Source organism: Diadema antillarum, unplaced genomic scaffold (genome assembly GCF_040938485.1).
Source record: "Diadema antillarum isolate AM-2024a unplaced genomic scaffold, OU_Dant_1.0 seq00000735_RagTag, whole genome shotgun sequence".
Taxonomy (NCBI): domain Eukaryota; kingdom Metazoa; phylum Echinodermata; class Echinoidea; order Diadematoida; family Diadematidae; genus Diadema; species Diadema antillarum.
In genome coordinates, this window is record NW_027271635.1 from 592376 (window position 1) to 880733 (window position 288358).

At 39.1% G+C, this 288358-nt stretch overlaps 1 protein-coding gene across 1 annotated transcript; it reads right to left on the minus strand.

The window, feature by feature from the left end:
- Nucleotides 1–7907: 7907 nt before the first annotated feature.
- LOC139738331 (potassium voltage-gated channel unc-103-like) lies at nt 7908–234022 on the minus strand. Its single transcript, XM_071648972.1, has 13 exons — nt 233956–234022; nt 173142–173196; nt 92404–92445; nt 36051–36132; nt 25663–26124; nt 25067–25309; nt 14624–14774; nt 13951–14159; nt 12841–12972; nt 12159–12279; nt 11260–11453; nt 9848–10076; nt 7908–8998 (listed from the first exon to the last, which is right to left on the minus strand). The coding sequence occupies exons 4-13, from the start codon at nt 36087–36089 to the stop codon at nt 7908–7910; spliced, it is 2871 nt and encodes a 956-aa protein (XP_071505073.1). The 5' UTR covers nt 36090–36132; nt 92404–92445; nt 173142–173196; nt 233956–234022.
- Nucleotides 234023–288358: the final 54336 nt, after the last annotated feature.

The following is a 288358-nucleotide window of genomic DNA, read 5'->3' on the forward strand; positions in this document are numbered from 1 at the left end:
CACAGTGCCTTGTCACAGTCGATTGTGCCGGATTGGAGTCCGCCCGCTGCGATGAGCTCGCCAGAGATACCTGAGGGGCGTTTCATCAAGTGTTTTGTCAGTGATTTCCTCTGACGAACTTGCTCTCAGCCAATCAGATGCAAGGATTTTGGTAGCTTAAAACATTTGTCAGTGTCTGACAAGTTTATTAAACGCTGCCCAGATATTTGTTGTTGTTGTTGTTGTTGTTGCCGCGTAACCTAACATTGTGATTACAGGATGTAAGGTTGCGACCAGAAAATGAAAACCCAGAGAGAACAACGTGCTGGAATTTGTGGTCAACAATCTTTATAATGCACAACTTCATCGAACATCAATCGAAGGAGAAAAGACAGAAGATATCTTTTTTCAGCGATTCTTTGTTTGCTACCCTGATTACTGAAATCTTTGTCGTAATAGTAGTGATGGCCTTCAGCTAAAGCATTTTACCTCCGCCAGTACGTGAAGCCTATCAAACGGCCGATGGAGAACATGTTTTCGGTTCTGTACGTGTGTTTGTCCGTGCGTTTGTATACAAGATAACTCGAGAATGGGTGAACGATTTAAAAAAAAAACAAAATATGCAGGTTTGTTCATACTAAAGTAAAAAAAAAAAGCTCACGAGGTCAAAGGTCAATCTCCCAATAACTCAAGAACGGATGATCGGATTTTCACCAATCTTGAAGACTGTTTATAATGAAGTAAGAAAGAAACGACTAAATTTGGGGCTCATGAGGTCAAAGATTATAAGGAGTAAAAAAGGACATATAATATTATATAAAGAATATCTCCAAGTAACTGAAGAACCGATGATAAGATTTTCACCACATTTGCAGATTGTGCTCATAATGAAGTAAGAAAAAAAAAGAAGCTGTTTATGAGGTCAAAGGTTATAGGAATCTTAGAAGAGAAAAGTCTGATCTCCCAACAACTCAAGAACAGACAATAAGATTTTCGCCAAACTTGCAGGGTAAGTTCATAAAGAAGTAAGAGAGAAACAATTAAATTTGGAGTCGTGAGGACATAAAATAGGTTGAATTTCCCTATAACTCAACAATGGATGATCAGATTTTCACTAAACTTGCTGGGTGTGTTCATAATGCATTAAGAAATGAAACAGTTGAAGTTGGGGTCATGATGAGGTCAAAGACCAAAAGACTTGGTGTCATAAAAACAAAATAATGTGTACACGATTGATGTTAGATTGTGCTGGACGGCAATATTACAAGTATTGAGTTGTATATATTTCAACACCACCGTTTTATTTACTTAAAAAAATGTATTATGTAGATGTCCCCATGCTTCTGTGTTCATGTTGAAGACACCAACTACGAAATGGCGATATTCATTACGACGGCTGCTTGGCTGGGGTCTGCTCTCTCGGGATGTTCCCCTTACTTTTTGATAATATTTATGTTTTGGTCGTTTGGAAATGTACACTGAATTGAAAAAAAAATTGGGTACATCATGTCCCCTTGGATTGAACAAAAATAGCAAATGAATATATTTTTTACTGAAGAGTGAAACTTAATATTGACCCATCAGTCGTGGTAGCTCGACATATTCTGTCCATTTCATTTGTTCTTGTGTGTGGCACAAAACAATGTGCGAGGATGTTATTACTACCGTCACATGTTTTTTTATTCTTTTTTGTTTTTTTTAAAGGGAAATTCTGGACCAGGTAAAACTCAGTCTAGGAAGAAGAGTAAAAGAGGACCTGTTAAAATTCAGTCTGAAAAGAGAGTGCAGAATTTTTTTAGGCACAACAGTTTTTTTTTAAATCAAAATAGGTTAAAATTTGACAAGTTCTGAAATTGTTACAGTGTTGTTAATTTTTTACAAAAGAGTTTTTGAACAGTCATTATGAATCTACAAATGAGTGGTGATGATGTCATTACCTGAACTTGCCGTTACAACTACAGATATATTTCACTGTGGTTTAAACAGTCTTAAAATTTCATTTTTTTTTTTCTGTTCAAACGCGATGATGCCCCAGTCATAGCTATGTCTGTCTGATTATCTTTTTGAAGTGATTCAGCGAGGAATAATATTGTTTTATACTTCCAGAGCCGAGGAATTGAATTTTTCTCAGATTTTGGTATACTACTAATAGGCAATTGCAAGGTGATAACATCACCGGCAATTTCAATCGCATGCTTATATTAACTAATTGAGAACGGTTTGCAAATATATATGAAACTTCACAGTTTTATAACTTTCCTAATTTCTATTTGATAAAGAAAGACACTATTGTGCTTATCAAACTGAACTCGGTTTTTTTTTTTTTTCAGACGAACTTTCAACCGGTCGGGCATTTCCCTTTGATATCGGAATTTGGGTTGTGTACCTACTATGTGACAGGTTTCGACCGAATAAATTGTGAGGGGTTTACACAATTACATGTTGACGGAGCATGGCGGACAAAAATTTGCCCTGCGAGTGGTTTCAATCAGTAAACGAAAACAAAACAGAAGTACAGTAACTGTACTACAAAACATGAAGACAGAGACAAAGGTGTGCTTTTTCACACGTAGTCTTTCTTTATTGCTATCCAAATCAGAAACCACTCAAAATAAAAATTAAAAACCAAACAAAACACAAAAAGAAATGGACAAATAAGAAAAATAATCAAATTCACCAGGAAAACACTACTGTCTATAGGATTAATTCGTCGTATCAACCCTTCCATTATGATTATTGGGACAGACTCGCCTCTTCACCAAAGTCCAGTCAACATACATCATGTCGCCTTTTCGGACGCTGTATGTATTGTCTACATCGTCCCTATTATGACAGATTATGGTGCATTCGACAAGAGTGGATCCCGTTGGGAATTATAAGTTTCCCGCTCCATTATGTAGACATGAGTAAATCACAATGTCACAAATTTGTGAAAAATGCCAGTTAAGAATGTGGTAACTCCACGATTTTTTTTTGTTGCATGTCCAGGTAACTGGGAAGCATTACAATGATTTAAAAGTAATTAAGATTATGATGGAAAACTTTTTCAGTCCGTAAGCCTGAATAGCGATAGGGATATGGATCACTGACAGGAACTTCTGAACCATAAAGACTAGAGGTGAAAACTGAATCATTTTTTTTTTCTTTTGCGAGTTTTGCAAAGTTGTGTCGCAAAACCATGATTCAGACACTGTGGATTTTTGTTCCTCTTACCATGGACCCTGCGCCATGCTCTGACAAACGAGGACCATGTGTACACAGTGGCATGGCCACGGGGGACGATATCTTGGACGTTTAGGGTAATAGAAGGGGAAAAATCCAGTCCAAGTATAAGTTAGTCTGATAAAAAAGAGTAAAATATTACGAGTTCAGCGGTAGAATTTAGATCGAAATCGGCTGAAAAATAAGGAAGTTATGACATTTTGAAGTTTCGTTAATTTTTCAGGAAACAGTTCTTGAACGGTTAATATGAATATGCAAATGGCAAAGTGAGCATGTAATACCCTCACACTGATCACTATTCTGAAGTTATTCAACCAGGAATAACATCATGTTTTAAACTTCAATGACAGAAACATTGAATTTTCGTCACTTTTTTGTACACGATCAGTGGAAAATTGTGAGGTTATGACATAGTCAGCGCACTCATTTGCATATTCATATCCACTGTACAAGAACTGTTTTGCAGAAATCAAAAATTCAAAATTTCAAAACTTCCATATATTTCATCCTATTTCAGTCAAACCTTTACCGTTGAATTCGTGAAATTTTACTCTTTTTGTCAGACTAACTTAGACTGGATTTCCCCTTTAAATCCAATACATTGCGTGGATCTTTGTTTGGACAGAATGTTTCTTCACCATTTTATGGCTCTCTCGTAATCGTTAAGCCCTAGAAACTACATTTCTCTGATCTATTGCTGTACTTATCATGCTTATGTATCATATCATAAACCTTAAAAGAGAATAAGCTCTCTTAATTAAGCCTTTCGTTGTTTATACATAATTGTTTATGTTACAAATTCCCGACTGGAAAGAACACAATGTCCCGCAGTGTGTATCACAATGTGTTCACAAGATTATATACATTTAAAGTCGACTATAAACGCTCGAATTTAACAGTTTGAAGGTGATTTCACATTGTGGTTCAGTTTTTCACAGAGAGTTCAAATAGCAAAGTTCTCTGTCACATAGTGACTATGAATTGGTTATTCATAATGTGTTCACAATGTTAGAACGCTCGAATTTAACAGTGTGAAGAGATTTTACACTGTGTTCACAGTATGTTTACACTGTGTTTTACATTGTGTTTTACATTGTGGGACGCTGTGTTCTTTCAAACAGGGTAATCTTTTAAAGTCTCTTAACATTGAGGCGAATCAAAAATTGGGAACGTATTTCAGAATATTAGTGTTTCATTATGTATTCCAGATTTCTGTACATTTTCTTTATCAGATTGTGACATATTACGTAGGAGTAATATTAAGATTTTGATGACAAAATAAAGATTTATGCTGAAAAAGAAATGCGTGGGATTTGATTGATTAAGCGGTCTCCAAATAGGCGTGTTCAAAGGGCAATGTTGGGGGTAATGATGATAGCAGATCACTGCTTAAACGCCCTCGGTGAATTCCACAATTAATGACTGATTTACTAATTTTGATCATCTTACAAGGAAATTCAGTTTGTCATTAGGTGCAACACGTTAGTCATATTAGCAGCTGAAGATCTGATAATCCGACACCCAATTTCACGTTCATACAAGTAATGATGTGTGCGGACCTCAAACTCCTGCCGATATGACATGCACTTCAAAACGTTACAACTCATAAAAAAAATATCTTGATCAAAAAAAAAAATCAAACTTAAAAATCCTTTACCCAGTACTTCAAATTATATACAAATCAAAATAGTCAAATAATTGGAAAACGACACATTACATTAGAAATCAGCCTTTTACAACATCCTCTGAAAAAAGTCATTAGGATTACCACAAAAGGACCATTCATCAGCATATAGTACGACTACCTCTTTCAAACATGTTGAGTTTGTATTCCAACACGGACGTTAATCTTTACTTTGTTCGATTCCTTCAACACAGATTCCTTACTTATACTCGGAGAAGTCATAAAAGTAATCTCTACAGGAAAGTTCCCAACATGAAAACGAGTCTTTAACGGTAATGGGAGACACGTCAAGGAAGGGTTTCGAGTCCAATCTATCCTCTCCCAGGTTACATGAAACAAGAGCCATATGATCTGCACGCAGGGTATGATACAATCTATGACCGGAACTCGCATGCATGCGGAAAATAATATTATTTCAATCAAAATGGAATCTGCGAACTGTTATCTTAAATCCCCTTCCGGGAAGACGGTTTTGCATAGAATTGTGCAGGGGTTAAACACGAACTTAATAAACAATAATACTTGATTTTTTGAACACAGTAGAGAGCATATCGGAGACGAGTCAATACTTACGTTCACAAGAATTCAAAGTCATATGAAAAAAGAGATACTGGATTATTTTAAAATAACAAAAGCAAAGTCCATAAGAGATGGAATGTAAGCAGGTTCTGAAGGGTATCCTGTCGACACAGCCAGTATGATTCAAGTGTAGAAGCTGCGTAAGTTCGTAGAAGTAAATATTGAAGCTGACGGAGAATTGAACGATTCAATGACACCATCACTCATTTCTTCCCCACAGCGAGCCCTCCGAACTTACTTGTGACTGGGTGCACGCCGAACAAACATGTAGACTATACCAACCCAGTGCAATAAATACAGTTCCAGTCATGGTGATTCGATTGAACATTTACTATATTCAGCTTTATCTATTTCGTTTGCACTCGATGTCACTGCAATAGATAAATCCCCGGAAAAGCATGTCAAGATTAGTGGACATGTCAATCTTGTTTAATTTTCAGTCTTGGAATAATTGTAATGCGAGGGACGGTCTCATCAGTTTAATTTTTGATTGCAGCTCAGAAAATAGTTAAAAAGGCAGACTTGTTATTACAATATTTCTTTGTTAATTTCCTGGAGACGACTTTTCCTCAAATATGACAATCAGATCAATAATGTTGAATGTCATCGAGACCTCGGCATGGAATGCACTGGATGCGTTGAAACCATTGCAACAATATGGTGCAGGCATGTGTGAAAATTAAACTGTTTACATTCATCCCGAACTTCAAAATGACGCATGGACAGGAACTAAGATGGTGGTTTTCAATTGTTACGTCACTAATACACTGTTCCATATATAGCGGTTACAAATCGTTTGTTACAGGAAATTGTTATCAAGAGAGGTCAAAAATGTTATAGATCTGTGATCGCTTTCGGAATACGCTCTACAACTCTGCAGTTTTTAACACTTGTCTATTATTTTGACAAATCCTTTGGAAGATACTGTTCGTATAAAGCTTTAACAACGAAGTTGATACATATATAAAAGGAATTCATCTCATATTTCTGAAACATCAATTTTGATAATACGGTCATAAAATATTTTGCACAGTCAGCTAAAAAAGAGAAAAGTTTAACACCTTTTAAAAAACTCTGCTTCGTCATATACAGATATATGTATATTACTTATATATATGCATGTTCCTAAACACGATTCTATCTTACATATTTACAGTTATATAAAGTACAAAAGTCGGGTTCAAATGCTACTCTATTTGCTGTAGTCTGTCATCCTATTACTGTTCAACCTTTGGAATTTACAAATGCGGAAGTAGTAATTCTTTGAGCGAAGGATCCTAAATTCCAATCAAAAGGACGTCTTGCCATACTACTATATAATGTACACGTGGCCACCTTAAAACTTCAAACGTCGCTATAACCTTCCGCTCAACCTCACAAACGATCTATTCACTTTCTCCAATATTACGTCAATGGGCCAGTACATTTTACAAACAACTTATTTCTTTTTGCAATTTGTACAGTGCAAATAAGAGGAAGACAATTAAAGTGGCCTTTTCTTCGAAACCTCTTGACCCCACTTGACCTTTGAACTATCACTTTCAAGTCGATAACCCAGTCGCACTACAAAGTACGTACCAGACGGCTGCTCATACATCTAGATGAAAAAAAAAATAGACTCTGTGCATTGGATGAAAATAATGACGAGACCTCTTGTGTATATTTTTCTAAACAAAATTATAAAGATATATCGCAGAAATATTTTGAAATTTTGCACGTCCAACGTCAGTTCACACATTGACGCATTCAATATCTGGTTTTATTCTGACGATTCGATTGGGATGCACACAGGGAAAGATAACTTCTATGCTATACTGTACCATCGTTGTGGCATTGCGTCTTTCAATAGATGCGTGTATTCACTCAGGTCAGTTTTATTTTCTCTTTTGACATCTTTTTTTTTTATTCGAGATTTTATCATGACTCAAGAATTATTATTTTTTTTCGTTTGGCACGCTGTACAATCGGCTAAGTTAGGAAGCTATTTGGATTAGACAAAATTCAAATAAGAAAAAAAATATACGCATTTTGATACTGTCGAAAATGGTTAACAGAGACTGACTGAAAATAAACTTTGCGATGATTTGCTCATTAATCAAGCAAGTTTCAAATCCCATTCTGTGATTGGTCCTCTCCAGCCTTACCTCCATTCGCATCCCTTTTCCTCATTGGAAGGAACCGAAGGATCATGCAGTAAGCACGCCATGTGCACGCGGCCAACACGTGAACATGTCGCCAATTTGTATTTTGAATAATACGTGTAATAATGCTTCTGTATACCACTACTCAGACACTATTGTTGCAGATGAATAGAATATAGATCGCCAGCTTTCTCAATGAATAACCATTACATGGTTTGGTTAAGATTCAGATATGAAAAGTCTAACAGCAGCAGTCTTTTTATCGCTGGACGACATACCCTGCTAAGTAAGTTTACATGATTTCAGCAATATGTAGACGAAAGAAGTGGATCTCCTTTCTTCTTGGCGTCGGTCCTCTCTAGCCATATAACTTCCTGGGAATCCGAGGCAACCTTGCCGCTCACGGAAGGCGTGGACGAAGCTGCGTGAAGATTGTGGCCAGAGACGGAGCGGTGAGCCGTTGAGACGCGGCCGGACGCTTGCGCGGCTCGCGGTGAGCGCGGAGAGCGACCGGCGCGCGACGATCGCGAAGGACGGTTCAGCGTCTGCGTCTCGGAGAAAGGAGCGCTCAAGTCAGTTTCCATTGGCTTCTTTGCGCGCGGAAGCGTGTGTGACGAGAACGGCCGCTCTACGCTATGATGAGGCACGGCATGGGAATTCGACTCCGGCTTCAGAACTGGAACGTCTACCGGTTGATCACCAGGGAACGCCTGGCTTAGTAGTCTATCTACATCGTGCACATTGTTCGCGTCGTTCACTTGCCGTCCCGAAGGGGGCTGCATCCCGTTATTCCCGCCTATTACTGACGCCATTGTCGCTGGAACGCGATTGGACACACTAGGAATTTGTTCGTTACACGGTTTGGACGGCATTATATTATGGAGTAACGTTTGAGCATCGCGTTGCATTGTCTGCGCGATCACTTCCATTTCTTTTTGCCTTTGTTCCTTTAGTAAGACGTCGATGATTTCATTTCGCTTCTCCTCAAAGCTCTTCTCAATGCTATCAAGCTGTTCGTAGAGCTCGTCGATTCGCTTGTGAACTTTGACATCACACACAATTTTGCTTCCGCTCTCAACGTCAACAGAGGTCACGATTTGTCCCGTGGATGAACTCATCGGTGCGCCCTCTGGCGTTCCCCGAATGCCAAGTTCTGTACCGACGCGAGGCTTGTGTCTAACCTCGGCCAGCTGTGGTGCAGACACCGCCATGTGACTTGTCTCTTCCAGGGGACTGTGGGGGATCGGATCCAACCTCGGCGAATGTCTACTCCTGCTGACGCTGGTGGCGTGCTTTGGAATCATCGGCGCTTCCTCGCCCTCCTCTTCGTCCTCGTCGTCGTCGACGTTGAGTCGATTCATCTCGATGTCGACTGTTGTTCGCTTGGAAGAATCTGAGAAACAAAGTTAAGCAAGATGTAAAGTCGCTTGAAGACTGAAAGTAGATATGTTGGCAACAGCATTAACAGCCCCCAAAACAATGTAGCTATCATATGGATTCTCCGATTAACATTTTGTGAGATTCTATGCTATTGCCAATGTTTGTCGTTCGTTGTTGGCATTTCATAAGGTAACATAGGAACCATCCAATCATTTGGGCCCCGAATTTTTCCTACACAATACATTAGTTGACATTACACACGCAAAAGTTTCAATAATATGCAATCTAGTCCTTTAGATGAAAGCACACTTTAGATGGTCAGTCACGGTTTCCGTTACAAATCGTCTTTTTCAACATTTTTTAAGCATCCTATTTTTAGTGATTATTAACTTAATCTAACTAGTCCTATCTAAGTTTTTTTTTCCAATATAGGATATGCAGCCACGAATTGAGGGTACGATGATAATCTCTGCAGCAAAATCTCCCTTGAACTTGTTGAATCGATTTTTTTTTTTCATTTTTCATCTGAGATGGCTGGATAGCCCATATTCAGCTGCACTAGCTGGTCTTCCATAGGGTCCAGTTGGTCGTGAGGGCGGGACCACTTCACCGGGTTATGCTCCCTGCTTTTTGTGATGAGCAAATGAAGCGGGATTTTTCATGAACATGCACGAGTTGTGCCTCTCTTATACAAGGGACCTCCATTTTATGCTCTATCCGAGTGACAGAGTGTTATGGCTCTTACTGGAGGGAAAGAGATGACTACACACAAGATTTTGACCGATACAAGGCTGCTTCAGTGCTAAAGCAATTTCGAGCGCTGCGTGACACCTACATTGTATACTGTATAGTCTAGCTTTACCTGATTGTGTGGCGGGTTTCTCGCTTCGCTTGCGGAATCGACGTCTCGTCGAAGGCGACGTCGCGGGCCTGGTGGCCTGCATGTTTTCCATACTGTGCATAGGTGTGAGTGTCAGCCGTGTGTTGCTGACGCTGAGGTTGTTTCGGCTGCTCTGGCTCCTGTTATCTTTCGTTTTGTCCGCCTCCACGTCGATGTCCACCATTGCAGACGGCCGTCTCTCGACCTCTTGCTGGAAAGTTTGCAAGAAAGGATCATGAAATTATTTTATTTTTATGTTACTCTTTTGACTATTTCACTAGTCTAGTAATAGTATATTTCAATACATATCCAGCCACTTCCAATTTGAAAATGACGCTTCCTCGTCATACTGGAGCGTACAAAATATAGACACAATGATAATACAGATTTTTAAAAAAATATATGTATCACATCTCGCAGTACTCAACATTCTGTCAAGTGTCTGTATAGCGTCCAAGAGTCTTTTCAACAGTTAGCAAAGTAATTGAATTTAAACTTACGTCTCCAGATTAGTTCTACGCGTACGTCAAATTATAAACCGTAAGTAACTTAAACTTCCTAACGCCCGGGCACCCATTTACGTCAGTATAGAGGACGACACAAAGACACAAATTCCACTGCACAAGACCACATTTGCGTAAAGGTTATAAATTCTGTTATGCAAACCCCGTTAATGACCTCTACACATTTCGTCTTTGGATGGCGGTACTCAACATACCAGCAAACTGGACTCCGGTAAACCTACTACCAAAAGGGAGTCCATCAACGGAAAAAAAAATCAAATGTTGTTCCCTTTCTTATTTATGCAACCATAAATGTTTTATGATAATCATACTACAGTATCACACTCATTTATACTTTTCCTTTCCTTGTAATCCAGTTTAGTTTTGTACAATTCTTTGCAACAATGTAATTATAATTTGTTTTCACTTAGAGAAGCAGAAATAATGCAAACAAACAAAACGTACTGGGCAGGGGTTTTCATGCATTAACCGTTACATCTTCTGCGTTTACTAAATGCACGCATAATACGACTTCTAAAGTTTGAAGGACTAGCACTCTTTTATTTTACTTTCATGGAATCTCTCGAGTCGATGCTCAATAATTCTACCTTCTTTTGACAGTCCGATATCATAGAAAAACTAAAAACATTCCTACGATATGGAAATGAGAGAATTGTAAGTAACAACTTTCAGTTTCTCATAAACATGAAAAAAAAGTCAGCCGAAGTTCACTAGACAAGAAAATAACACAACTCGACGCAATATGGAAGCGACGGGCTTCGACTAAAAACTAAGACACTGATTTATTAACGATCAGAAAGTTGCAAAGGCCATCTGTGGAAACGAATTGATCTGGTGTCGGTTGCCTATAGAGTATCAAATTTTACTCACGTCTCTCATATCCATCGTAATCTCCACGTGTTTAGCGAAGTGATCCTTGAAATCTGGATACGACAGGATGACCTCCATGAGGTCTTCACGTGCTAAGGTCACGAGGTCGCAATAGGTCAGCGCTCTCACTGTGCCCTTTGACCTCCCAACGTCATCACGAGTACAAAAATTTTCGCCAACAACGTCATTTTTTCCTATGGAAATGAAAGAATGCAAAGAGCGTAGAAAATTAATTATCATACGCTACTTAATCACAATTATCAAGTTCGAAAACGATTATCAACTTTGAAAACAATATTGAAAAAGTTATCTCACTATTCCTATCAACACATTGGGATTTTCCCGTACATTCAAGAGATAATGTAACATCAATTCCATGAAATCTAAAGAACGTGGCTTTCTTAACTCAACCACTGTGCAGATTTCAGACAGATGTGCGTCACCGCAGCCTACATTTATCGATAGACTTATGTGGCGATTGCATAACATTGACAGACTGGCGTAAATGTAGCGTGTAGCTTAGTGAAAAAGAACGTTTAACAAATCGTAAACATTCACAGAAAGCAGCAGTTGAGTAATCTCAAGTCTGAAGATGAGAACTCGACACGGGCATTTCGTCTACATTGGTTTTTATATTAAAGACTGATTTGTACACCTACTCTAACTATAGATCCGCCGTTTTTTATAAATAGTTGAAATCAATTCCATCCTAAGTAGATTATTTGATATCAGTATGGTACGCCTCTAAGCTGTGAGTTTATAAGATCTTTCTGCTAAAGTAACCTTGTCTAAAATAGTGGAAGTTTGTACAAACAGGTAAACTAAATTTAGGACGAAGGGCACAAATAATGCATTCTGTTAGCAGAATAGACAAAAAATTGGCACAACGTCGTCCGCACCTAATATAGCAAGCACGAGATTTCCCTGAAGGATTTCTAAAGATCCTCTCGATATAAAATACATGACGTTCAGACTGTCGCCCTTGTGGATAAGGATGTCTCCGGGTGCTGTGTGTGTCGTCTGCAAAAGATTGAAAATAAACGATATTAAGATGCCATCAAAACTCTTGAAAAAACCCCCACACATTCACACACACACACACACACACACACGTACACATTATATATATACACACACACTCGCATACTCTCTCTCCCTCGCCTTCAATTTTTCTCACATCAGATATAGCTGTATCCGGCATATCCCTCGACGCAAAAACAAACAATATAAGATATGAACTACTACGTCAACGGCGAGATTAATTTTAGGTCATAGTCAGAGCTATGAATTAATCGCAGGCAGAAAAAAAAAAGAAAATGAAGAAAGCAAAACAAAAACAAATCAAGCTGATATTGCTACCGGTTTTCCAAACGTGCTGAAGAGTATTTCTCTGAAACATTCAATGAAGGGAAACTATGCTTCCTTGTTTCTTAGCAACAGTTACTTCCATCCCTACAGCCAATCAGTGTTCACCACTTCAGGTCTTTGCCATGGCGACTCATACTTTTGTCAAACTTTTAATCAAAATGTTTGAATATCTAATGCGAAGAGGACGAGGTGAATTGGATGGATGAACTTTACCTGGAATTTCATGGACAGCGCCCGGAGACAGCCGTGGTTCACCCCTCTGAAGGCGTTCGACTCTCGAAGCAGGTTCCGATTTAAATGTAATGATATATCGGCCTGTAGGAAGTCTGGAAAGTCTTTCATAACCTGTAAAAGGAAGATAGGACCCGAATTAGAGGATGGAATTTTCTTTGGATTGTTTGCACGATATTTCCTTGATGAGGTTTGTCCATGATACGCAAGATAATTTCAGAATCATGATAACAATATGTTCGCAATTCTTGGCAGTAATTCCAAATTGTCGATAACAGTTTTTATAGGCTATCATAATATCTCGGACTGAATGCAAGCCAGCGAAAGAACTCTGGAAATAAACAAACTCGAACGAAAGAAACAAAAAGACATTTTAAAGATAATGATGACAGAGTCATAGCATCAAAGAATAATCATTCAACAACCACATCGGTATAGAGATCAGTAAACAGACGGTATACATGCCGTACTAAAAATGACAATTTCTAATGCCAAAATTATACAAACAGGGTATGTTTCACATTGCAACTCTGTGGTTTGCGTTGCATCGGAAACTTGTCGACAAATTAATGTACGAGACACCAATGTACTTGTGAAAAACGGTAAGAGAATTCTTTGATATCATTTTGAACATCATGATTTCGAACCCTTTTGACATATTCCTGTAACATAAGGCTGAGTTTGTCACCTAAATTTAAACTATTGTAACACAAAGGTCGGAGGTTTTAGTAAGTGTCAATGGATCTTCTAGAATTTCTAAAAACTATAACCAGGAAATTATTGTAAACACTGAATGCGTTACGTCAAACTTAAGAGATTGTTATCTGCGTCAATGGAATGAATTGAGAAATGATCTTATTTTGTTATTGATTTCAACAGGCAAATGCAATTGCAGATATCTGTTATTCCCACGGTAAGTAGATTAGGTCCTGTGTTTAACGGATGTACACCATTTCGAGAAGAATGTATTGCAAACTGTAACGCTCTGGGTCAAAGTTGTACACAAGGGGGCGCTGTCACTAATGTCGTGACAGCAGCTGCAGCAGGCTGCAGACTCTACGCCGGAGCAGAGTAAAGTTTACGCGGACTCACCTCGGCTACTTCATGGAAGTCGTTGCCGTTCATGTAGACCCAGGCGTGCTTGAAGTACTCCTTGAGGCGGCTCTGCAGCGGGTTGGGTACGTTGTGGAACTTGACGAACTCCTTGACCAGGTTGAGCTGCTGCTGATAACGAGAGATGCCCGCGTAGAGACGTTCGATGATCGCCGTCATATTCCCAAAGATGCAAGCGAACATGAGCGCTGCCATGGTAACCGAAATGTTAAAGGTAAAAAAATACACACGACTGAGAAAATGAATAGTCATAATGAAAGATAAATAAATTCAAAAAGAGGATATTTTGAATAATAGACGTAAAAATGAAGATGGACGGGTATGCGGTATTGGGAGAGGACAGAAAAAATAGACAAAGATTTATGTATAGATTGGTAATGAACTAGTGAAAAAAAACACAGATGTTTGTACAATAAAACAATTCTTCATGAAATGAACAGGCTTTTCACGAGAAATTTTTGTGTTTGACCCAAGTTTATGGTAACTTTTATTTCATACAACCGATCCCATCTAAAAAAAAAAAAACGATTGAAGTCATACTGTGAAAACGATAACTTTTGCATTAACGTGTTACTGTAATCACGAAAGTTGTCGAATATTGTAACTCATTACACTGGGAAAGACGGACTGTGGTAAAGAGCGAGCAACTTACATCCAATGAGCATCATACATATCGCGAAGAGCTTCTCTGCGTCAGTGGATGGCGCTATATTTCCGAAGCCCACAGTCGTTAGTGTTGTTAGCGTAAAATACAGGGATGACACATACTTGTCTTTTAATGATGGACCACCCGTGGAGGCATTCTGCGGAAAAAGAAAGGGAATATCATCACAATAATTATAAACATACATTATAAATATTGTAACAATAAATAAAGATGAATATGTTGACACCGTTCGTGCAAACTAGGTTATAATGATTCGGAAAGATTTGATAGGTAAGTGAACACGAGATAAAGAAATGAACATAACATGCAACTGCATTAACCAGGTTCATATTACGTAAACATGCGTACTAAGGCTCGATTAACAGACGTATGCCCACACCTCACAGTGTGGTTCAATTTCAATTAGATATGTTTCATCTAGCTTATTTCTGATGTGAGAAAAATGTATGAAAAAATTATAACAGGTTGTTGGGCCATGTCTCTCTGTGTCGATCAAGGTGGCGGTGATGCTCCGTGACGCACGCTACATTTTTAACGTTGTCTCCAATCCAATCAAGATGTGAAACACACTTCCGCCTTGGCAACATTGAATTTCTCTTTTCCCGCGTAATGCTATCCGCCCGTCGTCTGCCCTAAGATGCACGCGGTAATGTAATGTATGCTTTGATATTGCAAATGGTTTTCCCTCTAGCTTCAGAAACGCAAGCTGCGCAGCGGAGTGTATTATGGTCGCATCTGTCGCTTAGATCAACACGAAAGATAAGAGACAATTTCACCTCGGGGTAGAAAAACAAGACTAATTTGATGTCTCATGAGACGCTAGAAAGGTGTAATACTATCCCCCGAGCAGGTCTTTAGTCTTGGTACCCAGTCTCTAACGCAAATGTAATTGTTTCGCCACAAAGTATTGACACAAACCAACCACCCGCATCGCTCGCAACGGAAGAACACATGTCGTTTGATGGTTAATAAACATTATACTCTTCCTCTGCGACATAATAGAATAACAAGTAATCCTAGGGAAATAAGTCTCTTTATAAGGGGAAAACATTTAAAGATAAAGCAATCGTTTTTGTTATTCGTCTTACTGCATTTATATATATATATATATATATATATATATATATATATATATATATATATATATATATATATATTATCACCTACAGAATATTGGCGGACGACCGACGTGCAAAGGTACAAAAAAGAAGAAGATCTTGTTGGGAGGATTTACAGGGTATCTGCACCTTTCAGGGTTGAAATGTGATCATGAATACCTGGCTAGCTTTCTCGGTCTTTCACCAAGATTTCATTTCATAAGGATATCGCAGGTCTTGTGGTGTCGACGTATAACTTACTTAAGGAGTAACACTGGCAAGTGTTTTGCATTTCATGTGATTAGATGATTTAGTTCCGAATGCTGTAAACATATGTAAACCCCGACGTATTTTTTACCAATCAATTATAATTCTTGAAGAGAAATTTGTGATACATTTGATAACTTGGGACGCCTTTCCCAAATTTGGAAAAGCTTATCACTCTGCTTTAACAATATATATAGGCTATTTCATTTACAAAGGACATGTAAAGAAAGTTCGGCAACGAAAGGTTCTTTAAATTGTCTGTGTGTGTATCATTGCCTGATACTTTCAAGAATCAAAGAGATGGCAATATCTGTGCTGTTATGGATGATTCTAAATCCAGCTAGGTATACTGAAGAAAAATCAATAATAGATTCTTCGATTTCGTTTTCATGTCTTCCAACAAGTCACGTCCTTCTTAGGTGGTTAAAAATGGCAGTCTTGCATAATTAAATGTTTTATATCAGGCTTCCTTCATATTATCTTTTTTTTCCCACATTTTCAAATCACTCCGAGGGTTCGTTAGTACCCACCCTTTTCTTTTAAATCATTATCATTTTGAGACAACAGAACCTTCGCAGTAACAAACCATATCTAATTTTCTGATTAACGAACGTTCGGAATAACGTACCTGTAGAATAACGCCACAGATTATATATCTTTGAATTAACGGACATCTAGGTATACAGAGTTTGTGTGTTTGAAATGACGAAACTTATTTCAACTTCAGATTAACGAACCTTCGGAATAAAAAACATGATTTCAATTTCATTTTCGGATTAACGAACCTTCGGACTAGCAAACACTATCCGAAATATCAACGTCTGATCGGAAAACTACTCTTCACCTTTCAATTACGCCCTCGACATGACCGTCTTCTTGATTTCATATGATTGTGAATTCATCTTCATACAGGGAGCACACTATGGCGCAGGCTGCACGTGTTCTTGACAGGATTCATACAGAGTAACGACGCAAGGCACAAAAGATCTGACTGAAATTCCTCACCCGCGGGGCATGCTGGGTATATTGTGTGTCGAGAGTGGCGACCTCTCGTTGACATGAGAGACACGCCATTTTTTTTTTTTTTTTGATTATCGTTAGGTGTTAGCATAGATACATGCACGGAGAGCCATGACTCGGAGGTATATCACGAGCGACAAACAATGGATTCTTGTAAACCACCTGTGAGCCACAAATCACCGCACACACAGACACGAAGTCACACATTCGCCCGCCTGGAATAGCAATTTTGCTCATTCATCAAGACATACATGTACACTGTATCATGCCTCCAAAGAAAGGTGGTGGAGTCCGCTTTCTTAAAGATCGCCCCCTATTGATTAATGGCGACATTTGGCTTTACTGAAGTATCCGGGTTAAGCCCTGCTCTTGGCTTTTTTTTTTGTGGGAATGAGATAGCCCGACGTGTCTTCATACATTCATACATGTCAAATGTGCCACTTCTATAACGATGGTATGGGACTCTAATGTAAATAGCTATGAACCGCTTGGACGCTTGCGACGGGCACCACATTTTATTCTGCTATCCACCAATATAAATTTAGATTGAGATTAAAGACGCAGTGTGACTCAATTGAAAAATGAAAGTGATTGATACAAATGGCACATGGCATCTCATGGGACCCGATTGTTCATCATTAATCTAAATCAAACCCTACTCTACCCTCACTGAGGCATACTTGTATCATGGACAACTTCGTTACCCGATCTCATGACGTCATAATAAGAACTTACAACACCAACTGTATAGAATACGGAGTATAACACTTTGTTCTATCTGAAGTATTCACTGTTTGTTTGTTTTTTGATCATCGAAAAAAAAAATCTGTAGCTATGGTAGCGTCTTGGATAATGTATCTAAAGTGAAGCAAATAAAGTTTGTTTTGTTCCTGTTTTTGTTGTTGTTGTTGTTGTTGCAAAGACAACGTAAGCCTTCTCGAGAATAGATCACAAGGTACGTAGGAAAGTTGTCTCAGTCATTACCAAACACTAATGTCCACCTACATTGACACAAAAGATTAATATGAATGTATATGCATTTATACATTCACAATATTCATGTGCACATACATTTCAATTTTTTTTGAGTGAAAGAAGTGCGTATGTGATACTGATTGTTTGTGTTGTTATAAAACGATTTTCATTTCAACAAATTTCGCAGAAAGGCCGAAGCTGTAATCGTGGTAATTATCGCACACGTGTTTAATGGATCAAAGTCTGATTAATGAACATCCGTGAAGAACCACGCACTAGCATTCTTCTTTTTGTTCATATCATTTGTTTCTTTTTTCTTCCTTTTTTCCTTTGCAAATCGGGATGGATGGCAAATAGTCAATCTTACTATGATGTGAACGTCGTTTAGCTCGCACTATTTTTCTTTTTTGGTGTTCTGTTTAAATTCGGCTTTTAATGGTGTGAGTAAATTTGTTTTCATTTGTACTGCAAATAATCATGTCTCGCAACATGAAATCCCAACCAAAGGATACTCAACGCTTTAAAAGAAAATGTTCGATAATGTGTTTGCGCACTGGACAATAAATAGGATGAAACAAGGAGAGGAAAGCACATGTATGCCCTATTGTATACGTAATAAAACATGGAAGGCAAAACCAACAATGTACGATTCGTAGTTTTGCCTTACGATTCGCTTCCAGTTGGTAAAATAATGTTGGACAGACAATAACAGGGCCCTGTTGCATAAAACCCTTACCACTGGACTTACCGCTCCTTTCTAGCGGTAAGTCTTCAAATTAGCGGTAAATTTTATAATCCTTGATGCTGATTGGCTGTGATGCCTAATTTTGACGGTAGTTACCATTGAAATTCAACGGTAAGTTTTATGCAACGGGCCCCAGATAAGCCTATCTATTCTGCATGCCGTTTCGGAAGGCGGGTATGGAGACTTCGTTGCAAGGGTATTTTCATTACTTACCGGCAATTTAAAGACGTATAAAAATTGTATTACTTGCTTCCATGTTTTCAATCAACGAGTATGTGACTGCACGGTGACATTTAGTAAGTTTGAAGTATGACATTTTTTTTAGGGGGGGGGGGGGGGGGGGGGGGGGTGGTCAGCTATCAGCACCAGAATCTGGGAGATGATTATAGCATATACGTCATAAAATAGTTGCTGACCTATAAACGGTTCAGAATGCACTGGGTCGACGTTTGATGTTATGCCAGAAAAATATCCTATAGAACATAGGTCCGAATTCACGAAGGTGGTACAAAATTTAAACCATGGTCTATGCAAATTTCATCTGCTTAAATACGATTGACAGATCACGTACGCAAACAGAATTCCAGTAATAAACGTCCATTAATGCGCGTATGTCAAATGTACACCTATTTCTCGCTCATTTTAGACCATGGTCTAAAGTTATAACATGGCCTGGATTTGAAGCAGGTTTAAACCACCTTCGTGAATTCTGGCAATGTGTGTGCTTGTGCGTGAACTATGTGTGTGCCCGTCCAAAGTCTGCCCTGAAATAATCATATTTGTCAACATCGTATGTATTTTACAACAGGATGTACATGTACTTCAGCAAAGAAACAACTACTACACAAACTGTTTTGCAAATGGTGGGAACCGAGCTGTCTCTACAAGGGTGAGGGATCTGTATCTGTACTGAAAAACGACATCCGGGTTTTCTGGGGAGCTATCAAAATCACCAATATTGATAAAACCGTCCATCAATATCACTGTACTGTGATTATCTAATTTCATACAGATTACTGGGGCTTTTAAAGTGGTTTGGAATAGTGCATCCCTCCTGTGGCATACACGTAACATTCCTCAAAAGATATATTGTTGATTGTTTTTGTATGTATATTCATAATTTCACAGCAATAACTCCTCACCAATTCTTCTTTCCCACTAATTATCTAACAGGCGACCGTGATCAGTTTTTGTTACTATTTTGCTCATTTATTCATATACAGTGTATTTAGGTCTCGCATTCATTCATACATACTCCCTTCATTGAGGCAAAGCCTTTCTTCAACATCTCAACCATTCATACCATATATTGCACTCTATATACAAAGACATAGCTTCCCCCTAATTAAGATGTATTTGTCTACGCGACATCACTGAAAACCATCGAACGGCAAAGTACAAAACAGTCCATATTCATATCCGCAAATATCTCGCACAGCCAGCTCCATTAATGTTGCCAATATTTGCGATCGGGAAACAAGGTAAATAAGATGAAGATACGTTGATACTGCTCTCATCAATCTTGCAGTCTTAGCAGTCACGTGACACACCCATTCGTCTTCCTCTTCTTTGGGCGCCATTCATCCACTTTCCACCTTCCCGCCTTAAGACATGCCCCCCTCGCAAGGATTCTTAGTGCAAAGGTAGTGATAGTGAGAAGCTGAATATCATGGTGCGAAAGTTTATCCAGGGGCCACGGAACTGTATATAAAGTGTTTGTGTGTATGTATGTGTGTGCGTGTGCGTGTGTGTGTGTGTGTGTGTGTGTGTGTGTGTGTGTGTGTGTGTGTGTGTGTGTGTGTGTGTGTGTGTGTGTATGAGGGGGGAGGGTATTGTCTGGAGGTACCCTCGGGAAGACATGTGTGTTCATGTGTTTCTATGTGTCTTTCTTTTTTCCGAATTCTTTTTAGCCAACAGTATATTGGAGGGGGAGGCTGCAGCTCCAACTTCGGCGGCCCCTGGTATAGCCAAACAACTCACCAGTTATACGATGAGTTTCAATTTTCCGTATAGATTCAGAGCAACGTAGGAACACAAGTGTACATGCCAACATTCCAATCCAAATTGCATTCCAATAAACCAGTAGACAAGTTTACCAATGTTCCGTACGTGTGAGTGTTGTGTGCTCTTCATCTTTGTAACAACTGATCAACTCACAGTTCTGTCTATCAACAATCATTCTACTAGTGCCTATTAGTGCAAAACAGTTTGCATTCAGTAGTTGTCTCTATTTCCACATGTTTAAACGCATCTACGATAATTTCAAAAGGGAACGGCTCTTTTCATTGATAGTCGTCTGCCAAGATCTGATCATGATCACAGTTTTTGTTTTATAATCTAAAGTTTTGACAATGATTTTATCAAAGTGGGTTGCATCAAGCCACTTCTTTACCTCGACTCTTTCCATCAAGGAATAAAATAAGATAAACAGACTATATTACCATGATTACAGATCTTCTCCTTGAATTGCGTTTACGTAGAATGTATCTTGGAGAAATTGAGATGACACTTTCCCCTGTAATGAACTTGTCGCGAACTCGCCCCGGTGTTATTGCTGTGATGCTGTCAGTGTAATTTACAATCTTTGTCAAGCAGCGTCTGGCTGCATCAAGATTGATTGCCCTCGTTCTCTATACTATACCACATTCATGAATTGCCGTCTGCTGTACTTTAAGCAAATCGCCTCCGATCTCGGGTTGTCGTGGGTGTGACGTAAGCCCGCCGCACACTATACGACTTTTGGTCGCACGACTAAGCGATTTCAGATCTGAAATAAACAAGGGTGTTTATTCTGACGCTATATTGTGATTTATTTCGGATCCAAAGTCTGTCAGTCGTGCGACCGAATGTCGTACAGTGTGCGGCGGGCTTAGAGTCCATCGCACACTTATACGACTGTCGGTCGCACGATCGATCGACTTTGGATACGAAATAAATCCTCAGAACATAATACAAACACGCTTGTTTATTTCAGATCTGAAAGTCAGTCTGTCCTGCGACCGAAAAGTCGTACAGTGTGCGGTGGCCTTTACACTTTCAAACTGTCTGCCTCAGTACATGTCTTTACTACGCTGTGCAGTTTTGTCATTAATCTGTTTTGACCCTCTCAAAACAGAGGTAAAACATTATCCACTAAATCACAGTATGAATACGTGCATGTATGAGCTCAATTGTCCTCCATCACTTTCAGAATAAACAAATAAGCGTAGGCCTACGAGTTTTATGTCCTCTATGTGGACACGCCCAAGGGAGAATAGTAGACAATGAATGAGATTTGTTTGCACCGTCGTTGTAAAAAGATAGGATGAATGTTGGTATTTTTCTGAGTGTTTAGACCTGAGGATATGTGTGGCATGCTGATTATCACCAGGTCTTGTAAAATAGTCTTGATAGTAGTATCCAGTACTTAAACAGCAGGGCAACAACCACTTAACTTCGAAGAATGTGATCTAGCAATAAGTACATTTCAGACCGTTCAGACCACTGCCTTGAGCAAGTCTAGTCTGGCTTCCAGACCCTCTGCTCGTACTATTTCGCTATACAGGATATTGGGGCCCTCAAAGTAAAAATCTGGGGTAGGTTTAGGTGATTTTGTCGCGCAGATTCGGCAAAGGCGGCAACTTCGTCGCCGCGGAGTCCAGTTGGCAAAGGGTTCTGGAAACCAGACTAGGCTATCCCTGACATGTTTGTTAGATTACAGATCAGCAGTTGCGATCTTCCAAATTTCATCTGTAGAGGGAGACAAATTGAAAAAAAAAATCACATCTCAACCTTCACCCGTCTGATTAATATTCCCTTGTTATGTGAATTTTGTCAAACACATACAGCCGCTACCAGAGCTTGGTGAATAAAATGTGGCGGTTTAGAGCAACGTCCCTGGATGCACCGGCCTACATTTCTTCGTTCATGACAATACATCGGCGTAAGGACGTTGGACACCAATATCAGAGGAGATAAAGCATCCTACAAGAAATGTGATTAACACTAATATAAGGGTGGATCAGGGCGGGGGAGAGAAAAGTGATTATAGGGACATATCTGTTAAAACATTAGCACCTTGGATACTGATCACGCTGGATGTAAAAGGTAGTGATAAATGGCTAGACATATTAAGAGACAGACAAAAAGACACAATGCTAAAGAGAGAGAGAGAGAAAGGGAGGGGGTGGGGAGGACGAAAGAGCATTTAGCGAGAGAAGACATAGAGAGCAGGGAAATCTACGAGAGATACAAAGTCACACATACGGGGAGACAGATAAGGAGTCATTATCTACTTCAAGGGCTCTAACATTACGGAGTGATAAGAGAAGGCAAACTACATTATGCAAATGACAATTGTGTATGTTTTAGAAGGGGGGCGGGAGACGTAGAGTAATTTACTTCTCTGGCAATTTCGATCTCAGTGGATATAATAGCCACTCCATTATTACTGTCAAAGTAGGTTAACGTTCATTACATGAAAGCAATGGGACATAGAAATGGACGTGCGAATTCTGAAGGAAGCGTTTCTTCAGGGCGGACGCGCAGACGACCGTGTTTTTTTTTTTCAGCGGCGGGAACATACATGAGCGTTTTCTTGAATCTCACGCGGCAGCGCTCAACATACCATGTGCACCGGACACCCTATACATATACATTCAGAGGCACGTGTCTTCTCAAACTGTCAAATTCAAAGGTGGCAATTCTCATTATCAGTGCTAACGAAGAGGTGGTCTTGTAGACGCATTAGTCTCGTTCGATATCTTGTATTCCAATTTCATAAAGAGTATTTTATGGCCCCAAACCCACAAGAAAACAAAAATGTCCAATGGCCAGGAAAAAAAAAAATAGCGATTTTCTACCGGACATATAGCAAACAAAAAAGGGCTTAGGCCTATCCCATATATTTTATTGGAGCAGGTGGACTATATAAACAGATAACTAGTTTCATGTGAAATTGATGCAAACACAAAGAAATTGGTCAAAATAGCCAACTCTGTTTTGCTGAAAATGGTCAACTTGTGAGCTGCATCATGCGATCATACAATTTGTATCTAAACTTTCACAACGCTATGCTCTCATGTAAGAACCTTACATTTTATTCTTGAGGGTATCATGCCAACCCGTGTGTGTGTGTGTGTGTGTGCGTGACGTTGATACGCTGATTTTAAGTAAATGCACATCTTAACCACTCTCATAATTTGAGAAAGGGGCCAAGTATACTCGATGATTATCATGAACTGATAATTGTGTGGTCACTCTGGTCTTTCATTTCCCTCAATGGGCGGGAATAAATAGATTCTCATCACATTTGGAATGAGTTGATATCATATGAGCATGTCTTTTGCATTAACTTCCTCTATTGGGCCCATTCTGTGGAAGATGAAACCTCAAATTATAGCACGTTTGCCGCGTAATCGAATTCATGTCGCAAATATCGCGGATCTTATGCTTTATCGTTGGTAGCAAATACAGAAATGAAAATCCTTGAAAAATTGGGGTCAATGTAATCATTGGATATGAATCGACCCACATACATTCATTATGAAACGCAATCTAGAGGAAAGCTTTATCTGACGAATGGGGTTGGGGTGGGATGGGAATGGATAGGGGATTGAGTGTAGCGCATTATTTTGAAATTTGTCACGCAACGTGTGCAGGAGAGGCATTTCATGAATACGGTGCCGTTAAGGAGTCCAGAAAGAAACTATGGACAAGTAGGCCTACACTCAACTGGACCCCTTGCAGTGCTAGGCATGGAAGACGAGCTTCTGGAGCTGAATATGGGCTATCCAGTCATCTTCTCAGATGGAAAATGAAATGAAATCAAACAATTTCGGAGTGAGCTCATGTGCACAATGTTGCAAATGAGCTTTCTGTTGTTGTTGGTTTTTTTTAGTTGGTCAGGCACTTCACTCGTTTTCAAAGGGACGTAATGCATAAGCTTGCCCAACCTGACAATTTATGGAATTCGTGTTCATACAAACAATGAACTTGAGTAAACCAGGTAGGCCTAACCAGAATGGCCTGTCAGTCTCAATAGAATTTATGATGCATCTATATCGTTGTTTTGCATCACGTGCATTGCATGCCTAAACGTTGTATTTTTTTTTTTCTGACAATCCTGGTAAATACCAGGTTGTGCAGGTGAAAAACCATGTTCGTTACTGGGCTGTAAGATTGGTAATATCCATGAATTGTAAAGAAACGGTCTACTGAGAAACACCCTAGAATGAAGTGAACTTTGCAACTAATTGACAAATGTCAATCAGTCAATCAGTTGCAAGGAAAAAACATATCGACGGAAGAATTTCATGAATTTGAGTGAAGTAAACTTGTTCTTACCGTATAAGGAGTAAACAAATCTTGGGCGAGTAGGTCCAGCCATCCGTACTGTATTTCTGGACGCTGCTGCTCCCCTATGGCGTACCATATACACGCCATCCAGTGAGAGACTAGGGTAAAGGCACACATTAATAAGCACACAACGGCTGGAGCGAACTGCGAGTACTGGTCCAAGCGACGCGCGACGCGTAACAGACGTAAAAGACGAGCCGTCTTCAGCAGACTCATGGCGGACGTCGTTTTCTACGAGTAAGAAACAGACGATTGAAAAAGAAACGCAATCAGGATACATCAAACAAATTTTGTTCCTGTCAGATGGATGTACTTACGAGCAATGTTAACCATAGAGCCTAATGGGGATGGGGCACATTGTGCCCCAACCAAAATTTCTTTTGCCACTCCTGTGTCTTTAATCCAATCTCAACCAAATTTGGTGACTTTTCCTAAAATTCTGTTGCAAGCATTTTGATACATAGTGATAACGATAGTGACAGTTGTATATCTGTAGACAAAACAACTATGTTCTATTATCATCATTAGCAACAATAAACTGGTCTTGATTATGTACTCCGACATCGACCATGACCGTTCCTCACCTCGTCTGCTGGCACGGCGAAGAGAAGGAGATCGAATGGGATGGCGGCTAGCACGTCGATGACGAACCATCCCTTCAAGTAATGCTTGGCGATCTTTGATGGGTTCGACACCACCTCGCCGATCGTGTCGTCGATGAACGTCGTTCGGAAGTTGATGAAGATGTCGACGATGAACATGACGTCGACCACCATGTCGATGATGACCAGGGGTTGCGTGTAGCTGGTCGATAGGCTGTCGCCATCGCGCGTGTCGGCGTCCTTGTTGAGCTTGGCTTTGTTCTCATCGTTCTTGAGGAGGAAGGCGGCGGAATACGGAGTGAAGATGGCGGTGTAGACCACGAGGAGGAGAATGAACCAATCCCAGACGGCTTTGAAGGGCGAGTAGTGGAGGATAGTAAACTTGTGCAGCTGCCGGACGCGGAGCTTTTTGTGGTTGATTTCGTCCGAAGTCAGTCGTATCACCTGCAGGGCGTAACAAGCCGTAGGAACAAAGCGACCAATTTCACATTAAACTATATGGATATCATAGACTCTGGTACCAGATGATTGTCTATCAGTATAATGATGTCCATGTATATTCAAATCTTACAAGTGCCAGTGCAAAAAGCCTATCATTAGAGAAGATGTCACCACGACTACGGTGAACAGTCGCAACAGTCGCAGTATGTTACTGAACAAAAGACATTGCATGGAAACGTGAGTTTTGCTCGGTGTATGGGAATGTGCATTCCAATGTCTTTTGCTAATCTTTTTAGTACTTTAGCATTGATTGACAGAGGATGTTACTGAGACAACCTTATTTTTTTTTGAGGAGGGGGGGGGGGGTGTATCCAAGTAATCTGTGGAAAACTTTGTAAAAATATTATTACAAACATTATAACATACATTATTTTAGATACTCTTTTGGCTATATAAGTGATGATCAGAGTATTACAAATTAATGCAAGTAAACAAGCGCCTGTATTGCATAGTCCATTTAATGTACCTGTCAATCGTAAACTTTCGTATCCAATTCTATGGCCGTTTCTTACCATTCCTCCGTCAAGTAGGCCCTAATTTTACCCTTTATTATTTCCCTCTTTTCATGGATCGGTAAACACGGGACAAAGATGGATAGACATTTTCCCTGCATTTTCAAGGAGCCGGAAGCTAAGTAGGGCCTAGCCTCTACGAAGAATCATTAGGTATGTACAGAAAGATGAAATGTATGAATGAAATGAGAAGAAAAAAAAACTAACTAGAACATACAATCGAAACTATAGAAAGTACAATAAGCCATGTCAGCAATGAACGAAAAAAAATATTATATGTATTTCATCATTTTATACACCTTTCTTATGTAATATCGTGTACACCATAGATGTATGTCTATATGATAGAATATACATACGTTATATGTAATAATCGCTTTGGCATTATTCTTATATGCCAGGAAGAGCAAGAGGTATCTTGGGTAGGAAAAAAAAAAGAATCCGAGAAAAAAAAAGAACTCTTGAGTTAGCACCTTCAGATTGAAAGTGTTTGTCTGTCTGTGGCTTTAAGACTTCCACTGTCTTCAATCCTGAAGGAGAAGATGCTTGAAAAGAAAATTGTTACAGCCAGGTGGCATTTCTTGATTGACAGCAAACTTTTCCATAGGACGAGTGCGTGTCAACTAATGGTTCGACAAGAAGAATTTGCGCGGGAAAAAAGTTGTCAATCTCACTAGCTCCCTCGACAGCGGAAATCTTTAGAAAATCATTGATTTTTCGCTATTGTGTGAATTAGTCAAAATCAACCCTCATGAAACTAGCAAACATCCAGCACCTGTCCGCCATTATGTGAAACCAATTGTTGCGCAGAGATATTTACAGATGTAATCGATTCGCGGGTCTCAGGAGGGAACAACTTTAGAAGAATGTGCAGGGAACACGCAGCTAAGCATGTTGTTACGACTTTCGTAAGACGCGGTTTACTTTATGTATCTTAACTAAATGCTATCGTCCTTCACAAACCGTGCCCATGACAACCTAATAAGATTGTCAGACTTGTACGACTACCTTGCCAGACCTGGTAACGACCAATGATGATGAAATAATAATCTGGCAAAGGCCTGACCCTTACATTTCAAAAGAAAATATTATTGCATACGTCAAAGCCTGACTTTAAGTTTCTTTTAGGTTAGTGTGGCAAACCAATGATTTAATAATGTTATTTGATTTTCCGATAAACTATAGTATTTCTTTAGAATTTGAGATCAGGTTGATTTAATTGCTTATTACCTGAACAAAACAGCCGATTCGAAACATCAACGAAGCCACTGAAAATTGATTTGAAATCAAAGTGGAATCTACGTTACAGGATAGATTTCGTGTCCGTCGCACGTACATATGGAATTTGGGTTGGGGTAAAGTTGTGAATTGAAAATATCATCATTGGTAAACCAAGAAGCCACGTCGCTTGGTAACAGGTTGATATGTTTTAAATGACATGCTTTCGCTATCGGAAAGAAATTGTCTTAAGAACTTGAAATAAAAAAAAAAGAGACAGTAATGTAGTAACTTACATGTTTGGTGCACCATAATGCACTGTGGGAGAGGCTTTAATCCATCGGAGATTTTTGTAATTATCAAACGTGTTTTATCTCAGAACCTACCAGACGGTCATGGCAACTGCCATTCACAGTGTTTTGCAATCATGTAGGATGTTTTAGACATTTTGATTATCTTGAAACAAAATGCTGCCCTGATTCGACAAAAAAAAAGTGCAAGTCGAGTTCACAACTCACTGGCAAACGTTTCCCCAGAGCAGGAACACACGACGACATACGACGTGTTCTCGTTTGGATTTTTTTTTTTTTTTTTTTTTTGCGAATGCAAGAGAACGAGAGTACACAATGAACATGGAAGCTTAGAATCATGGCTCTACCTTTCGCTAGAGCTGGAATCTATAGTCAATGAGAATATTTTGTGCACTCATGGAGTACGAGCAGGTAAGTAGGACTACAGTGTATAACGATACAGCCTTTGCAAGGGGAAAAATGAGCTCGATTTCTCAGAAGCAGTGTTTTGAATACTATTTCGAGAATGCTTTAAAGAAATTGGCAAGTCGGACGTTATCGATGACAATATTGAAGTCGATAAGGGATTACCGATAGCATGTCTTAGCTTAGTTTTGTTCTATAAGCTACATTAAACCCGAATGTAACCCATCCTTTATGGGCAGAGCAGTGGGCGGATTGCTTATGGTTTGGGATTAGAACTTAAGGCTTGATGGATTTCTAACCCTGTTTCACAGCGGATATTTCAAGGCGAGGGTCTATTCTCAGACGCACTAGGTGAGACACGACCTTTATACCAATGCCTATTGCATTTTGTTTTTACCAAAAAAAAATTGCCCTATTTTTTTGTATGTGTAAATGTTCAGTAATTTTATCGAATTACGCAACGTACCGTTTGCTGACTAACTCTTGTTCGTTTGTTTGTTTGCTTGCTTGATTTTATCACAGACAACAGCCTGCTTTCAGCTATTATTTTGCCGGCTTCCTGCAATGCCTTGAACAAATCATGTGTACAAATTACTAGCTAACAAATGCTATTCACGTGGGCCGCGCCACGAGTGGTCCGCGCGTCACTTGTCCGTCGTCTGGTTATGTGCGGAGATCGAGGGCCATTTTACTGTACAGTGGTCTTACACCCTTTTTCTTCGAGAGAAGTGGAATGGGATCTTTTACGTGTGTGAGCTGATGGAACTCTTTGACACACAATACCTCCATTACATCACCAATCCGAGGAATCAAGGACTTGTGTTTGAAACTCCTTAGAGTGTTTTACTCATTTCTTGAGGGATCGGATCATCGGCATGATACCGCAAGAACAGATTAGGACTCGACCACCAATCAATCTTAAAGCAGGCGCATTTCAGACTGAGTTCCTTCACGGTCCAGCGTTAGTCACGTTAGTGGTCTTGTTATATACTGATGAAAAGTAATCAGTATATAACAAGAGCAGAATAAGGCAGACAGGTGATTTTTACCTTCAAAACACACACCCGGTTTGAACATGCTTGTGGTTTACAGTATGAACTTATGTCACATAGTCTCGAAAATCTGATTAATGTCTGTACTGGTTGGTCTGGCTCAATTACTAATACATTCACCCTCTCTGCCCCCCCCCCCCCTCCCCTCCCGAGGAGCTGTATATAAATAATGTTCACCGGCATCTGTTGAATCGACTTCAATGTTCGGTTATTTGTTGTAACCGTGCTCCTCATCTCAATCTGTAGCTCGATTTTAACTGGGACCTATAACACTTGACAAGCTTGCTTTCAAGTAGGTTCCTTCATATTTCTTTAGCTTTCATTCTTTAGCATCCATTCTCAGATTCCAACCTTCATAGATCGACCGCTATGTTTCTTTTATATGTTTGCAATATTCTATGTATGTCTCCTAGCTGGATTTCATGTAGTAATATTATGCCTCCTATAGAAATTAAATTTGAAAATTGACCAGTTTTCATGCATTGGTTCTTGCAGAGCGGGCGAGGCTAAGGCAATATTCCTACTTGTATAGTTGATTTCTATCATAAGTCTATGGCAGCCTGGGTGGAAAGGAAATTTACAATCGATTGTATCTTTTGATAAAACGGGGCCCAGTACCCCTTTTCTCCAGACTTATAATTGATTATAAGTACCGGGAATCAACGATAACTCTCGCTTGATAATACGGGGTCCAGTTTACCAGTATTCTCAAACTTTTCGATAGTTTCCTCAAATAACCAAGTAAAACATTATTCCATCCTTATGATACTCAATCCAGGGTTTGACGCTAACTCTTTCTCTGGTGGGCCGTTCGGTGTAATAAAATCTTTTCATTTGAAATTTTGATGGCCCAAAATAAAATGTGACATGACGATCCATTTCAAAACCTAGTAGCTGCCCAATCTAGCCACTAAAAGATACATATATACAATTTTATTGGAAATTTGGTGGCCGGACATCAATTTTCAGTGCATGGACCCCGGCCACCTCAAATGTTGAGCCCTGCTTCGATAATGCATGTCAATACTCGGAGTGCAAGTGGAATGTATTAATTGTGGCAAGTATTCAAGCAAGCTTTAAAGGTCCTGTTTACCTTTGGGAACAGTGATTTTAAAAATGTTCAAGATATCACATTTGATGCATATGGTTAGGTCTTTTAGTAGTAGCCATGATAAAAAATCATGGGCGTACATACTCGAGCAGGATTCGAACCTACGACCTCCTGATCACCGGACAGGCGTCATCTCCACTAGACCACCGAGCTTTCGCCCGACAGCAAGTGTTGGTTCTAATCCTTATAGCATGCAGCGGGTACTGCTTTGTTATTCAAATTCATGAAATTCTTCCGTCGAGATGTTTTCATTGCAACTGATTGACAAATTGCCCTACATCGACGTAAATAAGCACTGAATTGATCAGTGTTTTAGTAGTAGCCATGATAAACAAGAGACCCGCGGGTCTAGCGCTCACCTGAGTATCGCAAGTTCACCTTTTACGCAGTCACTAATCTAAATTATTCACAGCTCTACCAAAATTTGACGAGGCATTCTCAAGTGGAAGATGAAAATGTACAATAAGGGCCCAATTTTTTCAAGATTCCTTAATTTGGGGGAATTGGGGCCCCCTGGGGCCCTCTGGGTGGGGCATGGTGCCCAGTTTGATAAATTGAGATCCTGACCACCTAGGGATGCTACCTGCCAAGTTTGACAAAAATCCATCATGAGGTTTTCAGGAAGAAGATGAAAATGTACAATTCAGGCCCCCATTTGGACCCTTCCAACCACCCCCCCCCCTACCCCCAAGAGGGGCACCCCTGGATCTCCTATGAACAAACTTGAAACTACAGTCATTAATGTACTCACTCATAGTATTATCTCAGCTCTATAACTTCTGATTCTAGAGAAGATTCTTAAAGATTCCTTCATTTGGGGGGTTTGGGCCCCCTAGGGGCCCCCTGGGCGGGGCATGGTGCCCATTTTAACAAATTGAGATCCTAACCCCCTAGGGATGCTACCTGCCAAGTTTGGTGAAAATGGGTCATGGGGTTCTCAAGAAGAAGATAAAAATGTACAATTTAGGCCCCATTAGGACCCCTCCTCACCCCCCCCCCCCTGGGTCCCAAGGGGGGGCACCCCTGATTCTGCCATGAACAAACTTGAAACTACAGTCATCAATGTGCTAACTCATAGTATTAACCTAGCTCTATCACTTCTGGTTCTAGAGAAGAAGATTTTTGCGGATTCCTTAATTTTGGGGGGTTTGGCCCCCTGGGGGCCCCCTGGGTGGGTCATGGTGCCCATTTTAACAAATGGAGTTCCTAACCCCCTAGGGATGCTACCTGCCAAGTTTGGTGAAAATGGGTCATGGAGTTCTCAAGAAGAAGATGAAAATGTACAATTTAGGCCCCATTAGAACCCTTCCCCACCCCCCTCCCCTGGGTCCCAAGGGGGGCACCCCTGATTCTGCCATGAACAAACTTGAAACTACAGTCATCAATGTACTAACTCATAGTATTAACTTAGCTCTATCACTTCTGGTTCTAGAGAAGAAGATTTTTACAGATTCCTTAATTTTGGGGGGTTTGGGCCCCCCTGGGGGCCCCCTGGGTGGGGCATGGTGCCCATTTTAACAAATTGAGATCCTGACCACCTAGGGATGCTACCTGCCAAGTTTGACAAAAATCCATCATGAGGTTTTCAGGAAGAAGATGAAAATGTACAATTCAGGCCCCCATTTGGACCCTTCCAACCACCCCCCCCCCCTACCCCCAAGAGGGGCACCCCTGGATCTCCTATGAACAAACTTGAAACTACAGTCATTAATGTACTCACTCATAGTATTATCTCAGCTCTATAACTTCTGATTCTAGAGAAGATTCTTAAAGATTCCTTCATTTGGGGGGTTTGGGCCCCCTAGGGGCCCCCTGGGCGGGGCATGGTGCCCATTTTAACAAATTGAGATCCTAACCCCCTAGGGATGCTACCTGCCAAGTTTGGTGAAAATGGGTCATGGGGTTCTCAAGAAGAAGATAAAAATGTACAATTTAGGCCCCATTAGGACCCCTCCTCACCCCCCCCCCCTGGGTCCCAAGGGGGGGCACCCCTGATTCTGCCATGAACAAACTTGAAACTACAGTCATCAATGTGCTAACTCATAGTATTAACCTAGCTCTATCACTTCTGGTTCTAGAGAAGAAGATTTTTGCGGATTCCTTAATTTTGGGGGGTTTGGCCCCCTGGGGGCCCCCTGGGTGGGTCATGGTGCCCATTTTAACAAATGGAGTTCCTAACCCCCTAGGGATGCTACCTGCCAAGTTTGGTGAAAATGGGTCATGGAGTTCTCAAGAAGAAGATGAAAATGTACAATTTAGGCCCCATTAGAACCCTTCCCCACCCCCCTCCCCTGGGTCCCAAGGGGGGCACCCCTGATTCTGCCATGAACAAACTTGAAACTACAGTCATCAATGTACTAACTCATAGTATTAACTTAGCTCTATCACTTCTGGTTCTAGAGAAGAAGATTTTTACAGATTCCTTAATTTTGGGGGGTTTGGGCCCCCCTGGGGGCCCCCTGGGGGCCCCCTGGGTGGGGCATGGTGCCCATTTTAACAAATTGAGTTCCTAACCCCCTAGGGATGCTACCTGCCAAGTTTGATGAAAATCGGTCATGGGGTTTTCAAGAAGAAGATGAAAATGTAAAAAGTTTACGCACGACGCACGACGGACGACGCACGACGGACGACGGACGACGGACGACGGACGACGGACGACGCACGACGCACGACGCACGACGGACGCCGGACGAAGGGCGATCGCAATAGCTCACTTGAGCCTTTGGCTCAGGTGAGCTAAAAATCATGGGCGTACATACTCGAGCAGGATTCGAACCTACGACCTCCTGATCACCGGACAGGCGTCATCTCCACTAGACCACCGAGCTTTCGCCCGACAGCAAGTGTTGGTTCTAATCCTTATAGCATGCAGCGGGTACTGCTTTGTTATTCAAATGGCTACTACTAAAACACTGATCAATTCAGTGCTTATTTACGTCGATGTAGGGCAATTTGTCAATCAGTTGCAATGAAAACATCTCGACGGAAGAATTTCATGAATTTGAATGGTTAGGTCTGTTGTACCACAAAGCATCCTACCATATAATTTTTTTTTGCAATGAAACCTAAAATATAAGGAGATATCAGTATTTTTCTCAATAAACCATAACTGTAAACGGTTTAGTCTGGAAACATTTTTATAACAATTATTGTTCACATTTTGTGTATTTAACAATACTTAACATCGATTATACGGATTCAAATTTTTACAGTGGTTGTTTCTATCCCTAACTCACATTTCAGAACTATTTCAAAACACTAACGCTGGGTTTTTGTTTCATCTGCAAATGTGAAATTATGCCTTTAAGCAAACTGTCTGGCTGTTATAGGAGAAGTCTTTGTTGAAAAGATTTGCATGAAATTTGACTGACAGTGTGAAAAGTAAAATTGTCTATTTGAACGGTATCGATCAAACAATTAATGAAATGTCAATGGCATTCTTTCAACTTACATGTCCAAAGTAACTTGGTAGATATTAAGAGAGTAATCTATTGCGTTACATGGATGCGTGTTCAGTCTCTACAAAATCACAATATTCTCTAGAAATATGTCTTTCTTTAAGCCTTGTCCTCTGCTCATTTTGAGGAACAAAATCTCCCAACCTCTTTCCATGACCGTAATGACACAAAGAAAACTTTTAAAGAGGCAATAAGCTCAATAACTTAACCATGTATGTAATTATCGTTATCTACACTCCGTGTGTTGACGTCTCCACCAAATTTTCTTTGGGGGCAAATGTCAAACAAACCTATCCATTGATGGAGTTTTGGTACACGTGATGAGCCAACGAATTGTTTTGCTTTCTTAATCAGGAGTACAGAGGAAAAAAGAAAGAGAATTAGCCAAATATCCCCAAAATGATTTGAGATGAACGAAACGGCATCATGGGACGGTGTACAAATGACTCACGGGTTTGAGTGGATCGGTTAGAGTTGTGTACACAAAGTATCTCGCAATTGTTTGAATCCACGAGGCATAGCCGAGTGGGTTCCGTTAATTCAGAGGTACTGCGCGTACACAATTCGTACGAACCACATAAAAAGAAGACCAAAACAAAACATAAACGTGTGAGACACTTATTTTGTAGAATGGGTGTGAAATTCCTGCATATAATTGTATAGGAAACTCATGTGCACGGTAATAATCTGATGAATAGGAAAGAACGACACAAAGCAAAACAATCATGCCTCCGGTATACCTACCGGATGCATGGAAAAATTATGCGCCCGGTATAATTACCGGACGCATGAATGGTATGCAGTCAGTGAGTAATGATTACATGGGAATTGACCAATCAGATTTCGGGAATTCCTTCATCCAATTCTATATGCGATATGAAAATACGGGTTTTGTTAAAGAACGTTATAACTTACAAAATGGAGGAGGAGAAAATTAATACAACCAGTAATTACATAGAGGAAAGAAGAAAGGATTTGATCATCGGAGGACATGCAATCAGAAAAAAAAAACCGCAACGATGAATACAGAAATCATACTTTATGACATGTTTGACCACTGATTCACATGTTCAATCTGAAAATAGCGGGACAGGTAGAGAACATGAAGCAGAGCTTGCTAGGATATAATGGTCGACGTTTATTCGAAGGTTGTGAAGCAAAAAAAAAAAAATGCTCCATAATCATGCAGTCAAAGTACGGATAATGTCTGAAATTGTCTTAACACCTGCATACGAATTCAGTGAATAGAGTATTAGGATGAACGTGCATGAGGAAATCATTTCATCTGGTGGCCGAATCAATGCAAGTAGTAAGTAACACCATAAGAACAGAGGTTGTAAAAAAAGAAGCAGAAAGAGATTTGAAAAAGAATCATGGGCATTAATGGCAAACAGGGAAATGAGAATGATAAAGCGACACAAGTTTAAAGACCATGAACGATAAAATCAAAAGAGTTAACAAAATGACAGAGACATGAAGAAGGAAATGAAATAACGCGAAATATAGAACGATCCACAACATCTTTCTTGAATGGGTCATTAAGATTGGAGTGATTTACTAGTATTTCTTTTTTGCTATTGCTAATACAAATTGTTCCATTCCAATAGGCCGTGGGGAAAATAGGTGAGGTTACATTGAACAGAAAATTAGAAGAAAACAAGTCAAGAAACGGAAATACACACTTTTGCATTTATTTCTTCTAATAATCTGAGTAGAAAGAGCACAAAGAAGTTCTGTAATGATATCAACAAAGAAACTAGTGAAAGATAAAAGTACAGATGGAAAAAAAAGGAGAAATTTACCTCCGACTTATCAGCCGACGGGGATCGCTTTCGTCTCATGAGGAATGATTTCCCGCCAAAACCTCCGCCAGAATGTCAGATTCTGCGGGGAAAGAGAAGATTGAGAAGGCAAACATTTAGCATAGGAGAATCACGGGTATAATGATGGAGCACTGATTTCGATCGGCATCATCTATGATGACAGGTTGATAAATACCGAGATCCTGTGGTGTGGAAGTAATCCTAAAAGTCGAATAGAGGAGGGACACATATGAAATGATACGAAACGACGGTTATCTAATTCATCTTACCCAACATTAAGAGGTAATGTCATAAACCGCACCAGCTGTTTTCTCGCTTATGTAATGAAGAGAGCATCTCTGACAAATATGCGTCACATATTGAAACATTTCTACCTAGTTGATAGAGGTGATGTCGTTCGTAGATTGGATATTCAAGTATCAGAACATCTGATGACGTCACTTAGATGTTTCAAAAGCGCAAAAGTTATCTAACATGATTTTTTTTATATGAAACATTTTTTTTTTATATGAAACAAGAGTGTTAAGAGCGCATAACTTGTTTATGAGAATTAGGATAAAGGAAACAATGTTCATAGCTCACTCTCCGATGAGGGTAAGATGATGATGACTTGCATTAATGATGACAATCTAAACAAGACAGAATATTTCTGTCAAGAATGATGGGAAAATTTCGAACCGTTTTCACGATGCATCGCTATAATAATGTGTTTATGACAGATAGCTCAACGTGACATCATAATCATACGCGACATAGGGTCAAGTCAAAATGATATGTCACCACGTCGAGTAATGTTGCCCATCATTGCTATCAAACAATAACGTTGGATTTGGCGTTGTTAGAAAAGAAATTCATGTCTTATTAAGAGCTGACCGTGTCATTATACAAAGGGGCGTAATTTTTACATAGGCCCGAATATCTACCTAGTAAGATATATATGAACATTGCACAATATCAAAAACAAAAATAATGGACACATTTCGAGCTGACCACACTGTCAGAACGAGGTCACACAGAAGACTGAGTGTAACATTGTCACTCTATTAGGTATAAATTGAGAAGATTGAGTGTGAAATTGTCACTCTATTAAGTATAAATTGAGAAGATTGAGTGTAAAATTGCCACTCTATTAGGTATAAATGCCGCAACATCCGCAAACACACGACGCGGATTGACATATTGCCCAGATATCTACGTAAAATAATATGAACATCGCACAATTAACATTTTCAAGAAATTATCATCACGTATTTTTCTTTAAGTGACCAAGCTGTTGGAAAGAAGTCACATAGAGAATGAGTAAAAACAAAACAAAACAAAACTGTCCCTCTTAACTAAATACCTTAACAGCCTCAAAGATGTACGTACATTTCTCGTACACAAAATTGATATGTACATAGTTACATGATATCGCCTGTCAAGTTTCCCGGATGATATCAAATAATATTTTTTTAATGGAAACGAATTTCTCCACCACAGTCCCTCTATTCTCAGTGTAAGACAGACTTCTATTCATACAATGTGCGACATTGCGAATATGCATCGATATGTTTTTCCCCGAGAATATAGTAATATTGCGGTGCTACAAAGAGCGATAATATCGAGTTTTCGTCTTCATCTCTCTCTCTCTCTCTCATATTTGAAAGACTGTATATGAGCTTTAAAAAAAAAACGGTTTAAGCGTTATCTTTAAACATTTTAAAGTAAGGTCATCATCTGAGTGCAATATGAAACCTCTTCAATGATGCCTTATTTGTTGCACAACAAGAATTAATCTGAAAGTTATGAGAAAACATATCCCAATTTTTCTACATATTTTATTGTATGTTTTTATGCAGGTGTAATCGCAATTATCTCGAATTGGCTATAATGGAGTTGAGTCGTTTTGTAATCACACTCTTCGACGTACAGACGAACTCTATACATTTCACATTCCAGACCTCTGAACACAACAAATGACAAGTATAAAACATCCTTATAATCAACCTCTAGTAGATTGTTGCCCTACTATGAAGAAATTCTATGCTATAATTTTCCCCTGGAAAGCCTCATATCCACTTTAATTTGCTCACATTTAACTAAAGTGATCCAACGCATAACCTTCACTGAAAAACTCTCTTGCTTCCCCGTGTTTGATATAATATTTATCTTCACCGTGTCTCCGTCTTTTCGCCACTCCCTCAGCGCAGAAAAAGTATCCAAGCTCGAGTATCTTTTCGAAATATCAGCAGATTTACAGAGAAGCAAAGCAGACTACAGCTTCGGGAAATGTGCGAAGAAAAAAAGAAAACCGCGGGAAATCTTCATCAGTAGAGGACTTGTCAAGAAGCTCAGACCACTCGAAGGTTCGGTGAAGTATGCGGGAACGACGAAAACAACCCGGTGAACCCCTCGGGAACCTACCTGAGAAAACACAACTGAGACAATAACAAAGCGTAATTCTGTCTGACCTTCCCAGGACGTTGTGACTCGACGGACGCTCGCAGCATTATTCCGCACAACGCCTGCTGCAGCCAACTTTTTAACGGCAAAGACAGGCTAATTGATGTATGGTAGCTTCAAAGGGACAAATAAATTCATTGAACTACTGACATGGAAGGGCTCTTATCGATCTTGGAATGTACTCCAACAGGTGCTTGCGAGGGAACTTTGAAAGCTGGTTCAATTGAAACTCGTGGGAACATCACTAATAAGGTCGATTCCATGGCTGCGAAACTATTAAAAGATGGGGGGAAATTAATTAAGATGGAGCCATTAAGTACAGCAGAGTCGATATGTTTACCGCATCCAGCTATATCCTTGGATGAATTCCATATCGGTGACTAGCAAGTGAGTTAGTTTGCATACCAGCACTCAGTTTGACGGGGGTAGATCAATAACAGAATGCCTGACTGTTTCAGAATGAAGAGTTTCGTTCCAAACATCTCTAAAGCTGGCTTAAAATTGATCTCTTTTCAAAAAAGGGGAAAAATGAAAATGAAATTGCGAAACGGAAGAATTCGACTTATTAGACTCAAGGGGGGGGGGGGACAAGAAAAAGCCAACTTCTCGTCATAATAAATAGCCCCTAAAAACGTCCAAAGATCGGGATGTAGTGAAAATTTAACAGGATTTGCCAAGTCAACAAAGTACGTGAACATGAAAACATTTTTTAACAAATCTGATTTCGCTGTTGTTGACATTTTATACTGGAAAACTGTGTTCGGCACGGAAGGATTTGCATGATTTGGGCAACATCAAAATTTCAAAAAGAGAAACCCAAAAACAAAAAAGAAGAAAAAAACCCCATCAAAACAAAATCATGCTACAAAAACAAACCCCATTTTGCCCAATCCCCTGTAAGTAACACGTACTTAAATTCATACCTCAATGAGAACTGTATGAGAGGTTTCCTCAACTCACCCCAAGGGTGTTAAATTCTCCAGAAGGCGATTTTATTGACTCGTTAATGCCTCACTACAAAGCCGAACAGATTGCAAAAGTTGAAAGCCACAATTTTTCATCAAAGGAAATGCGGTTAAGCTTTGTTGTTTGTGATTTCGTTGCTTTGCTGCCAGCGACTGTCTCATTATTGTTATTACTGAAGAAGAACATTAATCGGATTCCCTGGCAAAGTGCAATATACCAACTGTCTTTTTGAATAAAAAAAACCAAATAAACAAACAGTTGTATTGTCTCCACGTCTTCAACCTGTTCTCTGTTTTTCAACCCCTAAAAATATAATCTCGTATATCATTCTTAACTGCCAATTCTCACCCAATCCCTTTCGATATATACAAAGTGACATGAATTTGAAAGAGACGTCAACGGCCTTGCCCGTCAATATCGGCTTCATGATTAACCCATTGTATTCTTTGCATGTTTGCTCAGAAGGGTTCACCGTCCACGGTCCTATGTAACCCATTGCTCACGGAGAACGGTGTGCACCAAGGATTAATTTTCCGGGACATATCAGTGTCGCTTATCAAGCCGTAAACTGCTTAGAAACGCTAAATCTCCATTACTCTGCGCTCCAAACCTGTTATGACACTCCCAACAAATTCCGAATTTACTGACGGTTTCTTGTGGAGCTACTTCTTCCTTCTTGACACAATGTATGCCCAAAATCAAATGCCTTTAAGGGTTTGTTTCAGGCCAAAGGACCTCGTAGCATTTGACGGCTCCTTTGAAAACATTTTTTTGTTTTCGTTTTTTAAAGATGTATCCCGATAGCATGAAATACCAGGAAATGGCGAAAGGAGGATTTGTAAATTAATTTCAAAATGGCTATTGTCACTTTTGATATGATGATGACAACGAAGTATGTCATCACATATTTAGCATTAATCTGTGTAGTGTTTTCTTTTGCAAAGGACTCGGGGATATCGCGAACGGGAACAGCGGTGTATATAATGTATCATAGAGAGTATGCAGCAATTAAAACATTTAAGTATGTCTTATTGTGATATAGTAGCCATATGCTTACCACCTGACCCTTTAATACATTGCAGTTTACAGTTACACACAAACACACGCATGTATATATATATATATATATATATATATATATATATATATATATATATATATTGTAGTTGTTCCGCGTATTGGCAGTACTAGAAATAGCAATAATAAAGTCACAACAGAGGAATGCAGGGAATGCATTAATAGCCAATCTTGATTTAATGATCATTAAATCAAGATTGGCTATTAATGCATTCCCTGCATTCCTCTGTTGTGACTTTATTATTGCTATATATATATATATATATATATATATATATATATATATGGTGTGTGTGTGTGTGTGTGTGTGTGTGTGTATAATCGGGTATATTTGTAATTATTTTGGATATTATGATTTATGTGAAATATCAAACAGACACGATTCTGCTATTGCAGTGCAGTATACAGTATAACAATATAGCAGCTGCGTTATAGAAATGCACCTTATTATCCTGATCTATCTATGATAATAATTATGTATTTTATAGGTAGATGGATAAATAGATAGATAGATAGGTAGATAAAGTAGATAGACATAATGGCTTAAAGTGGACTAACACCTTTAACGAAGAAGCGATAGGGTTAGGAGTATAGGAGAAAAAAAAATCACTTTTGACATGGAGAGCAATTGCTTCTTGTTTAGAGAGGTAGGATCAAGATGGGGGCGCTGTTGAGAACATAACTGATCACGACCTTTTCACCGTCTTCCCACTTTGGAGCAAACTGCCCGACAAATACCCCGGAATCATTACCAAGTGCAGAAACTGTCGAGATCCATTATCGCAAATATTTAGAATACACTCCGTCGTTCAAGGGCCCTTTACCCAGCGAAGATGGATGTTAGGGAAAATACATTTTATTTAAAGGACACCCTCGCTGAGTACTTACTATACGTACCATGTACCTTTGGTAAGTGAAGGGGGTTCCCTTTAATGTGCAAATATGTGAAGTAAAGCATCACGCTAAATGTTTCTCGAATTTATAGGTGCAGCCCACGAAGTAATTGTTTAAGATCAAAGAAATACAAACTAGCACCATTTGCACCATTTTCTAATGAGAATGTTCTATGATGTGATAATTGGACAGGTTTCACTGGGTTGGGATTATATTTGTTTATCGACAGGACTCCTTGGTAAGGGAGTACATATGTAATCTGTGTAGTAAAGTCATAAAAACTGGATATTTCTCTTGAAATCACGATGAATCTCAGAACCTGTCTCTCCAATCTTTAAGTCGTGCCAGGGCACGCATATCTCGCCCCATCGATTGCGCTGCTTCGCTCCTAAATGGCGCTATAAGGAGGGGCTCAAATTGAGCGCTATCATGCGCCGGGATGTCCAAACATATGGGTGTACGTTACATCAAGGAGGAGATCTCGCTTTCTTGAGCAAATTTGCCTGACGATTCTGTTTCTCGAGCACTGGCGATTGATGCCCAAACAGCGTCATTGGCAGATTAAACCACGGGAAATGGCTGTGGAGACCACGAGGGAATGGCCTGCTCGCACCCCCGGTAGCAACCCGGTCCGACGTTTAGTCTCTCAGGTGCAGACCAAGGTTTTTTTTTTCCATGCACAACTACTCTGAATGGTTTCATAGTTAAAATATCCCTGCTTCTTCTTAAACGCTTCTAGTAATCAGGTAGGGCAGTGGAATTATCATCACTAGGTACACTTATGATGGAGCTCATATTCAAAGATGACAAACATATATTGTATTGTGACCCGTAAAGGATCTGGTATCGGACACGCCCAACAATGGATGCAGTAATCAAATTCCACGGAATACGTTCATATCTACCCCTGACAACAGGCATGGGGCCCTCTTTTCTCTCCCTTCTATCTTTATCCATACATATGCATATGGATGTTTCGGTGCGTGTATGAATTATGAACGCGTGATGTGCACAGACGCACTCACACACACACGCACACACACACACACACACACACACACACACATATATATATATATATATATATGTATACAGATATCATATATTATATATTACACACGTATACATATCTGTATCAGCATAAATGAAACATGTCGAATTGTATAGAGCATCCGTAAGCTTTCAAGGATACCAAAAGATTAAAAAAAAATGGGTATTACTTGAACACACACTCCTATACACCATCAGCACCATTCGTTCATGGCATCTAGGTACCATTGATACTCCTGCCTGTCGTAAGGGAATCCTTTTAAACTCAGCTTTGTGCAACGTCTACCGCCATTACACGGCTATTTTTCGGCCATAATAGTGATCGCTACTGATCACGGTACATCTAACATAAGGCATTCTACCTGTCCGAAGCGGCGTAAATCGAATTAGATCTTACGATACACGGCCTCCTCCCATGCCAGCAAGTGCGATATTTGATTAGGCAACATAATTCCATACAGCCTCCCCACTCACTATAGCTACCGCCCAGCTGCTATAGTTGTTATTATGTCATTACCTGTAGGTCTCCAACACGATTCAGACGAGTCTTGCGAAATGCATGCTCGGTATAGTGCCGACAGTATTACTGTATTTCATAATAACCTACTACAGATATGTTAAGAAAACGAGCCATTAAGTCAGTATGCACAGTTTTGAGACAAGAAAAAAAAAACGGCTTTGAGGTTAAGGTGCACTCCAGTGTACCATCAAAAATGCTGCCTTATCTTTCAGTCACTCCTCCAAAAAATGTCTATTTCTGGACATTCAGACCGGAAGAAGTGAAGACATGAAGATTTCAATTGGGAAAATCCGTGGTATTGCTCTACCTGAATTACCTTTAGTTTTATTTTATTAATGTTTAAATATTCATTTTACAACTTTATGAATACATCATGGAGACGGTTCACAAAACACATAACGGTGTAGATGCATCTCTTTCTCTCTGTACTCTCTAAGAAAAATCGAGTGAAAATTTTCATTCTAAAAAGAGTGAATACAAAAAAGAGTGAATTTCGAGTGAAATTGGAGTGAATTTCGAGTGAAAATGCTAATTTTCACTCATTTTGGAGTGACGTCAGGGATCACTCGAAGATTTTGGAGTGATCCCTGACGTCACTCCAAAATGAGTGAAAATGAGCATTTTCACTCAAAATTCACTCCAATTTCACTCGAAATTCACTCTTTTTTGTATTCACTCTGTTTAGAGTGAAAATTTTCACTCGATTTTTTTTAGAGAGTATACATATATATATATATATGTATATATATATATATATATGTATAAATATGTGTGTGAGTGTGTGAGTGTGTGTGTGTGTGTGTGTGTAAGTGTGTGTGTGTGTGTACGTGTGCGTGTGCTTGTGCGTGTGGTATATATTTGATTTTGAGAAAAATCATATAACAAGGAAAAGTCCACTTTGGTACCAATGTCTATAACTCCTGAAAATGATGGATATATTGCATTCAGTCAGTGAAGTATAGCAAATTGCACCATTATTGTGGTTATATTTATATTTCTCAAACATTTCGGAAGCTGTTCACCTGATGATAGTCGAATTATTCATTACAAATTAGAATGAGATTCTGGAATCAAAGACAAAGCACATGATTTTGTCCGTGAGTTTGTATCCTACCTGATCCACTTAGGCGGGATTTCAGATTACTGAGTGTTGTCACGATATCGTGCCAAAATTAGATTTTTGCAGATGGACATGAACATAATTAATTGAATGAAATGTATTAGATGTCTCCGTGGGAGGTAAGTTCATGGAAATAATTCATCATATGATTCACAATCGTTAGTCTGGAGCTAATAAGTGGTTTCAATGGATGTGTGCGTATCGCATCATTATGCCACATTGTCGCATGGAATAGTTCGTGAGAGGCGGCAGGGGAAGCCATGACGGAAGTTAATCCTTTATGTGCCAGGGAATTTAACGGCGTGCACGTGATACAATAATATGGGCTATCCTGTGTTATTGGTTCTCAAGGCTCACAAAGGGGTTAAATGGAAATATTTCCAGCTTTTAATAATATATAGATTAAGTAAGTGCAAAGATACCAGTTTTCTCACGATAAATGTACAATGTGGATTTATTCAATGCACAAAAACAGATGAAACATTCAAATAAAAATCACGAACTTTCTTAGTTTGGATAAATTTGATGTGCCAGCGGACATTGATGTCACAATAGTGTTATAACATTGCGACAAGATGAGTAAGAATATCAGAAATTTCAAATTTCATTAGAAATATGTGATCATATTCCCTCTACTTGTTTAAAGAGAAAGGTGATAAGGCAAACAATATTTGTTGTTCCTTTATCTATCTGTCCTGTAGGGCATGATTTGTCATTCCTCAAAACAAGAACAACAACAAGAACAACAAGAACAACAAAGACTAGATATCTCATAAGCTTCTTATACTCATTAAATCAAAACCATATGTTTTGAAGACACACCGTTTGCGTATAGCTTTAGATAGCTTGAGCCCACATAAAGATAAGCGTTATAAATTTCCCTCACGCCACGTTAGCGCGTGATTGCATGGCGCACACTTAAGATGCATTATCGGGCGTAGCATGCAGGGCAAATCTTATGATATGAATTGATTGAGAGTGCAGGGAGTTATACCACATAATCCTCAGCTGTTATGGAGATGACCTGTCTTTATGTGTAAAATGCCTCCAGAACAAAATATAGGCGTATTTAATTTTCGTTAATGGAATTTTACATTTTGATATTCTTCCAAGTATCGGTAAATCCTTCTGCTAAATTGCATATGATCGCAAAACCATTAAGAACTATACGATTACATTCATTTTGTCTCAAGTAAAAATATTGAAGTGCATATCTCGAAAAATTGAAGAGAATTCCTTGTAAGGAGCATCATTGAAATATTGTAACATTCCAAATACAAATTTTCAGCAATTTAAACGATTCTTAATTCACATAGAACCTAGTAGAGACAGAGTTTTATTCAAAAACGTACTGACTTTCAAGTTGACCTGTTCTAATCAGGTAAAAGACGTTTAAAAAACATGATAATACTGAGTCTGAGAACTGAGACTATGTAATGTACGTGAAAGCTGAAATAGATCAGTCATGTGGGCGCACCAGTGCTCTATCCCACTTGACCGAAGTAATCGCCCAATTTTCGAACACTGTGTGTCAACGAAGTACTTCCCTATTTTTTGCTACCATCTCTCGAGACTACCGTAGCAACCAAGCACGTGGGAGCGCGCGTTTACTTATGTCATGTCGATAGACGTATCGATCCAGCCGTTTTGTTTAGTTTACCCAGCAACCTTTACACTTCTCTGCACGCGTACTGCTCTATCGACTTTGAGAAGGGTCTGGTAAACAATTAAAATCGACAGATACAATTCCGCGTGTGCCGGGGTAGTGGTCGAATTTAAAATGCCATCGAACGATCTCGGGTTATGTTACAAATGAATGAGTTGTTTATCAGAGCTGAGGCCCTCTATTGGTATAGAAATTACCATGAGTACGGTATCATTTGCAGCGTCATGGGCAGAATTTTGAAGAGAAACCAGGGCTTTACACACACAAATAATGACGTCAGTTGGACTGTCTAGAAAAAGAATGCTGCCTTGTACAGGCTATTCTGATTCGATTCCACAATCACTTTTTTTTTCGGTAAAAGGAGGCATCTACACGAAAAATGTCCTCGAGCCTACAGACATACATTTAAAACAATTCCATGACAACGTGAAAAAAAATCTAACAGCTGACTTTAAGTTGAAGTATAATGGCTTCTAATTAATGTATGAAGATGATCAGCTGCTATTGACATTGAGGCTCTGTCTACGATTTATATACTGTCAAGGGAAAATAAACAAACGAATTATCCCCAAGCAACACACTCGTGTTCGCACACGCAAACACACGCACATACACATCACACAGACAGACACACACAGCAAAGACAGTTACTCTCGTTTTCCAATACCTCAGTAATTTCATCTATAAACAATATTTTCACAGCATGAAAATGGGGTGGGTCTAGCTCGACCATAAACACTACAAGCAACAAGGTAAACAGCACTTATTTTTTGAAACTCAACGAAAATTCAGCAAAAACAAAAAAATGCCACTTTTGATGCCCGATGCGAGGTGATTTGAAATCCGCCATAAGCTCGTCCGTCACGACTTGGTTACAATACACATCAAGGTGAATTTGCCCAGGGTGCAGAGAAGTTCGTGTCATCGCATTCTCGCACACCAATACCAACATAGTATGCTAAAACCATAACCATTCGCTTCTTGAAATATTCCCGCATTGCAGTCGACGGCATTTTTTGCTGGCGTGTACTTTTTGCAAATTACCACTGGCATTCATTAGCCGGGTTCACACGTACAAATTAGCCGGGTTCACACGTACAAATTAGCGGGATGACGATCGCGATGCTCATCCCGAGTTTTTTTTGCGAGCGTCCACACGTACCAAATTAGCGGGATGGCGATCGCGATCGGTATCCCGCTAATTTGGCGAGCGTCCACACGTACCGAATTATCCCGCTAATTGCCGATAGAGACAACAACAAAGCCTGCAAACTGGGTCACACAGCGCCCTTCTCTATCACTGCTTGCGCGCACTTACCTTTGTCCATTGTCTTTTACGCGTCAGTGGTGTGGTTCGCGCGCTGTTGTTGTTGTGCTCCAAAGAGGTGAAGGACCTCTTCGCAGAGGCCTCGCTGTTGTGATGTGCGCATTGCATGATGGGATGTAAAAACTCGAGATTCTAATCCCGACCGTTCACACGTACCAGCGCGGGGCCAATTATCCCGCTAATTGATGAACCAGCGCAAGATTTCTTGGGATTAGCATCGCGATGCTTATCCCGCTAATTTTCGGGTTTTTTCTGTCCACACGTGCAAAAAACTCGGGATGACGATCGCGATGCAAATCTCGAGATTTGTATCCCGCTAATTGGTGTACGTGTGAACCCGGCTATTATGTAGTGTAGACAAGAACATTCGCGCGCATTTTTAACATCGCGAATCTTGGTTCCTCGAAAGAGTCTCGAGCATTTCATGCAAGCGAAAATTCCTGGTTTTACAGGATAACACATAGCAAAGCAGGAAGTGATAGAAGTAGTTTGCGCACAGAATATGGAACAGTCCCATCCGTCGGAATTCCCTGCCTATGTTTGTATATGTATGAAGTTCTATGCAAGTTAAACGGACTTGTCTTCATGATCAATATCACACTATTCATCCATCGTAAAAATAACGCGTCTCTTTATGTATAAATCTATCTATCTATCAATTTATAATTCATCTCTACGTCTATACAGCTATCTGTCTATCTTGCGATATATCTTTCTAAATATCTGTCTATCTATCCATCTCTCCATCTATCTAGTTTATCTGTCTATCTATTGATATGTCTTTCTAAATTATCTATCTATCTATCTATCTATCTATCTATCTATGAATTTATATGTATGAAGGCTATATTGATGTAAATGACATTACAGAACTCCTGTTTTGATTGTTTGCTGATGAATAGAGATTGTCCTCACCGCGTCGATAAATCACAATTGCATGTGTTTTGCTTGACGAGTCCCAATTTGCAACGGGATGAGGCTTGAAGGAGCGCGAGTCAAAAGTTGATGACAGTAATAAATCAAGCCTGTAAACGGCGCGAAACTGCCCCAGCGCTGCTGCATACGAGAAGGACCCGACAATACGAATAATTCAGCCCGGCGGAGCGGCCTGGCTTATCCCAAGGGGCTCGATACTAACGGATCTACATGGGCGAAGCGTAAGAGGGAAAGTCGCAGCTCGAAATAAGGAGAGATTTCTCTTTCTCTCTTTTTTTCCACTCTCCCTTATTTTGCAACAATACATAATGGTTGAATTGTAGAATTCCCTTTTCCCTATTTCATCATCAATTCCAGGCTCCCTTTGACGCTTATAGAGCGTAGAGAAGCTTACTGTCAGTATTTGTTATGAGCTACACATCTCGCATGGGATGTCGTCCTTGGCATTGTAGCAACGATCTTTATGCCTGCTGACACAATAATGGTCGCGGATGTCACGATTATTGATCGCATAGATGACTTTCTTTGTCTGCGAGTGAACTGGACAACATATTCGGTCGGTGAACTGAAAGGGAATCATTTTCCAACTGTTTATGTAGGGTACATCACATTGCATAGGTTTTGCTCATGTTAACCACTCATAATAATGATCGCGGAAGTGATGTGTGTGTATGTGTGTGTGTGTGTGTGCGTGTGCGTGTGCGTGTGCGTGTGTCTTTTCTTTTCGCACTTATCAAATTTGAGATGGCAACACTTTATGATTTAAGACTTCAAGAGGAGAATACTTAATTTTACAAACATGGTACTGTTCTCAACTAAAAAAGCTTTCCATGTACAGGTTTCACATCTCATAAGGCATGATTATCGCATTCCGACAATTTATCAAAGACGTCGCTATGAATTGGCGGTGTTATATCACTCTGTGTGGCGGTGAATGCATTTCTGTTTCTACAAGCAATTGAGTGTCAAGGAAAGAAACGCATGTAAGAAACCTTGCCATATATAGGAATGCATCTATCGGCAAATCATTCCATTCTGGTCAGCTATACCATGGTCCTCGTTACATTAAAAGAAAAGTTAGCCATGCACCATAATTAAGCAATGATATTGTTTAAGTTGTATCTTTGCTTTGTTTTGCTAGACTAGAAAATTAATATGCATTTATTGTCCGACTGTCAGTGCCATAAGATCATAGCTTAAAGCAGAGCAAGTTCAATATTTCATGTCAACTTATAAAATGTCAATGAATAGAAACAAGAAATCAAATGTAAAGTAACACAATCCTTGCTTGATCATAGAAACCGAGTTCCTTTTTTTCGATGAAACAAATTAAATGTGGATATCAAGCGTTCAGTTATTCATATCGAAATTTGAATATTGGTTTCTGATATTAATTCATTGAAAGAAGAAAATAACTTGTCAAATCAAGAACTCTTCTTCCTAGCATTAAACTTTTGAAATAGGGATTAATGCCAAAGGCGCTTGCCATATGCGCGTATATGGTGATGCAACCAAACTTAATGCGTGCCCTCATTACTTATACTGGGCAATTAATGTACAGTTGGCGTGTAATCCAGATTTCACAGCAACAAAGTGTCATCTTCAGATATTAGATGGAAAAATATATCGTTGAAATATGGAAAGCCACGCAGTAAATTATTATCAACTCCTGAGGAAACTAATTTGAAGCTCACTTTAGAAACAGTGCATAATGATTTTATAGGGCCCCATTTCTCTTTCTTCTTTTCTTTAAAACACAACGTTATAATTCTATAATCGTAAGATCGACATTGTATCATGAGTACAAATTATGAATGCAACTACAGTGCCATAAGCACACTATACTAACAATATCCATTTTATGTCCATAAACGAAACCCAGCCCAACAAATTTAATTCTATGCTGGAACTTTCGTGATCTTCAACAGCTTTTTGAGAATTATGTTGAAATTTTGATAGTTCTGACGATGAATAAGACATCAGCATTTGCATCTTGAACAATTTTATCGACAGAAACTTCAAAACACTTCTTTTAGGCAAATTCTCAACTCAAATATTCATACTAAGGGTGTTATTGTCACGTAGTTACCTGCTTTCACGCCCACCTTTCAAGTTCATATTCTTTAAATTTCACCAAGAGAAGTAATTGTCACTTGTCCTTATCACGTCTACAAAAATATCAAAGTTAATTTCTTTTACCGGGTCTTTCCTGAAAAGGGTATCGTGTGTAGTTGGAGAGGAAGCGAGTTATACCCTGCGTTTTCTTCGAACGTCAGAAGCTTTCTTTTGAACCGCTCTCACAACCACAAAAGAAACGGGGTCTGAGGCTTATATGACAACGGCCTTTTGCCATGAATATCAAATCCCACTTGATGTGGCTGTTCGGTAATTCGGTTGAAACGAGCGGATATATCGACCTATTTTTGCGCTGTTCCGAGCAGATATGGGCGCTCTGCACATAATATCAAAGGCCTTGATGATTTCGGTACACGGCGATACATGCGGTCTGACTTGTAGCAATCATTTCGTAAAGCAGAACGTGTTTGCATAATTATAGTTGGCGACCAAAACGCATTGGCTATCCACGGTCTTCATGAGTAGCATGAAGTTGACGTAGAGGGCAAAGGAGCATTTTCTGGCGATGCCATGGCAACCATAATAGAAGCCTCGATTTCTATCACTCAATGGAAGTTCTTCAGCATCTGCCGATAAAAGCACTCACTTCTGTGAAAACCCAATTCCTTGGCAGAAAAACAACAACAAGAACAATATGCCTCAGCTTTAGGCGTAGAGGGAATGAGTGCAGCCTTAGTTGTTGTGATCTCAATATCAAGTTGATTATCCTGTTTGCCATGTTTCCTTTTTTAAATTGCCAGGTTTTCTCTTTTTTATCATAGAAATGGACCATTGATTAACAGTGCTAATGGTAAAACGAATATGACGTCAGAGCTACAGCTTGACCAAAAAAAAAAAAGAAAAAGAAAAAAAAAAGCGACAGAATGCGAAGAAAGAGATGATGAAGATGGATAGAAAATATATAAACTTCATAGAAAAATGACCATTAGAAATGGAAAGAAAAATAATCCTCTGAAGGGACGAAAGGTGAAGGAGAATTAAAAAGAGAAGAGGCTATCTAAAATAAAAGGCAAAATAGAGAGAGGAAGGCTTAGTACAAGAGGTGAAAGGAAAATTGAAGAACATAGCAAAGAAAAAGAAAAAGAAAAAGCGAGCAGCACAAGAGGTAAAGGAAGAAGATGGAGACAAAAGAAGGAATACATTAAAAAGAAAGTTATCAAGTACTGCGAAATATATAAGGCATGCAGATAACCATAATTTGTGTTTGCTCAACAATATACCACGGGGTATTATGTTTTCTCTCTATTGGTTTGTCGATATTTTCCCTTAAACTGTAATTTGTCGACACTAATACGTTTCCAATCATTTCCACTGATGAGTTCCAACCTTAGAGGAATGGTACAGTATTGGTGGAGATGAGAATTGGGCTTTTAACTTTTTGCGAGATACCAAGAAAACACTTATGAAATAGTACAGAGCACACCATTTTAAAAGGAATTCGAAGTTAATTTGATGAAAATCGGATTTGGAATGAATGAAACATCCAAAAACAAGGTAAAACGAAGCGATCGTAATAAAAGGTGGGTCCCACACTTTATTAGAATCGCTCTGTTTTGGATATCTCAGCCATTTCAAAGCCAATTTTCTTCAAATAAGCGTTGAAATCCTTATGGAATTACATGCTCTTTCATTTTCCATAAGAGGTTTCTCATTATCTCACAAAAATGTTAGAAACCTGAAATTAGGTATCAACCAAAACTATACGACCCCTTTAGTGTGACCTGCCATGAATTCGGTTCTCAGGAGACACAAATGGTTTGTTGATTACAATATCGAAGGACAGGGTATTATACTTATGCAGTCTATGTTATCTGTCTGATAATTTGCGGTGTGTACATAATGTTTGCTTGAAATATCAATCTCGGTACTTTATGCTGCCTAACTCTATTCCTTCTGGATTGACAACAAGTACGTTACAAGGTGATTGGCATTACGTGAGCATGTCTCGAATCACAATGATAGCTTTCATCCAGAATTAAAAACAAATTTCTCAACTAGGAATGATGATGTAAAGTCATAGATGACAGTAATAGATGTAGATATCATCCGCAATGAAAGAATGTGAGACGATGCTCTTCAAGTGTTAAAAACACCTGCCATCTCAATTCTAGGGCATTTGCGATTCAAATAAAATAAGAGAACAATAAAGCTCCGTTTGACCGTAGAAATCTTGTTGACATGTTTCTTACAACTGACCGCATGCCAAGTACAAACATTTCTATCCATCAAAAAAATACAAAGACAATTTTCAAGCTCTTTAACAGCAAGTAAAGACTGTCACTCAGGGTGGCTTTCCTCTCACGAAAAGCAGGACTTAAAGCGACGAATCACGCGCATGGGAATACACGACGGAGTCAATGTACTTTTTGTCGTTTGTTTGCACTCACGCATGGCGAAGTGTTTAGAAAGCTGAGAGGTGACACGAGTGATGTTGCCATCATATCTAATTTCATTGAGGAGCTGTTCTTCCTGACGGACTAGCACTAACAAAAATTGCTCGTTCTGTCTTTTTCTTTCTCTTCTTTCTTTCTTTTTATGTGTGTGTGTGTGTGTGTGTGTGTGTGTGTGTGTGTGTGCCTGTGCGTGCATGTGCGTGTGTATGCGTTATGTGGGCTTGCTTTTGCGTCAAGAGTCAATCCGGTCTTGCGGGTGTTGAAAACGATGGCAGAAATGTTTAGACGGGTGTCTACAATTCGTCTGTCCGTCCCTCATGCGCGCGCGTCCACCCTTGCATCAAATGACATGTTGATAAAACCAATCCGCGTCTCTCATCCTTTCTCTCCGCAGCACAGTACAGATCGCCCTCGCGCTTTGAACTGAATGGAGTCACGAACGATTATATCGTTCTCTCACGCTTGATTTCTCGGTGTCGACTAGCGAAATTCTCGCTCGTGGTGACACCATTACTTCCCCTGCCAAGCCCGCCACCTGTCAAATTAGGGGCGACACGCATCACCAAGGGTGTGTGAAGACATCGGGGTGTAAACCCATCGGGGCGCGCTTTGTCTGTCTGATAAAGCATTTTCCACCCTTCCTAGCGGATTGTTTGCGCATGAGCAGAAGGGAAAACAGATAATTTGATATGTTCATAATGCAATGATGTCGATAGCTGGTTTACATAATTTTTTTTAAAACTTAGCTATAGGTTGTCCTTTTTCATTGTATATATGAGAACAGAGTTATCTTCAAGTATGATGCAACTTCGCATGCCTCGGTTAGAATCAAAAGAGCACAGTGACTGCGTTAAAGTTGTTCAACGAAATACCATTATACTGTTTTCACAACAGAGGACATAGCATGAAAGTGATGCAGTGATCAAACATATCCAGGAAAGGAACCCCCCCCCCCCCCCCAAAAAAAAAAAAAAAAAAAAAAAAAATCCCCTGGGAAGAAACGAGAAGGGTAACAACGTGCGGTCAAAAAAAGGATGCCGTCCCTACGGATTTGCACGGTGAATGACCAAGACTCGACTGTACAGTTGAAGTCTACCATGATGGGGGGAAACGACAAACCATGGCCATTTTGATCGGCGATTCTTCTGGCTGATGGCCACCATTAGGCTCTTTAGCATGCCCCGGATTTGGGGAAATGGGAATGACAATGAGAAGATTTGCGGTCACCGAACACATGAGAAACTAGTTCCAGGAAGATATCCTTCTCCCTTCGATGCTTCGAGGCACAGATTTGCATTCTAGTATAAAACTTCTTTGAAAAGTTTTGAAACTTATTAGGGAAGATAGATATCGACAACAACAAGAACAAAAACCTCTCTATCATATTTTTTTTGTACTGTAATCTGTTTTTATTTCTTTTGTTCTTTTTCCCTGAGAAGATATACGTTATGAAGCTTACATTTTTGGTATTTGCTTCTCAAAAAAAAATCGTAATCAAAATTTGTAGTGCCAAAAATCGCACGGAAAAACTCATTTTCGGTAGTTTTCATTCTACATGTTAGACAGATTGCCGTAAGAAGTATACACATACTTCTACGAAAGAATGGCCATTATGTAAGTGACTGTAATGACGGGTACGGCTACATTGCTTTTCATGCGTAGGATGTCTTCAAGAAGTCCCTATCTGATAAATGTGTCTAATATTGGTAATACCATGTAGTATTTCATGTGAAAATCTCAATAATCGACACGGCTATTACAACGAAAATTAACCCTTTCCATGCTAGCCCATGTATCTGGCTGCTGCGCTTCCCCGTTGCTCGCTACCCGGTGCGACTCACAAGATTCAAAACGCTCATGTATGCTGAAGGTGGCTCTAAATAAACCATATTGTTGATTGACTCAATGCCGTATACCAATGACACAGGCATAACTCTATATAGGCGACGCATCGTTAAATGTAGGATAAGGCAATGGAATGAACTCTTCCCTGAACAAATCTGAGGAAACTTTAACTTTTCCGAAAAATATCGTATGGACAGCGCATGGTATAATGTCATTCTGATAGCAAAAATCTTGCTCAACAGGGAAAAAAAAACACACACACAATCCTTACGGTCTTGAAGGGATATCTTCAGATTAAATTAAAGAGGATTTCAAAAGGCTTACAGAGGGGTATTCTGCCTTTGCCAGTCAAGAGGGGAAAAAAAGAAAACTTCTGGCACTGAAATCCTATCAACGCGATCAAAGGAATATGAATCCACAATATGTGATATTTCCAACTAACCTTTTCCTGCCCTCTATTCCTACTCGACTTGGAACCATTACAGACGCAAAGAGGGCTAGGAAAACAAAATAATACAAATATATATTATATTCCCCGTCTGTGGAAAGAAGATATTCAATCTTCTATCATATACGTTTGTCTTCTTTTTTTCTCTCACGCCAGGTAATACGACACGAACGATGATTGAACAGGCAGATAATGTGTACACATATTCCACTTGATATGGGGCCCTCCAGTAATTATTCCCGTTCCCTCTTCTCCATCGCTCTCACTCAAAACTCAAACAAGTGAACACAAACACATATTCTAGTCCGTGGAGCAAATTCAATCATGGGAAATATATAGTGTGTATTGTTGGAGGATGTTTTTTCCCAGAATATACCATCTCCGCGCGGTTATGACACGTTCCGTTATTCTTTAGCCATTATTCCCCATAAGACCAACTTCAAATAGCGTTGCGAGGGGCTCGCGAACGAAGCCTCTCTTACAAACGGTGGGGAGAAAAAAAAGGGGAGAGTGATCAGAAAAGGAGAACAGGGAACAGTGTGAAGAGAGGGAAAAGAAGAAGAAGAGGAGAAAAAAGAAGAAAATAGGAGAAGGCGAAGGGGAAATGAGATGATAATAATGAGAAATGAAAAGAGAGAAGACAAGCTTCCTCCCAAAGGTGGAAAAAGAGATGAGAAAAAAAAAGAAAGAAAGAGAGTGAATAGATGGAAATGAAGGAGAGAAGAAACAGAGAGGAGACACCAAAATGGAAAGAGAAGAGGTCGAGATAGAAAGAGACGGCATGAAAAGACTGAGGAGAGAAGAAAAGAAACTAAAAAGAAAGAAGGTAAAAGGAGAGATCAGAGAAGAAAGAGAGATGAGAATAGGTATAAAAAGATGAGAAGAGAACAAATGGCATTGCATAAGAAGAGGAGAGATAAAAGATGAAAAGAGATGAAAAAAGAAAGAACAGTTGAGGTTTTACGTACGAAGTGAGTATACATTATGCTTGTATAATTGTGTATTATATTGAAAATTGTGTTTATTTATATGTGACATGAAGATATGTTTGTCTGTTTGTTTGTATGTATGTATGTATGTATGTAGATAGATATTCCTATGTGTACGCCTATACACCAAAAAAAAGAGAAGAATTTCCTTGATAGAAAATAAAGGAATCTGAATCTGAAACTGAACCAGAAAGAACAGAAGAGGAGACTATATAGAACATAAGATAATTTGATAGAAGGGTATAGTTGTGAGATGAAATGAAAAGGAAGACAAGAGAATAAAATAGTACTCTTATTATTTTATTTCGTGACCAAACATCAGCATTCTTCACACCTTTATTTTCAACCTTTTTGTCATGGACAAGACGTTCTCTACTCATCGTTTACTCTCTCTCAGAGTTCTCCAGACACGAACGTCGTGAAAAAGATTCGCATGTATTTTCTCTCCGACTTCTCCAAACACAAACGTTGTGAAAAAGACTCGCGTGTATGATAACGTTTGCCATCCTGTTTTCAATACGCCATCTCGACAGAACGATGCCAATATACATGCGAAAACAGAGACTGTCACGCCAGTTTAACTACATGAAAAGAAATAGAAATAAAAAGAAATGGCAGCTTTTATCACGAATCCATTGAGGATTCGTTGGCTAGTTTAACTTGGCCTGGACAAGTTTCTTCAAATAAATGCTGTCCTTTCTCAAGCTACATTTTTGAACGGCTATCTTCTCCGTTTTCATTTAAAGGCAAAATGATTGTGCGTCCCAGCGTCCTAGCAATTTTCAACACTGTTTGGTGGTTATACATGAAAAAAGGGGGAAGAATACATTTCACAAGGCAATTGATGCTCGCACGGGAGATCCAGAGGGTATCATCAAAATTATTTTCGATCACAACTTGCTCTTTATCCGACAACAACTACAATGATAGTTTATAATGACATGAATACGATGTGTTATACGTTGCAAAGGAAACAGAAATTAGCATAAATGCCATTAGAGTCTGACACTATCAATAGATTACCGCTTCATTCGACAGCATTGCATCTCTGCGAAAATCATATGTGTATAATCAGTTCTGTACGTTGGTGACACGCTTTCCCATGGGAAAATTACATAAGTTGAATAATTACAGTAATTGCGTAATACTCAAACTCATAGCGATGAAAGTGACTGAACAGACAATTGTACTAAGCTATATCAACGGATTAATGTTATATCGTCATTCACGTATATTGTGGACTATATCATTCCCAACAAGCTATAGAATTGATGATAATGATGGGTTTGTTTGGTCGATTTTGTTGGTTTTTCTTTTGCGAAGACCAGAAGTTTGTTGAAATTGACAATCCAGTGCAAAATGTACTTTTCTTTTTCTTTCAAAAAACACACTTCGTGTGTAACACTTTGCGTTGTGACAGCAATTTAGTTTGCTACTCTTTGTGATAGCTTTGAGTAAACCTAACACATAAATTATTATGTCCTTATGTCGTACTGTCAGCTTTCAATGATTGTTATAATCCAGTAGAACATAGCTGTCACCTGTCTTTAGCGGCCATCTGCCGTAAAAGTCATTTATATATAAAGGACCCTGCATGTCTTTAGCGAACAACTGTCTAAAACGGCCATTTTTGTCTACCTTTTGTGGACGACATAGACAGATTTGACTGTACCTTAGTTCAATGTCATTCAAAAGCTGCATGCATCTAATTCTGGAGACGCATAGAAATATAAAATATCATTTTGATTATAATGCCACTTTAAATTAGTTATGCCGTAGTGCTCCATAAACGTTAACTCTGTCATTATCACTGACAACCCATTTTCACATACAGAATGTCAAAGGCACTCTATAACTCTGGTACAAAGATGGTCAATAAATACCTGCCCCCCAGTAAGCGTAAAAGGGATTGTATCAACTTTCACGCAAGGTGGTAGGCGGAAACGATCCACAAGTATGAACACGCGGTCTCCCGGGGTATTTTACCCGATAACTGCGCACTTTGCCACATTGCTTGTCTGGTCAGGGGGAAATTTCGCTTCACGCATAAATTCGCTTCATGGGCAAATTCACGTCCCTTGGCACACACTCAGGGAAGATGGTATTCTAAAAATTGCAGCTGTTACGTTGTATTCATCGACAGGGTCGTATTCTTGGTGCATCTTTGGATGGCTATCTCAACTTGACCGAGAATAATTTTCAACAAAATTTTTGTTCTTTCAAGAAAACAAAATTACAAAAAGAAAAACCGCATTCACCTAAAAATATATTTTTTTTTTTATCAACAAACTACTGACGTGTAAACTAAAGGCGATTATAATTGACAACTGTGTGCCATTAAATTTTATTTAAACAATGATTATCTGAATATAAAAAAGTTCAAACAGCTGTGCAACCTTGGCATATAAATTCGATCTTAGTGTAAACAGGCCCTAGGGAGATCTATTCATCTTTGACATCATTACCGTCACAGGCATATTGATAATCTATGATTATTAAGAAATTTGACTTACGCAACAAAAATGTTCGGTGAACCATTTTGTGATTCAAGTACGAAATGACCACCTTCACGAAATAGCTATCGCTCTCACAGAGTATTGTTCGTGCTTTGCAAACGATAACTTTTTCATTCCATTTTTGTGTTTTTTTCTCTTTTTGTTAAAAAACTGGTGCCAGAAGTGCAAAGACCCGGCCGCAATGTGACAAAGAGAACAGAGCAGAAATATTGCCTGTTCTGCTTACGGAAACAGGGCACAATTCCTACGGTAAAAAGACATTCTATTGCCTACACCCTTGAGAGGCTAATCCGTTGGGGGCGCTAGCTCCGAAAAAAAGAATCCCAGCGAATGTCTTTTCATCGTACACCGGGTTTCCCCCCGCTTGGCGTTGGCCCCCAACGGGAGGTGGAAATGTTTCATTAAAAGTGCACAAAATGTCCCACTTTACAGCGCCACGAACACGGCGAAGCAGACTTCATTTCACAATTTCCTCTTCCATGTAGTATGAGACATTCCTAAACCTTTGCACTTTTGAAGTCTTCCTGCTTTATGTGTCTATTCACTAATACAATTTAGGTGACGAGATTTGAAAATCATAAACGTGAACTTGAGCAAACACAATTGATCGCAAAGAGATTTTAAGTTTTACACAAAAAGGCTGCCTTTGGTTTCAATCTACATCCTTTCGGAAGAACAAAATAATCGGCCACAGCAGTGATAGTTGTAAAGTGAGAATAATAACAACTTAACTCTCTGTGTGCTTTTAGAGCCGGTTGACACAGAAAACCCATAGCACTGTACCCACTGTCCAAAGTCCCTGGCATAGAAAGGGTTAATAAAGTCCTTCAGGACATGAATTTGAAGTAGTCAGTCGAAAGTTATTGTAGTAACCTCTAATCTAAACGACAGCTGCATTATTACAGACTAACTCACTACACAAAAACTGACATTGCCAAAAAAATGTGACCAATCCAAAGGGTGACCGACTGAAAGAATGAATAAATTATAAAATTCGCACACTTCCCTTGTTACTCGATATTCCCGTATGACGGAGCTGCCGACCGAGGATTAATTCTCTGCAATCTGTAAAGATGAGTAGTTTCGCCAAGTTGATCCCAAACTCAACTTCAATCGTTTCAGAATGCCGCATTTTTTTTCTCTCTATCATCGGCGGATTAAGACTTGATAAAGTCACTTGTACACTGATACCACGACACGTCCACGAGCCCCCTTACTTTGTGAGTCAGTCACCGACGCACATTACCTGGAGCTAGATTTTATCTCTTTTTTTAACCTCCGTTTCTCTCTTTGGCTAAGAGGCCATTGCATGCTATCGTTTGGGGCAACGGAAAGCGAGACTAACTGTCGAATTAGGCGACGACATGAACTTCTATATGACTGTGATCTGGCATGAAATTGATGATAGCGCGGGAAATCATAAATCCGCCCCAAGACCAGACGCCGACACAGATTTCGTCCTGGAAAAGATATTATGCTTTTGGAGGGAGGCGCTCCCCGCTCCCCAAATAACACATCATCGCGGTTTGCGCGTGGAAAAGCCATAACGTGTTAAACGCCACATAACGGCAATTTATCCCGGTAAAATGGCTCTACGTACCCATCAAATGTCACATTGTGTTATGGTCGTTGAGACGTTGATGGGAAAGCCTGGCGCGTAGTGCAAGAAGGCAGTAACTCAAGTAACCCAACAAACTTTAGGTGTATGAAGTATTCTATCTATGGTTTCTTTCTTACCGCCGAAGGAAAACGACGCTTTTATGCGAGTAAGACGACACGAAAGGCAATTATCATGGAAATTGCATTTCTGTGACAAATGTGGCATGCGTATATTGTCTTTATCTCATGCTGTCATATCTTCTTTTTGTAGCACATGAATCTTGCTCAACATAAAAACCAATCCAAGGGTTGTTAACAAGACAAGGTAAAAGTTTCCGTTTGAATTAGAAATTGTATATACCACCAATTCGGAGAAAGACAAAAATGTTCCTTTTTCTCACTAAGAATGTAAAAGAGGACGATAACTCGACTGTCGTAATGATCACGGTCAAAAAGTCCACATGATATTCATTGCACTTATACCGATGTGTAGAAAGGCTCAAACATTTTTACCTCGAAAACAGTGCACAAAGTTGTCACTGCAAATCTTGTCAAATAAACCATGACCAAAAAACAAAACAAAACATAAATAGATAAACAAATAAAAGTTTCTGACAGAATTACAGATGCTTTTATTGAGCAGCCTCACACCCTGCTCATTTCGTCTACTACAACCATATAAATATACATTACGCACACAAAATAATGCTAACTTAACAAACAGGACTCTACTATTAGTACTATACCTCCAGCCATATAGAGGCGTTTGATGAGAAATACATAAGAGTGGAAGATAGGAACGAGAAATGAGTAATTAGTAATTACGGAGAGAGCGGTATAGAGACGAAGCAGATTAAGCACGGCCCGGAGCTAGGCTCGGTACTTGCATGTTGTGCACCATATCGATTCTCCCTACGAGTTGTCATGGCAACCTAACAATCATTAGAACTTCCTTGACTGCAAGAAGACGTCATCAAAACAAAGAATATCCGCGCATATCTCGAGGCGGCGTGAATCTTTCGAAGGAAATTAACACAGGAATATATACAAAAAACAAAAACAAACTTTGAATTAAGTTTCTCCCCCTATGGGAAGGTTGAATGCGGTGCAGAATTAGATGAAAATTATCTTAACAGACAAACCTGATGAATGGGTGGATGGTGTCTCCAACTTCAATTTGCTACAATTTGTTGAGCTAGGAGTCGTTATCAATGCTTATTTAGACATAGAAACTACGGTTGTACCAAGGTGTTATATCAGAAGGGAGAAAAACATTAACTCTTAAATCTTTTTATTCCATGCAGTCACAACGCAGGTACAGACATGCCTATAGTCATTTTTGCTGGGTAAACTCCAAGTCATTACCACCAACAGTCTACCCACAGATCTAAACAATCTACAAGAAAAACAAATAAACAGATAAACAGATAAATAAATACAAACAACAACAACAGCAGCAGAAAGAATAAAAACCTGGGAATCGAAACACAGAAAAAAAGATAACATTCTTACGAAAAGTATGTACCCTGCTTTTAGAGGAAAAAGATATCTGTCTTTTTAGCATGATCATCTGGTTAGATTGTGACCTTCCAAATTAAGGGAAAGGGATTGGTCGTGTGGAAAAACATGTTTTTGTTTCTTTTTATTTAGGCTCAAAACACGCGATCATCATACCCTGTGATGATTGTAAATGTTTGGTGTGACTTATGCCACACAGTCACGATGATCCTCCCAAAGACTCCTGCATTTTTTTTGTTTTGTTATTCCTTGCGAAAGATTGATTGACAGAAATCATTAGTAACAACGTGAAAATTACAGCAATAATGATGCAGCTTGGGATAACACTAGCTGCAAAAGAGAGGATCCTCCCTCGGACCTGTGTGTCGTCGCCCTGCAGTGGGTATATCTTGCAAAGAACATCGAGGGCTTCCAATAATTGGGGCTCTAGGAGAGAGAAAATCCACCTCTAAACAAGCTAAAGTCTCATGAAAAATTGACTCCGAAGTCAATAAGGCTCTCCGGGGAATGGAAAGTCAAGAAAAATCCAGCGAGACGCTCAGACTGAAGCTGAGAGATACTGACAAGGTAAAATAGAGGAAATGTCCCGGCCTGTTCAACAATCATAGATGTCCTATTTTCGGGAATGTGCTGTATATCTCCTTGGTATATTATGTCCTCCCCCATATGTTGCAGTTTCTAAAGCCCACCCAAGACAAATCGTGGGATAGAGAATATACAGAGACAGGTTTAAGATATGCCAGTAGCAAGTGACACCCGAGATAGCTATGTAACGCTTTACCAATGTGATGCTCATATAGCAGCAACCTGATTATACCACAGAAATGACATAAACAATTATATACACTCATATGCTTATGTACAATATACTCTATGATAATATACTACATACTTATATACCATATACCCATACACTTGTACTTGTTATACTATATACTCGTGTACTCAACTGCCGGACCTCGCCCATGTCGAGTTTATAGACAACATTGGTCGAGTGATTGAGGCTTTCTGTTTTGAAACAGGTGATCCTGTGTTCGAATCTCCCCAAGTGGAAACATCCTTGGACAAGTTGTGTTACCTGCAATGCATGGCCACTTGACGTTGGAGAAGTACGTGATGTGAGTTTATCATAATGTTAAAGCATGAGGTATGGGTTTTCTTCAATTTGTCTGCCCTCTGTACAAATAAAATATGCGAGATTGCAACTGCTGGTCAACATTTTATATACATACATACATACATATATACATGTACATACATTCATATATACACACACACACATACATACATACATTCATACATACACACATACATACATACATACATACATTCACACATACACATACATACATACATACATACATGTACATACATACATACATACATACATTCATTCATTCATACATACACACACATACATACATACATACAAACATACATACACATCATCTCACACATTCCATTTGTACAGAGGGCAGATTAACTGAAGAAAACTCATATCTCTATCTTCACTCCTCTGCCTAATAATCTCTTGTTGGGGTAAAATCAGTGATAAAATTGAAAAAGGCTAGTTTGGGTATCTAGGGTATTGCTGTATTATTTTTTTCTCTCTTTTTCTCTTCAAATCTTATGTTGTTGTTTTTTGTGTTTTTTAAGTGTTAAATAACAAACAAAAGGAAAGCATATGGTAATGGATCATCCTTTTTTACTTCTGCAGCTCATTTTTTTTTCCAGAGGCGTGGACCCATGCTCTTTTTTTTTTTTTTTAAATGCGTGGGCGTGGGTCTGTTCTGCATCCCATTCGCATTCGCAAATACATCCTACGGCAAATTTTATTTCTCTATTTCATGATTATACATCTTTGCAAAATGTCACATTCCCCTCTTTATTGATTGTGACTCTTTTATCCATCTCTTAATATTCATTTACGCCATAGTATGACTTAGATAATAAATCATATGAAAAACAGATTCCCTTGTGTGGTTATTAAAATTCAGTCCACAAATAATTGATACACCTCTCCGTAATGCGTGAAAAGAGCATAATTCAATGTATATTTCATATCCATTAAATAGAATGAACACGGTTGCGGTCATCGGAAGTTCATAAACGGAGCAGAAAGGAAGAAAAAGACTTAGACTTCGCATCAGAAGAGTGATAAGTATCTATGCAGTGTTAACTTTGATAGTCCACGGTGAGCAAGTTGGGAATAAAATGCCATGAGCCTATATTCGACATCCTTACTGTTCGAATTATCCGAATGGAACTTTCCCGCAAGAAAATGCATTGTGAGGTAATCCATGTGTGATTAATTTTCCCCCTTTTCAGAGAGGGGTTCGTTTCGGAGTACAGCTGACGAGGGATTTGGCGCGACCATGGCTTGTGGACATTGTAACCTCTGCCATTTGAATGTCAGGGTTGTTAGCGTTCCCCTAGCCGGGAATCGTGCTGGATGTTCCGGGAATTGAACTCGGAACAAATCTTTGTAACCTTCGTCATTGCTCTTGGGCGTAGAAACAAAAAACAAAAAACAAAGACGATAAGGGTGACGTGGTTCTCCTACAGGACTCACCGCCGCACGCAGAGAATTGAAAAAAAGAAGAAGAAAATAATAATAATGTAAGTGCTGAAAGTAACCAGGATATACTTCCGTCTTGGAATATTGCAGCGCTATACGAAGCTATACATGAGGGTTGGAGATTCACAATGACGGAAATTTTTGCATTTCGTGTCTTTTTAAGAAATGACAATACTGTCTTAGTGTTTAGGTCATTAATGAATGTCATATATCAAAAGATATGGGTCTCTGATTATGCTTCCTTCCTAGGTCTGCTCTCTCTCTCTCTCTCTCTCTCTCTATATATATATATATATATATATAATATGTAATGTATAAAGGCCTATATGAATATATACATATAATGCACATATAATATATATATATACATATATATATATATATATATATATATATATATATATATATATATATATAAAGAATATGTATATCTATGTATGTAAAGATGGAAAAAATGCATTTTTAACAACCTTTGATAGCACCATTAAAAGTTGTTGAAAATGTAACAAATGCATTGCAATCTCTTCTTTTCATCTTTTGCGTACTGGAACCAACACATGGACTAAAGTCGTCATCATATGTAATCATAACGTATGTCCCCCCCCCAAAAAAAAAAAAAAAAAAAGAAAGACAGAAAGAAAGAAGAAAAAATTACAACGGGACCCTCAGCGATGATAACTTTAAAAATAGTAAATCATTCCAAATACAATTTCAGGGTACGAAAATATAACTCATTGCCCACATCTTAAAGAAAACCCCATTTGATTTGCTTCAATGGTCAAAGAGAAATGAGGAATTTTGTAGAGCATGTCCGGGATCTCTTCCCTCCAAGTTCTGTCTATTGTGTTCACACACAAGAGCATCCTGTGTTAAACTTGGAAGAATCAGACTCATGACATGCTTTACAGCAATCCACATTTGTTTCTCTATGACCGCTCAACCAAATTAAATGGGGTTTTCTGCAAAATAGAACCGAGATGTTAGATTTCAAGACCCTGAAGTAGCATTCAGACAATTTAATCATATCAAGTGTTATTGATGCGAAAGTCTGATTGTAATTTTTTTTGGGGGACATACTGTACATATCGGCGTGTAGGTGTTTGTGTGTGGGTTTTTTTTGTTTGTGTGTGTGTGTGTGTGTGTGTGCATGTGTGTGTACCCAAATCAAGACAGTGATTGCTCCCAATAATTGTCAAATTGAAATGAAGTAGAATGGAAACTGGATCCTACGATGTGACATGACAGCAGATATTAGATGGCGGTCACGTGACATGAAGTCGTTTCAAACTCAATAAAAGCGAACCTCAATTCATTTCCCCCAACTAAATGCAATCCCTTGAAATGGACATTATTCCGGTTTTTTAGGACAGATATGTCCCGAGATATCCTGAAAGTGACAGTTTCATATTAAATGACATCTCCTAGCTATATGTCTCACACTTTTATTGCCTTCGCGCGATATTCGGCTGAATCGCCCACAGTTCTTCTCTCGCGCCCATCCGCGGATAAACGTGGAAAAACTGATGACTTTCAAAAAACGATGTAGCAACTGTCCAAAACGAAGTCACCTTGAAACCTATAAAGAAACAAAAATGTCCTTAAATGTCAAATTTTGCAATAAACACCGATAATTCTTACTTTAGCCATCCTTTGCGGTGTCTGGCACACAAAACCTCACCGAAGGAGCGTTTCCTTGCAAAAAAGAAAAGAAAAAAAAAATGAATAGGAATAGATGAATCATTGATGAATCTTGGCTTTACAAGGAAGAAATGATACATGATGTTTTGTGGCGTCCAGAAACAAACATCCATACTTGGTCGGGAATTGGTTTGGCGCCCATGATTCGGCAACAACCAGACAAACAGTGTAGGATTATATCATCATTATTCTAACCAGTCTTACCCTTTGGCAGCCCTCGAGCCTGCGCAAGGACTGCGGTCAGTGACGAATATTGAGCAAGGGAGATTTGGTATCAGTCTCATTGCCATATCGAAGCTGACTTTCTCGACGATTGGCAAGATAAACATTTATCGCAATAAGAGTCTCCGTATCTTGAAGATTACTCGTGAATTATTTCTTTTTAAACGATATCCTCCTGGCTCTGACTGTAATCGATGATTTCACTTGAAGCTTTGGGTGCGATGGAATGGGTTTGGTTGAGATGAGGATCTTTAATAGGTGTTAAGTTTTTTTACGAGATGATTAGAAACTGCTTATATGTAATTTCAAAGAGTACATATTTCCAGCAGGAATTGAAAGTTTATTAATTATTTGATGAAAATTGTTTTTAAAATGGCTGAGATATTGAGAAACAATGAAGTTATAACAAAAACTAAAAGGTGCACTCTCTACAAAAGAAGAGTGAAATGTTCACTCTTGAAGGAGTGAATAACAGAAAAGAATAAGTTTCGAGTTAAATGGGAGTGAATTTTGGGTGAATTTGGGTCCCACCTTATAGTACTGCTTTTATTAGTACTAGGCCCTACTTAGTTTTTGATATCTCGGCCATTTGAAAACCGATTTTCACCAAGTAAACTTTGAATTCCTCTCAGGAATTGCATGATCTTCTATAGTTCTTATAAGTGGTTTCAATTTATCTTCTCAAAAAGTTAAAACCTGAATCCCATCTCAACCAAAACTACACCATCCCCTTATAAACAGAGTGAACACGCACCGGCAGAAGAAAATACATTTGTAGAATGAAGAATATCGAAGTTTGACACAATGTTTTCCAAAGCAGCTTTATTAATTGAAGGCTGTTGTCAGCTCTCGTGGAACATGATTAGGGAATTAGACAAAGGCTAATCAGGATTGAAAAATTAAAAAAAAGTTTACTCGATGGATATAAGATCTTAAATCTGGTTAAAATATTGGAGACGCGGCACTTTCGTACATAAAGCGAGAAATGTTGGCGGTGAGAGGTCGTAATTGTTAAAATTATCGTTAACAGGCTTTAATGCTTTCCTGAAACCTTTCCTGCGGAAACTTAAGTTCCTTTTCAAAAAATAAAAGGAAGATTGCAAGACATGATGAAAAAAAAGCTTGAAATACAACACTCACAATGCAATTTTCCTGATAAGTGTAGAGTACTTCGACTGTTTGCCACTTTTCAGATATTTGTGTGATCAAAAGACGACAAGAAAGAACGAAATTCAAATCCGGTCCTTAGCGACCTCTGGCCGGAAAAGAGGAATAATGGCAAAAGCATGCAGTAGTCTGCATCGCTTTGAGAAATTAGACTCGCTCTTTGCGGGGTGCTTCGAAACTGGCGGCTAATGATCTAAAGTGGGGGGAAAAGGAGGGGGGGGGGGGGGTGGATGGGGGCTAGGATCGGCATCCATATAAGTGCAATCAACCCATCGATTATTCTGAGCCCAAACATTCCAGCCATGATATCGAGAATATAGGGCTATGCATCAAACAGAGACCAGGTAAATCTGCGAAGTAGTACAGTGGTACGGAAACCTGGTGCATGGTCATAAAGAGTGTGGAACTCGTAGCCGGTTCGGGAGGGAGGGGGGGGGGGGGGGGAGGCGAGAGAATAGGGGGGTTAGAATCCCATCTCTGTTTTTACGGGGTTGGTCGGTGATATATTATGACCACTCGCTTTAGTGTGTATCGGGTCAAGAAGTATACTACATTTCCAGAACATAGCAAACGAAAACACACATCAAAACATATGAATAATGTTGTATGTTCTTCTGCTTGGCATCCGTCGTTTTCAGCTGTCGATTACAATTTCGTTTTCTTCATCTTATCGCTGATAAAGAGGAACACGTAATATTTCCATTCAATTTCAATTTAATTTTCGTATTTCTCTGAGGAAAATACATAAAATATAACAAATTATGATAATACACAATGACCAGCTAATATACATCGGACCCCTTCTTCTTTGAAGGCAGTAAGGCGTAGTGGATAAGAATGTCTGGAGTTTGAATTCCGTCAAGTGTCTACATCCTTAGGTAACGTGTTTTTATCCACTATGACCCTCGACCTACATGCATAAATGGGTACGTGGCAACGCCTTTGATTTCCAGGAAGGCGAGTTATACCCGTCGAGTCACCTCACCACCATGTAGATGCTTTTTTTTTGCCCGTGCTAGAGTAGGTGAGTTTCTCCATTTCATGCAGAGTAACTCATGAAACCATAGTTTCTACAAAAGTAGAATTCATTTAACAAAACGTAGAAATCACCTGAAAACAACGGAACGAGCTGAAATGAAAGCGAAGTCGCTGAGAGGTAGAAAGGCCACGAGCCTTTCAGAACTCTAGTAGCCAAGTCCCCAAGAAGTATTCGAGGGAAATCTCGAAGCGGTCTGAGATATTGCACTGATATATCATGGCCAAACGTTACCTTCCACAGTCCCTTGGAGTATGCACAAAAATCAAGCTTTCCTCTTGGTGACAATCCGCCCCTTGTGTGCTCCAGTAAAGCAAGTATCCATCGCTCGTGGCGATGTTCACCAAAGCACCGGCGCTCTGCGCAATTATCGGGTTGAGTGCCGCCTCTCGAGTGGAGAGAGAGGTGACTTGCGCTCGCATCGCCCCGAGATCGGACGATTTCGCCACCCTTTTCAAAAGGAAGTGGCGGGATTTGGTATTCTGCGTGAAACTTGCCCAGAGGCGGAGGTCGGCTACAGATTGATCGACGTGGTGACACATGATTTGAAGTGCTCGGGGACGGTGCGGGTCAAGCGAGGGTGAAGTCCCGCCAATTTGGGCCGTCACTGTCGACACGCTGAACAGAGCTTTACGCTCGCTCTCATGCAAAAGATGCGATGTTCAACCAACTTACAAAATGTAAACGAGTTTTTGTCACTTAATAAGGCTACCTCTTTTACAAATGGGCCTTGCGCATTCGATGGTTCCTGCACAGTGTATTTGTGATAAAGATATTCATGTATATTGAAATTTGCGTTGTATATAAAGAGGTTACACTATCTGAACGACACTGTCACTAAGATATACTTCCTATGAAACAACGACGAAATATCTTTCACTTACAGTGACAAGGAGCATGCTCAGGTGTAAACTTATATCCAAAGTCATGATAAGTTCTAACAGTTGCAATTTTGTTTTCTTTTCATCTGCTGTTTACAAACATATGACACATGAACTAACGAGGGTGTAGCCATGTATTTCATGTCCATATACTCATCATCCTCAATGCAGAATGCAATACTTGACTCGAATGCAGATAATAAACCCTTCAAATAGAATACATCAAACAGCTATCGTAGACGAGCTGTGAGAGACAATGAAAAAAAATCATATAAAGCGGAATGGAAAATGAAGATGCATACATATATAATATACGGAGATATGCAGAGAGAAGCAGAAGACATTCAGACACATAACATACATAATACGAAAAGATAAAGCAGGAGGGAGAGATATAGGAAGAGGAAAGTGGGAGAGATGCGCGGGGGGGGGGGGGGGGGTTCCAAGGATCTTATGATGGGTCATTCATCAAGATATACCCATTGATTGATGCTGGCGACGATTCCCTTTACGCGGGGGTTTTGAAAATAATAGCGGACTGGTATTCCGCCTGTGCGTTCGACGCCCGGCTCGGATCTTGAGCGTAGAGGGGGCGGAACGAGTTTAGGCAAATAAACACGGGCAGGGGAGTAATATTGAACGGGGACAAATCCATCAACTCTCAGGAAATGAGCAAAATATACCATCAACACGATAGTAAACCTCTTCCCAGCACTCAATTCTGAAAATGTTTGAGACATTAAAACGTAATGTATCCGTCAATCATCGTATGAATTTAATTGAGTGAATATTTATGGGCAATTGAATGTGTGATGTATGAGACAGTACTATCTAAGAGTTGCAGTCTGTTCAGGTTTATAACGTGCAATTTCACAACATGTTCAATTTGGCATTTAGTGACAAAAACTAAATCAGATAATTTCATCTGAAGAAAGTCTATGTAATCTTATTTTTTTTACATTTTCGCAAATCAGTAATATCAGCTATAACCACCACACTCATACTGACAGTCGTGGTTATTTCATGACGTTACAAATTTACCAATGAACTATACGCAAATCTCCACCAAATCTCATGAAAAGAAAACATTAAATAAACATAACATAAAACATGAAATGTCTATCCATCCCACCAACTTAGCGTACAACCCTTAACGACCTAGCAACTTTCAGGGGAAAAAGAATTTGCTGTTGGCTAGTTGACCAAAATGGTTTTCATATTGTGTTCGGATGTACGTCATGAGTTACACACCCGCAAGTTATCACAACCCACGATTTAATAAGCTCAAGAGCCATGCAGCCCACGAGCCAGTAACTAATTCCTTGAACAAGACCCACGAACGATTCGGTCCCTAAACTAGACACTAGGCCTTATTTGCATAGTGTCTAACTCGTTGGCCTGTTTTTACCATCTAGGTTCTAGCTCGTAATGATTCGTGGGATGTACAAGACTCGTGGGTGTACGTTTCATGGACCTTTTCATTCATTGTCTATCATATACCTTGTGGTTTGGTCATATGACCCATGAGTGTCTGTGTACTAAAGAATGGGATCGTTTTGAGGCGATGAAATCATCACCTCTTCAATTCGTGTACTCGGTGAAAACAAGTACACATTTTATACATTTCATTACTAAATCACTTCATTTTCGATTTTGATAGAAGCTTAGCTCTTCTGTTCATCTGATTCTAATGCATTGATTAGACTACCTTGAATTCGGAGTGGAATCTCCCCTTTACTTTTATATACTGCACCCACAAAGGGTTCTATCGTTTCAATTTACCCAACATTGCTGGGTTAGTAGTTCTTTATATCATTAATGCAGAGGGACTATTGAGTGAGAGACCAAGCGGAATTTGAACTAGAAATTCCCCTTTTAGTAAGATTTCAAAAGGTTTATTCACTATGCAACAATGCTTCGATGTCTATATAATATTGCAACTCCAAAAGTGGAAACAGTTCGCTTCTGCATTGCATCGTAGAATTCAGCGTGACCTTGAGACATTCCCTTCTTTTCTTTATGCTTGAATGTGGTAAATTCGCTTATAGTACGAAACGTTTTTGCTCATAATCATGATTTAAGACAACATTAAATTGATCGCTCTGTTAATACAGTGCTATTAAAAGCTTCGCTTAAGATTGTTTTGCATGAACGCAATCTCGCGCAATATACTTGTCCAAGACACCCTTTCTTATTACGCAGACCTCGTTGCTCTCCTTCAGTTCTATAAAGGCAATAAAATACGGGACTCACCGATGGGGATGTGAGTAAGGGGTGAACAGCTGTATATCAACCCCTCGGCTCCCCCGGGACAAGAAGATTGATTCGTCGAGGCCAGGAATTAATGAAGCACATATCATTGATCATAAAACGCTCATCAAAATACTTCTCGCTCATTAAACGGTTTCAGGATCAATCTGGGAGCGATCGAGCGAATGTTAAGAGCAAGACGGGGATTACTTGACACGGGTGAAGGGTGCGAGCCTGACAAACAGCGGTATTACAGCTATAAAGATAAAGATGCGTCCTGTCCTTTAGATAGCATTCTTGTTCTTTAATAAAAATCACTATGTAAATATCAATAATGATGATGATATTAATCATAAAATTCGACGTGATGGTCACGAAACTGATAGTCATACCAATACTGGTACTGGTAATGAAAAGCGAATGATAGTAATGAGTGTAATATTGATGTTATTTATGACTTTAATTATTACGATGATTATAACGATAATGCTATCATTAGTGCTGGTGGCAATCAGATGGTATGGTATTTTATACCTGAGGCCTTCCCTGTGTCTTCACTGTTCTCCCAGGCGGTCCTGCAGTTAGTATCAACCAAGCTTTGCCATTTGCAAATATGTCTGGATCAAAGGGTTATCTCGGGCAATACGCCCGCAAAAACAAACAAACCAAAAAAAAAAAAAAAAAAAAAAAAAAACGCGTGACGCGGTTCGAACTCAGTACTTCCTGTACCAAGGTCAAGCGCCTTAACCACTATACCACAGCTCCCTTCCTTATTATTCTAACATGAATGGGTAAACTCGATTAATTTGTGCATTGGAGAGTTGAAATACGCGTAAAGCTTGAAATTTCCCTGTTCATTCCTTCTACGTATATGCAGTGACTGCCAAAGGACTATGTTGATATCTTACGTAGATAACTAGTCACAAAACCACTGCGGAGAAAATATGTCATGAGTGGATAAGATCGTAAAGCACGTTCGATTTCCGATGAAAAGGCCAACTGATACTGTTACGCTTTACTGGAACTGTTCCGCTTTGAGGATACCTTTAAACGAAATAATATTTTGGAGAAGTGAGTTCCTATCTAAAGTAGATGACTGATATGACTGATATCCCCTCTCTTGTATACGGCACTGAGTGATAGAAGAAAGAAAGAGATAAATTTTGTCATGCTATAGAATGTTAGTAGATTGAGGGAAGGGTCCAGGATTTGATTAACAAGAATTGATTTGCCTCGATACATTTTCTTAGAGTGGTTGCCTGTTAAGTTCGCGTCACACTTGATTACAGACGTTTAAGACAAAGCTAATATTTAACTCATGTGTTGGAGATTTCTATGATCTACATGTAGGAGATTCAAATTCACTTCTCGTATAGGTAGGTACGTAAATAATGTAACGTGGGTATAGCAGTGTACACACACGCACCATGCAAACATAAGCACTCAAATAGATATGCTTTCTCATACATTAATAACACATGTTTAAGAACACAAACATACACACGCACACGAATGAAACTTTCCTCTGTATGAAAACACACGGATATGCAGTGTATTGCAGTCACAAGAGTTCTGTGTATGTAGTTTAGCGACGGGCTTAAACCACACAAATTATGCCACGCAGAATGAAGAGGAACATGGAATGTAGAAATGTACCGGTAGCAACCACGTGCTCCTAAATCAAATTGAGATAATGCATGCCTGTTTTGCGTCTCTGTATGATTGTCTTTTGGTTTGTTTGGAAGATTCGACAAGGGCTGAAATCATATCAGATGAAATCTATATCATGAGTGCGTATGTGCGTGTGAGTGAGTGTGTGTGTGTGTGTGTGTGTGTGTGTGTGTGTGGGTGTGTGTGTCGTGCAAACTGATCATGGACTATGCCTTGGCTAAAAGGACATGTCACCTTATGCTGAGCGCATGCGTGATAATGGAATGTGAGACATAACGTCCAAGGGATGTTATACGACCTCCCAGGCGCCTTAATGACCCCCATAATGTGTGACCAATCGGGGTCTAATACCCGCGATACTGTCCGCTGCCCCTCTACCCGTTCGTGGTGTGGCGTGGAATGGTGTTTACGGCAGCGGACTGGCGAACGGTTCATTAATTACACCAGATTTAGACCTCGACAGGCCAGACAGAATTAAGAGTGGACACCCCACACTCCACCATCTGTCCATTTCACCCACCTTCTCCTGACATTAATCTGATAATTTGATAAAGGATTTAAGGGGACATGGGTTTATTACACGCGAGGGGCTCAGTAGAGGAATTTACTTCTTTGTCGAGTGAGCTGTAACAGACCACGTCGCTATCGTTGGCGCATCAAGGGAGAACAGCGGAAGCTGGACGTGATTACCCGCTGTAAATAAGGCGGGAAGTCAGATAGGATCGATTGGAATTTTGTGCTTAAAGGGAAAGTCGATGTTACTATAATCATATGAAATTGCTGCGTATGGGGAAACAGAACACCCTGAGAAGTAAATCGGTGAAAATTTCTTAAAGATAAACATAGTGGCCCGAATTCACAAACGTGCTTTAAACTTAGACCATGGTACAAATTTAGACCATGGTCTGACAAAGCGTGAAATAGGCGTACCTTTGACATGTGCGTATGAACGCGCGTTTTTAATACTGGACATCTATATTGTACGTAATCTGTCAATGGTTTATATTATCTAAACCACCATCGTGAATTCGGCCCATAAAGTTGTGAATTGTAAAATTGCTGGGCAATAACGTCTCCTCATTTTTGTACACCCCTGCATAATTTTAGAGTAATATGTTTTTTTTTTTATGTTTTGCGAGTTTTCTCAACGGATAATACCTTGTATCTGTCCGTTTCCGTATATATTGGGGTAAACGAACATCTGTGAAATTTTGTATAAAAGAAGGAAGGGCTCCCCAAAAGCAGTAACATACAATACTACCAATTCGACTTATTGATCAAAATCTTTCAAATTCACACAATTTTGTTTTATGTGTCCAAATTTTCTCAATCATTCACTGATCTGCTTCTCTGATCTTTCTACTTTTATTCCAAGCAACACATTATTAGGTTGGACTTCCCCTCGAACCTATAACCTTTAATGCCGTCATGATTTGCTAATTTAGTGGGTCAGTATTAAATTCAAGAAGGGCACCGGCATTTTGTTGATGGTTCCATGTGGCTTTTCTATTTGCTTGTACCTGCAAAGATAACGCAAGTCGACAAAAACTCGACTGACCCACCATTGCAAAAGGAAGTTAGTGACAAAAACGTCAATTCTAAAAAAAAAGCAAATTCATCTGTTTTAGGAGATACATAGAAAGTGCAATCATGCAATTTCTTTACTTGGGCATATCTTAATAAAAGGACTGCTTCTGCTAAGAATAATAATGGCAACAGTAACAATAATGATAATGAATGCAATAATAATTGCTTCTTGATGAGCGCTTTTATAAGGAAACTTAGCAGAACGTTGTAATAACTTGACATTCATCCTGTTCAGATCATAAAAATGTGTCAACATGTTTAAAAGTTGATAACTTTGATACTTTGACGCTTGCTTACTTTCGACAAAACAAAGTGAGGTAAAATCAGAGTGCATAGTTTGAAGAACAAAGTGGGGAACTACAAGAGAGAGAGAGAAAAAAAAAGAGGTAAAACACTGGATGATATTTATTCATTTTGCGTGCAGTAAGCAAAAGTTCGGCCACGCCATCACTTACGATCATGAGAAAAATTTACTCGACCTAAAGATGAACATGGAAGTATAGGCAAATGCAAACGTAGATGAATAAATGCGTCACTGATATTTAAAATCGGGGACACGTGGAAGAGAACGGACAAGGCAAAAGGCAGATAAAGCGTGCACACGATAAGAGGCTAACTAACGAAACTTTGGCCCAGTTTGGCTGATCAGTGGCAGAGACATACCGCTATAGGGAGCAGAGTTCTCCGCGAAAAGACATGTTGACAATGGAAGAGTGGTGGAGGGAACTGTATGGGCACAGAGGCAGAGGGAGAGAAAGAATATATATGAGCCAGAGCTTTATGCGAGACATATATAGAGAGAGATAAAAGTGACAGAAATATATATATATATATATATATATATATATATATATATACATATACATATATATTCATATATATATATAGAGAGAGAGAGAGAAAGAGAGAGAGAGTAAACAAAAAAAACGAAAAAAAGAAATAAACAGCAAGGGTAAATGAGCAAGACTTTTATGCTAGAAATATAGAGGGTAAAAAGCGTGATAGAAGAAAAGGAAGAGAGAAAAAAGGAAAGGGATGTGGAAAAGAGCGATTTTGGGAAGTGAGGAAAAGACTAAAAGAGATGATGAACTGGAGATTGTATGCGAGAGAGGAGTTGGAGGAAAGGGAGACAGATTTGGGAATACGGAGTGACCGAGGAAGAGAGAGAGAGAGCGTTGGGGAGATAGCAAAAGGAGAAAGCAAGTGGAAGGAATGCGAAAAGGGTTGTCGGGAATGGGGGAGGGGTCCCGTTTGTGTAAGGATCGAGTAATCATGGAGTACCCTCATCCGCAGACGGTGCGTGGATGTCAAAGCACTCTACAGAAGTTTACTGCATGTGTAATTTGGCGGGAAGAATGCCCCATGCCCAAGGACAGATTCTTACAGAAGGACTGAGTTTGTTTGCTGAGGAGCATGGGGAAAAAAAGGGGACGACAGAGCGAGGCTGCGAATCCCTGACCCTGGACATAGAATTGTTGCGTTTTTGCTCCGGCAAAATGACGTGGAGGGTTGCCTGATAAAACTGCACATCGTTGCACATCCGAATTTGACAGCGTGATGAAATCTGTGGTTAAACAACGAACAAAGCTACGCCCGCGGCATGCATTACAGGAGCAGTGAAGTAGCTCTTTTCGTCCGCCATCTCTCTCTATCCCCCCCCCCCCCCCATCCCTCTTCCTCTCTTTAAGGGGAAGAGGGATGGTGCAAGTTCTATCTTCTGCTTAAAACACTCCGGACACATTCATCGCAAACAGTGATCAGCGATTGAAAGTTGAAACAACACACTTTACTTGGCTTTTCCGAGTAAGGCGGCTGTAAATATCAAAACGGGGGAGCACTTGAACTCCGCGCACTCCCATAAAGCAAAATGTCCTTCCAAAACTCCGCGTGACGTTCTGCGAGCTAAATACATCTGGCGAGGATTACTGGTCGTCTGCAAACTATTGTTGGCGGGAAAGGGAGACGGGATAACATTCCATCCATCACGTGACCTTCGCTTGTTGAGCCAATTGTCAGAGTGACCATTTATTTGATCGTCGCAAAACCGAAAGATGGATGGACAAACGGTACTGTAGAAGCGGGTAATCCGTTACCGGCTTTACTCTGAACCCAATTATTCAGCAATGCACGCATAGATACATGAATACATAGTAACATAACTATGCATGCATGTATACACGCATAGATGCATGCACACGCATCGCGCTTATGTCTTTTATGTATTAAATACTATATTATTTTTCCAAATTTTGGAGAAATATGTGTTTTTAAAATTAATCTACGCATCATGTCATCCTCTTTATACACTTAAAGTATTCTGTGCATTTTATCATAATAATCATGTTTATTTGTGTATGTTAGCGTTAACGTTGTAATGTAGATTTTCGACTGATTTTCGACTGAAAACTAGAGTGTCAGTATTTACAGGTGTGGGTCTAAAGTCTTTATTCTACTTGAGATGTTGTCAGCGGTGACTGTATTGCTGCCTCTGCTAGATACGGGCACCTACCAGAACTCGTATAGCGAGCGGCTTCACTCCAACACCCGGTGCGCCACTCGCTTGTCCTCTATTGCAATGCGGGACACATTCAATCGAAAATAACGCCATACAAGTCTACAACACAGATGCTCCATATGGGAGTACACTTTGTTAGCAGACCACGTACCGTACTCTAAATCTAAAGGCATTGTAAGCACGGCGTAATCAATAACAGGTCAGAAAACACGCGGTATGCGGAGGGAGATCGACTGTTTAGGAATGCAGTTCCCCCGAGGGAAAGGGGTCAGTCTACGAGATATTTGTGGCGCAAATTTAATTAAGTACGATCCGAGTGGCGCACTAATCATCTTCCTAGTCCCATGCGTTTACATTTTTGTCACGTCATACTGTGACCATTCATCCTTAAGATCTGAATGCGTGGGCAATTGATCATTGAAAGCGGTATATATAGGACAGTATACGTGGAGACCAACATGAACATGTAGGTAATCATATCAAAAGTTTATACTTCAAAAACAAAATTGCTTGGATAGACGTAGGGCGTAATTTCAAGGGTTGTTTGTGTGTTGAACAGTAATTTCGAACGATTCAGTATCAATACGAGTTCATCCTCCATCTTTTTAGCTAGCAGAATTCTGATGCAATTATATCCGAGGTTGGATCCATGCTGGAATCCAATCCGTTCAGCGCCTCTTTACAGTTGAAATACGTATCGTTTTTTTTTTCCAGTGTTGTTTTTGCTCTGGTCTCTTATTCTAATCTGTTACTTTGTTTCCTTTTTTTGTAACATCGGTTCTTTGAATCACAAATTACACTTTAATTTAATTTGTCGATCAATTTTTAAATCTTTTTTTCGTGCTTTTTGTACATATACTACACATCCTTCCTTAGATGACGCCATAATGGTTTCATGGCATCGTCAACTTTATTTAAACGAGTCTTTTCTGGATGGATCTTTTTCTTTTGATAGTCGATAATTGCTAACCTTTTCGTGTGATGTAATCACGAAAAAAAAATAGTAGTACATCAAACCAACGCATAAAGTCCACGAACCTCGAAACTTTTACAAAGTCATTTAGACTAATAGAAAAGAAAGTTATTTTGGAGAATTTTTTTCATAACATGTTTTTTGTTTTGGAAAGTACGACCTCCTCATTCATACGGTTTGATAATGTAGAAGTGTTTGTGTGTGTTTGTGTGTGTGTGTGTGTGTGTGTGTGTGTGCGTGCGTTTGTCGATTGGTTAAAATAAAGATTGGTTCCCATTTAGTCATTATTCTGTGCCGCATAGCTCCGTGCCGACTCATTCAACGCATCATTAATAGCCTGCATTACGTTACTCCGCCTTTAAAAAAAAAGAAAAAAATGAACTGTTTGCAACTACCGCCCCGTTTCTACAGTCACATGGCTTGCCCCATATCGGGTAATTTACTTGATTTCCGGCCAGTAATGAATTCAATGACACTCGATTGGCATTTTTTTCCTCACTCATCGAGTCAAAGTGTAAATTAGTTTGCTTGCCCCAAAACACATGGATTACCTCGTGACCATGGATGGGTACAGACAGCCATTTTCAGATGGGAGGGGGCACGACAGAAACATGAGGGATCATGGTATGAACTGAGATAATAGAGAAAGAGGGATATTATAGGGTGAGAGATAAGAGAGACAAAGACAGAGATAGAGAGGAGAGACAAACATAGTGACAGAGAGAGAGGAGAAAGATAAAACGATAAAAATAGAGAGATAGTTTACAGTTTGCAAAATTACTGTGACGTTAGAAAAATGCAAATGTATACAAAAAAATGTTATCATCTTCCTAGAGATAGTGTAGGCTAAGAATATACATGCCTAAGATATATCATAGTCTTCCTTCATTAGGGAATATATGTATATAGTTATATAGTCATAAATCATAATCTTATATTGACATAATTAGGCCTATATCTCGAAGACAGAGAATGACAGGAAATGCCAACAAACATAAATAGGCAGACTGCACAGTTGTAACAACACTACTCTGTAATAAGGGAACATTGGCTTTTGTATGGGAGGTTCACATGGGTAGATTATATGAAGAGAGTGCTCAAAAGATACTTAGCGCTGAGACATAACAATGACAAATCTGTATGATACCGGGTATAGATTGCGATTTGACGCGACACAGCGTCACAACACAGTGAGGCAGATCTCAATCTCGTCTAATTATACAGGCGGGGAGTTTTGTGCTTGCGCTTTTAATTAAAATCAGGGTGGAAGTGTTTAATCGAAGATCAGTGTGGTCTTGTATCACACTTTAAATTGGTCGTCGGGAACCGGCACAGAATAATAGCCTCCGCGAATCTATACCGGGGTCTGTGCTTGTAATTGCGCGGAGGTGACAGAACTATAGACCAAAGAGGTATATTACTACACCCATTCATTGGGACAGAATGACACAGTTTTCCTAATACTCATATAATCTTGTTCTATATTGTGTCATTCCCTTTATCACAACTGGACCCCATGGAACACCACCCGGGGAAGCTTAACATGGACTGTCCATCTTGTCAGATGGAAAATGAAAACACACCAACTAACAGTTATTGTCGGAATACTTCCAATGTTTTATCAATTTATTAGAAATGTTTTGGTACTGATCCATGCGTTTACTAAGCAGCTTGCTAAATAAACCCCAATGGGTACTGTAAACGAACGCATTACTACAGAAATTTAACTTCTAAATCCCTATCCCTTTGCCCTCTGTGGAAACATTTTAGTGGAGCTTAATGAATCACGATATAAAGATGGTTATGGTAGAACGAGAAACAAAAAGGTTTCAGAAAGAAACAGATGTTTCCTTAACAAAGTATACATGACAAGGTCAACAACATGAAGAAATGCAAACGTATCAGTGATAATAATATTCAAATTTGGCATGATTAGAATTAGTTTACTACATGCAATCGACCCGCTTCTTTCCTTAGGTACCAATGCGGTGGTGAAAATAATATTCCGTTACTCAAACTTGAAACAAGAACGCTGTCACAGCCACGGCGAATGATGAACAAAATCATTTCTGGTATGCCGTCTAAACTCTTTCAGGACTATCAGATTAAAAGCCATCGACTATACACGTCGCGTCGTGAGTGGCAAAGACAGTGTTGATAATAACTTTTTGTGAGTAATAATAATAAGTACAGTATTTGTAATGCGCCATCGATCTAGTAGCCTATTCTGAGGCGCAGAGGGACAAAAGAATAACATGCATTATAGTCATAGTTGTACATAAGACAATTGAAAAAGAAGAAAGAGATAGATAGAAATATACGCCCGATGAGCAATTTGTTGAAAATTCATTCAAAACAAGATGCGAACATATGTGACTTCAGAAGCTTTCTAATGTTTCAATGGTCTCTGCTGATCGGATCCTCTGTGGAAGAGCGTTCTAGAGAGATGGGGCTGCATAAACAAAGGTTTTTTTTTCTCCGAGAGTCGAGATTGTTCTTTTAACTGTTAATTGTTTACTATTACATGAACGGGTACATGAGTACAACCACAATGTAAACATGGTAAATACACGGTTCGATTTGACTTGAAAGTTGACAGTAAACATGTCTCTCTTTGACCACACCTTCTTTCTTCACCTTAAAGGACGACTTACGTCTACGGATTGCTAGTAGTTGCAGTGAATAAAACAACAGACAGATTGCCTGTGGCATCCAAAAGAGTGAGGGCGGAATGACATTTTCCATATGTTTTTTTTTCGGTCCATCTGTCCAGCCGTATGTCCATTGACATCTATCTTGCGATTTGCACACACCATGAAGAAAACTCCTGAGATATTATTGTGTTTCGTTTAAGTTTCATTATCATTTATTTCAAGTAATATAAGAATATGCTTCTTGAAGAGTTCGTGCGCTGATTAGAATTTGCACAAAATCCTTCATGTTCAAAAGAGGCCATTAGATATTTTGAGTGTAATTTTTCAGTCATAACTATGTAGGATTACATGTAACATAGTATGAAATGTAATGTGGTGACTGGGTGGTATCTCGAAATCTCACTGATATATATTTCCCACTAAGTATACCCCCAAACGAACAATAAAGAATGTTGGTTTTTTTTTGCTCCAAAAAGACGGTCAAAGAAGGCGGTGTTTTAAGATGAGAAGCTAAAAAATCAATGGACCTCATCTAAATGCAAATGAGGGATCATAGTTTTTGACACCATTAGACGGTCACCGAAGAAGACTAATGCATTGCGAATCACTACCACGACCAGATTGTTCTAGTTTCAGCAGTAAATTCTAGTCTATCTCTACAGTCCTCCCCCCCCCCCCCGTAAAGAAAGAAAAAAAGAAAAATGTCTGAAAAAAAGGCAGCAAACAAAGTCAGTTTGACCCAATGTGTCGGTTGATGGATCACATTTATGAACGAGAAGTATGGTTAAAAAGTGAATGCATTTTTGGCAATTGTCACAAGGTAACTGGTTGCAGATGCATCCACCCGACTGGATTAAATTGACCTGATTTCTGCGGCCCTGATACTGGGCTAATCTTGTTATCGAACAATTTGTGTCTGAGTTGATTTGACTGCATTTCTACCCATTTCAGCTTTCCGAAGCGAGCTTCTATCCGTATCATTAAATACTGGGAATCGGCAGATTTTAGAGAAAAATAAATGACTTGACTGCACGAAAAAAGTAATTCGCTTAAATTTTGATATCAGTTGATTAAACTTTCGTTTTCTTATTTTTAATTCGTCCATGTCAATGTATCAAAAAAAAGGCATTCGAATCCTAACTTAATACCGCATGTGGGTTTGAATTTTCTATATTTGATGTTGCCATTAAGTGATGTAAGTGCAGGGAGACTGTCATTCAACGCAAGGAGTAAGCGAATGAAAAACAGTTTGTTTCTAATCTGTCCATCAAAGTTCGACACAGATTATTTCTCTCCTGTACAGAATTTTCTTGGGAAAAAATCAATCGTCAAACCTGTCAAAAATTGTGGTCTGTAATTGCTTCCACTGACGGAACAACGAGACAGAAAAAACAAAATCGCACGATACAAATTTCGGCCATGAAAACGCTTAGAATCATTGGCGATGTTTGTTTTCGTGGTTTTTTTTAACTTACAAAGGGAAAGATTTTTTTCTTCAGATGGTAATCCATCATCCAGACAAAGCTAGAAATTTGGATTGCAAAACATGGAACAAACAGCAATCCATTAAATTCCCCCCTCAAGATTTCACTGTGAGGTAAAAGGTGTGTGCTGGTGAAACCCAGACGGGCGACTGAGGAATAAAACGCGGAGATCGGAAGATTGAAAAACGGGGTAAGCAGAATATGGTAGAAGTATACAGGGACAATGAAAGAGTACGTTTTTATTTGCTTGTTTTTTTAAATAAAACACGCATCTATATCTTATTCATCCGGGGCAGTGACATGGTTCGATTACACACGATTCCACTAGTCTGGTGCGTAAACGATACACACTAAAAAATAAAGGTTCAAATTTGCACCCTATTTGTCCCTGTAGCAGCACCCTGGGGTGCGCAATTGCACCTTTTATCATACAGGTAGAACATTTAATCTCTTAATATTTACATTCGTACCTACAGAGATGCAGACAAATCCATCAGTTTGATCGTACAAGTAAAACCTTGGTACTCGTGGTCCAAATTTTCAATTCACAATGTATTAATGTTTATTTTGCACGTTTGCACCCTTGATTACCACAAAACTGAGGGTGCAAATTCGCACTCCGTCAGGTTCAAAATTCAACGTATTGCACCTCTCATGGTGCAAATTGCTTATAGGGGTGCAAAGTTGCACCCTGTAGGGTGGTTGTATAGGGACAATTTTGGGGTTCAAATTTGAACCCGTATTTCTTCGTGTGTAACGTATATCAGGTACATAAAGCTTCCTTAGTTTCGTGCTTTCAGAGTGTAGTACGGTCACATCGGTAGTAGACATACGTCTTCTGATGGGTCAATATGAGATATATATCTGCATCGCCCATCACAAAAGAATACGCTTAAGATTGAATAAAAGAAAAAAAGTTAAGAATACAAATTGACTGTCTGGCATAATCAAAGACTTATGTTGATACAATTTCGATGATGAATAATCAGTCATTGACATGATGTTGCACTATCACACGAGTTTCTTCTTTTTCCATGATAGGTACAAGAGTATTCATTCTTTAAGCAACTATAACTAGCCCATAGAATCTTTGCGTTTCGTGTACAACTCAGAGAAAGCGCATGACAGGCCTATTGAATCTTTGTGTTTTGTGCACAACTCTCAGAGAAAGCGCATGCATGCCCCAACTTTCTCTCAATTAATAAATTTTTACTTACAAATGCACGCACGCTCTCTCTCTCTCTCGCACACACACACACACACACACACACACACACACACACACACAAACCAACTCTTGTTGACGCATGCATGCAAAACATCTCACATTAAAAAAACAACAAAAGGTATTAGGCAGCATCCATCGCAGCAACCACGAATTGATCGTTCCACCGCTTTTCATGATGATTGCATTGTGTGTGTGTGTGTGTGTGTGTGTGTGCTTGTGTTTGACGCTCACATTCCCTAAAGGGGTGATTGAGTCATCGCATACATTTTACTATTACAAACTTAACAAGTACCATCGCTTTCACGAGCAGTGACGATCAATCACGCGCATTCACTAGCAATGACAATCAATCACGCACGAGCACGCGCGTGAGCACGCACAATCTCACGAGAGAATTGTAAGGTGATGCAGTTGTACAACTCGTACTCGTGACACTTCTGCAGAAGTATTGGCAATGTACCTTAAGTAGGAAAACGAACGATTTCCTCCGATTTCCTGTTTGATCACTCTCTTTTCACTTCCCTCGCTCTCCTTAATTATATTTTCTTTCTTTTTTTGCTGAATCCACTGAGAATGAACAGGCTTGCCTCATTACGCATTATATTCGTTCCTCACTCCTCAATGTGCATTGTTAAAACTGCACCAATTATAAATACGAGCACGTGGTAGATGTCTTCATCTCAAACCTTTTGCTGCCAGTCATGAAAATCATACGGATATTATCAGGCAGGGGTACAACAATTAACTCTGCCAAGCACACTTCGTTTTCTATGCCTTTAAACGAGAATTTGTATATACAGGATTGGATTGGTAGACATTCTGAGATGAACAAAACCTCCATCAGATGCTTTGGGAGAGTGAGGCGCATTGGGTGTAACTCACGAGATTGACACCCACGAGTCATACAACCCACGAGTAACACAGCCCACGAGTAATACAGCCCCACGAGTCATACAGCCCACTAATCATACAGCCGAAGAGCCACGAGTAATACAGCCCACCAGTCATGAGCACGACACTATAGGCAAATAAGGCACATGCGTTCGATAGTAGACAAAGCCCACGATTGTAATACTAGGCAAACAAGGCCCACGAGATCGACACTAAAGCACAAAACGTCCTTAAGACCCACACATTAAGCCCCGTGATGCATAATGGCGAACTCATGGGCCTTTTGTGCCTAGCGACGAACTATTAGGCCTCGTTTGCCAATGGTGCCGAACTCATGGACCTTTTTGCCTAATGTCGGACTCGTGGGCCTTGCTTTCATATCGCCCGCCATACTTAATTGCCTACTGTCGGACTCATGGGCATTATTCGCCTATCGTCGTGCTCATGGGCTGTATGACTCGTCGGTGGTATGGCTCATGGACCCTTTTTTCAATGTCGACGTCGTGGGCCGCATGACTCGTGGGCCGCATGGCTCGTGGGTTTCGGTCTCATGGGATGATCCCGATGTTATCTCTCTCCCTCCCGGCTTGAAGACATAACAGATTGCTAACAAGCCGTTCCTAATGGATCCACTATGCTACCGAATTTTACTCGTGCTCCTTTTCACATTTTTTTTTTCTTGACGTTGAACGAAAGCTTCATCGGAACTTATACATAGACGCAACCATTCCATAAATTCAGTGCAAAACTTTTACATCAAAACGTTGACCAGGCGCAGATTTTTTTGTTTGTGTTTTTAAGTAGATTTGGTATGTTCACAACAATCTCAATCACCAGACTTTATTTCATAAAAAGGATTTTCTTTTCTTTTTCAGGCAGGACAAACAAGAGTATGCACATGCTCCTGCTATTATACAGATAGATATACGAAAGTGCACATACACAAATAGAAATCCATATACACACATACACTCACACACACACTCAAATGGATATATTTATTTATACACACACACGCTGCCTGAGGCATTCTGCGGCGGACTCTAAAGCCATCACCTTTCCCGTAGTTTCTCATTTCATTGAGAGTTTTATTACAGGGATGCCATCGGTGATGTGGCTCTCCAGGAGGACCGAATCAACAGCTGTCTGTGACGCGGATCGGCCCGGCGTATCGCTGCGGGGTACGAGGGGTATTGAAAAAAGCCGTCCGTGGATTAAAAAGATAGCAGGCGTTGCACTGTTTTTCCTGTGCGCAGTTCTATTCATACTGTGAATAATGGGATTACATTCATTTCCGATTAGATACCTGTCTTCCTTTTTATGATATGGGGAGTCATGGAATCGGTTTCATTGCTGTTAATTGCTATCAATATAACATACTCCATCAGGAATTATCTGAGTAATGTTAAAGCTCTTTAAAAGCATCCAAGCATTATTTTCATCTTCCGGATGGAATTCATTTGTTTCCCGCTGTAAACCCCTACCAAGGTCGTGAAAATTACTGACATAATCCAATCGCACAGGTTTGTACACTACGGGGAGAATTTCTAGGAAATGTGCTGTGCCCGTAAATTACACAGCAACCATATTTTGTCTTCCAATTATCTCTCTCAAAACTGATCGAAGTGATGCCAGCGTTAGTGTCATTAGGTCATTATGCTACTACAATGTACCACTTATTGGAGTCCGATTTTAGTATCAAAACATGCCCCATATAGGTAGTTTAATGTTCTACCAGGGTAATCCTTTGAGTCATTTAGGGAATTTTGTTACTCAGTCACTGTCGGTGGAAAAAAACCCGCGGACTACTCATTGTTTTTCTTCTTCTTCTTTTTCTTGTTCTTTTTTATTACATAAAATTTGGCAACCTTACATCATCATTCTGGTCTTATCTTCTATCCGTTCTCCGTTTCTTTTTCACAAACACTGATTACTCGGGGCTTACAGCCAAACAAGCTTGCTTTCATGTAGGTCCCGTCATACTTCTCTTTGATCAACCCCATTTCGATTTCGATTTCGACCAGTTATCATTACATGTAATTACTGTGTTATCACCATGTATATTGTTTGTTTTCTGCACATTGTTCACAAGGTAAAAGAACTTGTCTGGTTTCTGTTGTAATGTTCATAAATGAGAAGTATGAAAATAAAATGAATTGAAAAAAATGAATTACAAGATTCGAGTTCATATGAGCTATATGTGTCCATATATATAGGTAAACACTTCATCTTCATCGCCCAGTCTTTTGGAAGGGACTTACATCCGTAGGTCCCGTCGTCGCTTGGTTACAATCATCCAACGCTCCCTTAGCAGCTACGTGAAACAAATCAATGCAAATAAAATCTAAAAAAAAAGGAGAAATTCTTACTACCGTGATTAACGGAACCCGATGTACCGCGTATTAATCTCATGGAAAGTCACAATAACTCGGATGGAAAGGAATTAATTTTTTTAACCTATTCCGTTAAAAACTACCAACGGACATGAAGAAAAATCAGTATATTAAAGATATGTCATAAAGATACCACAGAGACATACAGGCCTCTATATCAAATAGTGTACATAAATACTGGTCTGTGATTGATCACAATGCAATCACGTGACTAATGCAGCTCAAATCGAAATCATTGTTGTCAATAGTGACGTCACTGCGGGTAATACATGTGTAATATTTGACCGGCTGCCGATGGACGTGAAATGAAATGATGCATTGTTATTTAGACCATAATCATAATAAAACAAATATTTCCTTGTCTATCGTTTAATGTAACATTGCTGTCCCGCTGGAATCATACCTATGCACTGGTGACAACATTTCCCCCAACGTTAGATAAGTCTCGCTGGATGCAAAATATTTTGTTACATCTGAAATCAACCAAAAAAGCAGAGTATACTCTCCGCGTTGTTTCCATCTGGGCTGTGACGTTTGCATCAGACATCTGCCTAATGGAAGGAGCAATGAAAGCGATAGAAATGCACGTGCATTGGTGATCTGAGATGAGCACCTTTAACCCCTTCTTTGCGGGAACGGGTCTGCCATACATAAACTTTGTATTTTAGAGAATACTCATGATATTCTCAAGGGCAACGAGTTAACAATGGCTCAGAAATTTCTTGATATACTCATCAGTAACCCTTGCAAATCTAGGATTACCTTCTGTGACGTGAATAATGATCCATGACATGTAGATTTATAATACATCTATCAGTGTCTATCAAGAACTATAAAAGAATGACAATATTAGTTTCTGTCACTGGCAACGTATATCTGACAGACTGTGTTGAAGTTTCAGGGCTACAAACGACAAAAGGAGGAGTTAGCTTCGTCTTTAATAAGTTACCTTCTGGAAATACGAGAAGTTGATGTGGCAGATGGGACCTTTTGCTCAAGAGATGGGAAAGGTGTGGCATACAACCGTTGCAATAATTTATGATTTGATCGTACGTGTTGCTTTTTGTCTGCAGCAACTTCAGACATCCTTGATACAATAACTGAATAGAGAAAACTCTATACGCATTTTGTGTGTGTGTGTGTGTGTGTGTGTGTGTGTGTGTGTGTTTTGGTGTGTGTGCATGTGCGTGTCCTCATATTCTGGATAATTCTTGCTCTTAAGTCATGGTCAGTTTCTTATAAAGTCACATCTTTGCCGTTCATCTCTGTCGTAATATAAGCAGCAATTGATCTATTCACAACTTCGAGAAATATCATTTCGCAAATAGCAGCTGGTTTGAGGTCTGACAACGTTTTATTCCCTGCTGTTTTCGAGCCGCCTAAGGTTAATACTATCATTTCAATGCCGTGCACCATTTAATTACCGTGTGTTTGCAAAGTGTAATAAACACCAATGACTACGGAACGTACCTATGAGTAAAAGGAAGAGAAGGCCATCGACTAAACGCGTTAAAATGCGATATGCTTGGCGGGCTTTGGTGTGAAGGTCACCTTGAGTAGGTGGGTTGTTGCGAGCAAATTACGCATTAATGAACTCACATTGCCGCTCTTTACATCATGGTCATTCCTATCAGCGTTAGGCAATTACATCAGTGACGACTAAATTTTTCCCCATAGCACTATTTTTCCCCATAGCACTATTCATCCCCTAAAAACTGACTTGATGTCAACGATTAATGCGTCAGCTGACAATACATTCTTTCAAAATATGAAAAGTAATAACGGCCTTCTCCTACTTTTCTCTCACCCTGCGAGAAAACAGCCCGGGCATATATTTAATGGGAAGGCTTTTTAGAATAAATGGTAGCTGTCGCCATGAGCGAACATGAATGATAATGAAAGCATACCCTCGCAGTATGATTGAAGTTCGTATTTCTGTTTAAAGTATTGATGCCGTATGGCATTCACCGTTCATCAGCTAAGAAAAAACAGAAGTGCACTTATACACTCTTCCAAGTTCGCGGAGTTAACTCCTTCTGGTGCTCAACCTTCGGATTTTCATGTTTGGTATTAAATTGATGACTGTCACAACGGATCCAAAGAATGAACGATCAATCAAGCTGTCATGAAAATATTATTCTTTTTTTTAACATGTCATAGTTTCAAACTCACATCATTACTCGCCTCCTTACGATGTCAAAATCTGTAAAGACGCTTTTAAGCTCACATGACAAACTTAATGTTTTAGTTTCGCTGATGTCTGAGAGAATTTTGCTTGGGATTCGTCAAACATTGTTCTCATTTTCTCTATTCTATTTCCTCTGGTGTCGACAATTTTGTTTTATGATGAGCCATAAGTCATGGTGCAATAAAGTCAAATATACATTTGCGTAAATTCTCATGGTAAGAAATACCAGATGTCCGAGGTCTATTCCGAGAAGGAGACTTGCAGCTATATATCAAGTCACACTGGGAGCACCTTTACGGGTGCAACTTTGCACCTTTCAGGCCAGTGTCGACCTTTAAAGGTGCAACTTTGCACCTTTCTGGTCTGAAAAGTTAAGAGTTGTACCCGTAAAGGTGCTCCTAGTGAGACACTGGTAAAGATGCAAAGTTGAACTTATTTTAAAGTCGTCAACTGGTCGTCTTGTGTTTCCAAATTAAAAGGCTGCTCTTAAAGTTCAAAGGTGTTCCTTTTGTAACCTCCAAAATACAATTCACTGCATAAGATGGTATATTGTAGACTGAGGCAAGTAATTCAGTTCTTTCCTTTCCATAATAGAAATGTAAAAAAATTATGATGGAGGATGAATAAATGAAGAGTTTGTTGGCAAAAACCGATAAGTCCATTTTTGAAGATTTTGAAGTAAGATCTCTGTCATAAAGTACAAAATAATACCTTTTAAATGATACATTGGTCACTACATATAAAGGTACATCTTTAAATTTATGGTCTGAAGAAGCAAAAATTTTGTATTATTCTCTTTATTTTTCTTGAAATTCAATCGCTAATATCTCCATTTTGGCAAATATGGACTTATCGTTTTTTGCAATCAAACTCTTCAAATATTATAGATTTCCAGTGAATTTACACGGACCAAGAAAAGAAATTCCCACACAGTTAATTTCGGAACAAAAGTGGAGCGTGTATATTCTCGAGCGACATGAGATACTTGTTGTTTTTGCTTTAACTCTTATGTGTATTACCGAAGGATTTCATGCAGAATGTTCTCCAGACAGAGCAAATATTCGATATGTCTGCTGAATAATTACATTTATTTCAGAATTCTGTTTTCTTTTCATGCGAGCGAAGTGGAATGGAATTCGCGAGAATTGCGCTGCATAGGATCGTTTTGGGGCATTTTGTAGGCTAACTTCTGTCTATTAGCCATAGCGGGGAGGGCAAAATGTGTGTGTCGTCCATGCCCACACATAGCCACGCCATGTTGAAACAATGACAGTTTGCCTGTTTATACAGCCTGCCCAATATCGTATGAACGCTAGTATTTATGCAAACGAATGTTTGTCGGTGAAATCAGCGCTCTGGGCCCCTCTGTCTATACGCGTGTCTGCTACTTAACGGAATTCGCTTTCTCCTCTTCCTTCCTTCCTTCTTTTTTTCCGTCATTCTTTTCTTTTTTTTTCTATCATGCAGCCAAGACGTCTCGCAGAATATTAAAGCCCCGATCCAACCTTGCCTTTCATTCTAACATTGAATTCATCTTAAAGCCACGGGGCAAAAATGATTACCGATTGGTCTATGGATTATATACGCATAAAAGGCAGTGAAATGAATTGAAGGCTATACATTGCATGATATTTGTCTGCAACTCATCGGAACGGTCGCAAATATATCACATTATCAAACTGCATTTTATTCGTCAACCACTTAGCCTAAAGGCCGTCAAAGTTCTAATTTGCTGCCCATCATCTGAAATTTAACAAATATTACATTATGCATGTCATGACATGATGTTACCTACATTGTTTTGCAGGCCTCGAATTATTAGAAGATTTTTAATAGTGTATAAAGTTCAGATCTTAAAGTGGTATGTCGGAAATGCACGAATTTACCAGGCGCGGGTATGTCACATCTCTTGCTAAGCAATTGCTTAGAACGGAAAGCAATATTCTGTGCATTACAGTGATTGTCGACATCTATATACATCAATACAGCTTTGATATTAATATACATCGAAAACAAAAGACACAGACATGCCGTTTGTTATGAAACTCAAATCAAATCTAAGGAAACTTGAAATGTGGTCAAGGTTACATATCAAATTCCGATACAGACAGGAATACAATCAATCTATCAATAAATCGATTTAATAATCAACACGACACCTCCTCTTTTTCACTTACAGAAGTAGAGGTATGACTATGAACTTATAGCATGGTTTTTGGGTCTTTTCTTTTGAATCTCTTTTGTGATCGAATGTAAATCACATAATTGCATTATGTCAGTCAGCATTTGTGTGTGTGTGTGTGTATGTGTGTGTTTTAGTAAACATCATAGTTTTGTTGTTTATTTCGAGATTGAGTTTCTAATACAGTTTTTACATCGATATAAAATGAGCACAATAACACCATTACACACATACACACAAACATTCAGACAGAGTTTAATGGTGCGTTCATTTAATTAGAATCCTACGAGGAATAACGAGCATGTCTGTGTTATATTAATTTAAGTCCTGCACCATAAATATGCGACAATTTTCATGATCTACGAATCGTTTCAATATTTTCGATGTAGATGTTTCTTACACAACTGCCGTGTTTACATACGTTTTTACTTTGCTTGTTTAAAATCTAGATGTAAAAAATAGAATGCACTCGAAATATCGGCAGGATTGGAAAATATCTAGAGACGCACAAATTTGTATGACGGGGCGAAGCTTCTGTTTGTTCCGTCGTTACAAAATTTCATCTTCGTGCATTATCCTCGCCCATTATATCTACTTATCGCAAATTGTATGTTTCAGCAGACAGACAAACACACCAACAAACAAACACAATCCGTAGACAATGTAGCAATCTGCAAGTCTTCGTGTGTATATGAGTGTGCCCTTGTGTGTATATATAGCTGTGTGAGCATTTTCTAGGCCTTTGTTTGGTAGAGATAAAGCACCGTTCAAAATATCGATTTCGAGTTCGCACCATAGACTGATTACATCTGTATGCGTCGTGGCTCCCTTGTACGCAATTACACATTCATAATCACAGGCGTATGTCTACTGTGTACAGCTGCTGTAACGACACACTACCATACCTTTTCCCCATACGAGGATCCTTTAGCCGGACCAGCTCTTGGAACACTCCGGAGCAACTGCAGCATCCGAGTGAAGACGGGTTTATGGCACCCCCCTCATGCCGATTTACGTCAATTAAATCAATCAATGATTCCCAACGCACTGACAGAGGGAAATGGTTGTACATCCATTAATGACAAGATCTCCCCTCTCTCCCCCACCCCTCTCATTTTCCCTCTTCATCACCCCCCCCCCCCCTTTTCAGGATTAGTTCATAGAGACCACGTGACTCCAGACAGTCATTTCGATCACTCACAGTCAGATGCCGACATTCCAGTGTTGGTGCAAAAATCATCATAAGTGGTTCAAACAGAGACGTCATTATTTACAACGGCCACAATGCTTACCTTATAGTGTTTTTCCCAGCCAGGGTTCGTGTGTTTGTCTCTCTGCAAAGTAGAACAAAATACAAACATCGAAATGAATAAATTACCCCCGAACATCTAGAAATGAAGAAATATTAATGTGAATGTGATGTTGGCTCGGTAGTTTTAACACGCGACGACGTATTGGAAGTTATGTAAAGTAAATGTACTGCCCCTTATATCATTCTTTGGTCATGAAAACTCCATGGACTCAAAATTGTCATCGTCGTCATGAAAAAAAGTCTTTTGCTTGATAATTTTGATTGTAATCATATATAATCTATTTGAATTATACAACATCTATTAATGCTAAATACGGTATCACGGGGTACAGTATCACAACTCTATACAGCAATAAAGTCTGTAATCAACAATGGTTATAATGCGAAGAGAAACAATTAAACAGTCGACACTGATAACAATTGTGACAATAATCACCATTGCCATCGTATAAACGCCACCTAGGGGTGATGCAAAATAAATCAGACCCACAATAAGAAACTGATATCCAAACTGATCGACTCTGAATGAATTCTTTGTAATTCCGAGAGTCCGTTTCTATACCTGTGCGTGTGTTCTCCCGCTTGTCATGTTCCGTGCAAGCAATTTTGTCAAGTATGTTATAAGATTTTTGGTAGCAACCTTCGGTCTATAGATATTGATTACAATAAACGTGTACGGTTGAATTGTCATCTTAAGAGAAACAATCTCCGTTTACGGAGCGAAGCAATTTCATATATTTTCAAACCAGTGTATAAGAAGGTTTATAATACGAACATTCCACATGCTATAATTTTTTTTTTTGAAATTCAAAATCATTGCTTATGGAGGGGGGGGGGGGCATCCTTTGAAAAGAGAAAAATTGGGAAGACCTGATGATTTTTTTTTCTTGTTACATATAAATTAAAATGACAAGTTTCAAGGACGGCAGTTGAATGGTGGATTTAAAGTCCTTTTAATAGGTCGTTTGGCACATCAAGATTTTTATCGCTTTTGTACTCCGGCGTTTTCCCGCCATAAGCTAGATCGGGTCCACGTAAGACGGGCAGCCAACAAATGATGACGCGGTGAGATAAGGCGGTAATTCGAGCACCGAAGGAACTCGGTACATGTACAGGAGAGTGTTAAGTGGCTGAGAGGCGATAAACTCCCCGTTTGCTTTGTCGACTGTGTTTCTCCTTTTCTCGGCACCATTCACACCGAAAAATTAATTCACATTATAACATGGGACATTTTCACATACAGACGTTGCAGTAAAGGCAAAGGAGAAAAATGGGGGTGAACTACAATAATGTACATCTGTCTGTAAGTCAATTTCGTCAATCTGAACGAAATAAAACTTGATTTTATCAACGTAAGAGACATAGAGTAGACTGCAGCGGAAAAGGAAAGCGAAAATATCCGGAATTATTTCTAATATTAGAACCTCTACGATGTTCTTCTTATGGAAAAAGGAGCGGATACATTCTTACCAAATATTGAGGTATGCGCTTTACCTATAAAGGCAATGTGGTCTTGCGCAAAAAGTGAAAAATTCTGGAAGGTAACCAATTATACCCCTTCAAAAAAAGAACTCTCAACCGCCAGATTAGCTTCGTTGAAATATGTAGATGATATATCGACTATGACGTAATATGACATTTTATACACATAATGGAAATACGCATCACATACATGTGATATACAGTAGTTGTGTTGTGTACTGTAATAATTGTTAGCGCATAGATTACTGTACATGTGGGTGCTATATATGTGTATATCAAAATCTTTACTTCTTTTTGTACATAATCATCCATCTATTTGTTAAGTTTGATATACACATTATATGTATGAAAAATCGCATATATGTGCACAATATACATACTTATGTATATAATACGATTCTACAAAAATTGAAATTGAAATTGAAGATACGATAATTCATTTGGATATTTAAAAAAAAAACGCACTCAACGTATGAAGTATACTGTCACATCAGATACATTCTCCTCTTGTCGACCTAATTTTTGTATGTCAGCATGCCGGTAAACTCCTGAGTGTTACAACCCAAATCGAAAGTAACCCTTGAGTAATATGCGGGATATGCAAGTGTGTGAATGTGTATCATTTATACATGTAAGCGAGTGTGTGTGGTGTATGGGTGAGTGTAATGTGTGTGCTACGTGCCCTATTCAGCATAACCCCCTATCAATCAAAGGGCCTTTTCGGGGGTGCGCAGTTCGTCCATCCCTCGAACTAAGCCGTTTGACCCAAATGACAAAGAGCAACAAACACTTAACATCACAGAAGTCATAACAAACTCAGCGCCCCATGCCCATGCCGTCTCGTAGATCATCACCCATGCACTTTAGAGTCGCCAGATGCGAAAACAGAGTTCTTCCAGTTTCCGTTCTCGCTGTATAGCGAAGGGATTCGCTTTGTGTTTCTTGAAGACAAGCCGTGGTTTGACTATAATGAGCATGCATAGGCCCCTCAACAACAATGAACTACAACAGAACCGGTTCTCAGTTGTTCTAAAATACAAGTAGAGACCTTCTGTAGTTTGGGCGATATCCACCAAACACCAACCCCATGGATAACCCACACCTATCAGATCCAATCAACGATACCCAACTCCGAATAAGAGCGAGCGTGCAGAGAGGAACGAGTTAAAACATACGCCGACATATCCTTCGGGGAAGTTTACTCAGGCGCAAAACTAATTTCATAAAAGCGTTCATTAGCACGGCATCGGCAAACACTTTAATATCTCATACACGGATGTGCAAACAGAAAGCCTTATAATATCCACCCAAACTGCCTCAGCATCTACGCATGAACATCTTACCAATTTCTGATGATATTATCGTATCCCGTGGCATTCCATGGTGACTAAAAAATTTAATGCTCTGGTACAGCACTACTAGGCCAGTAACTCACGACGTTCTGTTCTCACTTAGCTGCTCTTACATCCGATACGGACCCGGTGTAGCCTCATCGATACAGTGTTAATATGTAAACACCATATTGAAAGAGAGAACGAGAGTTAGAACGCCACACACAGCTTGACTAAACACAGTAGTACACAGTTTGCCGGTAAAGCGCAGAGGACCCTCCTAGAAAGGGGAAATCGATAATCGATTAAAACGCGAACGTACCATCGTTGAGTGGGAGAGAGAGAGGGAGAGAGAGGGAGCCGGGCCTTTTTGTCATTGACCAAGGGGCGTACTGCGTGGCTAGGTCGGCGGGCCCAGACTGCCCGAAAACAACAGACAGCGACGTTAACTGCGTAATTGTGAATCGTAATTTCAGGATTGCACTATCATATAGTTGCCCATAGACACTACAACGCCTAGCACATGCAATTTCTCCATTTCTCCGTTATTCCGCACATCATTACACTTTATGTGTCACATTGATACACATCCGTAATCATAAAAGTCTGGTCGTCTTTGGTAGACAGTCTCACGTTTGCGTCCGTATGAAAAATACCCCTTAAAAACGAAGAGATTACAAATGATTTAAACATAATTCATTTCCAATTTTGTGATTGTTGGTAAGTCGGATAAGCAGCTTCCATCATCCTTGAAAAATCTCTAGTCGGTTTGAAGACCTACCCACTAAATCTAGAGGGGTAATTTGTTCTTGACAGTTAATGCACATAATCATAGCTCAAGTTTTATGGCTATGATGCTTGAGTTTAGTTTGGTCATCAATGTGATTAGGACATGAAATGGAAACATAGTTCAAGGTTGATAGTTACAACTTCCAATCCTGGAATTCTAATGTAGTGATCACGTCCTCCTCACATGAAGCTATTTATTTGGAGCATTCATAGCGTGACTAGAATAGGACAATTTACAATGTTCACGAGCTGACTACAATTTTTTCCCCGTCAAAGATACATTATGAAGACTCGTCGGAGTATACCAGACAAACTATTACCCGCAAGATGTCTGTATTCAGTTATTCAAAATATAGTTCTTATGATTCATCGCTCAGACAGATACACGAAGGACACTTTATTCACCCTCGTGTTCAAAACCGACTTCCCAGAAATGTTTTTCATTATCATTATACTCTATCATATCACCTTCCCGCGCAAACCTGGAAACGAAGAAAACCGGGAATGTCTGAATCAGTGTTAAAAATCTTTAAGACACTTGTGCAACGTCTCAGCCCAGGCGTCATATAATATGCATGCGTTACATGACAGCCCACTCAAAGGACCAGGAAAAACAGTGTTCATATTTTGAAGAATGTATTGCAAAATGGAGGGTGGGGTGGCTCATTTGACGTGGACATCGACCCAGATACGTGCGTAAAATATTAATAACCATTTCTCAATTCCCAGCATCCTTCGCTTCATCCTGTGCGCTCAAATTGACAGCGCCCCCGGACGAGGCGTACTATACCATAATTCATAAGACGTGGGACGCCGCGCCCCCAGGCGGCGATACATTGATAATGAACCCCCTGCTCCCACGGGTGGATGGGATGTCTTTAAGTGACCAGACCATGCAGCGAAAAAAAAAAAGAAGAAAAACACAGACAATAAAATGCTATTACGTCGCGGGTTTCCTGTAAGAGTGTAGATCTTGGCAATACGTAAACTCAAGATTCGCATTATTCACTCTAAGCTCTCAGCTATCTTTTTATTCACACCCAATTACAAAAAAAAAAAAAGAACAATGATTAGTCTTAGTTACAGGAAAGGTACACTGTGTCTAAGCATTCGTGTCTATGTGTCGTATTAACTTTCAAACCATACCTTCGTTTTTATGATACTATCTAGTTCATGGATAGTTCGTCCCATGGCTTGATTGATTTTGACATACCCCCTCCCCCGACACTAACCTATCGTCTACTGTAACTTTTTAATTCAATTCAATTTGTTTATTATTTCCATCGACAATGCATAGTGCAAAACACGCAAAGTATACAAACAAAGGGTAAAGAACACACTATAAAGAACAGTACCAGATGTAACATTCGGATTAATGTATAGTCAACCTGTGGTTCAAAAGAAACAATCAACTTTGCAGAAATGACGGAAGTGAATAAAGCAATGGAAAAGAGTGATTAACATGCTTGTAGACGTGGATCCCTCGGTAAACATTATTTAACACACCTATCCAAGCTGAATCTACGCTGAATAAAAACATTTTTTATTTTCTTAACTGTTTACAATTTGTAATATAAGCATATTGTCAACACTACTTAAATAGTACAAAAACAAATGCGAATTGATGGTTGATAGTTCCCGTGAATATAGTGTTTCAAGGAGATTAAAGAATCTCGTATTGAAAGGTTAAGTCCAACAGCTGAGTGTCTTGTCAGATGGAATGCAATCGCTAAGCTGTTACTTGATCAAGGCGTTCGATCAAAGGCACTTGAGATGTAGGTTGCGCTGTAATATGTGTACAAAAGCTTGCTGCAGAAAGTCTAGTGTGAAGTAAATACAATTCATGTAGATGGGAACACCACAGCCACATTTTTTTCAAGTTCTTTTCGCTTATAACTTATTTCCACTCGCAGTTCTGGTTTTACAATGATGTACATGCTATAGATATCATTACGTCATTGTGTGTTAGAATTGAAATCAACAAACTGCGTAAGCATTAACGAAAAATTCGTTTCTACAGGAATCGTTAATAGGAACAACCGCCTCACATCAATATTGCAAATCTATTTAATTTCTGCTATTCTTTGGACTGTAACTCTTTTTTGTATATGTTTGATTCATGGGATATATTCCTTTTTGGTGCTAGAAAATATCTTCTCTGAGTGTATATCGTAGCATCGAGAAACGAGTCGTGCTTGTTGCGTTCTACAGACAAAGAAATTAGATATTTGTTTAAAATGTGAACAAAAAATTGCCTCTGAGTATATCGGCAAAACTCAACTTTGCAAAAAAGATTAATGTCGGCAACCTGTTTTTCAAGAAAGAAAACTTCAAAACACTTTCCAATTATGGCGTTGAAGAGATAATCCTTAATAGCATTTTATAATTTTGTGACTGTTGGATCTAAAACATATTTTTATTTTGGTTCATTTCTTCTATCTCTTATACCCCTCAATGAGGAGATCGCTTATTTCGATGTTTGCAAATTGGATATTTGTACCCCCTTCTTGCCACTAAAGGTTAGAATTCAATTCGCTGTATGAGGTCATGTTGAACCGGAATAACGATGCACGGGAAAGAGGATAATAATCTAGCTAACTTTGCAGTATTACTCTGACGGATGGGTGCAATCATGAATGAGTATTTTGGAGCTAAGCACATGACATTATGTCTGCGAAGCACCTATTCTTGAAATTGATTCTCTCCAATGAACACTCGTGTGGATGTATGCAGTGGTCCAAAATCCATATTCCATTTAAAGTTCGGATGACCTCGGGCAAAAAAAGATTGCCTTTATTCGCGTGATTATTGGGCATGGGTTATACTTCCCTCACATCCACCGACTGCGGGGCGGCCGATCACAGACCGCTGTCAGCAAATTCTGACAGAATCAACGCGGGCAAATTTCAGCGCGCATTATGAAGCATGATCGTATCCTGGCAGACAATTTGATTTGGGTTTACCTTCTAATATTTCTTTTCTTTTTTTTTTCTTTCAGAGGATACTTCCGCATACATTGGAATCATCAAAATGGAGGGAAGGTCGATTACGTGTACTGAGGTAAGTCATTCGACGAATATTTGATGGAGATGAAAAACCCAGACCCCAAGCAGTAACTGTTAAAGGAATGGTGCATTTTTGGTTGAGATGGCGGGGCTTCAGGTTTGCAAATTAATTTCCGAGATAATGAGAAACCTCTCATGAAATATGAAAGACCATAATTTATTCAAAGAGGAGTTCAATGTTTACTGATGAATTATTGGTTTTGAAATGGCTGAGATGTCTGAAACAAACTGATCGTTTTGTTTTCCTTTTTGGATATCTCAGCGATTTCAAACCGATTTCCACCAAGTAAGCTTTGAATATTCCTTTTAGATTGCATAATGTTCTTTAACATTTCATACATTGTTTCTAAGTAAATTGCAAAAAGTTAAAAGCTGAATCCTCATCTGAACCCATACTATACCATTTCTTTAAAGCCAACCCCGTTTTACAGAGCCAGCCATGAGTTCTGGCGGTAACCCGTCTCTTCCGCGCTACGTTTCTTTTTGTTTGTTACAAGAACTTTTATCATTTTCTATCAATGGAGACATAATTTTCATTTTAGCATAATGCAGCAAAACGAAACAATTTAACATTACAAATTGTAGTGATGTAAATGAACCTTTATTGTAATTTCATTGACAGGATTATGAAGCGGTAATTGACAACAGATTTGAAGAATTATTGAATAATCATTTATAGTTATGATACAGTAGTTGACATCATATTTGATAAAAATGCATATCCGGGTCCCTTGATAGTGCATAAGGCTGAACAGGTGGATTGGCTCTACTTGATAAGCCTTCATAGCAGAGCAATACGCGCCGTACGTATTGGTCCAAGGGCGGGCGCAGTGTTAGATAGACAGAAAATCGTCTGGGGGCAATCGGCAAGTCCAAATGAATTGGGCTCCACACGAGTACGTATAGGCACACATCGTAAGTCTCGTTCCGGGTTGAAAGCACTCTGGGATGGGAAAAGGACTCGCCATCATTCATATTTCTCACAGATTAACTGGCGAAGAAAATGGTTTCGCACTTTTCATGTGTCTGTTTGCGTGTGTGTCTGTGTGCGCTTGTGCGTGTCAAAGTACGTGTTTGTGCGTTGTGCGTGGATGTCTTTCTAGTGCCATCTCAGAGTGCGGAGAATATATGGGCCGGGATGGGGTGAATCACTGTTTCCTTTATTGATTATTCATTTCAACAGCGCAGTAAGTCCTGTGAAAGATTTCATCACTTGTGTCTCTATGATATGTACAAATGAATTTGTAGGATTGCAACTGCTGATTTATAATTTTACAAACATATCGGAAAAAGGAACCTCTGGCACAATAAGTGTTTATCTTTATGCACTTCAATATCACAATATTTGATTCCATTTTGTTTAGGCAAGTTTCAATTGAACCGATATAAAATAATGTTAATACCAGTAGAGGATTTCATCACTGCTGATTTGTCATTGAGAGCACAACATCGTCAGTGGCAGAGAAGCTGAAGAACTTTGGAATAGCTGGGACACTATATCGATCACACTTTCATGCAACAGACGCCTTCCCTGGATTCGTATTAAAGATCAAGTTAAAGTCAGCCTGCGTGAAATTATGTCCATCAACAGTGTAGCCTTGTGCTGGACATAGAGCAGACATTTTGTTTGAAATCGATTGGGATGATAATGATGTCTATTGACATTCTCCATTACCGAGAGCCCATTATCGATCGCCATGTTTTGCTTCATGACCCGAAAGTAACAGGAAGTTATGTTTGACCTTTAAACTTTGGGCGGCGGGCACTCGTGCATCGTTGATGCATGTTTGCGCGTCGCAATACAAGCAGCAGTATCGTCCTTGCTTTTTCTTTCTTTTCATTTCTAAATCACGTGGTTTGGTAGCTGGCTAGCTAGCGTTGAAAGGCATGACGATTCATTAAAGGGATTGTGTATTATTGGTGGCGATAAGAATTGGGCTTTTAACTTTTGCGAGATATTAAGAAACCACTTATGAAATAATGCAGCGCATACCATTCTAAGAGGAATATTCAAGGATTATTAGATGAAAGTCGGTTTTGGAATGGCTGAGAAATCGAAAAAACTAAGTAAAACAAAGCGATCCTAATAAAACTTGGGTCACAACTTTTATTAGCATTGCTCTGTTTTGAACAAAACCAATTTTTATCGAATAAACGTTGAATTCCTCTTGGAATTACATGCCCTTTCATATTCTTAAGAGGTTTTTCATTATCTCACAAAAAAATGCTAAATACAAGTAATAGGATAATGCTTTTTGGATGTCATTCAAGTTGACATCGTACGACAAAGTCCATGGAAGACAGCGAAGGAAAACATGCAATAAAACTGAGTAAAATTGGACGATTTCAGAAAAATCATTTGGGCGCTTTCGAAGGGAAAGAGATAAAAAAAAATCTATAATGACAGTTTAACGCTCCCGCGTGAGCTGTCGTGTTAGATTATTAACGACCTATATCAAGAAACAACATTACAACAGCAGAACGCATTTGATAATTCGAATTTATAGCAATCTGGCACTTGCAACAGCCCGAAATTGCTACGGTCATTACGAAAATGATTCAAATTACTGTGCCTTTACATAGTTATGCCAATATTATTGCGACCCAACCGGAATTTTATTGGTGACGCCATTTCCAACAGCATTGATATTAGCTTAATATCTCCTAAAATGTCATGGACATTCAGTCGTATATAGGTTTCGTGGCGTTTCGGGGGGTTTCGGGGAGGGGGGGGGGAATGGGGTCAGGTGGGGGGCTCCCTCAACTTTACCTATTCCCTTCATTTATCCACATCGACTTCCAATTTTCACTTGTTGTCAATGGCGAAAGTAAACATGTGGAATGCTCTCTATTTCGCACACCGTGTCATGAATTAAAAACCGTGAATTCACAAACTCATACTTCGACCACAAAATCAGTTTGCATCGTACAACTGTGAAAACATTCAAAGTCTGAACCTTAGTATATCATGGTAACTAATACTGATTTCATGTACTCGAGTTTGATAAACTCTCATGCATTTCCAATTGTTTGACTGAAAAGCCCTGTAAACCTTTGGTTGATTATGATGAAAGTTTGCTGTTTGGCGAGGCATCAAGCACAGAGCTCTAATAGAGAGGAACCGTTGCGTCTCGGATATCAAAGACAATGGACTCTGCTGTTCACAAGGTCCCGTAAGTCGTCAAGTTCTTTGTTCGAGATCCCTGACAGTATCATAGCGGTTGTGTCCCTAGGTCTTAGGCACTTTATCCTGATTGTCTATTTATAATCATTCGTCGAGCCATATAAGGCTGTATGACTTGCTCGTAAGCATTAGCAGTGTATCATTAGTACAGCCACCTAAAATAGATTCGAACACGGACACAGATGCGCGATGCAACCAATATTATGGTACTGGCCTTATAGTTCAATCACAATATTTATGGGTATTTATACTTTAATAACTTGTTGTTTTTGTCGTCGTCGTCGTCGTCGTCGCCGTCGTCGTCGTTGTTGTCGTTGTTGTTGTTGTTGTTGTTATCATTATTATTGAATCCCGGCTGGAAACAATCTTTCATAACGTCCTATTTGAGATAATCGTGAAAGGAAAGTGAAGCTTATAGACTTTATAACCAATTCTTAACATCGATGCTCCAACAAACTGTATCAAGCTTTAAAAGGTAAAAACACTTTAATGTATCGGAAAAAAACCCAAAATGACTACAGTGTATTATGATAATAAATTTGTTACGGGCCAAAAACGAAATAATATACAAACAACAACCACGACAACCGATGATCTCATCTCAGAACTACAGTTTGTTGTTGTTGTTGCTGTCGTCTCCCCCCCCCCCCCCGATAATTCAGACGTGTGGTAGGATAGATCTTTGAGATACGACCTTTATCTCCGTTACAAGAAAAACAAAATGACTCGATATAACCCATTTTAGATTGCATTGAGGAGTTATTGTATGTCATAATTACGGATTACTCATCGCACAGATAGTCTAGATTACCAGACCCCGGGAAGGTCATACCCTATGTACAGTTTCCTCTCTAACTTTTCTCTCTACGGCATCGGGAGTTCATGCGCCACGAGATGTTTGAAGCGGGGGGAATGACGGGACCAGAATGCCCCGGTGATTTCGGCGGAGGTTGGTGCACGTTTGGTCCTCGTTAAGGATGACTATTGCTGTGGAAATTGCTCTTGGCATCCCTGCTGCCTGGTTAATATCCGCAGAAAACTTGTCACCACAGTTCTCCCTTTAGGTGTGGATTGAACGTCTTGTGGTGGACGCCGCTCGTCATTTAAATCACGCAGGAATACACCCCGGGATTGCTTTCGCGAGGGACTTGATTTTGCACACGTGCCTAATTCCTTATGCATTTCAGTATCCAGGAGATGATGACAAGTTAAAGGGATGGATCACCTAGGAGTATAACATTGATTTCACTTGCAAATGTTCGCATTTTGGTACAAAGAGATTATGCAGCACTGGTTGACGAAGGGTACGACAACGCTTTTGCTGCGTCATGCATTATGGCTATCGGTAACTTACGAATGACTAAAGGTTTGGTAATTACACAGCTAACACGCATTAATGCGATGGTTGGCATTCCATAGTCACTCTCACTCAATCCGTCAATTAAAAGCAAATCAAAGTACATGTATCACTTCTTCGATGCGTTTGCTATGTATCTCTTTATTTGTAGACTGATGTCATTCACCTATGGTGTTCGTTCCCTTTAAGCTTATGTTTTTATGTGTGTTTGTGTGAACTTTTCCCTTTGATTTCAACGCAGAATGGAAAAGGGATTCGTGTTGTCGTTTCGTGCTAAGGGATTAATCTTACTTTCATGACATTGCCGCGTGTATATACGGAATGATTGCACTCGGCATTCAAGCATCTTGTACGTGTCGGAGGTGTCACTTCTATCCCACTTACAGAACGTAAACATCAATATTTACGTTTAATATGACATCATACAGAAAAGACGACAAAAACAGGTGGGAGAGACAATAGGTACGGATGATGCAAGTCATAATTGTGTGTGTGTGTGTGTGTGTGTGTGTGTGTGTGTGTGTGTGTATGTGTGCGAGGGCGCGCGCGCGTGTGTGTGTCTATATGTAAGAATGTACATATCCAAAAGAACAACATTAACACAAACAGACACATACAGAGACACACACGCATACATTGTATATGGGTGTGTATGCGAGCGCGTGCGTGTGTGAGTGTGTGTGTTGTATATATAAATCATTTTGGAAGGCAAGTAGTGCAATATCCTCTTGACAATATATTTTCATTGTGTAAACTATAAACTATGTGTATTACAGGTATAAGCTTTGGAAACGAACGGACTAGAACAGATTATCTTTCGTATTTGTCATATAGCATGTTTGGCAGCAGACTTAACACATTATTTGAAAAAAGAAATGCTTTTATTTGTTTGTTTTGTGGGTACTCCAGACCTAATGGAATTTACTCTTGGGGCATTGTCAAATTACTTCATTAGAAAAAACAAACAATCTGCATGTCTAGACCTAGCTAACGATCATAAAATGCTATTTGTCGTAATACGTATAAAATGAAATGAAACATATTTCAATTTCAATTTCAAAGTTTATATCATTTTTTCGACAAAACATTTACATTGCACTTCCTTTGATAACAGAGAATAAGGTAATCATAACATTTTAGAATGAAAAGACTATACCATAATTGAGGAAACTTATAATGATTATAATTAGTTTGTGATAAAAATAGAAGTATGGTGGGAGTAAAGTATATCATTGCGCAAAGTGAGAAAAATGGAGGGACCCACTAAAAAGGCTGAGCTTGTAGAGTGTGGGCCCCCTCTACAGTGCTCTACTTGCTGAGAACATCAATAAAGAGATAAATTGAAGCACAGAATCAAAAGGAATAGAGAATATACATGAAACAAAATGCAAAAAGAAGCCAGTAATTACATAAAGCTAACTGATACTAATTGAAAAATAATGAAATGCAAGAAAGATGTCAGTGATTTCATAAAATTACTGATACGAATTAAAACATAAGGATACATGTAACTTGAGATATTAAAGTCAAAATGAAAAGAACTTATAGGTCCTTGGTGAACTCCTTCGAACGTAGAACGAGGCAAAATGAAAGAAACTTGAAATCGAAGAAGGTATAAAGCCCTGGGATGGGATGCGTTTCGTGCCGGATGATGCAGACTTTCTAAGAAACGATGTCCTCATACTGAACCGCGAGAACCGTTACCACTTCTCATCGATTGATTTCTACACCTTTTCTCCTAACCACTACTTTCTCGTTACACCAACATGCATCACTCAAGTTTTCCCACCCGTGACCCTACTTATACAAACCGCATCGTTTATATTATTCCGTTCGGGAAGTTTGAAAACCAACATTTTCGCACCTGCCATTCTCTTCTTCCAATTTTAGACCTCTTGCAGATAAATACCTTCCCTTTGTATTGTGTTTCTGGGGATATGAAAAAAAAAGTAACCATTACCAACAAGATAATCCGGGGGAGGCGGAAAAAAAATAAGAGGGAAAAAGTGGAGGAAGAAGGGAAGAAGAAGAAGATGAAAAGAGAAGCATTTGCTTTTTATCCAAAGCAGGCATTCATGTCTTAACGTTGTACATGGGCATTATGGGGGAAGAACAAACCAGGAGAAAAAAAAAATAGGAAGAAACAATTATGAAGAGGAAGAGGGAGAAAGAAAACGAAGAATAATCTACCATTGCCTCCATTACTCATACACGTATTCATGACTTGTCAATGTGTGTTTTTGTGTGTGTGTGTGTGTGAGTTGTGTATTCGTTTGAGTCTTTGGTTGTTTGTGTGTGTGTTTGTGTGTGTGTTTGTGTTTGTGTGTGTGTGTGTGTTTGTGTGTGTTTGTGTCACTAAATTGTGGGTGTATATCGTTGGTGTAAGTAACGTTAAACTACTTTTCGGGGATAGACTATATTGGCACGAAGTGAAGAAATAAGTTAATTCACATACCATTCTTATTAACATTTCCGGTTGGAATCGTGGTTACTTTTCGTTATTCTAAAGGTTCGTTAATCCGAAAAGAACATTATTTTCGGATTAATGAACCTTCGAAATAACGAACCTTCGGAATAACGCCACAAAATGTGCGGATCAACGAACTTTTTCATTTACGGATTAACGAACCTCCGATATAGGGAATGTGTGCGATTCGGAACAACGAACTTTCGGAATAACGAACCTTATTTCCTTTTCACATTAACGAAGCTCCGGAATAACGAACATCAACCAAAATCGCTGCTGTTGTTATTTGTTTCCTTTTTGCTGGTAATTTTTCACATAGGGCCTACCTTCAAAAGAAGCCAATGGGCTCTCGATGTCCAAAGCGTGGCAAAACAGTTACACAATTAAGGTGTCACAACACAACTCTCGCGGGATTTTTTCCTCTCTCCCGAGAAAAGTTTTAGTGTAGAATGGATGTCTCTCCAGTCGCCTAATGGTACCGGCACATGTGCTCCACATAAGCGGGCACCGTTTGGGATTTTCGCCTGCAAAAGACACTGTAATCTCTCTGTTATGTCGATTTTACCTCCCACCTATGGGAGTTTCCGTTCCGTTCATCGGAGGAAAAAAGAAAAAGAAAAGAAGGACGGCCCCTTCCATTTGTTTGATCAGTAAGGAAGCAGACGGATATTAAAGCCAGTTTCCTTCCCTTCAAATTATCGTCTCTCCTCTTATTACCAGCCTTATGGGCCCAGAGGCACGGCGCTAAATGAATAGCCTGTTTGTGCGAAATTATGAAATAATTTATGAGAAGAGCAGAAGAGAACTCTCATGATGCCGCGAGGTATCACACAAAAACACTTGGACGCATTACAGTGGAAATACAGAGTGAACATAACATATCCGATATGTGAACAAAATGTGCTATACTACTTGTCAATTAACGCACTACCGTTCTTATCTCTCCGAGTAAATTGGACAATCGCTAAAGACTTCACAAACACCCTAAATCCAAACAATTCTCCCTCTATCCATCTCACCCCCCTCCCCCCCTCTCTCTCTCTCACCCTCTATCGCTCAGCCGAGGAGTATTTCAACGTCCCTAACTCTGGGATGGGAGAGGGAGGGGAGGGGTCTAGTAGTAAAAGATGATACTTAACGAAGAAATCCACCCCAAAAATAGATAAACTTCAAAAGAAAGAGAAAATATTCCCTACAGAATTTCAGAAAAAATGACAAAAAACTCTTATTCATTTAATATACAGAAATGACAAGAATCTCATATTTCAGCACTATGAAATAATATAAAACTTGTCCTAATACAACCCAAAATAAAAAAGAACAAATGTTAGCTCTAATATGATTAACTTGGTATGAGAACAGGCATCTACTTGTATTAGCTAAAAATACATTTTTTTTCTTTCTTCTAATTTCATATATTACATACATGAAAGATTATGTGGGTATGCCATCATCAACTCGCCAAGGATTGGTCAAGAAAGGTTTTCCGAAAAACTGTAAAATTTCAAAATGTCATATCTTTCTTATTTCTTTTCCGATTTTTTTTTTTCGATTTTGTATCGTTCTATGTTGTGAATATAATTCGCTTTCTCTTGCAGTTTATTTATGTTTTTTGAGTAGATTTCTTTTTTTTTTAATTTCTCATCATGATAGGCTTATTTCATTTGATGGAAACTGGGTTATATATAGATACCTAGTCAAATTAAACAGGGGAAAAGAATAAAGGTGAGAATTACTTGCCAAACTAATGACTGAGAATCGGAACTTGATTTAGGTGTTTATCTTACCTGTCGAGAGTGTGGAAGGCCCTTACCACTTAACGTCATGTGGGAACGCACAGACAGGTCATAATATAGAGGTGTGTTCAGGAGTGAGGAGTAACAATGAATTCTGTGATCTATAACTGAGTGGCAAAGGATACAATACATCCATAACCTTTCAAAGAGGAAACAGAAAACTGGCATTATTATATTTTCACAAATGAATTACACAATGTTCTCACACTTTGAATTGTAAAGAAATACTATATGATATGAATTTATATGACATAGGATGTAATGAGATGATACGAAATCTGCTTTAGTTCTACTTATACGCGTTTTGAGTAAGACTATGTCCTCTTATCAATTTTAAAAATTCACTGAATTGAATTGAATTACACTGCAGCAAATTCGGCACCTAAGCCCATAATAAGCTTATAGGGTGTTAGCGCAGTAATGTCTATACAACTAGTATATCTCGTTACGAGAGGAAATCGGTTATGGGATCATGTCTCCTCGTTCGGCTCGCTCGAGTAAAAAAAAAACAAAACCAAACCCCCCCCCCCAAAAAAAAAAAAAAAAAAAAAAAAAACAAAAACAAAAACAAAAACAAAAAACACCCGAAGCAAAGAGGTTCCAGAACAACTAACCCCATGACAATTACCCCAGACCACTCCCCTGACCCTAACCGTAATCCTAATCCTGAACCTAATGCTAACCCTAACCCTAACCCTAACCCTAATATTTACTCTAGCCCTGTCAATATCCGGTACTTAGCAGGGGGATTTGTCCTGACCCGGTAAAACACACAGAGTCTGGTTGAAGATTATATGTTGATGCTGACTCAAAAAGGAGGGTGTGTGTGTGTGTGTGTGTGTATGTGTGTTTTCTTTTCTTTTTGAATAAGTGAAAGGAAGTTAAGTATTCAGAGTCAGAAAGAAGGGGTTCTCTACGGTAGCATGTATTTGTAAGAAAAGAATGATCTTTCCTCAGGGATCACAGCTTTGGATATCGGAAGCTATGTCCCAGATTTTATTTTTGTTTTTGTTGTTGTTATTCAGCTCTGATTTCCGTCCCGAAGTCATTCTGAGCGAGCAGATGTTGTGTCACCTTTGCCTTTTTTGACATTCATCAATCATCCCAATTTTTCAATTTGTTTGACATACTTTCCAAAACTTTTAGCCAGTCGTTTTCTTTTGAAATGTTCACATTTCTAGCTTTAGGAGCGATAGCACTTTAATTCAACTAATTCAAATCAATCTATGTCACATAAACAGGTTCTAAACGACACGTATGATTTATCATACAAATGCACGTATAAACACAAAAATCATCTGATGCTTGTTCGTGTTTCAGAAAGCCTTGCTTTTTTAATGTGTTTGCACACAGTGTAATCTCTCCCCCTTCTCTTCTACTCTTCTGACCTCATCCCCTCCTAAGAAGAGAAAAAAAGAAATATACCACATTTGTATGTATCACTGCAACAGTTGATACAACGATCAGGGGACAATTCTATTCAGCAATAACGTGCAAGATACAATTTAAATCAGTTAATCTGTGTGTCAAGGCGTTAAGCAAGTCAAAGAAAGAAAAACAGGAACGTGAGCAAAAAATACAGGAAAGCTAAAAAAGAAAAAGAAAAATAAGTATAATACCCAAGCGGACTTTGAACATGTCTTCTTACGACTTTTCCTGATTCCCTTTAGAGGATGCAACCAGGATTCCCCTTAAAGAGTTGAAAATTCAATGAATTTCTGGTGATGAGTAGTCACTATCTCTGTCCAGGATCATAAAGGAATTACTGGAGCACATGTCCAAGGGATTTTAATCTGGATCAATATTATATGCTCCTCTCTGTCATTGTCAGTAGACTTTCGTGGGTTTCTAGATTCATCGGTACTAACGGCACACTATTTCTATTATACGACAAGGCTGAATAGCGTCTTCTGTTTTGGAACCAAGATTAACAAAGAAGATATCATGTATTGTATAATGAAAGAGGTAAAAATAGACAGGCCTATATCAAGTAAAACCGAACTTTTGACAGTTTGATTTCGACGTTTTCGTAAACGTAAAATAACAATGTTGGCGTAACTGTTCACGGGTTTTTTTTCTCTCTCTCTATTGACAAAATGCGCATTGCACTTCAATAACTTGCATCTAGAATACTATTTTCAATTTTCCAGCTTCCAAAAATAATGAAATATAACTGGGACCTTGCAGAATGGCCAAATCACAACAAAAGCTCTTGTGTGTGTGTGTGTGTGTATGTGTGTGTGTGTGTGTGTGTGTGTGTGTGTATGTGTGTGTGTGTGTGTGTGTGTGTGTGTGTGTGTGTTGTGTGTGTTCGAGTGTGTTGTATTTTTGGTACAGATATTGCACTGGGCATGCAAGGTATTGTTTTGGCGGCATTTTTTTTCTCTCCCTCACTGCGACCGTGGTCAACATCTGCAAATAACCATTGTCTTATAGTTACCTGGAAAAAATGCTAAAAGCTTTGTTCGAGTTCCTTCTGTCTCAATTTCCTTTTTTCTATATTGCTGGTTTGTTTTTTTCAAAGCTGAAAGCAAGAATTCTCATTTCTCGTAAATATCTTACATTATGACTAACTCGAACGTGGAGATGCTTTCCCTGCCCTTTCCCTTATTTTTCAGTAATTTGATGACGCCATTTGGTCACTCTGAAACGCCCCACCCTGTTTCTCAATCTCCCGCGATGTAAATGAGGTGAATTACAACTGCGCATCAAATGCCAAGATAATGGCTGCTTACATGGGTCGTATTTCGAGCAACAGTGAGCCGGGAACTATTTTCGACCCCCACAGATATGCACCTGCAGTTCAAAAACTAACCATTCAGCACGAAAAAAGGCTCACAATCCCGCGACATTTGGATCATCAGCAATGTATCCGGGGGCATCCACCTTCATCACAGACGAGAAGAGATGCCTTTAAGCGGGGTCTTCGGAAAATATGGATGGAGCGAGGCTAATAGGGGCTTTCTCAGTAATCATGAGTTAATGGTACGGATGGACTGCCATGTTCAAATCCCATTACCAGGGCTCAGGAAAAATTTCGGGCAGGCAAATTTACCCTCACTCCCGGGGCAGCAAAGAATAATATCCAAAAAGAAAAAAAATGCATATATTTTCCATTGTGCGCGAGGCAGTCGTAGACTTATCATCACCCATGCCTGTTGAGAATACTCTTACTTCTAAGGCAAAGGAGAAGATAATATAACGACTTCGTGATCCCAGACTGTCATTACTGCATAGTAGTGTGCAACATGATAATCAGAAAGCCTTTCGCAAAGTATTGGGAAATGTATTCCTTTTTTTTTCTGGAGTAATATACACAGCCAACATTCTCACACCTTTCAATTTACTGTCGATGATAAAAAAAGAAAATACTCAGCTAATTTTCCGTATGCTTTGAGAGCGCCATGTTTGACATGGTGGCATGACAATCATTTTTTTATTCGGCTTATACACAGAAAAATGTGTATATGCATAGTATGAGTGTGCGTGTGTGTGTGTGTGTGTGTGTTGGTGTGTTTGGTTTAATCCAATATTTAAATTCTAAATAGTATCTTAAAGGTCATTACTTCAATGCCATCACAAATCCACAACAAAGATAACGTATGTTACTCTTTTGAATCCTTCTAAAAAAAGAAGAAAAAACACCCAAATGAAAGGGCAATCAGTGCAGACGACAGTGTAGGAGAATCGGACGTTTGTTCAGAGATGACGTTATCAACTAATATGATAAGTCAGTTCAAAGTATAGCAAATAGTATACACCAGACCTATAAACAAAATACTTTCCGAAACATGAGTTAACCTTTTTAAATTAGATAAGCTAAGACATCCAAATAATTTAAGTCAGTTCACATTTAGCAATGGTCTCTGCACAACATATTTTTAAAAACATGAACTACTCTCTCAATCATAAGATCAAATTAAGGCACCTAAGTACTGCAAGCCTGTTCATAGTTAAGAATGTTTTCCAATTATCTCTGAACCACGGAATTTTCAAAAACATGGGTTAATCTTCTTATTAGAAGATTCAAAGTAAACAACCAAACAGGTCGCAGTTTACGACGAAATTGCCGCATGAATAAGATTAGTTTTAGATAATTTAGAGAAAAAAAACACATTAGTCTTCTGCACATTCCGCTACGCATGTAATTCACACATTGTCATAAATATTCATCATTGATTATTGAACCTATCCAGTCTTCAAATATCTCAGTTCAAGGAAAATTCTAAGAGAATGTCTGCAATAGCCCTTGATTATTAAATCTGCAAAATATTCAGATTGTAAACTGTGAACTGGCGTATAAAACTGTAATCGTGACCAGTATCATTGATTCGTGAACGGAGTTAAATGACCCTTTTTTTCTTATGCAGGCGTCACACTGTCCCGAAATTGAGCGAAGAAGGACAAAAGATAAAAGAAATGATTTGATTTGATTTATTGATGTTCAAATGTGCAAATCCCGGCTCTGATCGTATAAACTTAGGGTCATTCGAAAGTGCGTCTTCTGCCATCATATGACATCGTTGGGCGTCGTAAGGCCATGCTGTTTAAATTTCGTACGAAGTTGTCAAAAACAAAAGCCATTGAACAGCCGAATCTGGTACGATATGCCTTCAGAAGGTCACACGAATGACACCCGAACCACGTACAAAGGTTACACGAAGATGTGAATCTTTAGGAAAGTTAACCCCACCAAGGACGGTTACAGCTCGTTATTCCGAAGGTTCGTTATTCCGAAGGCTCTTTATTCCTAAGATTCGTTAATCCGAAGGTTCATTGTTCCGAATTTCATTTTCGGATTAACCAATCTTCGGAATAACGAACCTTCGGAATAACGCCACAAATTTTCGGATTAACGAACCCTTTTTCATTTTCGGATTAACGAACCTGTAGGTATAGGGAATTTGCTTGTTTCGGATTAACGACCCTTCGGAATAATGAACCTTCGGAATAGCGGACCTTCGGAATAACAAACAGCACCCCCAAGGACATAGGAAGGAAACACAATCATGACAATGGCTACACGAAAATTTTGTCATCGTTCACGCGGTTGCTGCTGGAGTCCGAGAAACTCCGTCGGCGGTCATACATACGATTGCCGAAAATGACCGAAAATGACCGAAATGGTCGAAATGACCGAAAATGACCCTGAGAATTGACCCTTCGTTTATGTTATCTGGGCTGAATTTGAATATTTTCTATGTTTCAATCTCCCCTGAACTTCGTTACAGTGTGATGCCGGTATCAAAAGATCAGCAACGTTGTCCCCCAGCCAGTGGAATTAAACAATGCCCTCACTCCGCTCTTCGGGGAAAAGCATTCCAACAGGGTTGCCCCTCAATGATGATGATGAACAGGTGCCATCATATCAACATGTAGCTTCTGTTACCATACCTTGTTTTACATGTGGGCAGAGAATAATGTCGCGCATGACAAAAAGTCTTCCCTCAAGTACACGAGCACCATGAAAGGGTTTCGAACTTCAGACCTCCTTATATTGAGATTCCTCCGCCCAAATCTCAGGACCACAGCACCCACCAGCTATCATCAATCAATTCAGACGCGAGTGTGTGTATGTGTGTGTGTGTGTGTGTGTGTTTGTGTGTGTGTGCATGAGTTTGTGTGTGAAGGACTACTGCGGGTCACTCATAGGTCGCACAAATAGGTGCTGATTAATGAGGACCACGGACATGACGGTTTAATTGGCGCGAGACCGTCGAGACTGGAGGTTCACTCACGCCACACCGCGCCGATGTGTTTGCAGACACCACTGTCTACCATGGATAGCAGTTGTTGGGATCCTTAATTTGTTTTTGAATGCATACAACTTTAGATCCTTTATCTCAAGAAGACCAAGGGGGGTCTTCCAAAATGATTTTGAAATTTGAAATTTGAATTTGAATTTGAATTTGATAGAACGAAGACGGATTGAGAGAGAGAGAGAGAGAGAGAGAGAGTGGGAGAGAGTGCATTAATATACAAATAATACTCAGGTGAGAATGCGTTGGTGGAGATAAAGCGCACTCGAGGGTATTTACAATTGTGAAACATGCACGAGGCGAAGCCGAGTGCATGTTGCACTACATTGTAAATACCCGAGAGTGAGCTGCATCTCCACTTACGTCACGAACTCAAACCTGTGTATTATTTGATTTATAAAATGGTCGAAAACGAACAGCAACTTACACGTAGCTTTGTGGGTCAATACCGGTCAGCTACATGCTCAAAAGTCAAGATGTCCGAAGATGTTCGTCCCAAACATTAACGCACGTCGCACTCGGAAATCCCGCACATATAAGTACTGTACGTATAAGAGTATACGTACGCGGTATACGCCACATGTTACTGTATGCACAAGAAAGACCGGCTGGCAGCCCGAACTAGAAGTTGTTTACAGGATTGACAGCGCGTATAGTAGCGCGCAACGCACTTGTATCAACCGATTGAGGGTGCACTGCTAGTGTAAACATTTTGACGTCAGTGACTTTACGCTTTTTTGCACGGCCATGCATGTTAGTAAGAAAATAATGAACGTGACTCATTTCAGTGCTTCCAATTGGCTACATTCTTGAACCCATTTTATAACATCCGTGATGGTTTTATAACGTGGCATATACTGCTGGGTATCTTTACAAACATCACTGGGATAGTTGCACAGAAGCGCAGACACGTTTGAAAGGATTTGAAAGGTTTCAAAGGATAAGCATGTTTCTGTGTGTATACGTGGATATACAAATATAAGTAAGTGTATATCATATGATATTATAAATTCAAATACGCAAAGTGAGTGCATGCATATTCGATCATTACATAAGACACTAATATGTACACTTTTATAGTATACGTGTTAATGTACTTATATTACACACTGACATAATCGAATAAAACATCTACGTCTCAAGGAAATCGTTTGCTACAAATGATCCTTAACGTAATATTTACGATTGTTTTGATGCAATGAAAAGAAAGGTAGACAAAACAGCGCTCCTTTCAGTGTTTACACACTGTTAGTTTTCATGGTTTTAGGCAATTTTTGTAGGACTGTGATCTCATCGCTTTCTTACAACAGCTCAAACTCTTTTTGACTTTCAATGTACAGCATTCACTTTCATATTCGTAGATATCCCACATTCCTCTTTGCTTAGACTTTGTTTGGACTTTGTTGTTGCTCACCACAATGTCACCGCTCTCGAAATCACATTACCATTTCGAGCACATAATTGTATCATGAAACCCAGTTGAGGTGCTCTGGAGGTGTCATTTCTGAGAAGCCCTGCTGCTTTATGTCCCATGACACGGAAATTGTTTGTCACAGAAACCAAATAGAATACGCTAGCCTCTCTCCGAGGAAATCACAACACTCGCTTCATCATTCGCCCCCGTATGATGTCACTGCTTGATGTAACGGCGTCAAGGTCTCGTACAATCTGCTTGCAGTGATCTGGTGCTGGAAAATGTAATGATAATGACACAGTCCAACAGCAATGTGTACACAACGCTTGCAAACACCATCACCGCCCCCTTTTTGGATTCCATCCTATTTCCTACTGCGTGTATTGCCCATACACTCGATAATCAAATTTGTTAACGATCAATTATGCCACAGTGAAAACGTTGAGTAGTGTAATGTATGGTGTTATAGGAGAAAGTGAGTGCACCCTTAGATATAATAAAGACACATCAAGGTTTTACACACACACACACACACACACACACACGCAAATATATTTATGACTATCCATATACAACGTAATTATCTTTTATCTACTGTGGGTACGTGTGAGTGAACTAGAATAATTTGGTTAATGCATGCAACTTTCTCTGTATAGGTATTGGGACCTCCCTCTAGTCGCATTGTGTCATTTCCAATTTAAAGAGTTCAGCACCGATAGCAATGACGACTTAAGACAGAACACCAAACCTTAAGGGAGACCTACGAATTTTCAGACTTTTACACATGAACAACTATAAATTGGGTATAATGTGAGTATTCAATTTCAGAATTTATAGTGATTGGGATGAGGAATAATGTTTTCAAAATTTCTAACAAATCACAATGAACAAGGATGACGACATGACAACTTCACCATAAGAATGCATGAGTTGGGGCTCAAGGAAGCAGAACAAAAGAAGAAAGCAAGCATAAATTATACACAGGTGAACTTGTCAAGCACGTTGTATTGTAATGAAATTACACTGCTACATTTCAGAAATAATGTTATGCTCCCATGTGTCATCACCTTTGTTCAGTGTAATTTGTTTTGGGATTTTCAGAGTATTAATTTCTCTGCTCAAGGACAACAATAAATTCCACAAATCTATACATGGAGCAATTGATTTATGTGCTCCATGATGTGAAATTATGAAATTCGTCTGGAATGCCCCTTTAAACATGCTTCATTACGCCATTGTGCTGAATAAAAAAAAGAAAGAACAGAAACATGCGTAGTACAGCGTATGATGACACCTAGACCACGTGACGGACGGCAGAAACAAGCCTACATCCGGGTTCTTTCCGTTCAACGTCGACATTTCTTGGCCTTTGTCCTTCGAGACCTTCAAACTCACGGGCCCGGCCTTCATGTCGATTAAAATTAATTGCATTTTCTGTTTCAACCGACTACAAGCCTCCGTCTCGGGAGTGCGAGCGCAACTGAAGACGAACGTTAAAGGGATAGTATAGGCCATAGTATTGGTTGAGGTGAAAATTCAGATTTTAACTTTTTGCGAGATACTTAGAAACCACTTAATGAAACATTTAAGGGCGTACAATTATAGAGAAATTGAAAGTTTATCTAATGACAATTGGTTTGGAATGGCTAAGATATCCAAAAAGAGAGTAAAACAAAGCGATCCTAATAAAAGGTGGGTCCCACTTGTTAGGGATTACTCTGTTTTCTCGATCTCAGTCATCTCAAAGCCAAATTTCCATCAAATAAACTTTGAATTTCTCTCAGAATTATACCTTTCATATATTTTCATAAAAGGTTTTTCGTTATCTCATAAAAATCATGATTACAAAATGTTGGAAACCTGAAGCTCCATCTCAATTGAAACTGTACCATCCCTTTAAAGGTTGTCCGTATTACCTGTTTCGCTAGAGGCCAAAAAGGATCGCATGCTGTAAGTGAAGACTCTTATCTCAAATACAAATTACAAAAATGACAGAAATATGCCATGAATATCACCCTGATGATACACCGTCAGTTTTTTTATTACTTTCTTTCTCTTTCAATCAAATTGCAAAGCGTGGTCCTATTTTGGTGAATCAACAGCTGCATGAGCTATGTTTATTGATATAACCATTAAAACTGCATGTGATACTCCTGCATTGTGCATTACAATACTGCAATAGACATGCACTGATTGTTCGAGATTATCATGTCTACCACATCTGTCGCCTTCAAACTCGTTAAGTATCGATTTACGCAGAGGAGATTTAATACATTTATCAGCTAGCAGCGTCGCGCTGCAATTCTCATTCCTAACAAACGTTATTCTAAAGAAAGATCAGAAATGGTATCAATACTAACGAGTCATGACGAAGCAGTAGCAGTAATATTTGCATGAGTAACCAAAAATCATTGCAAATGAGAATACCTGCGGGTCAGGAGCTAGGGAAAACACAATGATACTATGCGTATGTAGTACTTGTCGCATTACGCATGTAGCTACAATAATGTCTATGGAACTGCTCTTGTATCAGGTAAGTCATAAACTTGACCCATGATGGGTGGATTATAACGCATGAAACCAGGGACTGCGGACAGGCCAATCTGCCTAATATCACTGCTCGGTGTATCTGGAAGGTGTTAATGACCTACAGGTGGGATCGTAGGGTGCTGGCGGAGACTAATAAGACAGCAGAAACCATTAGACATTGTTCCTTGAATGAAAACACTCTCAAATCACAGACAAAGCCTAAAAATCTTCCGTGTTCTTTGAGCATGTTGAGTGCCGATCGGCAGAGGTTATACAGCAATGTACACTCACACACACTGTCCAAAGTCCTTGGCATTGAAAGGGATAGTGACATTTTTCCGCTTTGTGCATTTTTCCAATATGCCTACGTTGAAGTAATAGCTCCTATACAAAGTTCACCGATATGTTGAATTTGTAAGTAAATCAAATAATGAATGTATACAGACTTATCCACCTATTGAAGTTTTTCCTTCATTATAACTTGTTCAAGTTGTCTTCCCCCTCTTCCTCTTTCTCTCCCTCCCACCTCACAATCATCATGCATGCGGAAACTCAGGGTACGCTGGACCTTTAAGGGCAATTTTAGCTGCTCTTCACATCGTAATTGCTTTTTGAAGCAGAATTGGGTGCTTCCAAAGGACGGAGTTCATGACTACAGATTAAATTCATCGCCCATTTTACGCACGGTGAATAATAACAAGCGACGCGTGGGACAATAGCAGCCGAAAAACGAGAGAAGATATTCAGTTCAACTGGACGACATCACGGGGAAACAGTGTGAAATTTTTGTCACACTCCTACAAACGCGTCCCCAGGTATAGCAGGTTAATTAGGCAAAGGACATTTTCATGAAATGCTTGCAAAATACGCGCAGACGAGGTGTGCGACAATTTGCAAGGAACCCATGCGTTAAATCTGTGAAACAAAATGCGTAAGAGGGCCGATGATTACAGCTTCTGAAATTAATGTACAAAAAGTAAATCAAAAGGTATCAAATTAGTCGGTATATTGCTATCATCAATAAGTTTAGCAATCCCAGGAGGTCTTAATTGAATGTCATGGACAGAAGCAAACTTCCAATGCCAGACAATTGCCCTAACATGACATTTATCTTGCACTTTTCAGTGAACATAATGATAATCATTGATAGACCTTTTTAAGAGTAATGTAATAAAGCTAAAGCCAAGCGAATGGGTAAAACAGGTGCTCGGGAAAGGAGAACCTTTTTATCAAGTTGCGGATAAAAGACGGACTTTTCTTCCTTGTTCCCTTCTCCTTTCGGTTCCTTTATTTTTCTGTATTACTTTCTTTTTCGTCTTCCTCTCCCCCTCTTCCTCCTTCGTCTTTTCTGCTCTGTTCTTTCTTTTCTTCATAACCCTTAAGTTTGAGTGCCCATTGGCACATAAAGCGTCTTAACATTTTACACACTGTCCAAAGTTCCTGATGACACAAAAATGGTTAACAATTTACTTCCCCCCATATCATAGCTTCTCCGATCTCTTTGCCGTTGTTCATTCATTTTCTTATCTTTATCATCTCGTCGTCCTCCTCTTCTTTCTGTTCGTCTATTCTGTTTTCGCTTCTTTCTCTTGTGCTTGTTGTTCATCATGCTCTTTATCTTTTGTCTTTTTTTTCTTCACCTGCATCTCTTTTATCTTCTCCAAGTCCCTCTTTGTTGCTATCATCATTCTGTCCCTCCTTCTATACTACGTGCCATGATGTGTGTGGTTGATACCCTTGACTGGCCATTGTGTCTCGCGTGGCTTGAACCACGAGGGCTTTGGTTTCCTTCGCCGAATTCTAATGCGGGTGGGTTACCGACCTCTTCGCCAGGTTTTAACCCTGTACTCTTTCGAGGAGCGAAGCGGAATCTTGAAAGTGCAAGGCGTCTGACCTGCCGCCGTTTGGAGTCTTGCCATGAACAGTTCTCCATCACGTAGTCCTTTAACCCTTTGTGTGCTTTCAGCTCCGATTGGTATAGAGAACTCCAGCGCACTGTACACACTGTCCAATGCCCCTGACCAAGGAAGGGCTGTGAAGTAGAGAGATGTCACTGAGTAATATCAGAACAGCACTTAACTTGGATCCAACGTCCTTCTGTGTATCGAACCTCGGACATGCCGGAGATTTTGTGTGGTTGAGGTGCAAGCGATTTCTTCAGAGCCAGTTTGCCCATCTCGAGAGCTCACTGGAAGGAAAAAAAAAAAAAAAAAAAAAGAAAAAAAAAAAAAAAGGTCCCAGGTTGGAGTCTTTTTCCTGCCCATCGACTTCCAACCTTGACTTATAGTACCATCATCTATACCACTCGTCTATATGCAGCTCATTACCTGCAATTTGCATCTCGGCGGAGCAACAAACGCCGTAAGTAATTGTAAAGCATTAGAGGCGGCATCGCTCTTTGGAAAGCATTCCCAAAGGGTACTGAGAAATTCCATTACAAATTGGTCGGTTATGTCGTTGCTTCGTGCGTCCATTCTGTCCCATTTTGTCCAAGAAAACATCATGTTGAAGGCAAATCACGGGCAATACATCAGGGCAATGCTATATCTGGAGGATGGCCATTTTACATGAATCCATAATACAATGATGCCATGCACGTGCATTGATGTACAGGACAGAGACGACAGCGGGACGAGGAACATCTTTTTGACATTTTTTTTAGAAAGGCAGAAAACGGAATGGAACCAACTTCCTTGCCGTGTTTGTTTGAAATCGGTCAGGAAAAAGCAGACATACATACATAATACATATATATCACTATCAATCAACATAAAATGCACGGAAGGCCATAGTAAGCTTATACTGTATATTTTTATATGTGAGCCCAATTTCAAAAGGACCTTTCAAATGCTAATCGGAATGAAAATAACGATTCCATGTACTTACGTATAAATAAGGGATATATACCACAAGGGTCAAACACCAGTTTGACAAGTGTTCAGTAGTTTCTTTAACTTCATGATTCTATGGCACCCTTTTAAACGCCTGGGTTAAATAGGAACCAGGTGTAAAGGCAAGGGTAAAACATCTTGTCCGAGGCTTATACACCTCTGGCAGGATACGAACCAAGGACCTCGATTGCAAGAGCGCAGAGCCTTAAACCACTAGAGACCACAGTGCTCCTACAGAGGACTCAATGACAACATTCATCCCACATATATCACTGACATATTGTATGTTCTTGCAAACAATGAATAGAAGATAAAGTATAACATAGCTGAGAAAAAAAAATCCATGAAATAAACAAGAGAGATGCATCGCGCACGGAATTAAAGAATCTACATAAAAGCTTTGTCAACATCGTTTGTCTGTGCCTCTGAATTTTTTTAGTAACATTATGGGAATTGAACGCATTACATGACCGCTACAGAATTCTTCTCTTTGTTTGTTTGCTTGTTTGTTTTTTAAGGCGATTTAGTTTGTTCACTGAGGCCTTCCCAACGCAAACAAAACAGGTTTGTTTGTGCATACGATGTAAGTAACTTACCCCTGGGCAAAGGAACGTTATAAATCACGTGGAATTGTCACGTAACGGCTCGCGCCACGCGCCCGTGGGGGTTAAATTGCATTATGAATGAATACACGTCACGTAGCAATCTATCATAAACATTACTACTTAGAACACACTAGGCAATTGTATAGCAGCAACACACGTCGCATATATAAACTTCAATTTGTATCAATTACCATCGCGAAGTGTGGGGAGCCTACCTATATAGTTCTTAGTGTTAGTATTCAGAGCAGCAATTGGAGGTTTTTTTTTTCCTTCGTCTTTGTAGAAACGGGCAGAAGAGAAATCAAAAGGCAGCCATTCTGAATTCTACAAGGACTGAACGCTGAATTGCGGATATTAAAGGAAAATGCGGATTTCTTTTTTTTTTTTTGGAGAGAGATAAAACGCATTTTTTTTTTCTGTCGGGCGAGTCATTCATAATGCGTCCACGCAGCAATTCTTAATCCTTGCGTCTAAAGGCTGCCCGTACATCGGGCCTTTAATACCAATATTCTAGACCGGATGTAGGCTCCTATCATCAATTTGTGGGGTACGCATGATACAATGAATTGGCATATATGACTTTACCTAAAATCTAAACCAATTGCAAGTGATCAAATGATAATTGATAGAGATGGTAGGAATGATAATAAGGAAGCGGAATATGGGTGTGGATGACGAATATTTATCATACTGGTTCTTTTAATTTTTGCCTGTTGTAAAATTGATCTTCAAAGAAAGCATTCTGCTGTACGTGTTGCATTGTACAAAGGCACTTCAACGAGGTAACCGCGTTTAGGGTGCAGGGGCGCATGGTTTATATCGCGGAGTGTCGATAAACAACGTGACGCCTTGGGTTCCCCGTCGCTGACACGGACAATCAGACTCCGTCGAGGTAGCGTTTCATCGCGTGACTTGAATGGCGAACTCATTTCATTTTCTCTCGCTTCCCCCACGTTTTCTTTTTTAACTCCCTCGTTCAATGAAACTACCTGACATCGCTTGACTATAGAAGCTCTTTTTTTTTCACCTCTCTGAGTGCTAAAGACCCATAAATAACGGCTTTCAAATTTTAATGACCACCCCGCTCTTCCACTCACACCCTGACTCGATTAAGCAAGAGTTAATTTGCTGAGAGAGAATGCGAATTGCGATATCTTGGCACATTCTGAAACATACATCATGTCGAAAGAAAGTCTACTAATGAAATTAAACGTCACTATTGCCGATGAGAAATGCATTCGTGTCTTAAGTCATTTCATGCTTTATTCTCCTCCAATGCTGTTATTGTATGCATTATAAAACTTACATCAGCTAGCTTGAGTTATATCGACCACTGTCAAAGTATCTTCTTATCTTTTCTAAGAAAATAATGTATAAAGTTTAAATGTATAAACGTAAAGTACATCAATGTTTACATAACATAGATACATAGATGTACATGTATATACATGACATGTTGAATATGCTAGTAGTATGTACACATGCATATCATGAGAGAGAGAGAGGGAGGGGAGGATGAGGGAGAGAGAGAAGCTACAATAAGAAAAATATTCGTAGAAAAAAAGAATCGTGGGAAATATTCCTGTACCTCACGCAATTTCTTCCACTCTTTGGTTTCCAAAATCGCATTCTCAGCAAATCACCCAGACAAGCACACACCCACACCCACACACATACACTATATGATGTATATATGTGTATACATATATATATATATATATATATATATATATATGTATATACACACACACACACACACAGAAGTAATGAAACAAGATCACGCGGTTGACTGCAGGTTCATCAGTATTTATCGCAACTCTGACTTTCATGCAACCTCCATGAGGTGGAATTATCAGGCGATTATAGCTGCCTGATGATGAACTTGTTTCATAACTTCTGTCTAAAGCTGTTCCTTTGAGGACATCGAACACTCTTCATAGTAGGATAGAATCACCAAGTGTGTATATATATCATACATTATTCATATATCATGGCTCTGGACTCTTTTTTTTTTTTTTTTTTTTTTTTGGTCTGGTGGCCCAAAATACAAGCGGTAGGAAAAATCCATTTTCAATCTTACGTTGCCCGCGGACCACTCGAAGATTCACCTTTTAGTGGCCCCAGGCCATCGGGCCACCGCTAATGTCGAGCCCTGCCTGTACATGGATTTAAAAAAAAAGTATAATGTACTCGACAGGAGGACTTGCGAACCTGGTACTGTTCAACAAATCGCGTCCTACTTTGTACGTCTTGCTGCGTCCTGCGTGCCACGGCATCCTTAAAGAACGTTAATTGTCTCGTTGATAGGATCAGGGGCAGATCCCAGCGAGACACGTGCTAATTAATTGCAAAACAACATTAACTCTCTCGCTGTCAATTTCTTGATATCTTATGATCCCCTCCCTTTTTTTTCTTTAATGGTATTGCAAGCTCCAGTGTCATTTTGAGACGCACAGCTAGTATATTAGGGGACAGTTTGTGTAATTTGGCCACAACGTGATTTGGATGAACCTTAATGATACCAAATCAACGGAATCCACTTTAATCTTTGGAACGACATGATAGATATTAGGAAACAACGGCGGACGTGGAGACTTTTTTTGGGGGGAGGCGCAGCTTTAAGTAGAAGAGGCTATTCGTAACTACGGAATTATTACTAACTGTAAGACAAACTTTTGGGCGACGTGATGCGTAGGTGGCCTGAGTTGGATCCTCATTCATATTTAGTCAATGTCATACAGAGTTATAACGAAATTCTTGATTCGAGTGTCTGTACGAGTGTTTTCATCACTGCCTTGAGAGTGATTTATGGAATTACGTTTTACAAAATTAAAGAGATTATAAGCCTAAACTCACAATCATTCATTTTTAAGGGATGGTGCATTATTGGTGGAAATGAGAATTGGGCTTTTAACTTTTTGCGAGATACCAAGAAAACACTTATGATATAGTACAGAGCATACCTTTTTAAGAGGATTAAAAGTTTACTTGATGAACATCGGGTTTAGAATTACTGAAACATCCAAAAACAATTAAAACTTTATTAGAATCGCTCTTTTTAGGATATCTCAGCCATTTCAAAGCCAGTTTTCATCAAATATACATTGAATTCCTCATATAATTACGTGCTCTTTCATATTTCATAAGTGGTTTCTCATTATCTCACCAAAAAATGTTTGAAACCTGAAATTAGGTCTCAACCAAAACTATACAATCCCTTTAAGATCGTGGCCCATCAAATCGTACAGTCATTTTTGCTTACTCTGACTTGTTTTCTTGCAATTATTTTTCACATCAATGAAACCGATATTGTTTCTATCGCAATGTAAAAGGGTATCAAGGCTAGAGTGAATCATGGGTTTTTATTTTCAGAAATCATAAAGATATGCCATGTGCATGTACAATGTATTACCAAAGAAGCACACATAAAAGTTAATTTACAGTTAAGGACATTGGGCATTGCAGCACTGAACTGAATATATTGTATGCAGTATACTGTGCATACACACAGACACACGCACACACACGCACACAGACACACGCACACAAACACACACACATCCTTTTAAATATTTGACTATATGGGCATGACGGTCCAGACAGTTTATGATTCAGTGATTATAATAATACATGAACCACAACATACAGTAAATTCACATATGAGCATTCCATCTATTTGCTGGAGATCGAGACAGTAATGAGCAGCATAGCTCATTCGGGAAATTTTCGATTTGCAGTAACGAGGGTGCACACTGCAATGACTACGTGAGGCAAAAATAGCCGCTCACCGCTCTTCTAAGACAACTGCACAATGTCCTTATGAAAGGGGAAAGAAAATGTATATACGTAATGTATCTCCTGTTGAGAGTTGATTTGACAAGTTATTACATGGTTGTCAAATGCTAATTTGTTCTCTGTGATTATGCACGCGCCATGCAAGTCACTGTGGTTTACAAAACTAATGGCAAAAAGCAATCATTACTCTTAACGCTGAAACATCTCTTCACGAAAAAAAAAAACCGTATACTGCTCCTATGAAGCGGTAGAAATTGTATCGTAATACTGCACAATCATTGTATATATATATATGTATGTATGTATATAATATATATATATATATATATATATATATATATATATATATATATTTACTATTCACTGAATATAACGACAGAGAAAGGAGGAAACATGAGGAAACATGAAAAGCTATTTAGGAAAACACAACAACGACGGAAAAATAAATCGACATTTCTTTGATTTTAGTCAGAATGCTACTCATTCATCATGATACGATATGTATGCTTAAATAGTTTTGTCAGTTTTTTTTTTCTTGATACGATTACCTTAATATTTTGCTTGGTATGTTGCTAAGATTCTTGAGGGTAGAAGAAAGTGAGAGTTGGATGAGTTAAAAAGAATGAGATAGGGAACAGGGGAATTCTATCACAACACGCCCAAGGCTTATTTCTCTTCAACGACTTGTATAACTGGCCATTCCTTGATTTCAACATATTGATAAAACAAGAAAAGTGATTGAAGATTTGACAAGGCTCGACGGTTAAGTGAGAAAATGAGGTATATAAAGGATAAACACAACAAAATGAAATAGCACAAAGATATATATGTAAAAAGTAAATAGTGAGAGTGAGGGAGAGAACATATATATATATATATATATTATATATATATATATATATATATATAAAGAAAGAGAAATGAGATAGAAATGGTGTATGAGATTGTGTGTGAGGGAGAGATAGAAATACAGAGAGAAGGAGAAACGAGACTAGCAACGGATGGGGGAAAGAGACCGGGGGATGAAGAGTGGAGTACCCATAGGAAGAAAAATGGTATATAAGAGTTATTAAAAAGACAGAGAAAGAAAAAAGATGATGGACAAAAGAAATAAGGAGGGAGAGTTTGAGATTAAGAATGACGTTTTCATAATATTAATGTTGACTTTATATATATTTGTGCGTGTGTGTGTGTGCGTATGTGTGTACCACATACATGCTGTTTACGTGTATTTTCTATACATATACACATTTATCCATACAAAAGGTAAGATCGAGTGACATGAAAGACAGCATGAGGTAAAAGAAACAGATTCAGATCTAGAACAGGTGGAGATATGAATTGACGTTAGGTAGGTAAAGTATGAAATAAGGAAATGAGAAACAGAGATAAAGAGAAAGAGAAAGAAAGAGACATACAGATAGATAGATAGATAGATAGATAGATAAATGGATAGATAGATAGATAGATAGAGATAGAGAGAAAGAGAGAGAAAATTTTACAAGGAAAAGAGAGAGAGAGATTATGTCCTGTGGAAATGGCACCATTCTCGTCTTCGTCCGGAGTCTCTGTACCTTTCGGAACAGAAATTCTCGGCCGTAATGATGTCGACAATGTTTGCGCATCTACCGGATCCTCTTTAAAGGACCATTGACAGCACTTAACTCTGATTATAAGAACAAATAAAGTGTTGACGCGGCTAATATTTGCCCTATGTGTTGTCATGAGCACGGTCAGGACGCAGATATCTAAAGCATTTAATTCGACAGACGCCACGAACAGATGTTTTCAGCTATGCCATCATGAGCAATATACACATGATCTTATATAATTATGTATATGTATATAATCATAATTATGTACATTTGCATATATATGTATATGTATATCATGTATGTATATGTATATGTATATGTATATGTATATGTATGTATAATATATACATATAAATGTGTGTGGGGGGGGGCATGTAAATTATATGAACTCCTTGTATTGAACAACATCATTGAGTGTACATTATATGTTTGTGTGTGTGTAAATTGTATGTGCTAATTAATCGTGCTCTTCTTTCATCGAAATAATGCTGAGTATTTTAAGTGCAACTGCTTGGATGCGTTTCAACTTTTTTTCTTCTTCTTTGGTCATTGTTTAAGATTAAATAACACGTTTTACGTTACCAATGATATTGAGATGTCTTCGCCTTACATGCAAAAACAACCAATTTTCATGGAGAGGAACTTTTCAAGTCTACGGACAGTTTCCTCATTACTATCACTATTATCAAGAGTGAAGAAGACGAAAAAGCCCCCGCGTATTTCGGCATTGCCAAAGAGTTTGAAAATTAAAATCATGTTGTCAGCACAAATGCTGGTAATGACATGATGATAACACTAATAAACGTGAAAAAAAAAGAACTCCATATGCCATGGAACACGATGGCATAACGGTCGTGAGCTCATATAGGGAACAAGGCTAGGAAATAACACAGCCGAAAGTTTCCGATCGAACAGGTGTAAGGATTTCTGCTCAATCACAGTCCGTGTGCTGTGGAATAGAAATTTTTATGCCCAGATGGAATAGATATACTGTTGAACAATTTAAGAGAAAGTTTTGGAAGATATCGATCATAATGATGAATCTTCTGATTACTGCAGAGATGAAAATATCTTTCTATTTCTCTTTTATTCCCTGTATTCATAATCTCTTTATCTCAATTCACTCATTCATTTCTTTTTTGTTTTTAATGCGAGCAAATAAACAGAAGCGGTTTAGGAAAAGACTCGAGTGTAACATAACGTAGAATCTGGTGAAGGACTTACCAAACATCATAGGAGTGCTGATCCGAGTGGAAAGAGAAGAAAGGTCTGCGTACAGTGAATAATCCAAAGATATGAAACCAGCTTTCGTTGATTCTCACGAACAACTCATCTACGATAATCACATCAGAGTTGTGCGCTACGTACTAGCACACTGGCATGGCATGCACAAAAGTGGGCGGGAAAGGTAAAACACGTCTTGCGACTCAAGCAGACGATAGATGTTGTGAGGATCTCGGTGAGGGAGCGCTCCGCTGGTGTTGCAGCGAAGCACGGGCTTGCGCACAACTCGACGATTAATACACGGGTGGTACAAGTAACTGCTCAGCTACCGATGTGGGTTTACTGTGCGCAGATACAAAAGCGCGCAACGTATGTTTAGCACAGATGGACCACAGTTCCCAATCAATACCGCTCGTGCCTGTAGCTCCCTGCGTTGGGATTTTTATGAATCAGATTAAAGTGAACACCTGCACCGTCACATGAAAGGACTGTTGTAACGTCACAACATTCTATTTCACAGATTTCAATGATGCAGATCTCTGATTCATCGTGTGAGGCAACAAATTGTGATGTCATAATTTTTCACACCTTATTGAGAACGTACTATTTCGCATCAAGCTATTAACGCAATCAAATGCACACCTCAGTATACTGAATTTACTTTAGAAAAGCTTGTAACTTTCACGCTGATCTTAAAACATCTATTTCATTATTTGATCCTAATGCAGTCTATATACATTAACAAAGAAACCCTGAATCTAAACATGGACGCTTTATCTTTTCCTACTTTTATGAACGTTAACCCCCCCCCCCCATGGATACAATACATGATATCGTTGGGACGAACATTCCCTCATAATGTCAGCGAAACTCTTTTCGGTTGAGAACGTTCAAGACTAGAGAGCCGGGAGCAACGACCGCAGTCAGTTTACCGACGTCTTGTCTCTCATTCTTTCTCTCCATCTCTCCCTCTCTCTCTTCATTATAACTATATGTCCTTCTGTCTCTATCTAATTCACTCTCTCCCCCTTTCTCTCTCTCGCCATCTCCCTCTCCATCTCTTCTTCTTTGCGGTCTCTGCCCCCTCTCTTTCTCTGTCTCTCCCTTCGCGGTCTCTAGCCTCTTCTTCAGTGATGCATGGAAGAGTAGGGGGACGCCACAGAACGAATCTTGACATGGTGTGACGCTAGTAATGGGAGGGGGTTGTCAAAATGAGCACTGATTTCTTTCAAATGAGAGCAAAATTGAGAAATATGATTGAATTACCGAGCTGACCCCAGGGGGACGGATTGAAGTACAGAACAGTTGGGGGCTCCATTGTAAAAACACTGCATCGATATTAGACTTATCTTTCAATTTCTATGGCTCAGGATATACCAGTGTCTCGAATACTAGCGCTCCTTATGTTGATTGATTTTGGAAGTAGCTACCAGAAAGAGAGAGGAAGGAAGCGGGGACTATCCCAATGATAGAAAGGAATTGAGAATAGGATTTGGAAAATATCGGATTCCCCACGTTGGCATACTTGCCCTAATGTGCTTTAAATGTGATTTCCTGTTTCGGTGAGTTCGTCGCACGGCACGTTTTCCCGTCATTAGATTTCTTTCATTTTGCAAATGACGATTTGATAGGGAAGCGACAGAGGCATCGAGAGTCCCAAAGCGTTTTCTTTTAGTCATTCGCTGTATCTTCTCCCCCTCTCATTCTTCATCTTCGCCTGTTTATATGTACCTCTTGTGTGTTTCTCTCGTGCACTGATCTCTCCTGCTTCTCCAGGGGCGTATCCAGAGATTCTGTAAAGGGGGGCGCAACTAATATTTCTGGTGCCACTTCCGGGTTCCATTTCATTTTTTCCTTGTTATTTCTTTTGCTTTTCACGAAAAATAAAGGGGGGGGGGGCGTGCCCCGGGTGTGCCCCCCTCTGGATCCGCCACTAATCTCTACATGTACCATGTCATTTCCATTCATGGTTCTGTGTCAAGTGAATCATAAGAAAGGGAAGTTTCTGATATGATGATTGGAAATGAGAACGACACGGATATGCAGAGAAATTGAGTTGTGTGAAGTTAATGCAAATTACAATCTACCGCGGTGGAGCGAAAAATGTTCACAAAGCTCTCCGTCTTCACGAAACGCCATGTCGACAATTGGGGGCGTATCATTAAATTAAAAACCATGTGAGTCATTCCAATGAATGAACATGAACCTCATAATACAGTAGAGAAAAATGAATCAAAATCAACATGGTCTTAATACAAAAGAGAAAAAAAGTAGTGGCAAAGCTGGTACGTTTATATCTACTGTAGATTTCATTCAACCTAACATTTTAAGAATGTAACGAAAAGCATCTCACGGATATGCATTTGCCCCTTCATAAATGAAAAAAAAAATACGTAAAAAATGAAGTATGGATGACATGTGCAAGTGTGTTTAAGCAACGTACAATCTTATTACAGAAAGTGTATTTTTGCAAGACACATTGCGGAAGTCTACACAAATCCCTCCAGGGGATTATGTTATGAGTGTCTTAACTTGAAGGGATATGTCAAAAGTCCGAAACAGTGGATTCGGAATATACTTTCTCTTTTCGTGCTTCGATCTTGCCAATATGGCAAGCCTGTCAGTTGAGCCATTACGCGCATATCATTTAGATAACTTTTATATCAACTAAAGACCACATTTTATTCAAGTAGTCGGATATTTTTATTTCTCACACAGTAATTCGTGAGTTGTCCAACGTGAAATTCCATATACCTTTTTGGTTTTTTACCCAATGCAATCGTAAGACAAAGTTTAGCAGAAATTAAGAGACAAACACTTTGAACAACTCCACCCCGAAATCAAACTCAAGTTTAAAAAAAAGGATAAAAGTTCGGGATTTTCGACCCTAATTTCCTGTCAAATCAGTTCGTCCTCACAAACATGAAGTATGCTTTTAGTACATGATCGGAGAGGGTGTCGTGCAATTAGTTGACTGAGCTTCTGACAATCGGACAGCCCGTTGAATCGCGATCAGAATGCACTGAATGTGTTGACTTTATGAGATCTATCTGTGCCTCGAGAATTGGATGGGCGAGTTTAGAGTCTGACCCACCCATGAAGTTCGTTGTCTGCGGCTATATCACATGATACTTACCGCCAGAAGAAATAAAACCCACATCAATCATTCACTAGGCCTTCACCTCGACTGAAATATTCATTCGGAGGAGGCGAAATCACAGTCGTTGCACTTCTGACGGCAAACATACAAACGCACATACATGTATACACACATGTAGACGAATATTAGTAGATGCGAACACATAATATACACGCACAAGTCAACACAAACATACGCTCACACATACACACTATACGCAGAAGAAGCCGCTGCATCTCAGTATTAAGTCTGTTAGAATAATATAATGGTGTCGATCTTTTTTAAATTTAAACTGGCGGGAAAATTCTCTCGTCTGGTTCGAGATGTCTCCACGGGTATATATATATATATATATATATATATATATATATATATATATATACATATATGTGACTCTGCACCTCAAAACAAACAAAAAGTCGCCAGACATGAATTTTAAGTTAAGACCATATTCTAAAAGAGCAGACTTTAAGCTTTAAAATGATGTATAACTCAAATCAAATGGACTCTCCTAACCTATCTAAACATTGGAAAGAAAGCACAAAATCAGGAAAAGTGTGAACTGAGAAAAGAGGCTCTGAAGTACAGTGTCTATTCAAGCGCTTAATCTTTACCAAACCGTGCTGGCTGTGCGATGAATGGGACAAAAAACAGGAAGTAAACCACCAGAGTAACAACAATGAAGGGATTATCATATTAAACTGAAATTAAGCATGCCTCATTAACACATTCTGTCCATACTTAATGACAACTTTCAAAGCAGTAGCATTATCCCTTCAAAAGTTATTAGAGTTGAAAGTGAAGAGTGTGGACAAGGTTTTTCAGAAAGGAAAAAGGGATTCTAAAGACACACCTGATCACAGTATTCTACCAAAAATGTTCGAGATAAACTGCTAAAAAAACACACTTTCCTGCCCGTTTTATGATACCAAATTTTAGCATAATGTAAAAGAAGACCCGTTCTTTCAGAAAATATGAAAAAGTCAAGATCGGCTAGGTTGACCCATTTCACTTATTTTCAGTCCTCACGCAAAATCAGTGTGTGCGACTTTATGTTCGTTTTGAGGTGCACTGTCACATATATATATTTTTTTGAATGACTACCATCTTATTGTATGTATGTGTGTGTGTGGAGGGGGGGGGGGGTTCTTCGTGTTACACCTAAACACAATTGTCAATGATAAAGACACATTTAAATAGTTGTAACGAAGGAATGAGCGAATATTTTTTTTTCTTACAACTATTTCAACTTCAATTTCTGGAGGCCACCCTAGATATTGTCTGGCGTTTGCGACCTCAAGACAGCGCAATTCTGCTTGTGTTACATTTATTATTTGTGTTACATTAATTATTTTGGTTTTGAAAATTAATTTGCTAAAGACAAATAAATATTAAAAAAACAAGAATGACCTGACTTGCCATAAATCAGCCTTCAGCTATAAATAAATTCATGATCGTCGCAATTCCAGACACTTTTACCTCAAGGAAAGAACACAGTGAAACACAGTGTCAAATTGGAACGCACAGTGTGAACACGATGTCTAAAGTGTGTTATGGTGGGTTCACATTGTATTCATATTGTCGACTATTTGAACACACTGTGTAAACAAAAGGTTCAGGGCTCGACACTGTGGTCACAGAGTCAACTACGCGAACACACTGTGGACATACTGTGGACCACACTGGACACACTGTGGACATACTGCGAACTACACTGAACACACTATGGACATACTGCGAGCCACACTTTTAACACACTGTGAACGTACTATGGGACACTGTGTTCCCTCTAGTTATAGGGTTGGTGGCGGACGCCTTGGGAAAGAAATGCTTCGTTCCTGCGCCGCCTGATAGAAAACATAACAAAACAAAGCAACAAATGAAACAAAACAACACAAAACAAAACAAAACAAAACAAAACAAAATAAAACAAACAGTTCCAGGGTAGCTTCGCAGAATAGAAATTGCAGTTGCACGTGACGTCTAAAAAATGTGATACGTGCAACTATAATTTCTGTAAACCCGAAAAAAAAAACTCAACAAACCACATGATTCATGATCTGAACATTGAATCTATCAATGATTCATTACCCGTGCTTAATCAGAACATTATTCATTTAACAGTCATCACCTGAAAATGATTCTCGATCGTCGAACTGAAATTGCATTTGCTATCAAAGCAAAGGCAGGTATAACGAGAATGAAAAATCATGAGACGCTCATTTCAGGACATGCAATCTGCCATGTGCAATATTACATTAAACGAAACATTCATCTGTCTTTTAAAGACCCACTTTAAATATCAACAAAAGGATAGAATGATTTCATGAATTTCAGGAGAACGTCCGCTCTTATTCTTAAATCAATAACGTAAAAAGTTTGTGAGTTTATTGCAGCGCCTTTTCCAGTTTTTACCAACACTAAAAAACATAAAACAAAAGATCTTATACACCTGTGGTATAAAGTCTATGAATTAATATTACGACATTAATCGGTAGTAGGAAGTTTATGATCACAATAATACATGCAATCATTAATATACTATATTCACACTATACGCACACTCTTTCATATACCATCACATATTGTTGTTGTTGGCATCCATCTGTCTCGTGAGACAATGGTATATACCTTGCATATGACACTCAATTTATTTCTTGCTGGAGCATTTCCTACTATGGCTGAAAAGGCCAATTCTTGAATGGCAGTCTCTGCTACACTTGCTGCAAATAAAAGAGGTTGGATGTGGGGATGTTATGGGCATAGCTGCTGACCTCTGTTTGCGAGCTTTCCTGGATTCCAGTGTCTTTGCATTTCTCTGTGTTTCCCCATGTATGATACCATCACGTACGACAAGTCTCCAACTTGTACGATCTGCAGCAATGGTTTCCCAACTCTCCACTTTCAAACCATTTGCTTTCATGTCACGCTTGCAGACATCCTTGTACCTGAGGTTTGGCCGACCAATAGCTCTGGAACCAGTGGCAAGCTCTCCATATAAGATGTCCTTTGGGATACGACCATCATCCATTCTGTACACATGTCCTATCCATCGTAGACGCCTTTGACTCAGCAGGGAAAACATGCTTGACATCTTAGCATGTTTTAGGACATCAGTGTTTGGGACTTTATCCTTCCAAGTTATGCCCAGTATGCGTCGAAGGCAACGAAGGTGGAAGCTATTCAAACGTCTTTCCTGGGATGCATACAGAGGCCAGGTCTCACTGCTATACAGCAATGTGCTCAGGATGCAAGCCTGATAAACGCAGATTTTGGTGTTTACTGTAAGCTTCTTGTTCATCCATACTCGTTTGGTGAGCATAGCCATAACAGTAGAGGCCTTGCCAATACGTTTACCCAGCTCAGCGTCCAGAGACATGTTGCTAGTAATGGTTGAGCCCAAGTAAGTGAAGCTGTTGACAGCATCCAACTGGTAATTGTCAATAGTGATGGAGGGAGGGGTTTCAACTCCCTGGCACATGACTTTGGTCTTCTGTAGGCTGATTGAAAGTCCGAACTCCTTGCATGCTTGCGAGAATCTATCCATGATAGTTTGGAGGGCTTCTTCTGTATCACATATACAAACATAATTATAACACAAATAGAGAGAGAGAGAGAGAGAGAGAGAGAGAGGAGACACACGCGTACACACATCATCATGGTTTCCACACAACTCATTACAGACACACTAAACAGTGCCGTGCCCCTATCTGCCTATTGGCGACTATCAACATTATCAACAACCCATTGTATGCACCAACCTTCATCTGATGGCGCGCACTGTAAGCTTTCTGGTGCATTTACTTTATTAGATTCCGTGACATTGGACGCATCGTGTGCAGCCTGTGGACGACGCACAGATTATACGGAAGACAATTCGACGATACTCTGAAGTTATTTTTATTACGCTTGATGTCAAACTTCCCTCATCAACTTACGACCCATTTATTGATTCTTTTGTTTTGTGATTATCAGAATATTTTGATGGAATTCGTAAACGGTTTGAAAATAAGGAAGGACGGACACACATAAAGACTACAGGCTGAGAGTGCACTATTTCCTGCAAGCCAACCGAAGAATGTATTCTATAATTTTACTAGTCAGGTGTAAAAGTGATTTCTCTCAAGCCGGACATTTCTTTTTTCTTTTCTTTTCTTTTTTTGACTGCGTTCAAACCGTTTACCGATGCACCAAAGAGAGCATCGAGTTGAAAGGTCCTGCCTGCGACTAGATGTAAGAATCGTATCACTCACTCAACGAATCACCGGTCAGTGAACTGACAGACATGCCAACGAACAATTATGTAATATGTTTGATGAATGTAATACCATCGCCTCTTTTTGTCTGATTATGAATTAAAGGCATTATCTACCATTTGCAGATGAAAAAAAAAACAGCTTTAGTGCTTCAAAATAGTTCTAAAATGTGAGTAGGGATAGAAACAACATGATGTAGAAATTTGAGTATTTTTTGTATTGTTGAACATTCAATATGTAAATAATAGTTATAATGAAATTGTAGACTAAACCGTCTACACTTATGGTTTTAAATAGTGAGAAAATCTAGTGATATCACCTTATATTTTAGGCTTGAAATTGCAAATTTCTTTATATATGGTACGATGTTTTATGATATGACTGACTTTTTATATGCATCAAATGTAATAAGTCGAACATTTTTTAAATCAATGGTAACAGTACCTTTAAAACCACTGACGAGACACACAACAAACCTTCTCGATTTGCTTGGGGTAATGTTTACTGACAATTCCAACCTCACGACCGACACATGAATTTACTCTAATTGTATAAGAGCTGTATTTGAATCACATCTACTATCAATGGGAAAAGATGGGTAGCTCTTCGTAAAATCATGCTTCTAAACTTAAATGAAATAAAGCTCCAAGCAACGGTTTCCAAGTGTCACAAAATGCAATCCTTATTCGGTTGAAAGTCTGTCGGAATGGCAAAGCCTGTCCTCCTCGATACCCAATATACCCTCATTCATTACAGTGACAGTCAGAGAATTTAAAATCATTGTGAACCTGCGGCATCCATACAGCCTGTTTCTACTTTCAAGTATTAGTTGGTAAGAAAAAAAAGGAAGAAAATAGTCCATTGCCCCATTTCCATTCATTCGATATCTTTGTACTGATGTAATGCGTCACTACATTATTCCGCAGAGTTTGATAGGTGGCGGTGTTTTTGACGTTTCCCGCCTCTCCGCCATCTTGCAGGGAAGGGATTAAGCCTGATCCAAGTCCAGACTCAGGGATCAATTTTACCAGCCTCAAGACACTCTTTTTTTTCCTTTTTAAACGCAAGTCTGCGAGAGCCGCTATTATGGATGCACATTGACGATCGGTGTGGATCAATGGGAGCGAGCGAACGCACGGTGAAGAGTCTAATCATCCTTCCAGAAGTGTACGATAAGAACAGTATTAGAGTCCGCCGAGATGTGGGTTAATAGCGCACGGCCGAGGCTAATTTCAGCGCAGACGATTCTTCTGGATTTGGCGCCAATCTGAAAATGAGCGGCAGCGCTCTTATAGCATACACTGCTAACTTGCCGCGGGCAAAAGAATGAAAGACGGCATCTTGAATGACCGTAGGAATGGCAGGACAGAGAGAGAGGGGAAAAAGTTGAAATGATACGGCGATAACTATATACTTTTTTTTTACTTTTTTTTTTGGTCGCAACGTACGAGCTTGCTCAATTTCAAAGGGGTATGATAATAACGAGGGCACATACATTGATAGATATGGGTTTAGTGTGTCTGCGTGTGCATGTGCATTGTGTCTGCATGATCAAGTCATATGATTGAATGGGATATTGCTAGTGGGGTTTCTTTTATTTTCAGGAATATTGATATCACTTCCTATCCATTACACACAAATAATGTATTCTAAAAATAATTCCACGTATCTGTATACGCTGGATTTCATTTAGATTATACTAGTACATATTTTACTTTTATTTCAATAATATTGGACGAGCGAATGTGGAAACGTGTTTATTTCATATTCATTTACATACAACACACCAGAATACAGACACAAACGCAAACACACAAACAAACAAAGAAACAGACAAACAAACACATACGCACACATATGCGCGTGAAAAACAACAACAAACAAACACACTTTAAGCATGATGTCAGGATCATACTAATGTGGAAAAAAAGTAATGTTCCTAATTCAACAGGTACCTGATTACAGCCAAGACGTTAATGACCGCAAAAAAGAATAAAAAATAAAAGAAAACAAAAGAAAAAGTAGAATCCCAAGGGAGATTGTGTGTATTAGCTATCAGTCTGTAACTGCTTGATATTACCTAGCTAGTTATAGCTCTACATCTTCTTTTGGCAGGATGTGGGGGAATACTTGTCGAGTGATTGGTGATGATGTCACCTGCGTCTACTTACACCTGTCACTGAAGCCTGGAGCCGGGAAAACCTTTCCTTCATGAGAAGATCCGAGGGACTGCGAATGTTGAGCCTTATTCACAACGGTGATATATCCCGATTTGTGATTTCCCCCGTCAAACGCAAAAAGGGGCTAACGAAAGACAGTCCTTCAAAATGTTAAAGATGTTAAAACAATGATGTCCATGTTAAAATTCATCATGGTGATCAATTATTCGTCCATCTTCCTTTCGCTTCCTCATACCTTTGTTTTCATCATTTTCTTATTAGCGAACTTTAGATCTGCGACGCGAACGCTAAGACGACGCTAATTAGGCCATAAATTGTGTTCTGCATATGCGCGAGACAGCTGTTTCCGTTATCCAACCGTTGAGAGGCTGCGTCGTCTTTGCGGTCGCGACGCAGATATACTCCGTATTCACTGTCCTCACTATCCCCTCAACCAGTCTTCTTTTTGTCTGCTGCAGTGTGCTTGGCAATAAGCTTAACCTACTGTATAATTATAGACAGTATCGTTAAACCGCTGATTTTCGTTGGTTTCTATATATCCTGACCATTCGGTTCATTGATAGGTGGGTTAGGCCCTATATGCAATGATTGTGTAGTTTCATAGATCTCCAATGCAATGGATCCTTCTCGTGTGTCTTGTTTGTGGCTGAAGCAGTGGATGAATTCAACAGAGCAAAGATTATAGAATGTATGCTTGCTCGAGCAGAAATCAAAGTCTAGACAACAGGTGGAATTTATAGCACCTCTCGAGATTACATTGTGGAAATCAACTATTTCAACTTGGCTGGCTGGATGAAAAAATGCGTTGTTAATTACCGCATCTGATAAATTATCTATGTCGTAAACAGTCTCAATTTGAATCTTCATTTTCACTTTTTTTTTGAATATTTAGAGTGGTGACAGAGCGATTTTTTTTTTTACCTCACCCCAACCCCCCGCCCCCATATAAGACTTCACAGCTGATGCAATTCAGTACAGTGGCAGACTTTTTTAACATCTAAACGTTCTATGCAGTTAGATATCGTTGGAGGTTTTACTTTCTTTAAGTATAGAGCGATCAGCATTTAAATTCTGCAATTACATGGATTTCCCTGGATGGAGAGACATTTATCTCCCATTAGTATTCATCTTCCACTCTATAAATTGAATTAATCCATCAATTTGTCCAATCGCTTCGACAATTAGATTTGTTCATTAACTTTAATCAAGCACTTACCCTTTGAATGAGGGTAAATTAAACACTGTGTACATACATAGGTCTCTTTCAATATATTCCCTGATGCACGTTCGTTAAATTTGTAATATACGTTCATTAATTCATTCATTCACCGATTCGTTCACGTCTACAGTCATTCATCCAACCACTGATATACTTTCCTGCCATTCCTTGACAATTCACACATAGTATCATGATCTATGAAAAAGAAATCAATTCGTGCTTCTCTGGCACAGCAGATACATCGGTCTATTCATGAGGTTTGAGGTTATCTATATTTTCGTTTCTTCAGGCCTTTCTTTTCCATTTATTTCCCTTCATAAGCCGTCTAAGTCACTAACCTACACAAGGTCAAGGAAATAAAAGACATCGTGATTACAAATTGTGTTCCTCGTTCATGCCGTGTGACCTTCGTTTGCAATACTCATGGACACAGCCTAGTCCGCTTTTACACGTACCGGGTTTGATTAAAGGCATAATCTACCATTTGCAGATGAAACAAAAACCCAGCATTAGTGCTATAAAATAGTTCTAAGATGTGAGTTAGGGATAGAAACAAGCACTGTAACAATTTGTTTAATATACAAAATGTGACAATAGTTATATATAATAAAAATGTTTCCAGACTAAACCGTCTACAGTTACGGTTTATTGAGAAAAATACAGATATCTCCGTATATTTTAGGCTTTGTTATGAAAATTTTATATGATAGGATGTTTTGTGGTACAACAGACCTACACGTATGCATTAAATATCATATCTTGAAATTGTTTTTAAATCACTGTTCCCAAAGGTAAACGGGACCTTTAATTTGAATGCTGAATTACAAACACGATTGCAATTACGATTCGAGGGAAGGAGGGGAGGTTTGGCTTCTTTCCAAGTTCCCATCAATCACTTTTGAGCCTTCTTTCCGCAAGAGTGATTGGACGGTCACCGTTATCTCCGCCCTCTAAAATACGATTGGAGTTAAGTTACGTTCACATAGTCGTTTCGTTGCTTAATTCTGGCGAAACATGATTGAAAAAAAAAATCCGAACCGTCATTTGAAACACGATTACAATTAAGTTTTAAATAACCCCCGCGATTCCAGTTTGCATTCACACGGCAAGAATGCTTAATTGAAACACGAATTCGAGTGTTGCTTTAACTATACAAATGTGTTTCAGATTAAGCAATCTTGGTAGATATGAAAGGCAGGTGAGTGTATTCTGGTTTGCAACGAAACGAGATGATTCTAATCACCTGCCCTTTCAATTCTCAAGAAATCTGCACATACGACGACATAATATATTTAATTTGAATGATTCCTTCCGCCACGGAAACATTCACAAGGAGTTAGGGTTGAATTACAAGGAGTGAGGCGTAAAAATCGATACGTCAGTGGGTTTTGTCTGATTATCACAAAAGAATCTCATCAAGTTTATGAAATGTAATTAAATTCTCCAGAGCCACCATGCATCATAACATGTTTTCATTTTTCCTCTGTGGAGTTACGTACATTCTTAGGTCCTTATTAAAGAGAAATCAAATCAGCAATTTCCAACAAAGAAAAATCGATTAATTTCCATGCTTCCATGTCGTCATTGTTGAGTCCCAGAGGTATATGGGTGGTTAAGAGAAAATGTTTTTCACCAAATAATACGTCCAGCCAGTACATTCCTCCCAATATCGCTCCATATTAATGAAAACAGGTAGAAAAAGGTGGAATGTAATTTGGTTTGTTTATCGCTTTATCACCTGTCTTTGAGTCCGGAACCCTTCATTAATTTGTGACCGTGCACCTCAAAACAAACATAAAGTCGCACACACTGAATTTGTGTGAGGACTGAAAATAAGTGAAATGGGTCAACCTAGCCGAACTTGACTTTTTCACATTTTCTGAAAGAGCGGGTCTTCTTTTACAGTATGCTAAAATTTGGTTTCATAAAACGGGCAGGAAAGCGTGTTTTTTTAGCAGTTTATCTCGAACATTTTTGGTAGATTAGTGTGATTATGTGTGTCTTTAGAATCCCTTTTTCATTTCTGAAAAACCTTGTCCACACACTTCACTTTCAACTCTAATAACTTTTGAAAGGATAGTGCTACTGCTTTGAAAGTTGGCATTAATTATGGACAGAATGTGTTAATTAGGCATGTTTAATTTCAGTTTAATCTGATAATCTCTTCATTGTTGGTACTCTGGTGGTTTACTTCCTGTTTTTTGTCCCATTCATCGCACAGCCAGCACGGTTTGGTAAAGATTGAGCGCTTGAATAGACACTGTACTTCAGAGCCTCTTTTCTCAGTTTACACTTTTCCTGAGTTTGTGCTTTCTTTCCAATATTTAGATAGGTTAGGAGAGTCCATTTGATTTGAGTTATACATCATTTTAAAGCTTAAAGTCTGCTCTTTCAGAATATGGTCTTAACTTAAAATTCAAGTCTGGCGACTTTTTGTTTGTTTTGAGGTGCAGAGTCACATTTTACCTCTTGTAAGCTCGTGTATAGGATAGCTTTAAGATGTTGTGTAGTTTGTGAGTTAGAAGTTCTTAAATTTGGATAGATTAGATATCAGCGGAATAACCACGCTCTCCCCATATCACATAAATATATGCTGAGTAATGTCATTTTGATACATTTACGTGTATACAAATTCATAATGTTACTTTGTTTGTGATTGTATTAAAGGGAAACGAAACCCAGCGCGTGAACAGAAAATCGAACAACCCCTGAGGAATTTGTAAAGTTTCGAAAAGTTCCCCATCGCCTCGTGAGAAGACTATAAGCACGAAAGTTTGTGACGACACGCGTTTGCAACTGGAAGCAGTAAATATAAAGATAATTCAGCAATTTTCTTTTCTTTAATGAAAAGTACACATTCCATCGGCTTGACCAATATTTAATACTGACATAATCAATGTTACAAGTGGGGAATGAACCCCTCCCCGTAGCTTTTGTAAGTACTCTTTTATCATAACCAGAAAAGTTAAAATGAGGCATATTTTTATGTCATAACACCTTTCAATATCTCTGTCTGTGACATGCAACTCTCTCACACAACCTTGATCTGTTGATATTCTCCTCACCCAGCCAGCAAAAAGAAGGGCAGCACTAAAGACATTAATCAGAGGTAAAGTGTTTTAAAGATCCCCCGAAATGACTCTTATGGCTTTAAAAAAGTTTCCAGTTTGTCGGAATGTGTACTCAATCCTACACGTCTAAACATGTAATTCTCATTTTCACACAGAAGTTAGTCAATAAGTATAGAAATGCCTCTGCTTAATTATTTTGGTGAAAACCATTTTGTTCAAGATATACGCAGGTTTTATTGGGGCATTTTTGCTGTGCTTTTAAGAAAGCATGCAAACCGTATGTGTCAAGAATACGGAGAGCTGCAAATAATTAATTATGCTCGTTTAAGGCTTGTGTGTGTTCGTCACTACATGTACGCCTACTTCGTAAGATAAGAGGCATTGGGCACTATAGAAGAAAAACAAACAGTCTCGAAGCACTCGGTACTTTGTACTTTCAATCATTCCCTACGATAATGTCCACTCCACCGTTCGTGCTCTCCCCTTGATTTCGGTGGCAGTTTAACCCGCAAAATTTGCAACGTGGCACGTTTGCCGAGTTGTTACGAGCGCGCCAAAGTGTGAATGCGCTGATAGCTTGATTGATTGGCGTGCGCGCCTAAACCCCTCCGTCATTAAATTAGCGAGCAATGGTGCATTCTATTCGCTGTCTCCTCCTTTAAGGCTGTCCATTTTCAAAACGGATAATGATTCTACTGGAGTTATTTTTGGTCGACAACGATTCGCCGCGGTGCGAAAGAATAATAAAAACGGAACGTGTCAAATGACATAATTCGCCAGGTTTCGTCGCCCTAAAGAAACAACACTTTTATTAAGTTTGGGGTGTGCTTTCCTGCCATGATTACCAGGATGCATTGAGTACTATTCCGATTAACCACGTACGAAGTACATTGCAGGTGCAAAGTCAATCATGTCGGAAATGGTTCTCAAAAAAAGACGGGTAAATGTGAGGTACCAAAACAAATTCTTGGAGAGAATAGACAGACAGATAGATAGATAGAAAGAAAAAAAAACAGTGCAGAAGAGAAAAAGATATTGACAGACGTTATCCATCAGGAACAGTAAAAACAACAAAATGCGCTGTATTCGTTGCATAAGCTCTAAACATCTTTGTAATGGCTCTCACGTCGTATTAATGACTTTCGTTGTCATGGTATTTTAATTTTCTCGTTTATATACGTAGTGCACTGCAGCAAAGTACTATACAGTATGTCCCAAAAAAAATTACAGCGGGGCCCTCCGCAATGATATCTTTAAAAATAGTGAATCAATCTAAATACAAATTCAGGGTATGAAACTGTAACTCATTGCCCATATCTTACAGGAAACCGCAATCGATTTGCTTCAGTGGTCAAAGAGAAATACGGAATTTTGTAGAGGATGTCAGGAACCTCTTTTGTCCAAGTTCTGTTTATTATTCCCACACAATATCATCGAAATGCCAAACTCGGAAGAATCCGATTCATGACATGCTTTACAACAATCCACATTCCTCTGTGACCGCTTAACCAAATTGAATGGGGTTTTCTGCAAAATACAGCTAAGATGTTATATTTTAAGACCCTGAAGTAGCACTTAGACAGGTTGATCATATTAGTTGTTATCAATTCGAAAATCTGGTTGTAATTTTTGGGGCGACTTACTGCAGTATGTCCCCCAAAAAATTACAATCAGATTTTCGCATTGATAATGCCTGTCACAAATGTACACACTAGTAGTTATGTACATATATGTGTGATGTACTGTATGCATGGCTGTTTTAATGTGTATGTACACAGGTTGACCAGATTCATGGAGAACATTCTACATGGTATAGATATAGTACATACAGGCTGACCAGATCAGAGGAGAATTTTCTAGGTGGTATACGATGTAGCTATACAGTACATGCATGTAACAGGAAATACATTATAGCTCACTCAATCTAGATTGATTTCACCCATTCCAGAATGTTCTGGGAAGTGCTAACATATTTGGCTGAGTGAGGCACTGTCCCTGTAGCCCAATGTGATTGGTAGTTATTCTTGGTAATGATGTTCTGTACATAGTTAGGCAGTGAGTCATCCAGGTTTCCTGGAACTTGGACTGGCTACTAGGTTGGAGAGAGTTATAGAATGTGCTAGAAGGGGGTGAATGGATAGTATATAAGCCAGAGAAATTCTGCAGTAGGCAGAGTACCCAACACCTCTGCTCTGAGAGTTACGTCACTTCTGGCTCTGAAGCGACTTGTTATAGTCAGTCCTGTGTTACCTGCTGACCTGTTATGTTTGTGGAGATAAGGCCTGGGAAACACTTTGCCTGCAGAGAATTAATGTGCCTTCATTGGACTCCATATTTTAATGTCAATGGGCATTGCCACGGCAAAGCTGTGACGGGCTGGATTCCTCGCTGGACAATATAAAGTGAATCATCATTCAACGCATCGACTGGACGTGGTCGTTGGATTCTGCACATTTCGCTGTGAACATTATACCGTGGACCTGTAACGTGAACATATACCTGGATTAATACCGAGGATTATCGCAACCTGCGCCTCTGGATTTACGTTGGAGGTATCATTCATCGGTGCATCACGGATCATTCATTTGTGCATCAAGCATCGTATTTGGACATTTCCAGGGATATTGCGTGTAATGTGTACGTAAGTGATTCCATTACTGACTTATATTTGTTTCTCGTGATCATTATTGTACTGATGTGAAACCGATTACCAGTCTGTACCCACAATATCATTGTTAATAAACCGCCTGAACATCAGTTGATTGTTTCTTTTGTGCGATCATTCTCAGAGTGATTTTGGTCGTAACAAAATTGGGGGCTTGTCCGGGAAGTGAATTTAAGCCAAAACTTAGAATTTGGAACGTTCCGGAAGCCAGAATATTGGTACAGACAAAATACCGGTTGAGTTGATTGTTCAATTGTATATTGTATGTAATACATTGTGACAATGTCAATCAGTACAATGAATGTTCAGGCATTTGTTCAGAGGACAGATTTGTCGCTCAAAGATTTGCAAAGGTTACGCAAATGTGATTTGACTGCTATTGCACAGCATTTGAATGTTGATGTTCCACAAGGTGCAAGAAAGGCAGAGATTCTTGACTTAGTAGCTGGTCACATGGAGCTCAAAGAAGAAATTGACACTCCAGATCGAGCTCAAATTTCAGATCAAACACGGCTTGAGCTTGCGAAGTTAGAACTGGAGAAAGAGAAGATGAGATTAGAAATAGAAAGAGAGCAAAGGGCTAGAGAAATGGAAAGAGAGAGGGAAAGAGAACAAAGAGAAATGGAAATGAAGAAATTCGAAATGGAGCAGCAAATGGAATTGCGTGAGATGGAATTGACTCATGCACAGACTGTTGGAAATCGTGAAAGGGCTCCCTCTGAATTTGATTTGGCCAAGAACATTCGATTGGTGCCAAAGTTTGAAGAAAATAGAGTTGATGCATATTTTGTGTCTTTTGAGAAGGTGGCTAACAGTTTGAACTGGCCACAGGAATTTTGGCCCTTGCTCCTTCAAAGTGTGTTTGTCGGCAAAGCAGCCGATGTGTACTCATCTCTCTCTGAAGAGCAATCACGTGACTATGCTACAGTCAAGAAAGCAGTGTTGAATGCTTATGAGTTGGTGCCAGAGGCGTACAGACACAAGTTCAGAAATTCGTACCGCAAACCAGGCCAGACACATGTTGAGTTTGCTCGAGAAAAAGAAATGATGTTTGATAGGTGGTACAGATCCCTGAAAGTGGATCAGGACTTTGATAACCTACGTGAGGTTGTTCTCTTGGAAGAATTCAAAAAGAGTGTTGCTTTCAGTGTGAGGTCACATTTGGATGATCACAAAGTGACAAGTTTGCATAAAGCAGCCTTGATGGCTGATGAGTATGAGCTGACCCACAGAAATAACAACAGACCACCTTTCAGGAATTTCTGTGGAAATAAGAGAGACAAAAATCAGCCGAGCAATCCAAAGAATGCTGGTCCTGAAAAAGGCACGAGTTCTGAAACTTCATCGGCACCAAAGCCTCAATCTGACAAAGGGTCCAGTACAAGTGCAAATGTCATCAAATGTTTTCATTGTAACAAGACAGGGCATGTAAAGTCACAGTGTTGGAAGTTGCAAAACAAAACAAAGAAGGACTTGGGATTTGTCATGTCAAAAAGTGTCCTACCCGAAAACAGTGTCCCGTTCAGTGAAACACAGGCCATTGAAAGTCAGTCTCCCAAATTCAAAGATAGGCTGAAGCAGGTGGATGAGAGCTATCGTAGCTTTTTGTTTGATGGTGAGGTGACCCCATGTACTTCTGGTGAGGCAGGTAAGCCAGTGGTCATCCTGCGGGATACGGGGGCCTCTCAGTCGTTGATGGTGGATGGTGGTGTGACTTTTCCACCAGACAGTGCAGTAAATGCAAAAGTCTTGATTCAGACTGTTGATGGCAGTTATATGTCAGTGCCATTGTATAGAGTGGATTTGCAGTGTGACCTAGTTTCTGGTCCTGTGACTGTTGGAGTTGTTCCTGAGTTGCCCATGGCAGGCATTGACTTCTTGCTGGGGAATGACTTGGCTGGCGACAAGGTGGTTGCGTCTCCAGTTGTTTCGGAGAAACCAGTGGTGGTTGCTGAAACTGAGCAGTTGCAGGAGGAATTTCCTGGGATTTTCCCAGATTGTGTTGTGACTAGGTCTCAGGCTCGTAGAGCTGTTCAAGATGATGCGGATTCTGTTGATGTGGAGGAGAATTCCGGTGTTTGGTTGGCAGAAACCTTTTTCAAGGATTTGAATGATGGGGTTGCTGTATTAGGCTCCGAGGCTAACAGTGATGGGCTGTTTAGCAAGTCTTCCTTGGTTGAAGCACAGCAGGCAGACTCTGAGTTGAAAGGCTTGTCTCAGACGGCGTGTTCTGAGGCTGAGGCTGAAAAGGTCCCTGAGTGCTATTATGTCAAAGATGGCATTTTGATGAGGAAGTGGATACCTCCCCATAGGCCAGCTGATGAGGATTGGACGGTAGTCCGTCAATTTGTTGTCCCTCCTAGTTACCGCGGTGAGATCTTGAGGATTGCTCACGAGTTACCTGTTGGCGGCCATTTAGGCGTCAGAAAGACAAAGGATCGGATCATGAGGCATTTCTATTGGCCAGGGTTGAATGTGGATGTGGCTGAGTTTTGCAAGACTTGTCACACATGTCAGGTGGCTGGTAAACCACATCATTCAGTGAAGCCGGCGCCATTGATTCCGATTCCTGCATTTGAAGAACCATTCAGTCGGGTTCTAGTTGACTGTGTTGGACCTTTGCCTAGGACTAGGTCGGGTCACAAGTACCTCTTGACAATCATGGATATGTCTACACGGTTTCCAGAGGCTATCCCATTGCGAAATATCACTGCTAAGACTGTGGTAGATGCTCTAGTGCAGTTTTCACTAGGTATGGGTTGCCCAAGGAAGTGCAGTCTGACCATGGGTCAAATTTCATGTCAGGCACATTTCAAGAGGTGATGTATCGTTTGGGTGTGAAGCAGCTGAAGTCGTCAGCTTATCATCCCCAATCCCAAGGTGCGTTGGAGCGCTACCACCAGACCCTAAAGACAATGATTAGGGCGTTCTGTGAGGAGTATCCCGAGGATTGGGATAAGGGCATCCCTTTCCTGCTGTTTGCAACGAGGGACTCCCCAAATGAGTCGACGGGTTTCAGCCCATTTGAGTTGGTGTACGGTCATGAAGTTAGGGGCCCACTGAAGCTCATCAAAGAGAAATTCATGACTGAGGATGATGAGGTCCACCTACTTGACTATGTGTCAAAGTTTCGTGAAAGGCTTTCAAAGGCTTGTGAGGTAGCTAGGGAACACTTGAAAGTGTCACAAGACTCTATGAAGAGAAAGGCAGACAAAAATGCCAAAGCCCGAACTTTCAACCCAGGTGACAAAGTTCTTGTACTGCTGCCCATACAAGGTGAACCACTGAAAGCCAAGTTCAGTGGCCCATACTGTGTCATAAGGAAACTCAATGATGTGAACTTTGTGATCAGTACACCAGACAGATGCAAAGATCAGAGAATGTGTCATGTCAACATGTTGAAAGAGTGCTATGACAGAAAGTCAGTTGGTGTGACATAGGTAGTGGATAGCATGGTAGAATTCAAAGGTGAAAAGTTTTCACCGGCATATCACTTACAGTGTATGTGTTTAGCATATCCATTAATGTATGCAAAACAGTTTGACATGATTGTATAAGCTCCGAGAATCCAAGCAATATCATTGTAAATGGTATCCATGAAAAGAGAACATGGAATTAATACAGCTTTCCAAAAGGCATGTGATAGTATGTGATTATTGTAGCTTGACTGGGATTCTACCTCACATTCATTGTATAATGAGAAATTGTGAAGGTAAAAGAAACCCTTGCTACGGCAAGGCTTTCTTTTTCCCATGGGGGATGGTGTCACAAATGTACACACTAGTAGTTATGTACATATATGTATGATGTACTGTATGCATGGCTGTTTTAATGTGTATGTACACAGGTTGACCAGATTCATGGAGAACATTCTACATGGTATAGATATAGTACATACAGGCTGACCAGATCAGAGGAGAATTTTCTAGGTGGTATACAATGTAGCTATACAGTACATGCATGTAACAGGAAATACATTATAGCTCACTCAATCTAGATTGATTTCACCCATTCCAGAATGTTCTGGGAAGTGCTAACATATTTGGCTGAGTGAGGCACTGTCCCTGTAGCCCAATGTGATTGGTAGTTATTCTTGGTAATGATGTTCTGTACATAGTTAGGCAGTGAGTCATCCAGGTTTCCTGGAACTTGGACTGGCTACTAGGTTGGAGAGAGTTATAGAATGTGCTAGAAGGGGGTGAATGGATAGTATATAAGCCAGAGAAATTCTGCAGTAGGCAGAGTACCCAACACCTCTGCTCTGAGAGTTACGTCACTTCTGGCTCTGAAGCGACTTGTTATAGTCAGTCCTGTGTTACCTGCTGACCTGTTATGTTTGTGGAGATAAGGCCTGGGAAACATTTTGCCTGCAGAGAATTAATGTGCCTTCATTGGACTCCATATTTTAATGTCAATGGGCATTGCTACGGCAAAGCTGTGACGGGCTGGATTCCTCGCTGGACAATATAAAGTGAATCATCATTCAACGCATCGACTGGACGTGGTCGTTGGATTCTGCACATTTCGCTGTGAACATTATACCGTGGACCTGTAACGTGAACATATACCTGGATTAATACCGAGGATTATCGCAACCTGCGCCTCTGGATTTACGTTGGAGGTATCATTCATCGGTGCATCACGGATCATTCATTTGTGCATCAAGCATCGTATTTGGACATTTCCAGGGATATTGCGTGTAATGTGTACGTAAGTGATTCCATTACTGACTTATATTTGTTTCTCGTGATCATTATTGTACTGATGTGAAACCGATTACCAGTCTGTACCCACAATATCATTGTTAATAAACCGCCTGAACATCAGTTGATTGTTTCTTTTGTGCGATCATTCTCAGAGTGATTTTGGTCGTAACATGCCCAATATGATTAAATCTTTTCAATGCTACTTCAGGGTCTTAAAATATAACATTTTAGCTCTATTTTGCAGAAATCCCCATTCGATTTGGTTAAGCGGTCACAGAGAAATGTGGATTGTTGTAAAGCATGTCATGAGTCGGATACTTCCGAGTTTAGCATTTCGATGATATTGTGTGTGAATAATAGACAGAACTTGGACAAAAGCGGTTCCTGACATCCTCTACAAAATTTCGTATTTCTCTTTGACCGCTGAAGCAAATCGAATGGGGTTTTCTGTAAGATGTGGGCAATGAGTCATAGTTTCATACCCTGAATTTGTATTTAGATTGATTCACTATATTTAAAGATATCATTGCGGAGGGCCCCGTTGTAATTTTTTGGGGGACATACTGTACAGCTTTTTTTTTTTTTCACTTGACTCTGTAAATACACGGCAGGACAGATCGAAAGTGATTGTGATGCTATTCGGCTTAACAATTTGCACTGGAAATCATAGCATTTTACGGACATACTGTGCGTTTGGTAGTAACATAACATTGTGTGCATCTTTTTGTTGGCATGATAATCCAAATTATGTCAACAAAAGGACGTACATAATATACATAATATTTTTTTAAAGAGTAATGCAATATCATTCACACTTTTGCTATGAATTCACTGCATCAACTTTAATTGATAATGTCTGTAGAGGGATATCACTTCTTTTTTATGAAGAGTGTGATTCTAGACATACTTGACATTAGGAGAAGATTAAAACAAGTGATGATGAGCTCTTGGTCATTATTCTCAAATCTATAAAAGTATACGAAACTATCAATACTATGGTGACGAGCGTGAGGTATCACGATAATGACAGGGCATGGACATAATGTGGAAGCTTTTGGAGACCATATCCCCCCCCCCAAAAAAAAAGCGCCGAAGCCGCAGGGTTTCTAATGATATAAAGACCTGTGCATTTATCTTGTAAAAATGAATGAATAAATCAAAGATTGGGATAAAGATCCGGATCGCCTCTACAAGAAAATCACCTTCCTTTCATCCTAAACGAGCTATTCTGCAAATGCCATTGTGCGCATAACTTTTTGAATAATGCTCCTACCAGAGAAACAAACGGACATACAAGCAAACACCGTCTTCAACAGACCAAACCGCTTTGAGAAAGTAATAACAAAGAATGATTCTTCCAATCCCTCAACTCACTTTACAGCATCGCACTCTCATTGCTTTGGACAGAATTGAGATTTGCGCGAGAAAATGTGCGTTAAATCAAACTTTAGGTCGCGGGACCTTTACAATTATGGCGGAGATATTGGGGCCCTCCAGGTTCTTCCGCTTTACCTGATGTCTCGTCTCTTCTCGACCCTTCTCTCCCCCCCCCCCACCTTATCTCTCTCTTTCTCTCATTCTCTCTTCTCCCGTCCTCTTCCGGTGCACTTCATCAATTGAACCCGAGCATCTGTTAACGAAAGAGTTCGTTTTGGGATAAATGTTTACCCCTTTCAACGTTCTGAGCTTCGGACGCCGCAAATTTGTAAACGCCTGGAAACACGTCGTGAATGGAATCTATCGTCACCTGTAGAAAGAACTGGAATGGTGACGAAGTGAATACACTTCTTGAAATTAAGGCACTGCGTAGATTTGTTCGTACACTTTAAGATATATGTAGGTTGAACTTTGTACCTCTACCAGTGTTACACTGGGAGCACCTTTATGGGTGCAATTTTGCGCCGTTCAGACCGGAAAGGTGCGCAGTTACACCTTATAAGGTGCTCCCATTGTGACAATGGTCTGAAAGGTGCAAAGTTGGACCTGTTTTTCTAACCTTTTAGGTCCGAATTCACGAAGGTGGTCTAAATTCAAACCATGGTTTATGTAAATTTTTACTGCGTAGATATGATTGATAGATTGCGTACGCTAACAGGCATCCAGTAAAAATGCGGGCATTGATGCGCGCATGTATTGGTACGCCTATTTAACGCTTATTTTAGACCATGGTCTAAATTTGTACCATGGTTTAAGTTTAAACCACCTTCGTGAATTCGGGCCTTAGAGTTTACATACTGAGCATTCCACATGACAACACAGTGTAATCCACCTGCTATTTACAGAGGAGTTGACAAGGTCAAATAACGAGTGGAGGGGTGCATTTACGTTCTCTCTCTCTCTCTTCAGCAGTATTTTCATCATTTAAAGGAGATTTTTGGATGATTTTCAGATTTTTACATTTGAACAACTATAAATTAGTTATACTGAGGACAGAGTTTCAGAATTTTCAAAATTTAGAACAAATTGCAATGAACAAGGATGATGACATGGCAGAGTCACCATAAGAATGCATGAGTTGGGGCTCAAGGAAGCAGATCAAAAGAAGAAGGCATGCATAAATTATACACAGGTGAACTTGCAAGCAAGCAGTATTGTAATGGAATTACACTGCTACATTTCTGAAATATGTGAACCTCCTATGTCATCATCCTTGTTCAGTGTAATTTGTTCATGGTTTTTCAAAGTATTGTTTCTCTGCTCAGTCAAGCACCACAATAGATTCCACAAATCTATACATGGAGTTGTCGATTTGTGTACTACATGATGTGAAATTATGAAAATCATCTGGAATGTCCCTTTAAGAACAATCATGAGATTGCCTCATAACATATTTTCCTTTAGTTTTCAATTTACATTTACGTTGATATGGGCTAAGTATGCATTTCAGATTTTGAGGTAACACTAAAACACTCCTACCTAAATGGCATAGTGACATGGAACTGGCTTTTTGTTTACCTCAGACTCGGCGTTTTAACACTCTTACACGACAATTTGTTCAAATTTGAAGACCAATGGAATTGAGCACGATGCAAAACACAGCGCGGCACGTTTAGAAGGGGACACTTAATTTGCATTAGATGTGATATGTCTATTCAATCCTGTGGTTTTAATGGGCGCAGGTGCATTCACCGATCTCTGCAATGGGAAATGAATTCTAGGCAGTTCATGCTGTGTCTAGGCAGTTTCAGAACTGATGATGTATCTGTCATTTAAATAACATCAAATTCTCCATAAACACAAGTTGGAGAATCGCTACTTTACATGCAAGCGGAGAAGCCACGCTTTATACCTTGAAGTAGTTGCACACTTAAACCGTGAAAAATATAAAACAGGTCCTTTGCCATGAGCTACAGACAGCTATAACACATAAGACAGCCAAAACATCCTCAAACGTTTAAGTGCTGAGGAGAAGAAAAAAAAATCAAAAGGAATCGATGGCAAATAAAGATAACAAAGAGTTAAGAGGTGCGGCCTCACAACCCAAACTTAATAATGGCACCGGCTGCCTTGGAAAGAACAGAAGTGGGAATCAAGGAGAGCAATATACTAGTAAATAGATTGCTCCTGATTTCTGTCGGTGCCTTTTCGCGCTGGAATGGAAGGCAGTCAGGCCTATCTTTTCATGTCGCCGCGTGTAAGGTAGACGTCGCATTTCTCAAAAAAGGGAGAGTGATTCTGCTTTATCCCTTCTGTTTTTTTCTTCCTTTGCTGGTTCTTGTTCTTCTTTTCCTCTTTTTCTTGAGGTCTCAGAAGGCACGCTTCCATTAAATAGGTTATAGATGCCACCTAGGTATGGGTGTGTCAGAATTAACCACTGCAATATTCAAGCCGTCATGCATACATCGAGGCAGCAGGGTAATAGTACTTCGAGAGATGACCTATAGAATACAGCGTTCTGAGCTTGATGTTTCCTCTTTTCTCTTTCATATTGTACATAAAAGCAGATTTATCGTTGTTGTTGTTGTTGTTATTGTTGTTGTTGTTGTTGTAGATCCTTTTATTAAGGGCAACTTGGAATGTCAAAACACAATTTATGCAATCATGTAAAAACCGAGTATAACATGTGTTTAAGTGATACGCGTAGGTCACATTGAAGACATTCCGACTCACAGTCGCCAGGTACAAACTTGTGTAAAAACAATAAACCTGTTCATATTGATATAATTTAATCGCTTCTACACAGACTTATGGCCAAAATATAACGTAATGTCTAAATCTTGAACATTATTTTGTTTGGATTTGTCGTTGTTTTATATATCGAAGTTATAATGACATTGTGTAACATACAAATCAAAAACTAGGCAAACACACATCTAGATATATTGCATGCAATCTTTATGAATCTACACATACTTGTGTGTGTGTGTGTGGGGGGGGAGGGGGTGTATACGTTTATTTACAGCAGCACATGGGACATGATTAATTACTATATTACTATCGATTATTACCATTAATATTTTAGCATTTCAATCCAAATCATCACAGTTACTTACAACATGTACAAAGTAACTTGCAGCTGAATGAAGATGTCATTATCTCCGATCGAATTTATGCCAGGTGTGACTGTGTACATTCATCCTATCGCGATGTCGGCAAACATAGCTATCATGTGTTCCACAGACAGAAGTATTGTTGTCCTTTGCGAGCTCTGGCGTGATGGCCTCCGGATAAAGCGCAAATGCGTTTGATGGATTACGCGGGTAACCAAAGTACAGACTTCAATGTCGCTGGAAGGTTTCCCGTGACGTCTGAGCACGTTGGGACGCGCGCGCGGCGCATGGTGCGGATTTCGAGCATTTGCCCGGACCCGGGATCGGACAGGGGGCTTTCCTGCAGGCGGTAAACTTGGCCGAGACGGAGTAGAATTTTCGCCAAAAGTGAGATTTACGGATTGGCGCGAGCAGCGATAGCTGTAGATCCTGTTGCAGGGATTGTTTGACGAATGGAGATGATGGAGTTCTCGACATGTGTTTACAATATGATGAGGCACCGAACACTGGGGGAGGTAGATACAAAGTGCGATGCCTCCGAAGCGAGTGGCGATAAATCTCCGTAATGCCGCCGAACCGAACAGCGCGTCAGAGTGCGAGATAAAAAAAGAAAGAAAGATGAATAAGATCAGAGCTAAAAACTGCATACGTCATCAGATACAGCTGACTGTATATTCCCAGTTTGTCCGACATAAACATAGGCCCGGTCGAATTTTGATCGAATACATAGCGATTTCAAAGAGCTGATGTAAATGTTGGTATGCTCATAATAATTCACTTTATTCAACACGATGTAAAGAGTAAAGGAAATGTCGAATATGAAAAGGTTTACAAGTGCATTTCATGTTGAACACGTACTTCTTGTGCAAAGATAAGATGCGCCTGTCTACTTGTGTCATTACATGGCTCTATTATGATACTAGGTGGACCTCAGACTCTTTCGAAATGAAATATTATAATTCTATATATATTTCTGAAACAACAAAATAACGATGATTTCTGAACTCTGAGATTTCTGAACTCTGAGATTTCTGAAAGATATCTTTTCGGAAAAATAAGATAAAGGTATGAATGATTACTTCTCGAACACTTCGATTTATGTATTCACTACTGATGTACAAGAACTTGTTGAATTTTTATAAATTGATATACAAATGCATGATAATAAATGGACATATAAAGTTATGAATACGAATATATCCTCGCTTCACCAAGCAGAGGAAAAAAAAATCAAATGATATTGGTTAGAGCATTTCTTGATATGATTTAAACTCCGATAGTTGTGACGTCAACCTGTTTCAGACTTCTGATCTGAATTAATTGAATCGGACGTCGAAAAAAAAAACACAAAACAAATTATTATCAGTCCATTGACAAAAATCCCATTTCAATACTGTGAAGACTATGAGTTACCATCAGCTTGTAATCCTTTTATAGATAAATCTTAATTCTTTGACATCAAACTTTTGTAGTCATATCCGATTCTTCATCATTTCAAAATAAATGGCATATATCACGGAAGTACAGACTTTGCAAATTCGCTCCCCACGCAAAGATTTTTTTGCCAGTACGACTTAACATCCCATATTCTCCTTTGTTATGACTTTAAAATCTTGTGATCAAACCTATAGTAACAGCAATTGGGATGATACAATTCTCTAGGCACACGTAGTTGAAGTCATTCACTTCTCATAATAGCCCCGGAGTCATTCTGATTTCTTTTATTCTACTTAAAAACAAAACAAAACAAAAACAAAAGGTGACTCGAAACGCATACCACGTAAGAAAATGCAGGTGTTTGTCCCAAAGCTATTTCCGGGCTCTTGTCCTGTTTGTAGAAGATCCCTACGCCGGCTTCTTTCGTGTCTCCGGAGGTACGAAGAGAGAATTATCCCTGAGACTATAAACACCCTCACGTAAAAATCAGAAGGTTATACTCGGTGAGTGTGCAGTCATCTGTACGGCGATACACCCACCACAGAGGTAACGCACTGTCAACCGCAGTCTGTGCAACAGTTACTGGTGTAAGCGCAAATGCGCAACTAACTAACCAACCATCTACGCAACCAACCAACCTCAGTCTGTAAACCCTTTGCCTGCTACAATAAATTCCTATCCATATAGGTTTGTGTGAGAAATTTGTGCACATTTGACTCTATGGCACAGAAAGGGTTAAAGCCAAAACATAGTTCCCAGAAGGGCTCAAAATCCATGTTCAACCATTTGGAATTTGCTTACAATACATCAAAGTGTCTACCAATAAACCTGACTGGCTGATGCAATTTGCCAGGATAATGAGTTGCTTTGGGGTGTTTTGAGATCGAAACTGCGAAATAATGTCGATCGTATACATATGCACGCGACTTTTTATTCCAGAAGCGCCCTCCATATTCAGTAGTGGGGTAGGTAAAGTATTTCGTAATGACCTATCTATAGCAAGATGGGTGCACTTCTCTCAGTGCTTAACACCTATGTATACTGCTGTGGCCCGATATGTCGATTAGCGATAATCGATTATAGAAATACCTAGCAACCACAAGCGTGTTTGCTATCAGACTGGAGAACTTCTGGCGAATCTTTTTTTTTTCAGATATTTTGCATTTTATTCGTTACTCAACTGAAATCGTGTTCTTATGGCGTTCTCGCAGGCATTAAAAAAAATACATATGTGTACATTCTAGGGCAAAAATTGTCAATCTGCAATCGTATTATGAGAACTATGTTTTCCCTTTAAGAGCTGCCCATGTATCAAACCTACTGTCATGCCTCCAATGCGTATATGGGCCATTCTCAGATTAAGTGTTCAATTCCATGTGAGTAAAACCGAAAAATCAACCACAAAGTAATACATTCAAAGATGTGTTTTCGGAAACTTCAAAACCGGTCAAATACGAAACAAAAAGTGGAACATTCTAAATGATGGCCATTCATTGAGTAAAAATGAATTGAAATAGAGCATCATATATGATTTTTGATCACCAATCAGATACGTTACCGCAAATTTACATGTTGTAATGGACTCCTAACTCTGAATTAAATTTACTGTTTTGATCCAATTTCTGTTCAGGAAAAGACATCTGTCCCCCCTAAAGATATTGGGATTTTTCAAGAGGTAAAGATGTTGTCATCCCTTGCTAATTGGTAGAAATTATTTCTGTGTGGTAGGTTGAAATATGCTTTTTGCTGAAATGAAATATAACCTTAAGATTCACTTTGTATTTTTTGCAAATTTCGCTTACAAATAAAGTTTCGAATCCCACAAATCATGCAAAGGGAACGATCCGATCTGGAATTTCCACAGGAAACAAATATTAATTGCTTTCCCGGGGAAATAACTATTGAAAAACATCGAATCACCTTTGGTAACGTATCTGGTAAGATATAAGTAATAATTTTAGTTGTGTATGAATTAATAAATATCACCTGTTTAATTATTTACCTCATGAATTGATGTAAAAATGAATAATGTAAGCCCAAATTAACCATTTTAAACATTGTACGTAATATTTAAACTATGAAATGTAGTGGAAAAGAGCCCTAAATGTGAAAGCTGAGTTCTTCATTCACAGAATATTCTCATCTTACGTCTGAATGTATTTATCCATCTGACTATAAATATTCATTAAGTTTTGATGGATAATGCAAACAAGGTTTAAAATATATATTTTTGCAGGCACTTAGAAGGAAGTAGGTACAGTCTCTATGAACTCGATGTGCTAAACAGTTGTTTGACCTATGGTAACGTATTTGGCTCATTCCTTTTAATGAAAATGAATAAATAATTGTTCAACTTATCAATGAATCTTGAGTAGTTCTTCATATGTTGAAAAACACTAGAATAAATATGCAACAGAACACTGGAACTTTTCTCGGAAGCGTTTCATAAACTACTTTTTACTCTTTCAAAGTTTGGTAACGTATCTGGCGTACCGTAAATGAATCTGTCGGTGAAGTTACAGAGCAATATCTACTGAATATTCTTCATTTGAACATAACTTTAATTTTCTATGGAAGCGTCATTCTATGCAGAATTATTTTATAAACACTTTGTTTTACATAACATTATTTGTCACCGTGGGTGCCCTGAATTATACGTAACGTATCTGCTAAATCTGAAAAGCAAAAAACTGATATGCTGAATCGTAGCTTCGTCTTGTAAAATAAACGTTCAAAGTTGTTGCATAGAATATGAAAGTGGCTGGGTTTTATAGAATAGAACTTTGGAGTTTATGAGCACACAACGATTTGTTTGTAAAACCATCTACAATTTCTTTTCAGCATTTTGATTATGTGGTAACGTATCTGTCGGAAAACTTGGCATTAAGTTGTGAGACACTGACGCACAAAGAAAAATCATGTGGAAGTGTTGCTCTTTTTCACCTCTCTGTCCTTTTGGTGTAAGAATATAATCCTGAGGTCCAACAAAACGAAGCATGTAATGTGTAGGGATGAATTTTGACCAGATTTGATCCCCAGAAAGCACAAGGCCAATGAGCAAAATTCGGTCACGTATCTGGGGTAACGTATCTGTGGTAACGTATATGGTCGATCATATTATTATGAGAGCGATATCTACCAAATATTTCTCACTTGTACTAAACTTTAATGTTGAATCGATGCGTCATTCCGAGGAGTAATGTATAATATACAATTTGTTTGATATTGCAATATCTGTCGCCGTGGGTGGCGTGAAAAGTATGTAACGTATCTGTCCAAATAAAAGTGTAGAAAACCGATATTTCAAACATTGTACCGTATTCTCAATAAAGAGCTGTTGCACAAAAAATCTAAGTACTTGCAGTGTATGAAGTATATCCTCAGGGTTTCATATACACAGGGTCATTGCATAGTCTTGTTATTTTCGCAATGCTGTAACACTACAGAAACTGGTAACGTATCTGGCGGTGAATTTGGCGACAGGTTTCAAAAGGCTATAAAAAAAGAAGTCAATAAAAGTTTTGGAACTTTTTGAGTATTGTGATTACCACATATGATATGCTCATCGTCCATGAAAATGATATTTGGAAAGTATGTTTGTGGACGGAGAGGAGCAATAAAACATAATTCTGAAATAGCCGGCGACACTGCGTTTTGGGGGTCTTAACGAAGTTTAACAGCAAAATTTTATACAAAAAGGCAGACAACCGCATTTGATCGTGTTTATTTTTAACAAATAAAGTCCTCGTGATATATTATGAACATTTAAATAGTATCTAATAGGTTTCAGGGAACCGCAAACTGTCATGGAATGTCGGCGACACCAAAATTCCGTATTTGAACGCTTTTACTGAGAATGGGCCGTATACACATAATTATGCTCTGTAGGGATCGAAATACTCTTTGCTGATTGTCTATAGGCTACTATAATCAGCTCCTTTGCAAAATGGATTCCGAATTCATCTTAGTTGCTCTTTGAAATGAATTGATGATGGTTATGATTCCAAATATTCATAGACTTTCAATAGATTTGTTTTCATTAAAAGGCTGGTGACATGATCATGATAACCAACCAAGTCACAGAATCAAGGAGAATCAAATAATGCATATCAAAGAAGAGAAAAAAAAAACAACAAGTACAATTTAGCTTATTCTACACTGCAAAAAGTCCGGTGTTTGTGAACACCGAGCTGGTGTTAAATTTTCGCTGCTCATTCATGGTGTTAAATTAACACCACCGGGTGTCATTTCCAAATTTTAAACTGTTTTTTAAAGAGTTTCTTAGTAACTGCACTTCTTGTTGATTTTTAATTTAAACAAGACGATTAAGAATTTTACATTAAAATACTAGGATTTTTGAAAAAAAATGTGAAAATAAATTTACACCACAGTAACACCAGCTGGTGTGGTCTCTTATTGAAGCTGGACGGATGTTAAACCATTGATATTAACACCAACAAATATCAAATCATCACCATGTGGTGTCATTTTTGAATTAACACCAGTACAGTGTCAAAATAACACCAGGTACAGTGTCAAATTAACACCACGAAGTGTCAGGTGAACGCTTTTCAACACCATCACAGTGCATTTTCAACACCTGTGGGTGTGGTCCTGTATTGAAGTTTGATCGGTGTTAGATTTAACACCCGTAGTGTTAAATCTAACACCAATTTTTTACAGTGCAAACAAGGTCATCGATTATGACTACAATCATTGTTCTATGCAGTCTCACCTCTGTTCTATCAAAACAGCCCGAGGGTGTGGAATATGCCATTTTGCAAAAGAAATGAGAAGAAAATCCCCTCTCAAACGTCTGTCTCTTGTGGGACATAAGAACTTAAACTTTTTTTCGTTGAATTTGGATTTTTCTTTTTTGAATTAATAAGGTAACGATGACTTCTGAACTCTTTTGAGATATCTTTTGGAAAAAATGAAATAGATAAGATATCTTTTGAGAAATGAGAAGAAAATTCCCTATCAAACTTCTGTCTCTTGTGGGATATAAAAACTCAAACTTTTTTTTTTCGTTGAATTTAGATTTATTTTTCTTTTACGTTTCAGGCGTCGCATGATACCAGTCATAAGGTAAATCACTGTCGTAAAAGTTTAAAGATTCACAAAAATGGCATTACGCAACAATCGCAATGCGCAGTCGTTCAATTCAGAATGAATTGTCTGCGTGTTTCTTTAAATGATGAAACACGCCACTAGAAACAATATACAGAAAATTGATTTCTTTCACACTATTCTTTCGTTTTTTTTTTCCAAGTCTCTGCTGTTTCGTAAGTGGAATATTGTTTATTCAATACAAGATGTGCGCACCCAGGGATATGGATATACTTCCCATGCTATCGACCGGCCAAAGCAAATCAATTTTGTCATGGTGAAATGATGGGTGTTGACAGGTAGTAGACTGTGAGCGGAGTGACCGTCCAAGCTTGTGTCAATTTGTTCGCTCTACAGATAATGCAGTCTTGATGAGGGTGTGGGGATTTTATACCTGGAGGCCTCTAAGGTTTGCTGTGGGTGTTGAAAAGAAAAGAAAAAAAGCACACACACACACACATAAACACACACAAACCCTACAGACACACACCAAAGTATCGTATGGAAGGTATTTACACGACCCTGGATGTTATTTTCATATGACTGCCATTATCTCAGCTGCAAATCATTGGTAAAGACATAAAAATCAAAATCACTGATCAGCTAGAGAGAGCCAAAATAAAGGTCTACAAGATGGAGCAGCGCCGAAGCGGGACATAATTCCCTGCATTCTTGCATTTCTGATTTCCATGATGTGACTTGGTCATGATGAGGCGTATTGTGTATGATCCGGGCAGAGAATTTAAGTCATATGTGCTCTTATCATGGACCTCTGGTCAACAGCTGAAGGTCGAATTGATAAGCCGTGGAACACATTATTATTGTACCGACTATGTTCTCTGAAAATTGCGTCATAAACTATAAGAATTCAGGAATATGATATATTGTTATGTATGCACGTGCACGCCATTGGTATTCATTTAACAGCATATAAACTATGTCACTCCACATGTTGCTATACTTACTGCAGCAATGACAGATAACCCTCCTAACTCCTGTACAAAGTCTCAACAGAATTTAATTCTGTTGAGATTGTAGAAGTTCAGAAAGGATGATGTTTTCTCAGCAACAGGTAGGAGGAATGGCAGTATCACTATAACCCCCTCCGCGCCAGAGACTTTGGGCAGCGTGCAGAGAGTGTACAGCGTTATGGGTTTTTCTGCGCCAATCAGCACTGAAGGTACAAAAAGTCTTAACCCGGTGAGGACGGTCTGATTTTCCTACAGCACGCATTTCTCATAGACACCTGTCCGAGTATACCCCGGACTTGTCCTCAACGGGTGGTGACATGTTGTGTAAAAGGCAGAAAAGTGGAATCCATAATTAGTCGTGAGTGCTGTTTAATTTACGGCACAATAGTGAAGTTCATGTACAATGAAGAAAAACACGACAACCCTGGACTGACATAGAGACCAAATTAGAGGGAAATTGACATTCCTTTTTTTTTCCGAAAGACAATTTTGTCACCTACAGTGAGAGCACTAAGTTTAAAAGTACACATGGACACATCATCAGTGACACATGATAAATCTATGAATTCCCCCTGACTTCAGGAAATAAAGCAAGTGCTCTTTCATTCTAACAGAACGATGAATATATTTGGCAATGTTCTTATTCAGCGATGGTATAACACAAAAAGTGTAAATATTCATGATATTTATGAATTAATCGTCTGACAATCCCGAAAGTTCACAAATGTGATATACTTATACAGCTGCTGATTAACCAAATCCAGAGTACTTTGCATATTCTGTGGTACTGGTATTCAGTGATGATCTTCGGTGTACTTTATTTATTTTCCATTTTCAAATATAAAGTCAGTTTGGGTATAGCTAAATGCAACACGCATTTCAAAAATTTTTCATCTGTACGTAAATTGCTATACAGTTGTACAATAAGATTAAACAAAGTCATATAGAATTGATTAGGGTTTTACTAAATAATAATTAGTGTTTAACTAAATAATGGATAATAAATAATAATAATAGTAAGAATTCACAAAGTTAATAAAGAGCTTATCACATTAATATGTTAAGCGCCAAGAGAAGAGAGAAAGAGGAAAGAAGTAAGGAACAATTTCGGAATATTGATACATAATCTAAAACAATTAGCACCACTCAGAAAATGTTTCTTTTAAGCAGACGAAATATTTGCCCACAATTTCCCTCTTGACCCATGTGTAAAAATGGATACCTGACACAGCTGATGACGTTGCAGTCCCCTCATACAAATGATTACAATGAAGAACCTACACATGTTGAATACTATGACACTATGATTATCATCACTAGCTATTTTTAAGAGCACTGTGGCATAGTGAATAATACACTTGACTTTCAATAGGAGATCTCGAGTTCAAATCCCGTCCATTGCCTACTTCCCTGAACACGATGTTTTTACTCATCATTGTCCCTCTCGAACCAGGTGAAGACCTGTAAGTGTGTTCTGGCAATACTAGGGTAATGATAATGGCAAGGTCCGCTGGTAGAACAGTGTCAACACTGAAGAAGCTACCCTGGATGAAGAAGACCATAATACAGTAATGATAATGGTAGCATTATTACCATTTTGTTTAAACCATAGTAACTGTAGTATAAAAAACACCTATACATTTTATTTGCGCACATTGTTTCAAAGTCACGCTTTAAGGAGTATCGATGCTCGTCCGCATGCAGAACGTAATTCAGAATGTATGTTTGTGTGCATACACTTACGAATGCTTGCATACATGCACGCACACCTGCTTGTATCCATTATGTTACTGATGATTCCTACATTTTCCAGATTGTAAGTTGTTTTTATAATACACCCCATCTCAAATTTCGTTTATTCATAACTCCTCGAAAAAAAAAAACAACACAGAAAATCAGATCACTTGAAAAACAAGTCGATCTGTTTGAAACAGGTTAAAATATTATAACAGGCTTTCGGGTTTGACGCATTCAAGCTGCTGAGGAAGCATTTAAACGTAATAGGTCAATGCCAGCAAACAATTGGAAAGATAACGCGAGCTGGATGTTGCCAAATGCAATAATCTCTCCCTGCTCCATGAATACACAAGTTTTTGACAATATTTTCCACACAAAAACAATGTTTTTTATTTTGTTTGTTTTTTACACATCCTTATCTTAAAGGTACAGTTTACCTTTGGGAGCAGTGATTTAAAAACTGTCGAGATATCACAGTTGATGCATATGTGTAAGTCAGTTGTATCATAAAAAATCCTACCATGCAAAAAATTGAAATAAAGCCTAAAATATGAGGAGATATCAATATTTTTTTCAATAAACCATAACTGTGGACGGTTTATTCTCGAAACACTTTTATTATAGCTATTGTTCACATTTTGTTTAACAATGTTTAACAATACTTAACATTAATTATACTTATTTAAATTTTCACATTGGTTGCTTCTATCCCTAACACATATTTTAGAACCATTTTGAAGCACTAAAGCTGGGTTTTTACTTCATCCGCAAATGGTAAATTATGTCTATAATGTTGAACAGATTCCCTTTATGTTTTCGAAAGACATTTTTGCAAGTTATGTTATGGTGTTCTGTGGTATAACTAATTGGGGAAAACTCACAAATTCTCTAACAAGATCTTTTTCCCTTTGAATTCTTATTTTTTAGAAGTCATATAAATGAATTAGGAAAAGTACAAGCAAAGTAATCATTACAATAAACACATAAATTTGAATTACATATATAATATATATATATATATATATATATATATGTTTATCTTAAATATTATGTAAATAAAATATAGATATTTACATGCGTATTCCTGTTTTCCGATTGTTCAAATGATATTCAAACCTTTGTGAAACCTTTCAAACAACACAGAAAGGGTTTTCCACTGGAATATCGACCCTACAGTTCTATTTGGCTGCAGTGGACTCGATCTTCATCTGTTTTGCTCCAATTCAATTCTAATCTAGGAAACCCGTTCCACAGGAATTAGTTCTACATCTTGATCTTATCAGTCCTGGGAAGTGGCCACTCCATTAACTCGGTTCCCGCCGAGGCGGAAGGATACTCTGCCGACCGGTCGTGTCGGCATGTTTCCCCCAGACACTGCCGCTTTTTTCCTTTTCCCCCGTCTCTTTACGCCGTAAAGTCCGGCCTGATGAATGTTGTTATAGGACACAGTCGGCAGGTGTTTTCTTCTGCCCGTTGAATTGAGCAAAAGTTTATGTACACCCTCGCAGCACTGCCCAAATCAATTATCGGCAATGTTATTGCGCGTCGGCTCGGCGCGGCAAGAGGGTTAGTAGAGACCGTTTGTATAGACCTGGCAGGCATCAAGCCACGTTTGCGTGTTGGAAGAATTAGACTGAAGAAGACAGATGGAGACGAACAAACTATAACAAAAAAACAAAAACAAAAACAAACACAAGATAGGACGAGCAAAGAAGGAAGACAGAGACATAGCAAAAACAAGGACAGAAAGGGAGAGAGAGAGAGAGAGGGGGGGGGGGGGGAATGACTTGGACAAAGGAAGATGCAAACGAATAAAGTTAAATCGTACAGTAGCTCTATGGCTAGCCCTTTCCCTGCCGGGGAGTTTGGACAGTGTGTATAATGATATGGGATTTTCAATACCAATTGGTACTCAATGCACACAAAGGGCTAAATCTTTGAAAAACACACAAATCATAATCCGTTATAAGCATGAAGAACCGATAGTTTTAAAGCTGTATTACTTCGCATGAACAAAAATTGTGGGTGGACCCTTTTCAGTTTGGACATGGTAGCAAACGTTTCGTTTTATTTCTGTTTGTGACTGTATGTGCGTGTGTAGATGTGTGTGTATGTGTGTGTGGGTGTGTGTGTGTGTGTGTGTGTGCGCGTTCCATCGATCATTTTCCTCTATGAAGCTTATTACTTCAAGTATAATGTCAACTGATATCGTATACATTAACCACTCTGATCTATAATAATAGCGATATCGTATTGGTTGTGCGTCCGGTAGGATATCGTGAACACAACTGAACCGTTATTATTCTTTTTTTTTAACAGCACCATCATTGCTCGTGCAGCTTTCGCTTGTCTTTTTTACATAGTCATATCATTAGTGTTTTAATGGAATGAATGGTATCAACATAAGCCTACATTCCTGTAAGATAGAATGTACTTAAAAATATGAATATCTGTTATTAAGCGGACAGAATAACATTCGAGATCACATATCAAGAGAATCCTTAAAAAACACCTTTAGTCAGTTTAGTCATAAGATGCATATACATTCTCGAAACTTTAACGATGAAAGAGACGTAAAAGACACACACAAGTCAGTCTTTCATTGTCACCTATTAACGTCTCCGTGTCTGTCTGTCTGTCTGTCTGTGTGTCTGTCTTTCTTTCTCTCTTGTCTATTTGTTTCGATTTACCCCATGTCTTCTTTCTTTCTGTATTTTTCCTTTTACGTTACCTTCTTCCAAACGCTGGTATTTTATTGCGAATATATGCCCATATACTGTCATGATTACCGTTAACGAGTAACATAAGGCGTATTATAATGCAAGATGGAATGGAAGACAGTGAATCAAAAACAGAAAAGAAAAAAAAGATGGTCTCCGCTGACGCTGACGGCTCGTCAAACACGTGGACCTTAATGGACAGAAACAATAGCAGTAGCTTTTGTACAAGGCTGATCAGGATCTCTCGTTCTACCTCATTGTCAATTGACGTAAAGATTGAGTGAATCATCGTAAGACGCAATCATCATGCAAGTGCACGTGAAGTAACATGAGCCTCTTACAAGGACTGTTCACGACGCTGTATAGGTTCAGCCATTTTTACTGACCATGCTCTCTAAAAATACGCTAAAACATGAAAACCTTGAAAATCACTTTACAAATCCTCTTCTTAAAATCAAACGTACAGAATCAAATATAGTCAGCCTCCAAAATCAGGTCAAACTTGAGAAAGAAACTTCGGGGCATCTTTCGTTTTATTTCCAGGTTTTAGGATAAGTAAAAAGCATATTCACGTTAGCATCAAATCTCACAGAAGACACTTCGAATACCAATATCTACTCTCAATATAAGCCCATATAAAACGAATTCAATACCGACGTGTCAGAGTAAAAAACTTGGAAACTTGGCGGACATACAGAATAAGAATCCCCAAGGATGGGAATTACTGCAAAGGTTTTATCATTATTAGTGTTTATATTCCCCCTCCCCAGCGGGAATTAGCAATAACTGAATGTATAAGGCCCCCCTTTTTTTTCTCATTCTAAATTTTTCCTCTTTATGACGGCGTCCATAACCGTTATGGGGGCGCTGTGACATGGTGGATAAGACTCCCGACTCCCGAACGGAGGACCGCGAGTTCGAATCCCGCCCAGTGCTTACATCCTTGGACAAGATGTTTTTACCCACAATGTCCCTCTCAACCCAGGTGTATAAATGGGTACCTGGCAACGCTAGGGTAATAATAATAGCAGGGCCCTCTTGTAGAGCAGTGGCAACACTGAAGAGGCTACCCTGGGTAAATGAGATCTTATTGTTATTATTATTATTATTATTATTATTATCATATATATATATATATATATATATATATATATATATACTCCTAGATGGGTCATTTGGAAGACATTTCCATTTGTTTTATATGCAAATTTTAAAATACATGTTCAATGCAATTTACGCAATGGAGACACGAAAATTGTCTCCTTAATGACCAGTTGTCTCCCTAATGAAGACACTTCCCCCCAATATGTCTCCCTAAGGTGCCAATATATATATATATATATATATATATATATATACATATATATATATATATATATATATATATATATATATATATATTATAGAAATGTTATTATTCGATGCTTGGGCAGTCTATAATTCAAAAGTTCCTGATGATTCGAGATAGAAATGTCTTGTACTCTATTGTCAGGGATATTTTGATATCGAAGGGGGCAGTTGGCATGTAAAGCTAATTAGAAATATGGATAGGCTGGCCAAAAGTGTAAACCGTATGCTCGAGTAATTTTGTCTCGAGTGAAGTACCTCCAAGGGCGACGCGTGTATCACAAACAGTTTGTTGATGCATCGTTAGGCAGGCCACTCAGGCGAGTCTATATTCGAGCATGTCCACTCGCGAAACGGACCTGGAAATAAAGGAAAGAGGAGGATCTATCCTATTTGCTCTTCACAAGGTCCCGATATATTCACGCCCTCACGCCTCGTTGCCGCCAGCATTTTATATAAACCCCAATTGATATTTTGAAGGACTAGCTCTCGATGAAGGGGTGGGGGATGGTGGCATATGCAGGGCAGAGTATCACAAACTCGACCTTCTGATTAAACCATCCTCGGTTAAACACGACACCTTTGGACAGAGGCAATCTTGCGATTCATTTTACATGTTTTACGTTAGTTCCGTTTCAACATGATCAAGCCCTCTACCCCGGGCATAAACGAATGCAGGACGCTCTCTGTTCAGCGGGCCAGATCTAGATTGGTATAGCGCTCCTAAACGAGGGAGGGGTTTCTCGTTGATTTTCACGCAGTTTGGCGCCAAGCCTGCGTAAACGCCGGTGCGGCGACAGGTGCGATACAAAGGTGCCAACAGGCGCCACTACAACCTTAGCCCGTGCCCAGCAGCACGGTTCTCGGCGCTTCACAGGCTGTGAAAGTGTGAAGGGCAGGAAAAGTGTCAAGGAAGTCCCACCGCGCAGAATAATTGAGCGAAAGATGGGATTTATCGGCTCTTGGTTGCGTTTCCGGAAAGACTTTTACAGAGCCGAGGAGATAAGTGAACAGTGTCAAATGTTAGGCTCGGCCCTCTTTTTGTACCATAACTACAATAATAAAAGTTCTGATGGAGAATGGCGATACACCGATAAAAACGTTTTGCTTCTTAATCCACTTATTAAACACAATTTCAGTAATAGTACGCCACGATACTTATTAATATTTTTTCCCGGTTACCTGCCTCGGATGATTGGTATTTTGTTCTCGTAAAATGCCAATGATGTTTCTACTGCAAAAAAAAAAAAAAAAAATAAGCAGGTAAACACATCTCTTTTTACCATAGTCCCAATACCAACTTCCACACAATACGCAATCTAGCTAGTTTTTAAGTCATTTTAGAAATATTTGTGCACTCATCACGTGTTGGAAACCTGGAATGTTGTGGGTATTAGAGAGTGAACCATTCCTAATCATTGCTACTGTGCAAATTATGTAAAATGTGAAGAATAATTCTTTCAAATCATGAACTCTTTATAATTCTCAATTTCATATATTATGAATTGCATATCTAAACATATATGTGTTTCATTGTGGATTAGGTTTGTATGTGTGTGTTTGTATAATATGTGGATGCGTGTATAAATGTAAATAATAATAATAATAATTAGACAAATTTGTATAGCGCAGCTACTATGTAAATATACTCTACTGCGCTGTGATGTAACAGAGCTCCTGACAATGTTACTGATTAGACACACACACACACACAAAATAAATACCAAATTAATCAAAGGCTTCTGAAAAAAAGGTAAGTCTTCAACAAAGATATGAAGACAGCAAGTGATGGGGCCTTCCTCATTTCCTCAGGTAATTTGTTCCAAAGTTTTGGAGCAGCACAACTGAAGGCACAATCCCCTAAAGTTACTTTTGTTTTTAAGTGAGGTTGCTTTTAGAAGCAACTTATCCTGTGTACTTCGTAAATTATGCGAATAAGGATATGATTTTAGGGATATTAATTCTGATAGATAACCAGGTGCTTGACCATGCAGTACTTTGTAAGAAAGTAACAAATTCTTAATGCAATTTTCTGCCTTACTGGCAACCAATGTAACTTCATCAGGACAGTTGTAATATATGTGAAAATCTTTACGAACAAGACACAAGTCTCCCACGTGCATTCTGAACACGCTGAAGCTTGGTTATCTGTGAATCTGGCAAGCCAAACAATAGCCCATTACAATAATCAAGCCTACTGCTAATGAATGCGTGAACGAGAGTTTCAGCGTCTTCCTGGCTCAAATATCTACGAATGTGACGCAAGTTATGCAACATATAAAAAGCAGACTTGCATGTGGTCGATATATGTTTCTCCTTGTTTAAACGAGAATCAAACCATACACCCAGGTTTTTCACAGAGCTCGATGGTTTTACATCCAAATCTTCAACAGATATCTTACTAATATCCAGCTTTGCTACTTGTCTTGGTGTCCCAACAAGAAACTCAGTCTTCCCATCATTAAGCATTAAATTATGTTCGGACATCCAAGAACGGACATAACATATACAAGATTCTAAGTTCGAAATACTGTCAATGTGTTGTTCACAATCAGGACTGAATGAAATGTACAACTGTGTATCGTTAGCATAACAATGACAGGAAACATTTGGGAAACGACGTTGAATACCCTTGATGAGATTACTTGTATAAAGTGTAAAAAAAAGGGGCCAAGGCGTGACAACTGAGGCACCCCGTATGGAACACCAAAATTATTTGACATTACATCCTCTATCATAATCTTTTGCTGAGTAATACTAACGATTTGATGATGTAAATCTAATTCTATTCTTTCATATTTCTTTCCTCTTGCAGGTGCAGGTACCGTCATTGATACTGTCCCTATGACCGTGTTATTGGTGTTTTCTCCTCTTCTTCTTTCTCATTCTCTCCTCTCTTCTTCTCTCCTCCTTGTTGCATGTGTGTGTGTGTGTGTGTGTGTGGGCGTGTGTGTATTGTATGTTGTGTGTGCAGGGTGCAGGCACGCTTGTCCAGGTCTACTTGCGTGCGTGCAGTGTGTGTGTGTGTGTGTGTGTGTGTGTGAGTGTAACAGCCTGTGTTTGACTTTCTTTCGGGGAACCTATACTCTCATAAGCATCTGCTTCTATGTACGTTCCCATCACACACAATTTTATTTATCCGCCACGAATGTAATGTACTTGATAATGATTTCAATATTGATTTTGTGCTATGCAAATGCAATTTGAATATACTGCGCTTATAACTTATAATTCATGTGTTGCTTTACATTGCCATCGATGGATGTTGTAAAGACAACACTGTATGATTTGTGTGTAAACTTAATACATGAAATGAAATGAAATGAAATGAAAAGAAATGAAATGAAATGAAATGAAATGAAATGAAATGAAATGAAATGAAATGAAATGAAATGAAATGAAATAAAATGAAATGGAATGAAAATAAATGAAATGAAATGAAATGAAATGATATGAAATGAAATGAAATGAAATGAAATGAAATGAAATGAAATGAAATGAAATGAAATGAAATGAATGTATGTATTAAAGTGTTAGTGAGTGGGCGTACGTATGAAATTCTCGTTAAGCAGTCCCTTCTTCCCTATGTTTAATACTGTGTTGAAAATCATTCAGCCCGGTCCTTAAAACGTAGCGTTCCCCGACCAGAGTTGATCTACCCTTGACCCTAGACAGGGCCTTCATCCAGTTATCTATAGGCTGATTAGTTTACGCACTGGCCAGATGGGAATGAAATGGGATCGGCCCCCTCAATCAAACTCAGCATATACCGTGGCTTTAATTGCCGGCATAAATTTCTCCCGACAAGATAAGCGTGCACATTTTTAATATGAAACATAAAACTATCGCATCGCTTCAAGGGAATTGACAGTAAAATATGAAACTGCTGAGAAAAATATTACACTGCTGAGAAAAATATTGTGTAGGTAGCGGCCATTCTCACCACCCATTCTTGAAATATTTCATAGCAGAACACAGCTCTTCCTGATGCTCAATCTGTGACATTCCATGTTTTATTTGTATATAATGCAAAGAAGGAAACACGTACATATACGCAATACACACACATTGGTGATGTTGTACTTTATGATAGCAACATCACTGCAAACTGCTGGATATTTTGCTAGTATGTTTGTACTTCTTTTAACGTAAAAGATGAGAAATCCAAGTTTTTGAATGACGGTATTTTAATAGAGGTCATCTCATTGGTCCTGCAACGGATCTCTAAAGAACATTGTAAATTGTTAAACGTTGGATATAAAGTATGCACACCTAGCATTTCATGAATACAATATAGACTGCACACACACACACACACACACACACACACATATATATATATATATATATATATATATATATATATGTATATATGTATATATATATACATATACATACACACATACATATACTCATACATATACATAAATACATATACATATACATATACATATACAGACAGACCAGTCTTATATAGCGGTCACCTAAGGAAGACGAAAAAAAAAGTGGTAGCCATAGACAGGTGATTGCAGTAAACACAGGGTCATTGACACGGATTTTATTTCGAGGGGAACCGTTTTTTTTTAATATATATCATATCGGTGATTGCAACACTTGGTATATCTACGGAAGATATGGAATTGTTGTCTTCAGCAACGAATAGTTAAATACTCGCAGATTCACATTTCACTACTTTTATTGAGATATCAGACAGAGAGTTTGAAATAATGACTTTAGAAAACGGAAATTTTGTTTGTTTATACTATTTTCACGAGGCTACGTTTTTTTTTTCTCTCTCTCTCACCTTATACACGCACCGCCCGTTGTTAGTTTACACATCTAAATTAACGTCGTTTAGCAGATAGCTCTCCAAGGTTTTCAATGATAATTATAATACCGAGCTGTCGTCACGTGGGCAGGGTCTTGAGAGTGCACCAAGCGTGAATAATCAGGGCAGGTCAATCCAATTGATCCTGTCAAAGAACTGTAGCTGCCAAGGGCGGAAGTGTGGTCTAACGCCAACGTTTTCCCAGTACACAATGTATATGAAAGTTCATAATAATATACACTTTAAAGTTCCAGTTATGATTATGACAGAGTAGCTACCACTAACGTCCTAGAGAGCATTAAGGCAGAATAAAAAGAGGAGGGGAATAATTATGAGACTTTAAATGTCACAAACTAATGGAATATAAAGTGTTTTACCGGATTTGAAAATGCAGCATATACTTAAGTGTTATTGTGACACCACTTTTGCGCTGTTTTTTTTTTTTCAGAATTGTTTTTCAGAATTTTCTAAAATGTTCACTGTTTTCCGCTTACTTTTTTTGTAAACAAGTTAAAATATTCCCATCAATTCATGGATTGCTATGTAAAGTACCTTCACAACCATCTACTAAAATGAATTTTGTTGTAGACATTAATGTTTTAAGCATAACAACGGATTGCAAAGAGGCTTGGTTTATAGGATTCAAAATCAACTACTATACAACCTCTGCGACTTCTACTATACAAACTACTTTGCTACTACAACTACTACTTCTACTACTACTACTACTATTACTACTATTACTACTACTACTACTACTACTACTACTACTACTACTATTGTATACTACTACTACTACTACTAATACAATTACTTACTACGCCTACTCTCTCTACTTATACTCTCTCAGTAATATTGACAAACTGAACTTATCTACTATACTACCTGACCTGATAGATAAGAATAAACAAAAGATCTTGAATGCGTGGTATGAAAGATATACTACAGTAAACATAGCACGAGTCGAACTGTAATGATATAAGCCAAAACTTAACTCAATCGAATGTCAACGATTTCACAAACAGTTTTCTTAACCAATAATTCCTGGTAAAATTCATTTGTACAGACGGATATATCAATATGTAGCAGCTTGATTGACTACACACCCTGGGTTTCTGAATGAGGCTCATTTTCTTGATCATTTTTTAAGTATATTTACACACATACACACAAATCACAGCATGTCATGAGTTGTGTTATACAGTGAAAAAAAACCACACAACCTAATACGAATGTCAAATAGGCTGCCTAAAGCTGACGGTGTCTGGCAAGTTCAATTCCTCTGGTACTGCCTCATGTTCCTCCCTAAAATAAGTTTCATAACCTTATCTTCTCCCTCGCAAAAGGTCATTGTGAATTTTTACGATCCAATAGTGACAAATTGATGTGCATTCTCTGCCCTCACTCTCATAACGTTTACAACCTGGCAACCACGAAAGCTATTATCGTTTGCAACAGCTTCTTTACGAAGTCACGTGACATTCAGATGGCGCCGCGCACCGCTGGTGTTCACCCCTGGTGTGTGATATTAAAGAATAAAGAAAAGTGTATTAGACTTACTCGTTTGGTGAACCACAAGGACCTGTGAGCTGTTTCTTGATATAATCCTCATGAGCTGTTGGAAGAAACAGACGAAAAAATCAGTAGTTCTCATAATATGGTTGGAAAAAACCCCAAACAAATAAACAGACAAACAAACAAACAAACAAAAAAAAAACAAAAAAAAAAAAAACGTTCTGCAATGAAAAAGAATGGGTCATCGCTGGTTGACTGGTATTGCCCCCTCCCCATGATACAGGGTTTGAAGATTGGAATCATAACCATCATGATGTAAAACTCAAGTGTCTCCTCAAAATTGTCTATGTATTCTCCTTAGCCTATTTTCAGAGCCAAATTCACTACTATTTTTACCACCGTATCGTTACCGCGTGGATTGGGTAAGATATCAATACATTTACTTTTTTATATTGACGGAGGAGGGCACGAGGATGACACTTGTTTTTAACTGCTTGTGATTAAGAGAAACACTGGATTTGGGATTGCATGAGGTAGGCGGGACCAAAACCAGATAAAAGACTATTTCCAAAACATATGCCGTATCGCTCACCCTCAGTAAAATCGAAAAAAGAGAAAGGGGGGAAAAGCGAAAGATAAACAAGAATCATAGATTCAAAATATATTAATCACGAAAACAATTTGATTTACTTTTGATATGATTTATTTACAAGATACACATACATAGATGCAAATAGTATGTACATTGGATATGCCATATGCATTTTGTGTGAATCGTCATAAGCTATAAAAAGCTTGACCTCAGCTGGGCGTCCAAACGATAAACAAACCTAACCAAACAAAATACCTTGACGATATATCGATTTTCACGCAGAATTCTACCCGAAGCATTGATACCAAGTAATGTAAAACACTAAAATCATGGACAAGGATTGAATAGACTTCAGATGCTTCCACTGGTAAACCAATATCGCAGAAATATGAAATGAAGACGTCAATAAATGCTTATTCCTGAATATAAGATATCAACTTCCTAATTTTTGGTTTCCAGATATAACGGAATTAAGCTATTTCCTTTGTAAATGACATGTACGTAATCATCAGTTGGTACTGTTTACTAGACGAGGCATGCGTAGATATCTTCCTTCAAACACGTAGCGTTCGGTTGATCCTTGTTATGTCTATAAGAATGTGTATAGGTAATGTACAAACCTTAATGGTCGAAGGAATAATAATTGAAAAGTGAGGATTCTTATGTCAAAGTTTACTATAAGAAACAATACACACAAACTGCCGAAGAGAATGAAGACACACGCTTTATGAATGTTTTATACAGCTGTAGTATAATTCAAGCAAGGCACCGCAGCTTTCGAGAAAAGCTGTCAGCATGGCATTGCTTCCATTGTTATTCAGCGATCCAGCGAAACGTCACGGCTAGAACAAACGCCGCTCTAATGAACAGGCGGGCTCAAAAAACATCGCGAACGGCACGTTTTTAATCAAATTTAACATTGTCCTCTCCTTTTTTACGACTCATAATTTTTCTCTTCCCTTCGCCAAAGATCACGATGTGACCTTACCCTCGTCAGCTTCGAAAGTGCAAAAGAACACAAAACGCACCAACCATTTTCCTTTGGCATTGGCAATTACTTCGAGTTATGGCAGACAGTAAATTGTAAAAAGGGTTGGAGAGACGTGCCTATGACATGGTGACAGACGTTGTTAGCTGTCATTCGACTTTAATGTGTATTTGAGGAGAAAGCTTATTCAAACAATCACATAGTCGGGGCTAAATTTGACCAGCTTTATGTGATTTATGTCAATGTGTTATCTTAGATTTTCTATGCGAAGCCCAATAACATTCGGTAACAGCATTCCTGTAGAATTGGACGGGGCTCGATATGTTTAGATACTTGTGCATGAGCGCATGTTAGATTCGTGCGTTTGTCTGTCCGTTTAACAGTGAGTGTGTCTGACTGTCTTGAAAAAGTGAGTCTGTGTGTGTGTGTGTGTCTTTTTTCCTGTGTGTGTCTTTTTTCCTGTGTGTGATGTTTTGTGCATGACATTAATGATATTACATGTCATCCCTCATGGTACTTTGTTTCATTTAGCTTGCACTTTCGCTTTGTGTCACCGACATACTACACCATGCATTGAATGTCGCCCCACCCCCACCTCCCTTCTGAAGCAGCCTGATACCATTAACCCCTTTGCCTCCCCCAGGACACCATTCCCAATACGATGAAAGCATGGTACGCTCATTTCCAGTAAGTTAAGGCTTAAAGATGACATGCAAGTCACATGACCATCATGACATTTTTCAGACATTTTTCAGTGGAAACAATTTCCTGATAATTTTGCTGACATTCCAACATCGTCTTCATTCATCCAATTTCGCTGACTGAAAATTCATTTGATATATTGCTCTAATTTCCCCTGCTATTTTTACGCTGACTCGCACATTTCGTCATAACATGAAGTTCAGTCACGTGATTTCAGACCTCCTAATACGCGGGTAGAGTACATGGAACGTGCCTGAATGCAAGGAGGAGTCTGCACTGAACAAAAATAAATTGACATTCGTATCTTTTTAATTATGCTGTCACGAGGACACTTTAATGACGTGATTTCGTTATTTTCACAATGATCTGGCTTGAGCACAGTTTGCGCTAATGAAAGCTACTCATTGGAATACCAATCCACACAAATTCAAACAAAATTTCGCGATGTCCAAGGTGGCACAAAGTGACTTTCATATTTGCGAATAGACATGCAAAGGCCATTATTATGCTGGAAGGAACTCGTAACCATGATTTTAGGTAGAGGTCATTCTGATAGAACGTAAGTACGTGCCAAAAACGCATGGGTGAAAATACCACGCATGTCTTCCTGTGCAACCAGTACCCATCATGCCCATCTAACTGAGTGTGCTGTAAAACATATTTCCCAAAGACACCTGTCCGAATATACTCGGGACTACTCTTCAACGGGTTAAAAGCCTCTTTCTCATCTTAAGGTATAATTCCATGTTACCATGATAAAAACCTTCCATGCTTAGCATAAGGGTAGAGAAGGAGACATTGGCTTTTGTTCTGGACTTGTTCACAGAACGTGGTTCTAGGTCTAAAGGTAGCTCCCTTGACTCTTAGAAGCATGTCTACCTATCTCAGAGCCACAAAATGATCCAGGACAGTGAGCCAACTTTGCGGGTAGTCCTATTCACACGTGACAGATGTTATGTAGATGACGACCAAGTAAAATTACCTTCAATCTGAAGTTTTAATTTTTACCCAGAGACTGATTTTAAGTGCAGATTTACACGACTTAAGTCGGCTTCATTCAAACCCACGTTCATTTCTTAATTAGCTTTGAAATCAAGATACGGGACTTTAAGTTGGAAAGAACAGCATTTGATGTACAAGTGCAGCACGCAGAACGGTGCAAGCCATCTTGGCTGTAGGCTATTGACGACATTGCACGGACAAGCGATAACGTTTGGTCCGCTACTTTCCCGTTGATGTGATTATGCCGTCCCGATCTGTGCCGCTGCGATGTACCGCTCAAACCCTCTAACTCAGAAGAATCAATACTAACGAATTCACTGGATAACTCACGACTACCAATAAACTTACACGCACGGCGGATGCTGGTTTGTATTGACACGGCGGCAGCTACAAAAACATTTCCCCAAACACAGAATACAACCGAGCTAAGTATATTATTCCCCTCTTCTTTTTTCCCTCCCAGAACTGCCACCGATACGCACACGCTAAAATCTTCGCCAAGTGTACTCTTCCAATTAAATGAGGGACTCATGATAGATTATGCCTAAGATGTAGCAACTGAAATGGAGTGATTATTTTAATGTATTACTACGTCCCCCTATGTGTTGTCACTGCACTTTCAAATTACCATCCAATAACCAGTCCCATCTCCAAACGAGCACGACATCTTAATGGAAAGGGTAAATCGTTTACTTATGTTCCTGTACATTCTCAGTTTTAAAACGCGAATGACAAATCTACAAAGAGAGTTGACGCTCATAGCACAGAAGGTGATCAAATCAACAATGTTCAAAGCATTCAACTACGTAAAGGGACTACATAATGAAGATGCATGCTAACTTGAATTGATTCACAATAAACTGATCGTCACTTATGTGACCATATGAATATCTTCCTTTTGTGCCATATATTTTATGATTTTGTTCTCTATTTCTCTAGATTACTTTGAAACGGCCACGAAAGCCTTCAAAATCAATATTCTGTCAGTGACATCATTTGTCAATCAACAGTGAAGTAACAAAAGGCACTCAACTACACCGTTTCCGAGACTGAGCATAACTTTCATGTTGCCATGTTACTAGTATGATTAACAAAACACATTGCACCGAAACATGCAAGTTATGCTTGGTCTATAGGGAAGGTACATTCCAATGTCTTTGGTTACTCGTTCAGTACTTTACCAGTGAATGGCGGGATGACGACAGTGAGAGAATCTTGATTTGGATTTTTTTTTTTATTGCGGGCGCATCAAGTATGAAGAAATATAATAGAAAAGTTATTATGTAATATATTACACACATTTGAATACTCACTTAGGCACAAAAGCAACATGAAGACTATCGTTAATCAACAGAAGTCTACATGTCTTTGCACTGCATAGTCCCGTTAAGATTCGATTCAAACATTTCCGATACCTGCACACACCGTAGCCGCCAAAGGTGATGCGGTTTGACCAGTCCGTACCAGCAACACCTTGATACAAGACTCACGCGTGGATTGACCAATGATATATACAACCCGATACACTGGCGCATGAAAGGTAATACCCCAAACAAAATTGAAGATTCGAGTTTGTTTTGAGAAGCGGTGAGAAAAATAAACCTACCGCGTGCCTGCATGATCGGTCAAAACGTCACACCAAATCCTCACGTCAAGTTCTCATCGACAGCAAAAAGAAAGCGAGACGGGAAATGACCAAAGATTGACGTGACGGTGATATAGGAAGGGTGAAAAAGGCAAGATTTGAATGGAAATATTTCAATGAAGACACGCGGGGTCTTATTACGTCTTTGTTTTTGTCCCCCATCGCATGGCATTGGGCGGAAATCTCGCCCAGCGTTGGGAGATCGTGAAAGCAAATGCTCTTCAAATATACAAGTCGATCCTCGGAGTCATTAGGAAGGTGCTGTTAGCTCTTCTCGGCTATCATCGGATCTTTGCGCGTCTCGAATGATGGCTGCAGATTGCCCCTTTTCAGGCTCACATTGCCAAAACGGGCTAGACAGCACTGTGCATCACAATATTCCTCATTCTTTCTGCCCTTACTCCCTTCTTCATTTCACTTCTTCTTTCGTTTGCGCCAATGTACGATACCGTTAGGTGAGAACCAGAAGGGCGTTATCGCGTTTCTACGATTTTTGACATTTTGCTGAAAATGAAAATGATTTAAAATTGTCACTATGATGTAGAGGAGATCGAGCTCTACAACGCGACACCAATAACTCAATACCCCCAAAATTGCGATACAGCCTTTCTGGTTCTCTGTTTACGATATCCATACAACCAGCCGTATTACTGAATACAATGCTAAGTGTCGATGACGCGAGAGAGCTCGTGTCCTTTTGATAGATACAGCTGTACATCCGACTTTATGTAAACTCTTCCGGTATCTTAATGTTTGCTTTCCAATTTTGGTCTGCCTAGAGACGGTCGAGGAATGCGCTATGACTGAGTTTGTCGATATTTGTTCAATACTCATCTCACTATATTATTAGTTGAATGTTGCGTGCTGGTGTCTGCGTACCTGATTGGGTTATTCCATTAGCGCGTAGCTACTTTACAGAAGTGTATGAAAGAGTAGTATTCGTTTGTACAACTGTAATTTCGAATGTACCAACGCACTTAGTACTTAGCTACGGTATCATCTACTAGTATTACATGGATTTTTTTATTTTTTTTTGTAAAGTGGTTGGGCTGGAATTTGCTTGTAAAATCTTACTTCAAAATTCATGTGGGTAATCGCGCGTTAGGAGCACGTTTTACTGAAGGTAGCTATCTACAGCCAAAGTACTCGCTTGTTATTTTCTTCCTTTTTTTAAGAGTCGACTTGTAAATATTACGTGCAATACGAATATATTTCTCCTTCTCCTTCCAACCAGCAGCCTTTGTGTTTTCTATTTCACTGAAATATATTGGCCTGTACATGTGACGCGGTGGTTTGACACTTTCGTTCAACCTCCTCTCTTGAACATTCTTTCTCCTTCAGAATACTCAATTTTATTTATGCCAAACTTTGTCCAAACACCAGCAAGTGGCCATTTATGTGACACCAAATTTCTCCTTGCCAATTCAGATTCTATTGGAAGTAAGAACAGCATTGTCACCATAATAGCCACCGCGCTTTGCAGACGCCCTGCTTCGTCTTTTCCATGTTTCATGTCTATAATTTCGATTACCTCCACTCATGTGTAAAACACACTGCTCACACCAAATGCAGAGAAAGTTATACAGATACGACATACACAAACACATGCACACACACCCCACGCGCACACACACACTCCCCACACACGCACACACACACACACACACAAACACACACGCACACGCAAACTACTTTAAAACATACTTAGTTTGTACAAAGCCGTGAGTGCTCGAGCGTCTTTGTGATGTGCACAGGTGAGGGCAGGCGTGTTTTAAGTCCAAAATGTCGTTGGTTTAAGAAGTTTAGACAATACTCACAGATCCCAAATACTCGTGCTCTCTTTGTTTATCCCTAAACTTCCCGTTCCCCATCATCCGATTCCTCCTTCAATATATTCTTCATTTTCTTTCCGTTTCCCGGCGTTTTCCCGGGAGCTGCACGCTGGTATCTTATTTCCATTTTCAATGAAGGTGTCAAGAAAAGGAAGCATTATGGAGAAAATTGTTCTCTCTCGCCCCCCTCCTCTTCAAGTTATATAGCAACTTGTCATTTCATTAACCAGCAGTGGATCTCCATAACTCTATAGGATTCAGCAACGATGTCGTATAGCGCAGATGGAATCAAATTAGCCAGACACAAGAAGACTTATACGGAAACATAATAAACCATTATGCTTGATCGCATATGCCTCGGAACACGCCTTGGCGCCTCTCAATTCAATAAGGACGCCATGACAGTCCCGTAACAGTCACGCTACTGTGCTCTATTGGTCTGCGCAAACACGAAAATTACAGCTGCACCGTGTTCGGAAGAAGTCGCCGTAATTCATTTAGTGTTCCTCGCTATTTTCTCATCGAGGAGGAATTTTCGCGAGGGAAACCTAGGAACCCCCCCCCCCCCCCTCCCCCAACTTCTTTCTTTGCATAGAGAAGGCATGAAACATACATTGTTACAGGAACAGCTCAATAATGTATGTGTGTTCGCCTTTCCTATGCAGTCTAGCAAATCTAATAAACCTTCCTATGGAATGCCACGCGTCACATTTAGTTTGCGTGAAAAGCAGAACTCATTGCTTATCGTAATGCTTCGAGGGGGCGATAGGGGCTTATGAGAGACCGACTGCGCCTAATAACGAAAATGGGCGATTGTGGCTTCCCGTAAACTTGGTTCCGCTGAGATTCATCCGTCATGTTCACGTTGAATGCAGGTAAAAAGTCAGCCTTGCGTCATTGTAAAGCTATTGTGTATGTGTGTGTGTGGGTGTAAGGGTATGGGTGTGTGTGTGTGTGTGTGTGTGTGTGTGTGTGTGTGTGTGTGTGAGTGTGTGCGTGTGTTTGTGTATTGAACATGCAGACACAGACTGATCGAGCATTACGCCATTGTGACGTCTTAAGAACTACGTCATCTCTGTAGAATTTCGCAGAGGCTTGGCGTTTTATAGGGTGTCTTTTTTCAGAGGGAAAACGTAATATTATATCTACGTCAACATTTCTAGTTAAAATCCGGGATTTTTATCACAAAGAATTCAGCAAAGAGAGGTCAACGTGCGAATGTTTAAGATTACTATCGGGATGTCCTCGACGCTCCTTTTGACTCTCAAGAATAACATAAAATGTGACCTTTAAGTTAAAAAAAAGCATTTACCATAAAGAAACTAGGCATCACTAAAAGGATATAATCATTCACATTAGCTTATCAGACATTGGACTATTCCAAGGTTGCAACTTTTCGTTGCTGGTGTTATAGTACAAGATGAAAAAATTGCTATAACACTTTTTTTGGTCAAAAAATGTGAATTTTTTCCCCTCGTTCAACATGCCTACCTCAGTAATTTTCTCTTTCATCTCACTTTCATTTCTGGAACAGGACAATAGGAGACCTGATAATTTTACAATTTTCTAAATATCTTCCAATATTCATGTAGCTTTAAAAGTTCCGTACCATAACAATTAGCCGAGGTGAAAAAAGTCAGCCATGTGATTTAGAATAATTGTAATGCGCAAAATTCATATCATGGAGCTGTTGGCAGGTGCTGAAATCTGCGACTTTCGATATTTGAATATTGCAGTAGCAAGCTTGATTTCCTCAAAGTTGGAACACTGAAGTAAAAGGCTGGAAATAAACATTGCTTGAAATGACACAAAGTCACGCAAATCTGAGGCGGTGTCGGTAAGGTGTTTGACAAAAGTTCCAATGGATTATTCGAATATTTTCTGAATTACAAGTGAAACAGAAAACAACAACAACTCCATGGTCCGACACATACAAATCCGGGTTTGGTAATTTGTTTAGCCGATCATTAATTATTTAAACATTTCTTGTTTCCATTATCACACCTAAATCATTTACAACAATAATGACATCCATAATAAAATGGGTGAGACATCTTTATACACTTCAAACATCCTGAACCCTACGTCGGGCTTTTTTCTTTTCACATGGTTTTTAAACATCCCTTTTATAGTTTTAATGGATTTGTTTTTTTGGATACTACTCTCTGCAAACTCCTGTACTGTACTATAGACAGCTTCCGCACATACCATTGCCGGGGATGCATTTGCAAAAAAAATGAAAAGAAAAAAAGAAAAAAAAAAGAGCGAAAGAGATGCAACAGTAACATTGCAAACGTCTGCATGTCAGTTTCAGTGAAACTTTAACTTGGTGGTGTGATCGATACATAGCCAATATCTACACCACCTTCCTTGCCGGAGATTTACGTGAGGGGCTTTACTTGGCGTGTAAACGCCAGAGCTCCCCGTCCACTTCGATTCACTGGGACATTATTCACGTGAATTGGGCAAACTTATCGGATGCGGAAACCAACTCTAGACTTTAAACCCATTCACTCAAACTTCATCTTATGCTGTATTGGCGTGTCTTCCGCAGAAAGATGGCAAAATATGAAGCGGTAGACAGCAACGGTAGGAACAGATTGTTATTTCCATTTTAACCCTCTTTCTTTTTCTATACCCCTTCTCTGTATATTTCTCTCTCTTTCTATCTATCTTTTTCTCTCAAAGCACAATAGTTCCCACTATAGAAACACAGATCCATATATTCTGCTTCACTATCGAGCAAATGTTTCAGTTCATAACAAATATTCATTGCTAACCTCATTCAAAACAGGTCCTGAAGTATAATTTACCGTGCATGTCACATCACTTCCCTACGATGTCTGTTATAAGTGAATTGCCCAACTCTTCAACCAAAGATCATTCAATAACATATTTGGTTTGGGTTTTGATTTTTTTTTTGTTTCTTACAGAGAGGTGCTTTATCCTGTAATGCGCACTATAGTGATGTTGATTGTAATTAAAGTTGAACAATGTTAGGTTTGAATCATGTTTTAACAGAGTTGACCAAATACAAGCAAAAGCAACACATAGGCCTACAATATGTTTTAATGACCCAGTTTTCGTGTGGAACAGTCTTTGACAAAGACCAGCGCACCATGTAGTCACCAATGACAAGGAGCCCTCCCACTAGCCTAATGTCATTAAAATTAATCCGCCCATTACAGAGACTTGACCTTCTGCACGTGTCTTACGCCAGCCCGCCAAATTGAGAGGGGCGCGGGAACAATGCATTCTAATGAGCTAATTAGACCAGCAGTCGTTTACATTTACTGGCGTCTTCGACCTCTAATTTAACGCTAGGTATGCTTTGATCAAGCGAAAAGAATCTCTGCCTGAAAGAGATAGAAAGAAAGAAAAAAAGGTCAGCGTAATTAAATCCGACGCCAGGTTTTTACAAAATGATGGCCCTTCCCACTTCAAAGGTATAAACTGAAGAAGGGCCGTCAACTTGGGATCAGGGTCAGGGTTATGTGTTTCTTTACTTAAGAATGAAATAATCGCCTGATACGCTTTCATCTTGGTTTCATTGCATGTATACAGTGGAAGTACCCCTGATGCATTGCACGTATAGTGGAAGTACCCATGATGCATTGCACGTATAGTGAAGTATCCAGGATCCGTTGCACGTACGATAAGTGGAAGTATCCGTGATGCATTGCACGTCCATGCATCGTGGTTTTTATAGGTGTTTCAAAAACAACAGGATTTTGACTTTCATGCAGTTTGTTTGTGTTTTATCCTGTTTGTGGACGGAAGAGGGGGTAGAGGGTGGGACCTAAATGTATAAACTGGTCAGAACTGGAAGAAGAAAATAAAAGACTCACAACCAATATACACGGATGAAAAATGATACCATGGTTTATAATTAATTTGATAACGTGAACTATTTTTTAAGTGCAAAATCTTAAGAGTTATAACATTTTTATGTAGAATTTACTTATTTTGGTTACAAGTCATCTTTACTTAATTTGTTTAAGTTACATTAAAGTTTTTGTTTTTATTGTACAATATTAGATGAAATTATCAAACACAAACGTCAATTTATTACTTAGGCAGCATTCTCTGACAATATAGTTTTAACCAATAATCAACAACGAACGTTTCAATTACTTTAATTAAGTAAACTTTCCGTTAAAGTTGGGACATACTTCAGAAGGGTATATAATTTGCTTGACATCAACATTGCTGAAAAAAAAATCCTGAAAAATTCATTTTTTACTTGTTTTGAATTATAAGACGTTTCGGAAGTGTTCTCTTTTTACTTAAATGATTCAAGAAGTTTATGTAATCCCAAATGAATTTCTATCCCAACATGAAACATATATATTTTTTTTAATATAAAAAATGAAGTTGATTCTAATGAATATAACTGCGTTGAATATATATATACAGTGTATATATATGTAAATAATTTCTCTAGTCATTATAGTCAAATCAACATTGCTGAATATGTGTAATTTCCGATTACACTCAAATAATACAAATTCAATTTGCTTGAATATTCTTGCATTTTTACTTTTACTTTGAAATATCACGTACGTTCTTTTTATTGGCAAATTGTGATTAAGAAATATAACAAGAGACCCGCGGGTCTAGCGCTCACCTGAGTATCGCAAGTTCACCTTTCACGCAGTCACTAATCTAAATTAAAATTTGACCAGGCATTCTCAAGTAGAAGATGAAAATGTACAATAAGGGCCCAATTTTTTAAAGATTCCTTAATTTGGGGGGATTGGGGCCCCCTGGGGCCCTCTGGGTGGGGTATGGTGCCCATTTTGATAAATTGAGATCCTGACCCCCTAGGGATGCTACCTGCCAAGTTTGACAAAAATCCATCATGAGGTTTTCAGGAAGAAGATGAAAATGTACAATTCAGGCCCCCATTTGGACCCTTCCAACCACCCCCCCCCCCCTACCCAAGAGGGGCACCCCTGGATCCCCTATGAACAAACTTCAAACTACAGTCATTAATGTACTCACTCATAATATTATCTGAGCTCTATAACTTCTGATTCTAGAGAAGATTTATAAAGATTCCTTCATTTGGGGGGTTTGGGACCCCTGGGGGCCCCCTGGGTTGGGCATGGTGCCCATTTTAACAAATTGAGATCCTAACCCCCTAGGGATGATACCTGCCAAGTTTGGTGAAAATGGGTCATGGGGTTTTCAAGAATAAGATAAAAATGTACAATTTAGGCCCCATTAGGACCCCTCCTCACCCCCTCCCCTGGGTCCCAAGGGGGGCCCCCCTGATTCTGCCATGAACAAACTTGAAACTACAGTCATCAATGTACTAACTCATAGTATTAACTTAGCTCTATCACTTCTGGTTCTAGAGAAGAAGATTTTTGCGGATTCCTTAATTTTGGGGGGTTTGGGCCCCCTGGGGGCCCCCTAGGTGGGGCATGGTGCCCATTTTAACAAATTGAGTTCCTAACCCCCTAGGGATGCTACCTGCCAAGTTTGGTGAAAATGGGTTATGGGGTTCTCAAGAAGAAGATGAAAATGTACAATTTAGGCCCCATTAGAACCCTTCCCCACCCCCTCCCCTGGGTCCCAAGGGGGGCACCCCTGATTCTGCCATGAACAAACTTGAAACTACAGTCATCAATGTACTAACTCATAGTATTAACTTAGCTCTATCACTTCTGGTTCTAGAGAAGAAGATTTTTACAGATTCCTTAATTTTGGGGGGTTTGGGCCCCCCTGGGGGCCCCCTGGGTGGGGCATGGTGCCCATTTTAACAAATTGAGTTCCTAACCCCCTAGGGATGCTACCTGCCAAGTTTGATGAAAATCGGTCTTGGGGTTTTCAAGAAGAAGATGAAAATGTAAAAAGTTTACGCACGACGCACGACGGACGACGGACGACGGACGACGGACGACGGACGACGCACGACGCACGACGGACGCCGGACGAAGGGCGATCGCAATAGCTCACTTGAGCCTTTGGCTCAGGTGAGCTAAAAAACAACAGTTTTTTAAATGCACTTGGAAGAAATATGACGTCAAACCCCATCGCTACTCATAAATCCACTTAGAAATATACACCAAAGCCCTAATCTACATTTTACTTTGATCTGTTCAACATGTAATTTAGAGTAGTATTTGGATAAAAGAACCTACCTTGCTTTTGTCTAATTCTACCTTATTCTAATGTATATAAAAGAAAGACACGGTTCTCTCTTTATCTCTTTGTCTTACTGTCTTTTTCTTTCTCTTTCTCCGTCTTTCTCTCTTTTTTGTCTCTCTTGCGTATAAAAACCATAGTTTGTGATACCTGCAGACAGAATGCAAGTTAAATGTCTGACATCCTTAAATCTACACACAAATGAAATCTAACACATGCATTCTGGACACAACCGTTTTCTAGATTAAATTTTTTTAAAACTTTGTCAGCTTCTTATAAAACTCTATTATTACCATATCATTCTTATTACGATTATATCTTCGTAAGATTTACATTGTAAAAAAATGTAGAAACAGTTTTATCATTATAACAACCATTAATATCATCAACTTTATCATTAAAAGTGTTTTTGTTTTTGTTCAATTTCTACGTCTTCTCTTCTTTGCAGATCCACCTGTTGATGTAAAGGTCAGACAAGCTGCATGCAAACATCTGGGTTGTCACGTTTAACGTTTGCGACAGATGCATGTATGCAATCTAGATGTAAATAATGAAACTGGATTACTGTTGCCATGGAAACCAACCTCTGATGCAATTTTGAAGAAGCATTTTGAGTTCAGCGAGCCAATCTTTTTGAATAATTGACGATAGGTGTGCATATAGTTATGAATACGCCATAAAGTCAGTCTGTCTCAAGACCTTTTGGTATCTTTAGGTCTGTTTGCGCACTTTTCACACCTGCGAGTCCCCTGGAAACAGTCAGCATATCGACCACTCTTCTTTATTGAAAAGAAGACGTGTTAACAACAACACTTCTTATTTTTTGTTCTTGTCTTTTATATGGTACACTCTTGTACTACAACAGTTTTCCTCTCTCCTCTGCGTAAATACACAATCTCCTTTAATACTCTACGCAATATCTTTGTCATATTTCTGAATACAATACACGGTACCATGACATGGTCAGTTCATGCATGGATCTAATGAGAATGGTAAAGTATTCATTTCTAAGTAAATTGCGGTAACAGACAGGTAACGAAAACATGGGAAGGAGATGGAGCAGGGACGGTGTGGGTATACCAACGGATGCACCTCCTTCAAAGGACACGAGGCCTGCCGACCCCGCCGCGAAGGGGAGAGAGGCGGTAATCCATTAGTGCACCGCCGGTATTTACTCCGATAGCACGCCGGAGCAAAAAATGTGTACATGCATTAGGACAATGAGCGCGGTGGATGAGAACACTTTGTGTTTGGTTTTAAGAGCGCTTGACATGATGCACTTTCATTAACTGACGACTGTCAGTTAAAGTCCTATAACCCCTTGGAAGAAAAACAGACTGGACGGATAGAGACAGAGTGAGAGACAGGTATGGGTCCGTAGGGTACGGAGAGACAGACACAGATATATATGTAGAGATAGATAGATAGATAGATAGATAAGTGAATAAATAAATAGATAAATATATAGACGGATAGATAGATAGATAAATGAATAAATAGATAGATAAATAGATAGAAAGACAGATAAATAGATATATAGATAGAAAGAAAGATAAATAAATAGTTAGGAAGATAGGTAGGTAGACTGATAGACAGGTACATATATTGAGAGGTAAATAAATAAATAGATGGAAAGATAGGTTGGAGAAAGATAGATACAGAATCAACAGTAGTGGAAGAGACAGACAGAGATAGATAGATAAATGAAGAGAGAGAGCGAGAGAGGAATATGCTTCGACAACGAATATATCGAGAGAAATAGAAGGGAAGGAAAAGAAAGTGATAGATACGGATTGTTAATGGAGAATAGACAGAGATAGAGAGATAGATAGAGATAGTGAGAGAGAGAGCGAAAGAGAGAGAAAGAGAAAGAGAGAGGGATAAAGAGAAACAAATGGGAGAGAAAAAGAAAAAAGACCTCAACCAAAGGGTGAGAGACAGGTTACAAGAAAGAGTGGAGAGAAAAGATACAAAGGAAGAGAAAGAGAAAGATGGGAAGGGACAGATTTAGACTTCGAAGAATCCACTGAGGTGACCTCATTCTCTGGGACCCGTGGAGAGTGACACCCCCCCCCCCCGACTTTCCGGATGCTAAGTGGACGCTACTAGATAAGCCAGGTAAGTATTATAGATATTATATCTTGATATAAAACCTTGGGGGTGAATGCATGGCGCAGCCATTTTGTAACAAGGTAATCGACTCAGCTTAGCAAAGGGCATTTCACCCCTTTGGTGACCCCCTTTCCCCCCTATCTTTTACGTTCTTAACAAGACACGCCTATAATAATACTTTTCAAAGTCAATGGGAACTGGTACCCTTGATCTTCGTCATGGTTTTCAAATCGTGATTAACTAACGGAAGACTAATGGAAAAACAATTCGGCACAATTATTATGACGTCAACGACATGCCTTTATATCTATAATACGCATGTGAGAAGCATTACTGGTTGTTTACTGGGCAAATTTTCATCTTTCATTCTTACAAAGATACCTCCTGCCGAATCATAATGCTATGCTATAATATCACATCGCCATTTTCTGCAAAGGTCGGTACAAGGAGGTACAAGAAGATGGCCGTGTATAGTCTTAGCGTGGCAAAGGAGTTGTCAAGAAAACGTTCTCCAAATTAAAAGTGACAAAACAAAACAAAACCTATGTGCAATAAAGGGCTCTCATTTTTCTACTTATGTTGATTGATCAAAGTGGTGAATGTAGCTGATATTCGCAGGGAGACGTAATAACATTTTATCAATATTCCTGAGTAATGTCAAAAAATACAACAGCACAACATTGTATCTTCATACGAACATTATTATAGCCTATTATATAGATAGGGGTCTGTGATTTAAAAATTTTCTCGCTTTTTAATGCAGCGCTATACGAGTAGTCACAATCAGTTAGAATAAAAAAAAAAACCAAAACTATGACTTTTAATTCTGGAGAAATGAATCGTCTGTAATTGGCTGAATGCCCGCACCCCTAGCGTTCCATGATCATCATTATGCAGTGGCAAATTTGCTGAAGAGTATACCGATACAGACCTATAATTGCCTATGCACACTTCCGTCACGTTAATTGACACACAACATGGACATTTTGTTTTTGGCAAATAGATATAATCACATGACACATTCACACATACAAACACGTATAAACATCCTAGAGAAAGGAGGGGGTTCGGTTTTAATGGTTGTACTGCATAAAACATTACATTTAAGTGATACCCTTGATTCTTGACCAGTATTGGCACAAAAGCGAATTCCATCATTTTTTCATTTTTTTTATTAGATAGAGGCATTTTCGAGACCTTATAGTGAAGCTCGAATAACGTCTCTCCTGCAATCCTCTCAAAGACATACCGACATTTTAGGCGAAGAAAGAAGCCTGATGATATGAGATCTAACTGAGAGACAATCCATCAGTTTTCAATATACCAGCTGGTTGTCAGAGCAGATGGTATCGACAAAACAACCAAGCCCGAGTGTGGCCCTTTAAGGAGAGAGCCTCTAATCATTTGATAATGTATCAATGATGCATAAATGTCATTTCGTTTATGCTATAACTATAATAATAAGCTCCAGTATGCAACCTTTGGCGTCTCGGCGTGTGAATTCATCATTTCTACATATCACTGGGCCGATGAAGGAGAATTTCTGATCAATTTGCCATGAATGTGGGCTCGTCACAGGGTCCTTTCTTCACACACATTTGATGTGCTTTTATTGCTTTCATAAAAGACTCTGAAGACATAGTAGACCTTGCCTAAAGTCGACCTCGGATAAGTTGAAATATGGGCTAAGTCGAAGGAAAAGTCCACTAAATGGATGTATTAGTTACATTGTGTGAGTCAAAATTCACGTATGTCGTTGGGTTTTTGTAGTCCGTTATAGAATTCGACTTTAGACGAGATTGAATGTAACTTGTATAATTGTATTACGAAATCTATATTGATAAAACAACGATCTCTGAACATTGTCCCAACCCTGTACTCAAAGTATATACATACACCTTGATACACATGCCTTGATACACAAACCTTTATACATACACCTAGATGCATACACACATCTTGATACATACACCTTGATGAACTTTGTTTTAGGTTATTTGACTGGACTTTCAGCTTTTGTGAAGGGATTAAAACAAGTGGTCTGCACAAAACCTATGCGATTTCGGCTCATTTTCTCGGAAATTATTACAGAGACCCTTCTGTGTATATTTGTTTGCTCAAAATGTCTAAAACTGGCTATCTTGGTGCCCTTTTAGAAAAGAATAAAAGCCAGGCAATGAAAGAAACTTTCTTGCGAATCATAATTGTCCACGACAAGCGTATAACTGACAATTATTTGAAACATTCACGTTCATTCACACATCCATCTCTATCCGGTTACAGCTCGTTATGCCAAAGGTTCGCTATTCCGAAGGCTCTTTATTCCTATGATTCGTTATTCCGAAGGTTCATTGTTCCGAATTTCATTTTCAGATTAACCAATCTTCGGAGTAACGAACCTTCGGAATAACGCCTCAAATTTTCGGATTAACGAACCCTTTTTCATTTTCGGATTAACGAACCTATAGGTATAGGGAATTTGCGTGTTTCGGATTAACGACCCTTCGGAATAACGAACCTTCGGAATAGTGAACCTTCGGAATAGCGAACCTTCGGAATGATGAACAGCACCCCTCTATCCAGTGTACACATCATGCTGCCCTAACAATGAAAGAGCTTGTTTTGGGACATACTTGACTTCTTATAATTGCATGTACATGACTTCTTAAAAGACTGAAAATACGCTTGTTGAATGAGAGAGCTGTAAGGAAAAAAATAGGAACTGACAAATTAGAATTCACTAGCATGACTGTAGGGTCATTATGGTTATATCTTTTTTTTTCATGACTCGATTACTTTTTCTTACCTCGTTGAAATATTCATGGAGGGACTTGTTTTCACGAAAAGTCTTTTCAAATGGCTCACATGTTTGCTATAATGCCATCCCATTTCACGAGCACACGCGCGAAATACTGATTTTTGTTTAATTGACTCTGGAATATCGGGGAACCGAGAATTGTAATTGAAAATCGACTGCCCGGAAAGCGCAATGTGATGATTGCTTGTGATAGCCTGCATGACTTCGTACAATCCTGGTCACCTTAAAGTTTTGTAATGATAAAAGCCATCCTTTTCTCTCTTTTTTTTTGGAGAATCAAATATACGCCTATAATGCAGCTTAATGTCCCTAGTGTAAGCCACATTAATCATGATCTTCTTCCTCATCAACGCAACGAACATTGTTTAGAAGTCGCAGATTCTCCACGCCTGCCGCATGTCTTCCCTGTATAAACAATAATGACTCTAATATTTCTAATGTACGTTACACACATATCTCGATCCTCCGAATGTACTGTATGTACACTGTAGTAGCAGATCCTAAAGCGTTTGCGACGACGATAGTATTCTTTTTTTTTTCAAATCAACAACGTCATGGATTTAGATTCCCTAGTGTTCGCCAATATTGGTCTTGTTTTCACCGCTCCAGTCGGCGTATGGCAATAACACGCGCAACTTGTTGCCTTTTTTTACGAGGGTGAAATTTATCATGGCATTGAGGTCGCGGAGACCGCCTCATTTGATCATATCGATGTTGGGTAATGAGAAACAAGGCAGTCTGGCTACCTATCTACCTTAGCCGTGACCTTTCAAGAAGTCACATGAGATTTCTAAGCACCAAGCGCGCTGCAAGAAACACATCGCTTTATAGCCACTCGGGCTATTGAAATGCTTTGAGTTGTCGAACGCACCGACACTCGCTCCATTTTGCGATGCAAATCACGCGATCAAGATTATGTTTCTAACTTAAAGTAAAAATACTCTCAACTGTGGCGTCTTATTGGCTGATTAACTCACGCATTTAAATATCCTGATAACATTGGGACATTTGAATGCGTAATTTTTTCGTTCCCGAAAGGATCTTTAGACACATACTATCGTATCCTATCAATTCTACCGATCAGCACTAAATTAATTTGTAGGGTTAGATTCGGGCACAATTTCCGGGTGTGGGGAATTACGTATCCTTCTGTCCTTCCTTCCTTCCTTCATTCATTCATTCATTTTCCATCAGTAAATATATTTTTTTTTCTTTTTTTTTTTTTTACAGAGAATAAGTGCTTATATTGAATGGGAAAAGTAAGATAAACGAATTTCATAGGTATATATGCATTTAAAAAGGAAGATGAAAAAGAAAAACTATTGGGGCATGTAAAGAATACTACAACTTAGTAAACTGATTTATCGTAACGAGGAATATAATCATATTTACCGAATCAGAGGAAACAGAAAGCATTAAAAAGACTGAAGAAAAAAGTATTCAATAAAAGCTCCCCAATACTCTGAATCCTAAGCTTCAGCAGAATAGCGTTTAAGTGTAGAATAACGATTGATGCTTCTTGAAAAGGCAAAAAAAAAAAAATGGCAGTACAATCTTATATAAGTTTCTAACGGGTCTAGGGCAATTACCCCCTGGGCAATTACCCCGGACCCTTCCTCTGGCCCTAATACTAATCCTAATCCTAATCCTGAACATAATCCTAACCTAATCCCAACTCCTAACCCTAAACATAACCCATACCCTAATTTTTACTCTAGTCTTACCACTAACCAGTATTTAGCTGAAGGGTAATTGCTCTCTGGGGGTAATTGCTCGGATACGGTTTCTAATATTTGATGTATTCATAGTATATCGTTTGCTTAAAACCAACAGATGTTCAATACATTTATACAATCTTTGTCTTCAACCTCTCTTGAACAACTTTCACTATTGACTTTGTATATTCCAGCTTTTCTCTTCCATTTATTACGCTCTTACATTCTTAGTTCGCTTGGCTGCACGTTTTACTATAAATAGCTGCACACAAATCTATAGAATGCATGTATTCTATTATTTATCATTGTCTCATTACGCCACGGCGCTGCTATTAACAGTCTCGCAGCATTCCCGGCGAAATGAACAAGTGCTACAAGCCACAGGTGTCGTGTTGTTAAACCGTGCTTCAACAATATACTTGTGCGAAAAGTAAACCGTTAAAACCACACAAAGTCGATTAATCTTTGGTAACCATTGGCAACGGCGCGGAGGTAGCACACCGACAACCCCAAGAGCAACCATTCTTCTAGAAGGTATGTAAATCCATATACGTGTTCATGAAAAAAAGGAAAGCAATTGAATGCTAAGTCATCTGTTTCTTGAAATAGCATTTCTATGGACGGGCTTTGTCGGGCTCTTTCTTTGTGCAGATCAGAAGTTAATGACCTGTCATATCAGTCTCCTATGATGATCTAAGAATAGCTATACAAAGAAAGATGGTATTATAAACCTTTAATTCTTTAACTTCAGTGCTCCTTTTCTTTTTCCTAGGAACGTAAGGTGAATTCTCATGGCTCGTTTTCAGGCTGTTTGCGTTACAGCAACTACCATTCTAAGGTGATACCTTTCAATCAGAACTACTCATTTGGCACGGTGATTTCACCGTGCCGAACCGAACGGTACGAGCTTGAACGCTGAGTTCATATCTTCATAAGATTGTTCTCCGTTTACTAAGCACGTTGTAGCCGTCTCACCCCGACCTTACCCCCACTCCCCGGTTTACCACTTATTTGGGTCATAGGAGATGAACACGACGCGCCTACTCGTTTACACACTCTTCACTTGCAACCCTTCCATAAAAGCAATCATCAAAGGCATTGTTCAACAAATCGTCTAAAATGCATGGCACTACATGCTAACAATGTTTCGAATATTAAGAAATGAAGTTACAAAATTTGCAGTTCAAACTGATCATTTAGGTATCTATTTATCATCATTTTTAATGCGAATTCCTGAGCATAGCACGCCTGCCCACACAATTTCGTAGTAGAAATTTGATAACGGTTCAGTTTAATGAAAGGTGATGATTGCTCAAAGATATATTGACAGTTACAACATGCTTAAAAAATGTCTCTTCATCGATTAGAGCATCATATTGCAGAACAATCATCTATAAGTGACAAGTTTTAAACCTGGTTCACAGCAATGTTCAGCAGAGTCTTCAACCTGACCCTTGTGGCTAAACTTTGCTGTTGCGATCTGACTTTATTTGCACGCTTTGGCCTGAAATCAGAAAGGTCGTCTTAATTCAAACCATAGTTTTTGCAAATTTCTTCTGCGTAAATACGCCGACAAGCGTCAAGTAGCAAACCCGCGTTAGTACGCGCTTGTCAAAAGGTATGTCTTTATCACGCTTATTTTGGACCATTATCTAAATTTGTACCATGGTCTAAGTTATATCCATCTTGGTGAATTCGGGCCTTTAAGTCACGTTATGCCCGATTCTTGGCCTCCCCGTACAAGATGGTTATTGGTAGCCTCCAAAATGGCTACGGTGGAAGAGAATGAAGAGAAGGAGGAGGAGGAGGAAGAAGAGGAGAGAAATTGGATGAACTTATAGGCTCTCACCTTTCCACTCCTCAAATAAAGAGCTCGAATTCGTCACTTCCTTCGAACGAATTACTGGGTGGAATTGATGATCGGTTTTCGCCCGTGAATCAACATCAATTAGATAAAGTGCCGTGGACGTCTTTAGTTACGTCACATGCACCCTCGGTTTATCTCCAGCCCCCAAAGGCGCATGCTCGCACCTCTCCCTCCCCATTCCTTTAAAATAAAAGAAGAAATAAAAAGATAGCGGCTCGACAAAGTGCGAGTTTCTCATATCTGGAGAGAAATATGTCCGCAGAATAAGGGCGCCTCCTTGTCGCCTAGCATCGTTTTCTTCTGACACTAGCCACGGAGTCGAGAAATAAAACGTTTGCGCCCGACAAGTGAGAACACTGAGCGGTCTCGACAAGATTCACTGGTTGGTGTATCGGCCTGCCCCGCGGCCCGAACGAAAGAGCGCTGCCACGAACTTCAATTACCTGACGTCCGCCATTCATCGTACATTTACAGTATCGGCTAAAGAGACGAATGAGTTAGTTTTGAAGGGTTTCTTCTTTCTCCTTCCTTCATTCTCTCTTTTTGATCTCCTCCTCCTCCTCCTCCTCCTCCTCTTACTTTGCCACTTTCTCTAGCTCAACATATTCATTCTTCCTCTTCAAATACTGCGCCAAGTTTTGTTTCGCTTTTACTCATTGAATATTCACGCTCAACACTTTTCTTCTTTTTATTGTTTGATAATGGTTCCTTCTCAAATACTTACTACTTTCTCCTCTTCTTATATTATGTCCATATACAACTTCCATGCGTTCCGTGGTATACGATGCAACATCAGAATTAGGACGGCATCAGATGCAGTATTAAATTTGCTTTAAGCGAGGATCTTGTGCATATTGTTTTCGGGAACAAAGAGATAGGAAACTCGGATTTTGACGTGGATTCTATTCTGTGAAACTTGTTACTTCCTCAAACATACCAGGTTCGTTGTCTTACCGACCGCGGCTGAAGTGTATAACGGGACACAAAGGAACTAAGAAATCAACGAGACTATTATGACTGTCTGTATTGATTTCAGGAACAATGACTTAATGACAAGCCAGGGTCGAACCAGCAATTCGAGCAAACAAGTCTAAAAATAATTTCGGCTGTGCAACCTCCTCATCGCTATCAATTATACTGTTCATCGACAACCACCACCTCCATATCCTCACTACACCTCCATCCGACTCCCGCGGGACCCGACGGGCAAGACCTCTACTACTATACTCGTTGAACCACTTATCAATACAAATGTAATAATCTACCGGACAAGTCCATTTCAGATGTTGATTCTCTTCGGCCAGCCGATGGACGGTCCCCGGTAAATTGGACACGGGACGCTCTGTCTGCTCAGCTGTGCTCACGGCGTCAAAATCACAATACTTGCGAATCATAGACTGCTGTAATAGATCGAATGGGATGCGAGGACAGTGCAAAGAGAGATATATAGAGACGGACTGCTAGGTAGACCCGACAGGAAACAGGTATATATGCATAGAGGTTAATCAACAGTGAAGTGACAGATTGGTAGATAGACGTCTAAGCAATAGACAGTGGTGTTCCTTAGGCGGAGAGATAGACAGGCAGGGAGAAATAACGATGGATAGATAGATGAAGAGAGATTAAAGTAGTGCAAAGATAGATCACAAAGGGATGGAGAGGTATTAGGACCAGGTAGTGGATGAAAAAAAAAACAACAACGATAATCATGTATCAAATTGGAAAGTCTCTTTAATATCGGATGATGATGGGTGATAACAGAGATATGGGTCAATAAGAAAAGCAACACGTCTTATACACGTGTGTTATACAAAATGGATAGTGCTTCCAACTAATCTTAATTTTACTCGTTGTCTTGGATAAGGCTTTGCAAATTGACCCGATGCGAGATAAAAAGAAAATACAAGAAGAAGAAGAATAGACGATTAATGGTAAAGGTACCACAATATCTTTTGATATTTGCACTGCGTTTATTAATTTCAGAGAAGAGTACGAATCATTTGGAACAACGTATTGCGCATGAAACACCACATTTTCCCTCGTCCATTGCCAAATCGACAGAAATAAAGGCATCCAAATCGCTTTTTCATTTTCGGCAGCTGAAGACTTGAAACAAACAAAAAGAAATTATCATGACGTCATCAATTCTTTATCAAAATATCGAAAACACAAGGTAATTTTCATCATTATTACATCTACGTTGCTCAATATATGTACAACTAGAATGTTGGCCACTGAACGAATTGCTACTCGCCATATTCCAATGTCATTCAGCGATCACAAGGGTTGAAATGATATTAGAATATTTGATCTTTCCATTGACCTTAGGATCAAGAGTATTTTCCATGCAGTTCTTAAACTTCTGGAGGAATACATGTCAGGATCATTGTGATGCACACTCGATATCCGTTTATGTTTTTATTGTTTTTTTATATATTTCATTCGTTGTATTTATATTCGTATATCTTCATCTGGGTACTAACATATAAATGTATGCCATGGGACTATGGTGTTAGCCTTCTCGTCTCTGCGCCAATTTCTGCATTAGCGTCTAGCTCCTTCCTTCTCGCTTTGCCGCTTCCCTTTGCCTACACCGCTAATAAACAACAAATCGGGTTGCCTTCGATTGTCACAAATGTCAGCGGTACATTCTGTTGACATTCCGCGTTTGTCCGGGATGAAGAATGATTGTTGATGAACATCTTTTTTCCTCGTCTTCCCTTCCCCCATCCGTTCACTCCTCTTTTTCTTTCACTCTTTCCTCGCTCTTTCTCTCCCCTCTCCTTCTCGTCTTTTCAAACTACGCCGCAATTCGATTCGTCACAAAGCGATGGATAAAGGAACCAGCACTACGGCGCTGCTCGACTACTGGCCTTGAGGATAATTAAGTTTCTCGCTGAAATAAAAAAGGGGGCAGAAAAGAGCACCATTCATGTACGAAGCGTGGTGGACGTTTTTGCCAATACCTGCCTACAACTGCAGACGCCCTAATAAATTGCAAATACATTACTATGACGCAGCAATCAACAAAAAGAGAAGGAGAAAAAAAAAACAAATCTCGATTCTGTAGGGTTGCTCCAAACCGTCGATGTCACCAGATCAAATATTCGAAACCTTGCAATTCGCTTTTCCGATGCAAAAGGCCAAATACGAGATCAAGGAGACGAAAATAGCCTACTTTTTTTACCCCATCTCATTATTCCTTGCATTGACCACATAGGTCAAGGATCAGGAAGAAAGGATGCGTCTGAACACGTTATTGTCCTTGCATTGCAATGCCCATGGAAAGATATAAAATGTAACACTGCCAATGACTGCACTGCCTATATAACGAACAAATATAATGGGATGAGGGTGTAAACCTGCCCCGTATTATGTAGAGAATAAACCTTTAAAGGGCGGTAGTGTTGATTGTCTTCTACCAACAAAAATTGATTCCTTCCCTCACCGGGGAGATGGAAATTCTCTCTCCTACCTCTTTGCATATTTCACATTCTAAAGGCACACAGTTCAGGCTAATCTTTGGGCGAGGATTTAAAAACCACTTGAACAAATCTCTGTGGAAATAGAGTGTAAATTCATATGAAACACTCATTACGTCATAGACAGCAAGGAAAAAAAAAGTAGAAAGAGAATAACCGGAAACAAGGAAGATGGAACACACAGGAACACACACACACACGCACACAAATAATGTACATGTAAGGGTACCTATCATTACTGCTTGTGTCCATAAGAACTAGTCTTTCTATGTTTACGTTATTACGCAAAATTGACAAACCAACCCATCTGGTGTACCCACAGTGTTGACCCGCTTTCTACAAAGTGTGTACTTGCCGCACTGGGATGTCGATCGCACTCGATTTTAATCGATATTGATCAAAGAGCCCCCCGAGCGATTCTCCGTTCCAAGCTGTACGCGATTCATGGTCTTAACTCATTCATTACCGTGGGCAATTTATTCATGTTACACCGTCACTAGAACTTTTTCTAAAATATTTTCTAAAATGTTCTGTGCATTTGCATACATCATGAAAAAAAGACAATGTCCTTGCGTTGTTGTGAGGTGACACAAGCGCGCATTTCATTTCAAATATAATGTTGCATACGGTTATCAACAGATAATATGTCAACTTGCGGAAAAGTTTTTTAAACCCAGCTCGATATATTCTTGAATAAGACATATTATCAATTTTGATGATACCTCAGACTAATTTCTTTACTGAAGTGATATTTGCACAATGCGTTTCACAGGAGTTGCGCTGAATAGTGTAAGCATGTGAATAGGTAGACTTTCGTAGTTACAAGCAGAATTGATGAATCAAACTTTCATACAAGTATAGTTCGTTTTTCATGAAGAACTAATTACACTGACTGCTCTCACATGTCCGTAGGACAATGCTTAGACCCTTTAACAGTAATCATAGTCTACCGTCTGCTGACCGTTATGTTAAACAAAGTTCATTTGCGAATTTTTAAGGCATTATCATACACAGTACACATTATGTAATTCCTTTTATTCATCTCCATTGTAGTGTTTCCATTACCATGTTCAAAGTGTAGCATTCAAATCACAGATTCAAATGCTCTGGATCAAGTAACTAGAGACACGGGTATTTCTGGGAACACTTGCATTGTCTTGTATGCTGGCGCACTTTTAAGCACGTGTTGAGTTTAAACATCGGGAATGAGTGCGTTCAGTTTCGTATTTCGGAAGCGTTTTATTGTTGGAAACAAGGGGACACAAAATGATGATAATGAAGAACGTGATAATAATATGCAGCAACGTGTGGTGTGTGTACCGGTGTGTATGTATATCGGTGCGTGTGTGTGGATGTGTGTGTGTGTGTGTGTGTGTGTGTGTGTGTGTGTGTGTGTGTGTGTGTGTGTGAACGCGACGCTCAATGTGAGATGATATCCGGTGGTCGACGAGCGAGGGAAGCGAACAGGATGTGGGGCAGCGTGTAGATGATTGCATGGGGCAGACGGTAAAACACCTGTCTCGCACTCTCAACGGAGACAGAAAAAAACAAACAAACACTATACATGAGACAATGTGTAAACCTCACCGTATGATTTACACACACACGCACACACGCACACACACACACATAAATATATTATAATATATATATATATTTATATATATAAATATATATATATATATATATATATATATATATATAAGAAATAAATGTATATACATATATATACTTTTTGTCTCCCTCTTTGTCTCTGTATTTTTCTGTCTGTGTATATTCATATAAAATAGTGTTGGCAGTTCCGTACGTGATAGACTCAGAAAGATGCATTTCTTTGTCGACAAAAAGGAAGATATCCTTCTCCTGATATCGATGCCATCTGTGTCTGTTTAACATGTATGTTTAGGTATGTGCGTGTACGTGGGTGTTTTTGTCATCATCAGGGTTTAAGGGCTGCATCTGGGTAAGTGAATGAAAACACATGATGCGTAAATGTATCAAAAAAAAAAATCCGTTTTCAAAAGTCGATTTGTTATGATACGAGTTCTTCAAATAGCAGATTGCACTCAAAATGCTGACGTATCATGATTACATGCTGCTGTGAAAATGATGTAATTATTTCATTTATAATGTTTGCTTTGCGTAAGAGACCATTATCATTTGATACTGGTATAATAAGGTGAAGAGGCTGTAACAGGAGCGTGTTCTCGGATCAATAGGGTAAGAACCTGTGTGTCCTCATGCGAACCACACAGCATCCCTATCATGCCTTCCTACCACCTGCGGTAGATTCTGTCGGTTAGTTGTCCGTTGTATTCAATTCTATGTTGCTATTGTTGGTTGTTCTTTATGTATCTGTGCTTTAACCACATTAGTTGAACCATGCCTGTCTGCGCTGTTAGTCGGTTGAGAATGAGAATGGCGTTACGCTGCCTAGATCACTATGGGTTTACTGGCAACTTACCGCCCTTATGACAAAATAAAAACGTGCATTTTGTTCATGTGTGTACTTTTCTGTGTGTGTGGGTGTGTGGGTGTGTGTGTGTGTGTGTGTGTGTGTGTGTGAGTGTGAAGTTTGTACTCTACCTATTCCTCATTTCTCTGGGCCTACCTCCCATTTCTCTTCCTTTTCCCCCACCCCCTCCCTCTCTTACTCTAAGTGACCTATTCTACAGAGGATACCTGCTTTTCAGTCGGTTCTTCAAAGATTAGCAAGTTTTATCAAACAGATACTTCAATTCTTTCCCGTTCCACATGTACCTTCAAAATGTATCAACTGGGTTGTATTTTCGCTTCGGAAATACAACTGGCACTCTCAGACTATAGAGCCTAAATCATGTCCGAGGTTTGCAATTGTATTGTCATTAATCGTTCATTATCTGTTTTATTGTTTTACTTGCATGTTGTTTAGTTTGTGTCATGTTATATTCGAAAAAGTGAAAATAGATGTGAAATTGGGATATCAATGAATGTCTTACACGTATCAATGCGTTGGTGGCGGCGGGTCTTACTTGGTACTTGCTCATATCTAGTGGAGATTCCTTTCTCTCATTTTCTATTTTGTCATTGTCACATATCAACGTCCTTTTTCCCCGCAGAAAGTCATATGCCAACCTCTCATACGTTATATTCTTTATATGGCCCTCTTTGCGTTCTTCCCCATATACGCTCGTATTACTTAATAATTCGGTGTCATTTTCGCGCGCCCAATACGCAGAGCACTCGACAAATTGAATTTGGCCGGTCGCACCGGTCCAGTGTGGAATGCAACACTTGGATCCGGCTCCTGGTTTCTTGGCCGCGACAAGGCGGGGGGAACCAAGTTTCTTTTTGGCGGGTTAAAATTAGCGGGGAAACCGAAGCGTGGAATGCCCCGTTGGCCCCGTGTAGGTGACGGCGGATAGCTAACATGTTTTGGAATTTTGGGGAGTGGGTTTTTATTTGAACTTGTACCTGAGAGATCTCCGCTGCTTTAGAGTTTCGGGACATGACATGATTAAAAAGAAGAAGAAGAAGTAGAAGAAGACAGAAGCCAAGGAAACAAGGTAAAGGGAAGAACTCTTTGACTCCTGGCTCCTTAATTCGAAAATTTCATCATGACAGTCGACAGTCTTGTTAGAATCTTATTTTGGTGAGGACGAGGACGTGTGGTGTCGTATTATGTTCACAGCCTACCAGACTTATTCCAATCAATGGAGCTGATGTGCCGTAGTTATTGACTCCCAAGGGGCCGTGAAGTTTTCAGGCGAGCGAAGCTTGAACTGTGTTGGTCGTGTCATGGACCGATATAGTCAGAAAAAATGTCGACGACCAAAGACATGTTGCCACGACGAATGTGACCCACAGGAAGAGGTTCAATGTTCCTTTAAACTACTTCCGGGCAACCTGGTTTCAAGGCAATTGCCGTTGAGTGTTTTCATGAAGGCATGTCAATTTAAATAAACTGGTGTTACTCCAGAAAGCTTACCACAGAGCCCCGTGCATATGCACGTTTTCGAGAGTTGGCAATTTTTGAAATTAGTCGAAGATTAGAACTCAAGACGCTAACCACAAGCATGGTAGGGTCCCCACTTGTTGCTACAAGTTATGTGGAAGCGACATTCAGCTTGAAAGTTAGCGTGACCTCTCCGTGACGCCTATTTCCCTTAGCTTCCGGGTCAACATCCAGAACGTATAAACGGTACAGAATGCGTACCTGCAGTACACTTCGTATTGATTGTATCATCGCCGTGCATTATCGAGTGCATCGCCAGCGCTGCGTGCATATCTTCTTCCTGTTCTGTGGTTTTAGTCATCATTGAGTGGCGGGGACTCTCGCTCGAAAGTAAAGTTTAAGTGTCATGTCAACTCGTCGTGGTTTAAGGGATAAATTCTAACAGCCTCCGTATGACTGGTCACTGTAGGTTCCGTATTTAATCGTCAAATATGAAAAGAAAAGAAAAGAAAATTAGCAAAGGTCTTGGTAAATCACCGATGACATAGTGTTGTTGACTGGATAACATGAACACAGACACTCTACATCTAAAACGTGATTTTACGATTTTTTTAAATATTTTAGATGCGATTTTTGTTATCCTCGTCTAAGCATGAATATGAAGTAACTAATATTCCTCCACTTTACCATGTGGGAAAAGAAATGATGATAACAACCACGAATCAAAACGCGGCATAAGGCAAAAGAGAGCAGTATCACCATCCAGTCTCTAGTAATTGCAATAACAAGCTGATGCATGCCCATTTTCGCCCGCGGCTTTTGAGTAGGGGCGAGACCTCCTCGAAAAAGTGCACGGCTTATTAATTACGCGCACGCCTTAAAGAGTGTGGAAATCAAATACGAGTAGTTTGTTTTCCCACCTAAGCTCCTGGTCATATTCCAGAGCGATGATTGATCGGTGTATTGCACTTGCCAAGGAAAAAAAAAAAGATGGGGAAATTACAAAAATACCTTCCTTCGTGCTAGATGGGGGAGGGGATTGTCTGAGTGAAGTACTCGCCATGTATGGAATCGTCTTGGGGAAAATTTAGGCTTTCACTCGTCTTCATCTAAGTCCTCTTTATACTCTACCACTTATTTTGATCAGTTTTTTTTTTGCCCCCATCTCAAATGAGAATAAACCCAAAATATGTATTTCAATTGAGGTATTGCGGCTTATAGTAGAACACATCAGTAAAGTTTAAGATATATTGGACGATCCGTTCAAAATGTATGACTTTTTAAGTCTTACCTCAATTATGTCACTTCGTGACGTCATTGATACAAAAATATAAGGACAATATGTAGAAAATTCAATATATTCCAACTTTTCTTGAATTATGACAAAGCACTTGGCTTGCCTCCTTTGAAACTCTGGGAATATATTTTTCAACATAATGTCAGTCACAAGTCGAGGTAATGTGTAATTTTCATCTAATGTATTATGCAATTCTGTGAAACTCTCGTTACATTTTCTTAATATCGTTTTGCATACTATGTGACGTCACGATCTATAGTAGTCTTATTATCCAGCGATGGCTGCACCGAAAATACATGAATTCATAACTCATCAGCGGATTGCCAGATTTTCCTTAAACATTGCCAGAGAGTTCTATTGATATCATTCAATTAATCATAATGTATACGGTGTTACTCCCCTTTATCAAAGAAAGATTCTCCAAGTATTTTACGTGCAAAATGTGCATTTCTTTGTGTAAGTCGAAGGATACATTCGAAAAACAGAAGATATATGAAGACATACAGGTGCAGGTTACCATAGCAACGGAATTACTGATCTACTTTGCATCCTTTGTGATCTCACAAGTAGAAAGAAACCCCTCCCAGATGGCTCTGTGCGCCAGCGTTTGGCAATCCATGTTTGTGGCATGTTTCTCCCTGTTGACATTTTCTCAGGACCGCATAAATCCTCTATGTCATAGGGGCCAGCTCTTAACACTCATCCGCCAGAGACATTTGGCGGGTAAAGGACGAGTAAAAGAGGGACCTACTCAATCATACATACCGCCCTCTAGCGTACGCCCAAACAGTCTGTCCGCCCCTGAGCAAAGATTTTCCCGAAGTCTCTGTGCGCCACATAATGATTCTAGAATAACCAAGATGCGGCGAGGAGCCTGGATTAAACACTTAGACTGCTAACAGGGCAAAAGCCGACGCTGCCAACCAGGTCACTAATGTACGTTCACCTACCAGGGATTTGTTTTTCTGTGGGTTTTGTTATGCGTGTTTCTTCTTTTTTTTTTTTTTGCAGCATTTCCATCTTTGAATTATAGTTTGATAACAAAAATATCACAAACTAATATTAATACATGAAGGGGGATTCACGAGGGAAGAGTATTGTGATGGCAGGGCCCCCTGGTAGACCAGTGTCAACGCTGAAGAGGCTATCCTGGATAAAAAGCCCCTATCATTGTTATCAATGTTATTTATTATTATTATTATTATAATTATTATTATTATTATCATTATTATTATTATTATCATTATTATTATTATTATTATTATTATTATTATTATTATTATTATTATTATTATTATTATCATCAATATGGAAGAGGATATATCAATATCTGACCCTTTATTCCGAACGATGATGATTAGTCATAATGATTTCACTTGTGCAAAATGGAGAAATAAGACAAAAGGAAACTAGGATTGAATGAATGAATTAATTAATTAAAAGGGAACGATAATGTTATAGAAGATGAGTGGAGGAAGAAACCTTGTGCAGAGTGTTCAGTGTGGTGAGATCTCCATCGTGACCAATTCGAAAAGCTCTCTCGTGTCTGTATATCACAACTTGATTGCTGGTGCAGTTTATCACTATGACGTAGGCCTATATTGTGGTTTATGCGATTGCCATAAGTGAATACCAAGGAGGCATATCACATACATCTTTTTGAGAATTATTATAGTAACATGACACACATATAGGTAAGTTTTTACACAGTTGATAAACTGGCTACCATTTAGACGGGGTTAAACTTCCAAGATTAGAATTTCAGCAATCAAACACTACTTTCTTCTTTTTCCTAAATCGTTGCTGACAAGGTAGAGATTATCATTGATAAACAAGACCCTCAGACATAAGGACCGCATACTGTATGTCTGCTTGTCAGCTTGTTTTGTTTGTGCAAGTATATGGTGATGTGTGATGATGATGTATGACATGTGTTTCCTTGCCTTGTCGATGAGAATTGGATTCGTTTCAACCCTGTCCTCGTTCATCTGTAATACTCATCTCCTGCTTCATTTCGAAGTCGACTTCTCGGTTGAGGTGTGGACCTCGAAATCTGGGCCGAGAGGACTTAATGTCCCGCGATCGATAATTCATCAACGAGCACGACGACTTCGGATAATCTAGCGCGCGTCGCAGCACGTCGGGCGGGCGGCGAATCGAACACACCTGCGACCAGAGCGGCAACCTCGCGACATCTGACATTACGCGCCGACACGGGATACCACATAATTTCCCTTCGACCAGAACGGCAAACCACATAAATAAGATCTCCCTCATGTGTGGGTGAATGGAAGATAACTGATGAGCTGTAGAAAAGGGAACGGGGGAGATGAGAGGGAAGTATGGGTGTATGGGTGGTCTTGGTCTCGAAAGGTTTAGACTGTTCACTTCGCTGAGTGTCATTATTTATATACTCACGTAAGCGTGCTCATACATCACAAGATACGCCGACTTTATGATACCAAAAGAACAAGTATATTTTTATCTTCATATTGCTTCTAATAGATCTGAGCATGGGTTTTGGTACACCATTCTTCTTTGGAAAATACGAACATTTTAACTCATTCGGCAGAAACTCTTAAATCAGGAATGAGTTGGTGCTCTGCATGCTGCATGATGATTTTTCCTTTGTTTGGTAACAAGAACAGCTCTGAAAACATACTAAAAAAATGAAAAGCAATCTCATGCCATTTCGTATTTGAAAATGAAGGCTGTGTATGGCTTTACCCACAGAAAAAATATTATTGTTGGGGTAGGCCCTCAGAAAAGGAGTCGACACACATCCACACGCACACACACTCCATGCACGCAAGTACAAATAGAAGAGTGTCAAGAAAAGCGCATTAGATAGAAGGCAGCATTAAATAGAAATTAATGTGTTCTGGTGAATACAGGAAAACTTTTGGTTGACAAAGTAGCACAAACGTATAAAAAAATCAACTGATTGAGACCAATTCTGACAAGACTGCTTTGCGATGCTTATCTTGATTTTACTACCTACACTGGAATTCACTCGACCATAGAGTGTAAATTCGCTTTAAATGGATTGTGGTAGAGGACGTGTACTTCGCTCACAATGAAAAATAACGGAAGCGACACAAATTATTGCAAAAGTGGAGAAAATCAATTTGATGTGTTTGGTGTTCTCAAGTTTCGTATAGTTTTGGTTGAAACCTAACTTCAGATTTCTAACACTTTTTGGTGAGATAATGCGAAAACTTTCATGAAATACGAAAGAACTATAATTCCAAGAGGAATTCAAAGTTTATTTGCTGAAAATTGATTTTGAAATGGCTGAGACACCGAAAACAGAGAGATCCTAATAAAAGGTGGAACCCATCTTTTATTACGATTGCTTTGTTTTACTTTGTTTTTGGATGTCTCAGCCATTCCAAAACCGATTTTCATCAGGTGAACTTTGAATTCCTCTTAGAATGGTATGGTCCGTACTATTTTATAAGTGGTTTCTTGGTAGTCTCGCAAAGAGTTAAAAGCCCAAATCTCATCTCCACCAATACTATACCATCCCTTTATTTACAATTAATATCATTAAACGTACAAAAATAATTAACTTTTGTTGTTTTTGTTGACCATAGTTTCTAAAATCGTGCTTCTGTGTTTTTTCCGTACTCCTTTTGCATAAATCGTAATGAATCAGAAATGTGGTACATTCAATTCCCAGATTTTTGCGATGATTCTTTAGTACGCACTCCAAGAATATTACATTATTTTTTTTTTTCACGTGACCTTTGGATTTGATCCAAATGTGAAAAGCCTTTCCTCTGGCCGGATAATTTTCTAGACACTGGAGAGGGAAAATGTGATTTAATATGTGCAGATCGTAGTAAGAGGAGACTAGCCGACATACTGCCCGAGGTCCTATACTGTCGGGACGAGTCTATAAGTAACTTTAGATTATTCATAATTCCCGCGGGAAACGCAAATCGTATTTTTAGTGCGCGCCGATCACCATTCGACGAATGTCTTTTACCCCCACCTCCTTCCCTACTTCTCTCTCTCCCTCTCTTTCTTCTTCCATGTTTCGATTCTTCCGCGACTAATGCCTCAGCAACCAAGTGCAAAAACGTATTTATTCTAGGGGGCCCTGGACTAAAGAGAAGGGACCCTAGGGAACGGACTTGGAGACAAACCGCTGGGGTCGTAGTGGGATTCTTCGGGAATGTTCACTCCCATGTTATTATGAATGTTTCAGATTCTGTTGTTGTTGTTGTTGTTGTTTTCAATGTATAACTCGAATTATACATGCGAAAGAGGCTAGGTTCTGGAAAAACAGATTTGGACAACCCATGTGAATACTCACTGCATTCTCATTATGTTCACACTGATTTTTACAGTCAGTATAAACCGGATGAGCCCCAAATGACAGCATCTAGTGTATCTGACGTTTGCAGAACTGAATAACCGTCACAGATGAATGCGGCGAATTCCACAATTTACTCTTTGTTGTGCCTGGGACTTTGGACGGTGCGTACAACACTATGGGTTTTTAGCTCAAGGCACAAATAGGGTTAAAAAGAGATATAAACATCGTTGGAGACATGACAGCGATATTCTTCGCTCTTGAGCGAGCACGTAGACCGGATAAATCCCTGTAGGAGAGTGTATAATGAACTGGACGCTATGGAGCGATACCATGTGGGTGGGATACTACCATTATATTTCCATGAAGCTTTTGGCCAGAGTTGTCTTTTGGGACCACATCGATTGATCACAAGATCATTTTTTTTTTTTTGGGGGGGGGGGGGGGGAGTGATGTTCTTCTCTTGTTCGATGTATCATGTTTAGTCATTCACGTATTCATTTGCCAATTTATTCGTGTATTCAATTACTTATTAATGCAGTCATTTAATCATTGCCTGATCCCTTCATTCACCGATCACTTTATTTATTCATTAATTAATAAATTTATTTATTTATTTATTCATTCATTCATTCATTCATTCATTCATTTAATCATTCATTCATTCATTCATTCATTCATTCATTCATTGATTTATTCATTCAGTCATTCATTTAATTTATTTATTTATCCATTCATTCGTTTCCATTGCAATAGATTGATACCGTTAACGGATTACTGCTGCTGGTCCTATCATGAGTAAGCCTCGCTGGTCCTCCGTTTACTAATGTGGATGTGACACAGACCTGTCGACAGCCGTGGGATGCATTGTTCTCAGCAAGAGGAAAAGTTGTACCTTCTGGATATTATAGAACTGTGACCCTCACTCACGGTACCCTTATTACCAGATAGAAGATATGAAAAGACACGACACTGCAGAACAGCTTGATTCCTACAAGACAGAGACTCTTGAAAAAACCCGTTCCATACTGAATTTTGAAATCCCCATAGACTTAATACACGGGCCACCAGGTTCCCGTAAGGAATGGGTTAAATCCAGTCGAAACCAGAAAGCCAACGTTTTCCAAAGGCACATATATCCTTGTATAGGACCTAACGCATCTGCATCTTAGGATGGTTACCATCATTTGAATCACCGACAGGTATTCCAAGTGTTCATGGGACTTTACTCCACCCATGTGTATCAGAAGCAAGAACCTATCCGAAACTTAAACTGGCGCACAAAACACATTTTTGTTGAATTATGAGAGCCACTTAAGCAAGGAAATCCAGGGAAAAAGAAAACATCCAAAGATAGCATAATACATCCCGTTAAAGAAGAATAGAATAATACATCACGAAGAGAATTCTTGTGATGAATGTCTCTAAGCTGTATAAGGAAAACACGAGACAAAAAAGATTCTAAAAATGATACCCAAAACTACAGCAGCATCTTCTCTTTAACATTGTTTAAGGGACTTGGGTCACATTTTCCGTGCTGTTTTTTTTAAACTGTTTTAAGATACTACCAGCTCTCCCCATACCCTGGAACACTTAATCAGGAAGTATACATGTAAAATATAACCCTTCATTGCATTTGCACAGCAACAGCCTGGTTCCAGAATTATGTGCACAGAATGAAAGAAAAAAACCCGTGAAAGATCATCTCTAAATTAAGATGTGATTCGATTTCATTTAGCTAGCAGATCAAAATACAAAATACAAAGTTTACAAATATTACTTGAGTCCGTCAGCATCGTCGAGTTACCAAGGAGTTCCCTAAGTAGGACCTCTATAACTTAAAGGGTGACACGGCATTTGCTCCTGCAACGATTGCCCAGGTCTTATTTCCCCCAAGGACCTTGGGTTAGGTTTAGTGTTGTGATAGGGTTTTAGGTTGAGGTTGATGTGACGATTAGGATTGATAGGATTTTTAGGCTGAGTTTGATGTCACAATTAGGCTTAGGGTTAACCCATAGAGGACTTGCAATTTTGCTACAACACGCATTTCCCATAGACACCTGCCCGAGTATACTCCGGACTCATCCTCAACGGGTTAAGGTTATGTTTGAGGGTAGAATTTATGTTTGAATTAGAGTGCAGATATTTCAAGGGAGCAATTGTTGCAAAATTAGATGTCATGGAACCAACTTAAAGACCCGTAGAGCGGGGATTCAGGGGTGGATCAATTAATTCTCTGCCCAATCGGTTATGTACGAAAACCACTAATATAACCAGTCAGCGAATAAGTGAATTAAGGAATACGTTCATCCTTAGTGGTCAACTCCATTCGAGACTATGTGTACCTTCAGAGGTCAGTGATAAAGCTGTGCACATTTCTTTTCGTGGATCCTCGAATATAACCGAATCGGGCCTGCCTACGCACTCCATGAATACCCACGCCACGGTCACTGACGGTGTCAGAGTGGTCTTTATGAGATATGCTAAACTTAAAGGACATTGCCTTCCTTTTTACAGAGAGCTAGACTTGCTTTTACACCAATACTGTTTGAACTTCCTAAACTCTTTTGCACTATGCAAACTCATGATTAATCTTGCCCCCTTCAGCATGATACACGGCACAGATTTCTAAATATCACAGTTCTCTTAAGCGGCAGACGACACAATTAACGAAAGGTCCGAATTTTGGCGCGATCTCAGACGGTATAACACCCAAGATTGGAAGCGAGTAGTGATGAGTTTTTCCACCCCAGTCGACACGGCTAGGTCGGCAGACACGCAGCGGTATGTCGACACGTGACTGTCCGTCTTCTCGTGACATTTAACAGGAGACTGCCGTGACTCGGTGTGGTTACCTTGATTAAAAAACCTTCCCATAATTCAGTGCGCAGCAAAAAAAAAAAAAAAAAAAAAGATCGAGCACCAAAAAGCAATCTGTTTATCATTGTGGTAGCTCAGTATCTTCATGGTTGTTTGATGATGCTGCAAAGGAGCGTTTGTGATCAAGACGTGCTGCAAGAAAGTTACGTTTTCACTATAAAATGAGGAAGTAAACATTCAGTGACAATTATCTAGATATCAGATAACGAATTTCTTATGCGTAATTGCTACCAAAATGTTTGACATTATATTCCATAATAACCACGAATTTTGCAGTTTGCAGAGAAAAGGGAACTGCAAAGATGTCAAATCGTGTTGCCTTTGTTTTTTAAAGAAGAAATAAAGAAAACAACTGATTTACAGTTTTCCCTACATCGACTTTAATTAAACACCAAGTATCCAATGTATTATAGTAGCCATGGTTAAAAATCATGGGCATAAATGCATGGGTTGGACTCAAACCAATGACCTTCTAATTACTAGACAAGAGTCATATCTACTATATCACTGCCTGATAACCAAGTAATGATTTTGGTTCTTTACAACAGCGGGTACCGAGTATTTAGGGGACCTGTCCAGCAATTGTAGGAGGCAGGCTTCTGGTAGAGCAGTGTTTACAAAAAAGATCCCACCATTGATACTCGGTAAATACTTCCATACCATGCATCAATAATAGAAATACGCCATAGCATTGCTTTGAATAGGAGAAAAAAAAACAACAAAGCCCTTTCCTGTAACATTTTGAAAGAGCCATAATTTGTCGCTGATGAACATAGTTTCCTAGTTATCCTACCTCCTTTAAAGGGGGTTGAGTGAGGGGGGAGCAAAGAGCGGAGACAAAGTTAGAACAGTCTATCAACATACTTACAACTCATCCACTACTCTGCGCTTTACAAATCACACAGCCATAGGAGGTAAAGCAGTGTGGTACGCACGTGGCGCCGCAGGATTGGTATTTTGAAAGAGCAAACCGAGTTGATTCGTCACTGTCGCGCACGTTTACATTTACAAATGGACCGTTAAACACGATGTATAAACGTTGATTACACTTCCTTCACTCATGTGTAATACGACGCGCGGGGAAAAAAAGCGCACACACTCAACTTTATCAGGGTCATGTTTGTGATGAAGAAGAAAAAGCAGAAAATATTACGAGCCCCTTTCTCGTTGGCTTTCGTGTTGAATTCGCTGACAACTTGTTTGAGGCAATAAAATTGAAGTTCGAAACCTTTGCCCTTTGGTCTGCTCTATGGCTTAAATGCAAAACTGCATTTTTTTTCTATAAACGCGGAAGAATCATGAAACACAACGATAAGAGACCAGAACCTATTTCAAGAATTACGATGATTCAGCTTGCTTTACATTTTAATTATGCCTACCCGTCCCCCTCCTAAATCAGGACAATTACCCTCCGAGGAAAATTACCCCCGCTTAGACAATGGTTAGTGATAAGTGATAAGGTTAAGGTAAGGTTAAGGATTATCTTTTGACTAATGGCTAGGATTGGTTCGGGGTAATATTAGGAATATTGTCAGGGGAAGGGTCTGGCCAAATTGTCCAGGGAGTAATTGTCCTAAAGCCGTTGACAGACGACACGAACATTTTAAAATACTTTATACCGCATGCTCAATAATCATAGCAGGAACGATAACTCTTTTTTCCTTAAAAAGAGCTTGTTCTTTAGAAGACTATGGGATACTACATGCAGTTTTCATGATATACCGGGCAATACTAATATGATTATATTCAAAATATTGACTGAGCGTGTTCTGCGCAGCGCTGACAAATTATGGCAAAGGCACTCATATCTTCCCCCAGACGCCGATGAAAACTGCAATTCACAGATTATGAATTCTGCTAATCTTAGATTTCAAAAGTCTGATAATAATTCAATTTGCCATGGTGCATTTAAAGGGGAAGGCTAGTAACTGATCAGTGGGAATCAGTGGAAATGCTGGGAGATGATTGTTCCAATCCTTATGGGATTCATTCAAGAGTTCATTGTATATCTATTGTTGTGTAAAAATGATTTGCTTCAGAATGGTCTCATATTCAAGTAACGTGTAGTTTAATGCTTCCAGGTTAGCGTCCCTGGTCAGTGACGGAGCATTAATCTGCACATTAATTGAATATGAGACCGTTCTGAAGCAAATCATTTTCACACAACAATAGATATACAATGAACTCTTGAATGAATCCCATAAGGATTGGAACAATCATCTCCCAGCATTTCCACTGATTCCCACTGATCAGTTACTAGCCTTCCCTTTTAAGGAGATCGCGCGTGGGGGGAGGGGGGGGGGTGAAATAAAATTGAAAATAAAATTTCTTATGAAATTTTCCGTTCTCTCTTGATCATGGAGACTGATTTGTTCTTTCAACAATACTGCAAGATTTTCACCTAAGTAACACTTCGTAAGATAATCTTTTTTTTTTCAAAGACAGGTATAGTTGGAATACCCATGTAGTTGACAATAGGGTATCATTACATATCCAGTTTATATATACTCTGAAGTTAAGGAAAGCAAGATATGATTTTGACGTATAAATGATTTCTTGCATCTTTTAATATTTTTTCAACAAAATAAAAAGTTAACTTAGATACAGTTCCCCCCCCCCAAAAAAAAAAAGGAACACAAACATTAGATAACAAACTGTTTACTTTACAAACGAGCTTATACAACTTATTACAATAATGATGGCTGTAAGAGCTATGATATTGAAAAAGAAGTGTCCCAGATCTTGGTTAGACACAGGTAATTAAAATATAGATTGATAATATTGCAGTCTGTCAGCAACTTTCCTCATAAGATACAAACCACTTACAAAAAAAAGTACTTTCCAAAGATTTCTTTTATCGTAAATCGTCACTAGTGTCTTCACCTGCTCACCGCTGCACGTTCCCGTGTGTGAGTGTGAATATGTGTGTGGGGAGGGGTAGTAGCGGCTACATCGTATGGCGGTGTTAAAACCATTAGACCAGTGCGCGTGAGAGAGACCTGGGAAACCACTCCAAGAGAGCAATTGGAAAACAACAATGGGCAATGGGGTTAACGGTCCAACCAGGAAGGAGGAACAGAGTCCCCGTCCCTGGTTCCCTGGTCTAATACAAATTGACATATTTATTGTGGGAAATTGCAGGCGTTGTGAATAAAACTTGCCTACGTTTATAATTGTACGCCGTTTTCATGAATGACAAAAGGGGTACATCATCTTGGCTAAAAAGAGAGAAAAAGTTAGCACCTGTCAAGATTCGAACTAATGTGTTAGCGAGTCCAGCTGCAGATCCTTATCCACTAGTTTTTATTCTTTATCACAGTGCTCCAAGGTAAGAGTGGCTGGGGCTCAGTGGCATGGTGGATATTGAGCTCCTGACTTACATATAGAGGACCCGATTTCGAATCCCGTCAAGTGCCTGCGTCCTTGGAAGTGATTTTTTTTTTTTTTCACCCACCATGTTCCTCAACACCCGAGTGCACAAATAAGTATCTGGCAATGATCACGTAATAAAAGTGACAGGGACCTCTTGTAGCAATGACATCACTAAAGATGCTACTGTGGAAAAGGAATATCTTACTATTATCATTACTATAGATCATTACTATAGATATTTATTATTGGAAGTATTATCAATAACAATATCATTATAGCTCTTCATCACTTTTGACTCGTTACCATGATTACTTGAGAAGGTAATGGATGTGTTCTGTTATGGTGACATCAATTCCACATGTGTTAAAATTATTGTTTTGCACGACAGTCTCAGCACACTCGACGCTTTAGGCACAAAAAAAGAACCATGAAGCGATGAAGTAAATCGTTAAACTGATGTACTGTAGGTGCACGATAGACGCTTTTGCATTCAGACAGGTTGCTGGGCATTGTTAGTGTGGATATAAGTGGTGCGTGCTGATGCATGCCGGGAAAACAACCAGCCAGACGTCTTCCGAAGTGCCTTGCGACACATTGGCCCGAATTCACGAAGGTGGTACAAATGAAACCATGGTTTAAACCATGCACAAAAACCATTGAGCGCCAAGTCTCGCATGGAATATTTCGTTACGAAATCAGTCATTTCGTCGATGAAATGATTATTTTGTAACGACATGACAGCATTTTGTATTTGTTAAACTAAATGAACATTTCGTCCACGAAATAATATTTTCGTTAACGAAACGGTCATTTTGTCGACGAAATGAAAAAATTTCGTAACGAAATATTCCATTCAACACTTGGCGCTCCATGGTTTTTGTCCATGGTTTAAACCATGGTTTCATTTGTACCACCTTCGTGAATTCGGGCCATTGATTCGACGTCTCTTCAATGCTGCCGGTGCAAGCAGATTCGGTATCGGAACACACACTCGACCAGTCTGGTCATAAACCGTGCGATGAGAAAGACGACAGGGGAGAATGATTGTCGTGAACACAACGGTGCACCTGCCTACGGGGATTATGTTTCAGATACGGCAGCGTGTTTCCGCCCCGCCGCTTCGCATCCGAGATATGATATTATTTGACATCGGGAAAGAACTTGTCAAATTTCTATTCATAAGACGTCTCGCACTTCGAATTTGAGATGGAAAAAAGAATCTAGAGTCGGAGACAGAAAATGCTTCTCGAATTTTTGACAGAATCTCTTTTGCATGAAACGGTTAACTGTCTTTCATTCTACGTAATCATGGTAACGGCGAGAAAAAAAAAAGGAGCAACATCTCCATGACAAGTGACAGAAATAAGAAATGTATGATATCATACAAGCATGAGAGAAATTCTAAATGTCACTATCAAAATTAAGAATACACCAGCAGTCATAGATATCAAATGCAATTCTAATCCTAACGTTTCTATAACCTTATGGCATTCTACCTCTGGGAGATTAGACACTACATTGTGCTACAGAAGTAGGCCTAAGTTCATTTCAAGCGCAACGTTGTTGGCAATTTTGAAGACCGGGCAAAGGGACATCTAAAGTTATCGCACAACGCACATAAAAAAAAGAAAGAAAGAAACAAACAAACAAACAAAAAAAACAACGTTTAATCCCTTTATATAGATTCCCTAAAGCAGTTTCAAAAGACAGAGAAAATTTCAATTATCAGAGCTGCCCGATCTAGCATTTTTCAAATTTTTACAAGAAAAACAAACAAACAAACAAACAAACAAACAAACAAACAAACAAACAAATAGCATTGTTTTGGTGCATGGCATGGAAGCTCATGATACGGGAGCATTGTGGCCAAGTCATACGACTTTCGATAGCCCATAGCTGTAAGAAGTCACATATTCGAATCTGTTGTCCCTATCTTACATTTTGCTCCCTAGCCAAACCCCCATCGCTTGCCTCTTTCACATTCCCATCCACGTGTCACTCTCGTTCCCCCACGACACGCGTCTGCTCTCCCCGTGATTATATTTGACAAAATGGTGCCACCGCCATAATTACCTCGACCACAAACCCCCGTCCCCTTCCGGTTGGCGAGGCGTTACCGTCATGATGAGATTTTAAGGGAAAAATTAAAGGAAGATGGCGAAGTTTGTACGCACATTTTCTTTTTCCTTAAAGACTGTAAAAATAGAAGCAAAAAAAAAAAGGAGAAAAAAGAAGATGTCATTGAATTTTGGGAACATCAGACGGTTCGAAATACTTAGTGTTGCTCTGATATCACATGCAATACACTCGCGAGTAATCCTCAAATAAAGTTCTAGTTATGCATAATGTGTTTCCGCAGTACATGGTCATGTGTGATTCAGACCTGATCGTATTTGAAACCCTCTAGTATGAAAATGTCTTTAGGGAAATACCTTTTCTTTGGCAGCTTGGAGGTCGAAAATGTCAATATGGAAGGGAAATAATCCTTCCTATCAGGACAGATGGAAAGTCATTGCCCACACAATCTACTATGAGACGTCATTTCTCTGACTAGGAAATGAACATGCCCGAATGTTTTGACCCTAAAAAACAGCAAAACAAAACAAAAACAGAAACAGCCAAAAAACTGGGGTGTATAGGCCTACTTCATCTTTTCAACTGTGAAATATTACAAAGCATATGCATACAGAACAATAATCAATCATTTATTTTTTTAGTTCAAATGTATTCTGAAATTTCTTTAAACTGAAAAAAAAAAATCAGGGGGTTAAATATGAAACACCAAGCTGCTGGTAGATTTCTGGTGCTCATTAATTGTTAATCTAACACCTTCGAGGGTCATTTCAAAATATAAAGCTAATTTCTAGATAGGTAATTAGTCGCTGTTTTTGTTGTTGATTTTGAACTTCAATAAGACGAATAAGAACTTTCACATAAAGTATTTGAAAAAAAAAGTTGTTAATACATTTACACCACAGTAACACCAGTTGGTGTGGTTTCCCTCTTGCAGCTGGGCTGGTGTTATACCATTGACATTATCACCAGCAGTATCAAATCAACACCAAGTAGTGTCACTGTTGAAAATATCACCAGCTGCCAGTATAAGAGTGTCAAATTAACACCATACCCAGTCGAACACATTTCAACAACATCAAAAAGTACTTTCTACACGATACCGTCATGTCGGTGTGGTCCGGCCTCTATTGCCACTTGATCGGTGTTAGATTTAACACCCATGGTGTTAAATCTAACACAGTCTCTTTTACAGTGTACTGTTAACCACATTGAAGCTATCACTTTATCAATGTCATTGACAGTCTTTGCAGAATGATTTCTAATGTTAAACCGCAGAGACACCAGTCTAAGATTGTCATTATTTATTTAGGTGAAGTTGCAAAGTGTAAAAAGTCAACAAAATATCCTTTGCCTGGTTTGTTCAAATCTATACTGATACGATACTTCACTGAGTTCACGCAAAACAATCTTTCACGGGGGGGGGGGGGTGGGTGTGGTTATCACAGGGTATACTTGAGCAGTGATGAATTTAGCAGTCTATCCTTTAGAATTCACGAGAAATGATAACTCAATATCCATTTCGCCATACAGATAAGAATATGAAGTAAACATCTATTGGTATTCAATGCTCATTAATTTAATAACTTCCCGGAAATATTTACTCATGACCTTGAATAAAATTTCTTTTGTGTTTTGTGATTGACATCCACACGAATATTGAACGCTTAATAAAGCCGAGAGTATACGGGATCAAAGGAACCGACATCTGAAAGTTTGCCCTATTAAAGATGCTCTCACCAATTCAGATTAAATTAATTAGCTCAAAACGAAAAACACGTCGCACGAGCAGAGCAGCGAAATACAAATATACCATGCAATTGGGACGAAAAATGGTCGTGTGTACAAACGTGTATGGCTATTGCCTATTTGATTTTTCATGGTTTCATAGAAAAGATTAATATTCACAATGCATGCGTACAGATATTCAACGTTGGTACCTGGATAGACCTCCTCGTTTTGTAATGACACATATTACGTGTTTTCATTTATATTTCAATCATTCAAAAACAAAGGTTGAATAAGTATATCTGAATCTACTAATTGCGAGTACCTTTATTTCACCACTGTTACAAAACACACACACACACACACACACAGACACACACATAGACACACACAAAACATTCATCAGAAACACACAGTTCATAAATACAGTGATCCGTGATCGATCGATTTCGAAGGAACGAAAATCTTGGAGAGCGGAAAGCGCGGGAAAATAGATTTTGTCTGATGGATTCCCGTTCTATTATCAGTCCATCTGCCAGTTCTGTTGTTTATCCTACACTGGGTTTTATCTGAAAGCCACATTTTTTCTCAAAGCATTTATCGTTTCAAGCAGTGGGATGTCTACTATCGATTGGCTTCAGTCACAGAAAGAAATGTTATTGTAAAAAGAAACAACGCCGTGATGGCAGAATAGAAACGGAGCAGTGACCTTCTTAGCTTCAGGGTCAATAGTGAGAAAGATCGATAGCAAAGAATATATTCTAAAAGTGATCTCTAAAACTCTCTGAATTGCATTGATTTTGATCTAAAGCTCACTGAACTGCATTGATTTTCATTATTCTCTAAAGAATCTACCCTTTGCTGTGTTGAGGAAGACGTTGTCTATGTATTATATCGACAGAGATTTCGAATATGGGGTGTATAGAAACTGTTATTAAAATTTGCATGTTATTCATAATTCAGCATAATTTATACGTTGGAAATATTGAAATGAACTATGACTATTCATGTTAAGTGTTTTTAAGTGTGTATATGGTTGTGTAGTAAAATGTAGTTTGAGCGATGACAGCTCGTTTTTTATTCGGTTCGCAAGATTATGTTTGTTTGTTTTTTTTTTATTCTAGGGCATGGGATTTTTATTCAAAATCACATCAATTACACTATTTTTCTATTGCTCACCAATAAAACAGGAGGAATATCATTTCGGAGGAATTGGTATGCTTTTCAATTTTTGTCTTCTTTTTAAAGCCCAACAGTAATTTTCACAGGAGGGACCGAGGAAGTAAGAATCTTTTAGTGATGCCAAGTGTTTTGTAAAAGGATATCCAGTCATCTGTACGTCTCATGTGTAGATTTATCTTTTCACATTGTCTTTGTAAGGAGGGGACATTGTGTATTTTCAACCCCAAGTTCTATGTGAACGAACTGGAGAATGCGTCGGTGTAGGTTTAATAACAGTGCTCACGTGTACACACATCCACACGAAACGTTCATTTGGTGCCTCACGAACCGGTATCGATCCTGACAAAATCCATACTAGCACACGACTCGTTGTGGAGTCTACGCTCTCACAGCGGTATCGATTAATGCTATTAGCAGTATCGAACAATAGAGAGTGATGACGTAAGAAGAGGAACTTCACACAACAAGGCACGTGTCTATGTTGGAATGTGACTCGCAGCGCGTAATAAGAACTGAACATGGACAATGACAACATACTTGGAAATGATATCAACCAGCCAGCTTAGGATATCCACAAAATGAATATATATTATGCTCATACAATAATCAAACGCAAACAATTATAAGCACATAATGCAGACACGCTGTATAGTCTAAGTATGTATACTTACTCGATATAGAAAGAAAGGCATGCAAGACGATTTGTGGTTTTTTTTTTTCTTCAAAAGGAGCTTAATTAATCAAATAATGGACAAAGAACGGTTCATAATTAATGCAAAGACTTCTTTCCTCTTTTTTCGGGGGGGGGGGGGGGGGGCTGGCTTCTTTTTTTCATTTCTTTCTTCCAATTGAATCCTCGAAGACATTGGTATTCATTAGCATGCATTTCTCGATCTCATTCAAGTACAGTCGTGTCTAATCCACACTGGCATTCCTGGAGTTCAAAGTTCACGTTTGGCTCATCAAAATTATTTCCACTGGCACGTAAGCCTGGTACTAATCGCCTGCTGACAAGTGTTTTTTCTTGTATTAAAACCAATTTGTCTACCTTTAAACTGCCTCTCTATAATTGTTTATAAGCAACTAAACTCATACCGCACTACACGTCACTACCTTCTTCATATAACGTAACTGTCAAACATTAGATTTATTGGAGATGTGTATCAGGTCCATACTTTTTTGAAAAATACAGCATTTACTTTAGGAGTGATGAAAGCTCGTAGCACTTTCCACGAAGGTGAAATCTCCTTTTTTTTCAGAGACAAAACCTCTGTTTAATACACGAAAAAGCAGACGTTTTTATTAGGTTCATTGATGTTATCTTATTTAGATGTGAAATCATCGATCAAGAAATTGCAGTTGACAAAGTGTACAGAAAATTTGATTTAGGTAACATATTTCACAAGCATTAGCGAGAACTGCAAGGCAAGGCTAATGAGTACTTTGTTCATCTGATTTTGCTCTAAACACACACACACACACACACACACACACACATACACACAAACACGTTCCAAAATGATATCACGTAAATGACTATATTTTTGTACGGAAGCTTAAAAGTGCCAACCAGATGACGAGATAAGAAGACGAGAAGACAGGCTAAATACCGAGAAGCCGACTTATTGGAACTCGGCAAGTCGACTTGTTTAGGTCAAGAAGACAAGAAGCCGAGTTGTTGAGTCGATTTGTATTGGACGAGAAGACGAGATGATGAGCTGCCGAAACTCGGCAAGTCGACTTGCTTTGGACAAAAATACAAGATGACGAGTTCTTGGAGCTCAGAAAGTCGACTTGTTTGGGACATGAAGACATGATAACACGTTGTTGAAACTCGGAATATCGACTTGCTTGGGACAAGAAGTCAAGATGACAAGTTATTGAAACTCGGAAAGTCGACTTGTTTGGGACAAAAAGACATGATAACGAGTTGTTGAAACTCGGCAAGTCGACTTGTTTGGGACGATAAGACATGATAACGAGTTGTTGAAACTCGGCAAGTCGACTTGTTGGGGACAAGAAGACATGATAACGAGTTGTTGAAACTCGGAATGTCGACTTGCTTGGGACAAGAAGTCAAGATGACAAGTTGATGAAACTCGGCAAGTCGACTTGTTTGGGACAAAAAGACATGATAACCATTTGTTGAAACCCGGTAAGTGCATCTTGGTTTTTTTTTTGTCTAAACAAAGCGACTTGCCGAGTTTAAACAACTTGCCATCTTGACTTCTTGTCCCAAACAAGTCAACTTTCCGAGTTTCAAAAACTCATTATCATGTCTTCTTGTGCCATACAAGTCAACTTTTCAAGTTCCAAAAACACAACATCTTGTCTTCTTGTCCAAAATAAGTTGACTTGCCGAGTTTCAACAACTCGGCATCTTGTTTTCTTGGTCTAAACAAAGCGACTTGCCGAGTTTTAACAACTTGTCATCTTGACTTCTTGTCCCAAACAAGTCGACTTTCCGAGTTCCAACAACTCAACATCTTGTCTTCTTGTCCAAAATAAGTTGACTTGCCGAGTTTCAACAACTCGGCATCTTGTTTTCTTGTTCTAAACAAGTCGATTTGCAGAGTTTCAAGAACTTGTCATTTTGACTTCTTGTCCCGAACAAGTCGACTTGCCGAGTTCCAACAACTCATTATCATGTCTTCTTGACCAAAATAAGTCGACTTGCCGAGTTCTAGAAACTCGGCTTCTCGGTAGTTAACTAGTTAACTTGTCTTCTCGTCTTCTTTTCTCGTCATCTGGTTGGCACTTTTAAGCTTCCGTATTTTTGTGTACAGAACACAAAAACATTTCTTTATGGCGTTTACAAATTTGTTACGTATATCAATTCCGTGCTCGACTTTCGACATTTTGGGCTTCTTCATCCGTTCATTGCAAGCGCATTGCTTCTGAATTATCGGGGTCAGTGCATTGACAGTGGTAAAGCATATAGGCCGCGCACGCACGTATGTTAGAGTAGGAATGAAAAAAAAAATCTTATTATCTATTTCATCACACACTCACAGTGGTTTGAACCTTGTGCATGCAGGGTCCAGCGATAGATAGTTCTGCGATGATAGATGATAGTTCTGCGATGACATGAATTAATGTATCATTCGGTAAAGCGCATCAACTCATTTGTTGCCCTTTGTTAAATCGATAAGAATCTTTTAGGTGAAAATTGTTGTGACATTTATGCCAAAAAGTGGTGTATATTATGTCATCTGTATTGCCTAAACAATGTCCTTACCGGGCAGGATATACAGCATGTAAGTCCTACTCCTTTTATTGTCACATTCAATCCTTAATTGACAAAAAGCAGAGCACATCGAATATATGAAACAGATTCAGAATAACATTCCATTTATTTACTTCAAAAGAGGTTCAAAAGGACGGAATTATTCAAAATGCAACATTCACCTCATTATGTCCTTAATTATTTTCCTATTTTCCATTTTCCTGCTACTTGCACACGAAAAAGTCACAGCGTTTCATTGTTTCTTGTTTAAAACAACTATTAGCAGCATAATAAAAAGATTGGTAACGAGACAAAATTTGATAATTAGATTGTGATATCTTTACTTATTTTCAATATCTCTTACATTTCTTTGCCAAAGCTTAGGGTTATTATTTTGCTTTTGTTTTTTTACGATATCTCCACCTTGTTATCTTGCAAAACACATTTTGATAATTACATTGCTGTTTTCTAATATGATTACGCAAATACAGAGAAAGAAGATTAGATTTCGCTTCTGATAACACCGATATGTTGCGAATGAAGTAATTCATGGTTTCTTCAGAAACATCTACTGAGAAAAATCAATCATGTGGCTGAGCAGGCAGAACTTCCGCTCCCTGTGTCTTAAATTGCCCGAGAAGAGGAGAATGAAATGGCATTAAACAGCAATCAGTTTTCGAGATCTGTATCATGAGTTTGCCCACTCGTTTTCTCGCGGGTTGATTCATCGATTTATGTCTCCATGGGGAAAATATATTCACATTAGTTATTGTTATCTCGTGGAGGAAAAAGAGAGACAAGAAGAAAGAATGAAAAAGAATCGGATGTTGAGCGATTCTGCGTCCTTATTTCGTCGTGAGACTGAGGAATGTGTATAGCCAGACGTGATTTCGGCTATGTGAGTATAATTTTGATGCTAAATACAAGAAAGACATATTTCCAGAGGAAAGTTTCTTTCTAAGAAATGTTGATGCTCTAGTCCCACTTGTTCGTATGCATTGAAATGATTTTTACCCAATTAATGTACAGGTCTTGCTGTGGGTTATCATGTAAATACCATCAGCGAAGTATATAAATCCATGCACAGACCTTTCGCAGTTTGTTTGTTCGTATTCATTCTGCTTCTCAAATCAAATCAAAATAGATTACATGGCTGGAAAAAGTTAAACAAAACATAACCAAATTGAAAAGGAGCAATACAAAATTGCAGTCTAAACTATGACAAAACCATTCTAAAACATTTATGGTAGCATATGAGTACAAAAACGAACGTACATCTATTGACAAAAATTGGCAATACGCAATCGTCAAAAAAATTAATCATATTATCATTTCACATGAATCTTAAAACAATACTCCAAACTTTATCAAGCTTATTCTAGATGTGTATCCTATTTTGTTGTTGATATTGCTGCTGTGCTACCCTGGCATATTGATGTTTTATAATATTCCTCATTGTAAATGACTTTTTCATTTGTTTCAGTTTCTTAGTAAGTTTTCACCAGCACTTTACATGTGTAACATAAATCTACACATCAATGAATATAAACATGCACCTGAAAATCCAGTGTATATAGATTGAACTTAATTGTCAGGGGTAATCAAAATTGCTGTTATTCTTTTTTTTCACAGCCTCTTCTTATTAGTCAACTATTTGATAGTTTAATATCCTCCACACCTAGTATGACCTCGTCTCATCCATACTACTAATTCTTCTGAACACTAGAAACCACTGCCTCTCGTATTTAAAGGAATATCACCTACTTATTAAAGATATAACTCCTCGGGAAATTAAGCAATATCACTTTAAGATGGCATTTTCTAATATCGAGATGTGACGTCCAAAGTGCGGTAACTTCTAAGGCTTTTTTTCCATCCCTAGATGTCTCGATGTATTGTCCATTAATACGGAAAAGCGCTGTCGTGAATTCGTCGCCATGGCAACAATATTGCGACCACCAAAACCGCCCAAGAAAGGAGAAACGAATCCTGGCTTAAGTCCTTAGGTGTGATTGTGGTTTCCAGTCTGCATGAAGGAGCAATGCGAAATCTTGGTCTGTTCGTTGTTGTGTAGTGATTTCCTTTCGAACATTTTGTGGACCGCTCAGATGCAATAACTTCAAAGAGGGATAAGAATACAGATGATAATCATAACAATGTGTATTTTTATATACATTTAATTCACCGCTATAGGAATTGAAGGTATTGAAATGCACGGTACAACGCCTTATTGCAAATACATGAAAGTAAGATTCAGATTAACACAAACAGTGAAAAAAAAAAGATTGACATAAATTATTAGGAAGTGATCACACACTGGTTAATGTAAATGTGATTTTGATATTATAAGCGTTCATTTGCAGACGGCGTAGAAATGGACGTCAAGTTGTACAGGTTGTTTAATTTTACCTACTTTAGTCTAACAGATATTATTCCGTGTACTGCTTGGAGAAAATGGGCTGGTTTACGCAATATCATAAACAAATTTTACTGAATTTTAGTGAATATATGAAGAAGTGATTTCCAAGATGAAGCTTTTGGATTAAAATACATGACTTGACAAGGCTTAAATATATATATATATATATATATATATATATATATATATAAATTATATGAAGACTTTGTTCGCAAAAACCGATAAGTCCATATTTGCCAAATGGAGATATTTGCGATTAAAGGTCACGAAAAATAAAGAGAATAATACGATTTTTTTTTTTGCTTCTTTTGCCCATAATTTAAAAAATTTACCTTTATACGTAGTGACCAATATATCATTTAAAAGGTATTATTTTGTACTTTATGACAGAGACCGTACATCAAAATCAAAAATGGACTTGTCGGTTTTTGCGAGCAAACTCTTCATATATATATATATATATATATATATATACGTATACCTCATGGCTTATCAGTATAATTTTGTAAATTTACAACGATTTAGATGAAGAGAACAACCTTAAAATGATCGACCCTCAATATTATTACTCATCCGCTCCCCCATTTTCCCTATGTCGTGTGCCCAAGCCCAACCCGCCCGACAACTTCTTCGCACACAATCCTGACTGCTTGCTGACGCACAGTAATATCCGTTACCTGTACAGGATATTTGAGATTTCTCACCCTCACGCACTCCTTCTATAAGAAAAAAGAAAGAAAAAAGAAAGGGGTGGGGGAACAAATATTTCCATGGTTTCCGATCCCCCCCCCCTCCCCATCGATGCGCAGATGAGCTAAAGTGTAGCCCGAGCGAGGTTAATGCTGAGAAGTGTAGAGAGCACAATGGGTTGTATGGGACCGGAAAGGTGCGGAGACGGCTGACGTAAAGCCAGAAATTATGATTGAGTCATTGGGACTGGCAAATACGGCCGTAAATGCAAATCAGGGTCGGAATAATAACAGTGGTCTACAAATGCCAATTTCGGTGTCTGTATGACACATATCGACCCCCCCCCCCCCCACGAAAAAAAAGGGGGCTCGTTGTTAGGGCTCGTTGTTGATGCGGAAAAGGAGTAGAAGTGCCCCTCCCTCCCACGCCCCTCTCTAGCTTCCCGCACACTGACATGGTAGCATCGATTTCATTTCACCTGGATTTAGTCGTCCCTGAATTTACCTTCTCCACCATGGGGGAACCGTGTCCTATTTCAACCACAGAAACCACCCATCTCTAAACTTTTCTAGCAGACTCGTATACAGGCACTCGTCAGGTTAGGTCGCCTCCACCTTCAGTGCTTTCTATAGGGCATGTGTATCACTATTCGTTCCAAGATCGATCAGTGTTCAAATACTGACCGTTATCTTGGATATTTGCACATACACACAGACAGGCATAAACAGACAGACAGACACAAACACCCGCGCGCACACACACACACACACACACACACACTACGTATTATTCGACTGCCGAGGTGCACTGTACATAGTTACATATAAGGATGCAATATGAATAACTGTTAACCAACCACGAGAAGAGGTATACAATCTCATAAAAATAAATACATCTCTATATGAATTGTTAATGATAACAATTATTATTATGAGAGCAACGATAATACCAATAGTCGTGAAATAGTGAACATGATACAAATTTCTAAAGGGCAGACATCATGCATTTTACAAACTTTACATACAACAAATTTTATATTACTTATATCATAAACAATGAAATAAAGGAGATACGTTTGTGCCTTTACCCATTTCAAAGTGTTTATCTTACACTGTATTTTCAATGAATGAAGAGTAACTTTAATTTACAATACTGGGTGCTACTAACGCAAAATTTCGATCTCCGACTTTATTTTTGGTCGTGAGCAATGATGAGTGATGGAGTTTGGGAGTTGCGGGAGTAAGATTTCTTGGAAACTCTGAAGGTTTTATGTTTAAAAGATGTAAGCTGTTTTCAAAAATTTCTTGAAAATGCTATTATAATAGGGGTCCTTGTTAAGGATATTAGAATCGAACTCACGTCTTGGGATAGCACAGTTAACACGCCCCTCTCGCTGGGGAATATGATACTTATTAGAGATAGTTGTTTGACTAGAGTGTTTAGGTTATTCGTTCCCCAATTATACCGTGACATTCATGCCCTGTTCATCGGACAGTTTTCCAGATAGAATACGCTTTCTACCCCTCCCCCTTCGTCCTACATCCATATATACAGGTTCATCTTATTCTCTCTCGAGAATGAAGGCATATACACAAGAATCATACACATGTATTCATACAGATTGTCAGGCAATACTGAATGATAGACAGGGCTGACATTTCACAAGATGTGATTCTGATCGGCATTACCTACATTTGATGCCTTGCGCCTGAGACCTTTAAGCTTAAACCTATCATTACGGCCTCCCAGAAGCTATAGTTTACGAATATTCTAAGTGACTAGTTTGTGCGCGCACATCCCTCACAACCGTAAAGGAAAGCGCGCGCTGACGTGTATTCATGAAATCATTATTCCATAAATCGTTAATGAAAATGGTCTGGCGCACGTACGATGAACTCTTGGTCAAACCAAAGTTGTAGCAAGCCAGAACAAGAAAAAACAAGAAAAAAAAAACACGATTGCAGACGGTATAATAAGACTTCAAAAATCTGAATATATTTGAGATTTGGTGCTGTCAGGTTAAGCCTGCTGAATCTCACTCAATCCTTAGCGGGAGAAAAAAATGTTATTACAGCCGCGAGAAATACACACTGTGCCGCATGGAAAATGACACGAGTGTTTGCGTAGACGGGATAAATGCTGACGTGCCGCAAATCACACTGTTTCATAATCTCCTCAAATGTGAGTGCTATCGACATGTTTCAATAAGGTATAAGCGCACTTGCAGACAAACACATGCACACACATACCCACATTGACACAGCATTAGATATATCATGTACACAGTCAAACCCGTCAAAAGCTGCCACCTATAGGCAACAAAAAGAGCGGCCGCTATGATATAGACAGGTGACCGCTATAGACAGGTAAATTGGTGTGTATTGCATACATGTATACATGTATCATTATTTCACATCTACTCAGTTCACATGTATGAGTATACGCATGCTCATGCTTCATGCATTGAATAATGCCGTTGTTGATTGAGCTATTGCACAATTACAGCGTGCAGACAGCAAGCAAGCTTTTCATGAGTTCATTATTATGCCTGATTGATGTGTAAATGCATCGAACGCGATCACTGAACTGTTTTTTTTTTTTTATCTCGCAGTGGCCGCATACGGCATGTGGCTGCTATAGATAGGTGGCCGCTAAGGCAGGTTTGACTATATGATTACATACCTAATACCTATATACACACATACATGCATTATGTAGAAACACATCAACAAAGTATGCACTGTTTTAAGCAAAAAAATAGGACTTTTGTACAGAATGCGACACTTCGTCTCTAAACAAATACTGCTACTGTTATAATGTTTTTATTCTACCTCACATAATCTACGGATTGGAGGTCTGGAGCGGAACCAAAAAAAAAAAACTTTCTTAAATCCTATTCTAATTCTACAAAAAGAGAATGTCGAGAGTGATAACATGCCAAAGTTTCAGGCATCACTCAGCACCTTTATTGTATGAACTAAAATTATTGGATGTATTAAAGGAATATACGTAGATACCTTATTGGAATATCTATCTGTGATCTATATTGAACGATAACCTACCTCATAAAGCATCGTATTATTTTTCTCATATTGACCATACATACGAAACAAGAAACACAGAAATGTGCAATTTTAAACTGTCAGAACAGAATTAGGGAAGCGATCAATAGCATAATATGTATTCAGGTGTTGAAATATGGAACAATCTTTCAACTGATTTACGTTATACATCCTCTTGTAAAAATTTTTGTAAAGTCTTCAAAAAGAATTTATTGGAAGAATACACATAATAAGAATAAACTTGTTTATTTTGTAATCCACAAAGCAAAAACTTCAATTCTAGTAATATAAGTAAAGTAAGTACACTTATCAATTTCAAAATGTTAATCTTGTACATAGTGTAAATACACTTGTTTATAATGTAAATAGTTTTCTTGTTGAATCTATATATTCTTCTTTTGTATTCAAGGGCCAACGTCCACCAGCGTTGCTATTTGTTGGACCCTCTTACCAAATTTGTAAATATGTTTGTACTTTCATATTCATATTGTTCATAAGTTTGATTCTATACTGTCATGTCTTGTATTCCTGTTAATTGTATTATTATTATTGTATTCTCAATGATTGTATAAATTATCTGTGATTGTAAACTTGAACTTAAAAATTTGGTAATAAATCATTCATTCATTCATTCATTCATTCATTCATGTACGTACATAGGCCCTACAAACATAGTGATATAGGCCTACTACGTACTTGAGACTCGTAAGCAAGCGGCTGTATCCAAGGTGACCCGTTCACACACATTTTCTCTCAGGGGGAGTTCCAGTGACAACATGAAGCAAGTGACTGCTACGAACAGGTTACCGCTAACACGGATGTAACGCATGCATTTAACGCTCTGCGAAGTTATTATGTTAAAAATGGACATTTCAATTATGGTGCTCTAAGAAAGTGACTTGTGACCACCAAGCACATGATGACGTTATCCCGTTGAATCTCTGCGAAGATCAAGCGTAGAATGAACAACGACAATCGTTTGAAACTTAAAGCAAACCTTGACGCTCACTTCTGCGCTCTGTTGGAAGTTAGATATTACATAGTTCACTTAATTTGCATTCCTGCTACCTAAAATTAGCCAAATATAAATACTAAATGTAGATGAAGATGTATGGATCCTCTCCTGTAAAGGTCGAGCGATGACGTGAACATAGTATCACCGTCATACAAAACGTAATCGCTTTTCTATCATAATTGCAAAACACAAGATGGGGAGAGTAGGAGTTTGTAAAAAAAAAAAGAGATAATAATAAACGAGCGAATTATTCATGATCTCAGGCGAGATCAATATTCTTTTTATTCTTCTTGTTCCTGCATTTATAATCTGTTTTTTTTTTTTTTTTTTTGCTTGTATACTCGGCAGCTTCACTTTTATGGATCATCATTACCGATATGATTTGATCTTTTTCCTTTCTTCTATTCCCTTCTGCCCTTTGGCATTAGTTCTCCCGGCGCTTCATTGTTTCGTAACCTCCTTCGATTCTATTCTTCTTCTCTCTTCCAATTCTGTTTTACTTCTTCTTCTTCTTCTTCTCTCTTTCTCTCTTTCTCTCTTTCTCTCTTTGGCATTTCATTTTCTCCGATATTTGTCGGCGAAAAAGTGTGAAAATGTCTCAACGATGATTCACCTAACTCTTCTTCTTCTTCTTTTTTTTCCCCTTGAGCGTGACTGATTCTTATCATAATGACATTTAAATGCCCAGCTTCGATGCAGCAGATATCTTTTCAGATGAAACTGGAATGAGATGACATAATTGAGCAAGCGCCCTGATGTGGGACAAAGAAAATGTGTTTCTTTTTGGGACAAACGGCACATTCCCGAAGCTGTTCAGGTGTCGTCTGCTTTTCCTCCGCGTCGGTAAACAACATGAAATGTATCCACCAACCAGCAAGCACCAGTGAGGCGCCCTCTTTTTGCGAGTTATTCTAAGAAAAAGTTCGACGCCGCGAAGCTGCGTATATACAACACACACAAAAAAGGGGAAGGATATCAGTAACAAATGCTACTAGATACCAGAGCCCCATAGTGGCGTTGTGCGTTTCTTTATAAGAAGGGAGTGCATAGGTAACTGGAGCAGGATATCAGAGTGGATTTCTTCAAACAACAGACGGCTACTTCTTGACAGGAGGCGGGAAAGAGTGCTGGGTATGTTCGGCATGGGATTTCTTCTGTCAAAGAGGGGCCGTACACGTTCAGTGCTGCAGTGTAGCAAACACACTATTCCATCAACCCCATGAGTCCCGCGCGCGTAAAACAAGTGGGCTAACATTTGCATACGAGAGGGCTGGGAAAAGTAAATTCGAGCGTTGTGCATTCATACTCAAAAGGTGGCGTTGGATGTAGCTATTGGCAGGTAAAATGCTGATGTGTTAGTAGTGTGACACTGTTTGCATATGTGTGCCTGAGTGCGTGTGGGTGTGCGTGTGCATGTGTGTGTGTGTTTGTGTGTGTGTGTGTGTGTGTGTGTGTGTTTGTGTGTGTACCAAATGTTTCAATACTACAATTGTAGATATATCAAGTTGACGAAAGAGGACAAATCAGTTTTTGCATTTGAACTCTTCATAGAAAATATTTGCGCTGCAACGCGAGAAAAGGGTGCTTTGTGCTGTCGGCCGCGCACAAACGCCATAAACGATAAAACGGCGCGGAAATCTGATTAAACAAAAAAAGATCAGCTATAAGCTTGCTGCGCGGGCATGCAAAAACGCATCAAAAAGGTTGCAGGATTTGGGCAAAACATGATTTCTAAATGTCATAATTTAGGTATTTAGGAAAGGGATTTCAGAAAACGGTTTGAGTATCTAAATATGTGAGAATTCATTCTACAATGTGACGATGAAAACTCATTCACGGTATTTTATGCCCTGGGAGCCCCTTTCTCGCGCCATTATATGAGCCCATATTCGAGATAGGACAATAGTGCTAAAAGTTTTAAGAGCTTTCCATTGTCTTTAGATATATATCATCGTCAAGACTCTTGAAGAAGGTGTATGACGCCGAAATTTTTAGTCAAATGTAACATGTAATATATATATATATATATATATATATACATATATATATATATATATATATATATATATATATATATGTATATATACATATATATATATGTATACTGAGTATATTATGTATACATATACACTCAACCAAAAAAAGTAAGTTCCCCTCTAGCATTTTTTTAAATATATCTCAAAAAGTATTTTACCGATATTCATAATTCAAACGGGAATGGATAGGAAATGTTATTACTCATAACACGGATGGCACATCATTGTCACCAGATATCATTATTGGTGTGAAAAAATGCATTTTATGTCAAAATGCATGGAAAAAAAGTTGCACCTTTGTGATTTGCGTTGATTTTAAAACAAATAATCAAACAATCACTCATCATTCTGAACTTTTAAACCTGGTTTATTGCATATTTCTCTATCTCTTTCTTTCCATGAGCATACAGTGTATTTAATAATTGATATGTCCACCATCCGTTTCAATGACCAGCCGGCATGTCTTTCTCATACTGTTAACTAAAGTTTGTACTTGGCGCTGCTCAATGTTGGTCCATACTCTCTGCAAGATGCGCTGGTATTCTTGCATGGAAGTGTCATCTTTCACCTTCTTGCTCGCTTTCCGCTTAATGATATCCTAAAGTTTCTCTGTTGGATTACAGTCAGGGGATCTTACAGGCCACTCCATACGTTCGATGCCATTTTCCTCAACCCCAGCTTCAAGGAAAGCTGTAGCTCTCCTTCTTTCAAAAATTTGCAGACGCGGCATGATGCAAAATGGCCATAATCACATTAATGTGATCAACCCAAATTGGAATTAAAAAGCACATGGCTTCGACCAACATTTTCATATTGAAAAGGCCTATTGTTTAAAAAGTATGCATAAGATCTGTTTTATAGGGAAGCACATTGTACCTGAAGAAATTCCTGAGAATTACATAACAATTCAAAAAGGTTATTTGCTAACTTGCATAGGAAATGTACACAATATGCTTTATATAACCTATTAAGTGCAACTTTTTTCCCATGCATTTTGACTTAAAATGCATTCTATCACACCGATAATAATATCTGGTGGCAATGACATGCCATTCATGTTATGCGTAATAAAATTCCTTATCCATTTCAGTTTGAATTATGAAAATAGGTAAAATACTTTTTGAGATATATCCAAAAATGCTAGGGGAAACTTACTTTTTAGGTCGAGTGTATATACAGTCAAACCTGCCTTAGCGGCCACCTCTCTATAGCGGCCACCTGTCTACAGCGGCCACTGAAAAATCCCCCCGAGAGAAAAGCCATGTTAAAGACCCTGTGTATAGCGGCCACCTGTCTAACGCGGCCAGCGGCCACAAATTTTGTTTCCCGCGGTAGATTTTAACCTGTCTATAGCGGCCAAAAACCCGATGGAGCCGTAGCCGAGCCGATAATTCAGCGTGTTTTTCTGCTTTTTAGCCGTGCCAGTCATTCCCGGGCAGCGTTCAGTGATCGCTACCGCTGCATTCATCACTTATTCAGTCACAATAATGCACTAGTGTTAAGCTTTCTTCATGACTGTGCACATGCTACATGTATACTACTGTGCGACAATTTCATAAACACCGGCATTGTTCTATGCATGATACACACGTGTGCATACGTACACACATACATGTACATGTAGGCAATGCACACAAAGTTGGATCACCTGTCTATAGCGGCCACCTGTCTATAACGGCCACTTTTTCCGTATCCCTTGTGTGGCCGCTATAGACAGGTTTGACTGTATATGCATATATATGTTGTTGTTTTTTTTACGAGTCACCCCGCGACCAATGTGACAGAACAAAAAGGTTGAAAAGAATGAAGAAAGCCTATTTAATTATCATACTCCGCGTTCGGATCTGGGTTTCAGATAAAATGATATAGGCCTACTGACGATATCCATCAATTCTGAGGTTAGAAATCAGTATTAAGAATTTCGAGAGGAAAGAATGTTTACCGATAAATCAGGCGTTTGGAAAAGCATTGCTCGAAGGAAATCTTTTTGATATTCCTGGATTAAAAACAGAACTGCATAAATCATAAACATTACCAAAACAAACCGCAAATAAGCGCATTGCGCATACACACACACGAGCGCGCGCGTACACACACACACACACACAAACACACACCGACTGCATATATGTTTGTATGTATCATTGTATATACGTAATTTACTACACAATCGATTCATGTATGAATGATAGACATGAATGTTTATGCCTTTCTGCATTCATTTATATATATATATATATATATATATATATATATACACAAAAATAACATGTATAGGCCTACATTATCACATAAGTATCCGACGAATATTATTCTTATCTAATGTTCACCCGTTAATTTCTTTTCTACTTGCTTAGGAGGGCACTTGTACCGCATTGAAAGTGCAGTACATCTAAAGTAGAACAAAACTTGTAATAAATAACTAATGTACTAATGAACATGCACACACACACACACACACACACACTCGAGCAAAACCAATATCAGTGATTTACCATATAGGAAAATGTTACGGTGGATGCTTATCGCATGTAGCGCTACAGGGCAAACTTACAATTCTCGTCATTATCATAAAAACTGGGCCACAGATAGTATCACACCCAATGGCGTAAGCATAGTAATTTTTCGCAGTGTAGATGATATTATCCGGCAATTAATATCAGGTGAGTATGTGTAAATATTTCACATTCCAAGGAGAGCACTGAACATTTCTTACCCGACTTTGCCAGAAGGATAACCAGGAAAATCCTCCGTCAACGAAATATTATCATGACAAATCCAGAAGTATGGTCTCCAAAGCCTTTGGGTGCGGGCATTTATCTAGCTCCAATGTATTCCTTCCATTTGCACCTTTCTGCAGCAGCTATAAGGTTCGTTACAACACATTTAAAGTGTCTCCTTCACGCGCGGGGCGGGCGATTGCATGCAGTTTTGACGGGGAAGGCGCCCCGATCAACACACAGTCCCGCCTCGGAATTAAAGAACTTCTCCTGTCCTCTTGTCCCGCTGTGCGACTATGAGCGAAGGTAAACAGAGACGAGGTCCCGTCTATTGACCGTGCCTTACAAGACCGGAATATGTGAGCAAACTTTTGCAAACAGAACACTCCAACGGTTTCGGGCAGCGCTAATAATTTCGATAGGACTCAATTTAAGTAGCCGTTTCAGACAGGCTGGAGTGAATGTACAGCCGAGAGAGAGAGAGAGTGTGTGTGTGTGTGTGCGTGACTGTTAAAACATCCACGTTTGAAATGTCCAATGCGTTCGAATGCTGGGAGCATTAAAGCATGTTAGTTGTTGGGAATTTACACATTGCACATGCTGAACGGAAAGAAAAATCTGAAAAGCTTGATTTTGCTTGTTTTTTTTTTCTTTTTGCACAAGCTGGATAGCTATAGTAATGAGCGAAAAAAAAGAAGGCGTTAACAACTTCTGTTTTTTTACAAAACAGCAATAGAAAAGAGAAATCGATTTATTGAATATTCTATTGCACACGACTTACGTAGCAGACTATACTATAAAAAGGCAAAGTTCGCAATCAGTCTACAAGCTTGCGGCGGACACGCCGCGGTGAGTGCGCGAGTACTTTCCCATACAAATACCAGGTTGACACACACACGCACACACACACACATACTGTAATACGAGAACACATCTGACCACATGCATAGCACATGCATCTCATTGTGCAACTACACCCTAATTTCGAAGAATTATCGAAACCACCGACAGACGCATGATAACAATGGTACAAGTTAGGACACACGGCTAGCGAAAAGAGGAAAATCTGAGATCTGAATATAAAAAGAAAAGAACAAAACAAATGACGTTGTTTTTGTGCACGCCTAGAGGTAACGTTTTGCCGTCATGATTAATAGTCACGCGCTATTAAACGATTCCAAATCGATTCAAACAAGACACAGGACTAAGTCCGAGAAATTTTCTGTTTTTTCTCTATTCACTCTGTCTCTCATATCTATTTATTTATTTATTTATTTATGTATTTATTTATTTATTTATCTATTTATTTATTTGCTTATTTATTAATTATTTGTCTATCTATCTATTTATCTATCTATCTATCTATCTATCTTTTTTTCTCTTTCTCCTTCCGTTTTCCCAACTTTTTTTTTCCAGCAATTAGTTTTGAGGGAAAAATATAACATTACGATTGAAGGATAAAAAAAGAATCAGGTTTCAGACTCCAGACGAGACAGTTTTAGAAAAAAAAAGCCAAAGTACCTTTATACGTTCACCGGATGAAAGGTGACCGATTAATCACGTAGCAAAAGCGCACAAACACCGTGGAATCGAAAACATTGGCATTAAGCTCTTTTAAGTAATCAAACATCAAGAAACAATGGATAACGGGCAACTATATATTTCATTTTCTGGCAGGAAATTTCAGCAGGCTTCTGTGTGGATCATGTATGTCAATCAAAAAAAGACGTACTACAAACAAAGCCAAAAAAGAAATAGATGAATGAATAAATAAAGAAAGAAAGAAAGAGAGAAAGAAAGAAAGAAAGAAAGAAAAAGAAAGAAAGAAAGAAAAAAAAGAAAGAAAGAAAACGAAAGAGAGAAAGAAAAAAGAAAGGAACATATTTCTTCTTGAATCAACAAAAAAAAAAATTCAAACTGGCAAATGTCATTGATAGATTATCATTGTAAGCAGTCGACGTGTGTTCTTTACACGTCATATAGCAGTATACGGGGATGAAAGCCCCAAATGTCATGATATTAACTTGCTCAACACTCGGATGATGACCACTACTCTTACCCGAACTCTACAATACTTTACCAATAAATCGAATAGCTTAGGAAAAAATTAAAGGGGGAAAAGATAACGTCTAGAAGAGAAACTTAACATTTCCCATTTATACTATTTTTTTTTTTCTTTACGGAAATGATCGTTTCCGTCTTTTCTTAAACTTCGGAATTTTGTAAGTTGAACAAAATCAAGAGCGGTCGGGGCGTTACTGTAAACGGCTCCCTTAAGCACTGTGCTCAGAAGAAAATTGCCTTTTACGGGAAACCAATGCCGTCGGCAACTGTACAGTGGATGTATATATGCTCATCACTCTTCGGAGGAGGTTACCATGGAAACGTACTGAAATCGATACAAAGTCATTTTTCCAGTGAGGTCGCCAACGTGACCGTCGCGGTGACCGTGAAGTCGGACGATGGCCCGATCGAAAAGAGTAATTAGGTCGTGATTGAATTTGGGTGAATCCAGCAGAAATTGCTGGCTCCTAATTTGGGCCTGCAGGATTGTTGGTTGAGTGAGTTTTAATGCTGTGACGTCGTCCCTTCCCCCCACCCCCTCCAAAAAGAAAAAAAGAAAAAAAGCGCGAGGTCGAGAGTGGAGCAAAAATATCTTCGTCTTGATGGAAAGTGCATATGTAAATACTGCAGGCTAGAATATGGAAGACATTAGTCTCAATATTCCATAACGTCGTTTTCAGTCTAGTGGAAAAGTTATTTACCTTGAATTACCAATTACATAAACTGCTTTGACGTTCACTCTCTTTATTACGTCATCCTCCAGCTGTGGATACTTTCATAATAACACGCTACAAAGAGATGGCTAAGTACGCGCTGCACATTCCATTGAAATGTCATTATTTAATGAGAAAACCAATGGCACCAAGCGCAGATGCTGAAATAAATTAGAATGGTCACTGAAAAAAGAGTACTGCAAAAGGGGCTGTATACAACAAAGAATCACGCATGATTTTCGTTTAGTGATATCGATCTTCGGTAAAAAAAGGTCGATACCCTGAAAATAAGAAGCGGGGCGGGGGAGGGGAAAAGATTAACCAAAAGTAATAACGTATGAGTTAATGTAAAAGGAAACGAATTATCATATGTGCGAACTAGAAATCAGTGTCAACGTGTAAAACTGTACAATAAGTGGGAATCAGTGGGAATGCTGGGGGATGATTGTTCAATCATTGTGGGATTCATTTAAGAGTACATAATATATCTATTGTTGTTTGAAAAATTATTTGCTTCAGAATGGTCTCATATTCAAGTAATGTGCAGTTAATCTAATGTTTCCAGGTTAGCATGCCTGTACAGTGACGGGGCGATCGTTAACGATTAAACTGCACAGTACTTGAATTCCCACTGATTAGTTACTAGCCATCCACTTTAAACAAAAGACAGGAGTTTAATCATACAAGGATCTGAACCTTATATGCAGGAGTACACAACATTGACAACCAAGTGCATGACAAATATAATCATGTGCAGCGTACTTGCAAAAAGAAAATGTGAGTATTCGAGATTTTGTAGCATGTAAAAAGAAAACTAAAATTAGCAAAATGAAACAAACGATTCGCAGTATCGATCCTACACTTGCATTTTTGCATTATTTTCCATTTTGCAATACGTCAATTAATACGGGTTTTTATCATTCTGCGTTGTTGCATATAGATATACAAAAGTGTACTCTTTGTCAAGTTTTACCATTGTGTATCATAGTACGACATAGTCGTCACTAATGCTTTTTTGTTTTCAATTTGAAAAGATGTACAAATTGAATCCAATCGAAATAATGTTAAGTAAAAAATGACTTATTTTTCCTGCAATTCGTTGAATATCCACAAAAACACGTTTGTTTTTGGTTTTTGTTTGTTTGTTTGTTTGTTTGTTTGTGTGTTTGTGTGTTTGTGTGTTTGCTTGTTTGTTTGTTTGTTTGTTTGTTTTTTTTTTTTTGGGGGGGGGGCGTGAAATCTAGCAGCAACATACCACCCAAGGGCAAAACGTGCGAATGCAATTTCAGCTGCATTTAATTCAGCTTGATCGCGCTTTAATTCAATTTCTTTGAATGAAATGAAATAGTGGTAGGACAAAATGAAATCTTTCATCGTAATGGAATTGATTTGAGGTTTACATAACTGCAATACACACTTGTCACTTTAGATCAATGCAGTCATGCATGGTCAATCCAATGAAATACGTTTACATGAAGAAAAGAAAAAAAAATAGTTTCAAGATGGCAACATGTTACAGAAAAAAAAAAAACAGCGCCGTTGTGTTTCAAAAATAAATCCTTCTCTCCCTCTTTCCCCTATATCGTCGCTCACGTCCGTTTACACTGATATACAAAATATAGATATATAAGAACTTCTTTACCTAGGGTAGCCTCTTCAGTATTGCCACTGCTCTACCAGAGGGCCCTGCCATAATTATTACCCAGCGTTGCCAGGTACCCATTTATACACCTTTGTGGAGAGGGACATTAGGGGTAACACAAATCAGCAAAGCATGATATTATACAAATACATAGGATGCCGGTAGATAGATAGATAGATGGATAGATAGATAGGTAGATTACAGATAGATAGAAAGAGTAGGCTGAGGATAGCGAGGAAAACCGCCAAAGAAGGCGAGGGCGCCCTTGTCCTAAATAGAACGCGCCACAGGTGAGAAGATCGATGGTTGGTTTGGGGAGCATGCATTACAGGAAAGAAAAAAGAGACAAAGAAGAAGACAAACAGACAGACAGACAGATACTTGGATATATATTGAAAGCTGTACTGAGATGGGGAGAAGGAGAGAGAGAGAGAGAGATCCGAGAGATAGATAAAGAAATATCGACAAGGAGAGAAAAGGCAAAGACATAAATGAATACTGTATAATTATGACATAGATAGAGACAGGGGAGGGAAGGGGGAGGGAAATGTTAACAGTTTTATAAAACATGAGAACATGCAAGATTTACAAACTCCTCATGAATCATTGTCATGAGTAAGACTTGAATAATTCTGTCATACATTACACTGGACATGTTCATTTCAAATGATGCTTGTGACCACAATCGTCATTATAGTCGAACGCACGTATTGATTGTGGTTTTGAAAGGGCAAAGAACATCATCTCTGTATACGTATTTAGGCCGTGGTGATGCTGTTATAACTTTGCAATCCAGGCCACTCATATTCAAGTGACTTCAAATGACCACTTATTCTAAGAATTGCTTTTAAAGTTGATTGGGTTTTTATAGTCACACGGCGGTGTTTTTTCCTCTCTATAAGTGTGATTTCATTGTCAAATAACGTCTGCAAATAATCTATTTTTGTTATATTTCTTCTCAGATTCGAAAGAGCGGACATCCCACCCCTTCTCTCAGCGCCGGTGATGGGAACCTTATATCGTTCATTCGTATAGTGTTTAAGTAGACTCTCTTGAAATAGAAGATGAGGTAGAACGAAAGAGAAAAAACAGAGAGGAAATTTAAGAAATTGTGCTGTGACGGAGAAATTTATGGAAATCCTAGCCTTATAGCTCTATGGCAAATTGAGAATGTTTTAAAAGAATTGTTCAGTTAAAACGGATATCCCAAAGTGCAAAGGGTGTAAGGCTATACAGCACTCAAACACCATTAGCCTTTGCCCAATTCGCTCGAAGTTCCCTGAACTGTAGGGTATTTGTCAACCGATAGAATTTCATACACTTGTATAGGGGTCGCGGATTTCACTACAGAGTGTGTCATGAAAAAAAAAATCTACCACCGAGGCACACACATTCAGTCATGTGACTTCAAATTAGTCACGCCCTCTGATTGATTTATCACTATGAACTGACCTAGAGCGACAAATTTTCACGGTCATATACTTCATCGGAAGTTCATAGTGCAAACGTTCACCCTTTCAAGGGAACAATAGGTCCTATACTGCGTCAGCTTCTCAAATTGCTATTAAGTTGATCTCCACTGTTTAACTCCTTCATTCACGAGTAAGTAAAATATATCCAAACAATGAATATCTTTTCTAGGAAAAAAGGTATTTATAGTCTCTCTTCTAAATATTTCCAGAAGTTTCATTCCAACGTGCCTCCTATTGAAGACGTTCATAGCTTAACCCTTTGGCTGGCAATGCGTGCCGATTGGCTCAGAAAAGCCTGAATAGTATCACACACTGTCCAGAAAGTCCCCCGCACACAAAGAGTTGATTCGTTAAGAATAGCTGCCGACACAGGTAGTATGTGATAGTCCCAGCTTAATGTTTCGGTGTACCATATAATAGAATCATGAGAGTTTAAAAATGACTATAGCGTCTGTGCAAGTAAATGTAGAATTAGAACACAAAAAATACAGTTTATATCGCATAAAAGGCAAAGTATGAAGCACAAATACTAGTAAAGAATACGAGAACACTTAACTAAACATTCGACTGTGTAATGCACAGTAGGTTGATACTGTGTGTTGTATCTCTTAACTTGGCTGAAAATAATTATGCATTAAAAAAACCCGGCACCATTGTTGGATGAGAAGACTACAACAGTTCGAGAAGTCACCGCGTGACACTTTTATAAAGAAAATGATTATAAAGAGAATTCCACGGAATCTAAATTCCGTAGGAAAAGAATACAATTCATCGACTTGCTATTAGCTCACGTTAAGGATAGTATTATGCTTCTTGCTTTCTGCAAGAGATTATTCTTCTGGACTTCTGTTTCATTTCATTTTTTTTTTTCACTGATGGGATTCACAGTTACTTATTTCTTCTTTCTGCGGGCGGGAAGGCATAATCAAATAGTGACAAGAACGAGGTAAGAATTGAGAAAAAAAATCTTAAAATCAGACGTTTGTGGGGACACTAACAATAAGTGGACAACAGCAGTCCTGGGGGTTGAAATATTTAATGATAATTGTCAAGAGGATCGGTAACTCAAGATCTCCCCAAAGCAGGTTTATCGCGAACAATTAGATGACTTTGGTTCTGAGTTGGTTAAGATGTATCGCTTTTTCCGTGCTTCATCTCGATTAGGTGGCTTAATCTCATTTTCATTACATTCAAAAAACCTTTCAACGGATTTCATTTTTCTTAAATTACACAATGAGGAGTGACAAGGGAGAGAGAAAAAGAGTCGAAAAAAAGGAGAAGGATTTGTTTGTCTTGGCGATTCTAATTCATTGCTGCAACACCTTATACCTGTGTTCTGAATCGGACCACTCGAGCTGCCTGCTCCCTTACCCCTATTGTACGGAACTGGGTCAAGAAGACCTGTTTTTCCCTGCGATAAAACGGCAAGAATGTTAATTTGATTACAGCTCCGCTTCGCAATTGCCCACCTATTCAGGGTATTTTTGGAGCCTCGACAAACGATAGCTTCTATCCAACAATAGCCCGTGCGCAGCTTCTCTTGCTGACGTGTATGTGTGTACTCATGCTCGATGAATGCGCAGACACATACAATACAAACATACATACGCACACAAACACACACATTCAAAGAATACACGCATACATGGAGACAAACAAACATACTCTCATGCACACACAACTACTCTTTCAGAATACAAACTGAATAAAAGTACTTGTGTTATGCTTTCTTTTTTTCCTTTTTTTGGGGGGGGGGGAATGGGGGCGGGGTCGTGAAGTATTGTAAAGTGCACTTTGGATTATTCAGTTTCAGAAAAAAATACCGCTAATATATGATTTTAGCTCTTCCTTTCTCACTACAAACAATCTTTCAAACGATAACTACGTTTCTCCAACATTCTCTGCGAAAATACAATGCTTAAAAGCAGTATGTATTCGTTTTTCCCAAATAGTGTAAAGCGCCTTACCTTAGTCAATACAGCAACTTACTGATGAGAATATTCTGTATCGGTGACAGCAAAGTATGCCGTAATCTTGATGGCGGTAAAGAATGGCAGCTGAGTATCAAAAAACATGTACTTTGGATATGGGCGACCCTGAGCGCGGCTCTCCAAAGGCGGACACCGGCGCTTTACAAGAGCCATCAGCATCATCATCATCATCATCATCATCATCATCATTACCATCATAGATCATAGTAGGCCTACAGCAAAATCTCTTGTATAATTCGAGGATTATACCTCTGCTGTGTTCTCAATTATCACATTGGATCCAAGACGCATGATTTATAGTGTTCATGCGTTATACCTTTGTAATACTAACGCTTTTGCTATTCATTTTATCGTTCGCGTATCATGAGTGAGGACTTAACAAATCCCTTTCATTAATCTTCATCCCTATCATGTTAATTGTTCGGGCTGAAGAATTCTACATAGCATTTATTGCAAAGATTTGAAATTGATTTTCTCTCAAATTGGCAAATTGTAAATTCCTGTATGATACTGTGCAGACTCGGCAAATGTTGCCGCTTTCATCGATCCTTTACACCATTATAGGGTCTACATGCAGTGGAACGCTAACATGAAAAGATAATAATTGCTGCAAGAAAATTCTCCCTACATTTGAAGTGTTGAATTTTACTTTTAATAATTTATTAACTGCGCTGATACTGATTATTGCATTGAAAATATTATATTCTTCTCCCCTACACCAGCTCTCTCTCTCTCTCTCTTTCTCTACGTGGTAAATGGAGACTGTCACAATTAGTGCAATTATTGGATGTTAATGTGATGTCTTCAAAAACATCTAAGAATATTCAATGTTTACCTTAGCAGGATCTTAAAACAATAAATATAAAGTATTACAATGAAAGGCTGATAAAACAGCTTGTAAAACACTGTCTGAAATGAAAATGAATTAGGTGCATTATTTGATATCTGCAAAGAAAGTCAAAGAGATTTAAAAAAAACAAATCTCGAATGCAAATCCGTTTAGGACCCCCCCTTCCCCCTTTTCTACTCCATAACCATCCCAAATGTTGTATGCATCAACGTTTATACAGTCCATGTCCCATTATGATACACTCGAGTGCAAAAGACATGATTATCAACCCATATTGTTACACTCAGAATGGACAGATGGGGGCGTGTTTTTTTTTTTTTTGTTTTGTTTTTTTTGTTCTACGTGGGCAGATAATGTCGTCTGCTTCACACGAGTCTGCCTTTATACCCTTTCGGACATTAGAAACTTAGAAATTAAACAGCACAGACTTTAATCTCTTTTCAAATACTACCCATCTCATTTCGATTAGCTGTTACCCCACGACATCAATACATATACTATAATACGGATTGTGTAACCCACAAAAAATAGAGATGTTTTTATAACGATTATACCAAACAACCTGTCTGTCTGTAGTATTAATCCTTGCGTTCCTTTCACTCCGTTAGCACTTTTTTTTTTCTGACCCATAGCATCGTGACTTGACTGTCTCGTAAGAGCTTACACGCTGTAATGTGTTTCCTCATCGATTATCCAATTAATTGAAAAATTTGAATAAATGTTTTTGATTTTGTTTTTTATTAAATTTTGATTTATTCCATCTAGATTCCAGTAATATTTGAGTAAAATAAAGCATTATAAGCAGTCCAGCTTTCTATAATGAGATAATACTGTTCTTCCAAAGCTGTAAATTCCATGTATGTGTATGTGTGTGTGTCTGTGTGTGTGTCTGTGTCTGTGTGTTTGTCTGCGTGTGTAAAGGGAGCGTGAAGTGAAGTGAAAATGGGGATCACCGATGTTCTGCTTTGAGTGTACAATCATCTACCTCAATAATATGGCATTTTGATATGTTTCTTAAAGCTATTAATTATATGAATTTTTATAAATAATTCCCATATTAATATGATACTATTAAAGTCTGTTCCATGAACAGTGATGAACTTGCACAATCACTAAAGAATGCAGGTTACCGCCATTTTCTGACTTCCAGAATGAGAAAACTGCAATCAACAGCTCCGTATAATCAATATACTTCTTATTAAATGTTATATAGAATAATTTGTAAAACATAATTTGTTTAACACATTATAATTAGCCTAAATGTACAATCTTTGAATCAGACAGGGCATTGGAGCATGTTGCAATGAGAATGCAAGGTTTCATCTGGCTTAACATTCAGAATAAGAAGATTACATTTGGCAAGAATATACAGTAGATCTTCCATGGACGACCTCATGGCCGGCGGAAATAAAGAGGAAACAGGCTTATTCAAAGAAAGGGTTGCAATATAGGACGATAATTGAATAAGATGTGGAACGGTTTCATCACACCTGCGTCTCAATACGTCATCGGAGCGGTCTTTATACATCAGCAATGCTCAGCCTGCATTACTTGCCCTTGACTTAAAAGATTAAATTTCCCCGGGAGCAGGAGTGGGGGCGTGGTGGGGAAGACGCAATACATACATGATCGCCCTGATGCTGGTAAATCAGCTTCAAGTTCAGGTCTAACGACATTTATTTCCAGCAAATAATGAATATAAGTACAAGTAACGTGCGATCAACTTGAAAATGCAGGGGGCACATCTCTAGAAGAATAAAGAACTAATTTATGACGAGTGTGCCCCTAACATAAATGCGTATGCATGGCATTCAATGATGTGCAGTATCAAAGTAACTAAAAATACAAACAAACACACACACACACATACACACACACACACACACACACACACACACACAAATCCCGCTATTTCTCAGTATGGAGTAGGAGTGAGAGAAAACAAAGCAAAAAGAAAGTACCGGTAATACAACAAAATAATCCATCAGCATTAATTGTGGAACAAAATCTCCTATCTTGTGCCTCGCGATATTTTTTTTTTTGCTTTGTTTTGTTGTGTGATGTTTGTGGTGGTTTAGTTTGCTTTTATTTGTTAGTTAGTTAGTCTATTTTTTCTTTGTTCTTTGAATTTTGAGACCCAAGGCCTTGTTGCTTAAAGGTTTAAAAAAAATAAGTATTTGAAAACTCGATTCTGATTGGCTGATACCTGACTTTTGTTTAATTGCATTGATAATGCATTAGGGATCTTTTTTTCCATTTTGTTATATTTATTTGAATAAACATTAATTCCTTTGTTGGGCTTTAATGAAAGAAATGAGAGAAAGAATTATATTTCATTTCATATGGGACATGCATAAAAAATTAAATCATTTGTCGCCATAAACATAAACTTGACTATTTAGATAACATCACATGGTTGTAGCAGGGCCAATATCAGCTTCGTAAATAAACGCTGAAGAATTAAAAAAAAAAGCCAGATGGTACATTTTTTTTAAAGCAATGTGTATTGATGATGGATACACGGGGTAAAATAAAGTATCTACACCACTATTTGTGTCATCACGGTCATCTTATTTCATCCTACATGCATTACCTTCAGCAGCCAATATATACCGTAAGGCTACAAAATGTTATGAATGATGTCTTCCGTAAAAGTCCCGATGCATTTTTTCGAAGAACAAGTTTTGTTTAGGGGCGTTTAGGCATGTTCGGGTGTGCTTGTTTTGTCTATTGGCAATAAATGAAAAGTGAACCCTTATCTGAGTCAGATTTATGAGGTAATGACAAAGACATGCACAGCAGAATACGTGTTTATACAAGAAAGTGACAAAACAACCTTCAAATAGGACATAGCTAGCGTTTTGTGAAATCACCGTCGATAGTGCTATATGAATGCGTGCGATGAACATTCTTAATATCGACTGGTACAGCTCAGGAGTTCCTAGCCAAGATATTAACACGAGGTATATGGTTCTCTGCAGATGTATACAGCCCCCATCCCCTCCCCACCCCCTCCCCACCCCAGCGTACCTGTTTCGGCGTCATCTTGTCCCAACCTCCGCAGGTCAAGACATAGCTCGGAAATACGTCAAGAAGAACATTAAAGTTGCATTATGGTAAAAGGGAGGATTTTTGTTGTAATACAATCAATCTTCTTCTTTTTTTTTCAGCCTGTAACAACGTTTCTTTAAAATCGAGTGTAATAAGTCCAAAGCCTCTTTATCTGTACTCCTTCATTTTGACATCGCTTCTCAAAAAGAGGCTGCAGTATTTATTGAACTGGAATAGTAGGAATAAAAGGTCAATATGCAGGCGTAATAATGGGAATATGAATAGCAGTGCCTATTTGTACACCGAACGTATATTTGTTTTGTCATGTTGAGGAAGAAGAAAAAAGTGCAGATGCACTTCTGGTCATTTTACGAAGTCAAGTCGGAACTATCCACCTCTACCAGAAAATAGAACCAATTTCCATTATTACAACATACGGGGCAAACTGATAGACTATACTTCGTTTTGCCCCCTCTGTAGTCCGGGAAGAGTGGGGGCCCGATCGCGCCATTCACTCAACGGGACGGAATATAAGGATTTTAATTTTGTCCACATGGTATCGAGTTCTCGAGCGTTCAGAATATGGCATCGTGACATTCAGAATTTATTTTCATTATACTCGATATTTCTGCTGATGGAAAGCTTAATGCGGAAGGGACCGCCGGAAAGCGCCCGTAAAGGTTTTTCCACGATCAGGTGCAGGTCCGTTTGTACTTTAATCCTACGCGGGTACAACGACCATCAACTCTTGCATTACCAGGGGGTCGATTTCATGTCAGATTCTGACTGTGTATTATCCAACTCGTTATTTTTTGCGGCAATGATATGAGTAGGCAGTGAAAAAAAAGAAGCAAGAAACTCTTTTCTCTTGTTCTAAGAAAGGGAAGTAAGCCCTACTTGTTCCACATCAAATCGTGAGTAGAGTTTCATTGTATTTTATGTTGTGATGAAAGGCATTTCTCAGACTGAAACACTTGTTCAATTGAAAGCTTTTGTAGGTTATTCTCGTGTGGGCAACTTATAGTCAAGAGGTATAGAGAAGTGTCAAAAAACTCTTCTGTTTGAGACTTAAACCAAACTAACAAAGAGCAGAACTTGGTTTGATTCCGAAGATGAGAATTTTAATTTGCGCCTATGTTGATGATGATGAAATATATGCTTAATAATATGGTTGAACTGATATGAATAATTATGTTTACATCGTTTATTGACTGTCATGTCATCATTTTCTTGGCTCTCATGTTTGCTTTTTTGAATGTAATCATGACAGTTAAAGGCCTATAATTGTTTATCATCGTGCCAAATCTGGAAAAATGGGATCATTTATGCATAAATCGCAGTAGAGGGACGTATTTCCGGAGCCTTAACGTGTTACCCGGTGACAGTTATTAAAATGAAACGCGCTTAGTGTTGATATAGTCATCCTCTTGAGAAGAGAACGGTTCTTTTCTCCTCCTCCTCCTTATCCTCCTCCTCCTCCTCCTTCATCCCCTCTGGGGTTGCTAAGATACTTGCCAAGCACTCGAAATGTGTAATGCGATTGAATTAATTGAATCATGCTTCTGCTTGGCCCATAAACCACTTGGAAGGAGCGAAGTGGGGATCGAGGGCAAAAAGGGGAGGGGGGCTTTGTATTATGTAAGTGCTCCACTGGGGGGAGTTTTTGACCTCGCATCGTCTCAAGTGTTCCAAAAAAGAATAATCGATGCTCATAATTATTCATCTTCCTATTAATTCTCATTCTATTCATGAATTGTCTCGGTGGCAATGCGGTGAGCGGGAATAAAACAAGCATTTTGATACCAGCACACCAAGCTATTTTGAGTCGTCCAATTCTCGGAGAAACACGTATGTTGTTTGAAACTTTATCTTTTCATCGTACTTGTTTGTATAAGTATGTTCATATATATTATAAACATTATATTTGAATAAATATGAAAATATGTTTATGTATATAGATATGCTATTCTTCATTGTTAGCATTTTATATGGTATAGATTCTGTTACCTTGTTTGGATATTTCATTACCTTAACAATTTGGTTGCAGTTTTTTAACAGGTTCTCAATGTCTTATCTATAAACTGGTCCTTATCTGGATAACATATTTTTCTCTCACTCTGGCAATATCTTTATTTTGTTCTCTAATTTCGTGCATTTTAAGGAATCTAATAATTCCATCTAACTTTCTTTTTACGTACAAGAAATGCAGTTAGTTCAGAGGCGCCAACTTTGTGATGAAAAGATGATCAATTCTGCAGAAAAAAATAAAGAAAATATTCGGATGTGATGTGTTATAAAACATATTATGAAATAGTATGGAAAATAATGACTTGAGGAAGGCTAAGAAGTAATATTACAGCTTCAAAATTTTCACTTCTCTCCCTACGCCGAAAAAAATCTTCGTTATGAGGATTGAATAAATCGCTGGTAATATTCACGGCCCATTGTGCCAGTACATGATACAATACAGTAGATGTTTTATGGTCAAAATGACTTGACTGATTTCTCGTAATCCGTTTACTATAAATACAACTTGAATACGCTTCAGGTATTAGATTAAAAAAACCCAAGGACTTGAATAGCAAGCACACAAACAAGAACTTTAAAGCTGATTTCAACAGCGACGTCCCTTATGCTGTTATTTGATCAATTCTATATCTTCATACCGATTATCAAATTTCAGTATGATTTAATGAAAATCTGGTGGACTTGCGATATCGCGTCACTTAGTCTGGGAGAGTCTGGAAGACATTAACCTTAGGATCTATTTTGAAATATCAAAGGCTTGATTGATATCCTGCCATTTCCTAGAATATAATTGACATTTGAAGACGACTGAATGCAATTATGTTTCCTAGAAATAGCTGGCTGTTTCAAGCTTAGAACTTACAATGATAAACAAACAAAAAATATGAACACATGTAATATAATGGATTTCAAGTTACAAGTATATACTCGGGATAGGTTTTGCAGTAAGCAATGGTTGTACACAACGACAGGACATTCTGCGACGTATCGTCTAGGTATTATTCATATTAATTACATAAAGCATGAATATAACAATGCAACCCTTTGTATGATGGTGCATTACTACTATGCCTCATTTTAATTTCATCACGAGATTTGAAACGTTCTGAAAAGACCAAAACAATAAACACTATCCCTCTCCAGAGAGCTAAACTCTGAGTCAATACAGTAGTGAAACACGTATATAGTGCAGTTTGATCTGATCGTTTTACATCATACGAACCCGAGGGTGTTTCCACAAATTTTCGCTGATATGATTTTCTGATAAATGACGTAGCCTTTATGACGTAAAAAGAATGCCTTGTTATTTTCGTTTTGAATTAAACAGAACGACACATATGGAAAGCGGTGTTAGGAATTGTTAGTACAGACTTTATTTTTTCTTAACTATACTATATATACTATCTATACTATCTATAATATCTAATAACAGAAATTGTGATTTTTTGACGAGTATAAAGCTGTGACACACGTAGAGCAAAAATTGTCATCAGTGCATTTAAGCATGTCAGCAGGTTATGGGAGCCTTTAATAAAGGTGTCGATACAAAATACATGTTGAGGACAAATAAATCAAAAGACGGTGTGTTGTTGCATATTCTCATCTACTTTCTGGCAGTTTCTTCATGGTATATGCTGCTAATAAAGGGGAAGCTTCCTCAATTATGTATGTGGATTGAGTGAATGCAGCAAATGCCAGTAGAACACATCGGGAAAAGTTTGAAGACAGTCAGACAATCCGTTTCGGTAACAAGTCAAAAAATAATGTGTACTATTCACAAAAGTTTGTTGGGAATGCTGTTGTGCAGTGACGTCACGAATTACTGCAGTCTTTTCATCCAGCTAAAAGCAGCACCATAACTTCTAAAACTTAATTGGATTGTTTGATTTACGTCAAACTTTCACTGATGTGTTCTTCCAATATTGCCACATTCACTCAATCTTCATGTTTATAATAATTGTGGGAAAAAATCCATTAAACATCTTCAAATGTAGAGATAGGAATCGCCAATGAAAAATACCGTAAAACAATCTTTAAGAATGGTAATTGTGATCTAAATGTTTGATATTGTGTAAATGTGAAGCTATTAAAAGATAACGGCTGAAAATGAACCCTTAAATTTTCAAACACGTATAAGCAGCGAGTGACTGAATCCAACATAGTCGATATTTCACATTGATGGTATATCAACGCTATTTGGTAAGGGTTTATTTGCACGGTGACTTGTTGTTGTTGTTGTTTTATCCCTTAATCGTATGGGCACAATTTACAAAGCCTCTGTGTGATAGAGACTTCAATTATGCATCTCAACATCATTTCGCAATTCTGTCACTATAGGTTAAAAAAGCGCCACTAGCACTGCAGGGAAGAAATAGGACAAATAGTGTATAATGCCTACTTTTGTTCACAGACCAGCGGAGGCTCCTCTAATGACCAAAATTACCCCCTCCCCCCCCCCCCAAAAAAAAAAATGAAATTAAAATAAAACAAAATGAAACAAACAAATAACAACAACAACAACAACAACAACAACAACAACAACAACAAAACACCCTCCCGATGGGTTCCGGTGATACCTGAACCGACAGGCTCCAGAGACTCGCACCAAAGCTCACCAAGGATGATAGCTATGCCAGAAGAGCACTAGAGCCTCCTCTTAAGCTAACGTATCCATGGTATCCGACGACTGTTCGTCATCGGACGGTCAACAGATTGTCTTAGGACGTCGGCCTGACACGTCCGATAGCCGCACAACACTTTTTTTTTTTTGACACACAGCCAATACTTCGACTCGACACTCATCGGACTGACTCGATACAATAGCAGACACTGACTCGACTTGCGACCGGAATTGGCGTCCGATGGCGAACTACCCGATCTTCCCTCATTGGATCACGCCTGACACGTCTTACACTACCCTGATTTGCCTGATAGCCGAGCAATGCGAATCGGATTCATCTGACTGTGATACGATATACTTCAATAATTAACGGAAAGGTAAAATAAAGACCTAGCTTCCGACAAGTAACCGATGAGCATAAAGCTCTGTGGAAGGATGTGTAAAGGTAAAGGGTTGTTTGAGCATTATTGAATCCAAAGGAAGTTCTAAGAATGACCATCTTCATCAAATACATGTATTCGAAGAAGTTTACAATTACAGGATTAACATAACTCACGTTAGATTAGCAAAGTGAAAGCCATGATCTGTCGAGCGGTCTCAAATAGATGGGTTGGATGAGCGCTTCTATACCAACCTTTCCGTAACGCAATTGTGCTAAGCCGTAATTGGATTCCTTCTTTCTTTCTTTCTTTCTTTTTGCCGCCCTAGGGCCACCTATTTCGCGCGATGTGTGTCTACAGAATGACGCAGTGTGACGACGAACGAAATATTGAAAGTGTCAATGCCACTCACAATGTAGGGCAAGTGGAAAGAACATTACTTTGTCAAAAGGAAATCTTCTCCTCTCTTCCGTCTTATTTTTTTGCTTTTCATTTCAGTAGGCCAGGAGCACTATTTTCATCTTCTACGGAATGCTAGTTGTTCCCCTTCCCAGTGCGCTGGCCCGGGGCAGGCGAGCTTCCCCCTCTTTCAGTGCGCTGGCCCGCTAGCGAAATTTCCTCTTCGGACGGCGTGTTCCGGCTAATCGCGCCATTTAGAAAATGGCGCGCTAGCTACACTGTCACATGACCGTCTCGGAGGTGTGGTATCAAAACCCTTCATCTTTAGTGTCATGCATCTTTCAGAGAGAGAGAGAGAGAGAGAGAGATACTTTTTCAAACTTTATCTTAAATGACAATATTTCTAACCAGTCTTGTAACAGAATATTCTACACGAAATCGAATGGGACCTGGAACCAACAGAGACGCTCTTATGCCATTGAGTCGGCATTCAAATTTATCTATGGGATTAGTTTTCAGTCTGTATGGTATCACAATTTTCGAAGATATTTACTTTTTCATCTGCCAATGTCACTTTAAAAGTGCAAACTGATAACCAACAACACATGTATTAAAGAAATAAGAAACAAACAATACAAAACAAAATCATTGAATCGCGGTGTCGTTAAAGAACAGCGTTTTGAGAATCACTGAAAAACGCAAATACTTCATTACATTCATATCGATCCCATGTCTCCATCGCAATTTTTTTTTTTGGGGGGAGAAAACCAAACACTTTGTTTGACCTTTCCCTTGAAGAAAAGTGATCATTTAACGCCTCTAAGAAAGAGAGAGAGAGAGAGAGAGAGAGAGAAAGAGAAAGAGGGAGGGAGGGAGGGAGCTAGCTGCGCTGGAAGGCGATTTGGCGCTCAACACTTCTATGTAAACAAACATGGCGCCTGGCGCCGATGAAAGACGTATTAGACGCGAGTTTAGCTGGAATTAGTGCTTTCTTCGTCTGAATGATTCTTAAATGAAATCGATTTTTTTTTCCTCTCACGCACAAGAAAAAACGACCTTGATATTAAGAGCAATGTTACCCTCTTCATGAAAAGACATGTTAGGTCAACGTACTTGGCGACTTCACGTTTTTCAAAGTTTGATACAAAGATGCATTCACACGCTTTTCTGCTACTATTAAAGCAGTTTCATTCGATATCTAGCAATAACGTGAAACACACGAAATGAAAAAGACTGTTTTCAGAATCAGTAACGTGTTTAAGATGAACTGAAAATGTATCGATTTGTATTGTTTATTCCTTTCACCTGAAAATTAAAATCGCATCGACAAAGGAAAAAAAAAAAAACCCTTCTAAGAGACTGTTAAAGTAAACATGCAATATCATATTGTGCAACACGATGCTGTGTATCTTAAAACAAGTAATCGGTAAAACGAGTTTCCCAAAGACGTATATACTTGAGAGCGACCTACAAAAATATGCGTATGTGGGACCACGCTAAATGCGTTCAATGCTGAAGCTGCTGCATGCTGATTGCATAAGCTGAATCGTAGACTGCTAGCATAATTCACAAATCAATGTTAGTCACTCAGTCATGTTTATCCTTTCATGAAAGTCGTCATGAAGTTAAAAGAAAAATCATATTGCTTTTTAAAAAGTGTTAATTGTGGCATCATCAATGCTCTTTTATTTCAATTAGATGCACACTATATATTAGACTGTAAAAACATCGGTGTTAGATTTAACACCACGGGTGTTAAGTCTAACACCGATCAAACTTCAATAAAGGACCACACCCACAGGTGTTGAAATTGCACTGTGATGGTGTTGAAAAGTGTTCACCTGACACTTCGTGGTGTTAATTTGACACTGTACCTGGTGTTATTTTGACACTGTACTGGTGTTAATTCAAAAATGACACCACATGGTGTTGATTTGATATTTGTTGGTGTCAATATCAGTGGTTTAACACCCGTCCGGCTTCAGTAAGAGACCACACCAGCTGGTGTTACTTTGGTGTAAATTTATTTTCACATTTTTTCAAAAATCTAGTATTTTAATGTAAAATTCTTGATCGTCTTGTTTAAATTAAAAATCAACAAGAAGAGCAGTTACTAAGAAACTCTTCAAAAACAGTTTAAAATTTGGAAATGACACCCTGTGGTGTTCACTTAACACCATAAATGAGCACCGAAAATTTAACACCAGCTCGGTGTTCACTATTTAACACCGGACATTTTGCAGTGTACGAGTACTGGAAACACATACTCGACGTTTGAATTTGAAATGTCGGGTTCTTTCGCTCAGTACTGAATTTCACCGCGCATACGGATGGAGCTTTATTTAAAGAGAAAAACAGACAAGTAAACAAACAAACTATGATAATGTGCTCTTCCTGTGTCATTTCGCAGCTATACAATTAAATCATATCAACTTGAAATGGCATATGTATGACAGGGCTGCTAAAATGTACATCCCAAGATGAATTAACCTTTTCTACTGTTTGACACGGGAATAGAGAGACCGTGATTTATCTCTATAAAACTGAATGAAAACTGGAGCTCATCTCAAAGAAGAAATAACACTGAAATTATATCAAATGAGTTCATATTCTACAAACGCACGTTTACTTGCACCTTTTTTTTTTGAGGGGGGGGGGACTGGCTTACTTCTTATACTTTACTTTCGTAAAACATGACATACGGAACAAAATGATTATAATGAAGAACATTCCACAAAAATACAAATAGTACATTTCCACGAACAAACGAACCAGCAGCCAAGAAGGATCAAAAGAACAATCCTATTTGATTTGTGACAGAGGATACAATAATTACAAAAAAATATAAGAGATCATAGTGTTTAAAATGTGAAGGAGTATTAAAAGGACTGCTTTTCAGTCACTAGATAATCTTAAATAGCCTTTCCTCCAAAGAAGCTATTATTTCTTAGTCTCTGTCTAAAGTGATCAAAGATCTCCAGTCAGGAATGTAGGTCCTCACAGAGCAAAACAGACACTGTGATAGACGCCAAGTCTGTATACAACACACGGTGAAACACTGAATCACGATAGAATTCACTTGTACAATGAACTGCAACTCTTATTATGGTACACGGAGCCCTACTTTCTCGAAACTATGCCTGCATCTTCACCCTTCCTATAATGGTAAACTCATGATTTGATGGTTGGTATCATACCATTGGATGTTGACGTCGAAGATGCACTGATGGCCGAGTAGACGTGCAGGCTATAAGTGAATTAACGAATCTAACCCGAGGCGAGGCAATTATTGGGAATGTCAGACGTAATATCCTTAAACGGTTAACGGTTTCCAGTTGATTGGATTTCGATTAGGGCTTTTCCTCTAGCACTCATTAATTTCTTGCTGCGTGCGGGGCTGAAGGTTGGAGGAGGGGGAGATCAGGGAGGAGGGGCAAGGGAGGGAGGAGGGGGGGGGGGGGTACATTTCCCCCTGGACAATCAATCTGGTTTACGATTCTTCGAGGGTGTCGAGCAGAAAATAAGAGTTTAATCAGCAGCGTGACGAAGCTGAACCATTTTAGAGCAATTCGAGTCTCGATGAAAAATGAACAAGAACTATATGTTTCTCTCTCGCATTTCATACTTCGTTTGATACACATCGCGTGATGATTTTACATTTTGGTTGCTTGTGAATTGTAGCGCTTTAAATCGCAATTCTATCATAATACAGGCCTACACCATGTCCAAGTAGGTTTGGATGAGCAGAGTATTGAGTAGACTCACACAAACGGAATAACAGCCGTTTTGTCAAAGTGAAAGTCCTATTGAACTGCAAGATATGGATTGATGAATATATAAATAGATGGACAGATATATAGATAGATAGAGATAGATAGATAATTAATAGATAAACTCAGGTAATTCATAGACAGATAGATAGATAAATAACAAATAAACAGAAAATGGAATAAAAATCTTTGCAAATTTACTTTTCTGATATGATATCAAATACGTGACAGTCATTCTAGAAGGAAGATTGTTTGTGTTGATGAATTGTTCAAAGAAGACAATGAGATTTGTGTAACATTCATTTTCTTCTTTTTCTATAAAAAAATATTGGATAGTTGTTGGTTAATAAACATCATCACCTGATCTAAGCTGCGTATACGACTGCGAATAGGAGCACTATTTAATAAAAGAAAGAAATGACAATCTTAATGTCATTCCGCTTATCTACTCTTTTTCTATACTCATAGGAAATACTGGGCTTTCAGTCATATCAAGGGCTGAGTTTTTCAGAGGTCCATGTATTTTAGAATTCCATGACTTTGTAAGTTCATGTCCCAGTTTGATAAAACTTGTGATTCTCAATTTGTGCAAACTTTTATGTATCAAAAGTGCATACTACACGAACATGGTGCTCACACGTATGGGCCAACGAGAATACATTATGACATCAATGATCGCATAGAGTATCAATCTGAAAAAGAAAAAAAAATGCACAAGTATAAAAATCGTCCATTCTATCAATCGGTAGGAGTGTCTGAGATGAAACTAGTTTCGATGCATGCATGTTAGTATCAAGCGGTGTATCTATCTCTATTACAAACCAAACTAAGGCAAAACAAAGCAGAAAAACAAATCCTTGCCCTCGTATACATCGCTAGGGTTGATGTGTCATTCTCGCGGGCCTTGTTTGCCTAATATCTGACTCATGGACCTTATTGTATTTTGCCTGAAGTGTCACGCTCATGGACTCTGTGACTCGTGGGTGTCAAACTCGTGACGCGCAGCCCTTAAGCAGTGGTCCCTTGTAACGAAGTGAACAAGACAAGTGATGAAAAGGAAACTTGGTCAAACATTCAAACGAATGCTTTTATTTGGAGTTTTGAAGGTACTGGATACCATTTGGGAGCAGTGATTTAAAAAAAATCGAGATTACACATTTGATGAATATATGTGCAGGTTATGTTTTTCACAAAATATCCTACAATATGAAGATTGTGCAATAACGCCTAAAACATAAGGAGATATCACTTCTTTTTTCTCAATAAACCATAACTGTAGATGGTTCAGTCTAGAAACATGTTTATTATAACCATTGTTCACATTTTGTATACTTTACTATACTTAACATTGTTTATACTGATTCACATTTTCGCATTGGTTGTTTCTATCCTTGACTCGCATTTTAGAACTATTTTGAAGCACTATAAAGCTGAGTTTTTGTTTCATCTGCAAATGGTAAAGTATGCCTTTAAGCCAGCGAGTCCTTTGGTGGGGATAGAGACCACGTCACGTGAAATGAAATCCAATTTAATTCTCGATCAAGTTTGAAAGAAATTAACAATAACAGCGTCTGCAAAACTTTTACATTAAAGGGATGGTACAGTAATGGTGGAGATGAGAATTGCATGGGCTTTTAACTTTTTGCGAGATACCAAGAAAACACATATGAAATAGTACGGAGCATACCATTCTAAGAGGAATTCAAAGTTTATTTGATGAAAATCGTGTTTGGAGTGACTGAAACATCCAAAAAACAAAGCTATTTCAAAACCAATTTTCATCAAATAAACATTGAATTCCTTATGGAATTACATGCTCTTTCTTATTTCATAAGAGGTTTCTCATTTTCTCATCAAAAAATGTTAGACACCTGAGATTAGGTCTCAACCAAAACTATACGATCCCTTTAACACAATCGATGGTGTTTCTGATGCTGTCTGTGAGCGTAAAAGAACGAGTTACTATTTTAGGATTCCTTAATGTCGTAATATAATTATGTTGTGTGTGGTGTGTGTCTGTATGATTATGTGTGTTACATGTGCGTGCGTTATCTCAACCAAAAGAGCAAGTGACTAAAGAAAGAGCGTATAAACAGTGAGACAATAGGAAATAAATTGTGGATAATTTGTTTATGATGAACGTAAGTTATCGACGAGAAAAGACAAGATTTTGTAGATTCTTCCTCGTCGCCGATTCTAATGTACACAAATGTGACATTAAACAAAATTCAGCGTGTGTGTTAAGTAAAGCGTAAGATTCGATCATCTCAACTCAGTGGTTACATTGCCGTGTGGTAATAGATGTGGAAATAGATTTAAAACAAAATATCGAGGAATTGACACTTCTGCGGTTTAATTCCTCCACGACAATGACCAGCTGGGCAATACTATCTTATCATGCCTTCCCTCGCCGCTCAGGGGCACTGACGTATCAACTGCAAGAAAGCAATGATAGATTAAACAATAGAAATAAAGTTCGCATGTCATCAGTCTATGGTCATTACTGCAACCGTTGTTTCAGGGAGGATTGAAGAGATACTTCACACTAGTATCAGAGTGATCAAATACATCATTATTATTCTAATTGAATATTTGACCTTATTACTCTGGGTACCCCCTGTGTAGTTAAATCATAATAGGCGTTTTCACATCAGCCCGATGTTTCGAAATAGCGCGCTATTTTCTGACTTGGGAAATTAACCCGATCACGAAATAGCGCGCTATTTGATAGTGTGAACACAAATTAGCGCGCTAATTGTATCGCTCTGGTCGAGAAAATTACTCGAGTCCAACTCGGGAAATTTCTGAAATAGCGGGATAATTAGCGAACTAGCCCGCTATCTGATACACTGTGAAAACGCCTCAAGAAATTAGCGCGATGCATCCCATCATGTCTAGCGTGTATGACCCGATCGATCGAGGCAAACTGCACACAAAGCATGAGAAATTTTTGAAAGTGCACACATTACTGATGCTGTTTGCACAGCATCGGGTTGATTCTCGTCGGGCTGATGTGAATAGGAAATGAAATAGCGCGCTAATTCGCAATCGCGAAAAATATCTCGAGCTTGAATTTTTATCGGGCTGATATGAAAACGCCTAGTGATAACGATCATGATAATGATAATAACATGGCCTTTTATATCAAGAGTAGCCTTTTCAGTTTTGCAACCGTACTTCCAGAGGGCCCTGCCATTACTGCCCTAACGTTTATAGGTAACCATTTGTATATCTGGGCAGAGGCCCGGGGGACACGGTGGGTAAAAACATAATGTACAAGGAGGTATAGCACTGGGCGGGATTCGAACTCGGGAACTTAAAATGAAGTTTGTTCATTTCCATCTGAGAAGATGGCTGGATAGCCCATATTCAGCTACGTTAAGCTGGTCTTCTGTGGGGTCCAGTTGGATGTGAGGTGGGACCACTTCACCGGGTTAAACACCCTGCTTTATACGATGAATGAATGAAGCGAGATCTTTTACATGCATGAGTTGTTACTCTCTCATACACGGGACCTCCATTTTATGTCCTACCCGAGGGACAGAGTGTTTTTGCCTCTTGCTATATAGAGGGGACCGTATGCTTACACACAACATTGCTCAGTTCAGACTCGGGTTCGAGCCCGGGCCGCGAATATTTTTTTCGTACATGGAAACGCTACAGGACATGAATTATTCATAAGTTTAGCTGAAATTTTGAAGTGTGCAGGCGCATGGACTTCGCTAAATTTCCATGGCTTGGCCAATTTGTACAGGATGAACGGACTCGCATACTGTACATTATTTACATACATGATCACGTGTGATCACTGCCGGCGTACGTACGTGCTCGCTATTCAGTTTACTTTCGACTCGCAGTTCATGAGCGCCCTACGTAACCCAGCTGGAAATATGCGGGGAGCTAGCGGAGAGCATAATCGTGATTGTCAGCCAGGGCAGCCAGCGTGGATAGGAGAGCAGGTACATGCGTAGTTCACGTGAAATGTACAACTTAACAAGTCACAACTTCTACAACCATAGGCTTGTGTAATTGATGCCACATTACCACTATTCGTACATGCATGAATGGCCTTAAGAGCTCTTTCGAAATCTTTTGCACGACCCTTTTTGTGGATCGGGTACTAGTATTCGTAAATACACCGCTACCACAGCTGGCCTACTCCGTACCACCACTGTGAGTACTTGGCTATGATTTATGAAGCGGACGTGAATTCACAATCGACTTTTCAGTGCTGCCAGAGAACATGGTGATTCGAGATCGAACATCTCTAGTGCACAGTGGCGTATCTAGGGGAAACGGCGCCCGGGGCAAGCGCGAAAATTGCGCCCCTAATTTCTGAAAAGTGTTCAACCCCAACCCCATCCCGGTAGGGATTTTAAACAAAGTCTACATGATATGTTTTTTTCAAGCACTTAAAAGGGGTCTTTTGAGGGTGATTTAAATGTAGCGAATTGTAATAAATTTTGGCGAGCGAGCGCAGCGAGCGAGCCGAAAATTTTTGTATTTCAGCATACAAAACATGGAATTCTTGCCATTTTTTGCTTATCAAATCTTACAATTCTAATCAAGGTATAGTGACGGCCTTATAGATAACGATTTTTACCAACAAACTGAGGACTTTAAAAAATACTCTAAATTAGTGCGCGCGAGTGAGCCGAAATTTGTATATTTCTGCGTCATCATCACATTTTGTTCTTATCTCTCTTTTTATATAAAAAAATTTATATATTATAAATTATATATATTTAAATTCATATATATATATATATATATATTGGCGAGCGAGCGTAGCGAGCGAGCCGAAAATTTTTGTATTTCAGCTTACAAAACATGGAATTCTTGTCATTTTTTGCTTATTAAATCTTACAATTCTAATCAAGATATAGTGACGACCTTATAGATAACGATTTATACCAACAAACTGAAGCCGAAATTTGTATATTTCCGCGTCATCATTACGTTTTGTTCTTATCTTTTTTGATTTGTTTTTTTTTTTGCGCCCCCACCCCCCCCCGTATGTTCGAAACCGTTGGCGTCCTCTTTTGATCCAATCGGCGATCGCCTTCAGAACGAAAGAAATTGCAGCCGCTGCTCAGTGAAACATTTTGCCTGCTAAATATTGAATGACATGACAATAGTGTGAACACAATAGACATTGTCATTTTGTCCGCGTAATCGTCACGTTTTGTTCTTATCTTCTTCTTCCTTTTTTTGATAAATTTTGGCGAGTGAGCGTAGCGAGCGAGCCGAAAATTTTTATATTTCAGCTTACTAAACATGGAACTCTTGTCATTTTTTGCTTATTAAATCTTACAATTCTAATCAAGATATAGTGACGGCCTTATAGATAACGATTTATACCACCAAACTGAGGACTTGAAAAAATACTCTAAAGTAGTACGAGCGAGTGAGCCGAAATTTGTATATTTCCGCGTCATCATTGCGTTTTGTTCTTATCTTGTTTGATTTGGGGTTTTTTGCGCCGCCCCCCTATGTTCGAAACCGTTGGCGCCTTTTGATCCAATTGGCGATCGCTTCAGAACGAAACTGCAGCCGCTGCTCAGTGAAACATTTGGCCTACTAAATATTAAATGACATGTGTGAACACAACAGACATTGTCATTTTGTCCGCGTCATCATCAAGTTTTGTTCTTACCTTCTTTTTTATATATATTTGGCGAACGAGCGCAGCGAGCGCGCCGAGAATTTTTGTATTTCAGCTTACGGAACATGGAATTCTTGTGTGAACACAATAAACATTGTCATTTTGTCCGCGTCATCATCATGTTTTGTTTTTATCTTGTTTGATTTGGTTTTCTGCCCCCCCCCCCCCACCATTCTCCCTCCCCCCCCCCCCTTTTCCGGGCGAGTTTTTTTCTTCTTCTTCTTCTTCTTCTTCTTTTTCTTCTTCTTTTTTCTTTTCTTCTTCGTTTTTTTTTCTTCTTTTTTTCTTCTTTTCTTCGCTTTTTTCCCCCGTTTTTTGCGCCCCCAAGGAGTGGCGCCCGGGGCACGTGCTCCCCTTGCCCCCCCCCCCCCCCCCCCCGGATACGCCACTGCTAGTGCACTTTCGAATTACAACGATAAGATCATTACAAATCCACATGTAAACTAATAATAGTAGACCGAACTTCAGTAGAGTCTAGTTCTGTGTTTCCAAACTGATCAGTTTATTAGAAGTAACATTGGTTAGGTGATACTATGCTGGCCTCAGATTTCTAGGTACCGGTAGCACTAGATCCTATCCAGTCAGCTAACCGCCGTACACACAATGTACAACAAGAATAAAATTGCAGACAGTCGAGTCGAACGTTGCACTCTTGTCTTTATTGAATTATCCTTCTTGCTGTGCATGCGCAAGCCCAAGTGCGTGTGCGCATGTATGTGATGAACGAACGAACGGTAAAACTGCAAATGAAACAATGAATGATACACTGTATGAACATATCAAACATACATTTCTTTGAATCACAATAAATTGAATGCATATGGATATAATGCTCCATTAACACACACACAAAAAAGGTTTGCTTCTTCTGAACAAACAATAGTACACTGTCTTGTACTGCGTCATTATACGTACACATTTTGTATCCATGCATGTATTCACTACACATTATGAAATGGCAGCTTTATAATGTCATTATCCATCCATTGTTACACTGTATGAATGTTATTACACTTTGTAGGTGACACTGTGGCAATATTCATGTTCTATTGCAATGTCTAAAAAAAAAAAAATAATAATACATGTATTTAGAGGCCGTGATATGCATGTAAAGACCCTATACCAGACTTACAGACTTGTGATCTTCCAAGCCTAGAAGCTTAGCCCTTCTGGATGCATTCTGATTGCGATCCTGTCCCAAGCTGTGAAATAATACAGTAAGTTGCAAAGAATTGTATGGAAAATGCAAAATAACTTACATCACACATTATATGCCTACATATGTGGCACTACGCTTGCCTTCGTACATTTGAGCAAGGCAAATTATACTTTCCCTTAAGCCAGAGCTGCTTAAGATGCCTTAATAACGTACACTTCATATCACATGAAAATGAAATATTTCAGCCTGTACGCTACCATATACATCAAACCACATAGACATACATGTACTTATGAATGTAATAGTAATACGTAAAGCACGTATGTAAAAGCACAAAAACACAAAAGACAGTCTTTTATTCATCCTGACGTCCAAGTGCATTATTTAGGCTGAAACTGTCCACACAGCAAAATTATCACTAATCTTCATCATTACTGATATCGAATCCAACCTCATATCTACTTTTAAATCTTCACCTGGAAGTCCTACTCAACAAACTGAGTTGCTCAACTGTATAAATCAAACTCTATCTTTACAGAAGTTATGAATTAATTCTGAATGTATTACCACCATATAAATCAAGTTCTGAATACTGCTCTACACATCATATCAGCTCACGGCCAAGTGATAACACAAAGAGCCAATGCAAATCTACAACGCTACAACTACAGTAATTCTACACGCAACGTACAATACTATACACAATGCGTAGCAGTCAGTCCTACGTTATATCAATATGCACTGTACAGAACCTACACTAGCGTCACTTACGCTAGACAGTTCATGATATCCGGACACACAAAAGGCATCTAAATTCTTTTTTATCACGAATTGTGAACAACGTAATAATCGTAAACTTACGCAGAACCATCAGAGGAGGAACTTCCACCCGGAATTCTGTGATTATCGTGTGATAATCTTACACATTTTCTGCATTTTGGCTAGGCTCACGAACGAGCAAACCGTCGGTTCGTGCGCCATCTTTCTAGCCCCATTATGGAAGGCCGAAAATCACACTACTATATATTGCGCGCGCGCATACACTTAACACACAATCACTGCTACATTTGAAGCGCTAACACTAGCCTATGTATGGGAAGCCGAAATTGCAAAAACAATTCAGCGCGAACAGCACAGATACATTGTATGTCAGCGTAACTGTATCAGACGTACGTACAAGGTGATAATGTGTGCAATGTGATGTGTGTTGTACCTATCGCAAGCGAGTTATTTTCCTGCATGTTGTTCATTGAGATCGGACGAACCTCGTGCGTGCGTGCAGTGACATATTTACGCTCGAACGTATGTACATGCACAACACACACACACACACACACACACACGCGCACACACATACACAGGTACTACTACTACTACAGTGTACTAGTATACAAATGATGCACAGGATAGAGTGTGTTAGTGTAGGCGTGGTGCACTCGAGGGTATTTACAATTGTGAAACATGCACTACATTGTAAATACCCGAGAGTGAGCTACGCCTCCACTAACGCCACGAAATAATCCTGTGCATCATTTGTTTTATAAAATGGGTCGAAAATTCGAAAAGTAACATCATTTTGCAGCGTTTTTCACGTACCTTTGTGGGTCAAGACGTCCGAAGATGTTCGTCCCAAACATTTACGCACGTCGCACTCGCGGAAGTCCCGCACATACAGTATAAGTATAATGGGGGGTTGGGTTTCCGGACACTTAAGTTCCCGCATGAAAACTTACTTATTTTACATAGAATATGCACCCTTTACCTTAAAGACTTGATATAGACTCCTCATATAGGCCTACTAGACAACATACTCTGAAAACGGCGTGAGGATTAACCTGCTAAATCGTTGGATTTGCTCTTCAAAGTGACTCCATGTACGCGTCCGGTCCCATAACGCTTGGTCTACTGTACTGTACAAAGTGTACGTATGAATTATAGTAGAGTATACGTACGTACGCCACACATGTTATGCACTGAAGGGAAGACAGGCCGGCCGGCCGGCAGCCCGAACTAGAAGTTGTTTACAGGATTGACAGCGCGTATGCATGCAATTCATCAAAGGAGCCGCCGCGCGCACAGACGATCGGCAATCTACATTTATACTTGGGTGACCCGCACCTAGTCATAGTTAATGTTTGCCCATAATTGAATCACATTTCGCCATTGAAATTCTTTGAAATCCAACTCACATACAGGAAAAATGCTGAAAATTCCAATGGAATCACAAGTTCACTGATCGATATTGAAAATGTGCAGCTATCGTCGTCAAACGCGAACGATGTGAAAAAGTTGCGCGCTAAGGAAGGGGCCCGCAACTCGTCACCCGCTCTCCCATAGACTTAGCACGTAAAAGACGTGTGCGGGTGACCGTGATGTTCCCATAGACATACACGTAAAAGATGCGTGCGAGTGACATATAACACGTATTCCTATAGCCCTATTAAAATTTCAGATTTTCGCGAAAAACTGTTCGGTTTTCACCACAATTTGCTTGGTTGTGGTAGTCCTGCCAAGTTTCAAACGTACAGAACACAGTCCCGGGCATACATTTTTGTTCAGTGCGCTCAAAACGATTTTAAGCGGGGTGACGGTATTCGGGCCCCTGACGAGGTGCGGGCACCTGGCTATACCATAGGATTACAGGCAGTGCAATTGTACTGAGGTAAAGGAAGGAGGTGTGTCTCATTTCAGCGCTTCCTATTGGCTACATTCTTGAACCCATTTTATAATAATAGGTAGCTCGCTGCATGTGTACACAGAGAGTAGGGCTGTGCGAGTCCCACTAGTCAGTCCGTTCGTTGTGTACAAGCTGGCCAAGGCCATGCGCTTGCGCACTTCAGTCTTTCAGCTCAACTTATGAACAATTCATGTCCTGTAGCGTTTCCATGTACGAAAAAAATATTCGCGCTACCGACTGAGCCAACTCACCAAATGAGAGTCAAGCGACTTATCCATTGCCACAGTGCCCCCACAATTCATTGAGGGAATTTCAAATAACTTTCTTTGTTATACCTGCATTCTCTGCTGACCTTTAGGTATAGACTTGGGTCAAAGAGGGACGGAGTGGTTTAAACACCTCATGCAATATTCGAACCAAGAACCCAGTGTTTAAGTAACCCCGAACCCCTATCCACTTTCCAATTCCACACTGCTGCGTTTGAAATTCCACTGAATGAAATTCCTCCCCAGTCGTTCAATTTCACGACACTTTCCAATAACCACTTTCATTGATCATGAGGCCTCAAGGTAATCAGGGGAGCTGGGAGAGGTTGATTTAAAGGTTGGCACCTTGCTTTCCACCAATTTTCTTCCAAATTGAAGACCTTGTGCACGCGTTTCTGCTGCTTTCTTGTTACTTGATTTTTCTCTGCAAGGCTCAATATTGAAGTTCCACTTTTAAGACTAGAGGTCGCAGTGAATTCAGATGAATCATCAACGCGACGCTTTATCTCCAAAATTCGTGGGAAATATTCTTTCTCCAAGGGAAATGCAAGCCTTAACGAGTGGTAAAATTGGACTTGCGACGGGAATGTAAATTTCCATTTCGTGTCATCGTCACGTGGTCAATGATGCACTCCATGAAGATGGAAGAATGTAGCCTTGTAGATTCTAGTAGATCTAGTCTAGATTCAAGTTGGCGACATGATCAGTGTCTGTGTGTATTTGGGTAGGTGTAAGGTGTTCCTCAACATTAGTTGTTGTTGTTTTTTCTATGGTCGCACTCTGTTGCCATTCAAAGAAACACAATCAGATATGAACAGCCACTCCTGTAGGTTCTGTGGTCTATTATCTGTTAGTGATGAAATTGAGCACCAACTACAGTATAAAGGGGTCTCAGGAGAAATATAAGAAAATATTTACCGAAATAATATCATATTGCCCGAGCATTAAATGAGAGTAGATTGGTCAAGCTTCTTGCTGTTATCTCTAAAACAACTACTGCGTCCGTCAATGCTATGGTTTCCATGTATTTTGTAGATAAGGTGGCACGACACTTGCTCCTGCAACAATTGCTCCTGCCTTATTTCTTCCACATACTTAGGGTTAGGGTAAGGATTGTGAGAGGGTTTTCTGTTTAGTTTGATATGAGGATTAGGGTTTAGGGTTGTGTTTGTGAGTAGAATGTTTGGCCTAGCATGTAGATAATCTCATGGGAGCAACTGTCGCAGAAACTAGTGTCATGCAACTAGTGTCATGCAACCACTTTGTATGTACTAAGAAACAAACGAAAAAAGAAACAACCATCTAAATTTCGTTTTTTATTGTTGTTTCATAGAGCTTCCGTATGCAGTGGAATTATCTGTACTGTAAGACCCCACGTAAACAGTAACGCTGATGCAACGACTGAACGAAACTGCAAGAATAATCATAGAAAATGTAGTTTTGCCTTTAATGTCTTCAAGCTATAGAATCAAAGGGATGCTAATGTATGGTCCCAGTTAGCGAAAGCTACACTCATGTATCTTATTCCAACATTATCAAGTGCGGAGTGACGCTGATAAAAACAGCAGTCACCGCCACTTTAAAAGCATTTCCATCTCGGCCTTAGAACCCCGTGTAATTGCGCCCCTTTCTTCGCTTCCTACTTAGATGCGCCTCCAGGGTTAAACACAGTAACACCCCTCCGTCATTCCACATTTCCTTCTGAGTGGCTGATGATGATATCGAACCACGAGACTGGGATAGAGACTAATCGATTGGAAGTGGATCTGACAGCTTTAGTGATAAACTTTTCCAAGCATTAATGTACCGCTTACGATCAGAGGTGGAAAGGGGGTATAGAGTGATGAATCATTAAAAGACTCCCATTCGCCATCGCAAAACGCGTGAGGGCGGGCTGTTGTAATACACATGTGAAAATAGTCGTTGATGAAACCAAAAGGTACGTGTCTCTCAGTGAAATCAGCTACATGATGAATTCATGTCATAAACCATTGATAAAACAACAATTCAGGAAATCAGACATCCATATGAATTTCAATATTCTGTCGCAAATGACGTCCTCCACTTTCTCCGAGATGATATTCTCATTCAGAACAAACAAAATGAACGAAAACAAACAAACAAACAAACAAACAAACAAACAAACAAACAAACAAACAAGACCTTAACATTTGTTCATATACGAGTGTTTTCCACTCTTGGTATGCAAAACTTCTTTTTACACACAACATTAATCAAAACTCTTATTTACGATGACCTTTGATATAGGAGAAAACTATATAGATTTATGAACTCTGTCAGTTTTCCGAGGTTTTCTTAAAATGGATGTTACTGTAAACTAGGCAGATATGAGCTGACGGATTAAAGGGGACAGATACAAGGGGACATTCCATATAGCAGGCTTGTGAGCAATTTTGTGCTGGAAACTATGCCATGAAACTGTCTGCTACCTTCTCCAATTCCCTCTCTCTCTCTCTTTCTCCCTCTCTTTCTGTCCCCCACCCCTTCCCCCTCTCCCCTCCTGTTCTCTCCCCCTCTTTCTCAGTCTTTTGCGTGCTCACTTTGTATTAACGTCGCAGTCATTGCTGTATTATTCGGTGATCATGGGGGAGGGGTGGGGGCAGACAACCTTTTTATTAAAGTTATTTCACTCAAAGAATCTAAACCTTACCAATGATTGCCCCTGCCGTCCGTCATTTATAACACGCACGATCGGATTTCAGAGACGACAAGCAGCAAACAAACAAATAAAAAACAAGGTCCTCCTCGTAAGCAGTGACCAATATCTATGGAAGAAAAAAAAATAGAGTGCTGGACTTTCCTGCCCATGCCCCACACAAACGAGCGCTCCAAATCATTGTAAAAATGAACCTTCATATTATATGTCAGGATAGGACTAACAAATCACTGGGAACGAAGAGAAAGAGAAAGAGAGAGAGAGAGAGAGAGAGAGAGAAGGAGAGAAAATGCATAGATAAAATGTGCATAGAGGGAGATAGCCAGGGAGAAAAGATTAGAGAGAGAAGAGAGAGAGATATAGAGGGAGATGTAGCAATAAAATAGATAGACGTATACCTAGAAAGACAGACAGACAGACAGACAGATAGATATATAGATACGTCGCTCTTATGCCAAAAGGGCCCTAAACTACTTCCACCACAGTTATGCCAAAAGGCCCTTAACGCTGTAGACTTTGTACACTATTAATGCCCTTTTGACATAACAGGGGAAGTTCTTTAAGGCCCCATTGGCATAAGACCGACGTAGATAGACAGATAGATAGATAGATAGATAGATAGACAGACAGATAGATAGAAGGAAAGATAGATAGATAGATAGATAGATAGATAGATAGATAGATAGTCTGATAGCCAGATAGATAGATAGAGAGGGGGAGATTCCGAGACGAAGATATGGAGAAGAGTGAGTGATACTCTATTTCTCTTCGAGCCAAAAGACGTGACAATATACTCGATGATTCAACGGGCAGGAAAAGTGTGTTGAGTGTTATTACGTCTATCGTGTTCTCGTTTACTTTGGAACCATCAGTCTACACATTACCTGAAGTCTGCTGACTCACAAAATAGACTATTGATAGATCGCATTTTAACGCAGATACCGATGTCTTTTTACCTTGCAATGCATAACTCCGCAAATCCTTAATACGAGCCTTCCCGTAACAGATGCACATGTAGTTGTGATAGCGCACTCAACGACGGCGACTTGCACACTATCAAGACACGTCATGTAAATGTGTAAGTTTGCTTTTAAACTTTAGTCCCAAAACAGCAGCAGCCTGCAGGCCTACACAAGTCAAAAATAATACCCGCCCCTCACGTGGTGCAATGTTAGTTCGGTTGCCTGAACTCGTTTCTTTCAAAGTAACGTGGACCAGTGTTTGTCAATCTTATAGATTAGTCTCGTATATCTCCTTCTCAAATTTAAGGACATTGAGGAATCTTGATTTTTCATCTGTTCTAAAAAAATGACTAAAAAAAGTGAATGTACCTTGTCTGCTTGCTCTTCTTTCAGAACGTGGCTCGTGTAACGTCAAGCACTGAAAACAGTTCCCCAAAGTTAAACTTTGATGTCACCTTTCTTGCCAGGGAAAGCAGGGATGATGTCTTAGTGTAGTGCAAGAGTACAAAGGTAAAATGGGTAGGCCTTAGACTCGTACAAACAGAAGGGTTCGAATCTTTAAGACGTATGTTTTACGTTCATTTTGCATCATATTTATATATCTTCCATATATTCACTTGTATACATATTTATATCTATGTATGCAGATATCCATATATTCCTTTATCATATTCATATATCTATATATTTCAATGCATGCATTTATACATTTATCATAATTATATTATACTTCTCTCTTTCTTCCGCTCGACATGCCCTGGGTGCTTTAATGATTCAATGGGCAAAACGTTTTGCCAACAAAGGCCCTCTTGATATAGAAATATTAAGGTGGGCGCCTCTATTCTATCGCTAGGATTTCAAAGCACGACCATATGGGAGAACAGTATCAACGCCGAAGAGGCTCTCCATGGATAAATAATACCCTATATCATCATGAGTTTATTCTTGTTATCATGGCTTCAGGGACGATTATGTCCTTCCCTCTCTTCCCATATAAAGTGCAGATGAACCGTGTCATTTCCAGCCTTCTTGTGGCTAAAAGTTTGCTGACCACTGGGCTAAAAAATGTGTATCAAACTTATCACGATGGGATTAAGCTTTAAAGTACTGCATTGAAAATTGAATTAGAAGAGGGCCGCTCAAGCCAACCCGAAAAGAAGTAAGAGGGACTAAAGGAGTTGCACTTTGGCGGGTAATTGACAAGGACGGATTGCGCGCTACCCATCTTGTTAAGGAGCGTATCACGAGGTGATGGATCACATACTTAACCCTCTTCATCTCGTGAGCGAAGCTAAGCAGTGGTCCGCTCCCGATAATTGCTTTCTATTGGAAGTCATCGGTTTAAGTTAACCACCTGCAATGGGGCAATCAGGAGCCCCCGCCGCAATTTCTTCTGCAAGTGCGCTCCAAGTGGTTCCAAAATTATTCATTTTCCAGCAAGGTTAATATACAAGATCGCGAAAGTTCTCTCTTGATTTTGGTGTAGTTTTTCCCCACTCTCTCCCTCCTTTTCTCTACGGGCTGCAGAGGTCTAAGCATAGACTATGATTTTGTTATTCTTTCTGCCTCTGTGTGTCTTACACATTTACCATATCTCTGCGGAGGAACTGATAAAATACAAACTTTTATCTTTTCACTAAGTTTCTCCCGCAATTATTCGCTCATTAATATGATATTCAAATTTCCTTTACTCCATAGCCGACACTAACTGTTCACTTGTTAACGCATTAATTGCAGATCATTATTCATTTGATCTTTATGTTTTATAGTGCCTACTGCGAACTGCAAGAATAGGCGTGCGATCAGCAAAAGAGACGTGTAGATCTCATGAAGTAGAAGAACATTTGATATTTCATGTCGATTTAAGATTCAAAGACAGACATCTATTATTAAACTGGTACAAATGTATCTTGTTGAACTTTAGGATTTGGATTGATTTACCATAAATTTCCGTCAGCACAGTTTAAAAAATTCGATATTGATGCTCTGAGTTCTACTTACAGACAAACAGGCATAATGTTTTCAATTTAAAACACACACACACCCGCCCCCAAACAATGGAATTACTGCCTTTTGTTTTAAAACTTTACAGTGTTACAGAAATTAAATTTTAATTCATTTGACTCCTTGATAGAATATTTATGAACATGTAGGTAAGTGTAATAACTGAACTATATGTTTATAGGTATGTATATATATATAAATATATATATACATATATATTTTTTACAAAAAAGTACTATTCAACAATAATACATGAGACATGTTGCAACGAAAGAACGTCGTGCAAAGATTAAGTTTGAGAAGTTATTCGAAAGACTTCTGTCTTTTAAACATTCGTCTGCCAAAGGGTATGACAGTTGATAATGGCGTGAATGTTTATCGTAACTTGACGCTCTCATTTGTTCATTGCATGAAAGCATGGGGCATTATAAGTAATATCTCCGTGTCTGATTACTAACCCTTATCACACAACTAAGCTGCACTACAGCGGCCCCTTCGATAGCTTGGCTTCCAACCACTTTACAATCACGCTCATATTTCGCTCTCGCGCCTAAACGCTACACCATCCCCTCACCAAGCCGGCGAAAACCTCGCTTTCACGCGAGCATGGAAAAATAAAATCAAAACCCATCTTCTGCGGTAGTCAAAATACCCCGCAGGCCATTCACCCCATGGCAGGGAGGGTTTTTTCCACTGCGTCAACAAATCTTCACCAACTCGAGTCTCAGTAGACAGCCCTGTAGATCTACACCCAGCCATGACTTCCAAGGAAACTCGATGGGACAAGTAAAGACAGAGGACACAACAAAAGATTATCACAAATATCTTGAAGCATTAATTCATGTCTTCATGCATGGTGTCGTAGATTCCACTAGGATTTCGACAGTATCCGTGTAGACATTTGATGAATGAGATCCGAACCTGAAATGGCGGCAGAACCCACTACACGCTCGCTGTATAAGCGGAAGTGTGGAGAAATCGAGTAAAAAATTTCCATCGACACGAGCTCGAGTAGTTAGACTACCCGGAATGACACAGCGTTCAGCGCAATTCACTGTTCACCGCGAATAAAAACAAAATTAGGGTGGAGAGTGACCCTGTGTCGTCTAGAGGGATGGAGGGTGTTGTTACAGCAGTGCTGCCATGAATAGAAAATGTCTCATTAAACATGAAATCTGTCATCGGTGCGATTCATTCAGATACTAAAACCGCGACACGCAAAAAGCGCGGGGTTCTTCGATTAAGTAGCAGACGACAGATAGAAAGCGCGCGAAAGCGTTATAAGGCGACCAATCTCTTTGAAGGCAACAGATGGTGAACGCTTCAACTTTATGAATGGCGTCTTCAACACATCCATCTCATCACGTGCCATGAATTTGACGCCAGCTCCACACAGAAGGCCCTATAACGACTCTTTCATCCTACCTGGCTTATTTTGAAAAAGAAAAAAAAGCACGCGATCTATTTACTTGGCACAAATTCTCTCCGCAGTTAATTATTTGTGTTCTAATTCAGCTCCACCCTCCACAAAAGTCTCTCCGTCATTCCTGGTAACGCAAGAACACACACACACACACACACACACACACACACACACACACACACACATTCTCTCTCTCTCTCTCTCTCTCTCTTTTGCACATACACGCACACACACACTCTCTCTCACACACACACACAAACACGCGCGCGCGCCCATATGACATAGACGTACATCGATAAGTATCTTCACAAGTACAAAATGAATGAGTTTCATTGCAAAATTTGCTAGTCACAAAGCACCATTTTAAACATTGGGGATTAAAGTTCATCTTCAGAAAGAGCGAAATAAAGCTTTTCCTGCTTTTCCCCTCTTGCAACATAACAAGGAATATTCTGTAGTTATGATTAAAAACATCCTGTATTTTCATGTTACTTTTCATATTTTTTACAGCTCAACAAAAGTTGGGTTAGCTCGTTTTGCGATAAAACTCTTAAACTTTACGTGCATTCTCCCCCTCCTCGAATTCTCTGTCCTTACGTCTATCAGTGTCTTATCATATTATAACGTTATTTTGTTATAATATTCAAACATTGTTTTTTGTTTATTTTGCTGTATTTTATGTTTTTGAGTCCGCAATGGTCTAACACAAACAAAACGGAATCGCATATTCTCTTTCTTTCTCTGTTCCTCTCCACTGCATATAAAAAGATCAAGGAGGACGGTTATAAGCGAATGTGGTCTTTTTTTTTTTGTAGGTAAATCGATTTCTGTCAAGCCGGTATCGAAACCACGGTGATGGAGCGTTCCCCCGCCTCGTAAGATAAATCTTGTTCATATCAAGGACAAATGGTTACGACCTCTCGTAAGCAATAAGCGATATTGGCGCCTTTTACTACGTGTATACAATCAGTCATCGTATTTGACAGCTCTTACAATTTCGCTGGAAAATACAAGCATTAAAATGGGGAAGAGGGGACATTATGTAATGAAAAATCTCCCTTCCCTTATAGAGAAGAGTCGTTATGAATAAAGAGAGAATGTCCGAAACACAAGTAGTGCATCGTATTATAGCTTGCGGAGCATTTTGATTAGTTTGAGTGCGACCTTTAACCAGTCTTGTTCTAGCCATTGAACACATACTCAGAAATGACATATGAGGAATGCAGACTGCTAATGGCTCGATTATCATGATTGCAAGTGACTGAAATAACTATGGCAAGAATAAAGAAAAAAAATCAAATCATCCCGCAGGACTCTGTACAATTTAGTTTTTAACATTCCGGTCAATCGTGAAACAAATAGATTCCTCTGAATAACTTGCAATTTTTTTTTCTTCCTCCGCTAGTTCTTGATTTCCACGAAAGCCCACTGGCGACACTGCCCATCACATTATAAAGCAAAGGCACACGGGACGCTAGCCGGGGCTAGATTTGTAATTTCCGGACGGACGGGCTATTTCTTAGGTGAGATGGGAAATCAATGACACGGTATAGGGGTCTAACGGGTCACCACAAAGGTAAGGGCGTTGAGTCCACTGGTCGAGATTTGACATTGAAGGAACAATGGGATGACACCTGGCTCGCCGTTGTCATGGCAATGACAGCTAACGGACCGGCGATACATCGCTCTCTGCTTCCGGCTGTAACGTCCATGGTGGCAGTTGGCGGTGGCTAGGGGATTGGTTTGATTTGTTTTATTTTTCTATCTTCCATGTGTTCGTCATCTCAATCTCTTTCCCTCCCCCTCCCCTCTTTCCCCTCTTTCTATTGCTATTAAAAGACCCATACAATATAGTTTATGGCACAGAGCTGGAATTCAGGTCATCGCCATTAGAGTTCTACTTTCCCAATTAAATTATCCTTTGTGTACGTTAACCATTCCAATCAGACGTAATTTTCGACCATGGTTTAGCAGTTTTGGCTATGGACCCTCGCCAAGAAGATAATGTAAAAGAATCCCGTTGTATTCTTAGACATCTTCAGACGACGCGCTATCCCCATGGTTCCCCTCTTTCCCGCTTGTTTATTAAAGTGGGTAGGTATACCAAGCAAAATTCTGAGACAGTAAAGAAAAAGGGCACTGAAACCTTAAAGAGCAGATTTAATGGTAATTAAGTTTCCTAAGGTAGATAAACTTTGTATATTATAGAAACTTACCGCTTTTTCCCCAACATGAATTCATTTTTATCCATGGATAAGAGAAGCTTCGGTGTTCATTGCGTACACTGTATACGCACAAATAATCATACAAACTAACAGACAAAAAAAGAAGTTCAGTCCAGAACCTACGTTTTTCACATTTAGCAGTTTTGGAGCGAGATAAAAAAATACAGAATCGGGCAATATGCGTTTAAAATTCAGCAAAACAGTCATGATCACTTTGATCTGTTTGTTGAATTCGTTGAATGTTTGTTTCTTTATTTTTATTTGTGTGTGTGTGTGTGTGTGTGTATATATATGGGGGGGGGGTACCCATGACGGTGATTGGTAACGATGGTCGTTACATTTGGTCTTTGATTCTATGATGAAAATTTAGTTTGTGCTCCTTCAATGTAATGAAAGGGTACGAGAAAGGCTTGAGAAACCAGAAAAGAATCGCGCCTAAGCCTTGCGGTTGTTTCATATCTACATCCGACAGCACGAGTTGGCTATTGCCTGCATTGGTAGCCACTGACTGTTATCCGTTTAAATGCACAGTAAAGTCGCGTGCGATTCCAGGATAGGCATGAATGCATAGTAGCGCTTATGTGTAAAGGGTATGACGTATCAAGGATCACGCACGTGACGACCTACAGCTGTGACTCACGTACATCGGACGTTAATGCTCAAAAATCTCATTGGGCATAAGCGGGAAAGAAATAAATAACGACTACGATATATTTATGTCATGATTCTATAAAGAAAAGAGTGGCTTACAACAGATTTCTTCTAATCCTGATCTGAATTCCAATTAAAAAAAAAAAATGGGTTGGGTCACACTTTCGTCTTGGACGATGGTGGCCGGTAGGTGGCGCCACAACGTCCTCTTATTTGAATAACTTACTTCTTGACGCACTCTATTAAAAGATAGCGTTTTCACACGTCACTCACTACGGAATTTTGTTCTCTTTCTTCACTCTCTCTTTCTCGCCACACACACACACACACACACACACATAAGTTATATAAGCATGTATATATAATTATATAAGTATATATATATATATATATATATATATATGATATATGATATATAATATACCAATATAAGATTATACCTCACCTCGTACCATACTCAGTCTTCTACTTATACGCATGACAAGATTCACAGGCGTCTCAAAAATGCAAAAAATAATCTCTGTGATGTCTTTCCATGCATAACAACGCTTGAACTACAAGAGTCCAGTAAGGGCGGTTGTTTACCAGGAATTGTTTTCATCAAATACGTCAACAAATGCAGGGTTCTATCTTCACGTGATTACGTGGAATTGACCTGTAATTACAATTCCCTCGGTCCCATCGTCATGTAGACCACTCGCTTTCTACTTGATCGAACCCAACAATGAGCCCAGTCGCCCTAGCGATTTAATTCAATCACATTTCGAGTATTGACCGCTGCTTATTGGATGTTTGCTCTGCGTAATTGTGTCTACTCGAATCCGAAGGGTTTATTCTGGGGCTAATTTGGTCAAGAATGATTGCTTTTTTAAGGTCAGGTCATCGCGTGGCCCATATTCGGCGGAGCGCTGGCATATGTCTTGCCAAACTGGCTCCGTGGGAGGCGCGCGCCGCTGACACTTTCGTTCCATTTCCGCAGGAATGAACTGCTAGGTATTCAGAAAATGTCGTCGTGTCCCCCAAGAACAATATCATGAAAGACATTTGAAAACCCTTGACGGCTATGAAACTACCTACATCTCGTAAACTCGATAGGACTGCCAAAGTGTATCTCAATTCTATTCAGATGGATTGTGCATTTTCTACAGACAAAGCAACAATATCTGAATGAGATTCAACACAGTTTAAACTTATGTATATTATTTATAACTATTTCCTTTGTCCTGTTCTATGCTATAATTATTATATCTCAGGGTAGCATTTTTCTTTTCTTTTTCTTTTTTTAGTTGGAGAGAGCAAGTGTTTTGATGTTCATTACAGTCATCAGTACTAGTTTAGCTGTTACTAGGATTATTTACAAATTAGTTAACTATTATCCCGAGATCTTACGTATAAATAGTAAAAGAAAATGCAAGAATTTGAAGAAAAAAATCTTAATTTCACTCTGTCAACACTTGAGGCAGAGTGGAAAATTTTGGGGTTTGAAACTAGAAAAAGAAGAAGAAATGTTTAGAATCAAACAAGGATATCTGTTGATCCCAAGTCAGTCAAATTACCCAAACGAGTTTCACACTTGTTCTTACCAAATCTCAGAAGGAAAATTGATAAAATGAGGGAATGAAGGTCTGTCAACATTCATTCGGAGTCAAAAATCCTCTTTGTAGCTATCTAAACCAGGGGCTACCAAATGGTGTGATTATCAGATAACCAGATTTCAGTGTATTTTCTTCGGAAATCTTGTCAAGAAGTGCAATTCTTCCCCTTGGCTTGCTCCCTGAATTCTCCCTACTACCTCTTAGAGAGATGTGCCGTTCATGGGTATTTTTATGACCCACATAGCTTTGAAAACTGGGTCTAATGAAGTGCAGGTGCAACTCTTGAACGTCGGTCATTCAGGCCTGTTCGCCTGTGCTAATTTGCGTTGAATTCGATATTGATTTGTGTTTGTATGTTTATTACAACTCGACCATCCTTTTTGTTCCACTGCACAAAATCGGTATCAGAATTAACTTGCGGTTGACCGAAAATGTATTCATCTTGCCATACATGCCCAAGGCGGATTAAAGTGTCATTCTAATTGCATTTAGAACATGCCCCGTTGCACAAGGAGCACTTTTACTAACTCCTATTTCAAGACATTGGTGTGTGTGTGTGTGTGTGTGTGTGTGTGTGCGTGTTTATGTGTTGAGGACATGTATAACATATATTTATTATAATATGTGATATGTAATTGTATATCTACATAATTATGTATAATATATTTAAACACATATGTGTGAATATGTAAAGGTAATGTATATGTATAATTACATAAAATGTTGTTACATATACATGCATAACAGTGTTCTACCCAGGAGGTACCACTTTTCTTGCATAAAAAAGTGCTTTCTCAAAGATTGAAATTGAACTTAATATTTCGACACCTGGAATTACAGTCATCAAACACCCACACCCACACGCACCCACGCACATACATACACACACACACATAATATATACAAGCAAAGCATTAAGAGTGTGCAAAAAAAAATGAAATTTACATTCCTTAAGCATTTATTTCGATGTTGTTTAAGAACAAAGCAGCTGCAACTGTGAATAAGACGACGCCAAGGAATTTTCAGTCTTTACTAAAACGCATTCGACCAAGCAGGTACACCTCCTTGACTGAACACTGAAACTGAGTTAATCTATAGAATTATTACAGTCAAGTCGATTAAACTTCTCTTCTTGAATGTGGCCGCTTGTCGGATCATAGTCCACGAACACTGGCTCTGCGAAGATCCACTTGTCCTTTAAGCACTCCTCTTCATGTCCAACTTTCTCTCTTTACCACCTCTCTGTCCAACTCTCTCTATCCATCTATCAGTCAATCAATCAATCAATCAATCAATCAATCAATCAATCAATCAATCTATCTATCTATCTATCTATCTATCTATCTATATGTCCATCTCTAACTCAAACTCCATCTCAATCTCCCAATCTTTGTATATATCTCTACCTTTCTATCTATCTATCTATCTATCTATCTCCTTCCCTTTCAGTGTCTCACTTTTCTCGCTGTTTCTCACTCCTCCCATGTCTCTCTCTCTCTCTGTCTCTCTTTCTCTCTCTCTCTTTGTCTATCTCTTGTATCTTATTTCGCCCAGAAGACCCATTAGTCATGATATATATACCTGTTGACCTTTTCATTCTCTTTTCCTCTTTTTTTGTTGGTCAAGCTATTTTCGTTTAATGTTCAAAGACATTGCGAGACACCTGACCGCTCCAAAACCTCGGGTCATATGGTATCAGCGCAGAACCTGTGCGCGAAACCAATCACACCATTAAACCACTGCTTACAGAAACCAGAAGGATCTTGTGAAAATGTCTTGAGGTATCTCATAATCTCGTAGGGAAATGGTTAATGGAAAATGTTGCCTACTCCCGAGAGAGGGGACGCTACTTTTTTTTCCACGACTAATCTGGAACTGAGCGGGAGGGTTGGATGGGGTTAAACCGTTAACATTGGATGCAGCGTAGCGCCAACGGTGGGATAACAGCTCCTCTTGCAAAGCGGATGAGGAGGAGGGGATTTGTCGGTGGTTGTCTCTGGAGCATTTGCACTTCTCCTGGCCACAGGGGGGTGGCCGGTCCCTTGAGAGGTCGAGAGTTTTGACAAGAGTGTTTTCGCATCGGGCAGTAATTGCACTTGATTCAGCCGGCATATCTCATTTCAAATTAGTCATGTAAGCCGATACGAAGGTCCTTTTTGGCCGATTCGAGGACAACGAAGATAGCTGATAACGAAGAAGGACTTCGGTCCGTTGGTGTCGCTGCTTAGCGTCGCAGGGAACCTAAAAAAGGGTTAAGGCCGATTCAAAGGGCAAGCATCCATTAAGTTGATTGAACATCTGAGACTTGCTGTCACATTCTCAAGCCTCTTCGGGGTTTGGTTTTTTTTTTTGGGGGGGGGGGTTGTTGTTGTTGTTGTTGTTGTTGTTGTTGTTGTTGTTGTTGTTGTTATTGTTGATGATGATGATGATGATGGTGGTGGTGGTGGTGTTGATGATGATGATGATGTAGTTGTTGTAGTTGCTAGTCATTCCCACGAACTCTCCTTCACCACAGACATAATACTTCGCAACCTTACGCCATCCATGCCCTGTCATTTGAAGGACAGCTATAAGAAATCACCGGATTGTATGTGGCCACTGCCCACAATGTAATACGTCACTATAGCAGAATCTCGTCACATGACAGGCAACATCATTATCGATGATTCAAAACACGTTGCTGCAAGGTTTTAACAATGCGCCCTGTCTGTAATTTTGTAAGCGTTCTGAATTTAGTTCTGAATTAGATTTCTTTTAGAACTATTAACCTATCTAAAGTGTTAATCTTTATGACGTAAGTGTGAGATCTTACAGAAAAGTAAGATTTTTTATGGGTCTTTTTTAATATATCAATATTTTCATCTAAAGCGGAAATTGGTCAAACGAGTCAAATCTTTGAACATTATAAGCAGTAAAGACGAAGCGTACATGCAGGCTTCATTGTTAATGATGTAATTAAAACCACAGCGCAATGTAACAAAATGAGGACACTACAGTTATCACACTACTTGTTACTAATAAATCTCAAGTCCTATCAAGTAGAGCGTTGTATGATTATGGCTGTAAATGAAAGATTTTTGTTATTACCAGATGAAAAAAATTAAAGGATTATAATGCAGCGCTACTTCACTTTTCTTTTTCGGACGTCTTTCATACCGATTAAAAGTTTTGACGATTCTTTGTGCAGGGCACTGCTATCTTTCTGCCCATAAAGATGGAGCTAATTCCAAAAAGTCAAAAGCAAAGGTTGATGAGTCTCGTATTGGCCTTTGACAGGGTCACGATGAAGTATGCGATCCAACGAAGTTCTCATCCATCGAAAGTTAATTGAAACCGGGCTAGATTTAATTTCCTCGCAGTACACACACCTGTATGAAGATGAGGATTGTTCTCTTTTTTTTTTTGGGGGGGGGGGGGGGTTGGGATGGGTTCATCCGCATTGATTATATGGTCCCCGTCCCCTGTGGTGAAATGTCACAGATACTTTTCTCGACAACGTTGACACAAAATAGATAAAGAAATCAATGACGGGATGATAATTAGAACGATGAATATACCGTTGGGGGCGCTATTACAAACCAAACACGGTCGCCACTAAATTGTCTTGTTAAAGTGCAAAAGGGACCAGTCATAATGTTACCGGGGAAAGAGGAAAGGACGAAGGGGAAGTGAACAAAACGGGACAATTAAGGAGGAGAAGGAGGAGTAGAAGAGGGAAAGAAAGAGAAAAAGAATAAAGAAGACGGTGAAGATAGAAGAAACAGAACGAAAATAGAAATAATGAAAATAAAATAATGAAAATAAAAATAATGAGAATAGAAATAATAGAAATAATAAAAAAAATAATTAAAAAAATAATGAAAATAATAAAAATAAAAATAATGAAAATGTAAGATGGAAAGAAGAAGAATAATAAGAGGAGGAGGAGGAGGAGGAGAGAAAAAAAGCAACATGTATTATTCAAAGCGATCTCAGAGTAACGGAAAGGGGGTTTATTTGGGTTCTTGTCAAACTTTTGTGAAGTCGTCTGAGCAAGACAATCCCCTTTGAGCACTAACATGCAATTTACTGTTGAAGTACATCACGAAATAAATGGGAAAAGTTATTATTTTTTTTACACTCCTCATAAAAGGAGAGCTAACGTAAGATATTCATAGTACTTTCTCGTAATTTTGTTGGAAGCGCAGGACGCGGGCATTTTTTTTTTTTGACTGGCCTCGGTGTAGGCATTGTTTGATGTTATGTGTATTTTTTTTTTTTTGTAGCATCAAATAATTGTTATTAGCTTCCTCTCGACAATGGTATTGGAGTCAACAGGGATATTACGAACGTACGTGTAACTTTTTTTTTCATGTCATTTGTTGAATCTTCTTCAAATGTTAATGCTTAAACCCGATTCTTTCAATAAGTCAAAGGACGCTACAATTCAAAGCAACTATCGCACTCTTCCGCGACTAAACTGCATCAGATGCGTCTTGAAACCTGTCCATTTTATGATATTTGACGTCATACTATGTGATCAAACAGCATCAAAAAAGATAGATCGAATAGAACATACATTCAACAATTGGTATTCAACATCTAAAGCATTAACATTCTCAAAGGCACGATAAAGTTTACAACTATATCTTTCTGATATTATCTATCGGACTATATACGTACAGTCATAACCCCAGCTTTAACTCCCAAATTAACCTTTATCCTGCATCCTGAGTTTTCGGTACTTCAACTGTTATGCTTCGTTGTATAAAGATGCAACATGGGCATCAAAGACTAAATTAGCATAAGGCCACGTCAAAAAGTATTATTTGCAGTATGAATAGTGCTATATATTGCTCATGATGCAATAACATTATAGCCTAAACGGAAACGGAGATGAAAAAGGGGCTGAATAAGAACAAGATGGTTATTCAGAGTGCTGAATTTTAATAATATCGTAATCATTATTATCATGGCATTTATTCTTTCACGTCATCTACTGTTTAACCCTTTCAAATAAAAATAAACCACATTATGCATTATGGATAGCATAATCTGCAACAATCACAGTAACGGATGGTTCATTAGACGTTTTTTTTTTGTAGAATATTACGTATAATATCATGCTGTTCTTTGAATGATGGCTGTTTGCATTTCTCGTATGTAACGACAATAGAACACGTACACTGACGTTTGTCTACAGTCTCATTCGTGGACAATAAAATGCTCAATTAAACACAAAGTCATGTGCACGTATCCGAGGAATGAGACCGCAGCTTGTTCCATTGATGAATGGTTCATCATGCACCAGTTATAAGTTCATCTTCCTGCCGAATTCTGCTGCAAAAATAGGTTCTTTTGTAGCAAATGCAATGATTCGACCTTGTAATGAGTAGAATACGTATTGTGCCGTGTGTAGTCCAAACAGTTTCTTCGGCTTTCCCTCAGACCTGCTTCGATGTAGCATAGATCTGAAGGAATGTATTCTGTCAATCTTTGAGGAGTCACCGTCATGTCAGCGTTCTATAGTCACTCGCTAGGTGTCAAAGTGTTTTGCAACATTTGCAAGAAAAATCGTAACTCCAGTGAAATGGCCAGGTCATATACAGGGATCACGGAAAGGGGGGGGGGGGGGGTTGCATCCCCTTTCCCCACACATTTCGGATGATAATAATGATAATACAAGAATCTCAAAATTCATGACTCATCCGTAGTTCCACCCGAAAATTCTTCCCATGAAAGTGGGGGTTTAAATTTGCTCTTCCCCTCCCCTCTCCCTCGGCTGCAGCTCAAAAGGCTCCCCCTTTTATATTTATACACGTTCTAAATTCAAATTAGCATAATAGTTATGCTAAATGTAGAAGAATTATTCATGTGGGTTTGAATCCATCAGGTAGCAATTGATCTACAGCAGCTGTCCCTGTCCATGAAAGTGCAATGCTACAATGTGCCGATTCACTACTCACACTCGTAGGAGTTGTCTCGCCAAGTAGGCCTAACTCTTAAACTTCCAACAGCATTCAAGGTACAATAACAACTCTCATTCATCACACCCACCTGATTCCCATCCACGTTCGCAGACTATATCGAAAGGTTTCGCGTCATAACTGCACAAAAGTTCAAGATTTAGAACATTAAAAAAAAAGTGGATAAAGGACTTACCATGTCTTGTCAGTCGGTCACGCCCGTGAATATTCCTGGGGAATCGGAGCAGATGGAGAAAGGGGGGAGAGGAGGAAGAGGAAGAAGAGGGAGAAAATGGCGAGAAAATTAATCTCACTATTCGCTGGGGAAGATTTCGTCTGGAAAGGAATGCAAAGCGGAGGAGATTGAAGTCAATAATGCGTGGAAGGCAACGACGTGCTGTAATCGCACGGAGAGGGGGGACTAGCAGACACAAAAACCAGAACGCAATACGGTGAGAGGAGATGCAGCTCCACGCGATCGGAACATTCTTGAAAAAGTCACCTGTCGCTAATTCCCAAAATGAATTATGCTCCTTAAATAGATTCCTAATGCTCTGAAGGAATGAAAGTATTTCAAAAGTCAACAGTCGAATTGTTATGAATAATCATCGAGGACGAAGTATCCGTCACAATTTCGTCTCCAAGGATTGACGGGTATATCTCACACACACGCTCGGAGAACAGGACAGGACAGTAGACAATTTGGTAGAGATAGCTGTACGAGTTTAATTTCGTCGAGTCCGCCAAGCTGAGGCTGAGTGCGGCGTGTTTAATCTCAAAATCACCTCCACCATCTCTTACGTCACTACAAGTCCACAGAATACTATCAGTAATAGGGAGTTTGGTGGCGGGGCAGAAAATTCAGAGCAAGGCTGCAAACAACACTGCGCAAATGCGCACATCTCGGCCAAGAAGAATATATTGTTCCCGACGTCCAAGATCGGGCGGAGATGTTATCCGCTGCGTCCCGCCTAAACAGGTCCCGTAAAGTACGCCAGAAATTACATACGCGCACAGCTTGCTAAAGAACGCTCATGGAATCGACACACAAGAGAGAGATGCGAGAAAAACAAAGCGTAAAGCGACTAGTACTTGATTTTTCTCTCGCTGTAATTCACCTGGAACGGAAGCGAGCGGAAAGATGAATGATCCTTGCCTGATGATGAACGTAAGAATAGAGAAAGAGAAAAAAAAAGACGTGAGGAATATTCTTACTATGACACATTTAAGTGCGCTCTGGCGAGTACAGTATCGGCCGCACAGCAAAATCCACGCAACAGGTCGAACTTGCCCTGACGTCATAGAAGTAAAGTGTGGACATATTAAATGCACACTCGTACCGCTGCGCATGCATGCATACACGGCTCGCATTCGTGTTGAAATCGATACCCCATCCATCGTGCATTGGTAGGAGCGACCGAATACTTTTGGGGAAACTCGTAGGCCCGTCCGCGGTGAAACTTTACGAGCTGTTAAAAACAATATTCCGCAGAAAGTTTCAAAAGAATAGAGATGCCTATGCACCCCGGGAGGTACGACAGATTTTTGTGGAGAATCGAGCTGTCACAGCGGGAGAACGATATAGAGAGAATAAAAATAGGCTTACATAAAACTTGTAGGATGTCACATATCTCCATTCCATGCTGCATATTCCCTGAACCAAAGAATCCTAAAATTTCGGGCAGATGCTACTTGCATTGTCTTGAGGACATGATAGGTTTAAGTGTAAGTGTTGTTGCTGTTGTTGTTGGTTTTTTTGAAACCATGTTAAATGCTTATTAAATGCTTGTTAAATCCTTATATTCCAAAGTGTTGTTCGCTTATTACAACATCACATACTATTGCCGTAGGGTTTAAAAAAAAATGTGCGGGAAGAGAGGAAATGATTTCATTTGTTTAACATTTAACGGAATGTAAGACGTCTCTTCATACCTCGCTGAGTGTTTCACTAATCAATCTACCTTTACAAAATGCGCATGAATTTCATGTGTTTGGTGAAACTTCCCATAAAGGGTAATCATGTTCCGCATTTTGTTGAGAAATAGCATGGCGTATTCTGACACGAAACTGACGAAATGACATTGCTATAGTGGCATTAGTAGACGGGGCCATAACTTTGGGATGCAATATGTCTACTGTTTGAACCAATGTGCCCACCATCTTGTCCATTAGAGTGTCTATGGCGTTGTTAGGTCACAACATGGCTACTTCTAGATTGAGGCGACGAACTTTCTAATCAGGCGACTTTATGTTTTCTTTTTTATAAAAGGCTGTGATGTCACGATACAAGAAAGAAGTTGTCCAAAGCCGAATTGGCCACATTCTGTGTATAAAGGATTGCGTTGAGAGGATACAACACAAAGGGCTTTAATGTCGGGACACAATATGGCGGTTGGCGAAAATGAGTTTAAGAAATTCTGATGAAAGAAGGTTTGGTGTCAAGCTTCAGCATATTACAGGCCAGATACAAAGTAAGCTTACCTAAGTATACCAACTTCCCCCGCACCAGATAACAAAATAGTTTCAATGTTAAACTGTTTTTTGTTGTTGTATTTTTTTAATTCAGTGTGCAGAAGACGCTCGTGCCTGGGGCTGAATGGCGTGCTAATGCAGATATCTAACCTCATCCCACATAATTCCAAACTCCCGAGATACCTTTTACCCCCTTCATACTAACACGCTAGGCGACCGTGTGCAACGGTAACGGAATGTTGAGATCATGGTCTTGCGGGAGTTAAACAAAATAATCGTTAATAAACTGTCACGGTGGCTGGAGAGACGTGTCGCTTGATAGCAGTAGTGAGGAGGGAGAGTGAACTTATAACAAGCCTTGCCCCACCCCTCTATATATACGTCTGACCCCATTATCTCCATTTCCTGTACAAGGGTCAGTATTTTTAGGTGGCTCGACCTCCAGTGCAAACCCAACTAGTCGGGATCACAGGAAATTCGATGTTTACCAGCCGCACGGAGACCCCGGTCCGGGGCCTAGACTGGCCCGATGGATGTTTGCCTGCCGGCGTCTGTTGGTCGAGAGATTTCGAGTTTGTTCTCCTGGACAGGGGGACTTGTATTAATATCTCTCCATCTTTCGCAGTGAGGATTACCTCTGATCGTGAAGATTATTCTTAGGATTTTGAAGCTAAATCTATTGAAGAACATGTAGACTTGTTAAAGACATTGTTTAGCAGATTCATGTTCAATGACATTAATTGTATTCAGTGTATGTCAAGTTTGAAATATAATAATATTTGAAGAGTTTGTTTGCAAAAAACGATAAGTCCATTTTTGAAGATTTTGAAGTACGGTCTCTGTCATAAAGTACAAAATAATACCTTTTAAATGATATATTGGTCACTACAGATAAAGGTACATTTTTGAAGTTATGGTCAAAAGAAGCACAAATTTTCTTATTATTCTCTTTATTTTTCTTGACCTTTAATGGCAAATATCTCCATTTGGCAAATATGGACTTATCGGTTTTTGCGAACAAACTCTTCATTTGAATATATATATATATATATATATATATATATATATATATATATATATATTATAATAATAGTGTTTCAAGTTTGATAAATCTCGTCATTTATGCTATTGCATTGTCTTATGATCTTGTGCTACGATGAATGTTCGGAGAGAGAATGCCCTTGAAATGATAATGAAATGATAATGAAATGCCTCGAAAAAGTGTAAAATCCGATTTCCCACTTTCATAGTTTATCCAATAGACAATAGTGTCACAGTATAGATCACTGAATAGAAACTCTCGATGAATAGCAAAAAATGATGTTCTATCATTGATATCTGAACAGTGACAATTTTCAATGCATTTTTTTTACGCTTGAAGCTTTTTTTCATTTATTTGAACGTCATTTTGCAACTGCGTCGACAAACTTGGATATTTGGTTGTTTTCTTTTTCTTAATTGAGTCAATAGAATGTTAAACATTTGGTTTCATCCGAGGTGAAAACTTATATGAAGAAGTTGCGAGAAATAAAAAAGAAAAAAAAAAGATGAACAGGGTTCAACGTTGAAGGCTTGAAATACATCGCTATCAAAGTAGTGACTTCCGTCAATGCAATAAAGCCAGTAACATCTGTGAAAGTAATGTGAGTATACACGCGTGCGCGCACACACACAGTGCATACATGTATAATCGGGCAGCACACGAATACGGATATATCGAGAATTATGATGATAATGAAAAGATGATGGAAATCATAGTACAAAATTATGGTAGCAATTAAATGACTTACTCAGTATGTCGATCAGGGTGCAGCTTGCCATTAGCGTGGAGGAAAGATTGTATTGCTTTTGATTTTAACTTGATTCAAAACGAATTGTAATACATAGTATGAAGCAGAGCTTATATTTTTTTGACTGTGTTATTTTTCTTTTTCTTTTTTCATTAGGCGAAGAAGGCGAACATGCGCATTTTACACGCAGACGGGTATCGTCATGGACAACGCTTTTGCTACTTGTTTTTTGTATCTCTTTCCCTCCCTCCCCCCTCCCCCTTCTCCCCATCTGCTGATTTTTCATGTCACCTAAACGCATTTTTAGATGCATCCCTACAAAGAAATATTTGGTCAACTGTGACTCCCTTTAATATTTTCTCCCAGTTTCTCAATTCTTTATTCATGACGCAGGTGAAAAATGAAAGGAGGGACGAATCTGGAGGCGGATGTTGGCGAAATTCTGAAAACAATTTCGATCGATAATCTCGATCGATGAACGATTGCCCGAGTATCGGATGTCCCATTTGGAACCATCTACATGCTTTAATCCGAGATCTCGTCTGCTTCTCTTTCCCGCCAAACGCTGGCCGCTTCAAGTACTCACTCCAAACGACTCGAACGTCATGAATACCCGTTTTATCATCATGCGAGTTCGTTCGAAGACCATTTTTTTTTTTTTTGAGTTGGGTGATATAATATGTTTTCCAGGTCCCATGAGTAATTACTGCCATATTAAGAACAGAAAATTAAGAAAATGCATTAACAGAATTACACATGATCTTATCATCATTATAATGATACAATGTACCCTCTATTACTATAGATTTATTGCATACGAATTGCATGATTTCATTATATTCATGCACAGAGCGTATCTCCTGCCAGTTACAACGAATACACACATTGCATATAGCACGATGTTTGTGAGTGTGTTTGTATTTTAATAGCCATGGTGATTGTTTTCATGCATGCTCCTCCTGGTACTCATTTCCCTTGTGTGCCTCTATTGTTGTTGCTATAGATGCAGACCTATTCAACAGTATAGTGGAAATGATTTAACGGTTAACCCTTTCCATACTGAATTCTGAAATGCCTGTAGATTTAATACGCAGGCCACCAGGTTCCCGTAGAGAACGGGTTGATAACAATTTACGAATGATTTGTGTTTATTTTTATTTCCCAGTTTTAGGGTTGCACAGGTCAGTGAGCTTCAAAGAGTTAAGAACGAGAACATTCCTGGGGTAATAATCACCTGCCAACACGATACAGTCCAACCGGCGCGCCCCGACTCCGCGCCCGAATGTCACGGCCACGTTCGCCAGTAAACATGTAACATCATCCGTGGTATCGAACCGCGGGCCTGCAGCATCGCACGTGCCCGATCTCATCGATCGATGGAGGTGCCCCCGCGCCAACAGTCGCGGCCGGAAACCTCCCCAGAGAGCCTCACTCAGATTGGGGGTACGCATAGGAACGACTCTGCTGAAAGGCGGCAACTCTTTCATGGTTGTAACGGGTGAGGCTATACACTTCGTATAAGCTAATGTGATGCAAACATCAGAAACGGGGCACATAGTAAACTTTAAGATTCTACTTATCATTGCCTGTAACATGGGAATGTGTGGTTGCGGAAAATACCAGAATGATATTTGCACTGAATTACAAGGGTACCTTCTACACATTATCATGTAGGAACATAGCTTGATAGACATAATAGATAAATAGATGGATAGATAGATAGATAGATAGATAGATAGATAAATGGATTAAATGATTGCTTGCTTGCTTGATTTTACTGATTGATTGATTGATTGATTGATTGATTGATTGATTGACAAATACCTTTAAAGTGAGTCAATTCTACCTTAGCGGTCACCTGTCTATAGTGGCCACCTGCCGTCGCGGCCACTAATGAAAATCCCCCAG

Coding starts and splice junctions, on each gene's coding strand:
- LOC139738331 (XM_071648972.1), bottom strand. CDS start 36,089: ATGAGACGAAAGCGATCCCCGTCGGCTGATAAGTCGGAG. Junction 26,125..36,050: donor CGTCGGCTGATAAGTCGGAG/GTAAATTTCTCC, acceptor TACGCCCTGCAG/GTGATACGACTGACTTCGGA. Junction 14,160..14,623: donor ATGTATGATGCTCATTGGAT/GTAAGTTGCTCG, acceptor TTACCATGGCAG/CGCTCATGTTCGCTTGCATC.